The sequence below is a fragment of the Cuculus canorus genome, chromosome 1 (assembly GCF_017976375.1).
Source record: "Cuculus canorus isolate bCucCan1 chromosome 1, bCucCan1.pri, whole genome shotgun sequence".
Classification (NCBI taxonomy): domain Eukaryota; kingdom Metazoa; phylum Chordata; class Aves; order Cuculiformes; family Cuculidae; genus Cuculus; species Cuculus canorus.
This window is the reverse complement of record NC_071401.1, coordinates 123,709,802-123,994,151: the sequence shown is the minus strand read 5'-3', so window position 1 is coordinate 123,994,151 and position 284,350 is coordinate 123,709,802. Positions and strand designations below refer to the sequence as shown.

The window sequence follows — 284,350 nt, the reverse complement described above, 5'->3', positions numbered from 1 at the left end:
CTGGTGGAGGTGGTGCTGGTAGTGGTGCTAGTAGTGGTAGAGGTGGTGGTGCTGGTGGTACTCTGCTGGTGCTAGTGGCAGTGCTGGTGGAAGTGATGGTGGTGCTGGTGGAGGTGGAGGCAGTGCTGGCACTAGTGGCAATGCTGGTGGAAGTGGTGGTGGTGCTGGTGGAGATGGAGGCAGTGCTGGTACTAGTTGCAGTGCTGGTGAAAGTGGTGCCGGTGCTGGTGAGGGTGGTTGAAGGTGCTGGTGCTAGTGGTGGTGGTGCCCAGGGTTTTTGCTCACAAGAAGTTCGGTTGCTTCGGTTGTGCAAGTAGGATCTCCCAGGTGCTGGTGGGTGTGGTCTAGGGATGTGTAGCAATGAAGGCAAGCTGGGTTTTGGAGACTGCGGTGTTGTTAGTGTTTTGAAGTCTTGATGATGAGGGCAGGCTGAGAGAGTTGGGGTTGTTCAGCCTGGAGAAGAGAAGGTTCTAGGGAGACCTTAGAGCAGCTTCCCAGCACTGAAAGGGGGCTACAGGAAGTCTGGGGAGGGACTTTTTACAAGGGCATGGAGTGATAGGATGAGGGAGAATGGCTTTAAATTGGAAGGGGAAGATTTAGACTAGATATTAGGAAGAAATTCTTCACTGTGGGGGTGGTGATGCCCTGGCACAAGTTGCCCAGAGAAGACGTGGCTGCTGGGTTGGATGGGGCTTTGAGCAGTCTGGTCTGGTGGTAGGTGTCCCTGCCCATGGCAGGGGGGTTTGGAACTGGCTGAGCTTCAAGGTTCATTCCAACCCAAACTATTCTATGATCTGAGGAAATTGATCATAAATTGCTGTTTAGAAAGGCAGCTTTGGAGAGAGCAGAACGTGGGCACTGTTTCTCAACTGTAGCATCTTTTCGGCATAGTCTAGGGTAGCAAATTGCTGTGCATCATCTCTGTGTGCTCTTGTGTGACATCTCACCCTGAAGGTTCGCAGAATCATAGAATGGCTTGGATCAGAAGGGACCTTAAAGATCATTCACTTCTACCCCCTGCCATGGGCAGGGACACCTCCCACTGGATCACATTGCTCAAAGCCTCATCCAACCTGGCCTTGAACACCTCTAGGGATGGGGCAGCCATGACTTCTCTGGGCGACCTGTGCCAGTGCCTCACCACCCTCACAGGAACACACTTCTCCCTCATATCTAATCTAAATCTCCCCTCTTTCAGCTTGAACCCATTTCTCCTCATTCTATCTCGGCACTCCATGATAAAGAGCCCCTCCCCAGCTTAGGTGGGTTAGCTAGCTTCAGAGTACACTATAAACATTCGTCTTTTCTTACTTAGAATTCAGTCCCTGGGAACTGGCTTCTGTTGGGTGTGTTTGCAGCTTGGTCTCCTAAGGAAAGAAGAAAAGGTCCTCATGGACCTCCTCTGTCTATTCCTTCTCCGCTTAGTAATTTTAGTGCTCTGGCCAATTTCAGTCAAATGCACCAGCAAGAGAGGTCTTAAAGAGGTTGAGATCCTTAGTTTCATGGAAGTCAACATCTGACAAATTGCAGAGGATGACAATTATTGCTCAAGCTAAGGGCAGTCCACCTAGAATCTATCTCCTTGTGGATGACGACAGCACAGGTGAACAGAGTTCATCAGCATACACGTGGCTGAATACAGCTGTAGTGCATGGTGCCGTTTGTCCAGGGAAGTTTGTGGAGAAAAGGTGGAAGTCAGGAGAAGACAGGAATAGTGGTGTGTTGAGCTGCTGACCGTAAGCACATAGCAAATTGCATGTCTTTGTTTTTAGTTTTCATGTAACAGCTTGGACTTCTATTAGACTCAACCCAGATATATGAGTATTAAATACTTTAAGTGAAGATAACTTAATGGTTGGACAGTTAAGCATTCAGAAGTTGGGTAATGTAACAGCTGGGCTTGGAAACGTGATTTTGACTTTGCTGTTTCATATATGATGTGTTGGGACAGTCTGAATTACGTGATTACGTTGCATAGCGCTTTAACAAACTGCAGGGTGTCCTTTGTCACTCACTCATCACTTGTATGCAGTAATTGGAGAGATAGGTGGACGGAAACTTCTATGGTGAAAGTGGTTATTATTATTTTACTTTGACTTTCAATTAGTGCCGTGATGATAATGATCCACAAGTACATTTTAGGGCAAAATAGATTTGACAGCTGAAAATACGTTTTTCACTGAATGGGAAATAAGGTTAGATAATGCTCATGAGCATGATTTTTAAGTGCTTGTATTTAAAATAACATTTGGTATGTGTGAAGCAGTTTGAGAATGGCTGCAAGCTTGGAAGTATTTGGGTATCACTTACTCTACTCCCTTAGAGACTTACTTTTTCCCTTTGGTTATAGATAAATGGGATGATTTTAACGGAGTAGGTGAAAATGGTGGTGGATCCTGGAGGAGTCTGACAACTGTAAAGAGATAATTAGGAGGTAAATGCTTGATAGTGGCTTTGCTGCTTTGATTCCTGGTTTTCCAAGTAGTGTTCCTGGGAGCTGACCAGGGACAGACTGACGTGACTGTCACTCAGGTGGTGTAGTGATGTGTGCCCGGCACGTGCCTGCTCTGTGTGCATTGCGGACTCTGCGTTTGTTAGCTGAAGTTTAATTGTAATCTGAAATTCCAAAGCCATCTGATGAACAAGAAGGCAAGCATTCAGTGAACATATCCCACTGACAATGCTGGTCAAGCTACTCCAGCTGCCTTTCACCTTATCTCTTCTTGGGTGAATGTGAAGGATAATTCTGACTTTTTGAAAGGGAGGATTTAAAGAGCTACTTTTTGCTGTTTGGTTTCTTATTGGTAGCTTTCTCCCTCATGTGCTGAAACTGGAAGAACCTACCTGGCTTCCAGGTATTGAAGCGTAACAAACTGGGGAGCAAAGGGATTTGAAATAGTGCTTGATTCTAGTATCCTTTCAATTTGCAAAGTGTGCTGGCATAAATTGCGTGGCGACGTAACTGACACGTCTTGCTTGGATGTGAATTAAGGCAATGTATGGGGTGAAGCTGGATAGTGTACAGGATAGAATAAATAAATAAAAGTGTAGGGAAGGGCTGGGACATGCTGAGTTTGACAAGAAACATGCTGCTGTTTAATTTTTGTACCTTAGCACTTGTGTCTTTGTGATAAGTGTTTGGAGCCACGATGGTTTTAAAAATAACTTTGTAATTGGCACGTGATTGGGGGGAGGTACAAGTAGTGCAGCATTTGATCTGAAGGGATTCTCAATGAATCATAGCTGTTTGCATCTTAAGTACTCGTCAAAAATTCCCTGAAGTCTATGCCACTTTGAAGGGTGGCAAATAACTATCGCAGCACAGTGTTTCAGCTGACATAGTTTTCAATTAAATAGCAATATTGAATATTGTACTCGGTTATCAAAATGCCAGCGGAGACGTGTGCCTGGCTGTGTGTACAAACCAGGTGTTTAAATGAAAATGGATATGTAAAATGTAAGTGCGTGTAGCACCTGACAGCTTTAACGTTCCTTATAATTTCATAATGGGTCTTGGTGTAATTCTCAGGCTTCTGAAGAAGCATTGTACTTGTCTCCAGCCTGAAGAACTGCTCACTTGTAGTGTTGCCAGTCACTTTATAACTTAGTTCCTATGTTAGTACTCTTCATCTCAGTCATGTTTGTGACTCCTTTAGTTCAGTTGTGTTAAAAGGAACACATTTTCATATTTTGAAGGATATCAATCATACGGTGAGGGACAGGTGTGTTCTGGAAAAATTGAGTGAAGACTCATCAGGTTGGATGGCTGAGCAGTAGGGCTCCTTTGTTTCGTATTGCAGTTAAACATGTAAAGGTCACAACTCCCTCGTGAAGAAATGCTGTGCCATGCCCAGTTTATATAATTTGAACCTAACTTGCTGGTTAAGATACAATTCCAGGTTTTACACACGCATATCATGTGTCCAAAGTGTACTATGGTTTGACCTTACAAGTGTAGCACTGTTGTCATGCTCTGAGTAAACACCAAAGTGGATCTGCTGTGTGCACAGCGCTTACAAATCGTGTGTAAACTCCATGTGTCTGCTGTATGGAGAGCTGCGGCATTGGGCTTTTAAGGTGAATGAGTTAGTTTTCGAACCATGGCATATGATAGCAATCTTTTACATCACCTATGCTGTGTGCCGTTGTGATTCACATAAGAAGAAAGTAGCAGATTGTTAGAAGTATTTTGTGCTTCCTGTTAACAGGTGCCTCTCTCACCCAGATACCTGAACTTCTGTCAGATTAATTGACCAAGACTGTGAAACGAGATCAGTGCAGTCTAAAAGCACGTCTCATTCATGCCAGTCCTCTGATACCAAAATGAGGTCTTTGTGGTCCATCTCTAGTGAAGCTGGAATGATCAGAGTGTCAGTCTATTAACTTTTAGGTCTAAAGGCAGGTTTCTCAAGTCTTGTTATCTGGGAGTCACTGGTGTGGTGGGCAGTGCCACAAGGAGATTATTGAAGACATTGTTCTTTAGGCTGCTGACTCTGTTAAAAGAAGTGTAAAGGTTTTATGGGAAGAGGAGAATTTAACTTTAAAATGTTTTGTTTCTTCTTCAAGTAACTGAAGTTTAAAGTGGGGAAAAAAGTTGGCCGTTTGTAGTGTCTGTCTGCATCTGTAGTCTTTAATGAGTGGGAGGCTTGTGGTACATTTAATTCGTGCCAGTCTTCAACCTTTGAAGTTGGACTCTGGTTTGCTTTCATGCATCAGTGAAGTTGTTAGCTAGAAACTGAACCCAAATCTTAGATGGGTTGGAAATTGCCTTTTGCTCAGTACTGCAGCTGCTCTAACTGCAGTAATAAAATGGTGCAAGGTCAACACTGAGCAACTGCACATCAGGAGCAAGATAAGGAACACAATTTTTCCACCATTGGAGGATCCATAACCTTCGGAGATGCTGTTTAAATATTATGTATCTATAGTTTAAATACTTTATTCTTCTATGTAAGTCTCTCGCTTGTTGTAAATTCTGAGACTTCCCATGTAATTGGAGAAGTTTAACTAGTTCTGGCATCATCTTGTGTCATAGTTCCACAAACATGAAGCTGACACTACCACTGCAAGAAGCAGTCTTGTCCCGACATAAGCAGTTTCAGTATACTTTTCTGGGAGTGGGGGGCATCTTTGCAATCCTTTTGCAGAGTAAATTCTAATTTGAAGTAATATTCTCCTCTGTCTTCCTGTGTGAGTGCCAGTGAAGTTGGGGAGAAACTACATCCCTCAGCAGACAGGACGGTAGCAGGGGGTAACCATTTTACAGACTTTCCTATTACTGCTGTAAGGGAGATTTGCTATTAAGGAAAATTAAGTGGCCCGTTTAGCATATGTTGCAGTGTAACTCATTGGCTCAGGCTCAGATTCTCATAAAATAACTAATACAACCAAAAACTGTTACTTTGCGGTGCATCAGGTTTCAACTGTAGGTTGCCTTTCAGAACTCAATGCTCAAATCTCAATGTGAGTTGAGTAGAGGACAGGCTGAAGGGCTGGGCCCGGAAGGTGGTGATCAGTGGCATGCAGTCTTATTTGGAGGCCAGTGACTGGTGGTATATTCCAGGGATTCATATTGGGTCTGATCCTGTTGAACATCTTCATGATGTGGGTGACAGGGCAGAGTCTATCCTGAGGGGCTTTGCTGATGACACCAAACCATGAAGAGTGGCTGATACACCAGAGAATTGTGGATAGCAAGTTGAATGTGAGTCTGCGGTGAGCCCTGCTGCAAGGAAGGCACATGGTATCCTGGGCTGCATTAGGTGAACCGTTGTCAGCAGGTCAAGGGAGGCAATTCCTCCCATCCTTATTCAGCACTGCTGAGGCCACACTTGGAGTCCTGTGTCCAGTTCTGGGCTTGCCAGTACAAGACAGGTGGACACACTGGAGAGAGTCCAGTGAAGGGCCAAAAAGATGGTGAAGGAACTGGAGCATCTCTCCTATGAGGAGAGGCTGAAAGAGCTGAGGCTGTTCAACCTGGAGAAGAGAAGGCTCAGGAGGGATCTCATCAAAATACATAAATACCCGAAGGAGGGGTGCAGAGAAGGATGGAGACAGGTTATTTTCAGCAGTACATAGTGACGAAACGAGATAATGGACACAAGCAGGAATGCAGGAAGGTCCACCTGAACATCAGAAAACACATTATTTTATTGTGAGGGTGACAGAGCCCTGGAGCAGGTTGCATAGGAAGGCTGTAGAGTCTCCATCCTTGGAGATATTCAAAAGCTGTCTGGACGAGGTCTTAGGCAACTGGCTGTATATGGCCCCGCTTGAGCAGGGGGAAGTTGGACCAGATGTCCTCCAAAGGTCTCTTCCAAACTCAAGTGTTCTGTGATTTTGTAATACCATAACCTACTTCCGAACCTAAGGAAATCTCAGAAGAGTGCATTAAAAAAAAGAGTCAATGATTATAGTGCTGTAATCACATCTTGCCTACATGACCATTGGCTTGTCATCATTATCTTTAGTTAAAACTGCAGCAGTTACCATTTGTATCCAAACTATTAAAAACAGTGATAATTACTGTTTGTTTTAGTGTTCACCTGTATTCAGTCAGCATGCCTGCGTTGCGTACTTCTGAGTTGCAATTTCCTTGCTCTGAAGTGTTAACTGAGGGCTGCAGCTCTGCCTTTGAGCCTCTGACCACTGGCGCACCTAGCACTTGCACACCCTTTCTTCTGTCTTGCTATCTCCGTGGCTTGAGTTCAAAATGTCTCTCGGAGGCAGCTGTCGGGCACTTAGCTGATGCCTGTGTCCACTTAAATGAAAGTGTGGAAGAGTTGAGGGCTTCTTAGGTTTGTTTTTATTTAGGTCAGTGACAAAAAGTGATGCACAGTCTCAAAAGCGGATCATTTGGATTATTAATATTGTCTTTACCTGAACTAGTGGCATCTGTCAAGGACATGTTTTACACTTGCTGTGGTTGGCATGTTGTAGAGAAACCCACCTCTAAATTGGCTCAAGAGGTTTTGCAGTCCATCTTACTCACTTTGGCTGTGTTTTTTCTATTTCACTCTGGGTAGGGTTAGGAAGACCATGTCTTTCTTCACTTGGAAAACTTACCTGTTTGAGCTGGCTCCTCGCTAGGGAACACAGTGGACATGGCAAGGATATTTTGAAGTGATACTCAAGTCAGGCTCAGGTGACAATAGGGAAGTGATTTTGCACAGTTATAGGAAAAGAAGGTGGAGGTAAGGCATTTTCTAAAGAAGCATGGTATCAGTCTGTCCCTTCCCTTTATCCATTCATTTCAAATCTCTGTGAAGTAATAACTGGGAAATGTGGTTTTAGTTTCTGCTGTGTTGTCAGTGCTAAGTTTCTACAGTGGTCTTATTTGCTTTTTCTAGTCCTTTCAGAACTGTTTATTTATCCCGGATAGCTCATGGACAGTAATTCTCTTAGCTCCAAAGCTAAGTAAGTAATTCTGCAAGTGCTGGAATTGATGAATCCTATGGGTTTGCATCTAGTGGTTCCATTTTCTGGTGCCTGATATACACTGATCTTGTTTTTAAATTTCCTCTTTGAAAGTAGTTGTTAAGAAGGTGTGCCTGCTTTCCTTGGTCACTGGGGCTCAGATGTCTTTAGTTTGAACGTCTCTGTTAAATCTAACTGAAATAATTTGCAGCTTTATCTCTGCCAGTAATGTTCAAAACTATCTGTTAAGCATCCAGATCACAAGAAGAGTGGCAGCAGCTCACATCTTGGATGCAAACTATCCAGAAATAACCCTCCTTGAATAGTTTTCAGAACATCATGAGTGAGTGAAATACTTGGTTTGTTAGGCACGGTCTTTCTGTCTATCTGCTCCCCTCTAAGGTTTAAAAATAAATGAGGCCATACTAACCTAGTCAGACCTAAGGGGCAACAACAGTAGAGCAAGAAGAATAAATGTGAGAGGTGATTCATAGGGAAGTTTCTTTTTTTCCCTGAATTTTCTGAAGCAGATCTGCTCAGGATTTCTCAGAATGACCCAACAGCTATCATAGAATATGAGGAGCAGCTGAGGAAACTGGGGCTGTGTAGTGTGTGAGAACAGGAGGCTGAGAGGAGACCTTATCACTGCCTACAACTACCCAAAAGGAGGTTGTAGAGAGGTGGGTGTTTGTCTGTTCTCCCAAGTGACAGGTGAAACTGCTTATGAGTAAATAGTCATGAGCAAGTATGTCTTTAATATTATGAAAATAATAAATGAAAACAAAAAGTGATATAGATATGAGGGAATATCACTTGAGTGATAACCCTGCTTCTTCCTCCAATGCTGTTAAAAAAGGAAGAGGAAATTTTCTGTTTCTCTTGCATGTTCTTGTACAATAGCTTTACTGAGACTTTATTACTTTAGCTCAGCAGGAGTAAGAATACCAATGTATTTGAATTTAGACAGTACGAACGAAAGAGGTAGAGAAAACAATTCTAAAAGCAGTGGTTTTCCATGTGTTATGTATCTATGTGTTTTTAAGGTGTCTACAGACACCTTAAAAAAAAAAAAGTGGCTGTCTTGTTTAACAAGTTTTAGTTTATTGGCATTGATTTTCTTTTCTTAACTTTTGCAGAAGCTCTGAGAGCAGTCTGGTTACCCCAGGAAACTGCCAGCTGGTTTGCATCAGGAATCTGTATTCTGTGAAAAGTTGAGATAGGTCTCTTCTGCCCTTTAATCCCTCATACATCTTCTTCGGCAAAGGCTGGTGTGTGTTGTGACCAGTCTCTGACACCAGCTGGTCACGGACCCAAGCAGTATCCAACCACTTAACGGTTGGCACTGACCTCGCTCCTCTTTCTCTGCTCAGTGTCAGGGGTTTGTAAACATCTCAGAACGTAGTGTTGTTGAGAGGCTTCACTGGGGTCAGTCAGCAGGACTAGCTGATGTGAGTGGGTGTATGAAGAGGCACGAAGCAGTAACAAGAAAACCTTGGCTTCTTCAGAAACCAAACTGAAAGATACCGAAGGGATTTTTACTTTTACCGGGAAACTTTCTGTGCAGTAGTCTTAGCAAGTTACCTTTGTAGGCAAAAATAGTCAGTATACATAGTTAACAATCACAAAGGTAAGCTGTCAAGTTTCATTTCCTGTAATTGCTTTATTAGGTAGATGCAAAGTCAGAATAGAAGTGTATCAAAGGGGAATGCAGAAAAGGCAGTAAATCGTGTCTTTTTTTTCTCAAGGGCACCTTGCTTGTGATTAAAAGCTTGGATTAAGTCCCTGGTTGAGGCTCACTTTGTTTTAAACATGCGTGGAAGGTTGGAAAAGAGACCTCCAGCAGTCACACAAATGAAGACACTGTCTTGCAGAAAAGAAAAATAGCGTTTGAGTAGTTCTTATCCATGTCTTGGGACTGATCTTAGTTGTAAATCATGGTGAACTGCATGAGGTGTACAAAACTACTAAGAACTGTAAGGTTACTGTAGCAATGCAACAGTGTAAGCTTGCTGAAGTATGTTAATAGCAAGAAAGATTTGGTTATAGAATATGCGTAGCTACAAATTAAAGATTCTTTCTGCTTCATGTAGAGGAATGGAGTAGCTTTATTAATTTGAGAAAGTTTGGTTTGTACATCCAAAGGTAACAGATGGGAAGAATTCTTTTTCTTTTAAAAATTAATATTAAAGTTGAAACATTTGCTAAATAAAGAGTGAAAGGTTAATTATGGAATCATGGAGTGGTTTGGGTTGGAAGGGATCTTAAAGATCATTCGGTTCCAACCCCTGGCCATAGGTGGAGAAACCTTCCACTGGATCAGCTTGCTTAAAGCCCCATCCAACCTGATCTTGGATGTCAAATAATATAATCTAAACTAACTTTTTCTTTAAAAGCTAAGTCTACTGAGTGCATATGTTTTGAAGAAAAGATTTCATAAAATGAGTTGCTGAATGCTGCCTGCAAAGATGGGTGGTAGACAAGAAGACACTTGCAAACACCTTTTCAGAACTATAAACAAGATTAAATTACGTTGAATTTAAATCTCTAGAACACAAAAATAGGTTTTCATTACTGGGGATGGCATTACATTTAAATTAAAATCAATATTTCAGGTTGATATTGTAAGAGCTGTAAACTGCATAAAGCTTGAGGGAACCTTAATACCAAATAAATATAAACGTTGAATTGCTCTTTCATCAGGCTAAAGAATTTGGAATTTGCTATGTTCTCTCTGCAAAAGGCTTTCAGCTGAGTCAAGTGAGCGTATGTCTCAAGTGAACCTAAAACACATTTGCCCCCGAGCTTGTAGAGCAAACACATGTCTTCTGCTTTAGATTATCAGTGAAGGAATTTCTCCATGAAGATGTATTAGTTGAGATTGAAGAAGTAAAGAGAATCCCATTTCAAAGTTCTGGTGATGCAACAGTTTTAGGAAGAAATGGAGACAGTATAAACATCAGCAGAGCACAGAATTCTCTGCCTAGGCAGCATTTTTGTTTTTGGTTTAATTTCCATAGCCCATATTTTCAGCAGCTCTTAAGACTGCCACCTTGCTGGTACTGCCAGCTCTAACAGTTTTGCATCAAATAAAATACAGAGATTTTTGTCCTTACAGAGTAAGAGTTGGAAAAAAAACCAGCCTCAGTTCACCATGTTTCTTATGGTACAACCTAACAGTGAAAACTCCAGAGTTGTATACAGGTGTTGCTTAACAAACTTAACCACTTCTTTTCAGGTAGAAAATCAGAACTTTAGGTAAACCAAGTGGTTAATTGGATACTGTGTAGTAAGGTAGTGTTTTGTGGAAGTGATGAGAAAAAAAAACCTACTTCAAAGCTTTTGAGGAAACGTTGGTTGAATGATAAACTTATGACTTAAAGAAATTCAACAGTAAAGTGAGGTTAGAATAAAATTTATTGCATTCCTGTAGCACGTTTTCTATATGAAATGGGCTGTAGTTCCCAGCAGAGTTGAAGTATACCAAATACAAATTATAAGTTGTTTGTGTTTGATGGTTTGATGCTTACACTCTCATTGTATATTGAGTGGCATCTGGCTTTGAATGTGCAGTGAATGGCATCACTTGGGCATAATTTCAAAAAGAAAAGGTACGTCAAGAAGAAAGAAACAGTCTTTGACACCGTGTGGTAAGAACTTTCTGTTACAAGCTGTAGTAATAAATTGCAGCACAAACTTCTAAGGCCTTGCGTATAGTCTGAAATATTATGTGCAGTGCATTGCTGAATCATTTAAGGCATCTGCTAAGGAGGAAGAAATAAGGCAATCGGAAAACTGCGTAGATGTACCAGGGATGCTGGTAATAGGAATAAGAATTGAGCTGAAGAGGCGTGGACTCTGAGCAGAAGAATATAGGAGTACGAAGAGCCTGAGTTGGGAGAGAGAAGTGGGAGCTCTGAGTTGGGACAGTGGGGAGATGGGGTTGTGGATCTTATCTGGGTTGTGTGCAGGGAGGAGCAGGTGGTGTCAGAAGAGCTTTGCCTGTTCTGGAGGAGGATATTTGTGGTTGGGTGCTTTTTTACACCCTTTACCCTGACAAAGTTGTGCTTTATCTGTAGCCTTGCATAGCACTTAGGAATTTGAGTTCGCACTAATGCTTTCTATATTAAATATACTGCAATACAGAAATATTCCTGAAATTGCATAAATTTCCAAAATTAAAAAATGTGGTTGCTTGGTGAATACATTAGTCTTTAAAAAAAATGCTAAGTTCACCAAAACTAAGACCTGTTTTCCTCCAATTTCCACTATCCTTGCCATGGTCTAGTAGTGGCCAGAAACAGATGCAATAACTCTGTCTTTACAGACAGTGCAGAAAAGTGAAGAAACAAGGTATGAGACTGCCACACGATGCAACCCAGCATCTTCCTTTTTCTAAGCATAACATTTGTGAGCTTTGCTGTACCAGAACTATGTCCATGTACTCTTTGCTCATGTCCTTACCCCACTACACAGTATATGCAGTGCTATTTCTAAATTAAATGACCCCTCTGCCCCCTTGAATAGCTGTTTTACCCTATACAGAAGGTATTGTCTTAATGATGGATATACGTGAGCATAGTGTTACTGGCTACTCTGCTTCTTGTTTCTTTGCTGATAGCCTTAATGGATATAAATTCTGCTGGGCTGCTTTTCACAACTAAAAAAAACCCCACTGAAACAAGATGTGCTGACCTTGGTCTGTCAGTGTATGTATGAACATCTCTGTGGTTGCCAGCAGTCTAAAAAATGCCTTGGCTCAAATGAGGTTTTCCTTTTATATATATGTGTGTGTGTGTGTGTGTGTGTGTGTGTGTGTATATATATATATGTATATGAAATCATAATTGCATACCTGCTAAACTCAGTGAGGAGTTGGATTAGGTTCCTGAAGACTTTATGCACTTTGAGTTCCCCAAGCTGGATCTTATTCGCAAAGATAAGATTCTTTAAGGACTAGAGAAAGTCTGTAAAGAAGGGGTAGAATGGTCAACAGCATCAATTCCAATGTTTCTCCTCAGTTAATCTTTACTGAATAGTAGCACTGTGTTCAATTAACCTTTCAGAATACAGAGACTGGAGAATGTAATCCAAGTTCTGCTCTGGCACAATAAAGATTATTTCTGTTAACTTTACACACAGACATGTGCAGAGAACCCTTTCCAAAGTGTATTCTTCAGTGCTTTGGGAGCTCTAAAGATGTTTGGTTTTCTGGTTTGTAAAGATTTTCTTTTCTTCTTTTTGATGTTAGTGTTAGTAGTGGGTTACTGTTCTGTGTTGAAAATCATATTAAAAACCACCCCCACTTCCTTACAGTACAGACAAACAAACAAAAAATTACCCTAAAGATACGAAGCCTGTTAAAAGAAGCCAATGAGCTTTCCAGGAGGAGCCAGGGAGAGGTGAAGCCACAAGGAGCCTGAGGGTGCATGGGAAGAATTGCAATAACAGGTTGGTTGGTCAGAAGACGAGCAGAAGCATGAAACTAAATGAGACCTCAGCCTTATCAAAACCAGATTTTTTTTCTTAATTTCCTATTGTGATCTACAGTATACTTTTTTACTTGGTCTCTAAAATTTATTCCTCTGGCACATACATGCTCAAACATCATTGATACTATCTCTCTTTTTTTTTTTTAATAATGATTTTGTTTATCTAAATAAAGGCTACTGGCATGTTCAAGCTGAGGACAAGTTAGATGCAATTTATTGGACTGTTATGTTTAACTTTATTTCATAACTTTATTTCTAACTGAATTTTATGTATCTTGAGAACTGATGGTATAATTTGTGACCATGTTAAGTGTACGTTAATTCAATAGCAAGTAAGTTTTATAATTTGCTACATTAACAACATTGTAAATCTGTCTTTAATTAAATATCCTCATTGTAGATTGTAATTTGTTTAGCATTCATGTTTTATTTAGTACTGAGAATTGAATGCATATTCAGTTAGGAAGGGCTGATGAAAGAGAGTTCATCTATACTTCCTCCCATTCAAAAACCAATCTTATACTCTAATTTTCCTTCTTGATTCCTTAAAGTAGTTGGGGTTGTAGTTGTTTTTATATTTAAAGTAATTGAGGAAAAGGAAACCAGTTCATCATGGACAGCAGGGGTTAATAAAGTACCCCAACAGGTAACGTACTTAATTTTTTAATGACCAGCCATTGTACGTCAAGGTGATGGATTTGTGCATACATTGTAGTATGGCCCTGCCCTTGTGGTTGAAGGCGAAATGGTGTAACAAATGTGTGTGCTAAGAGTTCTGAAGAGTGCAGGAGTTGTTAATTCCTTCCATGTTTTCTTTAGGCTCTCTTCTCCGAAACCATGCCAGAGATGACAGAGAATGAGACACCTTCTAAGAAGCAACATCGGTGAGTTTCTGTGGGAAAGAGCCCATTTTGTAGTTCTGTAGTCTGCAGTCGCATCCAGTTATATAGTTTCTAGCTAAAAGTTTGGCGATAAGGGTATTGACAAGAAGTTCTGAGGGTTGACTTGGGCTGATCAAAAAGTTGGGAACTATGGCAGCAAAACTCCATTTTTTTCTTCCTGTATCTGTGCTGCATTATTCATTGCGGATGTGACTGCCTGGGCCACCCAGGCAATGGAGATTCTTTGATTATTGCACTGACCGCTCTGATGTGCATAAAACTGTGTCACCAGCTCAATTAGAGTGCAACCTATATTATTGCAGAGACTCCTTGTAGAGATTGAGGGGAGTCACTATACTAATTTTGACAGAGTAAGTTCAATCTCTTCCTCAGCTCCCAGTGGAATCTGGATCTTGCATCTCAAATCTCTGCTGGAACTCAAAATGCATCTTGAGATTGAACAGCAATGCTGTGACCAAAGTTTGTAGCAAAGTGACTCGGTGCTCATTACAACTTTTCCAGGTTTTCATTCATTGTTGGTGGGGAAATCTTTCAGTCCCTGGTTAAATACAGCTTTCATCTCATGCTAGCTGGCCATGTAGGGTATGATTTATGATAATAAGAACTCAGAGACAGCATTGGTTTGTCCTGCAGAAATTTTTTAACTCTTTGTTATTTTATGGCTCTACCCCACTGATAGAGTATTTTGGATTCTGTATTGGTAATGGGAATTAAAGGACAGCTGAGCCTCTCCAGCCCTTATATTATTGTGTGTATTTAGAATATATGATCAATTCTGACTGGCAGATGATTGCTTTGGATATAAGTGGGAGATCTGTATTTTACTGTAAAATTAGAAAACACTTAAAATGATAGTTTACGTGCATTCCTGTTCTGGTGGTGCAAGTTTTCAGTGAACAGAAGATGAATCACTCCTTTAATAGTTGTAGAACAAACGTGCAGGCTTCAATTAGCATTTATTAGACTTGAAAGTGTTCATTTTTAGGCATTATTTCTTAGTAAATATCTCCAGGTCTGACTATCTGCAGTAGCATTACTGTCTTGTGATCACTGTTGGAGTTACTCTAGGTGCACAGTACTTTTGGTGAGTTACCAGAAATAAATGTGTCTCAGCTCAAAGCATAAAGGATCATGTCCCGGTGTGTCATCCACATGCGTCTTACTTCTCCCTTCAGATTCCTTGTTAGATGTGGACTGTGCTGTAACAGTGGAAAAGGAGAGTAGCAGACACTACTCTGCTTTTTGCATCTTCCAGACAAACATCTAGACTGAGAGTGTACCGCTGGACAGAAATCTTTTGAAAGATATTTTTTTCTATAATGTTTCTTTTTCCAGAAAGCAAGTGCTTTGCTCTACCTTACTTCCTGAAGGTATTTAGCTTGCTGCATGTATACCGTACATCTGATTTGTGTGTGTAGAGTATACATTTGGAGCTTATTGACTTCTAGCAAAGCAATTTGAGGCATTGCACAATGATTCTGACCTGGTTGCCATTGGTCCAGAAATCCAAGGTGCACATCTGAAAGCAAAGACAACCCTCACATGCCCATATTACAACTAGGCCGAATTTTGAGGCAGTAAAGAACGGTTGGGGAGGAATAGTAATTCTGGTTTCTCACACAAAGGCAGCATGTCTGATAGCAGAAGGTGTGTTTAAAGGTAACATGTCTAGAAAGATCAATCTGCATAGTAACATTTTCTCCAGTTTAATTGATCCAGTGAGTGGAAAGCAACATTTCAGACAAATACTTAACTACCTTGTTTCTCATAAATTAGCTCTATTTTTTTTTTATCTGGTCTTATTGAACACTGGACTGTGTAACAGTTGTCACTGAACAGAAACATAAAAATCCAGCTCTGCCCTTATTTTTAAGTATGTAACAATAATCAAATGATGTTATATGCTGTGTCTTGTTATACTGAAATTTAAATCTGGACGTGAATGAGTTTTTGTCAGAAACTATTTAATTTCAAGTTGAAGACCAGTCCTTGTGAATGTGACTTCTATTACCTTCTTGCTCACAGAGCAGAATATAACATTTACTCTTTTTAGCTGTAATGGAAATAATAGAAACATATTTGTTATGCAGATTTTTTTTCCTTCTGTCTCACATCACTGTTTTCGCTTTATGTTTCACAGTAAGAAAAACCGGGAGACACATAATGCAGGTAGGAATGTTATACTTTGTTGTTTGGTTTGGAAATAAGCACAGATGCTTTGAACTATTAAAATGTATTTTGCGTGGAGGAGGTTACTCCATAGGAATTTATCATACTAAAAGAAAAACCCCTACCAAACACATTTCTCTGCTCTTGCATAGAATATCTGTGCAGAAGGGCTTCTTGATTGGTCTCTAGTTTACTGTTTTCCACAGTACAAGGTTACAGTAGTGTAGAATCATGGAATAGTTTGGGTTGGAAGGGATCTTAAAGATCATCCAGTTCCAACCTCACAGTCATGGGAAAGGACACCTCCCACCAGACCAGGCTGCTCAAAGCCTCATCCAGCCTGGCCTCAAACACTTCCGGAGAGTGGGCAACCAGTTCCAGTGCCTCACCACTCTCATAGTGAAGAATTTCTTCCTAAAGTCTATACTAAATCTTCCCCTCTCCAGTTAATACCCATTGTTCCTCGTCCTATCACTACATGCCTTTGTAAAAAGTCCCTTCCAGCTTTTCTGTAGCCTGTTCAGGTACTGGAAGGCCACTCTAAGATCTTCCCATAGCCTTCTCTTCTCCAAGTTTAACGACCCCAACTCTTGCAGCCTGTTCTCATGGCAGAGGTGCTCCAGTGCTCTGATCATCTTTATGGCCTCCTCTGGACCCATTCCAACAGTTCCATATCCTTCTTATATTGAGGATTCCAGATCTGGACGCAATACTCCAAGTGGTCTCTCACAGGAGCAGAGTAGATGGGCAGAATCACCTCTCTTGACCTGCTGGCCATGCTTCTTTTGATGCAGCTCAGATGTGGTTGACCTGAGCTATGAGTGCACATTGCAGGCTCATGTCATAGTACATCCAAGTATGAAAGTAGGACTGTGCCCCTTGTTTCCATTGTCACTAAAGTAGGAAGTAAACAGTTTTGATAGTGTTCATTTCTAAAGGAAAATAGATGCACAGGCATTCACGCACAAATAATACCCACCTCTTTAAAACAGAGAGGTAAACAAGCAAATTAGTGATGGATATCTGACCCAAGAGCTTTAGAGGTTCCCTGCACTAGAAATATTCCTGTAGCTTGTCCCTGAGACATGCACCTGGACACTGGCATCCCAGATATTCTGTGCTAATACTGTCTGTATGTTGCAAGAGTTGCATCCCTCGGCTGTAATGCAGCCTGTTCTTGCTGGTGATGTCTAGCTCCAATGGCATCTTCTGCAAGTAGCAGCAGAAGGATGGACTGCGGGAGGGTCTGGCAGGTTTATCCTAAGAAATATATTCCAGTTCTTTTATTGAACAGCACTTTTGTGTTGTCTTTATAAACTCAACTGGAGAAGGCACTGAGCACTTTCCCTGTGAGGACTGTGGAATACAGTGCCTCTCAGGCTGTGTCCAGGGTGTGGCCAATCTCTTTAGAATTAAGTATCAGGAAATAGTCTTATAAGGTTTGCTTATAAGATTGGTGTCCTTGTGCTAATTCTGAGTTCCTGTTTTACTTGCTGATAGCTTTCCAAAGTGTTCATTTGCTGGGCTGAACAAGATGCAAAACCCAGCCCCCTCCAACCCTGTAGCTTGCTTAAGTTATTAATATCTGGACAAGCTGATATGTGTGGAAAATATTATCAAAACAAAGGAATAGTGCTTTACGACCACTGTGATACCTGTATATGTTAGTAAGAAATATGAAAATGGTAGAATAGTTTGGGTTGGAAGGGACCTTAAAGATCATCTAGTTCAAACCCCCCTGCGATGGGCAGGGACACCTCCCACCTCCATGCTCAACATGTCCCTGAACACCTCCAGGGATGGGGCAGCCACAGCTTCCCTGGGCAACCTGTGTCAGTGCCTCGCTGTTCTCATGGTGAAGAAATTCCTCCTTATGTCTAGTCTAAATCTGCCCCTCTCCAGTTTATACCCTTTGTCCTGTCACTACAAAATAAGTCTCAAGGACCATGGGTTTTAATGTTTGTACAGATGCTCTCATTTATATGGTAAATTTATTGCAGAAGAGACTTTGTCTTGGTGTGTTTCATGTGTTCAGCTCTGTCTCTGTCACCACCACCAGTCAGTCCTAAGATACAGAGATAATTTAGTAGTTTAAAAAATGTAAGTTGAAGTGACAGAATACTGAAATGAAACTGTTTTAAATTAAAGCAATATATCCCTTGTAAAGGAACACAACGATATATACTCGCCTGCAGATCACTGCCTGTTTCTGCATGCCACCAAAAGCAGCTGAGCTGCACGAAATACACAGCACAGGACATGTTGATTTGAATCTTAACAAAGCCGTGATAAAGGTGTTTTCAGGCTCTTTGGGAAAAAGAGCATCTAACAGTTTTAGTTCGCGTAGAACACCAAACCATCTCAGTCGAAAAAAACAGCTACATGAGAGTGAACTGTATTTGAAGGAAGCTGACTATGGTAGGCGGAAAGATTAATACTGTCTGACGAAAACATGCCCAAGGGTACTTACATCGCTAGACTTGTAGTGTAGAACCTTTGCACCAGTGTTTAGGCCTTGTGAAGAGGCAAATTTTGTCAATAGAGGACCATAAATGAAGCATTTTTTGACCTGCGAGTACGGCTCATTAAGTATTTTCTATATTCCCAGTCATAATTAGACCTTGCAGAACAGTTACACCTTTGAGCATAAAAAAGAGTGACTGATACTCTGTATTACCTAGAGCTTCAGCTGTATTCAGTGTTGGCTGCTCCATCAATATAAATTTAAAATCAAGATTGAAAACTGGCAAAATCTAAATGATTTCTTTTTGGTGCTAAGCTTGATATTAGCATTTAAGAGACACCGATTTCCTTCCCAAATTTGAAATTGATTCTTTCCGTAATCTTGGTTAATTTGCTTTCTGTATGCCTAAATTTAATCCATCTGCCTTGTGAAAAAGAGTTTCCTAGAACTCTTCTAGAAAGCATTACAAAACCTGAATTCTGAGTTGCAGTAGCTCCCCTTTTCCACAAAGGGGTCCAGAACACCCCGCTTTTTAAAGATATTGCTTCTTATATTACAGGTCTTGCTTCAACTAAATGTTCATTCAGTAACTGAGGATAACTTCAGAGGAAATTCTTTCCTCTCTCAGGTTATTAAGGGTTCCAATACTTCATGAAATAATGTATTTTTGAACCCTTACATTGGTACTAGTTGTGCTGCTGATGTGCTGACTTGCCCAAGCAGATGACACAGCATATATTATTTTTGCTTAGTGGAGAGACATCGAAAGAAGAAGATTAATGCTGGGATAAATAGAATCGGAGAACTTATTCCCTGCTCTCCAGCACTTAAGCAGGTGAGTGTCTGTACAGAAGTGCATACAAGTTTAAAATGCTTGAGAGTTTCCTTATAAATACTTACTTTGCTATTTGTCTTAGGAAGAAGGCAAAACTCTCTGAATTAATATGCTTGAAAATCTTACTACTTATTAGCATTTATAAAAATATTTGTAAATGCAAAGATCTCATTCTGGATGCATGAGTGTTGGTAACAACAGAAGGTAAAAATCTTATCTCGGCTACTGCCTCCCCTGTTGCATTGAGGAGATGGGTAGCTGTTGACCCTTTCCTTTTTACATGGTGCAACTCCTGTTTGTCAAAGCCGTTTTCTACTGATGCCATTTGATGTGGTCAGTATGATGCTGGAGTGGTGAAAGCTATGGGTTAAGCAAGGTCATTTTTCAAGTCAGTTCTCCAGTCCCTTCTCTGCCCTTTGCTGCTGATCGCTTAATGCCCTAAGATTTAAATAGAATTGCACGCATGCTTATTTTTGTCATGTTACATATAGTGAGATGAAAGCAATTCGGAAAGTGAAGTAATAAAAGTAAATTAAGACGTTGTCCTTGTGAAGGATGAAGCAAGACAGATGGTTTGAGGCTGATGCACAGAAATGTCTTTTTCAAGACGGAGTCATCTACAGCAGAGACTGTTCCTACAAAACAGTAGAATGAGAAAAAAATAAGAAATGAAGAAGAGGTTTTGCAGACAAAATGAGCATAGTTTCATAAAAGAAAGACGGTGGAGGGGTTGTAGCATATTTTTTCTTCACATATTCTACAGTATATTCATTTCAAAATTATGCATACACCTCCCTGGATAATTGTTCCATGTTTATTTCTTTCGTAATAATATATTTACAAGGCAGTATCCTGGAAATTTCCTGTGACATATATATTTATTATTGAGGAAGAATGTTAGGCTGCTCAGCAAGCGTCGTGCTTGCTGGTTGGGTTCTGTGGGCTCAGCATCTAGCTTTGGTCATCAGAAAATGTCAGCTCCAGCATTGGAAATGTTATTCTGTAAAAAAATCATGGCATTTGAAGGTCAATACTATTCATTAAACCTGTAGTTCATCTGAAAAAAAAAATGCAAAGCAAGTAAAAAAAACAAACCCACAACTCCCCTCTCCCAACAATTTTCAGAGAATCATTCAGATTTAGTTTAGCATATTTGTAAAGTAAAAACTCTTGGAGCTAATGTAGTCTCATCATTAATGGATCTACCAATGATAGACCTTTCTCCTAATTTTATATGTTTTCTTTTAAAGAGCAAGAACATGATCCTGGATCAGGCCTTTAAGTATATAACAGAAATGAAAAGACAGAATGATGAACTTCTGCTAAATGGAGGGAACAATGAACAGGGTAAGTACAGATGTGCTGGAGGCTCTAGAATTTCTGTCTCTCAGTGTCTGCTAGTACTGACTAGCAACAGGACCTGGACTGACAGACTTGGGAATCCCAAGATATTATGCACATCCAAGAGAAAATCAGCTCCTTAGAATATCTTGAAAAAAGAAACCAACAGAATGCCCAAGTGTGTGTTCTTGAATGTAGCTGTGAGATAATGAAGGAATCGCATTGTCGTGTAAAGTAAGTACAGAGCTTATAGGTGATGTGACATTGTCTAGTAGGTTCCATCCTGATTTATTCTATTGTAGTGACTAGAGCGATTTTTGACAAACTTCAGAGTTAGATTTTTTCATTGAAAACATGGAGTTTCCTTCATGCATAGAGTTGTAATATTTTTTCATTTCAAATGCTTTATAAGTGATTACAGCCTATTTTATAAAAATGTAAAGCATCGTATAAAATCTTTTGGAACAGATGCATAAAAATACAGTGATGGAGATATGACAAAAATAATCTCAGAGCTGATGTTGTGGCTTGTGATTTTTATTTCTACCCGTAGAATGCAATTCTAAATAGTTTATTTTTGTCTCATCGATGTGTTTGAAAAACCTAGGTGATTTTCCTAGTTAGGTGAGAGCTGTCTCCATGTGCATTTCTGGGCTTTGTGGCTTTACAGAAGTGCTTTTTCATATCGTTTTTAGATGTAATGGAGCAAAATTGTCCTGGAAAGCCACGAGATTTAAATTAAATAAAAAAAGGTTTAGTGTTTGCAAAGGAGTAAGGAAAAGAAAAAGATAAATTAACATGCTCATCTTTTGTTCAGTAATTAAACAATTTGATTAGTGTTCAGTTTCATCTGAGTTAGTGATGATGTTTTTCTAATGGAATAATTTGACATATAATTCTGTTGGTAACAGAATAATCTGTGAAGTTCATTCACTTTCCCACTCAGTAGAGAGGCTTATCAGGATAGGAGTCTGCATTTCTGTTATGTTAACCAGTTGAAGAGAGCATACATTATTAACAATTTATTCCAATCTTACGTAGTATTTATTCTCCAAGTCGTGTGGTACCATTACCTAGTATTTGCTGTGGTGCTGATCTAATGGAACGCTCTCACTGTTTTGTAGCTGAAGAGATAAAAAAGCTCCGGAAACAGTTGGATGAACTGCAAAAGGAAAACGGGAGATACATTGAACTACTGAAAGCAAATGATATTTGCCTCTATGATGATCCTACAATCCACTGGAAGGGAAATCTCAAAAATGCGAAGATCTCAGTTGTCATTCCCAGTGATCAAGTTCAAAAGAACGTGATTGTCTATTCGAATGGAAGTCAACCCAATGGAAATAACCAAGGAGCATCTGTCCAGGGAATAACATTTAATCTTGGTCATAATTTACAAAAGCAAACAGCTAATGTTGTGCCAGTCCAGAGAACTTGCAGCCTAGTGACTCCTGTGACGATTTCTGGTATTTACCCCACAGAAAACAAGCCATGGTCACAAACTACAGTTTCTCCGCTGGCATCTGCTCAGGCAGCTCCAGCAGGGAATGTTCTTGAGCTTTCCACCTCAGAGAATGAGCAAGGTGTGCTCATTGCTGCTACTGCCAGCTCACAGAGCGTGTCTCGATCTGGAACAGAACAGGAACTACAGTGTTCTGCAAGTAATGCACCACAAAATGATCAAAATCTCCCCAAAAGTAAAAATGATGAGGAGAGCACTAAATTAACAAAGAAAACAGTTCTGCAGGGAATGAACCTTCCTTCCAGAGTCTCCACAGAAGCCTCCCAAGTTCAACAGGTGACTGCAACTTGCTCAAATACAGACAGTTCTAGGAGTGACCTTCAGGAAAGCTGTGTCGTTTCAACCACAGACACAACTTGTGTACCCTCTGTGAGACTGTCCACTGCAGAAGGTTTTTCCACTGTAAATGTCCTCAAAAGTACAGACGTACTCAGTAGTACTGGAATGCCTGTGTCTTCTGCAGCAGAAGGAGTTAAGGCTGTGATGGCCATAAGCACCCTCCCTGCCAGTCCCCTAGAGAATTGCTGGTCTTTTTCAGGCTCTTCAGGTGTTGGCACTTCAGACTTGAAAAACATGAGTAGCCTTACACGGATGCCTTCAGCTGGAAACACACAGACCACGTGGACAACTTTACAGCTAGCAGGAAATACTGTTCAGCCACTAAGCCAAACACCATCCAGTATAATGACTGCACTACTAAATGAGCCAGTTAATGGTGCTGGTACTGTATCTTCTGCTCACAGCAGGCCTTTGACTACAAGTATCAGTTTGAATCCTTCTCTGCCTGGGGATGGCCAGGCAGCTGAACAGATTGTAGTTACCTTGCCCTCGTGCCCGCCCTTACCTATGCAGCCCTTAATCAGCCAGCCACAAGTTAAAACTCAGGCTGCAGGTAATATCCTTCCATTAAATTCAGCTATGCAGGTGATTCAGATGGCACAGCCAGTCGCATCAGCTGTTACAGGAGCACCATCCAACCAGAATGTCATCATCCTCCAGCCTCCAAACCCTGCTCCATGCCCTCCGATCGTGAGAGCGGATGTTCCTAGCCAAAATGTTAGTCAGCAAATTGTAATTATACAGGCTGCTAGTCAGAACCCTCTTCCCCTCCTCTCTGCTCAGCCTTCTGCTTCTGTAAGAGTTCCTGTGAACGGGCCGACTGCAATCTCTAGCAGCTCAGTACAAAATGCCCCTCTTCAACAGACTTTAGGAGGGAAACACCTTGTCCATATATTACCAAGACCATCTTCTTTGCCATCTTCTAGCTCTACGCAAACATTTTCAGTTACAATGTCCAATCAACAGCATCCTCAAACTATCTCATTAAATGGTCAGCTTTTTGCATTGCAGCCTGTGATGTCTTCATCTGGAGCTTCAAATCAAGCCCCTATGCAAATTATTCAACCCACCACCAGCGAAGATCCAAATACCAATGTTGCTCTCAATACATTTGGTGCTTTAGCTAACCTCAATCAAAGCATATCACAGATGGCTGGGCAGAGCTGCTTACACTTGTCTCTCAGCCACCCTACCAATCCCACGAGTGTCAATAACCAGATTGCCACGGTCAACTGTGTGTCGTTACCAACTTCTGTGGCATCTTCGGTACCCGTGGAGGTTTCGGTATTAACCAGTGTGTCTAATTCCATAAATGCTTCCCCCAAAAAAGTGGCTGCTGGCTTGCCATCCAGTGCAAAGTCAAAAAGGGCAAACAAAAAGCCAACTACAAAGAAACACCAAGCAGTCAACAGCAATGTGTCCTGTCCAACAGTTCCTTGCAAAGATGCAGGGAAGGTAGACTGCACTCCCGTGGAAACTGTAGCAAAGCATTCCAACAGCGAGGGGCTGCTTGAAAGTGCTCCAGCAGTATCACAAGCTTTAACAGCATCGCAGGTGAGTGGTGTGTCAGTGTCAAGTGGCATCAGTGTTTCGAACTGTCATTCTAAAGAAACTGCAAGCTCTGAACAGGCAGCAAAAACCTGCTCCGTCCCTGAGCCAAGCTCAGCAGAGGCACCCACTTCCTCACCGCTGGCATCTGTGGTGTCGGAGCAGCTGTCGCTCATCCCACCGACTGCCAAAGACAGTGCTCCTCGCCAGCAGGCCCCTGAGTCTCAGAACCATCCGCCAACCAGCTCTGCCTTGCCAGAGCCCCCCAAGCCCTGCGAACCCCCCAACTCCTTAACATCCTCTCGTACTGAAGCACATGTGACACATTCTCAGGTTGCTGGGACGTCAGCAGTGAAGGGCAGCGCAGCTGGTCATACTTCTAAGGCAGGAATGATTTCAGAGCCCTACAGTGTTGCACAGGATTCCTCAGCGGTAATTCAAGATGCGGACTTGCTAGAAGGACAGGGTCTGACCAGAATGCTGTCTGATCTCACGAAAGAAAGAACAGCTGTGGAAAAAAACTCTTCATTTACCATTCAGAGGGAGCATATTAATTTTCCCATGGAAAACTCTAAATCAGCAGAACCAAATGTTGATTTGCCTGAGAAGCAGGAACTCTTGCTTATGAACACAGAAGGTGATACTCTCTCCCAGCATCACTCCTGTGTTTCTGACCAAGAAGTAGTCAGTGCCTCCCTTATCACTAGCAGGCAGGCAGACTCCCCGATGTCAACCAGCTCTGGCAGTAGCCGAGGCTTCTCAGTTGCATCTATGTTGCCGGATACCACCAGAGAAGATGTCACTAGCAGCACCTCAACCAGTACGTGTAACAGCTGCCCGTTTTCAGAACAAACTGATATCGTAGCTCTTGCAGCGAGAGCCATTTTTGACCAGGAAAGCCTTGAGAAAGGTGGAGGAGGAATACAGGTTAACGTGAGGGTTACCACCTCGAAGTCAACTGAGGCTGCACCTTTGAAGAGAGAGCAACAGGCTTTTAAACCTCAACCAGTGAAAGAAAACAATGCAGGACCGTTGGAAGTGGGGGCAAGCAAATTCAGTGCTCAAGATGCAGTACAAACAAGTGTCGATAGACAGGTTGAAAAGCCAAGCTGCCCTGTAGGAAGTGTAGAAACATCAAATGCTTCTTTGCAGGTTTCTGCTTCCCAGTCACCGAGCATAACCAGTTTAAGTGTGAATAACTTAATACACCAGAGTCGCATTGTGCATCCCCTTGTGGGTTGCTCGAGTTTATCCCAGTCTTCGGAGCCAGCAAGTGTCCCTGCGACTGTCAGCCTCTCCCTTCCATCTAGCACATACATCAATCAGTCTCCAGGACCCGCTATGATGAGTGAATATGCTCAGGAACAACTGAATGCTATTAGGGCAAGCACCATGCAGGCACCTCAGCTGCAGGAATCCCACTTAAAGCAGCAAAATCACGAAGGTCGCAAGGACTCTGCTAAGCGGGCTGTTCAAGATGACCTTCTGCTTTCTACAGCAAAGAGGCAAAAGCAGTGCCAGACGACACCCATCAGGCTTGAAGGGATGGCATTGATGAACCGAACACCAGAGAGTATTGCTGATCAAACGCAGATGCTAGTTAGCCAGATTCCTCCTAATTCATCCAATTCAGTGGCATCAGTGAGCAATCAAGGGCACGCGGATGGCCTAAATAGGTTATTCCCCTCAAACAGCAATTTTGTAACACCAGCTCTAAGACAAAATGAAGTTCAGTGTGCTCCTCAGCCATCGATTTCAGAGCAGCAAGGCCAAGCAGGACAGCACTTGCAGCCAATTCAACATGTTCCTGCTCAAGGCATATCTCACCTTCACAGTAATCATCCGTACTTGAAGCAGCAGCAGGCTGGTCAGTTAAGAGAAAGGCACCACTTATATCAGCTGCAGCACCATGTCACTCATGGGGAAAACTCAGTCCACTCTCAACCCCACAGTGTTCACCAACAGCGAACAATACAGCAGGAGGTGCAGATGCAAAAGAAACGAAATCTCATCCAGGGAACACAAGCCACACAACTTTCTCTACAAAAACACCATGGGAGTGATCAAACACGGCAAAAAGGTCAGCCTCATCCTCACCACCAGCAAATGCAGCAGCAGATGCAGCAGCACTTTGGAGCTTCCCAGCCTGAAAAGAACTGTGAAAATCCTGCAACAAGCAGAAACCATCATAGCCACCCTCAGAGCCATATAAATCAGGATATTATGCATCAACAGCAACAAGATGTTACCAGCAGACAGCAGGGTTCAGCTTCTGAACATGTGTCAGGGCACAATCAGATGCAAAGACTTATGACCTCAAGGGGCTTAGAGCAGCAAATGGTGTCCCAGGCAAGTATCGTAACCAGACCATCAGAGATGACATGCACCCCTCATAGGCAGGAAAGAAACAGAGTTTCCAGCTATTCCGCTGAGGCACTCATCGGGAAGACACCCTCTAATTCAGAACAGAGAATAGGAATATCTCTTCAAGGCCCAAGGGTCTCTGACCAGCTTGAAATGAGAAGCTATCTTGATGTTTCTAGAAATAAAGGATTGGTCATTCATAACATGCAGGGACGCTTATCTGTTGACCATACAGTTGGCTCGGATGTGCAGCGGCTTTCTGATTGTCAGACTTTTAAGCCTGCTGGACCTAATCAACAGCCGATGGGCAATTTCGATGTACAGGCATCAAGAAACAATGAAATTGGTAATTCTGTGTCATCCCTCAGGGGCATGCAGTCTCAAGCCTTTCGAATCGGTCAAAATACAGGGCCATCCATAGAGAGACAGAAGAGATTGCCCTACCAGCCCGTTCAGGGTATTCCAACGGGAAATACCCTGCCATCAAGGGAAAACGAAAACACGTGCCACCAAAGTTTTATGCAGAGTTTACTTGCCCCTCACCTTGGAGACCAAGTTAGTGGAAGCCAAAGATCAATCCCAGAACATCAAAGGAACACACAGTGTGGTACCTCCTCCACAATTGAGTACAATTGTCCCCCAGCACGAGAAAGCATCCACATCCGAAGAGATGGTGACGGACAGAACAGGGAGAGCTGTGACATGTCTATTGGTGCAATTAACACAAGGAACAGTTCTTTGAATATTCCTTTTTCAAGTTCTTCTTCCTCAGGAGATATTCAGGGTCGCAATACAAGCCCAAACATCTCTGTGCAGAAGTCCAATGCCATGAGGATGACAGACAGTCATGGAACCAAGAGTCACATGAATACTCCTGTTTCTAGCAACATGCATGGAGTTGTGAGACCAACTCATCCTCACCCTGCAGTTTCTCATGGAAATGGCGAACAAGGGCAACCTTCTGTTCGTCAGCCAAATTCTTCAGTTACTCAGCGGTCAAGACACCCTTTGCAAGATAATGGAGGTTCTAAAATACGTCAGCCTGAAAGGAATCGATCTGGAAATCAGAGACACGGAAACGTCTTTGACCCTAGTCTTCCCCATCTTCCCCTGTCTGCCGGCGGCAGTATGATCCTTGGGCGCCAGCAGTCTGCAATAGAAAAAAGAGGAAGCATTGTCCGATTTATGCCTGATGGCCCTCAAGTGTCTAATGATAATGCAGCCCCTGACCAACATACTCTCTCTCAGAATTTTGGATTCCCTTTTATTCCAGAGGGTGGCATGAATCCACCGATAAATGCCAATACCTCTTTCATCCCACCAGTCACTCAGCCTAGTGCCACTCGAACACCAGCTCTAATCCCAGTCGACCCTCAGAATACGCTGCCATCCTTCTATCCACCTTACTCTCCTGCCCATCCTACTCTTTCCAATGACATTTCTATCCCTTACTTTCCCAATCAAATGTTTCCTAACCCGACCACAGAGAAGCCGAGTAGTGGAAGTTTAAACAATCGATTTGGATCCATTTTGTCTCCTCCCAGGCCCGTTGGTTTTGCTCAGCCAAGCTTTCCTTTGCTTCCGGATATGCCGCCGATGCACATGACCAACACGTCACACTTATCCAATTTCAACTTGACGTCTTTGTTTCCAGAAATAGCCACTGCTCTTCCTCCAGATGGTTCAGCAGTGTCGCCTTTGCTTTCCATTGCAAACACATCTGCTTCAGATTCTTCCAAGCAGTCCTCAAACCGCCCTGCCCATAATATAAGCCATATTCTAGGTCATGACTGCAGCTCAGCTGTATGAGAACTGATAGACTGACTTCCAGTCTGATGTGTTGTTTATATATTTAAGAAGGAGAAAGTGGATCTTAGTGGCATCCCTGAAGAGACCATTCATAGCATCACTGTTTATTTACCTAAATGTATGTATATGGGTACTTTTCATACACACTGTATTTCCATCCACCTTACTAACTCTAAAGCACCAGTGCCTATAGCAATGCTTACTTACTATTGAACAGTAAGAATGCAACATTTAGAGCTGTGCAAACATTGGTTGTTGATTTTCCAACAACCAAGTTTGATGTCCAATTGTTCCAGGGGAAGGGCCACCCTCAGAAATACATGGATGTAAAAAAAGTAGTGACAGAATCCATATAGGAGACAGGAAGCAAATGCTACTGGTTTCATTTTGTTTCTGATGCGTTTGCCTGAAACTACAGATGAACTTGAAGTGGCTTGGATTTTTCTTTTCCTATTGTAAAATATCTTTAGGAGCATCAACACAAGACAAGTCCGAGTTAACCCAGTGTTAATTGATAAAGACATTTGTTGTGCAGCTTTTGTCTATTTGAAGCTTGTCACATGCACTTGACTTAAGGCTGACTTTACCTGTGTATTTACTGTATATTTCCATGGTCAGCAATTGAAAATACTGGTTTAGAAAATTTGGTTTTTTCTTTAACCCATGACTTTCTGTTTCTAAGAATAATTTTGTTCGGATTTGTTTTAAGAATGGCTTTAGTTACTGCTGAACTTGGTCAGCATTTTAATGTAGCTCACAACTCCTTCTGGTGTAGTCAGCAAAGACGGCAGTTGGATTTGTTGCCATTTTGTTGTTCATATGCTGCAAGTTACCTCAGGGTGGGTTTTGTACCTTATTTAGCACCTTCTTAATGTCTCTATCCCTCCCTTCATCCCCACCCCCTTTTTCTTTGGCCCATGCTCAAACGCCAGCTTTCTGTTTTCTGTGAGTGACAGCCCTTTGTTGTACCAGGCAGCACATGGGAGGAGGACTGAGCCTATGGCATCCTGCAAAATGATCCCTGTGGGCCCAGTTTTTACTTTCATTGCTGACAGGATTGGACCTGAGTTAATATCGGTACTCTGCACTTGAATGCACCTTTTGTCTACACCCGTATGATTGTGGCTGAAGGAGGACCTTGAATGTGTCAAGACTGAAATGCTGTGTAACAGGAAGATGTCGCGATTTGAGCACCACAAGGAAGGGGGATGTGTTGGTATGTGCATGAGAGGTGGAGTGAATGTGCGTGCACTGGCTGAGTCTCCAGTACTTTGACAAATTTCAGTCCCATTTCTTTTAAAAGGAAAGGAAGAACTAGGTAAGTTTTATTTATTTAATGGTTCTGCAGTGTGACTTTTCTTAAAACAAGGTAGAAATATTTGCCTTTTATTTTTATCTGCTTGGAAATACCATTCTGGTTTTGATTCTTCAAATAACATAGTAACTTCAGGTCTCCTTGTAAGAAATCCTCTCTTTACCAGCCATGGAGTGGCAAAAACTGTTCTGAGGCCTCTTCTCTAGGCAGGTTAAGCTTGGCATACGTGTGTGTTGCCCACCAGTGCATCGGCTTGCTGCTCCTAGGACCTGTCACAGGTTCTTCCCAGTGCCTCTCCTAGTGGAAAGGACCAGGGGAGAGCTGGCTCCCTGGGATTTTCTTAGGGTTTTTTTTTTTTTTAATTTAAAAAGCAGAAAGGAAGATGTTCCTCCATCTCCAAGAACAGGATGCACAAAGAGGGACCTGAAAGATTTTTCCAGAGCTTGACTGCTTACGCCTCATTTTTGCTAAGTCCTTTTACACTGAGACAGGAAAGTAAAGAGGCTTTAGCATGAAAAAAGAACTGGGCTCTATCTGTGGTCAGTCCTGACAGCATCTCTACTCTTTTGATTTGGAGTGTGATATTCTCCTGCCATGTTAAGTATTAATAAAATGGTTCTGATTCAAATTGGGAATCACTTTTTAATTTAGTTGGAGCTTATTTTAGGACACTAAACAAAGTGGTACATCAGTTCTCTGTTTATTAAAAATAATATATTCAATATTTATTTCACTTCAAAACAAGGCAGCTTGTCCAAGTTTGACTGTGAAATGGGGTTCCAAAGTGCAGTTACCGAACTAATTGCAGCAACTGGCCTGTGCAGAGCAGGAGGGGTAGAAGTGACGGTCAGTCCTCAGCTCCATCTGAGATCACTGCAGGTCTGGGTATTATCCAATGAAAGTCTGATCAGATTGTTCCCTAACACAGTGGATCCCGAAGGGGTTGCCTCAGGTGGTGAAATGAGTTCTGTGACAATGAGTGGCTCTGTGCATTGTGGATGATAAGCATCAGGAGGTTGAATCAGCAGCTACGTTTGCATTACGTATTTGTCTATATTACTAGGAGGGAAGCAAAACAGCCATTCTTGCTGTCTTTGAATGGCATTCATTGTGCAGCAGTGCATTTGGCTTTCAAGACAAATCAGTGAAAAATCAAGTCCTGGCTTCCAGGACTTTTATATAAAAGATATTAATCCTGCTCATCATTCCAGGCATTCACATAGTACCACATTAGTTCCCTCTGCTGGGAAAACTCCACTACTTCATTATGTCTTTGAAAACTGGAATGATCTTGTAAGCTTATATGGACCAGTTGTATCAGCTGAATGTTCACAAGACCGCGGGGCCTGATGGGATTCATCCTGGAGTACTGAAGGAGCCATCAGATGTTACAGCAGAACCCCTCTCAATCATCTACCAAAGGTCTTGGGAACCTGGAGATGTCTCTACTGACTGGAAGGTGGCTGATGTTATTCCAATCTACAAAAGAGTGTGAGTGAAGAACCTAGAGAACTACAGGCCTGTTAGTCTAACCTCAGTGCCTGGAAAAATTATGAAGATCGTACTGGGTATTATTGAAAGGCATGTAGAGTAACACAGTCCTCGGGCACAGTCGTCATGGGTTCACAAAGGGAGAGTCTTGTTTAACTAATTTGATATCCTTCTATGATGAGGTCACTCACCTAGTGGATGAAGGAAAGGCAGTGGATGTAGGTTTTCTGGATTTCAGTAAGGATACTATTCCTCACAACATCCTTCTGGACGAGTTGTCCGGTTGTAGGATGGGCAGGTTCATGGTACACTGAGTGAAGAACTGGCTGAAGGGCAGAGCTCAAAGGATTGTAGTGAGTGGGGTGATCTGGCTGGCAACCAGTCACCAGCCCTTCAGGGAGGGACCTGGGGATGCTGGTTGACAGCAGGCTCAGTACGAGTCAGCAGCACCTGGCAGCTAAGAGGGCAAACCACATCCTGGGGTGCATCAAACAGCATAACCAGAAGGTCAAATGAGGTGATTATCCAGCTGTATTCAGCATTAGTGAGGCCTCACTTTGAATACTGCATGCAGTTCTTGGTCCCACGATTTAAGAAGGATGTGAAGGTCCTGAAATGTGTCCAGAGGAGGGCATCCAAGCTAGTGAAAGGGGTGGAAGATACATCCTGTGAGGAATGGTGGACTTTGGGCTTGTCTAGTTTGGAGGAAAGGAGGCTGAGAGGGGCAACCTCATTGCTCTCTGCAGCTTCCTGAGGAGGAGGTGTGGAGAGGGTGGTGCTAGTCTTTTCTCCCTGTTATCTAGTTACAGGACACATAGGAATGGTTCGAAGCTGTGCCAGGGAACGTTTAGACCAGATATTCAGAAGCATTTTGTTACTGAGAGGGTGGTCAGACCCTGGAACAGGCTTCCTAGAGAGGTGGTCGATGCCCCGAGCCTGACAGTGTTTAAGAGGGATTTGGACAATGCCTCTAATAACATGCTTTAACTTGGTCACTCCTGCAGTGGTCAGGCAGACTAGATGATCGCTGTGCATCCTTTCCATATCCTATCCTATCCTATCCTATCCTATCCTATCCCTACTCTACTCATTTATTCCTTCACAGTGATTTGACTATTAATTTCAGTGGTGTTATACTGAGCTTAAATGCAATCCTGAGTATTCACAGTAGAATAGGTCATCTGTGTTTGTGGGGTTGTTTGGTTTTTTTAATGTTGGATGTAATTTTCTGAAGAGGCAGTAACTTTTCACATGCCCCTTTTCTCTTTACAAACGTGACCAAAAATAGTGACTTTGTTCACAGGACACCTGCAACACAGATAATCAAGACACAGGCATTTTAGTGATATAAAGACTGTTGCGATTTTGCAGGAGCTGCACAGTTTTGCGGCGTGTGGCTTGAAACCAATTACCACGTGACTGACCCTCAATCTTTCCCAGACGGTTATGTCCTGCATTGTTGGGACAGGGCGTGGTGATTCCTGCATTATTACCATGTCACTTTGTCGTCCCCCTTGGGATTTTTTATGAAACCTGCCAAGACCAAGGTGGGGAAATAGGCTTTTGTTGCCGTCCTTCATCATGGCACTTTCTGTTGAAGTTCAACTGTGTACCAGTGTGAGTCTTTTTATGTGCTGTAAGCAACACTAAATGATGCTGTGGTGTTGATGTGAGATGAGGAAGACTGCTATGCAAAGAAAGGTAGGCAGACCTATCTGTGACAGCTTCATAGAAATACATTTGTCCAAATCCTGTTACTTATACTGCTGACTGGCGTTTAGGTCAATGATTAAATAAAGATTGGCTCTATTGTGCAGTCTTTTAGTCTAATGTGCTGTCCAAGATGGCCTTTGAGTGCTGAATATGGCCAGGTCCCCTAGTTTAAGAGCAGCTTGTGGGTTTGCTACAGATTTCAGCTACTCACATGTTCATGCTCATATGCCTTTAGGAAGAACAATGGGTGGACCAGATGTTTCACATTAAAAGAAAGGAAATAAGTAATTTTTGTTAGTTTTTAATTATGCAGTTGTTTTAGTTTTTCTCTTCACCATGTGCTAATCACCATTTCACATTAGCCAGGCCACAGCTCAGGTTCTTGCATTTAGTTTTGTAGGTCAGTTTGTGCTGCTGACAGGTTGGTGTTTCAGCTTCCGACTGCTGGTCCTTTCACAGGGCTTTGGGCTCTGCTCTCAGGAAGGGGAGCAATTCTAACATCTTTGCCATTGAGTGGAAACTATTCTTTCCTCTTTTGTTTGTCCTTTCTTCTGCCATTGAAGCTGTTGTGTTTAGGTTATATCTATACATATGTATGGGTCTTATCAGGGTCATAGGACTTTAAGGAAGGTTCACTTTACCTCAATATATGCTTGGGGGGTGGGGGAAGTTTGAGCAAGGAGCCGCTTTAAATTTGGGAGATCAAGTAATTGTTTTGTTTGTTATAATAACGATTTGACAAACAAATACATTTTCTTCAGCAAACAACTGTGACGCCAACAATTTGTTATCTTTTTCTCCTAAGAGTTACATGGCAAATCACAGTTGCTTTGCTTTTCAAGATATATTTGGAAAAGCTTTTGTGGTTTTAATTGCAGTTTGTTAGCACAAAAATGGCATTTTCTTTTCCATATTACCTTTTTGAAGGTTACTTAGGCTAAATGGGGGATTATTTTGTTTTGAAGAAAGGAAAAATACCAGTATTGTCTAATCTAGCAAAATAAGCAGCAGAAGGGAAAGGTTCAGAGCTACCTCTAGGGTGGGACCCACAGCTGATAAGTGGGGTCTCTCTGTGGCTTTCAGCTTGGTCTAAATGACTTCAGCAAACAGTAGCCAGTGGTGTAGGGCTGGATTGCATGTGCGTCAGTGTAGTCCTTGACTAATCCTAAAGAAGCATAGGAGAACAAGTCTGACAAGAATCAGACTTGAGTTGAAAACAGGCAATAAAATAGTAATGTATTAACATTTAGATACCTTTTCATTGAGAGAAAGGACCTGACTCAAGAGCAGCTAAGGAAACTGAGAACTGAAGTGATCTGAGCTGGTGGCTGAGCCGTACTGGATTGTGTTTTCTAGCTCCTGCCCCCTACTTCTGTCACTATGCTGCTACCCAGGTGGAAGAGCACATCTGTGAAAAAATTAAATAGACTGTGCTCGTGCAGAGCCTCCTGAACTTTGCACAGATTTCCTACTGCACTTTAAAGCTGCACCACTGCTGCTGTGGTTGGTGACTGTAGTGCTGTTGCAGAAAACTAATCATGTGGCAGGGCAACTGCAGAGGGCATTGCTGGAGAAAAGGGGTCATTTCAGTGTTTTCTCATCTCCTGATGTCTCTTCTCCTTACTCAGAGGTACTTTCACAGTCTTGGCTCGAAGACTTGGTCACAAACTCATATCTGTTTCTGGATGTCGAAGTGTAGGCAGTTGTGCTAGGAGCTGTGATCTTTTTCCATTCCCCAAATAAGTTTCACACTCATCACTTTAATAATGACAGATTATAGAAAGACAGATTAACAATTAATCTGTTTATACCAAATCAGTCAAATTTGTCTTGATTTATGATACGGTGGTATAAGGAGCTCCATCCTTTATCATAGCCTGACCTAAGTTATCTACTACTGTTTTTCCCTTCTCCACCTGCTACTGATCCAGCGCCGGCAGCAGCCACGTGGGCAGGAGTGCCAGTGCAGGCACAGGTTTGTGTGTGAGTGTGTGTCACCTTCCTACTGCATCTGCAATCCTTAGAGTAAATCTAGAACTTCAGAGCACCAACACTTTCTTCCCACTAGTTGTAGTGACAGCAAGCTGTTCTGTGAACCAGTGAAAGAGTTAGCAGAGGGTTTTGGTCATAACGACGCAAACCCACCTTCTCTCTACGAACAAGCCCTGCTTAGTTGCACAGAAGCCATTTATTATTTGCTGTTACCAGTTTTTATGAGGTGAATTAAAAAAAAACAAAGGTATTTCTTTCTGTTTCCCTTAAAGTTTTACAAGTCGATTTCAAGTTTGCAATATGCGCTGCTGTTTTGGCAATCACACGTGCGAAACAACCGAGCTCGCAGTGGTTTGTACCCGTGTTCCAGCCCGCTCACTGTGAGAAGGGAAGCAAATATGGATTTTGCCACAGGAGATTAATCAAAGATGCTGTTGCCCTCCGTGATGTAAATTATTTCTATTCAGTCCAGAGTTTTCTGCTGTGCTTGTTTTATACAGCTGTAAATTACTTGGATACAGCCCCAATGGAAAGTCCTTCCTATTTTGTAATGGAAAAAAAGGAATTCTGCAGTAGAAATCTATAACGAATGAACAGGAACATCATCTTCCAGTTGTAAATAAGATCTTGTTATGTTTATTTTGACATCTTTTTACAATTGTGTTGCATTCAAGTGTAAATATCCCAGACCATGATCTTGTTCAGAGTTCTGAGATTTCTATTGTTAAATGTAATACTTTGTTTAATAGCTGTAATAATTATTTGTATAGATATGAACATGATAGTATTTTATTAAAAAAAAAAAAAAGAAAAACACTGAATACTGTATGCTTTTTAGTACAGCTTCTTTCCCCATGGAAAGCCACACATTCCACTCTTCAAAGCAGATAGAAATAAAAGTGTTGGTTTGAGACTGGGAATTTACACGTAGAGTTCTCCACTGACGTATATTCCCTGCATATACAAAGTTGTTCACCACTTTGTTTGGATATAGAAAACTACACAATCCAGGAGAAACAGGTAGTGATAATGAAGTATCTAAACAATGTGTGGCAGATGCTGTCCCTGCCCAGGTGACAGGGATCATAAACAGACAGATTAGCTTCTATTTTCTTAGTTGGTGACAGCCAGCGTCTCTAGCTGAATGAGGAGGCTGTTTCAGGATGTCTGTGGTGAAGTAGAACACAGAAAAGCTGCGTGCAGGACTAGGGGCGGTCTCTGGGCAGTCACAGTACCCTCAGCCCACTTTCCCTGCCCTGAGAGGGCAGCTCAGCACTGAGAGCAGGTGGCAGGGCTGGTTAACTGCAGCAAGCACTGCCCGAGAGCAACAGCCCAAACTTCAGTGCCAACAACCACATCAAGGAGTTCCCTGCTCTTTCCTAGTGTGGTAAAGGGGCAGGGAGATAGGACACGAGACATCCGAATACCTTCAAGGATGGGCTGATCCTCTTGCCAAATACATCCTGTTGATATGCTGGAGAAACTCAGTATCTCCATGTTGCTGTCATTGCAAACTTCCCCTCCTTCTGCAAAGACACCTTTGCTCTGTGTAGATGCCACTGTCTTAATAAACAAAAAAATCTACATTTAACTGTGGACAAGTTGACATTTCTCCTAAAACTGTGTCTTCACATCTCAAAGTACAGCATTGTCCTCCTGCCTTGGTTGGTCTTCTACCATGCCAGAGGTTGTGGTGGTAGCTGTAACACTGTCAGCTCACATAATATAATAATAGCTTCCTTAATATCACAGAATTACAGAATCATAGAATAGTTTGGGTTGAAAGGCACCTTAAAGATCATCCAGTTCCAATCCCCCTGCCATGGGCAGGGACATGTCCCACTAGATCAGGCTGTCCAGGACCTCATCCAACCTGGTCTTGAACACTTCCAGGGATGGGGCAGCCACAGCTTCCCTGGGCAACCTGTGCCAGTGCCTCACCACTCTCATGGTGAAGAAATTCTTCCTTATGTCTAGTCTAAATCTGCCCCTCTCCAGTTTAAAGCCATTCCCCCTCGTCCTATCACCACAAGCTTTTGTGAACAGTCCCTCCCCAGCTTTCTTGTAGCCCCTTCAGATACTGGAAGGTCACTATAAGATCTCCTCAGAGCCTTCTTTTCTCCAGGTTGAACAAGCCAAACTCTCTCAGCCTGTCTTCATATGGGAGGTGTTCCAGCCCTGTGACCATCCTTGTAGCCCTTCTCTGGACCCATTCCAACAGGTGTGAGAGGTGGATGTATTATTACTACTACTACTACTACTACTACTACTACTACTCATCATCATCATCGTCTAAAGCTGTTTCTATGTCCCTTGAGTTGTACTGGGCAGAAGAACAACTTCACCTCTGTTTCCTGAGAAAACAGGGCCTACATAGTTCTAGGCCAACTCCTCGCCATGGCTTAGGTCAACCCAGCTGTGGGAGAGGGAAGGAATCAGCAGGTGCCCAGGAGCTGCGTGAAGAGAAGAGCACAGCAGAGGCCAAAGCCGGGTCACATTGCTGCTGGGGCAGGTGGAGCAGAGCCTGCTCAGCAGCAGCTTTCTGGCCATGCATCCCCCAAAGCTGCTTGACTCAACCACAGTGCTGTACTGGCTTTTGCTTGGGAAAATGTTAGAAGTCTAGGCCTGAGGAAAGTGTTGCAGGATGTGTAACAGAAAAATTATGCAGAGCCAAGTTTTAGTAGCTCTTTTGCTGACAAAACAACCAAACATGACTGATGACTTGGCAAATAAGCCTGAGTATTTAATGACCAACTGCAGAGAGCTCAGGGCAGGTGTTCCTGGACAGGTGTAGCTTCCACAACATATGGAGGATCACTCACTGTCACCATGGCCAGCTCGGGCTTCCCGAGCTCCTCATCCCCGACAGCGAGCCACTTAAAGTCACTGAGGAGAGGATTCACCAGAAACAGACCTGCTTGCTCCCCTTGCAAGAGTCTCTAAAGCAGTTTGTGCCAAGCACAGGAGGGAGGAGCACGTGATGGGGAAAGCAGGGACCCTGCTTCCATCCCATGGGCAGCAGAAAGGCTCCCACCTCCTAACAGTTCACAACTGCTGCTCTGCCTTTTTTTTCCCCTGCAGAGCTCTGACTCAAATTGTTTCACTGCTGAGCAGAGAAAGGCAGAATGACAGTGACACCCGCAAATCAGGGAATTATGGTTGCCCACCTACCCGGGGCACCATTATTCCTTCCCCTGGAGAAGGGCAGCGGGACTGAAGGCACAAACCCTATTTGAGGTGCGAAGGGCCGCATAGCTGAGCTTGACTGGGACAGCTGGGAGACATGGAGCTGCCTGGGTGCCCATCAAGACACCCCTGCAACTACTGGGCTGGAGAGTGGAACTACGGAAACCAGCAGGCAGGGCAAAGCTAAAAGGACAATTTTAAAAATTGATGCTTCAAGCTCCAGGCACAGAAGCAACAGGGAGACTACTCCAACCATTCCTCCCATCTCTTAGGCTTGAGGTGTTTTCCTTGTATTTAATTGAATTCTCTGATTTTTTTCTCCTTGCTCTTTGCTGGTCTCTAGCCTTCTCCAACCTCTCTCTCTTTCAATGCTGCTACCACCTTGCCATTGACACACTGCTCATCTCTGCTGAGCTTGGTGAGCCCATATGTTGCTCTTCTACCTCCTACGTCGAGCCTTCCAATTGCTGTTCAGCATAAGGTTTTTCTCACATTCCTATTTAGAGAAGAATATGTGCTTCCTGGCTAGAAACAAATACAAACTTGGAACAAGGTCTGAGACTACGGACTGTGGAAGACATGTGGAGGAGGAATCTCTTCTATTAAAATGTTTATCCAAAACTGGACAGCCTTTGAGGCATACAAACCCTTCTTCAGTGCAGCACAAAAGCAATATTCCCACTACCCCAGTGTCTCATCCTGTATTCTTTACTCTGCAGAAAGCAAAATACGCCAAGAGCAGGACATTCTTGTACAAAAGAAAAGGCTGCTAAACACAGAGTAGGGGCAGTCCCACAAGGCGAGAACCCATCCCACGTCTGACTGAGCTGAGGCAGCACCATGAGCAGAGAGGACTTCAGGTTAGACTCACAAACAGCACAATTCAACATCAAAACCTCCAAGTCTCACTCCCCACAAAATACCTACACCAGTTCTGCCAGCCTCCCAAGATCAATAGGTTTTTTAACTAGTGTCCATCTTCTCTCTCAAAGGGGACTGAGGGGGCCAGCATTTGCTTTCTTGTAATAAACCACACTGGAGTCTCTAGCCAGACTTGCCTACTTCATACAATACGGAGTACTGTGGAGTGCTTTACATGGTGTGACTGTACCTGCAAGCTGTGACTACAGCATGGACATCAGAGAAACCAGGCAGTTAAAAGATTAAAGGCTGGTGAAGTTCCTACAGGAGGCAGACGTTCCAGGTGTTGAGCCTTGGGCAGCAGCAGGGCAGTATCTCCATTTCAAGCACCTTCAATCAGCCCAGCATAGCCTCCCACCTTAGATGAGATCTACACATCTTCCTCCAGGACCCAGTGAAGCGAAGCTGGCCTTGCCTCAAGCAGGTGCTTCTTTTGGTTTAGCGCTTCATGGGAGCTGGTGCTCAACCTGCTGGTGTGAGCAGGCTGTGTTCAAACCACACGTGCTCCCAGGACAGGTTCAACAAGGCTGAGTGCAAGGTCTTACACCTGGGTTGGGTCAATCCCCAGTTTCAGTACAGGATGGGGGATGATGTGATTGAGAGCAGCCCTGCAGAGAAGGGTTTGGGGGTGCTGGTCGATGAGAAGCTTGACATGAGCTGGCATTGTGTGCTTACAGCCCAGGAGGCTAAACGTGTCCTGGGCTGCACCAAAAGAAGTGTGCCCAGCAGGTCGAGGGAGGGGATTCTGCCCCTCTTCCTCTCTTGTGAGACCTCATTTGGAGTATTGTGTCCAGTTCTGGAACCCTCAACATAAGGAGGATACGGAACTGTTGGAACAGGTCCAGAAGAGGGCCATGAAGATAATCAGAGGGCTGGAGCACCTCTGCTATGAGGACAGGCTGAGAGAGTTGGGGTTGTTCAGTCTGGAGAAGAGAAGGCTCTGAGGAGACCTCACAGCGACCTTCCAGTACCTGAATGGGCTCCAGGAAAGCTGGGGAGGGACTTTTTCCAAGGGCATGGAGTGATAGTACGAGGGGAATGGCGTTAAATTGGAGGGGGAAAGATTTAGCCTAGATGTTAGGAAGAAATTATTCACAATGAGGGTTGTTGAGGCACTGGCACAGTTTGCCTAGAGAAATTGTGGATGCCCCATACCTGGAGGTATTCAAGGCCAGGCTGGATGCAACCAGATCCAATGGGAGGTGTCCCTGGCCATCACAGGGGTATTGGAACTGGAGGATCTTAAGGTCCCTTCGAACCCAAACCATTCTATGATTCTATGACTCGGGGATTTATCCTGCTTATCGCAGCACTGCTGTCCTCTCCTCACAAAGCCTTGTAATCCACCCTGAAGGTGCACAAGGGTTTTCCAGGCACTTGCACTGTTCATGCAAGGCCCATGGTGAGGACTCACTCCATCAGGAAATTTTCCCCCCTCCTTCTGGTACTCCTCCCCCAGTCTTGGCTCCAAAGCACTGCCTCACTTGCTCCCTAACTCACCCAGCAGCAAATGCTGTGACCATCACACAAGCACATCACCTCCCAACAGATCTACCACTGCAGCTCTTCATGCAGCTTCTGGGTAACCCCATGTAGCAGGGCTCCATGCAGCCATGCCTCAGACCTCTGCTCCAGCTGCTGGAGCCAGGACTAGAGAAGAGAGGGAATGGATGGTGCTGATAGCAGTACCATCACTGTGTGTTACCATGTGCCCTCCAAGCAGAGCTCTGGAAAGAGCGCAACCTGCACACGCCAGATGTTCTCAAACAAATTTTTGGTTCACAAGTCAAAGAACTGGAAGTGCAGCACTTGGGCTCCTACAGCAGCCCTTGCACTTGCAGGGAGGGCAGCACAAAGCATATGTTGCAAAAAAGCTGTCAGGTCAAACATTTCTTCACTTCTGTCTACAGACACCCAGGTGTCCCCATCTGCGCAGCAAGTTCATAACCACGCTGGGCAAGACAGAGCACGACAGCCCCACCAGAGATCCCTCATAGGAGCAGTTCAGTCTTGCAAACTACAGTAAGGATTTCAATTTTTTTTGCCACCCCGACTTCCTGGCAGCCTTTCCTCATGGGAAGAAAAAACAAAGCTGCAGACAAGCCTGTAATATTTCAGGCAGACCAAGAATATACAGCAAGGCTGCAGGGTGGCTGAGTAGAAAATGTGGGCTCTCCTCAGCCTGACACTCCTCTGCTGGTGCTACTCAGACAGAAACAAGTGCCACCTCTTTCCCTGCAATCGATGCTGACACTGTTAAGGAAGAGAAGCTCATGCTTCACAACAAGCCTGAGAAACCCTACCCCTGTTTCTAGCATCACTGAACATTCACAACTACATCTGGATGGCAAACCTGCAAGTCAAACCCAAAGTACTGTGGTGAACACAGCACACAGAGACTACCACCTTCAGCGTGTGCTGGCGTGTCCTGCCTGGAATGGGGCTACGTCTCTGTAGCAGTGCAGCTCTGCTTGGCAAGAGAGCAGCGGCAACCTCTTGTGTCATTCCTCCTCCAGCCCTCCCTTCACTCTGCCAAAGGCACTACAGCGACAAACAAGAGTGTTTGTTCTTCACTCCCATTTGCCCCGCAAAGGCAATTTGGTTAAGAGAACAAGCAGATCATCTTTACCGATGCTCAGGAAACTGTGAGGCTCTGAAGGATGACAGCAGCTGTGTGGCACCACTGGGCAACCCCCCGCCTTGAGTGCTCCTCTTTGCTGCGAGCTGGAGCAAGAAGAATTCAGATCAGCCTGCAGAGCAGGGAGCCAAGAACATTGATTTTATTGACCACTGTGACAATGTCCAACTTTTAGAAAAATAATAAAACCCAGCTAATGCAAAACCCTTCTAGGAAATACAGACTCCTCGGAGTAGAAAATCACCAGAGTCTTCTGCTCTGGTAAGCACAAGTAGAATGAAACCTTTGCATCATAGGGTACATGTACATACATCAAAGGAAAAGTGCTCAGACAATGAAAACAGTAAGGACAGCAGGCTTCAAAGAATACTTTTTAATTCAAAATTAGCAAAACAGGTCACATTTCACATTTGAGACGCAAGGCCTGAAATAATTCACACCTTATTCTTGTTTTTTAAATAACTGAGAATTCAGGAAGAATGCAGAAGCCATTTAAAAAACTTATTTCAGATGCAGAAATGTTGGAGAGGAAAGAAGTTTGGTCCCGCTCTTTAGTTAAAGAGACTCCAACTGCCCTAAAACCTCCTCCACACCCCTAGCCCATAAGGGTGCCTGCTTCGCCAAGTCTGTGGGAGGAGAAGTCCAAGGCTGCTGGACAGCCTCCCCATTCCACCTCACCTCTTCAGCAAGGCAGCAGGAGCCAAGGACCTGCCTGAAACACAAGGCCGCAGCTTCACCACACCATCTCTCTTAGTGTCACTTGAGGACAGCACTTCATGTGCTGCGAAGGAGACCGTCATGCTGACCATCACTCTCATAGAAGCCACCAGAGAGAAGTGAGGCTGTTCAGTATGTGTGAGAGGCTGCAAGAGCAAGGTGGGAGGTTCTGTCTCTGGCAGAGCGCTCGTGGGCAGCTCTGCTCCACATCTCCATCCAACACTGCAGTCCCTTGCCCTTGTTTCTTTTGTTACCATGGCTCACCACCACCTACGGGAGGAGCCTCTCCAATAAAAAAAGAAAACAGTGCCCCAGCACCACTTCAGCTTGGAGTCCTTTGCTCACTCGGCGGCTGTGGGTGAGGAACCAAATGCTCTCCCAGTGCTGCTGAAGGGCCTCTTTGAGGGGTACAGGCACTGTCTGCCGACGGTCTGCTCCTCTGCTGCAGGAGGAGCTGCACTGCTTTTCTCAAGCTGCTCACCAGAGAGGAAGCGGAGCACATCAGCAGAGAGGAAGGGAAGCAAAGGTCTTAACCACACCTCCTGTTTCCTTCCTCTTCAATGGCTTCAGCCTCCAGGTCATGCCTGCCCCAGAGGGTGCAGTGGGAAAGCAGCAAGGGTGGTCTTCCCTCCCGGTCCTTCCTCAGATACCATAGGACCCCATCGTGTTTGCTGTAGGATCCAGCTCCCCTGCTCCCACGGGGTTGTCAGCCATGGGAACAGGCTCATTCCCCACAGATGTTGGTGTCCTGGTGCCTTTGGCTGAGCAACTGGGGATGCCCCCGTCCCTTGGGGACTCAGAACACTGGGATCTTGTCCCTGCGCACCATGTCCAAGTCATCATCCAGGGTCAGCAGGACCTGAGGAGGAAAGCACAAGGCAGCTTCATGTCTCGCTGGCCAGCCCATGGCTGGGGGCAATGACCAGCTCCCAACAGGATCTCCTCACAGGTCGGTTCCACTTGGGCCACGTCTCTAGCACGTACAAGAGCCACAACAGCAACCCATGTGCCAGATTAACTTTGTTTCTGTAACGCTTCCAGAAAGTCATTCTGGCCACACAGCTGACAGGTAGCTCTGCCTATGTTGCTGCAAGGATCTGAGCAGATAACCCTGCTCCAACCATGATGGAGATGCTGCTTGTAAATGGGTGCCTCATCACAGCATCCTCTAAAGTGCCATCCAGGAGGTAGCAGGATGGGAATTGCTTGACGACAGCTCAGATATTACACGTGGCCAGGCAAGGAGTTTGTGCCTTTCGCAGCCAGGGTTAAGGTCTCCCTCTCCGCTGCTCAAAGCACCATGCTGTGACCCCGTCACATGGTGACACTTCCACCTTTGCCACTACACAGACAACCAGGACTGAAAAGAGGTACCAAGTAGAGGAGCCCAGGATTCAGCTATAGAAGTGAGGGAAAGCCCAGGAGTGAGCTAAGCTCTGTGCCAGTGACCCTAATGGCAAAGGGAGTAGGATTCCTTTCTGTGAGTGGCTCACAAATCCATGAGAGGTTTGGGCAGACCAGCAGCCCTTCAGCTTTCCCACAGCAGCTAAGACCTACAGCTCCAGAGGGAATTTGAGGCCAGGAGCTATGGGGAGCAACAATGCAAAGGATAAAGCCTGATCCCGTTGACGAGGAGCATCCCACTGTGAAGGGTGCCTGGAGGGAGAGGCAGGCAGAGGAGTTGGGGCAATTCTGCAGGGTCCTAGGACAGCCACAGTAAGAAGGACAAGAAGGAACAGTAAAGAGTGTAGAGAGTGAGGCTTAGCAGGACTCACCAGGAAGGAGAAGAACAAGGCAGCTGCGGAGAGGAAATGCCAGACGTCATGGTCATCAAAGAAGCCCAGCAGGATGCATGGCCGGTTCTTTTCCCGGGATTCTGCAGGAGTCTCCTAGGGGAGCGGGCAGGGAGTCAGGACCTGATATCCACTCACACAGGGTCCTGACTGGCCATGCTGGACCCTCAGGAGGTCATCTTATAACACTCCATGCAGGAGCCAGTAAAAAGCACTGTGCCGGCCAGGCATGTGGCAAGAACAGGACAGGAATCCAATGCTATACTCAAGACCAGGAGATGGATCTGTGGACACAATCCATGGCTGTGGGGTACCCTTGGATCTTCACATCTGAGGTCCTGCATTGCACAGGCTGTACAACCTCCACCAGAACACCCTGCAGCAAGCTCCTCACTTCCATGGAGATCATGTTAGAAGGCATCCAGGCAGGATTTAAGAGACTCCCAGACCATGGTGAGTCCCCCACAACTCTAGGCAGGTTATTCCCCATTGGCAACTACTCCAGGGAGGAGTCTTCCATCCAGCACTGGTCAGGATTTACCCAGTTTTTTTTTTTCAGATCCCCAGCTCCTCCTTTGTCCCTTGATGTGGATCAGTCACCTCTGGATCCCCTGGTCTCTCCACAGCTACATGCATGCAGTCATTTTTGGCTCAGCACAGCTCCCAACACTCCCTTCCCAGTCTGCTTGAAGGAGTTAATCCCTTTCAGCTCTCCATGAATAGTACAGGACTCTTCCCCAGAGTAGTTTTTGTGTAAAATGGACAGTAGGAAGGAAAGATGATGAGACACAGAGACAGACAGAAGGGCAGTGAAAGGGGAAATTTACCTCCCAGCTGCTGAGGTTTTGGAAGAAGAAGTAGAGGGCAGCTGCCCACACCACTGCTGTTGCCATGATGCAGAACAGGGGAATGGGCAGGAGCTTCTCAGCACTGCGGAGCTGCAGACAAGGACACAGTCTCATAACATACCACGAGTTCTTCCCAGGGGCCAGAACCAGGCATAGGGTTGACATGCCATCCTAGACCATCTGCAGGTGCAAAAGGTTGCCCACCCCAGGGAGACACAGCCCAGCTACCCCCAAGATGGCTACACACCATCCCTTCCCAACACCTTGCATCCACTCTAAGCCCCACAGAGACCTCTCAACATCCCTCTGCAGCACTACAGGAACCCAAACTGCAGCCAGAAAAAAGGCCCATCCCTTCCCATCTGGAGACAGGCACCCCAGGGATGGCTACAGCTCCCTCCTTTTACCTTCATGATGATGTAGAAAGCCAGATATAGCAACAAGTTACAGATAAAGATGCCCAGTATGTAGGAGGCGAAGTCTCTGGGCCGATACACCAGCCCAAAGATAGCACTGAGAAAGAGGGAAGAAGGGACATTAGACAGCCTATTTAACTAGGGACAGACTACATCTCCAAACTGAGAACCAGCCGCTGCCCCTCCAAACCACAGGACACAGCAACACTGCTACAGCCTCCCAAATCCCTGGAGGAAATGCACCATTCACCTCTGCTCCCTGCTGAACTAACTTGGCCACAGTCAGCCACTGAGAGCAATCCGAGACCCCAGAGGATAGACAAGGGCCACGGGTTGCTTCCAACTCATGACCAAACACATCTCAGTCAGTAGGAGCTGGCCCCCAGACCTGTACCTGTAGCACAAAGCATTTGTCTGAGAAGCAGCCTTAGCGAAAAGCAAGAGCTTGAGGCAATGATTTTACACCTCATCCAAGGATGGATCCCTCTCATTCACGCAGTTACTGCTGAGCCAAGCTCTGTGACTGTGACTAATGAGCATCTGTCAAGTTCCCTGCATCTTGGCTGTGCCAGAGACCTTCTCACTACATGGGAAGCACATGTACAGCACAACACAGCACCACAGCACCAGCCCAGCCCTACACAAGCTCACTCAGACGTGAGCTGTGCTGTTTAGAGATGGCTCACGGAGCTCTGTAGTGCTGTAATGCTTCCCGTCAGAGCTCAACAGATCAAGCTGCTTGCCAAAACATGTCAGAAGGCCCCTAGCACAGGATTACTACACAGACACTGCTGCATTTCCCCACCACTTCAGGCCACCTGTGTGTCAACACTGAACCCTGCTGCCCATGTGCACAAGTACGCAAGACACTGACATCTCACTACTTACAAGGACCAGTTGACCAGGTTTCCAACAATGAGCAGCACCATCCTGTCCTGTAGAGAAGACACTCATGATCAGGTGAAAGCAGAAAGAAATGCAAAAAGGGTGCTGAGGGAACTGGGGCTGTTCAGCCTGGAGAAGAGGACGTTGAGGAGAGACTTTATTGCTGTCTACAACTGCCTGAAAGGAGGTTGTACAGAGGTCCGTGTTGGCCTCTTCTCCCAAGTGACAGGTGATAGGGTGAAAGGGAATGGCCACAGGTTGTGCCAGGGCAGGTTCAGACTGAACATTAGATAAAAATTCTTTACACAAAGGGTTATCAGGCACTGGCAGAGGCTGCACAGGGAGGTCATTGAGTGACCATCCCTGGAGGCGTTTAAAAGACCAGTAGATTATGTGCTTAGGGATATAATTTAGTACTGGACAGGTACAGTTGGGCTTGATGATCTTAGAAGTCTTTTATAACCTAGAGATTCTATGATTCTACCCCAGAAAGGCCACGCTGCACAGAGCCACATATCCATTCCTTGAATGGATGCCCCCAGAGAGCAACAGCAAAGGCAAATCTTATCATGCTCGTGTCACCTTTGCTCTGATGTTTTATTCGCCAAGCCTTCGATCAGAGGCTTGAGAATGGGGGGTAAACTGCTCCAGCAGAGATCTACACTTAGCCAAACATTTTGGGGCAGTGGCAAGAAGGGACGCAGGGAGCATCACTTTTTTCAAATAGCCACAACTCTTTCCTCTGTGCATTGCCTAGAGAGTTAGTGATCCCTGAGGGAGGTGCTGAGGTGAAACATCACCTACCATGTACAATGGTCGACTGCACTGCTGGATACAGTCCGTGTACAGCACCATCGCTGCCCGTCGAAATATCCCCAAGTCTGCCAAAGAAAAGGATAAACAGACAGAACAGCCATCAGAGTGAGTGCCAAAACGCCTACAGGGCAAACATGCATTCACCCCCCAGCTCACCACAGAGGACACAGCCTGCGAATGCTGGGGGTGTCAACAGATTTCATGTTTTGCCCTTCAGGAGCAGCCTGTGCTGAGCAAAAGGAGAGCCACCACAGGATGTGGATCGCCTTTGGCCAGAGTGACAAGTTAAAAAATATTCATCCCCTTGCCATTGGACCTGCCCAGAAGTCAAATAGATCCTGGCTGTAAGTGTAAACAGGCTGGCTTTGCAATCGCATCTCTGGAGAACAGATGTTTATGCAGGAAGGAGGAAAGCACCTTCTTCCATGGAACAAGCTGCTAGAGCAGGGAAACAGCAGAAACTCATTCTTCAGCCCTTAAAGGGGCCCAGAGGGCCAGAGCGCACTCGAGACTCTTCTGCTCTCAAAAATCATTGCAGAACCTTCACTGGAGAGCCATCAGTGGCAGTGGGGATGAATGGACAGGCACGCATACACACGCCTCTATTAACAAACGTGAAGCTTGAAAAGACATCTTACACAAAGATCAGAACTCTCCAGTGCTCTATACCCCCTCCCTGCCACGGAACAGGACTGTCAGTGTTGCTGGCAAACTGGCTTCACTTCTCAAGAACCAACCCCAGGTGGCACTCCGGCCTGTCTCCCCAAACGTCCATGCATCCCTGGATGCTTTGCCACTGCTCGATCATTTCAACAGAGAAAAATGAGAGCTGCTGAGTTACCTGAGTCAGGGCCATCTGAGGCAGACAGGAGCAGAAGAGGAAGGAGAAAGAAGTTTGTAAGCAGAGCACAAACACCGGGTTCCCCACCAGACCCTCTCCCCCTCCATCCCATGACTGAGTTTTATGTAGCAGACAAAGCTGTAGCTGAAGGACAGGCTCCCTCAGAATCCAGCTCCTCTGCCATCACAGAGCAGACAGGTCCTGCTGACTCCCATGAGACTGGGAAGCAGCACAGCGCAAGGATTTCAGAGGCCAGGAAGAGCATCAGATGGATGAGAGGACAGGATAACCCAGAACACAAGCAGAGGCCATGGGATCGTGCTCACAGATGTGCTGCAGACGCAGCTCCCACAGGTGAGGATAGGAGGCCCCTGCACACCCTGCTCGGTCACAGCACTTACCTATCTTGAAGCGTCCCATGTAGTAGATCTGGGTGCTGAGAGCCAGCGAAGCCAAAACGTGGATCATTGAGAAAATAACCCAAAACCACATATCATTTTTCCCAAACACCTGAAAGCAGACATATTAAAAGCAAACTGTGCCTCAATGTGGAAGAGAAACCCCTAGATCTTCTAACCTGAAAACAGATCTATTAATCCAAACAAAGTCCAAAGAAGCAAGAGGAACTCAGCATTTCTGGAGACGAAACCATTCTTTCTGAACACCTCTTCAGAAAAGGATGACAGCTTGGAATGACTGCAGCTGACCCAAGGAGCAGAAATGCAGGGACTCCCAGGCTATGCGATCTCCCTGTGCTGAGGTGGGTAAGCAGCTATCTGGCCAGGAGCTGGATTTTTACAGAGGCAGTCAGGGAACCGACTGTTACTTTAACAAGTTCATCATAGTAGCCCAAAAAAGACAAAGCTGCTCTGCAGGCAATTGCACCTATTTTTACCCTTTCACTTTATTTAAGGACTGGAATTGACCTAGCAGGTTAATGCTATACTAAAATTTTAACTTTTCAGTTATACATTAAGGAGTTTAGAAACTCTGGTCTGCCATCAGGCTGTGACGACACACTCCGCTTCCCTGGGGCACAGCACATGCCTGAACATTTCTTTTTGTGTGTGGGGGAAAAAAAAGCAAACAGAAAAGCCACCTCTGCATGAATGGAGCAAGGGAGACATGCAGTTTATAAGCTCTACTCTCCAGCTTCAAAACATTCCATAAGAAAAAATAAGAGTATCCCAGAATAAAATTCCAGTGTTTTGAACCTGGTTGTGCAGAACTACCAGAGAGATTCTTGAGAAGCCTCAAAATCACCAGCTACTCTTGTATGCTTTATCCCAGTCTCCTACACAGGGATCTTTGCAGAATCAATTGTTATTCTCCGTTACATCACGTAGAGAGGATCTGACAGGCCGCTGGCACTCTGCTAGTTCAGAGCAAGAATTCAATGGACTTTGGTTGGGTACTGCCAAATGAAACAGAGTCCCTCAAAAACAGAGAAGCAGAGACCTCCAAGGTAAAGCACAGGTTGGGGACTCGGGTAAATCCAGCTCAACACCTGCAATATTATGAGCAAAGGGGCAAAGCCCTATACCAGCCTGATTTGTCAGTTGCACTTCCTTGTGATTCCTTCTGCTCCAGTACCCTTCTATAAGCAGGTACTCCAGAAACTTCCCTGGGAGCCCCTCAGCCTTTATTCTAGTCCTGCACCTCTCCAAAGATAGCAAGGCCAAGTGCAGGAGCTGCACCCAACAACACAAGAGTGTTCCAAAGGGAAGGAAGAGGCACAAGCAATTTAGGTAGAGCACACTTAGAGTCCTGGAAGCTCAAGCAGCCTCACTCCTCCTCCTCCAAGGTGAGCCACCCCACAAGAGACCAGCTGCATGCTTGGTCATGGGCACCTGGATGTCTGAATTTCTCTTCTTGAGGGTATGTGGTAGACAAAGCCCAAAAAAGGCGCTCACCTAGAGAAAACTGCTCTGCTTTTACCCTCCCTGTGAGCCCAGGAGAAGGGAGGAGTATGACCCAAGAGCACTGGGAATTCAAGTGCTACCAACTATTTAACATGCACTTATTCTATCCAACTGCTCTGCCCAATCATTTGCCCACTTAAGTTATGTTCCCAGCCACACGACCTCCCTCACAGAGAATCAGGTAGCCATACCACTCCAAGGACAGCCAGACAGATGACTACAGCAAACGAGGCATAGGCAGAGTAGGCACTGGCATTGATGTCTGGATGGCGGGTCTGGTAGAGCTTGAGCATGCACAGTCCTGCGATCATGTACATGAAGGAGGTGTCTACAGAGGGAGCACAACAGAAACAGTGAAAACAGGTACTGCCAGGAAGCTCAAAAAGCTGCTCCAAGCGCATATAAAGAATCGCGGCAGCAGGGACAAACCCAAGACTGGCAGGCACAAATCCCTACTACATTGTACAGCACTTTGTGCTTTGCAGTCTTGCAGAACACCTACCATGCTCTATGGCAACAAAAACCAGAGGGGCTCAGAAAATAACTGCCTGACACAGTGTAGCACAAAAATAGGCAGGGAATCACACAGCAGTTGAGGTTAGAAGGGACTTTTGGAGGTTGTCTGGTCTAACACACTCTGCTCAAGCAGGGTCAGCTGTGAGAGGGTTCTCCAGGACTGTGTCCAGTCAGGCTTTGAACATCCCCGCAGAAGGAGACTTCACAACCCCTCTGGGCAATCTGTTCAGTCTTTGACCACACTCAAAATAAAAAAAAAAAAAGTAATAAAAATAATCCTGTGTCCATATGGCGTTTCTTTTGTTTTAATTTGTGCCCATTGCCTCTTGTTCAGTCACTGAGCACCACTCAGAAGAGCCTGGCTCACTCATCTTCATCAGGCATTTACGCACACAGACAAGATCCTGCCAGAGTCTTCTCTTCCCCAGGAAGGCAAAGGAGTCCACAGAGGAAAGAACTTCCACAGACAAAGGCTTCCTAGTCTTCAAGCACTCAGCCACTTAGGCTGTGCGCTTGCTATCTTCAAACACTGAGCTGCAAAAGCAAAGGGAGATCTTGCCAGCAGGTCACTACCAGAGTACCAAGGCTGGAGAGGACGCTGAAATGCACTAGAGCCCAGCATCCAAAGCCTTACTGCCTTCTGATTGAGCCCCGGAATAAGCAGAGTCCAGGGAAGCTTGCAAGGATAGAGGGATAAGAAATGCCAGTAACTCAGCAGGAGACAGAATATGGCAAATCCTACCTCCAGCCCAAAACGAGAGAGAAAACTCAACTCACCAAACTGGAAATTTGAGTAATTAGGGCAGACATGGTAACAGGCACTGAGCACACCTTCCATCATCAGAGCGATGCCCATAGCATAAAAGAGACCAAAATGCTTTGGGATCCCATAGTCCTGGAAGAAAGTAGAGCTGTATAGAAAGTACCCTCATCATCCTGATAACAAATGAGCTTCCAGTCTCCATCACTTCATTCCTCCTAACCCTTATGCATGTTCTTCAGTCACCAGTGCAGCACAGAGTGCTATATGCAACCATAGGCCACACTGCACAGCCAGGTGAACCCTCAGGCAGCAAACCCAAGCTACTCACACACAAACTTCTGGCCTGAAGACCTCAGTATCTTGGTACTGACGTCTTGAGACTAAAAATCTCTGTCATGAACCTTGTACCATGTTATATCCCTCCCCAAAGTGAGATAGCACTGGGGACACAGAAAAGCAGCCTTGCTCCTGTGGTCAGAGGAGGAGGAGCAGAGCCCATCAGCACAGGTGAGAAGGCAGCTCCACCAGGATCTGGCTGAGATCTTATCTGAAAATCACAAGCAGCAGACCCTTAAAACTGCTAAGACCTTTACTAGCTACCAAGCTAGTGGGAACAGGTCTGTTTGTCCAGACCCCCCAGCACCATTGCCCACAGGCTTGCTCATTTTTTCATCCTCTACCAGCAGAAACTGAAGCGGCTGCAGATGCTCTGACTCCAAGCAGCTCTGCTTCAGACCTAGAGGCAGCCAAATTCCTCTGGGTTATTGTAGGCAGCTCTGTTCCCTCTTGCTAACAAGAGCGCCAAGAAGGAACTCTTGATTGTGTAAGACAAATCAAACCTTACTATAAATAAAAGCATCTCAGGACACTCCTGCTGCCCCAGTTCCTGCACAGTGAGTGCTGGAGGGAACGGCACAGTCACAGGAGTTGTTCCTCTGCTCATCTCCTTGTCTCTGCAAGCCCAGGCTGGGTCACCATGGCAATATGGTATCCTTTCACCCTCCACTCAGCCCCATGCGACCATGCCTCCTACCAGGGTATAGACATCTTTCCTCTCCATGGCCCGACGGTGGAGAATGTTCCTGCGTAACACTATGAGGAGGAAGAGAAAGCCCAGCAGCAGGTGGCCCACATTGCTGAGGACGTTGTTGAAGGCACTGCAGGGAAAAAGGTTTCAGACAAATGCAGCACAGCAGCAGGAAACTGAAACCTGGGCCACAATAAGCTGAATCCATTTTGCTCTTCCCCATCCTCCACCTTGGCAGCTGCCAAATACCTGCCAGTTTTACACCCCAGATGACAATTTTAGGCTGAGCAGTTCACCTGTCCCAGTGGCTTTAGTAATTTCTCTGTGAGATTCCCAACTCTGCTTTCTTTGCACTCCCACATTAGTTCAGAGAAATGCTGGACTGATTTCAATTTCTCTGCAGAGCTGCTGCTCCTTGGATACAAGTGAAAGTGCCCAAGAGAGCACGGGAGCATCTCATTGCTGTGCCATAGGTTTGCTGGGGGAACTCAGGTGCCACATGTTTCTGGGTGCATGTGCCTCACTACAACAGAAAACCACTTGCAGCAAAACTCTAAGTCTTAAACTCTCAGTGGTCTTTATCAACACAGTTACTGTGAGCCTGGAAAGGACAAAATCCTGACCTGGGCACAGCACAAACAAACACTCAGGAGGCACAAGACAATAAAGCAGTGACTGCAGGGCTCACTCACCTCAGCACACCAAGGGGATGGGCACACAGAAAGTTGTAGTAGCAAATGTCCTGATTGCCCGTCACATTCACTACCTGGACAGAGAGGAGGTGGGAGACCCAATATTAGCAAATCCTCAGTATTGTGGGAGGTTTGCTTTGTGAAACACTACATGCACACAAGGTGTACCAGGACACAGCCACGCTCTAGCTCTGGCACAGGGGAGTGAGTATGTGCAAGCAAAGCTTTTCAGGGACAGGGACAAGATGTTGCCACAGGCCACAAACCTGACAACAGTCTTCAGAGAAAACATTGTGTGTTCTCAAACCCCATCACTAAAATAGATCTGCTTGCAGATACCTGAATAACAGCAGGATAGCAAGGGTGGGATGGGGAAAAGGGAGGAGAAATGACTAATAATACAGCAAACCCTATTTGCTTTCAATTGTCTTTTAGAGGTAACAGCAGATTCTTCCAGCCTCTAAAACGAAACAGGCCCCAGATGAGACATCACGTGAGCAGGAAAACAGCTGCACTCCCAATTCCCAAGCAAAAATAGCAGAACTGCAAGCTCAGCGAGCCAAGCCAGTAGCAACACTCAACACATGGTGCAGAGAGAGAAACTAGAGTAAACTGCCCCTCAGACAAAGTTAGATTTCAGTTTCACTGCAACTGTCATCTTTATACCATGCAATGACAGAATAAGTTTAAAGGCAAGAGTACCCAAGCATGGGGGACAGCCACATAAAGCCCAACGCACCGTCTGGTAAGTGATGACAAGCTGGATGACTGGCAGGGCGTAGAACACTGCAATGGTGATGATGTTCCTGCAGAGGGGAGACAGTAGGAGTAGTTATGCACACAAAAACAATCGGTGCACACCCAGGACAGAGCCCCATGGTGCTTGTGGAGGAATGTCTACGCTTTGGTGCTGAAGGGCACAGACCCTGCTCTCCCAGCTTTACACCCCTGACTGTGATCTCCTGAAGCAGAAGAGCAAACATGCCAATGTAAACAGGAGGCAAATGCTCAGGGTACAAAAAAAAAGTCAGGATATGGAACATAAGTTCATAAGATTGAGAGCCAATTTGTTCCCTTACCCGGCATGTTCCAGCACACCAGCCACTACCCTACTAAAGCAATTATGCAAACCAGAATCCATTGCCAGTATCATGTGTGCCCTGCTCCACAAATATCCTTATTTGAGATATGTGGGACCTGCAGTTACTTGTTGGAACAGGGTCAGAATGTGTAACGGGATGGCTCAAAGAATATCCTCAGGTCTAAAGTGTGGTTTGGAAGAAGGGCATGTGGACAGACTCCACAACCAGAAACTGGGTCCAGAGCTTGAACCTTTACAATTTGTCTTCTCCTTACCAGAAATAGATTTTGTATTTTTTGCTGACAATCCGTCGGTCCTTCCTGGACAAGTCTGATAGATAGAGGAACACCTAAAACATTAGTAGGCGGGGAAAGAGAGAAGAAAACAGAAAAGAGCTAATGATGACTACAGAAGCCAGTAAAAGGTCTTGCCTTATTTGGACAATATGTGGCTCGGTGCTATTTGGACCATTTTTTACACAGTGAGTTTATTGTGTCCCTTGGTTCTTTGAAGAATGAGTTCTGCAAAACTCTCTGACCTCCAGGAATTGCTCTGACCACACAGGGCAGCATAGGGTGACAAAAGGAGGCAGTTGGAGAACTGCTAGCTTAAAACCCCTCTGTACAACCACTGCAGTCACACTATTTGTACCAGATAACTACTTACTATTGCACATTATTTTCTCCCTATGCTGTCCCACCTCCTTGGACTTTTTGGGACACTCTGGGTTTCTTCCTTTATTCTCAGAAGTCCCAAATGCATTCTGGTTTTCTGTATTAAATCACTCATTTCAGCAGAACATTTAGCACAGCAGGAAACTTTCTAGATTCTGAAAAAGCACTATGCAGCACATTCAACTTCATTAGATTAAATCCACCTAAAAGGGAAGCGGAAACTTAAAAACCCTGACAAGTGACTAGTGCTGGTCCTGGCCCAGATGTGTCGATGGCCCAGCATCATCATGGCCACAGGTGCAACACCAGCCGTACCTTGGTGCGGATAACATTCTTATCACTTTCAATTTCTGGCATGGTGTCAAAGTCACTGTCCTCCTCCACAGAGCTGTCTGTGTCAGAACCAGGCGGCAGCCCACGCTCAGGAGAAGACAACTGCCGTCCACCAATGGAGCTTGATTCATCTGGAGTGGAGCAGGGAGGAGGAAACAGGCAGAGTAAAGGATAAATCCCTCTACGCACAGCAACAACAAAGCTACTCCAGGTATCAGCAACAATCTGCTGGGACAAGCTCATAAGGACATTTCAGGGAACAAGTTTTTCCATGATCATGAACCTTCTTAAAAGTCTCAGGTATCATTTAAGAATACTTTCAGGAGCATCCTACCCCTCTGCAGCATTCTGGGTTTTTCTCTGCTTTTATTCTATTATTTTTCATCTCTAATATTTTCTGCTCTTTACTAGCCTGGGCTCTGAAATCTGGATGTCTGGGACAAGCCAGAAAGCTCTAATGAAAGCAGCAGGCTGTCCAGGGGTCAGAAACAGGCTGACCTATTTAATTTACAGATTCTATGCAAGCTTCATACATAAGCTTTTCCAAAAATATTGTAGAATTAAAGATAAAGAGGAAGAAAGTAAATTTTTCAAAGCAGGCAGAGCATCAGTTTTGCTGCCATTGCATGCACAGTATCAGTTGTCTGCAGGTCAGCAGGGCCTGTGCGTACTTCACACTGGTTGGCCAAGCTCCCAGCCACCCCATTATCCATGCCGGCATGAGCAGAACACAAGTTTCTTTCTCATTTCCCAAATGCTTTTAAAGAATTTTGTTGAGAATTGGTAGGGTTGGGAGGGGGTGCTGCAACCCTCAACAATATTTCTGGACTGTTTCTCCTGAATTTTATCCAAATGTCACGAAATAGCAGTTTTGTGTTTCTTCATCAGGCGTTCACACCTTCCCAGTCCAACACCTTGGGTGACATCTGGAGTGTCAGGGCCATCTTTACACTACAATGAGCAAAGGTATCCCGAGTAGGGACTAAAAATTACAGAGACGATCTCCTCTCTCGTTTGAGCAGCCACCTCACTCTGCCCTGGACCTGCACTGCATTACCCTGCACCTGAGTCTCCAAGCTGCCAAACTGAAGGATTATGCCCCAAAAGTCCACAACACTGGACTTACTTTCCATAGGAGGGTTCAATACTCTTCCATAGGAGGAAAACTGTTCTAAGGAGATTAAGAAATATTCTAGCAAATGAAGGTACTTCCTATTATCTCAGATTTGCAGGACCCCTGGGAGAGTTTTTCCTTCCTCTGCTGCCACCATGACATTATTCCGCTTCTAATGAAATCTTTGGACTGCAAGAAGTTTCCTTAAAGCACAACCTGAACCTCTCAAGCTGCAATTTTTTTTTTTCCAGTAGTTACAAACTGCTACTAAAGCAGCTTGCAACTTTATTTCCTCCTGGCTCTAAAGCACCTTAAAGTGCATTCCCTTGCCCCAGGCAGAACCCTCCCTGTGCCTCCAGTTATGGAAGACTCTGTACCAATAGCACCATAGCTGCTTCCCTCAGGGGTGCTGGCTGTGATAGGATGTGAAGATGTCATAATCCCAGATCCTGCAATGGAAACAGATGGAAAAGGACAGTTAGTTTCATGTCAGTGCTTTGAAGCACATCCCCAAGGTGAATACAAACAGCTTGAAGAGCTGGAGGGGCTTAGCAAAAGCAGCATTTCTCCAAACAGATGGCAGTCTCCCCCTAGAGCATACTGCGCAAAAGGTAAACCCTTGCTTTGCCTTGTGAAGCAAACCCATTCCCTACAGCCTCCCCACACAGGTTGCCAGTTTGACGTACAAAAGCACAAGCCTCCCTCAAGCACACCATAGGGATTGCGTTATGAGGCTGCAAGACTTGGCAAATTCCAGAGCAAGTCTCACAATATTCGGAGGACCCTTCTGAATTTCTAACTCTCCTTCCCCTCCTCACACATTATCTATTCAACTATTGCTACCTCCAGTTATTCCTGGAAGAGTCAAACACACCTTTAACAAGACAGCTGCTACACAGTTTTAACCGAGCAGGGATAAAGCAAGAAATACTCCATGCAAAAAGTGGTCATGATCTCAAGCTGATGACAAGAGGGGCAAGCCTTTGAGGGCTGTGAAGTCCCTGCCTCCCACCTACACATGTAAAGCAAGGAGGGCTGCACTTCCCAATCAGGTTGCAGTGAGACTTTCCCCTCCTGCCTCCAAATTCCCTCTTTTTGTCTCCATGGTGGAGCTCAGCTGCTGAACTAGCAGCAGACAAACATGGCAGAAAATGCAGCCAGCCAAATCCCTGACTGAGGGTTGAAACACCCATCTCTCCAAAAGGAAAGCAAGAGCAGCAGGAGCAGGACTGCATCTTCCAGTGATGCCAAACAGTGAGAGAGGTGCAGGTCCTTGTAAAGCTTCACCCTTGCAACAACATTGTGTGGCCAGTCAGTAGCAAAGGGACACGGGACATGGAACAGTATCTAAGGCCAAGCAACCTTACTGAAGCCTGGCAATGGCCTGGCTTCCCAAGCTGCATCTCCAGCTTCACAGCACCTGATCTGTCCCAAATTGACAGGTGCAGGCAGATCTCTCTTTCCAGATGGCAATTCTGGGCACTTCTCACAGAATCACATAATCACAAGGTTCTGTAACACCTTGCGTAGGTTTTCATACCATTTCTATTAGCCATATATGTAAACAGTTCCAACACTTGTTTCTGCCCGAGCCCAGTTCCTAGGCAGGGGAGCACCCATACAGCAGTGACACTTGATGTTTCAAGTTCAAATTACTGCTTTCCTTTGACATGGTCACTGGGCTGCTGTTCACATCCTTACTGGGCTGTGAGCTAAGACTTGGTCTTCTTTTCAGCTTCTCTAGACTCCCGTCCCACTCCTCTAACAGGTCAAGGAACAGCTCAGAGGAGCATCAGAAGTGGGCAAAAAGCCATGGACTGAGCACCAGAGGGAAGGCTCTGGCACACCACAGCCCCCACATGACACTTGTTCAGCCCTGATTTGGATCAGCAAGGTATTCTTGTAGGTTACTGCAGGAGCAAGATCCACCTCCTACTTGTCACCTGCTATGCAGTCCCCCCTCTCTCCTGACAGTTTTTCATTTTACGTTTAAGTCATTCGGAAATCCAGATCCCTGGGAAGAGCGTGAAAGAAGCATTTCCCCAGGCCCCTGACACCAAGACACATGCATGCTTCCTATGGCCATCATTCCTGTCCCACAGGGATGCTCCCTCCCTCTTTTAGACCGAACTTTATGCTCTTAAGTGACCTATCAACATTTTCCCCAAAGAACCAAGGGAAGATTTAAATCTGGACAAAGTAGGGATGCCAGGGAGAAGAGGCATTCCACCCTGTCTCTAACAGCTGCTTCAGACCCAGCTCAGCTGCTAATTTCAGTCCTACCTCCCACTGTGGAGTGAGTCAGCAAAGTAAACGTACCACACTAGGTGTGGTTCCTCCAGCTACTGCCTCCATCAGAAAGTCATGGTGTGGAATGGGAGGTGCCCCACAGGATTAAAAAGGAAAAAAAAGGTAAGCACAGAAGCTGGGCATAAGATGTCTGACAGGAGCAAAGAAGCACATGGAGTTGCAGGCTATTCAAAGACAACAGGCAGAGACAGATTGCTTAGCACCTCCAACCACACCTTCTTGGCAGGGAAGGGGAAAGGAAAAGGGAACAACAGAGAAGGCAAGATCCAAGGGTGCTTTGGAGGAAGACAAATTCCAGTGAGTGGGAAGAGAAGGAAAAAAATTGAGAGAAAGCCAGCATGCCCTGGCTGATCTGGAGGACAGGGAAGATGCTACTTGCCATTTTATAGGCATCAGTCAGACACATACCCTGAAGAGACACTACGGAGAAAGAAATATCACATGGGTAGGATATGGATCATCCCCAGAGGAAAGGACGTGGTTGTCATATGCAGTGCCAGGCATGAAAAGGTGGCATAGAGTATGAGGGAGAGGACAGGTTACAGAACAAGCAGGTGCCTCTGGGAGGAAACCTGTAAACTGAAGGAACTATGTTCTTCTGCCCTTTCACAGGAATACTGTTCAACAATCCTTCCTGCTCAGGACCAGTCCTCTGCCCTGCCCACTCCACTACTAAGCATAGCATCTGTGCCCAGCAGCTTCTTTGCTAACTTCCCAAGCACTAGAATTGAACTTCCACCTCTTGCAAGGGCAGCTTGAAAAACAGTTTTAGCTGCCTTCAGTACATTTACTTTCAGATGCCACACCAGGAGCGCTTCCCGAGGCTTCTAGTTTCACCTGGCTGAGACTGTGCCTCCTTGCGTTAGACAGTGATCCCTTGTCACCAGCCTGGAACTCTTCCAGAGCCTCAGCAAGGTCCCTTCAGCTTCTCCAAACTTCCTGACACACAGGCCCTTCCCACTTCTCCAGTGCCTTAAGATCCTGTTGTCTCACCACAGGATCCATCCCAAATGACTTAAATGTGGAATACTTTTAAGCACACTTTTACAGTCCCCTGCCCACTTGGTTGTGAAAACCTGTCACACATATTCCACATACAGGGATGCCTATGTGGATCTCAGTGGCTGAAAAAGCCAACTCCTGAGAAGCCAAATGCCTTGAGGTCCTTGGCAGAAGTATTAACCTAAGAAATCCCGGGTCAGAGTGAAGTTCCAGTGCTGATCTTCTAAGCTGATCCTCCTCAGTTATACTAGTATGCTTATCTGATGGTATGTAGCAGACCAGAGAAACTAAAGAAGCTGGAGATTAAAACAGGGAACACAACAAGAACTTTTCAAAACATAATGTCTTCCCTTTCGCCAGGAGAGAGGTATAAATGACAACGGCTTTATCCGCAAACCAATGCATTAACTACTTTGCAGGCACTAAATATTTAAACAAAATGAAACCGCCAGCCTCCCACATTTCTCCAGAAAGCAGAAACTCCCAGTGCCCCCTCATTCACATGACAAAAATTTCTATCTTTCACTGGTAGCCTCTAAGATGCAGGTATGTTTTTATAATGAAGAAATCCATAGTATGCTGAAATGGGGCTGCAGCATAAAGTAAATTGAATCCAACACCAAAGTAAACAACAGAAACATCACTACCTAACTGTACTAGTCATTCAATCACTTGGTTGTCTGCAACTCACAGTTAAAAAACAAATTAAAATTAATTTAAAAATTAGAAGATCCCATGCTTACACGAGGCAGAAGAAACCTTAAAGCGTAAGAGCTGACAAACTCAAAGTGCCTTGCTTAGAAAAGTAACAGACCTGGCAGCAAAACATCAGCCTGTAGCCAGGTCTAGCCAAGGCTTCACTCATCTAAAAGCCAGATCCTCAGGTCATGGGTCAGAACTGGGATCAGGGGAGCCTGCTTCTTTTGTGAGGGCAGAGAAGAAGCTCTAACATCTTTCATCAGCACCAGGGACTATGTGGTACATATATAGGGAAGAAGGCTTGAAGGGACAGATCCTTGCCTGGCGTGGGGCTTGTGCTGTTCACTTAAGGCTGTCACACAACAGAAGAGATCTTACCATCATCAGGACTCAATCTCCCAGCTGAAGCCTTCCTCCGAACCCTGAAAAAGAACAGGCAACACTCATGAGATGGACAACAAACCCTGCTACCTGCCAGACTATTATTATCTAGGACACCAATAGGTAAACACCGTGCAAGCTCCAAAAAACAAAAACCCAAAATGAAACAGACAAAATACTGTTTGGACAAGTCACCACTAAGCCGTGACTGCTTGCTGTCCATCTCTCCGATTTCCGAAGCAACAGAGGGCTTTTTGACCCCCTCAATTATCCACCAGAGGCAGGACAACCAGTTACATGACTGTCCCATCCTGCATTACATGTTGGTATAGACGCTCCGACCACTCTCCCAAACCCAACTGCCCCACTCGGGGGACCAAGCACACAAGAAACTACTGAAAGGGCAGCAGGAGGTAGAGGCTTACATCGTCAGAGCATTTAAGAAGCCAATACCACCTCCTTTGGTGCAGATGTCAAAAAAACCCAACCCTATACGCCCACAATGAAGAAAAAAATAACAGCAAAAAAGACCACACGCACTTAAGTAGTTTCATTGAATTATTCCAATGAAATGTTATTTCATTGATGTGCCTTCAAGTTAAGCTATGCGCCAATCTTAAAACTGTTTTGTTTCAGGGCACCAAACTCAAGCACCTCTTCTGAAGCAGCTGAAAACTCCTTGCCACATGCACTCTGAGAAGCTGGCTGACAAGCGTGATTCCCACAAAACTAACCTGCTATTTTCTGAAAGCTTTTTATAGCTCTTCTAATGCCAACCTTTGCCCAGTAGGGCAGGAAAGAATGTTGAAGGGGCTTCCCTACTCTCAAGCCTCCACGCTTTGGACAAAGGAGTTGCTTAACTGTTGTCAATGGCAACACAGGCAGCACTGATGGATCCTAACAAATTCCATCATCCCCACCACCTTAGGAGCACCTGCCTCCTGGCCCATTCTCATCCTATGCTAGCATTTAGCCGCCCTACAGGGGCAAATCTTTCCTCCCTTTTAGACTGTTGCCCCCTTCCTGCCCCTCCAGTCCTTTCTCTTACTTAAGAGAACTTCAAGGTTGCCTCCAGGAAGCAGAGGCCTCTGGGGTAGCAGTGAAGAGTTTTGCCTTCCCTCACCAGAATAACCTGTAATAGCAACTGTGCCCAAGTTCACCTCGGATGCAGATATTACCTGCAACACAAGCCCAGGTATCAAGGTCTGGGGCAGGAGAGGCAGGTCAGGAAGGCAACCAGCACTCTCCAGAGAAGAGCAACGAAGCTGGTGAGGGGGCTGGAGAACAAGCCTTATGAGGAGCGGCTGAGAGAGCTGGGGTTGTTTAGCCTGGAGAAGAGGAGGCTGAGGGGAGACCTTATTACTCTCTGCAACTACCTGAAAGGAGGTTGTGGAGAGGAGGGAGCTGGCCTCTTCTCCCAAGCGACAGAGGATAGGACAAGGGGGAATGGCCTGAAGCTCTGCCAGAGGAGGTTCAGGCAGGATATCAGAAAAAAATTTTTCACAGAAAGAGTCATCGGGCACTGGAACAGGCTGCCCAGGGAGGTGGTCGAGTCACCTTCCCTGGAGGTGTTTAAGGAACAGGTGGACGAAGTGCTTAGCGGCATGGTTTAGGGAGTGCTAGGAATGGTTGGACTCGATGATCCAGTGGGTCCTTTCCAACCTGGTGATTCTGTGATTCTTGGGACTCCAATGCCCTATTTGGGTCACTGCCACTTATTGCAATATTTGGTCCTGCACTCTGGGAATTACATTGGTTCCCCAGTGCTCTGGCATCCCATATTCCACACAGGCCATGTCAAAATTCCGATTTGCCACTCACTGTCCTCATGTAAGGAAACTCAGGAGTAGAGGCAGTCTGAAAGCTACAGGGCAGGACCTCAGGTTTTCATCATTGCCATGATCCCCATGAAGAAGAAAGGTTTTCTGGCAGATGATCAGTAGGAGTCCACTGAGTAGTTATAGACTTCCTTGGCTGCTCTGTTCAGATGCTTGCTGCCCCATTTGCCTCAAAAGCACTGCAGGGTGAGGCATCTCTGTGCATGAGGAGAAACAGAAAGGCTGTTCTTGTTAAAACCCGCCAACTCACCTGATGTAGTGCACAAAAGCAACCACCACTGAGCCCAGGTAAAAGGAGAGGAAACTCAGGAAGCTGAAGAACATGGCCTGGACATAAACAGACTCTGAGGAAAGAGAAGGCATCAATCAGCTTACAGAGCACAGACAGCTCCTCTCAGAGCCAGCTCTCCTGTCCTCAGTGCTAACTGGTGATGATGCCCAGCCCCAAACAGCCCTTCAAACCCATCTGCTTTCTTCAAGAGGAATTGCCAGAACCTGTTGCAAGGTCTCTCCTGATTTCTTCACCCCTAGTGTTAGCTGTTGTGTCCATGAGATCACTCTGTGCTCCGCAGCACCTCCTGGAAGGCACTAGGGCTCCAATTGGTTTTGATTCCTTTGCTGGTGCTTTCTGCATCATCCCACCAGAGACCCGCCAACCCAGCCATGCCCTTCTATGCAGAAGTGCCAGGTCCCCCCGTAAAGTTGCATTGCTCTGCCCACAGACACTGACTTTTAATAGAGGGTTCAATCATCACTTGAAGGTTCTTTGTTCGCTGCAGGTTCCAGGTACGGTTAACATTCCCTGTGAGATGCAAAGCAGACAGCATGTGTAAAAACAATCAAGTGTTAGTGATCTCTGGCCCTAATCTTAGTTGTCTGCACTTGGAAAATCACCAGGGTCTGGCTTTTCACTATAGTCCTTGTGCGGTTTTGCTCTAAACCTTTCCCAGACTTGCTAATATACAGCCTTTCTCTGTGTTGGGTTTTTTTTTTGTCACCCCTCTCTATTCATAACCTGTTTTTCAGACTAGAAATCCCTGCTTGAGCCTTCCACATCTTGCTTAAGTCTGGATGCCTGAACCCTGAGGGCAACTTGTCTTCTATTCATCCAGTTCCCAAAGGGCAGTTTCTCTCCCTACAGATACTGGGACACCATTTGGTCTTCGGCTAAAGCTCTGCTGGAAAACCACTTCTATGCAGGAAACTTTGCTAGCAACTTGCTAGGTTTCAGCATGGCTTAGCACACTGTCAGTACAGCTGTGCTGACATCTTTAGCATATGAGAAAGATACCGAGAGGGTGCAATTATTATTTTAGGGGGAAAATTAGGGGCGGGGGAGGTGTGAGGCCATTGAGGGAGCCCAGTATATCTGTTGGTTGCAGCCTTGCTTCTCCTACAGGGAGGAAGCCATCCAGCTTTGAGGATAAGATTGTCCCTTCTACAGTTCCAGCTACCACATGAATGGGGGAGGCTTTGCTTTTACTACTGCTTAGGGAGCAGATGGTACCTTTTCTTGCTGGGAAAGGCACTAGAGCAAGTCTCTTGTAAAATTATTTTCCCCAAATTACTAATTTGTCCCCCAAATTCAAAAGGTCTCTCGTAGATCCCAAGATAACTGTCAAGAAAATGCTCTCTGCAGGAACTGCTACCTAGGCCTCCACACAGGCAGAAGGATAATACAGCAGTAGGGGCTGAGAAGGGAACCAAACCAAACCAAACCAAATCAAACCAAAAAGATGCAAGAAGCTCTGTCTGAATGTCTCCAGTATTTCCCAAGACACCTGTGACTGCTCCAAAGAGCACATAATCCCAGCAAGCCAGGCATGGTACTAGCCAGCCACATGCTAGAATGATCAAGACTTTTAACCTACCCAACAACATCAAATTTGTACTTTACTCTTCCTCACAGTTAACTGAAAAAGATAGAGGTGTATGACCATGTTATCCCACAGGAAGGTGCCAAAGGACTCCCGCTGCTCCATCACTCAGATGCCCCAATCAAATCTGCCTCTCAGAACAACTTACCATGGATGGAGGAAGGCACAGTACCCCCACAGGCATAATCCTCCGGCTTGATGACAAACACAACAAAGAACTGCTCACCCGGGAAGTCCTTTCTCTGCGTGGGAGAAAGATGACACAATATATCAGAAGTGAAAGAGCCTCTCCCTCCAACACAAAGCAGAGGCAGCGCTCCTTTACAGTGACCTGCCTGTTCTGGGGATCCTCCTCGCATCCTTGCTGACAATTAGCTGACTGAATTAACCAGTATGCAGTACACAGTGCCCCAGTACAAGCAAACCAATGGTAATGCATTTATTTAATTGTTTCAATGAGTGCAAACCATCTACCTAAGCTTTGCTTATTATAAGGCCCTACTACCACCACTCAGCGGTAGAAGAGTCAAAGTTTGAACAGAAGACCCCTGGTTGCAGCCACTCAGATCTAGAGCCTCAACCAATAATACACCTACTTAAGCAAAGATAACCATGATTTTGTAGTAAAAGGTAACATCTCTTCTTCTACTAATACCAGCTGATCTAATAAAAACAAAGGATCACAGCCACACCAGAATTAACAAAGTAAAAGTAGGGATGCACAGGACAATCCACTGAAAACAAAACAATAACAAAACCCAAAGCAACACAAAAGTCCACAACACTGGGGCAAAAAAAATAGCAGTATCTCACCTGCACCGTTATAGCTGCTTGCTTTGTCATAGACTGGTAAACACCGTTGAACTCCACATTATGGTCCAGATCATACACAGGGCACTAAAATAAACACAACTAAGCGTTAAATCAGGCACAAAAAATCCAAACTAATTTTGTAGGGAGCCAGCAGGAGAACAGACAGTGTAGAGCAGCAGAAAAAGCGTGTTGACAAAGGCAATGAAACAAGAACCTATTCAGAAGTTAGAAGAGCTGCTCTGTGGCCTGCAGTCACTGATCTCAGCATTCTCACAAGAAGGCTGCAGTTTAATCCTATATGAGGATTCAGCTAGATCAATCACCTCACGATTCCCACAGGGCTGTGCATACACTCAGCTGAACACTGGCTGTATCACACACTTTGCGGTCTGTACTATATGCCAAGTGCTTGCCCTCATTTTACTGTTTCCCACTACTCAAAGTACCTGTCAGGTTGAAAAATCGCCTTTCAGTCTCTCCTCCTGCCCTTCCACCATTCAAACATATCAATATAGGCAGTTGATGTGACCCTCTCTCCTCATCCCAGGTATTAAAGACAATTGCCAGGACTTCAGAGACAGCAGCCAAGGCATCTAGCACCTCTGTCACCATCTCACTAGTCTGACACTACAGGTCTCTGCATCTTTCATGGAGATGGGAAAGAAGGAGAAATATGGGGCTACTTCCCAGGTATGAGCTACAGCCAACCTCCATGGAATGAACAGTTGCTTAACTTCCCAGGAAAGCGGATGAGTAAGTGTGGAGTGAAGAAATCAAATTGGAAAGAGGAGACACCTGACATCTGCAAATGAAAAGTTCCCCAATGCTGCCTTGAGCCAGAGGACAGCCAAGGGAACAAGCACTGTCCCCTCCATCAGCCATCAGCATCCCATCCAACACTACTCCATAGACAGAGAGAGATCCATGTTGCAAGGCAGCAGGGTATTAAACCTCACAAGGGGAACATGATTAACAAATGCCCTATGGACAGGCTGGAGAGAAAGAGCATCCTCATCTAATTGCCACAAAAATGTCTGTATGAGCTGCTTGAACTCTGATGCTGATCTCTATTTTTGCCTTCTCTCTACAGGACTTTCATTCTTCTTTCAGGGTCCTCCTTCACCACCACAAAAGCAAGGTGAAGTCCTTCCTAGGGTTTTTAGCTCTGTTCGGGCACAGAGCCCCTCACAGGAGGACCCAGAACTCCATCAGGCAGCTCCTTACCTTCCTCTGCTCAGACTTACCACAATATCCTGGACGGAGACAACTGAGCATGGGTAGGCTGCATCAGACACCACTTTAATAATGACTGAATCGACATCCTGAGGAAACTTGTACAGAAAATACTGAAAAGAAAGCAGAGTACTGAGAGTTATGGTCCAGAAATCATCCCTGCCTATAGCTTCAGCACATCCCTAAGGTACCTGCACAGCCCAAGCGGAGCTTTGAGCTTGCATGTGGAGGGTTTTCATATTAACATTTCATATTCACATTTTTTCATAGTCACATTTCAAATATTAAGAAGCTACAGGTTAAATATGTACAGACAACTCTGCCCCTTGCGCAGCATGCTGTTAGACACAGACATCTTCAATATGCAAGATATGGCATAGCTTCTGCTCCCCTTAAGCTTTTTTCCATCTGATTATAGTGACTTCATTTTACAGCCTCCTCCATTTTACCTTGCTATGAGCAATTTCCAGATGTTTCCATATTGCTAGCTGTACTTTATACATGGAACATATCCAAGAGTTTATGTCAGATGGGTTGCCTCAAAGACAGACTGTGGAAAGTACTAGGTCAAATGGCTGAACTCTCAAGAGTTTCATAAATAAATGCCTGAAACTAGTTGTAGGATTTGGGAGGTTTTGCTTTTACTTGGTTTTGAGGGCAAGGTGTAAATTGTGGTCTCCATTCTCACTTCAGCTTTGAAAATAATTCAGCTATAGCTCTGAAAAAAACCAGGAGAGATTAACATCTGCTAATATTCCTGCTTTTCCTCTGAGGGCAAGGAATTGCGCTTCTTGTGCTTCCATGATTTGAGAAGGCCCACAGGACAGTCTGTGGGGTCAGGAGATGCCCTTCCCTATCCCAGCAAGGGCCTTTTCAGATTTAGGCAAAAGATGTTGCAGGCATCTTTATTTACATATTTCTCCAGTAAAAGTATGATGCCCACCCCAGCAGGCAGGCTTGTTGCAAGGGCATTGTCCCTCTTCGAGCCCAGACCCAAAGAGCTCAGGCTCACAGTCACAGCGACTGTGAAGGGCTGATGGGCACCTCATCCCACCTCAGACAGGACACAAGGCTGAGGACTGCCACATCAGTCACCTTCCTCCCTTCCTTATGGTCACCTGGCAGCTACAGGCCACAGGGACGGAAGGTATCACAGCTCCTGCTCAAAGCTATAACCTGAGATATTCCCAGCTGGCAAGCTCTCTTTATATCACTCAAACCACAGCATTGAGCCAGGGACAGGTATCTCTTATTTACCTTCCCCTCCCACCCACTTCCCAGGAAGTAGGGCTCTCAATTTGGAAGGGCAGGGATAAGCCAGAAATCACCTAGGCTTTTTCCAGGTTTGCCCATTTCTACTAAACCATTTATTCCCATCACTCCTCTCCATGCACGGTCCCCTCACTGCTGAGGGAGTTCTCACTCCAGCTGCAAGTCCTTACAAACTGAAAATTCACCAATTCATTCATCTTCAACTGAGCATGTTTTCTCTCTGCCAAGCAAGGATGCTGGCAGTCTGAGCTCCTTGATTTCTCAGGTGCACTCCCCTTGGAAAGCTTTCAGGAAGTCACACAGGAGGACCCAGTTTTCTTTATAAGTTGCACTTATACCAGAGTACAGAATTAGCATAACGGGCATTGAGACCTACAGTTCTCTACTGTAGAGACTAAGTGGTATAAACACCCCCAGGTCACACTCTTGACCTACACCAGCACATCTAATTTCTCCTTCTGCCCTCAGGCATGAGCTGAGTTCTGGGCAACAACTCCTTCAGTTGTTACACCCATCTTTTTCTGGTTTTAGGCCTATTCCAACACTCATCTAGATTTTTAATTGCCATTTTTTTCTTTCCCCCTGCCCCCCCAAACACACAGACTATTTAATACTTTGATTTACAAAGCATGATACCAATCAAGAAGCACTCATCTTCTGCTCTCTACATTTGGCCTATAATTAAGTCACCAATCTTATATTATTAATTGTGAAAAATAACAGACCACAGTCACAAAGTTAATTCCAGGGCAGATCCGAAACCCTCTACATTCAAATTACAAGATTAATGAGGATTTATAAAGAACCATCACCATTCCCCATGCTTTATACTATAAAATACTGCATGCATCTGCAAACCAGCTTAAGACATTTGACAGCACAAAAGGTAAATTGGGATCCCTGGTAACAGGAAACATAAAATAAAGTGACATTACTAAGAGTGATAGCAACAACAAAAATGGAGTCCCAGACAGCCTGGGTAAATTACATAGTCTCCCAGCTCTATGAGCTCCTGTATCACTACAGTTACTACCAACAGCATTTTCATTCAAGAGAGGACTTGTAGTATCTACAGGGCTCTAAATAAGGCTGCTCAGTCATATGTGTGGTATATACGTGCTCTCTTCTGAGATAATAAACAGACTTATCAGGCATTTCATTTATCACCTTGCAACTTGACTTGCTGCCTCGAGCAAGGAATAGGAGTCCAAGTTCTGCTATCCCTTTACAGCTTATTGATCTACCTATTTCTTTTTCTCCAGTATAGACTGCATCTTGGCTAGTCACGCTAAGGCAACTGAACCAGTGCTGAGTGGAACAAGGCACTGGTGCACATCACCTCACTTCCCATCAAGCATAGCTGTCCAATGGCCTCTGGACTTCCATATATTTCCAGAATTTCCTGAACTGCATTTGCTCCAGCCATGGTGTCTGTTTCACTTAACTGCCTTGCAAAGGACCTAAATGTGCCTCTAGAGTAGATGAGATGCTGCTACCTTTTGACTACATACACAGAAAATTCAACCATAAGGAAGTTTCCCTGCATCCTAAGACGGAAACGACCTAGTCATAATGCTTTTGACATCCCTAACAAAAGACCACATCGACCACTTGGATGTGGTAATACATACAAGCAACACTACACAGGACTCCTCCTTACCTGGGGCTGGGAAGGGCTGGCAGTGAAGTTAAAGGCTTTGTTGGTCCTACAAAAGAAATGTCAGTACGCTGAAATCTAAAACTTTCAGAGCTGGAATACACACAGAGTACATTCAGATTAAGCAAAAGAAAATAGGCAATGCTTTTAAACTAAAAGAGCAGAGATTTAGACTAGACATACAAAGAAACTTTTTTAGGCTGAGGGTGGTGAAACACTGGAACAGGTTGCCCAGAGAAGTGCTAGATGCCCCATCCCTGGAACTATTCAAGGTCAGGTTGGACAGGGCTCTAAGCAACCTGGTCTAGTTGAAGATGTCCCTACTCATTGAAGGGGGTGTGGACTGGATGACCTGTAAAGGTCCCTTCCAACCCAAACTATGCTATGATTCTATGAAAAAAATAATCTCTTTTTTTTCATAGGAAAGAAAAAGAAGGCAAGAGTAGGCAGATGGACCAAATCCCTGTATAACAGATACATGAATAATTACATTAGTATTCTCACATCCCAGCTTACTCAAGTTGGAAGTTCTCCAGCCTGGTGACTAGCAGCTCATACGCAATATTAAATGGTGCCATGGAAGCCACGTCCACAAATATAATCTGGTCGGAAGGTCCTGCCTCAGGTGTTGGCTCAGAAGGACAGAGGGTCCGACTCACTTCTTGGTAATTGTAGGTCCTCTGGTAGCTACAACAGCCAGGGGAAGGAGGGAAGGGAAATTTAGATGAAAGAGGGAGACAGCAGTTAAAAAGTTGTTCTGTGGTTCTAAGAACAACATAATTTGTCCCCCACTTGTGTAACTGAAATACTAATCTGAAAGGCCAAGATCATTCATGCTTTCATTCAGAGCTCAAACTCCACCTCTCTTGCCTCTTGCGGTCTGCACAAGGGACTGGCCATTGCCAGCACTTCACTTCCATAGAGGCTGCATGTGTCATCTGGAGATCTAACACATCTGACATTTGCTGGAGGCAGAGAGAGTAATGACAACTGCTGCTCTAACCATCCCCTGCCTCAGGTAAGACACTACAGGGCATCTGCTGCCTAGTGCCAAGATTTCAATCACAGGATGAAGTTTCGCACCTCAGACGGTCACGAATATCTGCAAAGTCTCAGTACTTGCAGCCTAACTATTTCTGAGGCTGCTGAAGCTACACAGTAGCATCACTTTCACAAAGAAAACACCACCAGAATATATTCAACTTAGGTGTACCTGCGGTGAGAGACAGAAGAGAGCCCTTATTCCCCAAATGCACTGTAACACAGCCATTAGGGTGCTTTTTTGAGAGCTTTTTCAAACCCTGCTCCAAACTACAGCCCAATATCTACCTGCACACATCATAAGCAACCGTGGAAGTGACAACAATACCATTTGGTAGATCCCCAGCAGACACTTCCTGGTGCTCTGTGTAGACATTTGAGAAACTAAGAGACAAGAGCAGGCTGCCAAATAAGAGGTTACCCACCAAATTGTGGTCTTCCTACATTCAGCTGACAGTGAGCCAGAAAGCTTTGCAACAAAGCCCTGCAGTCTACACAAGCAAGATCTAAGCACTTGAGGAATGATGCTGAGTACAGCTGGCAGACTAGCGTGTCACAAGAAAGCGACTCCAGTACTTACAGGCCTCGAAAAATTAGTGGGACCTGCCATGACAGCACTCCCTTCTGCTGGCGAACTACGAACAGGACAGGATATTGGAGGTTCTCGGAACTGCTGTTCACATACACCCGCACTGCATCTACCTGTGAGAAGAGAAAGGAGAGTACAGACAGATGTTAGCCAAAGGCAAAGAACAAGATAGCTCCCAATCTAGGTGGGAAGAAGCTTGTTGCCCTTCCTCAGCCTGACCTAGATGCTGGCAATATCCACAGGGAGATCAGCACTGTTTGTCACAGAACTTGTTATTCAGAGCCAGAGGTCATTTAAAGAAGTGCCTTCTTGCAGCTGCCCTAATCCAGAATCACAGCCCTGTCTCCAGGTCAAAGATGACTGTCTGACAAGACACAGTGGACATATGCTGCCGACCTAAGAGGAAGAGCATTCCACTTGCCCAGCTGAGAGCAACCTAAATAACTTCTGTTATAGAATTAAGCAAATACATACACACAAAATATACACCCAAGGCTACAACTAAGAATTTTCTTGCTTGGACTCTTAAGTACTGAACTCAATCAACATCAGTGGGAAAGTCACCAAAATGACTGGAGATAACTTAAATAGTTAGGGATGAAAAAAATTTAGCAGCTAGCACCTGGCTCTGCTGTAAATGATATGGAGATGAACCATAACTCGAACATACCCCACCTGACTATACAGAAATACACTGCTGATTGCCCTTAGCCGGCCAAGGAAGGTTGCTTTGGTTTGTGAGAAAGGGCTTTAATGCACCCCACAGCAACTGAAATTTATCCTTGCATTATCTGGCCACTACACAGATGGACAGCTGTGGGGCAGAAGGCTCTCAGTTTACTATTTGCTTTGAGAAGCAAGCACGCACCAAATGTAAAAAGGCATTATTTCCATTTGAAAAAAAAACTCTTCATGTCCCTGTCCAGAGCTGTACACATCGCTCAAGCAAACAGCGTGTAAGAATGCATAACTAATCAGAAGAGACAGTATATCTCAATTAGAGATTAATGATAACCTATATTAGGTAGATAAGAAGTACACATTTTAAGCCTACCACATCTTGAAAGATCGGAATGGACTCTCACTACATCAGTGAAAGACTTTTCACAGATCTCTCAACTTTATACCCTAAGAAGAGTAAATGTAGGAGGATGCCACTTTCTGAAAGAACATACAGAGTAAGGAAGGTAGCAGAAGGGCAGACACTTGAGATAGCAGCTTATGCTAACACTGAAGGCAAAAGGTTAACAAAAATGCCTTGCAATTGCAAGTCTAGAAGAAATTTTCCTGTTTATTCTTGTTTATCAATTTTAGCCTTACATAGAGGTTTAGTTTGCTGGAACAGGACAACTTCTTGCAAGCCATAACCATTATCAACTTGCCTGCCATCACAACACAGAGGCTACAGCAACCAACCCCTAAAAAATAATGTTTTCAACAAAATCCATCAGAAATAATTTAATTAAACCCCCTTTGAGACAGAAGTGTAAGCATTGGAATCTTTTCCCCCTGCCTTCTGGTTTCTAAACCTTTGCAATACTCCTTTGGCATGCTTTCCAGCTTTTCCTTCTGATCACAAAAACTACCTATGCAATTTTGTTTCTAAGTAAATTTCACTGTATGGTAATGAAATTGGCTTAAGAAAAACACCATCACAAAGCAAGACTCACAGGTAACACCTGAAGGGTATCAACACAGTAGGCCACCACCACCAGGTTAAGGTATTGCTTCCTTAGTATCTGTGACTGCCCTGCTCCGCCAAGGGAGCCAAGCCAGGACATGTTGACATAACTGGGAAATGCAGGGACTGGGATGAACAAGCTACTGCTTGTTTGTAGGTGTTCGCTGTAGTCACTGTGACAAGGAATGTAGCATTGGAACTAAACAAGAAAACAAACCTAAGGAGTACGAAGACATGATGGTCAAGCCAGATTCCTGCAACCACACGGACATCCACAGGGAAATGGTCACTACAGAAAGGACACATTCCAGCAACATGTCCAGCAGCTTTTTGCCCATAAAACAGTTAAAGCAAGCCCACCTCCACAGGTGTAGCATAAATCACTGGTCAGGTGAATCAGCACAGTCCAATGAGGAGCTCGCATCAGATTCACTATGGTACTACTGATTTATGCACCCTCAACTACTCATAAATGCAAGTTGGACACTGGGAAATTCTCTTTTGCATTAACTTCACACACAGAGAAACTACATGGGATATGTATATATTGCAGACAGTCAGGTTTACATTAAACAACTGATTCATTTGTATTCATTAGAAGACCTAGAAAGTTGCATCTCTACTTCTTCTAAATTCTCAATTTAAGAAACGTAATAGATGTTTGAAGTATATGCTAATGCTGAGTGGTATTAAGAAAAAAAAGCACTGCTTTTATAGTTTGCCCAGGCTTTGAACACAGAAGTGAAAGTTGTGTGTAAGTGAGAATGCTGCTTCTTCCCACTTTGGATCTTCCCTTTCAGCAAACTAAGTATTTTCAATACTGGTTCTAAGAGGAAAAACACAAACAGAAATTCACAGGCTGTCTAGAATAAGTCAGCCAAAAGAAAAAAACCTTCTCTGAGGTACTCTACAAAACATATGAGAAAGTTCTAGCTTTCTGTCATTAAAAAGTACAGCTTTTCATATCTGTTATGATACACTAGGGATAATTCTATGATGTCTTAATGCCTCTTTGAAACCCCAGTTCTTCCCACTATTCCATTACATTGCATACACAGCAAGTCCTTTATCTCCAGTGGTACAGTGTGTTATTTAGTTTTATTAGTTTCTCATGCCGTTTGGCTTATACAGGTAAGAATACATTCCACCTGCATTCTACAGTGTAATATTTATGGACCCTTTGCTAATGTAATCCAATACTTTTCCTAAGCAGACAAGCACAACATTGCCAATACAAGGCTGAAGAACTATTTTTAATACCAGTATTTGATAGTCTGAGATCTTCACTAGACTTTTTATGTTATCTTAAATGTCTGTTGGGCCAATTCATGGAATTTCTAGATTTTAAGAGAGAGGAATACCATGCCAAGATCACATCCCTGAACAATTCTACATACGATTGAAGTGTTTTCTTAATTTTCACCCAACAAAGCAGAGGTGTCCAAGTTGTGCTGAAAAGGGAAGGATATTCTACCCCAATTAAGTCTGCAAGGTATTGAGGTTTGCTGTTGCATCCTTACCACTAAGAGAGCTTCACAAGACTTTTTGCCTGCCTTGTGGAGCTCTACATCAGATGTAGAGAACACTCTGCTTCACAAATGAACGCAGCATTACACAGGCAGACAAGAATGGCCACCACCTAACTGTTACATACAGTTTGTACCCAAAAGGAAAGATGAGAAAAGAGCCCTCACCTACTTTGGGAATTGGGAGTACACAGTAGTAAGGGCTGGAGCTTTATGAGAATATAATCCCAAGCGCACCTTTGGGTGAACAAGATCACACAGTCAGCTGTTGGGGACAGCAGCTGGGAGCTCGTGGCTGGAATTACACTGGCTTAAATACGCAAGATGTACACATGCTGCAAATGCTGCAGCGCTATTAAATTCACTTCCCACCCCACCAAACCAGACTGGAGAAGGAGAGCATGACAACAGCTGAAAGAGTTACACCCAGACTCCACCCCATGTGCTGTAAATACCAGCAGAGGACAAGATTTTGTAACTGCTATGCCCTCATCTTGGCCTTGACTCTTACACAGTGTTCTGCTGATGCAGCAGTTCTGACCTGCAACCAGTGAGTACCTGGTGAGTTCATTACTGGACACGGGAGGCTCTTAAATCTAAAGAGGACATGCAAGTCTTGGAGTCCATTTCCCTTGGGAGCCTCTATTAAAAATCCAATTTGAAATGGCAATTCCTGCCCTTGCAGGAGAAAAAGCGCCTAACAGGAAATAAGCATCCCATTCTTGCCCTTTGTAGCCCTAGCATATCTTGCTAAGAGAAAAGTTGCTCAGGTCTGCCAGGTTTGGATATCTCTACAGGTGGGAACTCCACAACCTCTTGGGCTACCTGTTCCTGTTCCAGACTGCCTTCACAGCTGGGGGCGAGAAAAGTTCAAATGGAATTTTCAGTGTTTCAGCTTGTGCCCATTGTCTCTTGTCCTGTGATTCTTACCCAGACACTCACTGAGAAGAATTAATCTCCTCTTTCTTCATTCCCTCCCATCAGGTATTTATACATATTGATGAGATTCCCTTGAGCTTTCTCTGCTGCAGGCTAAATAGTCCTAGCCCTCTCAGCCTCTCCTCGTAAGAGAGATGCTCCAGTCCCTTCATCATCTTTGTGGCCCTGCACTGGACTCACTCCAATAAGTTCATACCTTTCTTGTAGTGGGGAGCCCAGAACTGGACACAATAATCCAGGTTTGAAAGCTTTGCAGCTTTGTAATTGCCCAAGGCAAATCTGTAGAGCATTACTCTCCCTAATTTTACAAGACACAGGCACTTCTGTAAAAGCTTCCTGGACAAGCCCAACAGTTAAACTTCTCATACAGTGACTCATTAGTGCTCCATTCACACACCTTTTTGCCCTGACACCTTCCTGCTAGCCTTAATTTCCACTGCTGAAACCAGCCAAAAGCCTTAGCGCTTTTCTTTCCTGTAAAAAGAAAGCTAATTAAGGTCATGGCTGCAGGTGCAATAATGCAGCTGAAAAGTTGCAAGCCGGACCCAGTTGCAAGACCCCTGTTGCTGCCCCACATCCCAGTTTAAGCTCCTGCTGCTACTCACCCAGAAAAGCTGGAATGTCCCTGAGCAAGAGCTACTGCCCTTATGCGCACAGGGTTACGAGTTGCCTCCGTTTGCTGTCAACAGTGATACTTGCTTCTCTCCTTAGCCTACAGGTGAATGCCCCGAGCATATTTTTTTTGAGATCTCAAGGCTCTTCCAGATCAGATGCTTTACTAGTATAAAAGCAGTAAAGTTTCTTTTAAGGAAGGAGGGTAAAAAAAAGAAAGAGGGAGAGACTCTTCTAAAGGAGGAGAGACCTTCCTATGAATCCAACGCTATTAGATGTTTACTTAACTAACAATAAGCAACACCAAGTTTAATTCATTCTGTTAAGGACTGACCATCTATTTTCAGGCAGCCTTGCTGCTGTGGCAGCTGCTGCTCCAAATGCCTGCAGGGCCTTCTCAGGTAACCAGACTAGTGAGTTTTAGCTTCCCCCATGTAGTTAATGTACAACTACTGAAAGGCCTCTTGATTTTGCAGTGACGCGCTATATGTGCACAGCAGCCATCATCTCCATTCTACAGATGCTGAGACTCAATTGTGCAAAAAGAGGTGCAAGCAGCATGTTTGGAGCTTAACTGGGGACAAACAGTGATGGAGACACTCAAAACCCGAGATCTGCTTATACTGCATCACCTGCAGAAACATCAGGTTAAGAGGCACAGTGTCATAAAGCCTGCAGCTCACAGCACACAGCTCTCGCACCTCCCTGCTGCAGTACCAAATGGCCAAGAAGCTGTCTCACGTGCAACTGGCTTGGGATGTGTTCTCCTCAATTCCCCTCCCCACATGTCACCAAGTCGCATCCCCTCTGGCTCTATCCAGCAGTTGCCCAACCATCCTTCTGCCCTCTCCACCACAAAGGCAAGGGTGCAGGACACTTCAGTTTTCCAAAATGTGGGTCCATTACCCGGTGTGCAATAAGCCGATAACTACATCACCGAGAGACACATTGTTTATTCAGGTTTACACAAATCCCGGGTGCTTGGAGGCTTTTTTTCCCTCAAATCATGCACACCTCAAGGGGTTTATGGCCTCAAGTTATACACAAAGTTACAGAGAGCTGTACATTATTCATCATGCATGTAACCACATATTTACATGTAATTATAATAAAGGCCAAGTCATTCCTTGCACCTTCTGCACATGCTTCAAAGGGGTGTTCAGAGGTGGTCTGGTGCTTGGTACCCCAAAAATTACCTATCAAGTTCACCCATCAGTCAACTCTTCCCAGTCTCCTCCCAATTACTGCCAGTATCTCTAAAACGCTGGCTTGGAACGTCTTAATTTAAATAAATGTCCAACTCCTCATTCAAAAGTCACGCTTATAAACTGCAATATAATCTAACCATACAGCTGAACAAGCTTTAATCTCCTTCCACTACAACAACAAAAGATAATTCTTAACTGGGACCCATCTTGTGTAAGTCTCCCGTCTATCTGATGATCTTAAGATATTTTTTAAGATACTAAAAATATCACAGGTTTTAACACTTACATGTTTGGTGCCCACCATGTTATAAGGCTCAACCATACAGCACCTCTCAAAAGGACACTGCTGTAAATCACAGAATCACAGCATGGTTGAGGCTGAAAGGCAGCTCTTGAGATCATCTAGTCCAATGCCACTGCTCAAGCACAGTCATCCAGAGCAAGTTGATCAGCTGGGTTTTGGATATCTCCATGGATGGAGACTCTACAGCCTCTCTGGGAGGCTTGTTATGGTGTTTGACTGTCGCTGTTGAGACACGGTAGTGTGGAAGCAAGTTTCTTTATTGAAGTTACATGGCTGGCCGGCTCCCCCCGCGCTTGATCTTACACTCGCCTCTTATACCCTTTATTAACACATGCGTCTCCGCATGATTGGATTAGCTTATACATAAACAATCTGTGAATGGATGGTCCTATATTGTCTGCCCACTTCCTGTCCCATGATCTCCTTCCAGGTGCATTAAGCAGGGGTCCTCAGCCCGCTGTGGACCCCACATTTGACCACCCTCAATAAAGTTTCCCATCTATCCCAGAGGAGGGCAAAGGAAGGGAAACAAGAGCTTCAGTGATTAACACTTTGACAGGGCGAAGCCTGAGAGGGGAGAGGTCTCTTCCCTTTGCTGCGCTCCAACAGTTAGACTTCTCATTTGGTTTCCCTCTCTCCACAAAACTAAGCTGATCATACATCTTCTACATTTATTCAACTTTGCTGCCATTTCCACTATCTTATAATACTGCTGTTATACTAGTAAGGAGGCAAGATTGTCAAGGCTCAATAGCCTTTAAAATCAAAGCACTTGCTCTTACTTCTTACCCCTATGGAAACCAGTATGTGCTATATTATCACCACACATGACTTCTCTCCACCTTTCCTGCGTTCAGTGCTTTGTATTTGCTCCCTGTAGTAGCTGGTCAGAGCTTTGCCCTGTTCCCATGAAACCTCACATTCAGGTCCCTTGAGCTTTTAGGTCTGATAATGCACCTGGCCTAAGTCTGGGTCACAGGTATGATCCCATTACACTTTTTTTCATCCCTCTCACCTTCCTCTCTGCAGGCAAAGCTGCTTCTCAGGCCCCATTCAAATAGGGTCCTTCAGGCAGAGAGGAACATCAGAAAGTCAGAAGCAATATTTACAGAGCAGCCAATTAAGAAGATTTCTGTGTACTTTAAATTTCACCTCAATTTATTAACAACTCACTTGCTGTGAATAGCTCTGCTCTTCCTACATTTGAATGTAGCCCAGATCAATCAGGAGCATCACGACATCTAATCCCATCAAAATCTTTATAATAAAAGCCTAGGAAAAAAAACCAGAGTAATTAAGAAGATGGACAGATGGCAACTAAGGTGCCAGTCCACTTAGTTATTTACCCTGATGCCATCACCACAGTAACACATGGGCTCTCATGGCCATATCCTGCACTTCCGGCAGAGGGCATAGATCCCTGTCCCAGGAAGCAGCTCCATTCTCCCCCTCAAAATTCTCAGGGTTACAGCAGCAGCCACCAGCAGGAAAAAGCTCTGGCTGACGAAAATATATCATTAAAATCGGTGGGATTTGCCAGTGGGCCAAACCTGCTCAAGCAGGTCCCTCCAGATCCTCCCCACCACTTGCAAATGACCTTGGTATGACAGCCACAAAGTTCAGCAGACTCTAGATGCTATTATGAGGAAGCCTGGGAAAGTAGAGGAAGGATTAACATTTAGCTGTCAGCAAGGCTTCTCTCATTTGCTGTCAATCAGTCTCTAATTTTGTGCTACAGAGTGTAAGAAACCCTAATTAGTGTCTTTGAGAAACCTGCTTTGCCCGGCAGGGTGAACTGTTGAGCAGAAGCATCACAAGGGAGAGGGATAACAATCTATGAATCCATATTTGTGCTTTTTCAGGCTTTGTTCCAATTAGCCTACCTCAAACTTCTAATCCCTGTTTTGCTTCTAGATTCTATTGTCTTGATATCGACTACACATTTTCACCCAACAGATTTAACGACCTTACCACTGAGCCAGTACTCGTAGTCCCACCTTTCCCTTTGAAAGTCAGCATTTTGATGTTTTCTTAAAGGGTATCATCCCCAGCAAAATATTTTTAAAGAAGTGGAAAAAAAGCAGGAGGTGAAGGAAGAAAAGATTATTTATTTACTTCAAACATTCTCAATCCACACCTTTCCACTGGTTATTTCAAGAACAAGAAATTCTTATAAGAGAACCCCTCCCTGCTCCAGAACTACTGCTCCCAGCACATACACCCCTCCCTCCCAAAACAGAAATAAGATCCTAACTATGTTGCATGTAGAGACAGGAGCAAAAAAAGCACAGGTTTTATTTAAAACAAGAATAATGTCACACACTAGAACAAATTACTCTAAGCCTCCTTCTGCATCTGCCCTCACTCACTCAGCATGGGTGAGATGAGGAAGTAGTTTTGCCTGCTGGTAAGAGGGTCATCCAGGCAGCCACAGAATCATAGAATCATAGAATCACTAGGTTGGAAAGGACCCACTGGATCTTCGAGTCCAACCATTCCTAACACTCCCTAAACCATGCCCCTAAGCACTTCATCCACCCATTCCTTAAACCCTTCCAGGGAAGGTGACTCGACCACCTCCCTGGGCAGCCTGTTCCAGTGCCCAATGACTCTTTCCGTGAAAAATTTTTTTCTGATATCCAGCCTGAACCTCCCCTGGTGGAGCTTCAGGCCATTCCCCTGTGTCCTGTCCTCTGTCACCTGGGAGAAGAGGCCAGCTCCCTCCTCTCCACAACCTCCTTTCAGGTAGTTGCAGAGAGTAATAAGGTCTCCCCTCAGCCTCCTCTTCTCCAGGCTAAACAACCCCAGCTCTCTCAGCCGCTCCTCGTAAGACTTGTTCTCCAGCCCCCTCACCAGCTTCATTGCTCTTCTCTGGACACGCTCCAGAGCCTCAACATCCTTCTTGTGGTGAGGGGCCCAGAACTGAACACAGTATTCAAGGTGCAGTCTTACCAGTGCTGACTACAGAGGGAGAATAACCTCCCTGGACCTGCTGCTCACACCATTTCTGATACAATCGTTCCTGCAACATCACCACTGCTGAAGGACCTCACTTTAGAGCAGACCATTTCCAGCACTGCAAAAAACTGGTTGCACCTTCCCCTTCTCTGTACACACACCTAAGGATGCTGTCTGTATTGGTAATGTAACACGGTGCTAGATTTCATCTGTAACTTCCAAGCTGAAATCCTCGCCTTCTGCTGATATCCGCGGTTTGGTTTCAGGTGGGACAGTCCAGACTGGATCTTGGGAAACTTCATGTACCAAACACTCCTTTTGACAACTGTGCCCTGCAATAATGTTTGTCAGCAATAACCACACTGCTGCCTTTTGCGCTGAGGGGCTGAGGCTGGGTCAGTACTGCTTTAGAGACAAGCTCATGACAGTTTTGTTTCTAAAATCACTGACCTTGAGCGTTTTTCTGTATTTCAAGGTGGACAGAGCAGTAAGACAGCTGAATAAAGAGAGCTCTCAGCACTATATAAAAACGTGTTAGATCAGGAAAGACAAATATTTGTACTTCAGTTCTATCACCTCCCTGGAGATAGGGGGAGAAAAAAAAAGAGGAAAGAAATTAAAAATTAGTACATCTGAATTCCATTCTCTGGGTGGGAACAGGCAGAAGGAGCTGGTCGCAAATTCACACAGTTGAACAGGACCGATATGGCTGCAACCACTAAGCAAAATAAACCAGACTCTTGTTGACACAAAAGAGTCCTTGGACTGATTATGAAGTCTGCATTTCCCACAGAGATTACACATCAATTTAAGACTAAGAAGATGTGAATTTAAGGGCAAGCAAGAGGTTGCAACAACAGTTTCTGCTGCAAGCAAAGGTTTTCAAGAGTGTTAGTGTAGATTCCTTTTCACCACCTCATGCTAAGCAAAACCTTTGAATCGTACCAAGGTTTTGCCACATTCTCCACCACACCCACACACAAGCCGCTCCTTGTGAGCTCGTTGGGGATTATCGGTCCATGTGGCAACAGCAAATGGTTGTTGGCCTGACAAGGCACTGAGCCAAACCAGTGGGCAGGGAACATACCCAGCAAGCAAACACACAGGCAGTTAGTTACAATGGAAGGTCTTAGTGAAGGATATGGCTATAAAAGCCACCCAATCACTCCTGTCTGCTGTTGCACAAGAAAGGGGTGCTTCTTTTTTTTTATACAAACCCTGAAATTAAGTGAAGATTCAGCTGGATGGGCTAGACCAATTGAGGTAGTGAATGAAGCACATTACCTGGCAGGGTCGAACTCTGTTCCTCTTCCCACTGCCATTATAGCAGAGACAAGGTGAAACCGTGAAGGAAAATATTTATAAGAGAGTGACAGGTGTTACAGAACTCCTTTCCTGCCCCCTTATGAGATATGAGCACCACTCCTGTCTAACAACAAAAAAAGCAGAGCACAGACAAGCAATCCCTTTCAGCCTTTTCTGGTCTGACCTCATGCCTTAATGTCAATAAGTCTTAATTGCCAAAAGCAATGTGTCAAATAACCTCAGCCCACAGTTTTCTTCCAGCATTTCTGCCAAGAGTTTTAAATATCCAGAGCAGCATAAACTAAGCAACAAACTCTGGGTATGTCAAGCACAACCTCAGACACATTAATGTAATTGTTCCAGGATTGGTATTTTTCATTTAAAAATTCCACTTTGTGCAAATATGCTATGTAGATTTAGGGTCTGCCGTGGACATTCCCATGAGTTCACTTGTTTGCAACGCTATCTGTGCAGCATAAATGGAAACAAGATAAATACAAAGCATGTTAATATTTATCTTTTTCCTTTTTGACATTTTGTCCTCTAACCAATGTCACTAGGGAGTCTCCAGGACAGCCAGAAAGAAAAACTAGGAGTTGCCAGCCTGGATGAAGTAGGTACCCATTCCTGACCACCCTGGCTTCAGGAAGATGTTAAAAATAAATAAATCTTTTTTTTCAAATAGCCAGTTAAGGAACAAATTACTCTCTAACAAATAACGTCTTACTAAGCCACAGCAGCTGGAACTCTGGGCTAGGGAAACCCTTGAAACAAAAGGGCTTATAACATTTCCAAATTTACCACCACCCCAAGATCACAATAACTCCAGGTATTACTGCCACAACAGAAATGACTGGTTCTTTCCTGGCTACCAAGTTCTTCAGTGACACTTGGGATGTGGATTGAATTACATATCCTACATGTTTTCTCCTTTTCTTTTCTTTTTTTTTGAAAAGGAAAACAAAACATTGTCTGTTTGTTTCAAACCACACCGAAGCAGCTATTTCTATACCCAAAGAAAAATATCAGCATAAAGAAAGTAAGGAATGCTGTTTCTGAAATCCTCTGTGTTTCTGTTAAGGGTACAAAGAAGGAAATAATGCTTGCTTATGCAAATGCACTAAACTATATTCTCAAACCGAGCAGATGGCATACCTTTGCAAAACAGCTTTTACAGACTGCAATTTCACTCCCTGAATATCCCCTGAAATAGCAGATGAGGTCTGTATAGGAAAAGCATACCTTCCTAGCCAACAGCTTCTGCACGAGTTATTTAGGACATTTCAGCCTCTGCGTACAATGCAAACGTTTTCATTATAAATTGCTGCATTGCTCTTGGAAAGAGTTCAAACTGAGAAGAAACATTTTGATTAAGTTATTCATATGCAGAATTTCTTTTCCTTTTTAATCTAAACATCTTGGTGAGTGGGGAGGGGGTGGCAGAGGGAACAATAAAACACTATCAGCTTTTATTTTATGCAACAAGACAGTTCAACAAGGAGAGAGTGATTTTAAATTTTAGAACAACATCCAAATTCAAAAGAGATGTTTTAGTTCAATGACAAGTTATCACGCTTGACAGAACTAGCTAATACATTGGAAATAAAAATAAAATTCTTGCCAGCACTAATGTCAGCATCTGAAGGTCTGCGGGCTGCCCTGCAAGAATTCACAGCAGATCTCTCAGGTTTTTTTCCTGAAGCCTGCAAACTGATAGCCTCCTTCAACATGTACTCTTTTTTGCCCCTCTGGGAAGGAAAAAATACAACAAAAAATCTCAGAAAGCCAAAGTACAGTTGAAGTTTGAAGGGATCTCAGGTGGACACCTCCACGGAGACCTTATAGCAGATCTCCAATACTTAAAGGGGTTCTATAGGAAAGCTTGCGAGGGGCTCTGTGTCAGGGAGCGCAGGGATAAGATGAGGGTTAACAGTTTTAAGCTGAAAGAGGGGAGATTTAGATTAGATATTGGGAAGAAAATTTTTACTGCAAGACTGGTTAGGCATTGGCACAGGTTGCCCAGGGAAGTTGTGGCTGCCCCATCCTTGGAGGTGTTCAAGGCCAGGTTGGATGGGGCCTTGGGCAGCCTGGTCTGGTGGGAGGTGTCCCTGCCCATGGCAGGGGGGTTGGAACTGGATGATCTTTAAGGCCCCTTCCAACCCAAACCATTCTATGATTCTATGACACACGATCCCATCTCCAGCTTAAAGCAAAGTCAGTTCCCATACCATTATTCCACTTAGGCTCTCTCATTTTTGCCAGAGCCAAAGCCTTCAAAACTGTATTTCACCCCTTTCCATCCTGGCTGACTGGGGAAGTTCCACATGAGTGGAGGCTGGCTGATGTTATACCCATCTACAAGAAAGATCGGAGGGAGGACCCAGGAAACTACAGGCCTGTCAGTCTCACCTCAGTGCTGGGGAAAGTCATGGAACAGGTGATCTTGAGTGCTATCATGAAGCACATGCAAGAGAACCAGGTGATCAGGCCCAGTCAACACAGGTTCATGAAAGGCAGGTCTTGCCAAACTAACCTGATCGTCTTCTATGACAAAGTGACCCGCCTACTGGATGAGGGAAAGGCTGTGGATGTAGTCTTCTTGGACTTCAGTAAAGCCTTTGACACAGTTTCTCACAGTATTCTGCTCAGGAAACTGTCTGCCTCTGACCTGAATGGGCGCACACTCTGCTGGGTGGAAAACAGATTGGATGGCCGGGCCCAAAGAGTGGTGGTAAATGGAGTTAACTCCAGCTGGAGGCCAGTCACAACTGGTGTGCCCCAGAGCTCAGTGCTGGGTACAGCCCTGTTCAATATCTTTATCAATGACATGGATGAGGGGATTGAATGCACCCAAGTAAGTTTGCCGATGACACTAAGCTGGATGGAAGTGTGGATCTGCTTAAGGGTAGGGAAGCTTTTCAAAGGGATCTCAACAGGCTGGACCATTGGGCTGAGACCAATGGCATGAGGTTTAACAAGGCCAAATGCCGGGTCCTGCACTTGGGGCACAACAACCCTGTGCAGTGCTACAGACTAGGGGAAGAGTGGCTAGAAAGCTACATGAAGGACCTGGGAGTCTTGGTTGACAGCCAACTGACATGAGCCAGCAGTGTGCCCAGGTGCCAATGGCATCTTGGCTTGTATCAGAAACGGTGTAGCCAGCAGGTTGAGGGAGGTTATTCTCCTCCTGTACTCGGCACTGGTGAGACCGCATCTCAAATACTGTGTTCAGTTCTGGGCCCCTCACTCCAAGAAGGATGTTGAGGCTCTGGAGCATGTCCAACGAAGCTGGTGATGGGCTGGAGAATAAGTCCTACGAGTAGCGGCTGAAGAAACTGGGGTTGTTTACCCTGGAGAAGAGGAGGCTGAGGGGAGACCTTATTACTTTCTACAACTACCTGAAAGGAGGTTGTGGAGAGGAGGGAGCTGGCCTCTTCTCCCAGGTGACAGAGGACAGGACAAGGGGGAATGACCTCAAGCTCCACCAGGGGTGGTTCAGATTGGACATCAGAAAAAAATTTTTCACAGAAAGGGTCATTGGGCACTGGCAGAGGCTGCCCAGGGAGGTGGTGGAGTCCCCATCCCTGGAGGTATTTAAAAGACGGGTGGATGAGATACTCAGGGGCATGGTTTAGTGGTTGATAGGAATGGTTGGACTTGATGACCCAAGAGGTCTTTCCAACCTAGTGATTCTGTGACTCTGTGATTCTGGTTCTGCTGCAGAAAACAGTGGTGAAGCTTGAGTTTTCAGCAGATCCCTGCATCATTTCTCTCACAGCTTACTTTTGCTTTCTCCTGGAAGCAAGAGCTTTTGGTGTGACTCTGAGCAAGGTGAGAAGTGGCCAAGAGATCCCACTGAGAAGAAGCAAGAGTAGTCCATGTGCTGTGTGCTTTAACTACCTACACTTTCACCTCCTGGGGTTGGTTGTTTTCTTTAGAAAGGACAAAATACATATAAAGAAGCTATGCCAAACGGATTCTATTGAACCTTGCTAGGTGTCACACATCATATACGTTACCTTGCTTTGATTTTTCTGTGCCTACATTTCTGCCTCATAAGACACTTAACATTAGGCTCCAGATATGGCATGCTGAGGCCCTTCCAGTGTCCTGTGGTATGCAGGATAGAGCCAGTACCCAAAAAGCAACAGCATTCAGGCCCTGAAGATCCTGCAATAACAGAAGCTCTACTGACCTTAGGAGATCTGCTTGTTCAAACATTTGTAGTCTTCCCAATTTATTTATTACCTGCGTATTTGTGGCTAAAACAGTGGCTTCTACTCAGCATTAAGAAAAGATAGAGCCTAACCTGTTCCCCCCTATATAGCTCAGATTTGACCATCTCTAAACAGGAGACTAAAGTTTTACTGCATGCATGGTGTAGCTGTGGGCTGAAGCTTGAGCTGGAGCCAAGACTAACATTATGGAAAAGATGTGCAGGAGAGCAAGGGAACACTTTTATGTAGTTTAGTTTAGGCCTGAAGAGTCCTACATATGCAGCCCAAAACCAGCTCAGAATTAAGAGTTGAAAAAATTGCTCCTAGAGCTATAACAGACAGGGGTGCTGCTGGAGCGGGACCTTCATTCACACATGAAACAGCAGAGAACAGTAAACAGATTTGATCACTGGCACTTACGAGGTTGCCCCATGTAGCAGATCAAGGAGCTTCCCTGCAGCTATGACAGATGGCACTGGTCTGAGCAAGTGACTCATCACACAATCCCAGAGGAACGTACAGGTGAATTCCAGTTATGGATCCTTGCCTAGAGCAAAGTAAGTGCATCTGCCACCCACATCTAGGCTATAAGAGACCGAATCACTAGCGGACAGAGGAGCCCAAATGCATCATGCTCTTTGGGCTGCAATAGGCATTTAAGTCTCTACTAGAAAGTCACGAAGTTTAAGACATCTAATTGAAAGACTTCTGTTCTGCTTGCTAGTGTTGATTCCCCTCTTCCTTTAGGTCAGCCACCTTTTTCCCATGTGCAACCATGAAAGAAGGAAGGGTAATGATGTTAGCAAGCCTCCATGGTGCTACACAGCCTTTCTCATCCATTCACTGAGGATAATTTTTTGCTCATCACCCTTCAGATAGACTCCCATAGGAAACAGTCACTCCAGGGCTACACATCCTTGCAGGGCACAACTGCACAGCAGAGAAGCCACAGCTTAATCTACTGCCAATCACAGCTTATAATAAGTCTGGGCCATATGGTAACAGAGATTGGGGCTCTGTTCCTAGTTCTGGCAATGGAGAAGGAGGAAAATACCACCCACACTTTCTCCTAAAATAGGTGCAGCCCACTGCTCAGCTTTTGGGCTCATCACAACCAAAATGCACTACATGAATGTCCAATAGCTGTGTCTGGATTGCAGCAGCTTTTCCTACAAATGGAAAGTTGAAAACTTGTTCTCCTGAGAGATACTTGGTTTTCTAAATATAGTCCATGTATCTTCCAAATCACACATTCAGCTGATCTGAGCTCTGATTAGTAATAACTTTTGTTGTCTCCATCAGATTTCTTCCTCGTGATACTCTCCCACACCACTCAGGACTTAGTACAGGAAATACACACAAGCACAATATTAGTGGCATTTATGTTTTCAGCAAATTAACCATTAGCAACTGCCAGAACTTACATTGGTAGAGTCATTCATTCTGAATTCCCTCAGTACTCCTCCACACACTTTTAGTTTTTGAAGCCCTTGTATTGGGGTCATGGCACTGAGCACGTTCTCTCACTTGTCACATAAAGCCTTCTCCAGTCAACAGTAAATATTTTGCAGAAATATTTTGCAGCTCTTCTTCAGTCTTCTGGATAGGAGTGCATTGCACAGGCAGCTCCAACAGATCAGTTCTCCTTCTTTCTTCTTCCAAGCAGGAACGTGTTGAATATGTGGAACTGGAGATGCCCATGGGCATGTTAATTTTTTTCGCCAAGCTTGGATGTCTCCAGTTTAAACAATCCTAAAATAAGACAACTGTCTTTCCCCAACTAATTGTCCACCAGACTTCTAATAGTGCATGTCTGCCTCTGCTATTAGAGCATGGGTACATAGTGACGGGGCAACAGCTGGTTTTATCCTTACAGTTAAACTTACAGTTAAACATTACACGAGCAGCTGTGCAGAGGGGAAAATTTCAAAGCACAGCTAGGAGGAGGAAAGGGAATCAAGAAAAGCAATAAGATGATCCCATAACAAATGAAGACTTTCAAACACAAGGAGGGAGTTTGACACATCCCTCTGTTCACACGCCAACTCTAGAAACCTCTTGCAGCATAAGTGGCTGCGCTTTTCAGCACAACTTTACTTTTACAGCTCCACCTCAAGAATTAAGGTCTAAAGCTGAGTTGCCAAGTACAAAAGGGCCTGACAGCTTTCCTGCCTCAAGTCACAAGGTCAAATATTTCTTCACAGCACATAGGAGGGGTTTTCTCCCTACACAAACGCACACAGAGACCTGGCAATGTACAAATGCTGACTTGGTCAGCATGTAAGTATCCTTATTTTCATTTTATGCTACCAGGAGTTGAACAAACAACTTGCATGTCTCCAAACAGGTCTGCTCCAGAGCCCTGAATTGGACTTTTTTATTTCTGCCCATCAGCAGTCTCTTAGGACTTGCTTTTCCCCTTCCTTCAAGCACGCATACTTGCATCCGAGGCAGTAAGGAAGATTATGTACATGAAGAACATCCTTTGAAATAAGCAGAAATCTTTTCATAAAGCAATGTCTCTAAAGCACCAGATAGGAGTAGCAGTCTTGTTCCTTCCTTTCTCTCATCCCTCATTCATGCATTGCTCTACTCAGCTGCATTTTCAAATGTGCCCTGGTAGTTCCAGCATGTGAGCAACCAAAGCATTTACAGAGGACTAATGGGTCACAAGCCAATCCTCATGCCTTTTCCTTGGCTCTGAGTTGTCCCTTGCTTTGTAGGCCTGTCCTCATGAAAGAGCATCAGAGAGCAGGAAACAGAGAAACCCACAGCATCAGGGAAACAAATCCCTGCTTCAGAACCAGACTGCTCCAGACTTGGCTTTGTTTCAGAGGGAAAGCAATTAAACTCACCTACTGCAGCCCTTCCACATGGAAAATGCTCTTTTTATTCAATTAAATTTCCTGTAACTAAGATTAATGGTCTACATGGTACCTGCCTCAAGGTGTCAGAGCTTTCTGGCTGACCTGCCCTCAGCACAGAGGCAAGGAATAACACACTGAGTTTTTGCAGGGCTTGTGTTCCTTCAGAAAGTCCAACAACCAGCCAGAGGACAGCATGCCCCTAAGTATCTTCACAACTCTTGCACAAGAAAAAACAGCCCACAAGAGCATGGTCCCACATTAAAGTCAAGGTTTCTACCACCAAGCTTCTAAACTTTGAGCAATCTTCATCAGCAAGGAGATGCAGGACTACCAGGACAAATCAACCCCTAGCTCTGACCAGGCTGGCAAGAGAAGACACAGTCATTTTTGCTTCTCATTTTTGTTCAGAGTTGCACACACCTGATTAGGCCAGACACCTTCTTGAAGGATTCTGCTACTTTAGCTTAGAAATAGGGTCTGTAGGGGCTTCTCAGTGAAGAATCATTGAATGATTTGGATTGGAAGGTGCCTTGAACAATCATTTAGTTCAAACCCCCTACCATGAGCAGGAGGATATCTTCACAAGATCAGGCTGCTCAAAGCCCTGTCCAGCCTGACTGAACACTTCCAGCAATGGGGTGTCCACAACTTCTCGGGGCAACCTGTTCCAGTGTCTCACCACTCTCATGACTAAAAAATTTCTTCCTTTGTCCAACGCAAATTTACCCTCTTCAGTTTAAAACCATTGTCTGTTGTTGTGTCATTACACACCTTGCTAGAAAGCCGCTCTCCATCTTTCTTATAAGCCCCTTTAGATACTGAACAGCCACAATAAGGTCTCCTTAGAGCCTTCTCTATCCTTAGGACCCATTCTAGGCAACCCTCATCCAAAAGCCTCCTAGCACAGCCCATCTTTATTTAAGTGTTCTTTCTCTTCCAAATTAGTCCTCATCACAGGAACTGGTTGCATGACACTCTTTAAGCACATTCGTGGCAGTGCTTGGAGAGCTCTGCATTAAAAAAATATCAAGCCCCAAAGCTGAAGTTTCTATTCTTAGATATGCTTTTGAATAGCTCAATATCACTGCAGAGATTTCATGTTCAAGCATGCAGGAACATGGAGATCAGTCCACTAAAGTTTCTGCTCAAATGCAGCAGTAGTCTGGGCTGGCTGGCTCTTCAAGGCCATGGGAACAGCTGAGCATCCAAAAGCAGAAGTTGCATTTAAATACCTGCAAACACCACAGAGAAGCTGTGTACTCCCTCCTTGACTCCTCCCACTCCGCTATCACCCTAGTTGTTCTCCTGGAGAGAAAACTTTTTCCTGGAAGAGGTCTGGAAAAACACACAGCTTCGAAGAGCACGCTAAATCGAAGGAACTAGATTAATATTAACTGAAGTCAGTATGCATGCTGTCCTAACAATCCCCACACTGATCTGCCAAGAGGCCCTCATATCAATAATACCCAATACATGTAACACCTGAAGAAGCCAGCTTCTTCAAGGAGGCTCATGTCCAAAGCATGCTTTTGACCTCCTGGGTTCAGTGGTGACATTCAACAGTTAAGTACAGCTAGCTCAGTTGCATCACAGCCAAGACATATAACTCCTGCCCCATAAATACCAGGGCATTTTATTACATACTAACACACATAATAGAAGAAAGACGAGTCTTTAAAGGTCTGGATCTTTTGGATTTTCATAATAAAGCAAAACAAGGGATAATTAACACCACCTCCCCCTGCTTCCCCCCCCCGTGCCTTTAATCGCACTCTACCAACTCCTTTCATATTGAAGCATTAGAAATATAGTACGAAAAAAAGAAATGTTTCCATTTATCTTGTCCTATACAACTGCAGACAGGAGGAAAGATTCATTTGCCCAGTTCACCATATTTTGGTACATCAGAACATCTTACCCAGCAATTAATGCCCAATTCAAACAACGGGGGCAGAGTTTCCAAGGTACCACTTAGCTACTTCAGATAAACACATTAAAAATGGGGGGAGGGGGGTGAAAACCCACAGTAGCCGGGCATAGATAAATGCCAGCTTTCCTTCCCCATCACAGCCAGCCGTGGCTTTAGCAGTGCTGCCCTGCAGTCTCCTCGCACTGCTCCTCACCTGCCTTGCCCTGCCTTGCCCTGTCTCACCCCCCGGGCTCCCAGGGGAGTGCACCTTGATCCTACTGAAGCTATGAGTGGAAAATAGTATTTAATAAGGCTCCTTGGGTGCGTGTGTGTCATTGTGATCGCCGTTGTCGCGCCCCCCTTCTTCTTTTAGGTAGTACGATTATCTGCATAATTCCCTTCTAGACTTTAAATCCATTTCTCCCTGCGCATCGCAGGAGGGTTGGAACTGGACGATCTTTAAGGTCCCTTCCAACCCAAACCATTCTAGGATTCTGCTGCTAGAAGCGCTGGACACCAAACCCCGTCTGGGGCTGGGGGGGACCAACCTCCCTGACCACCCTCCGGGATGCTGCCACCTCCTCGCCCGCGAGCGCACCCCGGTCCCCGCGGGGAGGGTGCGGGCAGTGATGCGCAGCGGGGGGGGGGGGGGGGGGGGGGGGGGGGTAGCCCAGCGCTCTCCTGCACCCGCACCGCGGCAGAGCCCCCCACCCGGAGGATGGGATGGAAAGGAGGAGGGGAACGCAGGGGGAAAGCCGGAGGATGCTCCTACCTGCCCGGGCTGGCTCCGGTAGGCGAAGGCATAGACCCGCTCCGCGCTGATGCTGACGGCGCCCCGGTAGACGCGGCCGAAGGCGCCGGTCTCGGGGGTGCCCGCGGGCTGCACACCCGCCGCCGCCGCGCAGAGCAGGGCGCACAGCAGCGCCCCGGGCGCCCTGCGCTGCGCCGCGGCCCCGGCCATGGGCTCCGCGCCGTGCGGCTCCCGCTCCCGGTCCCGGCGGGGAGGGCGCCCGGCGCCTCATTTACAAGTTAAATCAGCAGAGCGGCGGCACGCGCGGGAGGCGGGGATGCAGCCCGGGCACCCCCGGGATGGACCCTCTGCCGGCCGGAGGGGAGGGGATGGGGTGGGACGAGATGGAACGGAGCGAGATGGAACGAGACGGAACGGAACGGAACGGAATGGAATGGAATGAGATTAGATGGGATGGGATGGGATGGGACGGGACGGGACAGAATGGAATGAGATGAGATGGGATGGGATGGGATGGGATGGGATGGGATGGGATGGGATGGGATGGAATGGAATGGGATGAGATGGGGTGAAATGGAACGGAACGGAATGGGATGAGATGGAATGGAATGGAATGGAATGGAATGGAATGGAATGGAATGGAATGGAAAGGAATGGAATGGAATGGGATGGGACGGGACAGGATGGGATGGAACAGAATGGGACGTGACAGAATGGGACGAAATGGGATGCAATAGGATGAGATGGGATGGAATGGGATGGGATGGAACAGGATGAGACGGGATGGAATGGAATGGGACAGAATGGGATGTAACAGAACAGAATGGGACAGGATGAAATGAAATGGGACGGAATGGAATGGGACAGAATGGGATGTAACAGAACAGAATGGGACAGGATGGAATGGATTGGGATGGAATGGAATGGAGTGGAGGCCAGCGAGCTGGCCAGCCCCAGGGAGGAAGAGGGTCTCCTTTCTCTGCCCAGCCTCAAAATTCTGCACCAGCCTTGGATCAGAATTGTTAGAGAGCTTTTCCCCTTGTGAAGCCATGCTGTGAGCTTAGGCACACATTGTCAGGCACATGGGGATGGCATCTGCAGGGCTTCAGCACCCCCAGCCCACTGAGTTTAGGGCATCCTCACCCTACACTCTGCCCACTTGCTGGAGTGGCAGCTTGCACCTCCGATGTATAGCGCCATCCCAAAACATTATTTTTGGGTGTTCATAATTTTGGGGTAAATGCCCCCATCTTTTAGTTCAATCCAAAGGTGTGAAAGGTTGCAGCAAAATATCATTTCATTAATTCAAGCGTGGCTTGGCGCATCTTGTATTTTTTGAGTCCTTCACGAAACTGATACAAACAACACTGTGACGCTCAACCTTTTCAGCGAGAGTGATGCTGTTGGGACAGGGGCCCCTCTCACGCTGCTTACCCCTGTGTTCTTTTATTGAAAACATGTGTAGGAAATGTGTCAGTCCATGGTGGAGGGATGCACTTTTTAGTCAGAAAAGACAGAGCATTACTAGAAAACAACCATAAAGGTTTTTCAGGTTGAGGATGAAATTGTAGGAGCCAGAGTTTTATAAAGCCAGCCTACAGTCTCCAACTGCAGTGCCTCCAAGCCACAGAAGATGTTGAAGTTTTGGGTTTTGTTTTCAAGACTGAGGTTTCTTGAGGGTCATTTGTCATCTTTGGAGGAAAAGTTGCAAAGCTCAGGAAAATTACTCAGCGTGTGTTATGCCGTCATTTTGATCTTCGAGCCTTTGTGTGATCTCTGCCAAGAGAAAAAAAAAAAACAACAAACCACTTCTCAGTGATTTCTGTGTTCGCCTTGAAGCAGACTGCCATTCAAGTCACCTTGCCTTTTGTCAGAGTCCCAAGAAGCCGCATGAAGGGCAACCCCCCCCATTTGAGGTCTGCTGGAAGACAGACACTCCAACACAAGCAGTTTGCCTTTCAGCTTGGAGTTTAATGCTGTACAGACCAGGAGACCTGTGCCATATCACCTTTGAGCTCTTGTGATTCTGTCCTGCATCTTACAAGGACACAGTGTAACCCGTCCTGGGGTACTTTCAATCAGTGGTAGCCCTGGGAGTTTTGTGCCTTCCCACCCTGCAGAGCCCAGGGCTCCTGAACCCTACAGCTCTCTTCTAACCCACTGCCCCCTGCAGACCCACAAGTCCCTCTGGTGGGGCTGACAGCCCTCTGACCTGTGCCAAAGTGAGGAGACTGAGGAGCGCATCTTCTCCCAGAAAGGTGAGGCTTCTGGGAACAGGAGGAGGTTGTGCAAAGCAGGTTGCTCAGAGCAACGTGACAGATGGCACAAGGACCGCATTCTGCAGACTAAGGTAGCTCTGCCAGCTGCAAATATTTTTTTTTTTTTGTCATTTGTTGCTGTCCATATTTCAAATCAGGAGATCAGTGTGGTGTCAGTGCATTGTCCCTCCCTAATCATGTTCTCATGAAAAGAAGTGGCTCTCCATTTAGTCCACACTTTCCAATGCAGAATTATGGATTTCCTGAAGTACTTGCCCTGAATGTAGTATGTTTTGGTATCCTACCCAATGCTACACTTTTTTTCCCATTTTGACTTTGAGAATTCAAATTTTCTTTTCAAGGTATAATACTTTATACTTGTTTTATTGAATTTCATCTCACTGTTTTGAGGCTATTTCTGCAGTTTAGTGATATTAGGCCTTTGTTTAAATCATTGCCTCCAAAGTCTGGTACTGCCCAACTCGGTGTTATTTGCAGAAGTTTGAAGTTAAAGGTCAATTCCACCATTGAAGTCACTAATCAGTCCTGGCAGACAGATCTTAATTTGTTATACCTTCCTATTGACAGGAAAACATCCACTGCTACAGTTTGGGAATTGCTTTTTAATCACACAGCTCTCATGTTAATTTCACCTTAACCGTATTTGCCTTCATGAAGGTGGTGTAAAAGGCAATGTCAAAAGCCCTGCTGAAGTCAAAATATGTTTCATCTGTTCCTTTCAGCTCCTACTAAGTCAGTTATCTCAGCAAAGAAATAAATTAGGTTACTTAGGCATTATTTGTTCTGGATAAATGCACACTGCCTGTTTCTCATCACTTTATTGTTATTTAGTTGCTTGCACACTGATTGCTGAACAGCTTGTTTCATTATCTTTCCAGATAACAAATGGAGGCTGGATGATTTGTAACTCTTCGCTCAGCCTGTTGGATAAAGATGGGTAGCCCGTTTTCCCTTTTCGCTTCCATCTGGCTCTTGTTCTCAAATGGTAGTGTGTATTTTGGAAGAAATAATTAGTATCTGTAAGAGGCAAGATGCTGACCTGGACAGAGCATGGGTCTGGGCCACTGGAAGTGGTCTGGCATTCTTGTATGTTCTTCAGTACTCTGGCATCAGGGGGACCAGCTGCCTCGCAAGGAACATGGCCAGCACAGCAGGCACCTCACTGGCCAGGGCCCCATCCCACAGGATCTGAGCAAGGCAAGCCTGGGGATGACAGCTGAAGTCAACAAAGAGCCCACACTCCTGGACAAATCCATGGCAGCGGGATAGGTCTGAGCCCAAGCTGGAAACATAAGTTAGCGAGCCAGGTCTGGTTGGGGATGGAGATAGCCCCATGATCAGCAAGGAAGTCCATAGCAGTGAGGTGGGTCTGAGGTCTGGCCGGCAAGTTGGTCAACAGGTCTGGGTTGATGGGATACGGTTCTAGCTGTCACAAAGCTGTAGCTTAGGTAGTGCCAAGCATCAGAGCTGAAATGCTTCTCCCATGGGAGGAGGGAGGTCAGCCCTCACTGAGGTCTCCCGGCAGCCCTGCCTCCAAGGTCACTAGAGGGAAGGGGGGCAGCCCTCAGCTGTGCTATCTCTAGGCTGGCAGTGAGCCCTGGGTGCCAGACCTCCAGGATGAGGGATGACGCATTGTGTGGGGACACAGTTCCTAATACGGACCATTTTTCCAATATAAGCAAAGCCCAGCATTATGAGTGTCCCAGGGGAAGGAGGAACTGTGCTGAAGCAGAGGCTCACAAGTGTCTTTTTTTTTTTCTGTAGCACAAAATTAGAAAATCTCATTGGTATTGGGAAAAAAAAACCAAACACCACAGTAAAGAAATGACATTTCTTCTGGTAACCAGGGCTGCAAAATGATCCAGGATAGAGGAAAGATCTTAATTACAAGGAATTCCACAAATCATACTGAATTCCACAAATCATACTAGCTTAGAAAGGGAAAGAAACACAGTATAAAGGTATAAGAAATCAAATAGTTCGGAAACTCGACAGTTTTAAACTGCTGTTTGAATATCCATCTTATGTAAACTCCACTGCAAGTAAATAGATGCTACAGATGCTCAGCCAGCTTCTGCAAAGATAGCGCACCATTTTCCAGACTCCACTGTAAATGCAGTGTGAAAAACAAAAGGAACTGAAGAGTAGCCAGGCTTTTAAGATGTCTGATAGGATCTGCTCCCCGTTTTCTTACAGGTGACTGAAATGTTTTGGAACAGGCTGGTTGAATGAGAATTGTCTCTGGTTCGCATTCTATTCACTTGTATTAGGTATTTAACATTTAGATTTTATTGTAATTAATAGTAGCAGAGAAGTCTAAGATGTAGATCATCAAAGTAGATGATGTTTTGATCTAATTGTGCCTTTATCTCTTGCTTCTCTTTTCAACAGACCTTGTTCTTCAGGACAATTTAAAGCCATGTTAGGAGAGAATTTCAGATGCACCCTGAATTTTTGCTCTTTGATCCAAATTATGAAATAAACAAAGATCAATTAATCCAGTGCATTGCTCTGCACATGTGCCTAGGAGGAAGGATTTGATTTACCCCAGGCTGAACTCTGAAGTCCTTTCTGTTTGAGGTTGCCTATGATATTTATGTTTAGTGTCTAGATGGAATCTGAAGTTCAGGTGCCACCTCCACTATAAAAACACCTGAGCCACACTTGCAAGACTTCATCAGAGGCGACTGCTGATAGTATTTCCGCCACTTTTTTTTCTTACTTCATAATTTCAATCTTCTTTTTCTTCTTTGTATCATACGCAAAGCAATTCCTTCCCTCAGCACATTAACCATTACCATCTGCATCTTCACACGAACCATGTTATAATGATTTGGCAAAGCCAGAATTAGACTGATGAGGACCTTAAGTACCAGAAAATATTGTTGAAAAGGAATCTTTCTCGTTAAGTAAGGAAGGAGTTTTGAATGAAAGGCTAGTAAAACCTATGTCTTCACTTTCCACTTCCAGCAGACAAAATATGGAGCTCACACTGTAATACAAAATGTTAACTTTGACTCTTCAGAGTAATTTACATCTTGTCTCCACGTATGTGACAGGGAAGTAGAGGCTTTGCAGCATATTAGGATGAGAGGAAATGGCCTCAAGTTGCGCCAGGGGAGGCTCAGATTACATATTAGAAAAAATTTCTTTATTGAAAGAGTGGTGAAGGATTGGAAGAGGGTGTCCAGGGAAGTGGTAGAGTCTCCATCCCTTGAGGTATTTAAAAGAAGTAGCAGCACTGCAACAGAAACACAGAATCATTTAGGTTGGTAAAGACCTTTAGATCACTGAGGAGTCCAACCAGAAACCTAGCACTGCCAAGCCAACCACTAAACCCTGTCGCTAAGTGCCACACCTACACCTCTTTTAAATACTTCCAGGGATGTCAACTCAGCCACTTCCCTGGGCAGCCTGATAACTGTCTGTGAAGTAGTATTTCCTAATAGTTTCTACTCAGGAGTGGTGGAGCACTGGAACAGGCTCCCTAGGGAAGTTAGTCATGGCACGAAGCCTGACAATAGTCAAGAAGAATTTGGACAATGCACTCAGACACATTGTGTGAATGTTGGGGCTCGTCCCATGCAGGGATAGGAATTGGACTCAATGATCCAATGTGACCTTCCAGTACCTGAAGGAGGTGTACAAGAAAGCTGGGGAGGGATTTTTACAACAGCTTGGAGTGATAGGACGAGGGAGAATGGCTTTAAATTGGAGAGGGGCAGATTTAGACTAGACATAAGGAGGAAATCGTCCTCAAGGAGGGTGGTGAGGCACTGGAATAGGTTGCCCAGGGAAGCTGTGGATGCCCCATCCATGGAGATGAATTTCAAGGCCAGGTTGGATGAGGCCTTGAGCAGCCTGGTCTGGTGGGAGGTGTCCTTGCCCACGGCAGGGGGTTGGAACTAGATGACCTTTAAGGTCCCTTCCAACCCAAACCATTCTATGATTCTATGATCCGTGTGGGACATTCTATGAATATCTGGTCTCTTCTCCAAGTAACAAGCGATAGGACAAGACTCAAGATGTGCCACGGGAAGCTTAGACTGGATATTAGGGAAAATTTCTTTACTGACAGAGTGGTGAAGCATTGGAACAGGCTGCCCAAGGCAGTGGTGGAGTCTCCACCCCTGGAGGGGTTCAAGAAGTGTGTAAAGGTGGCACTTCAGGACAGGATTTGGTGGGCACGGTGGTGGCTGATGGTTGGACTGGATGATCATAGAATCATAGAGTAGTTCTATCACCTCCAGGGATGGCACAGCCACAACTTCCTTGGGCAACCTGTGCCAGTGCCTCACCACTCTCATGGTGAAGAAATTCTTCCTTATGTCTAGTCTAAATCTGCCCTTCTCCTGTTGATACCCATTGCCCCTAGACCTGTCACTGCAAGCCTTTGTGAATAGCCACTCTTCAGCTTTCCTGAAGTCCCTTTCAGGTACTGGAAGGTCGCTATAAAATCTCCTCGGAGCCATCTCTTCTCCAGGCTGAACAAGCCCAACTCTCTCAGCATGTCCTTGTATGGGAGGAGCTCCAGCCATCTGATCATCTTTGTAGCCTTTCCCTGGGCCCGTTCCAACAGCTCCACATCCTTCTTATGTTGAGGATTCCAGAACTGGACACAATACTCCAGATGAGGTCTCAAAGGAGAGGAATAGAGGGGCAGAATCCCCTCCCTTGCCCTGCTGGCCATGCTTCTTTTGATGCAGCCCAAGACACGTTTGGCCTTCTGGGCTGTGAGCACACATTGCCGGATCATGTCAACCTTCTTATCAACCAGCACCCCCAAGTCCTTCTCTGCAGGGCTGCTCTCAATCACATCATCCCCTATCCTGTATTGAAACCGCAGATTGCCCCGACCCAGGTGTAAGACCTTGCACTCGGCCTTGTTGAACGTCATGAGGCTCACACAGGTCCACTTCTCCAGCCTGTCCAGGTCTCTCTGGATGACATCTAGTCCTTCTGGTGCAACAGCTGCACCACTCAGCTTGGTGTCATCTGCAAACCTGCTGAAGGTGCACTCAATTTCGCTGTCTATATCACTGATGAAGACATTAAGCAGCACCGGTCCCAGCACGGACCCCTGAGGGACACCACTTGTCACGGATCTCCATCTGGACATCGAGCTATTGACTCCTACTCTCTGAAAATGAATGGTCTGGGCTGGAAGGGACCTCAAAGATCATCCATTTCCAACTTGGACACTTTCCACTGGATGATCTAAGAGGTCCTTTCCAACCCCAACCATCCTGTGCCTGTACGAGGTTCGGGGCTGGTGCGGGGCAGGCACGGTGGGGGGGTGGGGGGGAGCCGGCGCCCGGGCACATTGACGGGAGGAGGTGACCGGCGGCTCCGCGCTCCGCGGGGCGGGGCTGGGGGAGGCGGGGGAGGTGCCAGCGTCTCCGTCTCCGCGGCGACGGCGGCACCGCTTCCGGATCCGGTTTCGGTTACGGGCGCGGCGATGTCGGCGCTGAGGGGGCGCGGAGTCGGCAGGAAGGGGCACAGGAAGGCGGTGGTTCGGCGGGACTGGGATGTAAGCGCTTTCCACGGGTGTCGGGCACGGGGAGCGAGGAGGCACAGGATCCCTGGGGTGGAAAAGGCCTCTGAGAGCATCAAGTCCAACCGCACCTGTCCACTACTGGACCAGATTCCTGAGCGCCTCATCTACCCATCTCCAGGGATGGGGATTCCACCACTTCCCTGGCAGCTTCTGCCAGTGCCCCAGAACCCTTTCGATGAAGAGATTTTTCCTAATGTGCAATCTGAACCTGCCCTGGCTCAACTTGAGTCTATACCCTCTCGTCCTGTCACTTACAGAGGCAGGGGAGCACTGTGTCAGGGATGGGACACCGTCTTAGGGAAGGGGACACCGTGTCATAAAATCATAGAATCACAAGGTTGGAAAAGACCTTTGAGATCATCAAGTCCAGCCATACCTGCCCACTACTGAACCAGATTGCTGAGCACCTTGTCTGCCCATCTCTTAAATCCCTCTAGAGACGGGAACTCAACCAGCTCCCTGGGCAGCCTCTGCCAGTGCCCGAGAACCCTTTCTGTGAAGAAATTTTTTGTGATACCCAAACTGAACCTGCCCTCGCCCATTTTGAGGCCATTTCCTCTGGTCCTGTCACCTGCAGGGGGAGAGGGCAAGTAGGGAGGGGACTAGGTATTGAGGAAGGGGACTGAGTGTCAGGGGAGGGGACACTGTGTGAGGGAGAGGGACTGAGTGTCAGAGGAGGGGACACAGTCAGGGAGAGGGACTGAGTGTCAGGGGAAAGGACTGGGTGTCAGAGGAGGGGACACCCTGTAGGGGAGGGGACACTGTCAGGGAGAGGGACTAAATGTCACGGGAGGGGACTGAGTGTCAGGGGAGGGGACACTGTGTCAGGGAAGGGCGACACTGTGTTGGGGAGGGGAGACACTGTCGGGGAAGGGGATGCTATGTTGGCGAGGGTACAGGGTGTCAGGGGACACCATATCGGGAACACCATGTCAAGGAGGGGACAGGGTGTCAGGGAAAGGGACATTGTGTCGGGGAGGGGGTCACTGTGGCAGGGAGTTGCATCTGTGTGGTATGACAGGACCTCTCTTGCTTCCTTGGTGCTGCTTGGGGTTAGGCCTCCCAGCTGGCAGCGTGCTCTTCAGGCTGAAGTGCATGCGCAGCCTTGGTGGGGATACCATTTTTGCTGATTTGCCTGCTTCTTTGAGAGGGTTGCTTAAAATGCACTGTTGCGTAGAGTTATGATAATTGTATTGTAATTTAGAGTCATAGAGTTATTTGGTTGGAAAAGACCTCTGAGATCATTGAATCCAACCGTACCTGCCCACTACTAAACCAGATCCCTGGACACCTCATCTGCCAATCTCTTAAACACTTGAAGGGATAGTGACATCCACATCCCTGGGCAGCCTGTTCCGATGCCTGATAACCCTTTCAGTGAAGAAATGTTTCCTAAAGTCTGATTGAAACCTCCCACAATTTAAGGCCATTTCCTCTCGTCCTGTCGCTTGTTACTTGGGAGAAGAGACCAGCACTCTCCTTGCTACAACCTCCTTTCAGGTAGTTGTAGAGAGCGATAAGGTCTCCCCTTAACCTCCTCTTCTCCAGGCTGAAAACAACCCCAGTTACCTCGGCTGCTCCTCATAAGACTTGTGCTCCTTCACCAGCTTCCTTGCTCTTCTCTGGACATGCTCCAGTGCCTCAATGCCCTTCTTGTAGTGAGGGGCCCAAATTTAGAGGGATTTTAAAATGAAACTTGGTAAAGTGCAGTTTGTAATTAGTTCTAGTTTTTGATGTGTTCTGTGATTCCTGTTTGCAGAGTACCGTCCATGATTTGACAGTCCACCGTGCAACTCCTGAAGATATTGTAAGTTTAATAGCAATCACTGCTTCTTCGCTGTAACAAGGAGATTTAGCTGTTTATCAAACTTAAGTGTTTACCATACTTATGGGAATATTTTCTGCCAATGTTTAAATCTCCTTCTTTTAAGCTTTTGAAAATATTGGCTCTTTAGCATTAGGTCTTTTTTATGGTACCATGCACCCCAGGCTCTGGCAGTTGGTGGGTTTCTGTTTTCTGTTTCCATTGGGAAGCAGTAGCTGTAGTTTTTTTATTTCAATAAACTATACCACCATAAAACCATATCTGTATAAAAACTTAGTGAGTTAGTCAAAGTTAAATCTTGTCTCTGCTGGGAGGACTGAAATACATGCTTTGTTTTAGGAATCTATAATTCTGAGGATGCTCAATTTTCATTTAAACAATTTAACATAATTTGTTTATACTGAATGTCCTGTTCATTACAAAATATGTGAACACAGTTTCATTTACCTTGTTAGCACTGATTACCAGGACGGAATAGGCAGTATGAACTATTGTTGCTTATAAATTTTGTCGGGTTACTTGGGACAGATGGGCACAACAGCAGAGAGAGGCTTGATTCTATAAATGATTGACTCAACAGCTTCCAGACACTTTAGCTAGAATCTCACACATTTAATTTAATTTGTATTCAAATTGAATATATATCTCTTATTGTTAGAAGAAGAGTGAGAATATCTCTGGTGACTGACAACGTTAAATCTTTTAATGCATATTATAGATAGCAGTGCTTTTTGCCCCCTTCTTTTACCGCTGAGAATACTCTTGCTGTGTCAGTAGTGGAGGACAGATGGAAATTCTGGGACTTTCCCCATTCTCCTTTGGAGCTACATTAAATTTGGCTGGTACTGCAGGCTTTTTACACTTCTGGATGTTTGTGAGGCTGTCATTGGTACTACCATGAAGTTAACATAAATAGTATTCAGAACATGAATGATAAAATCAAGAAGAGCTTGTTAGCATTACCCTGCAAATTTTGCTTTAGATTGTCCCTTGATTTTGAAATGGTTTCTTTCATATATACATAGCTGCGTCGCCATGAAATACACAAATCGAAAAACAAAGCACTGGTGCATCTGGAACTGCAAGAGAAAGCACTGAAAAGAAAATGGAAGAAGCAAAAACAACTGGCTGCTGATTCCTTGGAGAAAAGGAAATTGGCTCTGATGTGTGAGGTGAGAGCTAAATATGCACTTTCAGCCTGCTGCAGATGATTTGCAGCAGTAGTGGAAAACTGCTCTCGCACACAGGTCAACATTTGCCCCACTTGTTTGGTAACTTGGCTTCATATATGTGTATGGTCTCCCTCCTCTACGTACTGTGTGCATGTGATGATTGGAAGAGGCTCTCTAATCCATTAACTGATCCTGTACAGCTATACATCTGATCCTCATTGCCTGGCTATGCCCTCTGTAATTCTGCAGGCCTCTTTGCATCCGAACTGGAACTGTTTGCAGAGTTAAACTGTGTGTTGTGGAAAGTATGTGTATTCTTTGTGTTCTTACAGCTGTCTTGCCTTTTCCTCCTCCTATTTAGTACTTTCGTTTAATAGAAATGTGAACATTTCTCTTTCTGGAAGAAACATCCTTATCTGCCATGGCTTATTTAAAAAGTGAAAATGCAGAGTCATGGGGGTTGAAAGAGTGAGGGAAGAAGTTGTTAAGGAAGAGCTTGTCTGGAAGGAAAATTGACACAACAACAAATGTTGAGGAGCTTTGGCTACTAGCCGACAAGCTTGTCATCTGGGTATTGAAATGCTTGTTCTGTAGGCATTCTGAAACACTGACGGAAAATATTAGTATTGTTTAGTTTAGTTTTGAATATTGAAATGTAGCAACAAACCTAACCTTAGCTAACAGAGACAGTAGAGAGTAGCTGTCACTGTCTGCAAAAGGATTTCAGTGGTAGACATTCTTTTGTTTTGCATGGCAGGGAACTCCTTGCCATATGTTATGGAAACTGATCTTGAAACAGTCATTAGCTTTCCGACCTCATCAGCACTTGGACAAACTGAGAATTGTTGGTAAAGAGTGATGGTGAACAATATTTGCCTAGTAGTTAGAAGAAAGATGGCTTAGTTATCCTGTAAATGTGCAGTGGATTAGCCATCTGTCACATTAAGAGTATGAGTCAGATGTGTGACAGGAGGGAGGCCCTCCAGTTAAGTCACGAGGTTCAGAAAGGACCCTCTTGCTTTCTAAACTCCTTCCCAGAGAGGAGCCTAGGTACGTCCAGGAGGAGTCTAGAATCCAGTCTTTGTCTTAAACTTGGTAAACAATTTATGCTTAGTGTTCTGTGAGCAGTTGCTCATCAAAGTCAATGTTTGCGTGGCAGAGCCCTCCCAAGAACTTTCACTGAAGCAGTTTTGCAAAGTTGAAATTATCAGCGACAGATAAAACAGATGCAGAATTGCTGTTGATAAATACACTTACAGCAAAAGCTAGATTTGATTAAGAATTCAGTGCTTCAGCAAACAGTATGTTCCCGGGTAACATCCAATACAGTTGGAGGCACGAGTCTAAGGAAAAAGATGTCCGTCTTTGGGGAGGACAGAGAGATTAAAGCTTGTTGACACGTCCCGTAGTTGGGAGTTTCCATCCTTGAAATGGAGGATTCTGTATGCCAAATTTATACTCTTGGCAAGGTGAAACCAAGTGAGTTATTGAGTGTCACCTGGCCCCTAGCAAGGTTTGGTGCATCATCACCAGCAGGATCTGGCAGCTCAACATGCCCCTCCATATCAGGAGTTCAGTACAGAAGGACTGCGGTATTTCCAGTTTTGCAGTAGCAGCATCTGGTTGTGAGACCCATGCCTCAGCCCAGGCATCACTGAGTTGACTGAGTGTTAGACCACAACCTGCCACATCTGCTTTGCAAGATAAGCGTGCTTTTCTAGCCTGACTGCTCGCTGCTTTCAACACCAAGAAGTCTAGACCAGTCTAGTGTCCCGCACCACCACAGACCTCTCTTTCATCTTATGTGAATTTTCAGAATTCTCTGATCTCTGAGAACAAACATCGATATAAACAAATCAAAGTACTTAGAACTGAAGATCACCTTCTAGTTTCCTATTTGATATCTGTTTCTAGATGATGTTTCTAGCAGGATTTTTGTGTTAAAGATATCATGCTAATCAAGCTTCAAACTTAAATTTTTATTTTTGCTACTTTCATGCTTTTCTGCCAAGTGCATTCTAGTAGTGTTCAAAAAAGCTGTGGACTTAAATACAAATTTCCCTAATGTAATAGCAGGCCAGCTTCAGTAAGGCTTCCACACAGAAATAAATGATATAGCACACAGATAGGTGACTGCTCTATACTGCTTTAAGATTTGGCTGGACTACCTCTTATGTGGCTGCTACTTTGCAGATGTGAAGCTCATGGTTAGGAAATAATCTTCCATATTTGTTGCTATTTGTAATGACAGTGCACAAATTTCAGTTCCTCCTGAGTGGCTTTCCCATTCATCTTTCAGAATTACTTTATTCAACATGCCCTGTGTCTACTTCTGAATCAGAGGAAAGATGCTACCAGATAGGAAGGCAAAAGATGATGCCAGACAAGATGAAACCCATCTGGCTGTTGCTGTTTGAAACACTGGTATCTTCTTGCATGTAGAGTAAAAGACAACAGAACGAGGAGAGTCACCATTTTCACCTGTCCTTAGATTAAAGCTTGTTAATTGCTAGGTCCTGTTTTTCAGAACAACTGAGGAGACTGTTCACTCTGTGTCTCCCAGTACAGAACAACTACTATGGGTTGTCTCCTTATCTCTGTTATCTGAGTGATCTTTTTTCCTTATTTACTGCTGTGAGTATGTAGCTTCCTAAGCCACTTGAATTTTTTTGAGACAAAAACTAGGAAGATGCTATGACTAGTGTGTTTTTTCTTGTAGTTGTATGTTGAAGAGAAAGAGAACAAAAATCATTAAATGGATGAGCAAAATTTTAACATTCTTTTTTCGGCCTAAAAATATGAATGAAAAAATAATATGCGTTTATCTCTGTAACTGTGGATTGTGAGTATGTAGGTATGTCACTGATTCGTACTATAGCAGCTTGTTTTTAAGATAATGTTAGTGTATTGCACTGAAGGGTAGGTGATGAGTGGGTTGTCATAATGAGGAGGATTAGTCCCATTTAATTACCCGTAGTAAAAATCTGAAACAGGAGGGAAGATGAATTTTAATAAAATTCATAGGTGATACTAAACTGAGACAAGGTACAGCACTCAGTGAATTTGTCGAGGGCGTGTAGGTGGTCTCCTAGAGAGGTTGGAAGCTGATATCACTTTGTTTTCTGCTGATCATAAGCGAATGTGAGCTAATCTACCTTGCACTAAAATGTTCCTAGCATCCAGCAGGAGAACGAAGCTTAGGAACCTGCTGATGCTGAAAGATGTCTAATAGGGAGCATGGAAACAAGTTAAAATTTTTGTTTGAATAAACATATCACTTTAATTGTACTTGCATTAGGGGAAGGAATCGTATTTTGGGACAGGTGAACTTTGTGTCCCCACCCCGGTAATTCTTCAGATCTGCAACTTTAAAAACCTGCACTGTTTTCACATCAGATGGCTAAATAGAAAGACTAGATTTAGTTATTATCCAGTGTGAAAACTGAATACTGATTTGGAAAAGCAGGTATGCGAGATGATTGAGAAATCAGTATTCACTAATTTGCCGAATTGGTTAAGAGAAGCGTAATATCTTGCAATGTAATTCAGGGTAAAAAGACGAGAAAGACGTGGAGGTTACTTATATGGGGAAACTTCTTGACATAAAAAAGCATAATAAAATGGAAGATGGAGAGGAAACAGGTGAAATGCCACTGCCTAGAATTTTTTGAATGAAGCTGAATATAAACCAGCAAGCTTATCAATGGATGGTGAAAGAAACTCTATGGAGATAACAGCATATAGCGCTCTGAAACAGCTGCAGATCAGTCCATCTTATGATTCTGGGGCAGGGGGTAGCAAAAATTGTCACTCAGTTCTCAAATTTTGAGTAGGAGGTCATACATGAGACTGTTTTTTCTATGGGTTCTTCTAAACTACTTGCATCCCTCTGGCTAAACTTGATCAACCACAATGAAGTGGTGGTCATAGAGTCATTAATATTCAAAATATCTCTAAGATCGTTCTGTCCAACTGTCAGCCCAACACCACTGTACCTTTGTTTTTTGAACACCTCCAGAGATGGAGACTCCACCACTCCCCTGGGCAGCCTGTTCCAATGCTTCACCACTCTTTCAGTAAAGAAATTTTTCCTAATACCCAGTCTAAATCTCTCCTGGCACAACTTGAGGCCATTACCTCTTATTGTTACTTGGGAGAAAAGACTAGCACCCACCTTGCTGCAGTCTCCTTTCAGGCAGTTGTAGAGAGTGATAAGGTCTTCCCTCAGCCTCCTTCAGGTGAAACAGCCCCAGTTCCCTCAGCCACTCCTCATAAGACTTGTGCTCCAGCCCCTCCACCAGCTTCCTTGCTCTTCGGATGTACTCCACCACCTTGATGGTTTTTTTGTAGTGAGAGGCCCAAAACTGAACACAGGATTTGAGGTGCAACCTCACCAGTGCTGTGTACAGGAGCACGATCACTTACCTACTCCTGCCAGCCACACCATTTCTGATACGAGCCAGGCTGCTGTTGGCCTTCTTGGCCACCCGGGCACACTGCTGGCTCATGTTCAGCCAACCATTGACTCACACCCCCAGGTCCTTCTCTGTCCGGCAGCTTTCCAGTCGCTCTTCACCAGGTGTGAAGCGCTGGATGGGGTTCTTGTGACTGAAGTGCAGGAACCGGCACTAGAATATACACTTACATATCTGGTCTCCTCTTGGATGTTTACGGATTAGCTACCTTCTTCCCAGGTTGTGGGTTATGATTTTACTAGTTTGCCATTTCCAGCTTTGTGAATGAAAACACAAGTCGATGAGGAGTTTTGAACTGCATTCTTCCCATGAAGCCACGTCGCCAGTCAGCGCTATTTGGCTCATAGTAGCTGAATGCCTCTCGCTTTGCATTCTGAGACCTCCCTGCTTAGGAGGCAGCTGTCGTGATGCCAGCCATGGACTTCAAATATCTAGAATACAGAAGCTATGCCGTGTGAGAAATGTGTGGAGGTTCCCAAAAAGTCTCTAGGGCCAGATGTAGTCAGCTGTATTTAGATCTGATGAAACTTCTGTGGCAGTAGGTGGCTTTGTTTTTGGGCAGGATTTGTAATAGTCAAGGCTGAATGAAATAAGTCTGCCTGAATTGGTTTGGATCTAATAAAATAGTTTTTTGTTTGTCTGTCAGATATAGATAAGTGTTCCTTGACTCCAGAACATTGAGGTCAATTTGTTTGAGGATGCATACTGATACTTCATTTTTAAATCATCAGATATACATCTTCGTTTTGATGAGCTGTCTTAAACACTCAGCTTCCTGTTTGTATCAAGCTGGGAGGAGAAGGGAGTGAGCGGATTTGCTCTGAAGAGAGTCAGTGTTGATAGGGGCTCCAGAAGTAATCACTTAAATTTTTCAGAAAAACAAGGTGAATTCTAGTCACTTAGAATGAAATATGGTTTTCTGATCTATCTTAATTAGGATCTAATTGCACAATACTAACTTTGTAAAGACTGTCTTGTTGGTTGTTCTCTTGCTAACTGTATGGAAGAACAATACCAAAAACCAAGAAAAAATGGGTCTGCTCAGTATGAAATATTTCCTTATATGCTATGCTTTCAGATTCTGTCTGATCAATACCAATTGCAAGATGTATTGGAACGATCTGATCAGGTTATGGCTGTGGCAAAAGACTTGCTTGGGAATGCTCCTCGCACGCGAACAGGTAGACCATCTCATTTATATGTGGTAGTACATTTAAGATTATTTCCTTGCTTTTCATAGTCGTGCTTTAGGAAATATTCTATTTAATCATTTTCATCTCATCGCTAACATGGCACAATTGATCTTGTTCCCATTGGATGAAACACAGATGAGGGTGATGCCTCCCGTGGCAGTGGAGAGCAAGCCGTGGCTGGTTGTTGTACTGTATTGGTCCCTTGTGGAATTTTGGATCACTTCCTATGAAATGCCTCATACATGCCATTTCCACAGCCCAGCTACTGGCCTGTACCGAGCACCAGTTCAAGCCACTTTAGTAGCTCTGTTTCTCGTTACTACATGTATTGACTGCTTTGCGCTTGGATATTGTTGAAGATTTATCACCAATTTGTGAACAAGGCTTTTGCTTTTCTTCTCCTGATTTGTGGGTCCTTACTCTTGTGGAAGGCGGGACTGGCTATTCGTATGTGAAATGTTAAGCTTTGGTTCTTTTCTCTGTAGGCTAACGTTCTCTTTTGCTTGTAAAGGCTGTTTCATCTTGCGTACTTCTTCTGCACAAGTTTATTTACACAGGTGAGAAGGACAAAAGCCTGGTACATGTGTTAAGATAACTCTGTGGTTGGCCTTTGGCAGCTGTTTAAAGTGATGTAGATCGCTGTGATCCTTTTTGTGCGAAGTGTGGAAACTTGCTTTTTGGTACGAAGTCCTGTCACATAGTACAGACCGAGTCCTCTGTGTTCTTCCCTGTTTTGTCTGATTCCTCTAGGTTTCCCTAATGTAACAATGGCTCCTAACTGTGACCTAGAATCATCTCAAGGACCCATTGTGCAAAAATTTGATCCTTCCACTCAGCTTTCCATCCTTAGTGAATCCGTCATGGATTCCCAGGTAATGTATGTTCTGTTCCATGCATGTCTTGTGGCTTTTTCATTTGCACAAAATAAGAATATTTGAAGGTAGAGTTTCCAAGCAGGCCTACACCTGTCTGTGTGTTGTATACCATGTTGATAACATATATATAGAAAATGGTGCTAAATGGTGGCAAGTTTGTGAGACGCTGGGAATCATGATTTTTTGATTTCTTAACCTTTGAATATGAGAAACTTCTCGTGTCTCTTAGAAGCTCTCTCATGTTAGCATGCTCTCCCTTTTAAATTTTGAAATTATCAGCAAGAGATCAAAGTAATTATAAACTAAGAAAACAGCTTTTATGTCACTTAACAAATTGATACGTATCAAAATATGCCTCTGATTATCTAATTATTTCTTCATATATGGGGACATAGTTGGAGTCCAATTTATTTCTGATAGCATATATGTAAATGTCCTCCAGTTAACTGAGCAGCATTGGTTAGTCCTATGTGTTTAACTTTTAATACTTCACATGCTTTTACAATTATTTGATTTGTCTAAAATATTTAAAAATTGCTTAAAATTGTTTAAAATTTCATTTAGGTTGCCTTTGTGTTCTATTTTCTTCTCATAACATGAGTTGTACCAGGAATGCTCACTATGGTTTGAGAACGGGCATTTGATGCTCCTGGAAAGCAGCTCACTGATGAAGACCACAAAGGCTGTGGGAGTAAAAGTGATGGTGTCATGTTCTCATGGTTCTCTAACCCTGTTTCCTACTATCTTGCACAAATAGGTGCAATTTGAGTTGCAGTACTGCTCTGTAGTGTGTTTTGATGCAATAATTGTTTGGGAGTTTTTTAATACAAATCATAGAATCATAAGATCATTTGGTTGGAAAAGACCTTGGAGATCATCAAGTCCAACTGTACCTGTTCGCTACTATCCTTAAGCACATTGTCTGCCCAACTTTTAAACACCTCCAGTGACGGTGACTCAACCACCTCCCTGGGCAGCCTCTTCCAGTGTCTGAGAACCATATTGGTGAAGAGATTTTTCCTGATGTCTAATATGAACCTGCCCTGGCTATTTTCTATCACTTGTTACTCGAGAGAAGAGACCAGCACCCACCTCACTACAGCCTCCTTTCAGTTAGTTGTAGAGGGTAATAAGGTCTCCCCTCAGCCTCCTTTTCTCTGGACTAAACAACCCCAGTCCCTCAGCTGCCTCTCATAGACATGAAGAGTTAACTGTAGCATCCTTATGAGCTGTATCACTGAATGCATGCTGCAGGATAGGCTTAATTTTTTCAGACACATGTACTAACAGTTGCCTGCTTAGCTTCCTTGAGATTTTATTTTCTTTACGTGCCTACGAAAATCATAGTTAAAGGCTGTCTGGTGAAGCCTGCCCAGAAGTGCAGAAACCTGGTAGTTTGAGGGACCCTAATTGCAAACTTGATTGTTTAAGTTTTGCTACGAGTGTGGTACGTAGAGTTGCATTTTGTTCTGACTGCATTTTACACATAGAACGTAAACGCATTTTTGCAGATCTCATTGCAAGGTTGTTTAGCTTGTAATGTCAAATGGCTGAAATTTTAGAAATGTTATAATTATGTGGCTTTTTCCATCTTCTGCTCTATCTCTGTATTTCTTTTGGTACAGTCTTTAAAGTTTTTTTATCTTACAGTGCATATGATCTATCTTATTTAATATAAATTATCCAAGTAAAGTATTGGATAATAATCTAATTGCTTGCTGTATTATTTTCAGAGGCAATTGTCAGTATTGGCATTTCTTAGGTAGTAAATTTAGCCCCTCAAAACTCTTCCCACAGAGGGATGTGGTTTTCTTTCTTTCTTTCTTAAATGTTGTTTTGGAGGTAGAGACTGAAACAAGTGGTTTTGATTTTTGTCTTGAGTCGATTTGAAAATTGATCTCTAACTTTTTCCTAAAGACAGACTAAAATTGCTCTGAAGTCCCTTTTGTTTTCTTTGTCATCTCCCGAAAAGGCTCTCAATGAAGTGGAAGAGGAAGCGTTACCAGATTGTCAGTCAGAAAATGGACAACATAACACTCCGAATTTCAAATCCAGCATCAGTTCTGACAGGTCAGTACAAATATATCCATTCAGGTTTCCACCTTCTGAACACTGGAAATAGAGTTAGAAGGTGTAGCATGGGTATAGTTAAGTTACTTTTTCTGTTTCCCCTCACCTCCTACTTTCCTGATCTCATAATTCTAGGGAAGTTCCTTGTTGTGACTTTCAGACTAGGAATGAATGGGAGCAGTTACACATATTTTAAAAATCTCTTTCTAGACTGTACAGATATTCTAGAATCGCACTATCATCCTATTAGAACTCACTGTTATGCTTGTTTTGAATGTAGGCTACTTCGATTTTTGAGAGAAGAAAACTCCCATGTCAATTCTCAGTTGTGGGCTGATAAGGATATGAGAAAAACTACCTTATCACAGGAAACAAATGTGCCTTTGACTCCAGCAACTGTTTCTCCATCATTGGATCAGTCAGGTTAGATTTGCCAAATCACAGCTTCTCAAGGGTTGTTAGGCTTTCCATAGGATCCTGGCTGGAATTCCTTTCCTGGGTGGGGGTGAAAGACAAAGATGTGTTAATTTGACTGATGTAAATTCCCAGACTAAAAAGCCAGCTCTTCTAATAAAATTACTTTATAGCACATTACTATTAAGAACATAACTGAAATATTTCATGTGTGCATTTTTTTGTTGTTTTGTGTTTAAATCAGCCCTCAATGCTACCAATGTAGTAAAGAGAATCCATTCAAGACTTCAGAATGATGACAATGAAGAGACTGTAGATGCCACTGACACTGTGAGACAAGTGCTGAACCCGAACTCAAGGAAACAGAAGCAAATTGCAGTAACAGGTTTAGTACTTTTAAAAATAACATACCTCCCTTTGACCAAGGTCCTTAATATCATAAGAAAACGTAGGTTGAAAGACATCTTTGGAGGTCATCACAGGGCTAACCCTAAAGTTTGATTTGGAAGGAGCCTTATCCATACAAGTCTTGAGTATCTCTACAGACATTCCACGGCCACTTGCATAGTGTATTCCCCTGTATTTTTCATGATCATTGGCAAAACAAAGTCCATAGGAATCTGGGAACCATAAATACGGCCCTTTGATGCTGCCCATTAATCCTGCTAGCCATGGAGCTCTCTCCTGTACAGGCCTTTTCTATTTCTGATACATCTGTCTGTTCTCTGCTGCACAGACTTAGGATGCATTTCAGTCACCATATTCTGCGTGACTGATATCCGATACAAATTGTAACATGAAAGGATTTTTGTAAAAGAGCTGCTCACTAGATCTGAGACCTGAAAGCAGCTGGTATTTTTCACTGGCTGTTCACTGGCAAACTGTTTCCATGCTTTTAGCTGAGAAGGAGGGATGTATAAATGGATATCTAAGGTGAAAGCACCGAACAGTTGTACCTGAGCAGTGTTGTACTTGAGTGTGGTGGCAGAAAATGGGTTTTGATGATCTGAACGTAACTAGAATGACTGAAGCTGTTCTTTGATGATTCATTTCAGCTCAGGGCAAGAAGGGCCTCTCCTTTAATTTACTTCAATAAACAATATCATTTCACTGGTATTGCAAAGCTTTCTATACAAGTTGAAATTCCAATGACACCTTTTTTTTCCCTCAGTGAAAAGAAAACAAGCTGTGCAGAACTCTGCAAGACAAAGGAGAGGTGGTTCTCCAGGCAATTCAATCCCCATTGACCTTCAGAGGGACAACAGGTCTGGCCTAGACATTCTCAACCGCATGATACATGACGTGGAGCATGAATTGGAGGAGTATGAGCGATGTACAGGTCGTGAGGTTCAAAAAACTGAAAGAAGTGAAGGCCTCACTGGGTTTACCTTGTCACTGGTAAACTCGCTCTGTCGTTTGATGCGCTACCTCAGAGAGGTGAGAAGACTTCAAATTACTTAGGTAGAATGAATGAAAAAGGCTATAAAGTTACTTTATAGATGTGAACTTTGGTCTTTCCTGGCCCCTGACCACTTTACTTGGAAGTCTGATTATCAGTGCTTATTATTTGGATTGCCTGCAATCAAGAGTTAAAACTTAGAGTTTGCTAGAAACAGGTATCCCCAATGAAAAGGGAGGACTTGACTGCAATGAAAGTCTCAGTGACTTTAGCAGAAAATACCAGTTAAAATTATTTTAAATTTGATGCTTAAATATGTTCCAACTTGTAGCAGGGTATTAACTACAGCCTTGTTTAGAAATTAATTTTCTTCTTTTCCCTCCCAAAGGCGGTGTTATTGTCATTAGCGTGCTGAACCCAAATCCCCGGTTTTCTTTGAGGGATTCCTGAGCTCTCATTTTTCCATCCATAGCAGCAACTTCACCTTAAGCAATAATGATGTGAAGTGGTCACTATAGCAGTGCACAGCTACTGTGGAATTCCATAGGGAAGACAACCTGTAAGCTGTGTAGAAGTCCTTTTTAAAAAAGAAATATAAAGAATGCTTTTTTTTTTTCATCTTTAACCTAGAGCTACTCAAGATATAGCAGTGGCTCATTGGCCTGTGTGAAATTAAACCAGATTGTGATGATTCCTGTGCTCTTAATAGATGCAGCAGAAAATGTTATCTAACTCCCAGTGCTCTGTTTCATAGCAAATGCAATGAATTTCTGGTGAATGTGGAACTGTCCTGTTTTAGTTCCTCTTCATAGTGTATAACCGTTTGGGAAAAAAACCCAAACCACCCTATTTTAATTTTTTGCTGTCTGGATATATAACAATTTATTCCTTGTATTACCCTGAATTTAATCTATATGGAAGCAAATTCTTCTTTGATTAAGACCTGCCTTGGAGGCAAGTGTTAAATTATCAGTTGAAGAGTAAAAAGCCACTACCATCAGAACAGGCTGCCCGGAGAGATTGTGCAGTTTCCTTCTCTGGAGATACTAAAAACCTGACTTGGTTCCTAAATGAATTTCAATGTCATCTGCTAAATGTTAGAATTATTTTCTTTCCCCATTCTACTAAGAATGCTAATTCTTTGCCAGATTCACAAGGCAGAAAGTTAGAGTGTACACATACTACATTAATTTGTGTTGCTATGTTCTCTGTCACTTCTTCTGCATATCGATGTTAAACAAAGCTGATGAGATTAGAGGCACACCCGGCAATGGGCTGGAATGAAGAAACTTCTTTCAGGGTATACCACACCCAAATCCTACCTGAAGGTAGGAATGGGTGTACACAGCTGTTAACCCTGACACTCTTCCCCAGGCATAAATGTAAAACACGTAGCTGCTTGGAAGCTTTTCCTCAAAGACTAGATTAATGCTGTGTAGGATGATTGTATACAATAGCTCATCCAGATGATCTAAGGCATCAGTAGGCTTCATCACTGCTACCAGGATTAATGTTCTTATTTTGTGCTGTCTTTCCTTTCTAAAAAGATAAGTCTGTCTACGCTTTTTCTATTTTCTGTGCCAGCCTTCTTCGCTTGGATCAATACAGAAAAGCTGTTCTCTCTAGGTGGAAGAGAACCAAAAGATGGATGGCTTGTCTGTGATATGCTTACATGAGGTTTATCTGCCTGTCTTTGTGTCTAGTGACAGTATCTGTGGCTTATTCTCCAAATTATCTATTTATTCATTCACTTTATGTGGCTGCAGAACAGTTATCTTACCATTTCTTCTGTGGTTGTTTTTTACTTCTGGTCCTGATGCCAGCAGAAAACAATCTATGGTAGGGTATGGGCAGCTCATGCTCTGATTTTGTCTGTGCAGCAGAAAAGAATACTCCAATTGATTTTCAGAATTTCTTTCACGTTTTGGAGATGGGATGTAGTTCTCTTATCCAGAGATTCCTTTGAGTAAGTGCAGGAAACCAGATGGGGAAGGGCTCCATCTGCTAATGGTCATGTTTATGACTTTGTAGCTGCTGCTTTTTCAGCTACAATGGTCCAAGAAATGGCAGTTGTGTATTCCATTTACCCATAAAAGGTGGAAGAGATTCTTGTGTCAGGAAGCCCAGCTACTGCAGTTGCCTATCTTAAAATAATAGATTGATAATTCATGCTCGAAGGAGAAGCTCAAGTTTTCCTGGAGATGTTCAAGGCCAGGTTGGATGGGGCCTTGAGCAGCCTGATCTAGTGGGATGTCCCTGCCCATCGCAGGGAGGTTGGAACTAGATAATCTTTAAGGTCCCTTGTAACACAAACTATTCTATGATTGTATAATATCTGTCAAGGGCAAGAGGCTCTTCACTGTGAGGGCTTTTGCCTCTTGCTCAAGTGGACTACTTAACAAATAAACCTTTTTGTCTTCTTTAAAAAGCATACAATAAATTAAACCCTCTAGAATTTCTGTCTCTGAAGGAAAACATTAGAAAGTAAACGCTTTCCCCTTTCTCTAGGTAAATTTGTTCTCATTATTGAACTAAGGAAATGAAAGAATAGGCACAAGTAGCACAGAATACTGTCAAGCATCAGCACAGTTGAAGTTATATGATTGCTGCATGAAGATTCAGTGACTGACAAACATTGTCCATATGCAGAGATAATACTTGTAGTTACAGCCTGTAAAAGTTGTAAAGGCAGAAGAAGGATGTGTAGACTTCCCTATAGTGTTCTGGAGTGGAAAACAAGGAACAGTAAGCTCCGTGACATTTCTCAAGCCCTGAAAAATGAGTTTTGTTGTAAAAGTAATGAAGTCAATTTAGCAAAAAGGGGGAAGTGCTGTTACAGGATTATGTGATATGATGCAGTTCCTGTTTCCAAATATGAATCTGAATTGGTTATGGTGGTTTTTTAACTTTTTCTTCCTCTTTAGAGTGAAATGCAGCTGCGTGAGAAAGAGGTGATGAGGCAGCACCATGAGCAGATGTTGAATGAACATAGAGAACTGATTGATGCTCTGACTGCAGAAATACTTCTACTGAGGGAAGAAAGCACTGCTATACAGGTACTGAGCCCCCATCCCCCTGACGATGTCTTGTTAGAATACTGAGTAGTTGCAAATTGTGCATTGAGATGTGTTGTCATCTATTCAGGAGATTTTAACAGTAAACAGGAAGAAAATGATAAAATTGAATGAGGAGTCTGAGAATGATAATAGCAGGCATAGGGGAAGAGAGGAGTGTTTGGAAAGTCAACATTTTACATTCCTCTATGATATATAACTTTAAATCCAGAGAAAATGCTAGTTTCATTGAGCTGAGCTTTACCAATCTAAAGGTTTAAGCATCTGCCTCCACACATCTATACTGTTAACGCTGTGAGAGCAACAGAGTAGACTGGATATAATACTACATTTTCCCTTTTATCTAGTTTGTAATAGAGACAGATTTGTTTAGTGATTACATTTGCAAATGAAGCAATAAAGCTGTGTTGGAGAGAAGTGGGGTGATGACTTAGGATAAGAGAAAGCCAAACAATTTCTTTGAGGCAGAAGAGAAAATAAATGAGAAACATGGAGACACCAATATTTAATACCTCACTGGGATCCCATGAATTCATGCAATGGTATGAAGAGACCAAATTTCTTCTCAGAGCTGCCTGTGGCGTAATCTAGTTCCTGTTGCTATAATACAGATTTCTGTATCTCTCTCTCACTTTATTTTTCCTTCCTCCTTTAGAATAAGCTTCAGCAATACATGACAGTAACAGATGAACAGCTTATTTCTCTCACACAAGCATTTAGAGGCCTCCCTTTGGTAGAACCTACAAGAGAACAAAGTCCAAACCATTTTGGAATTGCAAGCAGCGGAGCAGTGGATGGCCAAGGTGTGTGCATGCATGCTTGGAGGATGAAATGGGAGTTGTCACTAGTTTATCCATTTAGTGAAAAATCTAATATTTTGGTATTAGCAGATATTTAATAGATGTCTACTTGAATAAATACCTCTTGCTTGACCGTGAATCTCACTTGTAGAAATCCTTATGCCATGGGTTCTACTGTAAGCACAAGCAGTTTGCTACAGATTATTTTTTAACACTATTATAGGTTGTAATCCATCACCCACTGTCGTCTTTCTGTCTGGATCAGGACTTCAAGATGAACCTTTTAGCCAAGTCCTGGGCTTGAGCTTTAAGTGTTCCTTAATATTTTATAATAAAATAAAAGAGGAGGGAGTAGCTTTCACCCATTAAGATGACTCACAATGTTAGGTTTATTTTGAGAGTCCTTAAAAAGAAACCAAACCAAACCAAACTGAATCAGGATCCAGCCTTTCTGTTGGTGAGGCAGCCAGACAACATGAGATAGTTTCTTCCATGAGACACTGGAGGTCGCTGCTGACCTATTAACTAACCCAGCAGAAGTCTGTTTCTTGCTGTTTGTGATTCTTCAGACGTGAAAGACCAGTTGGGTGATCTATAACATAGACACAGGCTGTGTTAAGCCAGTGGCATTGATGGTCAAACCACACATGATTTGCCTTGTACTTTTTACAATCTTTCTTACATGGAATTTTCTCCCAAGTGTCTTCCCCAGTGGGTTGCTTAAATGCATCATTTTTGCTGTTAAGATCAGTAACTCCTAGTAAATCCCAAGATTCCTTGGAGCTATTTCTATTCTTTAGCTAAATGTTGGTTTTGTGGACATTTTTGTGGTCAAAAACTCTCTTCCTGACTGTTTCTGTGTGGTTCTCAGGACAAAGCTGCATGTTAGATACCTTTTTTGTGATTTACCCAGGCTTTATAAAAGCAAACAAAAAATCTTACCCCACAATATAAACCCCAAACAGTCAGAAAAGTACCCCTCAAAAACAAACAAACAACAACAATAAAAAGCTACCAAAACACAACACAGACACACACACCTTCCTATTCAACAGTTCCGCAGGACAAGAATTTCCAAATCATCTTTCTTTATTGGTCTATCTTCTCAGGAAAACTTCCTGAGGGCAAAGCTTCTTAAGGTTACAAAAGTACTTCTTCCTCCCTAAGGAGATCTCTTGTACCTTTAAGGCATCTGACTGGATACAAAACATTTGAGAGACATGGTTTTAGCAAAGAAAACGTAATTTAGGTTAACATAGGACTGCTCTGGAGACAGGAAGAGTGGCTGAGAGAGGAGCTGGGGGGAAATTATAGTGGGAAGTAGCATGTGAGGAGGATACTTTGGAAATGCAGTTCTATACAGTGAAACAGGGCTGGAAGATCTTTCTCATTTCTTGCCAGGGTCATTGAATTGTGGGTGGCAGGTGTAAATTCAATCTTAGAATCTCAGTAATACGAACCAGAAGCAATATTTTATGTAATTAGCCTCTTCTGGCTCTTTGTCTTTGAAGGGTCCTTTTTGTCCCTTGCATTTTGGGATCAGATATGCTCTGCTTAATTTCCTACTAATTTCTGTTCGGGAACAAATGTTCTGAACAAAATCATGAAGGGAGAATTCAAAGATAGCACTGATGCAGCAATGGACGTAAGCATGTTAAAATTACTGTGGTCTCAGAGCTAGCTACAACGTTGATTTCATGCTTTTTGTTTTGTGCCTCCCTGGTATATTTAAAATTTATTGCAACACAGACTAACTATTACAGAACCGTATCTTCCTTTTTTACTGAACAGATGTCTGATTTGAATGCAGTCATAAAAAGATCATCAGAGAGCACGAAAAAGCTTCAAATTGTTTTCTACTCCACCTTCGTTGTCATCAAATCTGTGATATAGGGGCATTAGGACAAGCCAGTAGGTCTGTTCTCCTCAAAAGAATATTACCAAATGCACCTCATTTAAATGCCTGTTCCTCAAAGTGATGTGTCTTGCATGGGCTACAAACAGACCTCTTACTAGTATCCTGAAATTGTCAGGCTCTGTGTCAGTGCTCTTCTTGCTTTTAAGGCCTGTAAAGGTTTATGTTATGCTCCAGTAAGAGTTCTGTACCTGGGGATCAGAGGGAAGTTAGGAGTGTGTTGGGAACGTACCCTAATCTGCCTTTTCAGATACCTGAACGTAAGGGTAGTTATTGGATTTTTTTTCCCCTGTGTTGCTATTGCGATAAAACTAATTTTTATTTCTTTCTGTTTGTTTGTTTTTTCTTAACTTTTATCCTTGCTTTTTCTTTTTCTTTAGAAAAACATGATTTGAACTATTCTGAGCCTAGGACTGATGCAGGCAACAGAGAAAATAGGCTGAAATTCCCACAGGAAGAACTTCCTTTCAAGTTTTCCCTGAGGCCAGGTGCCTTGGATGGTGTAGGATCTGGTAGAAGCTTGCCAGCTCACATCTACCAGCCAGCTGTGCTGTTGTCACCACCTCGCCAGATGAACAGTCAGGAATTGTCTCCCCACCAGCACAGTGAGTCTCTCTGTCTGTAGTAGATTTGGGAGTCTGTAGTGTATTACTGTTTCAGTCTTGCACTACCACTGGAGATGTATTTTCTATGAAATATTTTTAATCTGTATGCTTAGACCCATTGGCCCCGTAGCTGGAATATCCTACTTCTGCACCCAGGTATGTGTTTCTTTTCTTTCTGTGCCTGTTGCTAGATTTCCTTTAGACTTTATCCCCTACTGTTCTCAGTCTACTGTCTGCAGTCCTGTCAGTGGCAATTCAGACTGGCATTTTTATTTTGTATTAGTTTTGATTGTCATTTCTGCATGATTTGCTGTAGCTCTTTGTCTGTGACATACAGCACATCGTCTCAGATTTCCGTCTGCTGGTGAGGTAATCGGGTGCCATCACCTTTAATGGTGGGACCACTGGAGACTGGAAATTTAATGCCTCGGCAGCCCATGCTGCAGACAAACCAGCGTGTCTGTAGGCTGTGTATTCTTGCTTTGAGCCAATCTTCCCAGCAAAGCTTTTCTTAAAAGCTCTGGGACCAGGTTTCCATAGGGTTTCTCTTAATATGCAGGAAGTAGCTAAAGAAATTTTGTGTGAAGTTAGGTGGTGCCAGATAACCGAATTAACTCAGTCATGTATCAGTATCTATAGGCTTCAGGAGTTTTTCACGTCTGTAGCTCAGTTCTGGTTATTGAGATGAAAAAGTTCATTGGGGTTATTAGGGAAGGTATTTCTCATTTAAACTTTACGAAGTGAGCAGAAAGGAGGACCCTTGTGACTCTTAAAATTAGCTGTTTCCTGCTGCAACTGTCTGTAACCACATGCATCTTACTGAATGTGCTAGGCTCCTGTAACCCTCTGTTTTGAGAGGCAGATTAAGACACGGTACTGAGGTTTTGTGCCTTCCCTCCTCCATTTTTCTCCCTACTTTCATGTGTGTTGCATTGTACTCTTTTCCAAGTCAGAAAATTCACTCGTAAGTCCTTTTGTTTTGAGGAGTTGGCAGGACAACTGGAAGCTTATTACCTAGTTCAAGCTTTTGGTGGTCACCTGTGCTGCAAGGAGGCACATAGTAAATCAAGAGGAAGTGAACTAAAGAACAGCATCTGGCTTCAGTCCCCTTGAGAACTCTCAGATATCGTCTGTCATTTGAAATAAAAATGTAAAACTGTATTCCTAGACTTCACTATAATTCAGCTATGTGAGAAATGTATTGTTACTCTTTTAAGACCATTAAGCATGCTAAATGGTTCACCAAATGTTAATCTTCTAGAATGTTTCTTTCTGAAAAAATACTCATAAACCAGATTTACGTGTACATTTGTAAATGTCATGCTGTGTTCAAGAGGCAAAAGCTTAAAGCTTGGGAAGGAATGGGCTCTTTGGTGCCCATGATAAGCATAGAAAACCTGTTTTTGAGCACAAAATTCAACTTGGACTTAACATGTAGGAGCTTACAGTGCGGTAATATATTTGGTGGTGTTTGGTGTGTTATTGGTTTGCTAGTGATGACCGCAGAAGATACCTCAGTACTGTTGTTGGCTAGAGTGCTTCCCCTTTCTGGGGCGCCGAGTACATAGTTAGTTTATTTTTATATCAAAAGTTTTGTATTATTTTCTTTTATTATTCTAAAAGCTTTGTTACCAGCCCAGTATAAATATAAGAACTGAAACATGAACTTAGAGTTTATTGGGAGGTGGAGGTCTCACTAAGAAGTAATGTTTGATCTAAGTAATGTTTGATTGTCAGCTAAGAAGTTCAAAACAACTTTTCTTCTGCCTGATTTCTCTCTTAATCTCTAATTAAATTATGTAAATTTAAGACTATTTGCAATAGAAAATACTAAACCTTGTGAGTTCTTGCAGCGGGATCTTGCATACAGTGATTTTGATGAGTAACATAACACCATTCAGGCTACACATTATAATACAAGTTCCTGCTTGATTGTTACTACTGTGATGCAATAAAGTCACTGTTAATTTTGTTGGTAAGACTCACATCTCTTTCCTTACTGTTTCTTTATTTCTTGTTTGTAGTGTTTACAGCCACTTCTAATTCTCCTGAAAACACCGAAAGAGAGCCCTGCAAGGAAAGGAGCTCACCTTCCTCCCTGAGAACACAGAGCACAACCGAGGAAAACCATTTCATCTCTCAAAGGCAACCAGTTTCTCCCTCAGACAAAGACTTGGAGAGTTCCCACATGAAAATCAGTCTGTCCTGCCCAGGTGACACTAGGAAAAACAGCAGAGCTGAAGAGTTATTTCAAAGTGGTGATCTGCTGGGACAGATAGCTGAGCTTACACGGCAGAATGCTCTAATTAAAGCTCAACTGAGCAAATTCAAAGGCTTCTCTGAAGACACAAGTGACTGCTTACATCAGCCGGACTCAATACAAAATGCTAGTCCTGCTCCAGACTCTTCACAAGGACAGGTGAGACTTTAACAGAAAAGGAAGGCTAGATTCCCTTTCTGCTGATCTGCTTTCCCATAGATTACTGATCCTTTCAGGCTGTTGCCTTCCTGTTGTCAGTTGTTTTAAGGAAAAGAGTAGCAAAACAAATATTCTTTCCATTCATTTTCTTGGAGACTTTGATTTTATCGTTCCCTAAGGAGCTCAACAATAGTTTCTCATTTTGGGCCTATGTTGTATATGAGTGCTGAAGAGTGCGCAGCACATCTGTCGGCTTGGGCTAAGGCTATGCTGCAAAGAGAGAGGTTTGATTGCAACCTGATCGGGTATACCTCTTGTAGCTTGAATAATATTAACAGTGAAAGCTCTGCACCAACCAATAGGTTCTTATCAAGCTCTGTAAAATACGTATTTAAATCCATGCCATACATTCTCTTCTGCTACTGTGACCCAAAAGCCCTTGAGATTAAAGTGGGTACAAGTACATCTCTTGCAAATACCTGATTGTAGTGTATGTACTAGTTGGGTATTTCTTGTCAGTCTTCTGTGTGGTGAAAATCCCAGCATTTTTGGGAAAGAGAGAAGTTGAAGGCTTCAGTTCACATAGAAAACCTTTCATCTGCAACTAAGCAGCTGTTCAGTGGCACCCCAGTGAGTGGAGTTAAGATCACAGAAATGCCTAATCCCCGCCCTTGCTGCTATCTTCACTTCTGTTCCGTTGCAGCAGCTGAATTACTTTTCAATTAAAGATCATAAAGATTTTAAATTTTCTCTTGTAAATGTAGGCTGAGGTCAGAGTGGATGAAAACCTGCTTTAAAGATGGATTTCAGGATACTTCTGCTAGAAATCTGCTTTTGGTTCCCCACACCATCTTGAATATATCTCTCTCTGATAAATATTTTCTTAATTATGGTTAATTGCTGGATGGTTCAGGGTTTTCTTTTCTTTTTTTTTAATAAAACAGATAATAGCTGTGTTTTTCCTATTTGTAGGAAGACCAATTTAAAAAGTTGTTGTGTTTGTCAATTAAGAATCTAAATACAGGACAGTGGAAAGGACAAAATCAGATTTTTCACAGGAGGTGCTATGTAATTGTGTTTACCTTCAGTTTGAAAATTAAATGCATAAAAGTACTGGAAATCTATTGCATGCTCTACTTGAAAGTGCAAATGGTAAGTTTTTAATTGCAAGTAATTATCCAGTTATCCAAGCAGACTCATCTAGTGATATCAAAGAGCTTGGAGGAAAGAATAGCAGAGCTGAATCGTCAGAGTACAGAAGCGCGTGATAAACTGTTGCAGCTGATAGACCAGCAGAAATTGGCTGCTGCCGATCTAGTCCCTCCGAGGACATCTCCTGTTGTGCCCCCATCCCTAAATTATACTGGTGAGTACCTAGCTTCAGGAGAAACAAAAGTAGCAAGACAATGTTTTTCCTCTTTTGGCACTTCTCTTTTATCTGATTGAATCAGCAGTTGTGGTCAGCAGTACACTTGGTGTAAATGGCTGTGTCCTACAAGCACTCCTTACCTCAGAGAGCTAAAAATATATATGCTAAACTTCTCCTACAGTTAGTTTCTTAGAAGTTAAACTGCTGCAAATATCATGTGTCATGGTAAAGCTGTTCTTTGTTATGTCCTTGTCTACAGAACAGTTCTGCTACATAGTCACTGATGGTTGGAGCCGGGCTTTTTAATCGGTCTCTCTTTTATAAAATGATTAGGCACTTACATCAGGCTTCTAGAAATCATGGCAGAGTGGTTATCCAATTCTCAACCACATTTTGCCCTTTGGGTGCTCTATCAGCCTGCCTTGCTGAGTTACTGGCAGAGATAATAGAAAGAAGTAACTGAATCTTCTAGCCACCTGAAGAGATAAATAAGTGAAGAGGATATTCTTATAGAAAAATAGAATGGTTTGGGTTGGAAGGGGCCTTAAAGATCATCTAGTTCCAACCCCCCGCTGATGGGCAGCGACACCTCCCATCAGGCCAGGCTGCCCGAGGCCCCATCCAACCTGGCCTTGAACACCTCCAGGCATGGAGTATCCACAGCTTCCCTGGGCAACCTGTGCCAGTGCCTCACCACCCTCAGCATAAAGAATTTCTTCCTAATGTCTTATCTAAATCTTCCCCTTCCGATTTAAAGCCATTCCCCCTTGTCCCGTCACTCCATGCCGTTGCAAAAAGTCCCTCACAGCTTTCTTGTAGCCCCTTCAGGTACTGGAAGGCTGCTATAAAATCTCCCCAGAGCCACCTTCTAATTCTTTAGTCTTGCTGATTCAAGATCCATACATTAGCTGCGGTGTGTAACTTTGAACGAAAATACTCTCCAGTGGGTGAGGGCCGCTTTGTCTTTACGTGTAGTCATTGAATTTACAGGCAGAATTGCACGTGAGCATTACATATGCTTTATCTAAGACATCTGCCCTTTCCCCCTTCCTAAACCGCAGAGGATGTGTAGAGGGAAGGACTTGAGGGAGAGAGGAAGGAGGGGGAGGAGGCGAGGTAACGTATGGGTGCATATGCATGCAGGTGCATATGCAGTGACTCATGCAGTGGGATCGTAACGCTTTTAAGACTTCTGTGACTGTTGTAACATAAATGCAGCAAGCAAAATAAAATCTGAAAGTAACAAAGTAGAAAAATCAGAAGTCTCTTAAGCCTCTGATTGCCAAAACCAGGTTTATCCCTGGAAAAATCATTCTTTATCTGTGCCCATTGTCCATAGTTGCTTTGAGTGTCTGCTTTCAGTATCTGTCATTTTCAGAGAGTGCTTATGGGGTTGAGGTTTAGCTTGATGTTTTCCATATGATCTTTATATTCTATGCAATTGTGAAGAGTTGCATGATGCCCCTCAAAAAATGGGAAAATTAAATTAATTTTGTGCAATTTTGCTGTGTTCTCATCAGACTCTGTTATTTATTACCTAGAAAATGCAAGGAGGACAATCGAAGTGTCCATTCCCATGGCAGTTGCTATGGACGGCTCCAAAGAAGACAGTGTTTCCTCTACCAGTATGACCAGTATAAGAAGGTAAAAGTTAACTCTTTACTATTTCATTTTTGTAGTGTCTCGATTGCCCATGCAGCAGAATTTGAACACAAAGGAAAAATTGCCATGTTTTTCTTTGGCGCTGTGGACTCTTCCTGACTTCATCACACAACTCTCTGGAATTGGGACATAGGTCTAATAGCTTTTTTCACAGCTTCTATGCTTTATATTTTAAATCCCTGCAACGTGATCTAAAACAGATGACATGGGTTGTTGAAGGTTATTGATGAGGGGTCCTAACTCAGGATCTGAGACGTGATTCTAGGAGTCACTTCCATTTTTCACTTTGTCAATCTCATTTTGCATGTCTGCAGGTCTGTAGGTGACTCTAGTAAATCTTCTTCACCCCTAAGTGACACGTCAGAAAGTGTGAAATTAGTTCCGATCTGCCAAAGGTCAAAGGTAAGACTGAAAATCTTCAGCCAGCAGTGTCATATAAGCAAAAAGCGAGACAGATAAAGAAGGGGAAGAGAGCTTAGTCATACCTTAAATATGCTGAAGCTAGAGGCTGCACCTTTAATACTGTCTTCAGTTTTGGGCCCCTCGCTATAAGAGAGGTCCTGGAATGCATCTAGAGAAGAGCGATGAAGCTGGTGAAGGGGCTGGAGAAATGTGTCTTACAAGAGGCGGCTGAGGGAACTGAGGTTGTTTAGCCTGGAGAAGAGGAGATTGAGGGGCGAGCCATTATTGCTATCTACAACTACCTAAAAGGAGGTTGTAAAGAGGTGGGTGTTGGTTTCTTCTCCCAAGTAATAGGACAAGAGGGAATGGCCTCAAGCTGCTTCAGGGGAAGTTTAGTTGGACATTAGGAAAAATTTCTTCACAGAAGGAGTTCTCAAGCACTGGCAGAGGCTGCCCAGGGAGGTGGTTGAGTCACCGTCCCTGGATGTGTTTAAAAGGCGGGTAGATGAAGTGCTTAGGGATATGATTTAGTAGTGGACAGGTACGGTTGGAGCTGATGATCTCAAAGGTCTTTTCCAACCTAATGATTCTACGATTCTGTGATTCTAATAGTAACTGATTCATGGTGGTTTGCGTTCTGGACAATTGGTAAGGGAAGGCCTGAGTGGTAGCGACAGAGCTGGTATTTACAAGTGAATAATCATGTAACTACATTTTCTGCTGTGGCCTCTTCATGTGTTGGAACTGGCTACCTGTAGCAGTGTTTCACTGGTGGCTCCAGAGACTTTCAGGTAACTCTTACGATGTACTGATGGAGCCCCACATAAGAGGCAAGCGAGCTCTCACCTAGCTGTTGCACAGGTCAGTTGCTGAAGGATGAGTAAATCCAAATGCAAAGAAAAATCACGAGTCTAGATTTCTGATTCCTTATGTGCAGCGAGACTACAGCAAGATGCTTTCTTAGGAAATTCCAAGCAGTAGTACAGTCTGGTAAACCAGTCAAAGATCTGTTTGTATGCTTGAAAGCAGCCGTGATCAAGGTATCAATGCCATCTTTCTAATGGCCAAAATAACCTATACTAGAAGTGATAAAGAGAAACAAAGTCAGAGTCCAAGACTTCCTATCCTGACAACGAATTATGTATCACCAGAGGGGAAATTTGGAATACTTAAGGAAGATGTGGCTTAAACTGAGTGTCTAGAGTAGGTGGTATGACAGCCTCCATGGTGCCAATGGCAAACAATCACTACGTATTGGTGAAACAATACAGTCGCTAACCAGCGACTCTGTGGGAAATATATGATATATGAATTTCAATTGGTTTCTTGATTTGCAGGTGGAAAAGCAAAAAGAAGGCGGCTGGTTTGCATTGTCAACACACATTACATAAAGGAAGCTGTGCTCGAATGTAATTTTTTAAATCTTTTTGGTGAATCACAATTAGATCGCAATGGCCCCATTCTCCAGTGGTACAGTTCAACTCTAAAGTGCTTTCATGTCAGTGTTGTTAGTATAAAAAAGGTCCCTATGCTTATTGTATTTGTGCCATACAGAACACTCCAGGAAGTCCTTGGAGTGAATTTCTGAACTGGCCATGCTGCTGCGATGTTGCCTGGTTTCACTGAATGCATCTTTCACATGATGGTGTACCAAGGCTGCTGCAGCAATACCAATGAGCATCTGATATCTGTATTGGAAATGCTGAAGACTGGAAGTTGTAGCAAATACACGTGAAACTTTCTGGAGCACATATTTGCACAAGATATGGGAGTGGAAAAATCAAGAAAAGCTGAGATGAGAGAATGTTCCTATGGCCAAAAGCAGTCTGGAGATTAGGGAGACAGTCTGTTCCTGATGGATAAGAATTTGCATCGGAAATAGTGTGTTCCTTCTGTGGTTTACTGTTGCTCCCAAAAATTGTGTTTTCTGTGCAGTTGACATATAGGGGATTACATCTGGACTTGAGGATTGCTTTCATTTAATATTTTAATAGTAAATATAAAGTGACTACTTGAAGTTGAAATCAGAATCTCTGCTTGCTATATACTAAAGAATGCTCTTTGCAACAATAGGAAGCTGTACAATTGTATTAAGCTGCTTTGTTTTGTGTCTGTATAATACTCTAATGACTATGCTTTTACATAGTTTTTCTTTAACTTTTTAAAGTAGCCATTGTTGTATTATTAACAATAAAATCCAGGACTGTGAGGAAATGCTTATAAGTCTGTTCCCTACAGTGTAGGTAATCTGGGCAAAAAAACTTTGTAAAGGAGATGTGAAAAATGAAAAAAATCTGCAAGTCTGGGGAAGAAAATATCTGCAAGTCTCAAAACCAGATTTTGAGTAAAGTTGTTTTTAACATTTTTCCTTTCTTAAGAGTTGTTTGCCCCCAAAGATATCGATGGGGTGGGGCACTGAAAGAGGCCAGCCAATATCCTTTCAATCATTTCAGTTTTAGGAGAATGAAGAAAATATACTTCTTTTCCTTTCCTCCCCCCTCCCTTTTCTTTTTTATTAAGAGGGGAGACATTTCTTTTAAACAGATTTAGAAAATCTAAAAATTATGGGTTCCAAAAGAGGACCTGTTCAAATATTCATTGACATTTCTGCTATTTTTTTTTTCCAGTGTTAACTTTGGGAAGTGAAGAAAGCTCATAGTCCTGTGTTTTGTGAAGTCAAAGTTAAAATCGCTTGGAAGAAACACCCCAACTCAGGCAGAGGCAGGAACGATCTACATAACTGTAGCATCCACGCATTGTTTCTGACTTCCTCCAAGCTAGTTGCTACAAATGCTTTGTAATGTCTGAGATATCCTTAGGAATACAGGATTGGAATTAATCTTTTGGGTCATCATCTGGTTACCTTAACTAGGAAGCTGCTCTATCAAGTAACTACTTGTTTATTATAGCTGCATTCCAGTCTTAAAACCACTGAGTGAGATGAGAAATGCTGCTGGTTTTCCTTTGCATGGTTAGTTCTGAGTCTCTTCGAGATCATGAAGACTCAGGTTGAGGAGGAATGAAGGTTCTGCCTCAGAGTCAGGACCAGTGAAGGACCAGTTGACCCATGAAGCAGTGTCTGTGGTGCAGAGCACCCAGCTGGTGGCCATCTGAAGCAGTGGGACTGTGCAGAGCTCCAGCTTCCAAAAGCCACAAAACTGTGTTCAAACTAGTAGCTCTTTTCTCTCAGCACAGATGACCAGCCCAGGTGCCGCCTTGCACTGATGTGGCCAGTCTGGTGCCAGAGCTCCCTTTCAACACAGACTTAGTGCTCTGTGCTCATCCCAAAAGGCAGGAACATGTCCTTGGGTGTCTTTGGTCACCCTCCTACCAATTCCTCCGCATCCTGAGACTGGGGCTAGGCAGCTGTCTAGGGGACAGGCTGGGATCACGTGAGTTTCATGGCTAAAAAGAGCTGCAGCTGGGATGCAGTGGAAGTGTGTTTGCTGGAGCTCCATAGGCAAGTATAAAGCTGAAAGCAGTTGCTGGGACACTGTGTTACTGCTTGGGTTGGGTTTTATTGCCTATTCTAGACCAAGCAACAAACTGCAGCTGTCACCAGCAGTAGCACATCCAATTTTTTATATCAGATGAAGGAGAAGGTTTCAGGGCTTCATTTTATCTTTGTTTTTTTCTGTGGTGTTAAATCATAGAAAGACTGGTATTACTTAGTCCAGTGCTCTCTGTACAGTGTGTTCTATTGCCAAAGGCTTCCTGATTTTGCATAATAAGCAATTTACTGCTTTGCTTCCTTTTTTCGCAGACCTTTCATGTTCTTCCTTCTTGTCTTAAATGTCAGCAGAAGGACATTTGGTAAGGACAGTATTAAAGAGCAGGTACAAAGAAGAGCTCTGCAACCTTTGTTTTCTCTCATCCTCCTCTTTTGTCAGGTGTACCATGTAGGAATTAGTTTGAAAATGTTTCCCTTGGACGCATGGGAAAGTTTCCTGCACGTATTTTGATTAGAAAATTCTAAATTAAAAACTTCATTGCAAATAGCAGTTTCATTTTAGTTTTGGAAATGGGAAATCTCTAGGTTTGCTTCTTGGGTTTATGATTGTTTCCTCTTTCATGGTAATCTGTACAGTGTGCTGCCTCGTTTGGGCTTTATTTTGGTTTTGAAATATTAAATAGTCTGAAAATTCTGTAGGTCTGATATTGTTGTTTCACATGAAGGCTTAGGAGGACATGCAAAGTCCGTGGGCACTTTTTGGAACAGAAGAGTCCAAATGGGAGTGTTTCCCTCTGAAACCTTTAGCTATTCAGAATTGCCAAGTCCTTGAAGAAGGCAATCTGACACTGTTGATTCATGTTGATTCTTGGCTTGTATCAGAAACGGTGTGACCAGCAGGTCCAGGGAGGTTATTCTGTCTCTGTACTCGGCACTGGTGAGACCGCACCTTGAGTACTGTGTTCAGTTCTGGGCCCCTCACCACAAGAAGGATGTTGAGGTTCTGGAGCGTGTCCAGAGAAGAGCAACGAAGCTGGTGAGGGGGCTGGAGAACAAGTCTTACAAGGAGCAACTGAGAGAGCTGGGGTTGTTTAGCCTGGAGAAGAGGAGGCTGAGGGGAGACCATATTACTCTCTGCAGCTACCTGAAAGGAGGTTATGGAGAGGAGGGAGCTGGCCTCTTCTCCCAAGTGACAGGGGACAGGACATGGGGGAATGGCCTGAAGCTCCGCCAGGGGAGGTTCAGGCTGGATATCAGAAAAAAATTTTTCATGGAAAGAGTCATCGGGCACCGGAACAGGCTGCCCAGGGAGGTGGTCGAGTCACTTTCCCTGGAGGTGTTTAAGGAACGGGTTGATGAAGTGCTTAGGGACATGGTTTAAGAGAGTGTTAGGAATGGTTGGACTCGATGATCAAGTGGGTCCTTTCCAACCTGGTGATTCTGTGATTCTATGTTGTCCAGGTGAGTGTTCAGTTGGCCACCCCTGATGATGAAGATGTAGCCTTACATTTCTGAGGTGCTGGGAACTGTTGCTGTTGTGCCTTTTTAACTGTGGAAATAAGGAGGTCTCGCTTACAGCCTGAAGAACCTCTGTGATCACAGTACAGAGAAGGGAACCCTACTATGACAAAATAAGCTCTAATTTAAGGATCATAGAATCCTAGAATGGCCTGGGTTGGAAGGGATGTTAAAGCCTATCTAGTTCCAACCCCCTGCCATCGGCAGGGACATCTCCCGTTGGACCAGGCTGCTCAAGACCCCATCCAACCTGGCCTTGAACACCTCCAGAGATGAGACACCCACAACTTCTGTGGTCAACCTCTTCCAGTGCCTCACCACCTTCATTGTGAAGAATTTCCTCCTAATGTTGAGCCTAAATCTTACCCTTCCAATTTGAAGACCTTCTTCCTCATCCCATCACTCCATGTCCTTGTAAAAAGTCCCTCCCCAGCTCTCCTGTAGCCCCTTTCAGTACTGGAGGCTGCTGTAAGGTCTCCCTGGAGCCTTCTCTTCTCCAGGCTGAACAACCAGAACTCCCTCAGCCTGTCCTGATAACAGAGGTGCTCCAGCCCTCAGATCATCATCTGGGCCCTTGGAGAGGAAGGAGCAGAGCTCTATAGGTCAAAAATATTGGGATATTTTACTACTGAAAGATGTTGTATCATCTTAATGAGTTAATAAAAGTTTGCTGCTTTATTTATCTTAACTTTTTTCAGGACTTTTTCTGAGGCTGAAATCTTTGTATAGTGCAATTAATTTAAATGCCTCAGGCCAAGTGAACCTCATGGTATCCGAGTGTCTTTGGCTTCTGCCAAAGTTTGGGATGCTTATATCTGCAATTTGTTTCTTTAAGAATGTGAGGTATAAGGAGTTTTGTGTAAGAAAGGAAACTTCAGGCACACAGGATTAGAGATGGTTCTCCTGAGAGCTAGAACACTGTCTGGATATTCAGATTGGCTGTGACACACATATGTCGCTTTGCAGTGTCTGTAGTGTAAGATACAACCATTCCCTTGTGATACCTGCATGCAATCATACTGAGGACCAACAAGCTGCTTTTTCAGAGGGTCATCCATACATTTCCGAAGGCACGACTTACTTTGTGCCTTTGAATGGAAATATTGTAAACTATTAAGGCTCAATGAGGAATTACATGCAGCAGCACAACTCCCGTGTCTCTCTAAATCTAGTCTCTGCACAACCCTTATTGAACTCGATGTTCTAAGAACAAGACATTCTGTTCAAGCACTCAGGCTTGCACTTTTAGCCTGCCACAGTGATAAAGCTATGCCTCCAGGGACACAGATAGCTGAAGTTTAAAGAATGGATCTGCTGGATGGAAAAATATATGTCATTATGTATTTATGGAACAGTTAACCTGAGCATGGGCAAGCCTGCACTGTGCTGCACTGCACATGTGCCATGGCATTCAGGCTGCCTGGCGCTGCACGTCCCATTTGGCAGCAGGATAAGTGCAGCCAGCTTATCGTAACGAGTGAGCTTGCAGGCAGCTCCCACTTGGCATCAGTGATTGCACCATCTGCGTGGCCTTGCCTTTTTATCTAAAAGTGCAGCAAGAAGTTCCTACACAAACTTCTTCCTTCTGTAGAAATGATTAACAGATTTTTTTTTTCTTCTAAGTAAACCATATAGTAGCTTCATTAACCAAAAAGGAGCTTCTGTCCATGGATGCGACCTGTGCAGCATGCCATGGGAGAAATCCATGCAGGGTTCCCAGCATCTGGGAATACTACAATAAGATTATTCTGTCTTATTAAAAGTTACTTTATTAAGCCACTTGTCGGGCCTTGCTGAGATCCAGAAACAACCCTACACCATCTCTCATCATACACACTTCTTTCCTACCTCTTTTATTTACTTGGGCTGTGCTCCATTTCCACTACAACCAGCATTGCTTCTCCTGAGCAGAGGTCAGAGCAGTGCTTCAAAGCTGGAAAATCTCTGCTGTTCTATACATGTTCTATGCTCGCTTCCCAAAGGTGTTGTATTGCATAACATGGGCACTGCGTTTTGCTATGAGACTTTACTGGTCTAATCCCTTGGCTAGACCAAGAGGTGGCTGTCGGGGGCAGCAGGTACAGCTCTACGAGTGCTTGCTGTCTTTAGCCAAGACGAAAGTGCAGGCACAAATATGGCTGCCCATTCTGCAGGGCCACCTTGAATGTGGAATGAGATAAACAGAACAAATCTGGATAGAGAGAGGAAAAATAAACTACGCCCCCCAAACAGTACCTAACAGAAAACAAGGATGCGCAGGTTGGCTAGGAGGCACGCAGCTGCTGCAATCTCATCTTTGCTGGTTTGGAATTACAGTTCTGCACCAGAGCAGTCTCTCTGGGAAGAGGCATGGGAATAGTTTTTCACATATTAAAGATGTCCCTTCATGTGATGCACATTTAGCATTTTTCATAGTGTTTGTTATCTAAAAGAACAGAGCTCTCCACAAAAGCTTTCCAGTTTTTCTAGCTTGGGAAGCTGAGGCACAGAGCAAGCTGTGGAAAATGTCACATTTCCTAGTCCCAGCACAACCACACCTCACCTTCTGGCTGGTGTCAGAGATACGGTGCCTTGACACTGTGGAAGATTTACATCTGAGCAGATGCAAGGTGAAGGGGTCCTGGGCCACGTCTGCTCTTTGGAAGCACAAATTGTGATCAAGAAATTGTTCATGGTATTTATGTTTCTGCTCTTTAGGTGAGCACATTGCATCCTGACAGCTGTCTTGTACACGATCTTGTCCTGTGGCGGGATTTGCAAGCCTCCTGGTTTTTGTCTTCCCTCCTGTGGCCCTTGAACACGGGGGCACTAATGAGAAAGGGTCTTTGCATGACGCAGAAGGGTAACCCAGAAGTCTCTGAAGAGAATCTCTTTCCTGTGCTAATAGCAGGCAGATAGAAGTATTAATACATATTCCTTGTGTTCCAGTTCTTGGACATCTCAGTAAGTGCAGGAGTGTTTCTTCTGAGCCGAGAAAACACAAGTGTTTCTCACCCTTCACTTCAAATGCACCAGTTCTACAAGTGGACAGAAAGAAGACGTGGGGCGGGCAGTAAAAGGCAGTGCACAGAAGTAGTGCATGACTCCAGATGACAGTCAAGGTGCTTTTAACTTGCAATACCCTCCATTCGTGGCACAGAAGTGGATCTCCAGCTCTGAGTGGGGTGGAGCTGAACTGAAAAGCTGCCCTGGCCGGGATTTGCTCCCCTGCCTTAGGGCACAGAGTAGAGTCAATCCACCACTAATAACAATTAGTCACAATCTCCGGTCTTGCCTCATCTTCTTGAGAACTGCTGTGTGCAGCTAAGCACCGAAGAGGAAAAGGGTGAGTACCTGTTTTCAGTCTGGCAAGCTTCAGCAGAAGCTTAAAAAAAGCAAAAAGATCCTTGTCTCTGTGGTGCCCGTCAGTGCCTCCTTTGTGCTCCTCCACACAGCAGCTGGGTGAGTTTCTGATGTAGGAATAGGGGGTGAGATGCTTAGGAAGAGCCATTTTGGAGTAGAAAAGAGATCCAGGGAAACCTAAATTCCTGCTGGGACATCTAAATAAAAAGCTCAGTATTTGTCTTCCTTCCCGTCTTTTCTGGTTATTTTTTCAGTTCAGCAGAAGGTCTCAATAGCAAGGAAAAGAGAGTTTGGGTTGCCCCTGCCCTACACAGTTCTGCTTTCTGGCCAACAAAATAAAGAAGAGAGAGTGCAGTGCATTAGGCAAAGGAAAGTGGCTGGGTGAATGAGGGAAGAGGAGCCTGGGGCAAGTCAAGCAAACGAGGAAGCAGGAGAGCTTTGCTGAATGCAGAGCTGTGCCCACCATCTCAAGCTCTCCTGCCTGAGAACAAATATGACAAGCAGGCTGGCCTGATATGCACAACTGTGGCTGGCCCATACATGTCTGAAATGAAATGCTGACTCTTATTTGACTGACATCTGCTCCTGCATGGAGCCAGTCCTTCTGCAAACCTATTGCAGTTCCCTTCAGGCAGTCAGATTTTATTTTTTTATACACACACAAACACATACATGTCCATATGCATAAAAACATGGCTTTGTCAGGTCTCACACTGACCAGAAACCATATCTAAATGAGCTCCCCGCTCTCACTGCCCTGCAGCAAGGCCAGGTTTTTGTTTCTAGTGCTGTAGGAAAAGTCCCGCTCTGACACTCTTCCCCTTGCGCACACTTGGAAGCTGGGCTTAGCCTGTGCGCCATGGGGCAGGAAAAAGGCTTGGGCAGGCGAAAGGTTAGGGCAACGTGCTGCAGGTGGGGATGCTGTCTCAAAGGGATCCCACTAGAAGGCACATTCTGATGTTACACGCTCACCCCATGGACACTCTCTGCTGCAAGATCTGTTCTCCCAAAATACACAAACCTCAGTCGTACAATCTGGAGCTGAGTGCAGCAGAACTAAGTCAGCCAGTATTCCTCTGGATTCCTGCCTTCTTTTTCTAGTTGCCTCCCACTACCACCATAATAGCTGCATTCCCACGTAATATCCCACTGTAATATCCTCCGAGTACAGCAGAACTAAGTCAGCCAGTATTCCTCTGGATTCCTGCCCTCTTTTTCTAGTTGCCTCCCACTACCACCATAATAGCTGCATTCCCACGTAATATCCCACTGTAATATCCTCCTCTCTCTCATGGTGAGGCAGTGAAGGGAAAGAAGAATGGCTCCATTGTCTTCTCAGTGAGTATTAAGTGTCTTATTTATCAATTTTCTTTTGCACATAGAACCTTAACAGTCTTTCAGATCATTTCCCCTGTCTCAAAAATGACTGAAGGGGAGGTGAAAAAATGCTACTGGTCTGACATCACAAAGAACTTGCTTCATTAGAAGACCTGGCTTGAAAAAATCCAGTTTCATCTTCCCTTCAAACAATGTAGGCTGGATTCAGGACAGATTAAAAAGAATATAAATAGCAGTAGAAAGCTGAAAGTGGCAGCAGGTGGCTGGAAATCTGCAGTGGGAAGGGAAAGCAAGCCACAGCAAGGACAAGTCTGCACAAAAAAAGCATTGCTGGGTGTTTTAGCTGCAGCTGCTTTTGTCTTCAAAGACCTGCTTCCAAATTAAAGGGATATTGTTTATACCACCTAGTATTCCGTGTTTGCTGAGACATTTCTGAAGGACAAGAGAGATCCACCCATCTCTTTTACTGCTTGCTTTTTGTGTTCCATGTCTTACCAGATCCCTGTACCCTATCTGCTTCCAGTTTACTGTAATTTCAGAGTCAAGCCAAGCACCTGTGTGTGGTGTTTGCGCCTCTTCCATTACTCAGTGAGCAGCACACATTTAGTCTGCCAAAGCATGCTGGTTTGCTGCCTTCTGCCTTCATCTCCCCCAGGTCACACTGTAATGGCTTAAGTCCTTCTGCTGGAGCATGAGTTTGATCTGTGACAGCTGGTGATAGAAATGTACTTTGGAGTCTGCTTTGAAAATTAAAGAGACTTGGGCTTACATTAAATGAGGCCTTTGGAGTTTCTGTTTAGGTTAGATACTTAAACTCAACACTAGCCTGGAAAGGAAAAAGCCACTAGGAAATTTAAAAGAGAGAAGGTGATTATGTGAAGGGAGATGTTTGGTAACGAAGCTGTTTCTCCGAAGAGTGCATACGCCCAGAAATACCTTGTAGAAAGTTTGAGAGATCATAGGGCAGAAGTCCTCCCTCTCCATCCCAAGCAGTGTCCCACAGCAGGGGATTGGTGGTGTCTTTCTGCAGCAGCTGTCACATTCTCCCATACCATCAGCTTGCAGAAACTGTGTCATCTGAGTCTTAACCTGTGGCAACAAGATTGTGTGCTCTCCAGGCCCAGCACAGGCAAAGATCAACTAGCACCTTCATTTCCAAAAGCAGGCATGCTCATTGCACCTTGATTCTGCGATGCCAGAGAGCAGTCCAACTCCTCCATCTCTGATGGAAGTGACCAACTCTGGGCCCCTTGCTACAAGAAGGGTGTTGAGGCTCCAGAGCATGGCCAGAGAAGAGCAACGAAGCTGGTGAAGGGGTTGGAGAACAAGTCTTATGAGGAGCGGCTGAGAGAGCTGGGGTTGTTTAGCCTGGAGAAGAGGAGGCTGAGGGGAGACCTTATTGCTCTCTAGAGGAGGTTGTAGGGAGGAGGGAGCTGGCCTCTTCTCCCAAGTGACAGGGGACAGGACAAGGGGGAACGGCCTCAAGCTGCACCAGGGGAGGTTCAGACTGGATGCCAGAAAAAAATTTTTCACAGAAAGGGTCATTGGGCACTGGCAGAGGCTTCCCAGGGAAGGGGTTGAGTCACTGTCCCTGAGGGCAATTAAAAGACAGGTGGATGAGGTGCTCAGGGAGATGGTTTAGTGGCAGATGGGAATGATTGGACTCAATGATCCTAGAGGTCTTTTCCAACCTGGTGATTCTATGATTCTATTATTCTAGATAGATAGAGAATTCTAGATCTGATAGAGAAGAAAGAAAAAGCAATAGTTGTGAGGTCCCACAAGTTATCGGGCAGTGCCTGTATCTCAGCTGCTGCAAGAGTCAAGGGAGATACAAACAGCCTAGAAATCTGGGTTGAGATAGGGACATTTGAACCCAACTGAAGGCATTTTCTTTATAAGTAAGCACACACAAAAACTGTGTCTGAGACACCATACATACAAAATCTAGAGCTGGGGGAGAGTCTCATTTGCAGAGAACGCATTAATGACGCCTACATTAAACTTTATACCCAGCCTTGAGCCTGTTACCCGATCTAAACTTGCTTCACACATTGAGCTGAGGGCAGGCTTGGATGACCACAGGCACAAGGAGAGAGAGGCAACTTCATACATTACTTGTTCTGTCTGAGCTTGCCACCCTTCCATCCCACCTCTCCTTCCAACTGTACCACGTGGCTGATGAAGGCTGGACATGGTGTCCTTCTGGGGTGGCATCATGGGCAACCCAGGATCCTGGCATGTGGGAAATGCCCATGCTCTGGCTGGCCTCAAGTGAATAAGTATAATTGCTCATGCTTGGAGACTCCTCGCACACCAGGCTGGATGCAGGAAGTGTGGGCTTGAGAAGACATCAGACCCTGTGCCTCGATAAACAGATTGATAATAATACAACCTTGGACCAGAAACCAAAAGAACAGTACAGGAATGCTCCTCCCGTCAGTCAAATGCCACATAATTTTAAACACTTGTTTAGCTGAATGAGGAAGAGATTCTGCCTAGGCTGGGAGATGTTTTGTAAATCCTTTGTTGGATTTTCCAGATGAAGCTGATATAAAGGGGCAGAGTTGTTAGCTGGGTGGCTGGGGAACAGACAACGCGAAACAGTTTGACGGAAACAGATAATGATGCATCAAGTAATCCCGGAAGATCAGCTCTGCCACGGTTAGAGAAGTCTCTGAAACACGGTAGATCCTCGGGCTGCCAAATCCCCAGTAAAAGTGGACTTGCAATTGGAAACCAGCCAACTGTCTGTCCCACTTCTCTTTTCATTTTAAACTTCCAAAAGAAGCCATTTTCCACCTTCTTCTGGCTGCTGTTAACCCAAGCCATGGCGCTTTGGCAACTTCTCTGTTTTCTGTCAACAGGATCTCTAATAATTTATTTCTGAGCAACTTTCAGAGTTTGTTTTTTTTTTTTTATCATCAATCATCTTGGACATTTCTGCAAGCCCAGAGGTTACAAGTCTGCTCCTCGCTGTCCTGCTTGCTAATGACTTTGGCCTCACCACCTCTTCAGTTTGTTTCTTATGGCAGGATATCCAGAAACAGCTCCCTAAAATTAACAGGTAGGGACAGGGAAGGATGAGGCATCCCACTCCAAACATAATGAATGGTTTATATCCACACTACTCAAACAGAATCTAGGAAGGAAATTAAGCTTTAAAAACTTTTTCAGGATATTATACAAAAAGTTTTACCAATAAAAACATAAACAGGAATGTAGCATGAAGCTCTCTCCAGCTAATTAGCAAATATAATAGAAATATCACTCAAGAGCCCTTGAAGGGAAGGAGGAAGGAAACCATCAAATCATCCATGCCTCTGTGTGATGATCCCATGTTTAATGGTAGGAAATGAGAAGCGAATAAACAGGAAGGAGACGAAGGAGCTGGCAGGGAATGTGCAGCAGAGAAAAAACAAGTAACCCAGAGCAACTACTCTGAGAGGCTCTGATAGACATTTTTAACAATAGGAGCAGGAAAATGAGTTTGAAGAGAACCTCATTTCAAGTAAATCTTGGGTCAAATAAGGCTGACTAGCAATCCATTAACTCTCATGAAATGCGGCAAAAGAAAACATTATTGCTTACTGTAATTTTAATGACACAGTTTCATTGTTTCATTGTTTTGTAACTATGCTCCTTTATTGCCCATCAGTTAACATGTTCTTTTTTTTCCGTCCTTATGTTTTGTCCAGTTACAAAGCAAACTCTGAGTAATCCGGGATGGGAGAGGGTCTCCTACTCCAAATCTTGCAGTGCTTTGCAGCCCAATATGTTTCTTGAAGATAATCACAGAGCACCAGCATACGTGTCCATCGACTTGCTTTCCACAATTATGGACTTGGTGGCATGGGGCTTCCCTCACTGACTGGCAATAGCCAAGAGAGCAATATTGTGGAGAGAGTAATTGAAACTGAAGCACAAGTTCATACTAATGTAATGCCTGTTCCACAGGCCACTGGGTAAGCATTTTTTTTTTTTTTGCATTTCTGCTTCCCTTTTCTCTCTCTGAGTCCCACGGGGCTCTCTGTGACCATTCTCTCCAGCCCATTTCACTGTGACTTTCTCTAGTCGTACAGAGGTTGCCACTGCTGCGTGCTGATTGACTCATGGATACATTGCTGGTAATGATCTGTCCTGTGCTCCAACCTGATCAGCCTCAGGCCAAACGATCAGATCAAATCAGCTGGGGTGGAACCTCAGCTTTCCTCTGCAATTGCCAGCCATTGCCAGCCACGGCTTATTTCACCATCCATCTGCAGCAAGAAGACACCGCTGGTCTCTAGGTAGCTTGCCTTTTCTGCACAAGGGCAATGCTGTGATTCTTCTGTTTTCTTCCCACACCCACGCTTACAGTGTCATTTGCTATTCCTTCCATCAGCATGATTAAAAGAACGAGTCTTTCCTCCCTGCCACAATGTGTAGTATTGTTATCAAATCATCTTGTCTCATAACTACTGCAACTTTTATCATCTCTAACCTCCACAGCAACCACTTCACTCGCTCATAGTTAATCCAAACCAGGCTGCTAGAACATCTTTTTTTGTTGATCAGCTTAAAGGTTGTAAACACTTGATTGTGATCTAAAACCTTGATTTTACAACATAAAAGAAACATAAATGTTTGTGTATTGCACAAAGAAGATAATATATCTTTGTCAAGCTACTATGAATCAGGGAGGTGTTTACATCCATCATGGATTAATGTATTTATGGATCAGTAGATTTAGGTAATTTGCCCTCAGCAGTCCAAAAAAAATTCCTGACTGAAGATCTTCCTTGTTGATGTTTAATACAGCTTACGGAACTCAAAACAAGACATCTCCAAGAGCGTTCAGAAAATCTTAGAATGGTTTGGGTTGGAAGGGGCCTTAAAGATCATCCAGTTCCGCCCCCTGCCATGGACATTGCTGGCTCATGTTGAGGTTTTCACCCACTGGCACCCTCAAGTCCTTCTCTTCAGGGCTGCTCTCCACCCATTCTCCGCCCAGGCTGTAACTGTACTGGTCTGCTTGTTGTCTTCAGGCATTCATCGTTTTTCCCTCTCGTCACCGGTGAACTTGCTGCACAGCCAGGGGGCAATATCAGTGCAACTTGCATTGAAATAGTGAGACTCAGCCAGGCTTCCCTGGGATCACCCACAGAGACTGGCTGGTGACTGCGTTGATTTGCCTCACCTGAGAATTATCAACAGCGTAGAAAGCAGGCTTTGAAATCAGAATGTCATTGAAATCCTACATGAAGCTCCTTGTCCTTTGATGTTATCTACGTGATTGCTTTTATCAGTCTGTTCTGTAAACTACCTGAAGACTGAAATCAGCTTTTTTTTTTTTTAAGAAAACTCTTTTCTATAAAACACTGTTGGCCAGCACTAATGATACCCATACAATGTGCGGCATTCGGCTCTTAATGACTGAATTTTGTACCAGCTTCTCCATTAGATTGCCTACGATCATGGCCATTTTATCTGTCCTAGCCTTCTGGCCCTGGGCTGCATGGAAAGATGTGTGGCCAGCAGGGCAAGGGAGGTGATTCTGCCCTCTACTCAGCTCTCATGAGATCCTACCTGGAGTATTGTGTCCAGGAATCCTCAACATAAGAAGGATATGGAACTGTTGGAATGGGTCCAGAGGAGGCTATGAAGATGATCAGAGGCTGGAGCACCTCCCTCATGAGGACAGACTGAGACAGTTGGGGTTGTTCGGCCTGGAAAGAGAAGGCTCTAAGGACACCTTATAGGCAGCCTTCCAGTACCTGAAGGGGCTATAGAAAAGCTGGAGAGGGATTTTCACAAGGGTGTGGAGTCACAGGACAAGGAGAATGGCTATAAATAGGAAGGGGGAAGATTTAGATTAGACATTAGGAAGAAATTCTTCACCAGGAGGGTGGTGAGGCACTGGCACAGGTTGCCCAAGGAAGTCCTGGATGCCCCATGCCTGGAGGTGTTCAAGGCCAGGTTGGATGGGGGCATGGGCAGCCTGGTCTGGTGGGAGGTGTCGCTGCCCATGGCAGCGGGGTTGGAAATGGATGGGCTTCAAGGTCACTCCCAACCCAGGCCATCCTGTGATCCTTAAATTAGAGCTTATTTTTTTGCAGTAGCCTTCCCCTCTCTGCACGTGACGGCATGCTGTGCTGGACATGAATCAACAGTGCCAGATTGCCTTCTTCAGGGACTTGGCAATTCTGAATAGCTAAAGGTTTCAGTGGGAAATACTCTCATTTCAGAGGGAAATCCTCTCATTTGGACTTTACTGTTTCAAAACGTACTCATGGACTTTGCACATCCTCTTCAGCCCTGGCCCCTTCCAACCCAAACCATTCTATGATTCTAGGATTCTGATACCAAAACCACCAGCAATAAACTCCATAAGACTCATTTGGAATTTATCAGGGCTGGGCAACGTGAGGAGCAATCTCCATCCATTGTGTGCAGCCAGACAGGAGCTGGGACAGAACAAATTTCCCACTGACATGCTTATGGATAAACTTTCCCAGAAATCTTATGCATGTTCTATTGCTTTCCAAGGACTAATGTTAATGTTATGAAACTTCACAGCAGCCAAATCTCTTGCTGATTTGGAGCTCTGGAGCCAGCTCTGCCTGACCTTGCGTTTGAGCCAGGGAAAGGCTGCAGACAGAGGGGATTGCAGAGGAAGAGACACCTGTTCAGCACAGACCACACTGAGCACAAGGCGTTATCAGCTCCAGAGGATGAGCGGTGTCTGGAGAAACACTGCTTGAAAGAAAACACGCTCTCAGAGGGACATTCTGTCTGACCTTCGAAAAACACAATTACTTAGATGGAACTTAACTCTGCTTTAGCTTAAATCAAAAATATTCTACTTTTTGTAATAGTAACCACTTCGTATATCAATCCTGTGAAAGACCCGGTGTGGAGGTGAAGCTTTGAGCTGGAAGAACCGGGAGCACGAAAAGCTACCCATTGTGGTGAAGGGCGTCCAGCTGACCCACACCGTCCCCCTGGGAAAAGCCAGCGGCTGGGAATGCGGCAGGCAGCGAAGAGAGGCTCTTGAGCGCTAAGGCGGGAACACGAGGGGGCCCCGGAGGGAGGAGCCCGTAGCCGCCCCTGCCCCGAGGGGCGCCCGGCTCGCCCCGGGCTGGCGGGGACGGAGGAGGCGGCGGGGGCAGCGCTGAGCCTGCGGCGGCACCGGTGAACGGGGACACCGAGCACCAGGACACGGGATGGGACCCACTGCCGGGACACCGGGAACATAGGGAGTGGAACCCTTACCGGGCACCGGGACATGGGGATGGGACTCACTACTGGACAACGGGACACGGGGATGGGACCCACTGCTGGGACACCGGGACGGGACCCACTGCTGGGACACCGGGACACGGGGACAGGATCCACTGCTGGGACACTGGGACATGGGGATGGGGTCTATTGCTGGCAGATGGAGACAAGGGGACGGGACCCATTGCCGTGACACCGGGATACGGGGAACAGGACCCACTGCTGGGACACCAGGACAAGAGGACTGGACCCACTGCCCAGGCACTGGGACATGGAGATGGCACCCATGGCCAGGATACCAGGATATGGGGATGGGACCCACTGCCTGGTCACTGGGACATGGGGATGGGCCCCATTGCCCAGGCACTGGCCAGTCCAGCTGCTGGGGGGCAGCAAGTTTGGGGGACCCACACAGAGGTGGCCAAAGTGGGAAACCCATTTTTCTTTCTGGTTTTTCACTCTCTGAGAGGCTTTTATCCTCCCTGGGGGTGCTGTGTACTTAGGCAGCAAGTGTGCAGGTGAGGGCAGCACGCTGAGCCAGCCAAAGTGGGAAACCCACGTCTTCCAGTTTCTTCACTCTCTGTGAGGCTTTTATCCTTCCTGGGGATTCGCTGTACTGGGGCAACTAGTGTGTGGATGAGTGCAGCAGGCAGGGACCCACACAGAGCTGGTCAGAGCAGGAAATCCATGTGTCTTCCAGTTTGTTCACACTCTAGGAGGCTTTCATCCTTCCTGGGGATGCTCTGTTCTTGGGCAGCAAGCATGTGGGTGAGGGCAGCAGACAGAGCCAGCCAAAGCTGGAAACCCACATCTTCCACTTTATTCACTCTTTAGCAGGTTTTGATCCTCCACAGGGATGATCTGTACTCAGGCAGGCAGCATGTGGGTGAGGGCAGCAGGCAAGGACCCAAGCAGAGCCAGCCAAAGCAGGAAACCAACGTGTATCCCAGTTTCTTAATGCTCAAGCAGGTTTTTATCCTCTCTGGGGATGCTCTGTACTCAGGCAGCAAGCCGCTAGCAGTAGGTCAGTCAGATGAGGCCACTGAATACAAAATTAGGCTGCCCGTTGGCCATTGCAGTGTCCGCTTGATGGTTTGCGTCCCAATTTAGCACCAGTGAGCTGGGAGACTGACAGTCCTCCAACAGGCGTGAGTGTGGGCAGAACACCGGTGGGATGCAAGCTTTGTGTGTTGTCCTGTCCCACTTTGGAGAAGACAAATCTTCCAAGGGAAAGCAGGGAAGTTAAGCTGCTGGTGGTGTGCCTCTCTCCACCTCCTGGAACATTTACTGTGTGTATGTGCAGAGGTATCCTTAGGTGAAGTGAAGGGAGATAAGTGGTAGGATGAGAGGAAATGGCTTCAAGTTGCACCAGGGAAGGCTCAGATTGGATGTTAGGAAACATTTCTTTACTGAAAGAGTGGTGAAACATTGGAACAGAATGCCCAGGAGAGGGATGGAGCCTCTATCCCTGGAGGTGTTCAGAAAGCATTTAGATGTGGCACTTCAGGACATGGTTTTGTAGGCACAGTGGTGTTGGGCTGATGGTTGTACTAGATAATCTTCATAGAACCATGGAACCATAGAATGGTTTGGGCTGGAAGGGACTTTAAAGATCATCCAGTTCCCATCCCTGTCATGGGCCGGGACATCTCCCACTAGATCAGGCTGGTCAAAGCCTCATCCAACCTGGCGTTGCACACCTCCAGGGATGGGGCATCCACAACTTCCCTGGGCAATCTGTGCCAGTGCCTCACCGCCTTCATTGTGAAGAATTTCTTCCTAATGTCTAATCCAGATCTTCCTCCTTCCAATTTAAAGCCATCCTCCCCTCATCCTGTCTTTTCCTGACACTAGCCTGCCCACTGTGGTTACTGCTTCTTGATGACTGACCCGTCTGTTGGCCTGTTAACTCTTGTGTCCATGTATCTTGTGTGCATTTTCACCTTTTCTGTGAGGGTGGGAGCCTACAGCAGGAACACTATTGCTTCACAATGTGCCTGATGTTGCAGGGTTTTGTTCTGTTGCAGTACGGCAAAACTGAAGAAGTGACAGCAGAAGAGTGCTGTGAACTTTGGAGAGGGTCGTGTCAGTAAGGCAGGAAGAGGTGACTGCAACAGAGATAGGAGTTGAAGAGGAGGTGGCTGTGGTGCCCTGTGAGGAGGGCAGAGGACAGGCAGCACTATGGAAGGAAAGCAATAGGAAGTCCTTCTGAAGCAAGAAAGGGACACGCAGGGTCAGAAAAGCACCCAGTGGCACTAGCCAGGGAAACCCCTTAGCCTGGGCTTATCAGCTCAAGCCTGTTGTCTCCACATTTGCTGTTGCTTTCCACTTGGTTGGCAATTTTTTCATTGGAAAGAACAGAGGCGTATTCCTTGCTGCGCTGTGCCCCTGCAGATACTGCTGCCTGTGGTAAAATGGCTTAGTTTCTTAGTTACCTTCCTACTCTGTCATGTTCAGCATACCATTCTGATTAGCTAATGCCTCATACCCTGTGCAAGCTGCTGAAGGGTGGTAAACCAAGACTTGGAACAGCAGCCTTCTGCACTGACAGAAAATAACTGCAGAAGGTATGAAGCGGTAGAAAATGTGTCCCAATGATCTGCTTCCTACCTAATTTACTGGAACAATGTTTTCACCACACTAGGATCTGCAGACAGGCACCTGACCTAGTTGATAGCAGAGCAGAACAAGGGCCAAGGAAAACCATTCTGAAATTATTTGCTGGTGTGTCAGGAAGATTTCCAGGGATCCTTGAAATAAGTGAGAAAGGTCTTAGGTTGAAGTCGGGGAAGCGTGAATTTGAAGGGTGTTATGCAAATAATGCTAGAAGGCTTTGAAACTGTGCTAGAAGAAAGGGATATTAGTGGGAAGCAAAAGGAGTGGTGAAAGGGCCACGTTCTGCTCTGTGATAAGGTTGCTTTGTGTTGTCAGAGCTACTCTACAGAGCTTGGTCCTCAGAGTATGCTCAGAGTATTTCTTTGCCTATGGCTTGGAGCTCCCATTGCAGCTGCCAAAAGTCATTAGTGCAGGAGACAAGGAAGAAGAGCAGGCTTTTACATCCTGCTCAATAACTAGCTCCCAGTGTCCAAAATAGCATAAAATTTAAATTTTTTAGTGCTGCGCTGTGATGTGGTGGATGGCTGGGTCCTGACAGGTTTTTTGTGTGCAATTCTTGGTCTTGTCTGAGCAGGACCAAACCTGGCGGCCAGGAGCAAAAGGAGTTTGACTTTCGGAATAGTAAATGTTTTATCATAGACTATCTTCTGCTAGTGGCCTGAACGAGATTTTCCTCTAAGGGATATTAGAGTTCATTTGCTTCAGCAGATTTGAAGCTAGTGAAAATCATTGGGCTGATGGCTGAGGAGCCTGGCCCCTCCTCTTCCTCTCCAGAAGTGACTGTCAGTGAGCAGTACTGTTTTGAGACACCTCTTGTCATCTCTCAATGTGCAGGGCTCACCGCCCTCCTGCTGCCTTTATCACAGTGGGCTCTGGGGCATGGCTGCAGCTACCCCACTTCTGTCAAACTCGATGACGGGGCTGCTGTGGTAGTAGCAGTCTGACAGCCCACACCCAGGTCTGTGCGTGGCCATGGTGGGGCACATGATTCTTAAGTCTGAAAATAGTGCTGACAACATGCAAGGAGCCTGAGAGCAGCCTCTAATAAGTCTTTTGTATGGAGCCTTGTCCTCGGGAGACTACAAGTCCCTTCATGCAAAGTGGTGACAGGAGGGTGTGACACACTCTGTGACTTGCAGTCTGTGCAGACTGGCATTCACAAGGGATCTCGGATGTTTACATTTTGAATCCAACGTGTGCGAAGTAATGTTTGGTTGCTTCCTTCTAGGAGACAGAAGAAGATGGCCTCTCGTGCAGTGGCAGAGCTGGAGAACACCAAGGATTGCAACCAAGCTGGGAAACCTCTCCTCTGCCCTTCCCATCCCACAGAGGAGCTACGGCTGTTCTGTGAGCAGTGTGACCAGCTTGTGTGCCAGAACTGCATCACATACAGGCACCAGCAGCACCCGTATGACTTCACTGGCAATGTCATCCACAGGCATGGGGATGCCCTGCGGGAGATGCTGAAAAACACCCAGGAGCACATGGATACCCTAAAGGATGTGCTGAGCCAGATTGATGACATGGGCAGCGCCATCCACAGCCGCGCAGGGGCTGTGGCTACAGAGATCTGTCTGTTTGCCAGTGGATATGTGAAAGCAATTGAAGAGCACCGGGACTGAAGCAGCTGGAGGATTTGAAGGTGCAGAAGGCAAACCTGCTGCACTTGCAGAAGGCCCGGCTGCAGCAGCTGCTGCTGGACATGAGGACAGCTGTGGAGTTCACAGAACGCTTGCTGACTAGTGGCTCGGACCTGGAGATCCTCATCACCAAAGGAGAAGTGGCAAGCCGGCTGGCAAAGCTGAACAGCATTGCTTATAACACTCACTCCTGCGTGGATGATGGGATCCAGTTCTGTCCCAAGAAGAGGGCAGGGCAGTGTTGTGGCTATGAAGTTTTTGGAGCCATTCTCAATAAAGTGTTAAATCCATCCAGATGTACCCTGCACGGGGAAGGTAAAGCGGTGCTCTACAACAGCTGAATGGGAGCTCACTGCTTCCTGAAGTCACCTCTCCGTTCTCTGTACCCACATGGGGTGCAGCTTGTGGCACTGATGGCTCCCTGCTCTCCACGCAGTCCCAAAGGACAGAGGCAGAGCTCTGCCAGAGGTTGTATTTCTTGCTGGGGGCTTATGGGATGCGTGCTGGACAAGGAGACCAAGAGCTCTCCCCAGCCAGATGTGACAATGTACTGGAGCTGCCTTCTGCAACATCACTGACCTCAGCACAGGCTGAGGTGTGAGGAGAACAACCTGTAGGCCAAAGACCACAGTTTACTCAGGGGATGGCACCTGCAGTGGCAGGATGTGATGCTCACCAGGTGGCCCCAGCTGCTCTGCAGCACAGGTCCAGACAAATTCCAGCTTTGGCTGAGTAAGTTCCCTTTGCGACTTCTGCTGAGATTGCCATGGAAATAACTAGCATGAGTGGTTTCTTAGCTGTTTGCTTATTAAGGATTTGGAATAAGGTCAGTAAACAGATAGTGTTCAGACCAGCCCTCAGAGTGCAGCCACCTCTGGTCAACTATGGCTTGCACAGGACAGATGAGACAGACCCAGGGGTCATTTGATCCGTTCCATGCCGAAATGTAAGTACTGAGGTCTCTGGGCTCCACACTGCTTAATGGGGCTGTTCCTTCTCCCTTCTGGTTGCATGGCGCACCTTGAGACCTTCTGGAAAGATGCCAGCTGGGCTCAGAGGGGCAGGCAGGAAGACCACCCTGGTCCATACAGATGTCCGGGCTAAGCCTGTCCAATATCTCTCAGCACCTGTAGGTCATACATTTACTTTTCCCTAGGAGTGGAAGGAGCTGTACACCCCAGCAGCAAACTCCTGGCTGTGCTTTGATGGGACTGCAACTCTACAAAACAGGGGGACACTATCAAGTTTTGGCTGGTGTTAATCCTTTCTGGTCCTGTTTCTCTGCCTTGCAGATCTCCGCAGTGCCTGTCAGAACCCATTGACTGTTTTTACCCTGCTCTGCAATGACACCGTGGGTGAGCGGATGGTACAAGGAGGAGAGGCTGTACGGGTCACCATCATCCACAAAGACAAGAGGGACTGGTAGGTGTTTCACCTGAGAACTCCTCGGTCGCTGGATTTGCCTCTCTGCCTCCCTTACCCTGGCTCCCTCCTTTACTGGGCAGGTGGGAGGACATGCTTCAGCGTGCAGGTCAGAATCTGTAGGGGAAAAGGCACAACTCTTCTTCCCACCACTATAGCAGTGCTTCCTACTGGTTGTATTTGGCTGTGTGGAGCTTGAGAGTGCTGGGTCAGGTTTGTATTGAGTCTTTGAGTGATATGGGAATTCTCAAAAGATTCACCTCTCAGCAGGGGTTAGACATTGTCAGAGTGAGCTGTTGCTCCTTCTCATCCTCACCAGTAGGTACCCAGGACTCCTGCTTTCGTTAATACTTAATGAAAGCCCAGAATGACTGTCTCAAGTCAGATAGACAGTCCACCAAGCCCAGAAGCCTCTGACAGTCAGTAGAAGTGTCTAGTTCATGCTCTGGAGAAAGAATCTGTGTCAAGACTTTATCATGCTTTCTGTAGTTGCAACTGCTGAACACTTTAACATATTTGGAGATTTTCTAGCAAAAGCGGGGAAGACTGCACTTGAGCTCCTAACTGATTCCACAATGAAAATGACCAACCAGAAAAAATTATTTTGTATTTTTCTAGGCCGTACTTGTTACTATAAAGCAGCGAGGCACAAATGCAGCACCAGTTGAGGGTTGATTCTTAAGGAAAAACATCTGTTCTGTTTTGTAATACATACAAAGTAGCTGGAGGAAGATGCTAGCATAACTTGTTCCAGGAAGGCTGTTGGTAGGATAACCTGATGAAAAAAGGGACAGGATGCTAAGACTCCTTGCTGTAAGTGTTGGTAACGCATACAGAAGCAGTGCTGGCTGCACAGATGCTTATCAATTGAGCATCATTGTTCAAGATTATTGTTCCAGTGTACCTACCTTCCTTACACAACATAGGAAGGTTTGCACATGAGGACTTTGTGGATTTTGCTTGGTGGAGTAGAGGTCGCTGTGGCTGCATTAACTCAAATTCTTTTTCTTGTTGGTATGTAGTTGCTAAATCCGTCTGGCTTTGGGTTGAGGCTTGGCAGCTTCAGGAGACCGTGAAGTATCACCACACAGTTCTTGGCAGGAAATTATGTGTAGGCAGCTGTATTGATGTGAAATGGTGGGGGATGGGGAATACAGCCTGCAAATCTGGAAGATTATAAACTGCCATGTCTTGAGACACAAGAGACTAATTAGTAGGGGTTAGGAAGAGTACTTTCTTCTATGCAGAGCTATGTGATATATGTCTGTGGAAAGCTCTCTCCATCTTTCTGTGAAGCAGGCAATCAGTCCCTTTACTAACTAGCTGATGGTTTCTCCCTGGCACTCTGCCCACCAGGGTTCCTTGTGAAACCCAGCAAGCTTCACTTTGGTCCCTTCACCAGCAGGGACCTAGAACTCCTCATAGCATTGAAGAGAAGAGTTGAGGTCAATGCAGTTGGGACAGCGGTTGAAGTGATTCAAATGTGCCCCATTTTATGTCCTGTCTTGTTTGCGGGCCCTTGTGGAGGTAACTGCTCTCTGAAGCTGTGAATTTACCCCATTTCTGAGGGCTCTTATCTGATGGGATAATCTGACCTGCAAGTGCACTGTCTGTTATCTTCTGGTTTTTCAGTGCTCGGGGTTGCTACAAATCCTTGCAGCGCAGCTAGCTTTGTGTGACTTCCTCTGTATGGTTATTGCAGCTCCCAGCAGCAGGCATATGTGAAAGCTACTTGATGCCTGAGCACTGCTTATGCACCCTGTTAAGCTCACTTGAGGCCCACAGCTGCTGTACAAGGCTGAGGATAAGGAACCGACCACAAATCTAGGCCAAACAGTGGTTCGCACGTCAAACAATTTTCTGCCAGTCACTGATGTCTTGTCCTTCTCTTTGTTCCTAGTGCAGTCAAGCCAAAAGTGTGTGATAACAATGACGGGACCTACCAAATTTCCTACAGCCCTGAAGAGCCAGGCTTGTATGCTTGCTGTGTCTATGTGAAAGGGCAGCATGTACAGGTAGCCTTTCTTGTTTCTTTTGCACTGCTGCTTCTTTACCTGCTTTTCTTTTCTAAGTATTTTCTTCAAGTCTTTCTAAGGATTGCCTCTGCCACTTAGCAGTTTAAAACTGGGCATAGTGATCTGTGACTGACAGGATCACAGATACAACATCTGATAGCATCCACTGTAGTAGCCTCTCTGCTTGCTTGTCCTCTTCAGGGCTCTCCGTTCACTCTGATTGTGAAAACCAAGTTCCGTGAGCACCAAGGCATGTTTCACTGCTGCACATTCTGCTCAAGCGGAGGGCAGAAAGCTGCTCACTGTGCCTGTGGGGGAACCATGCCTGGTGAATGCTCAGCTTTCCCATGCTGCTGGCAGCAGGAAGGTTTCTTGGATTTGGTTCTCCCTAGTGTAAATAGGTGTGAGTGGATACTCCAGCCCAACTCCTGCATTGTACATGCACCGGGCCTGTGATAACCTGTGTGTACAAATCTTCTTGTAGAAGACTGCAGCAGTGAGAAATGCAGCACACCCAATGGACAGAGAACTGAGTCAACTCTGCAGGAGATGGAGTAGAGCAGCTCTGTCATTCAGCCCTTCCCAGTGATGCTAAGTAGCACACTGTGTCTATACTGTTCCTGTTCCAGTGCTGGCAGGTTGGGAGCTTCCAGGCTGTATCGTACAGTACTTAAAGCTGTCCTGTGGAAAAGACTTCTCATTTAGGATGAGAGTTCAACTTGCTTATTTGTTTAATCCCCACCAGCTTCCCTGCCCTTGACCTGCATGTGACATTCTGTATTTTGCATAATTTAATATAGAATGAGCCTCTTTTTCTGTGCTTGTTCTGTATCAAGCTCTGGCCATAGCCATTGAGCAGTTGGCACAGGGCTTTGCAGGTCTGTGTCTGCCGTTACTCAACAGGCCAGGGGACAGAAATCTTCAGCTTTCCTGAGTAACCGAAATAGGGAGGTTCCCCTTTGTTGCTCTCCTTTCTTTAAGGAAATTTTGGCCTTGAATAAGCCATGCTCTCAGAAGCACCTAACTCCCCATCTTAGAGAAGTCCTGGAGCTGAAGCCCTCTCTGAAAGCCTCTGACATACTGGGACCTCCCTTTTGATTGCCTCTTCTCTTGCAGGTGGGTACCAAGGCTGTGGCCATGGACATAAAGGTCATCCTGGCTGCCCCCACTGGTCATGCTGTGGACAAGTGAAGAAGAGCTCAGAGTGTTTGGGAGGGCCACCCAGCGACATCACATAGAAGAGTTTGCTCAGGACAGTGGCGCTCTGAGCAGCCAGTTGAGCTCCTGCGAGCCCAGGGCACTGCTGCTGGTTGCTGCATGAGCACAAACCACAAGGATCCCTGCGATCACCGCGTAGCCTCACTGCCAGAAAAACAACATCGCGATGGGTGTGAACTGAGAAGGAGGAATGCGGGAAAATGAAATTGTGCCTTATATTCCACTGGGGACTGTGTATGCAAACTTGCTTGTGCTTGAAGAGGAGCAAACATTAGGATTTGTGCTGATGCCTACAATTTGAAAGATCAAGGACTGTGGGGTCAGGCTCTAAGGGGAAACTCAGTCTGCGCAGTTACCTCAGAGGAAGGTCTAGGTGTGTCTCATTCTGCAGGATCGACAGTCTCTGCTGTCCTTTGTGAAAAGGGCAAAGCTGCTTGTTGGGGCACATTCCTAAGGGTTTGGTTTTGTGCCTTGGAAAGGCTTGGCAGCCTGAATATGGCTTCTGCCTCACTATTAGATAGGTGGCACATATAGCACCGTCACGGCCCTGGGAGCTGCCGCTGTATTTGCAACTCTTGTATTTTCTCCAAGTAATCTGTAGTCTCATTACACCCTCCCTGCAAGGCAGGAGCAAGGCAGATTAGCAGTGCATCTGAAGAAAAACAGAACCATAGAATCAGAATGGTTTGGGTTTGAAGTGTCCTTAAAACCCATCCAGTGCCAACCTCCTGCCCATTGGCAGGGACACCTCCCACTGGATCGGGTGTTGTCCATAGCTTCATCCAACCTGTCCTGGAACACCTCCAGGGATGGGACAGCCACTTCCCTGGGCAACCTGTGCCAGTGCATATTTTCACAGTAGAAAATTTCTTACTAAAATCTGATCTAAATCTCCCCTCTTTCAGCTTAAAACCATTCCCCGTTGTTCTGTCACTGCACTCCCCGATAAAGACCTCCTCCCTATCTTTCAAGGAAATCCAAGGAAAAGCCACAGTGCTGATGGAATCAGGAATTAGAATGTCATTCACCCAGTCTGTACGTTCTCCATGGAGACAGTGTGGGACATAGCGCTTCTGGGGTAATGCAGGAGCCAGCAGAGTACGCAGTTCACCAAGGGAAGACTTGGGAATGGTCTGAGCATCCGTAGGAGCAGACTGGCAGGTGTCTGTCCTGAACTGGGACAAATAGATGAGAGCAGCAGGAGGAGACAGAAGACAGCAAAACAACTGGATTTGGCTCATGCAATCTTCACAAGGTTCTTAGAAGTCTCGTTTTCCACAGGGAAGAGGAATGTAACTTCTGTGCTTGTATGCGTGCTTCCAACGCATAGTTGGGTAGATGGCATCTGTCATGACGAGGAAGACACACTTTCCTGGAAGCGCAACTGCCAACATGCGGATTGCAACTTGCCACTTGCCTGGGTGCAGTAGGTACCCGGGCTGGCTTCCTGAGCACAACACGTGTGTCATTGAGACTGGGAATGCTACTGCCCTGGGGGTAACCTCCCTTGTAGGTGTGTGTTGCCAGGGGCTCCTAATACTGCCTGCAGAGCTGGGGACAAAGGTCTGACTGTTGGACACTTGGGGAGAGGGATGCTGCTCCATTGTCAAAAAGAAGGATTGGTGCTTGCTTTCTGACTAATGATAGCTGCCTTCTAAATAGTAGAAAACTATGCTGTCTGCTTGCTCAAATCTAGAACGCTCTCATTTGTTGTTCATTCCTCTTATAACGCCAGTTTTGGAACCTCTTCTTCCCAGCAAAAGAGATGATAGAGATATCCTTATGCAAATGCTGTTTATAGCTTTCCATTAATCATCCAGAAAGGCCTGTCAAACAAATGGAGGAAGGTTAGGCAGTTTAAATCTCCAAGTTAGGCAATTTAAGTCTCCAAGCTGCTGACTCTGAAATTTCTAAGAGAGTTTAGTTTGAGTTAACCTTTAATGGAACAAAGAGTAACTCATTCTTGTCCTTGCTACCTGCAGAGTCAGTGCTCAGTACAGAATAAGATGTAAAGCAAAATACTTAATTTTCTGTGTCTTTCTATTTCTTGTCCGTCCCGCCCACACAATTTGTCTTCTCTCAGAGCTTCCATGCTGTGTTGCAGAGGGAACGTGTAAGGACAGCACCTCCTTCTAGGCACATAATTTCTGTCTAAAAACATCTCAGTCCTTTCATATAGAGGAATGTGTTTTCTCTTTGTGTCATGAATCCTTTACACACCCCATCACCGACATTTTCCATGAAGCTGTTTATGAGAATTACACCTGCAAACTTACAAACCCTAGAGGGAACTGCAGTCAGATTGGGCTGAGCTCTATGTTTGACATGGGGAGAGCAGTTTTCAGACAGCATGGGGTACTAATCCTGCCACTGCCAGGCCTTTGTATTGATTTGTGTGTGTGTGTGCACTTAAAGTCAGTCCCAGGTATTACAAAGCACTGACTGCCTACCGCTCTCTGTTTGGGCAAAGAGGGCTGTAAATGAGGAAAGCTTGAAGAACCATGTGCAGAAAAGACATTTAAATGACCTTAGTCGCTTTCTGGGGGTTAGGCACAAGTGTTCTCCCCTTATTTGCAAACAGACTTTGCCTTCGGTGTTCATTACTCAGAATGCTTTGCCAAGTGAAATAATAATAGCTTTTAAAAAAGTAAAATAAATGGTGATAAACATGAGTAGGAGCTTTGGGAGGCAAGAGAAGAAGGACTTACTCCCTGGAGAGGGAAAATAGAGTGTAGCTGGAAGGAACAATGAAGCAAGAACAAGAGACTAGGCAAGACCTTGAAGAGGCTCTGCAACCTGGAAGACTCCATACAGAGTGCCTCAAGGGTCACATACCATGCTAGGGTATCTCTCCCTTCTCAGAGGCGGCAAACCACACTGGCAAAATGCTGTGCCTGTAGCTCTGCGCATGTGTGTCTAGTCTGTTCCCAAAGTTTGCAGGAGCAGTGCAGAAGCTGACTCAGCAGGGCTTCTTGACCTTCCCAGGGCAGGAGGTGATTCATTTGGAGTGCCCTGTCAAGACAGACCCTGGCAGTCGCCCACAGGCATTGTAGGGTGATTTGTCTATTTCCAGCCAAGGGTGGCTCACAACCTCCCTGTTTTGAGAGATGAGGACTTGTTCTGAGTACTACTGCTTCCAGCTTCCCTTCAAGGGCAGGTGAGGTCAAGGACAGAGCTGAAAAGTCAGTGCCATGCTCTCCTCCTTCCAGACTTCAGGGTGGGACCATTAGTGTTCACAGCACTGGTGCTTCTCAAGCACTTCTTGACCATAATTTTACAGATGTGGGAGCACAAGGCTGGAAAATTGTCCAACATTTTGGGCCAAGCCCCAAGGATAACTTTCATCTCTTTCAACCTGCTTGGCTGTCTTCATCTCTTTTGAGCACTCCATCAAACTTGGCTGCTTGTCGGCTTACTACAACTCCATCTTTTCTTGGTTCTCCTCCTTACCAGCCCCCTCAGCTTTCCAGCATCACTGAAAGAAGGCATAGACTTCCTATAAGTAAGGGCACTCTTCTAAGGGAATTATTGTATGTGAAGAAAAAACCTATCGTGAAGGGCAGAGTTCTTGTACCTGTGCTCAGATCACTGAACATAATCTTGGGCTGTGACCCATCTTCAGTACTTTGTGCCCGCGCTGTTCCCTTATGCAGACAAGAGGCAGCACGTGCTGTGGCCAGCTCTAGGGCACCAGCTAGTGGGCCCAGTAAAACCAGGAATGCTTTGTGCCCACTATCACCTTCTCCTCAATCAAGGCGGCTGATGGCTGTCTTCTCCGGGTGGTCAGCTTTCACAGATTGTGTGGCACCAGATCTGGCTGCGAAATTTGGTTGCATTTCACTAATAAATTTAAAAAATGGTGAAAGCTGAGCAGAACACGTGGTCACAGATCCTTGATTGCTTTGGTAAATACCCTGAATACCTCTTGGTTTTTACAGTCTACCCATGTGGAGAGGGATGGGCTCCAGAAGGAGAGCTGCACAGTGACTGATTTGTTGTTGTCCCAGTGTGGGGGACTTGCCCTCATCATACCAGGGCTGCCTGTGCCAAAGAAACAGACCTGTTTTTCCAAAATGGAAGTAACCTGATTGTTGACCATGCAGTGAGGCATGCCGCAAGCTGTGACCTGGAGTTAACTGAGGCTGAAAGGAGACACTTCACCTACGCACTGTACCAAGGGAAGCCATAAATCAGGTGTCACTGAGGGCAACAGTATATTTCCTAATGTGCATTTCCCACCAGGCCACTATGGCCAAGAGCTATTCTTAGCTTCTTGTAATGCTCTGCTAAATTACAACAGGGTTAGTAATCAGCAGATTACTACAAAATCAGTCAGATTTCTTTTTTTTTTGCAGGTTTAAAAAGGGTTATTCCATGCTAAAGCAGAAGGGAAGTGAAAACAGTATAATGTCTGCTTTCTACATTTAAACTATTGTAAAAAACAAAGAGTGGCAGTGATTCTCAGGTGAAAGATTTCCACTCTTCAGTTTCACTCAGAGGCCAGAGGATGAAGGACGTGCTTTCAGTAACAGCCAAGAGTGGAGTGTTAGAAGTAGGTCCTGTTCACATCTCTGCCACAGACCTCGCACAGGACATGCAAGTAGCTCCTCTCCCTGAAGAGTGATTAGCTTTGCAGTCAAGCATTCACATTGAAGTAACTCACGAATGGCTGACTATAGTCAATGCCTAGTCACTCTTGAAAGGAGAAGATCTGACCCTGGCTCCTCTGTCCTTGCTGCAGGCTGTGCAGTCCTGCCGCACCAGAAGCATCACTGGGTATGACTCTTACTCCCATCATATGGGGACCCAATTCAGTGCCCTAACCTGCCATGAAATCACTTGCTTTCTGATTTTACTGTTTTTCCTAACGACGGGTGATTAGGCTTAGTAGAGGCTCAGATCTGTGCTCTCATTAGAGCAGTGTGGTGAGATATGGGAGAAGGTTCAACGCAAGCTGTGACAGTTAACTACATCCTGGCATGATGAGGCTGGAAGTGATGAGTCCTGGCTGCTAAATGCCTTGGAATACAGTTTGCTAACTTGGGTGCCTGTACGAGAGTCACCGCCCCTTCCAGCCTCCTCTTTGCTGTACAGAAAAGTCTGTTACGTGTCATTCACCACATCTGGCTATGTTTCTCCCTTGTAGAGGTGAACAGGCTCCTTTCATGTTGGACTGTGGTCCAAAAGACCACACTTCTGAAATCTCGTACGTGCACAGCTAGAAGGCTACTGCACCCCTCAAGGCATTGTAAGCCCTCATGATCCCTACTCAGCCTTTGCAGCTGGTTTGGTCATCACTGACTGGTATTAATCAGTCTTGACTTTAACCTTTTGTTGTTTTAGAAAAAGTAATTTGGTTTTTGTTTGGTGCTGGACTGTTCCCAGTTCTGGGCATCCTCAGTTCTGCATGGGAAAGCTGTTCGCTCCCACTAACCATCCAAACTTGCTGGAGATGACTAAGGACTGTTAAAACTTCCCCTTTCCCCATCCTCCCTGGAATGCAGTCCAGATGCAGATGGCAGGAATCACAGGTCCCCCTTCAGAAAACTGAACACAGTAGTGAAAGCTGGTTTTTTTTTCTGGTCTTTTGTAATCTCTCCGTCCCTCTCAGCTTCTTATGCCCAAGAGCTACTCATCCTGCCCTCAGCCTCAAGTGAAGCCAAGCACAGAGAGAATGGCTTGCAGTATCTGTGCAAGCTTCTTTCCTTTACATGCTCTGATGTCCACCATAAAGGCAGATCACAGAGCAGCAGGAGGTGCTCTTGGGGAGGAAAAATAGTTTGGTCTGGAGAAGTTCAGCGAAAGAAAACAGCAGTCAGACAAGATGCCACTGCACAACCTGTGTGGCTCTGGTGACACTGATGAGCCTGGAGGACTTAGGACAGCAGAGGCAGGGGAAGATGTGCATTGCAAATGAGGCTGAGTAGGGGACTGGCAGATGGGACGTCTCTGCCCAGTGCCAACATAATTGGAGATTTTAGCAAAGAGACCTGAGCTAGTCCTGGATATAGTGCAACACACCAGTGATGAGTGAGCTGTGGCTCTACAGGGGAGACCTCTGCACTCTGACCCCAGGATTAGCTGGATACCAAAACATAAACTGTGTTATTTTTTGTTTTAAATTAGACATCTTTAAAGTCTCCTGTTGCCCCAGTGATTAATCAGGCCTCTCTGCTTTTGACTGTCCTGGTGGGGGGAGCCGAGAGGCTCCCTGCTTCCTCATTCCTCACAGTTCACTGTTTGGGCTCACCACTCCTTAGCCCAGTTCAGTTATTTAAGCAGGACAGCCAGGTAGAACCATGTGAAGGACAAGGCTGTGCTGAACAGCGTGGAACCTTTGGGAACCTGGTGTCTGGCTTGTCTTCATAGTGCCGTGACCATGGCATCCCAAGGCCAAGTCGTTTTCTGGAGGTATGGTATTATCTGCATCTGCTTTGGGAGAGAGGAGGGAGGGAATTGCGTTTTCCAGATGCCTCAGCTGTGTCACCCTGCTGCCAGGAGCTGTCAAGACAGCAGTTCTTTGCAGCTCAATTCTATACTGCACTCATCCAGGCTACTTGTATACTGGTACAGCTTATTTTATGCAATCTGTAAGGCCATGTAGCTGCCAGACACCCACGTGCAGGTCATCAACTGTAGCCAGGATGAGGATGTGTGTCCTAAAAGCTGTACATGGCTGGAATACATTATCTCAGATTTGAAAGCTGTGGTAGGTTGGGGTATCAATGGCTTAAGAAAGGCTCTGTGTTCCTGCTGTTGTAGCCTGGGGTAGCAGTGGCTTGAGGAAAGCCCTACATTCCTTTTGCTGGCCCTCAGACAGTTGCTTATGTCTCCATCACATTGACGTGCTGTGCACAGAAAGGCAAGAGCTGTTCTACAGCATGTTTCCTTGCTGTGTGGGTCAGGAGCAAAATCTGGGAAGATTGCAAGGTGGTTTGTGCCTTTTGTTTCAATGAGTTTGTTTCCTTTGGAGCCATTGACCAAGCCCTGGTGAACTACAAGCCAAGTTACAACCAGAAAAAGAAGTATCATGGAGAACTGCATAAAAATATCTACCTCATATCCTTATCTCCTGATTAGTTGAAAAATAACCTTGCCAGATGGCTAAATTAGTTGGCAAACTTGTTTCAGCCTCCAACAAACATAGACCATGTTTGCACCTAACCCTGACTGCTTTAACAGAGCCACCAACAAGCCACACATCTTCATCCCAGGCATGGACTCTTTCAGCCTGGCTGGAGTTTGAGGTTCCGGTGAGATGTTTGAAACATCCCTGCTTGCATTTTTTTCTGTCAAAAAGGTTTCAGCATTACAAGTATCTGTCCCAGCCAAGCTGCAGGGAGGACAGTCCATGTGTGAACAGAGGAGACCTCTCACACAAGCCATGCTCCAGCTTTCTCACCTGGAGTATCAAGGAAAAACTGAATAGTAATATTACCTGCACCTTTTCACTGTCGAAAGCGAGATTGCCAGCAGACATAGTATAACACGGTGTACAGATCCACTGGGCATCATATTCCTCATGGTCTGGAATACATGTAACAACCAGCTCTGTTATTCTCAAAAGGCAGCCCAGATGGCTTCTGTCAGGGAAATGCAGTAACAGATGGGTGTGAAAAAACGAATGCCTACCCCTTGCTGCTCTAAGAACCATCCTTTGGCTCTGCCAGCTGCTCCGCCTGCCCCGCGTGCCTGCGTGCAGCCAGCTGGCTGCAGGTTACTGGGAACACCAGGCTTCTTCAAGGCCTTGGCCTTTGAGGCTGATTTCAAAATGCAGAAATAGCCCAGAGCGAGGAGTGAATTTTCCAGGAAGCTTTAGAGGAGCAGTGGGAGGTTTCTATTGATTTCAGGAAAAAAAAAACCAAAACAACTCGAAAAGTAAAAGTGAAGCATGGAGAAAAGTTGAGCTCTGCAATCATTAACCACTTATTGAAATAGAAAACCCTTCCTTTTGGGTAACCCCTGCCATGCTGGTTTTTTTTTTCCCACAGTAAACTCTGTCATAAGGAAGATGGCAGGGGACTTTCAATCTCTTAATCTTCCATTTTTTTTGATCCTCACTCCTCTAAGCCCATTCCCAATGGAAAGCCTAGTCCACATGGAACTAGTGATCGGAGGATTAAGCCTTTGCTGCCTGTCACAGTGGGGCTGTGCGACTCTGTCCTTGGGCTGTGCTCAGTGGTACTCAGGCTGCCCAGAGCTGCAGGCAAACCTCCATTTGGCTGATCAGCAATGGGGCCACAGAGAAGTATTCCACAGGCTGCCAAAGAGCCACCAGGAACCGAGGGCAGCGTCAGGACTCTGACTTGTGCAGTCCCAGCTGTTTGTGTCAGCCTGTTCCCACGCCTCTGAAACACTGCAAGTACGAAAGGTGCTGATGCACAGAAAATGGCATTTGCTTGAACTGCTGGACAGGACTGTTGGAAAACACAGCTGCTATCAGCATGCGGCTGGGTTGCCAGCTTCCTCCTGCACTCCAGAATGACTCAATACACGAGAGGCTTGCAGGAAAGCTTTTTTTTTAACGCCCTTGTGACTCTCGGATCTCACAGTTTCTGCGAAGGAATCTCCAAAGGGACTGATTTCCCATTGTCCCTAACAAGAGGTGTTGAAGTGGGCAGTGGCACCCATATACCCAAAACTGCCAACCCCCATAACAGCAGAGCAGGCTTTTTCATCAGCCCTGCTGCTGCCACGAGCCAGAGGTAGGAAGCACCTCTCTGGATGCAAAGCTAGCAAGGTTCTGCAGCTATGGGAGCAGGTGCTGTCAGCAGGGAACAAAAGCAATGGTACTGGCGCGTTAGTGCTCGCTTGTGTTTGTCTGTGAGCACGGTTCTAGGGCAGAGTTGTGTTCATGACAGAGGATCCTTTTGAGGACTGAGGGCAAGTGTGGTGGCACGTGAAATATTCAGGGGCTGCACAGGAGGGTGTTCTGGCTGCTTGTGCCCTGATGGCATTTACCTATGAAATCCTCCATAACCTGCAGGCAGGATCTCTTGGCTCCCAGCAATTTCTTCCCTACTCACTCTTGAGAAGGAGGATTTTAATCTAGAGGCTTGAGAGTGAGTCACAGCCACTGTGAGATGTTATGGCTGCTGCTTGCTCCAGGCATATGTGCTGTGGGTCTAAGCCTGTGTGTCCCAGGTGTGAGAGCTGAGGCTGATCATGGCAATCTTGGCTGAGTTTATCACTGCTATCTCAGTCTGGGATCAGTTTCGGAGGAACTCCTCAAGGAGGTAGATATTATTCAGCATAAGCACTAGGCTTAGTGTTATGCCCTGGAATAGGAAAGCTCAGGGTTGTCCCATGGTGAACCTGGCCAAAACCTCAAGTGACTCAGGATTGAGCCCCATGGGACATGACAAGTCTCTGCTCGGAGAGCCGTTGCGCTGCAGGATCTGTGTGAGCCAACAAAGTCCCCATTCCATAAGTCCTCCAGGGGATGCAGTGGCCGGTGATGGGTCTTTGGCTGCCTGATGGCCACGGATGGAGGATACCTGCTGCTTTCCTCCCCAACAGGGTCAGCTGTGACCACAGCAGAGAACTGCTGCCCACCCTGGTTGTGAGTGAAAGCTGCTGAGAATGGGTAGGAAACTAAAGGCATGACAGCTCCTAGCTCTGAGGGCATTTAGGCAGGGAGGTCAGTACAGATGTGAATGTGTATATGGACTCATATGAAACTTTACATTGACTTATGGCACACTTGTGATGAAATACACAGTTCCAATCCTTTCTTCTGAGCATGTTGGCATTGCAGACAGGGCTTCCTCAGAAAACTTTCCGCTGGCTTTACGGGTGAGGATGGAAGGGAGGCAGTGGGAGGGCAAGCAAGACTCCTGCAATGTCTCCTCTTCTCCATCTCCTCTTTCTCTGTCCATTCTTTCAGCTCATCTTCCTTTCCTCCCATCCCTGCTGCTCCCTGCAGGAGGGGCTTGTTCACATGATGCAGCTCCCTAGAGCTTCAAATCAGCCCCATAACTCTGGCATCTGCAGTGATTCAGGTATAACCATGCAAGTAACTGATGCAGGCACACATTAATGTCAGGAAGAGCAGTGTGGCTGTATGGACACCGACAGGCTCTCGTGCAGAAGGCTGCCTGATGTGTTGGGAAAGGGTGTGCTGCAAGTCCAAGAATGCAGTTGAAGCACAGTGGTTATTTTTGTGTGTGTGGGAGGACCATGACATCTCGCAGCCTGGGCCTGCCTGGGGAGGGACCTGAGATGGGAAGAGGCAGCTTAGGAGTTATTGTAGACAAAAGAACAAAACAAGCCCTGGACTGGCAGCCCTGGATGCTAGTGTGGTGGCTGTGGCCAGCGCCTGTGCCTCCTGCAGTGTTGGCTTCCTCCATACACCTGCTAGGCTTGGGGAAAGTCTGAGACCTTACCTGGAGTACTGGGTCCAACTCTGGAGATCTCAGCACAAGGACATGGAACTGTTGGAGCAGGACCAGGGCTGCCATGAAAATGAACTGAGGGCTAGAGCACCTCCCATACAAAGACGGGCTGAGAGAGTTGGGGTTGTTCAGTCTGGAGAAGAGAAGGCTCCGAGAAGATCTTATAGCAGCCTCCAGTAGTTCAAGGGGGCTTCAGAAAAGCTGGGGGCAGACTTTTTAACAGGGCCTGTTATGACCAGGACAAGGAATAATAGTTTTAAACTAAGGGAGGGTAGATTTAAACTGGAGATAAGAAATTTTTACAAGAGGGTAGTGATAACACTGGCACAGTTTGCCTAGTGAAGTAGTGGAGGCCCCAGCCCTGGAAACATTCAAGGTCAGGTTGGGTGGGGCTCTGAGCAACCGGGCCTGGTTAAAGATGTCCTTGCTCATGTAGGGGGATTAGACTAGATGACCTGTAAAGGTTCATTCCAACCTAAAGCATTCTACGATTCTATGATTAAGTCCCCTGTGAGGACCTCCTGTGGCTCTCTGGGCTTCTCCTCCAGCAGTCCTGAGCTGTGCTGAGCCCAGAAAGCTTGTCAAACCATCAGGCATGGCGTATGAGCTGCTTGCCCAAGGGTGTACCTGTGGGTTTTTGTGGGGAGCTGCTTCAGGGCTTGTTCCAGTGGGGAACTGAGGTCGCTGCCACAACCCCCAGTCCGTGTGACAATGCACCCAGGAGCACACGTGACAGGTCGACTGACTGTGCTGTGAGCCTGCACCAGACCATGCTTATGGGTCTGTCTGAGATGGAGCTGTGCTGCAGATGGGTTGGACTCAGCAAGGCTCAAGCTGTACTGCTCCATGCTGTGCTGCCTGTTGCCTCCTCTGCTGGGCCGCTCTGCCTATATTGCTTGGTAAGTGGCCTTCTCCTCAGCCTCCCACTCATTAGCTATTTACCCATCTGCGCACGAGGCATCCCCAAACGAGCCAGCTCACATATCTGGCCTGGTTTCCAGCCCCCTCCTGCCCACTGCCTGGTTTGTACCACGTATCTCCCGGGATCAGAGGCCTGATTTGGTGTTCTGCTCACACCTCTGGGCAACCAGTCCCTTGCAAGTGCCATTAGGGACTGCCCAGCTCACTTACGCACTAGAGAATGCAGAGAGAATTCTCCACTGAGACCCACTGCCCCCTCCCAAAGGCAAAGCCTGTATCTCCTCTCCTCCTGCCATATAGTCCTTCACCTTTGATGATGAGTGCTCACCTGAAAGCTCATCACTACTGTGGTCATTAAGGTCATGTGCTTCACCAGTCCACTTTGCTCTAGGACTGCACCTTACCCACCTCAGACTTCCTTTCTGCTGGTGCCTCTGCAGATGTGGACCATGCGCGTAGGGTATGAAAGGAAGAGGGGTATGTGGTAATGTTGTCCTTTCTTTTTTCTCCAAATAGCATGACTATGGTCATTATTATCCTGGCTGTGGCAATTGCCCTGATCATCGGGTTTGGTGTCTCAGGTATGTGACTGCTCAGATTTCTTGCTGTTACCAACAGGGCGATAAACTTCTGCCTTGCCTCGACCTCCATGTCTCCATCCTGTGCATGGGCTGAAGTGTGCTCTTGTGTGGAAGGGCCACCTATGACCCTTTAATGAAGGCATTATATAGCCTGCATAGCAGATGGTTGAATTAAGACTGCACTGGCAATTTCAGTTCTTGGCTTTCTCAACAAGTTATGGCTCCATCGCATTAAATCACAAGGACTTGTGCTCTCCTTGTGAGCTCTTGTAGGTTTTGAACAACGCAGAAATTTACACACACACACACACTCATGGGCGCTCAGGGTGTGTTAGCAGACACCAGCGGTTGGCACTCAGCTGAGAAAATCAATATTGGCTCTTAATTTCTGCAAAAACTTACCAGTAGGCCAGCACCAGGCTGCAGTGGCAGCTGTGCACATGAGACCCTGCTCTGTGGGGCAGTTCTATCTGTTGCTCCATAGAAAGCAAGCTAAGGTCAGGGGTGGATAAACGTAGCACAGCCTGTGCTGCTGGAGATGTACCACTGTGTTAGCTGAAATTCGCTTGGGCTTGGAGCCCTAAACCTGCACACACAGAAAATCCTGCACATACTTGGGCTCCTTCTCTCAGATGGGAGGAGACGATGGTTTTTACTGCAGTCAGCCTCTGCCAGGATGGCGTATATTCCCCTGCTTCCTCAGAGACAACAAAACTGTGTTGCTTTGGTGTTGGCCAAAATGCAGCCACCTCAGGGCGTGCTGCGTGAGAACAGTTATAGAAAGGGCTGCATGGGAAAGAGCTCAGTTTCGGGAAGGAGCTAATTCTCAAACTTGCTGGTTAGGATTCAACTTTAGAAGTGATTTGTCCCTGAGGAAGGGAAACAATAACTTTTCTTAAATGAAAGAAAACAGTTTGGATTCCAGTATGAGTGAAAGAGCAGCTTCTTATTTCTCTGCCTGCGTTACACCTTGCAGTCACATTTACATTGCATAAAGGGAGGTCTTGACTAAAGAAAGACACAAACCCCACACTTTTCTGGCAGCTTCAAAGAGAAAAATCCCTGATGCATAAAGCAAGAAAACACCATGTAAATTCTCAAGCAGATAAGAGGGAATTTTTTTTGAAACACACCTCCTGCTAAAGAAATGCTCCTGTGCTTCATCTTGGTGTATATAAGCCAAAGGAGCTGACCTTTGCTAGTAGCACTGGTAGCTGCTACTGGTGCCCTCATGATGTTTCCAGTGACCAGTCAGGCTTGGGGTCAATGCATGACAGCTGCAGGCAGTCTGGCCTTTCTCTGCACTCACCACTTCACCTTTCTCATACCACCTTCCTTTCTCCTTGCAGGAAAACGTTCCATTAGCGTGACTACACTGACATCTCCAGGGAACATTGGCCAGCGTGGTGTCCTAGGCTGTACTTTTGAGCCTGACATCCGGATGGGCAACATAGAGATCCGTTGGGCCAAGGCAGGAATAGCTGGGCTGGTTCATGAGTTTAAAGGTGGGAAGGACCACTTGCAAGAGCAAGATGCATCATTTCAGGGCCGCACGGCGGTGTTTGCAGACCAGGTGATCAGCGGCAATGCTTCTCTGGAGTTAAAGGACGTGCAGCTCTCCGACGCTGGCACCTACTGGTGCTCTGTCACCACGGCCAGAGGGAGCGGAGCGGCAGTGCTACAGTACAGGACAGGAGGTGAGGGGAACAAGGAAGGAAATCCTGCTGCAAAATGCAGGCTAACGTGGCTTGGTCAGATCTACCCACAGTTACGCCAATGCTAGAAGCTGTAAGCAGCGTCCACTTCTCGAGAAGCCACCATCAGGCCCTGCACTCCTGAATAGGACTGGGGTTGGTTCTTTTTAACTTTTCCAGAGGTGTTTATGGCCTTACCTATTCTTTCCGCATTCTTGTTCTGGAAAAGTTTATTATTTTAACGTTCTCAGTTGTCTTTTTTTTCTTTTAATTACTATGTGTAGTCTACCAGCTACTTATCTGACTACAAAGAGGCCCTAAGAATGGGAGTAACTACCTCATTTATAAAGATTCAGATTTTATACCTGTTAAGATAAAATGATAGCTTTTTGTCTCTAGATTAAGATATATTTCCATCCAGAAGCGCTGCATAGTAAAAATAGTAACTTGTTTCCTATCTCTTTTCTGGTTTTGTCACGTATTCAGTTTTTGAAAGACTATCAAAGCAACGAAGCACCCATACCATAGTTATCTGAAGCATCACATATTTGCTAGAGTTAATTGTTCACCTTGTTATGAGTCAACCTTAAAACACACAGAGAAACCACTGAATTTTCACTTGTGGGTGCTCGGTTCTTCCAAACATGCTGGGCGTGGCCAGGATCTTCACCGCTGGCACAGAGCAATACGTTCCCACTAAGCTCGATAGCGTTTCATCCATTTCCACCACCTCTGGGCTTTTCTAATACAATTATGGCAAATTACACTGACTGTACGATATGGATAATAAGAAGAAGCTCTATGTGCTTTGGAGGAAAGGACAGGCATCTTGGGTGGACTACAGGGAGGAAGTGAGATTGTGCAGGGAAAAAATCAGGAGGGCCAAGGCTCAACTAGAAATAAAACTGGCTAAGTCTGTGAAAGACAACAAAAAGTCTTTCTACAAATACATTAACAGGAAAAGGAGGACGAGGGAGAATATCCAGTCTCTATTGGATGCAGAAGGAATAACAGTGACAGGGGATAAGGACAAGGCTGAGGTACTTAATGCCTTCTTCGCCTCAGTCTTTAATAGCAAAGAAAGTTGTTCCTTCTGTTTACAAATCCAAGAGTTAGAGGAGCAGAATGAGGCTCCCATGATCCAAGAGGAGGCGGTTAGAGACTTGCTTGCCCAGCTAGACACCCACAAGTCTATGGGGCCGGATGGGATCCACCCAAGAGTGCTGAAGGAGCTGGCGGATGTCCTTTCCAAACCCCTATCCATCATCTTCCAGCGGTCCTGGCTGACTGGGGAAGTTCCACTAGACTGGAGGCTGGCTGATGTTGTGCCCATCTACAAGAAGGGTTGCAGAGAGGATCCGGGGAACTACAGGCCTGTCAGTCTCACCTCAGTGCCAGGGAAAGTCACGGAATGGGTAATCTTGAGTGCTATCATGAAGCACATGCAAGAGAAGCGGGTGATCAGGCCCAGTCAACATGGGTTTATAAAGGGCAGATCTTGCCAAGCTAACCTGATCACCTTCTATGACAAAATCACTCGACTACTGGATGGGGGAAAGGCTGTGGATGTAGTCTTCTTGGACTTCAGTAAAGTCTTTGACACAGTTTCTCAAAGCATTCTGCTTCAGAAACTGTCAGCCTCTGGCCTGGACAGGCGCACACTCTCCTGGGTTGAAAACGGGTTGGATGGCCGGGCCCAGAGAGTGGTGGTCAATGGAGTTAACTCCAGCTGGAGGCCAGTCACAAGTGGAGTTCCTCAGGGCTCAGTACTGGGCCCAGCTCTGTTCAATGTCTTTATCAATGACCTGGATGAAGGCCTTGAGTGCACCCTCAGCAAGTTTGCAGATGACACTAAGCTGGGAGGAAGTGTGGATCTGCTGGAGGGTAGGGAGGCTCTGCAAAGGGATCTGAACAGGCTGGACTGCTGGGCCGAGACCAATGGGATGAGGTTTAACAAGACCAAATGCAGGGTCCTGCACTTGGGGCACAACAACCCTATGCAGCGCTACAGACTGGGGGAAGAATGGCTGGAGAGCTGCACGGAAGAAAAGGACCTGGGGGTGCTGGTTGACAGCCGACTGAACATGAGCCAGCAGTGTGCCCAGGTGGCCAAGAAGGCCAATGGCATCTTGGCTTGTATCAGAAATGGGGTCACCAGCAGGTCCAGGGAGGTTATTCTCCCTCTGTACTCGGCACTGGTGAGGCCGCACCTCAAATACTGTGTTCAGTTCTGGACCCCTCACCACAAGAAGGATGTTGAGGCTCTGGAGCGTGTCCAGAGAAGAGCAACGAAGCTGGTGAAGGGGCTGCAGAAGAAGTCGTACGAGGAGCGACTGAGAGAGCTGGGGTTGTTTAGCCTGGAGAAGAGGAGGCTGAGGGGAGATCTTATTACTCTCTACAACTACCTAAAAGGAGGTTGTGGAGAGGAGGGAGCTGGCCTCTTCTCCCAAGTGACAGGGGACAGGACAAGAGGGAATGGCCTGAAGCTCCGCCAGGGGAGGTTCAGGTTGGATATCAGAAAAAAATTCTTCACAGAAAGAGTCACTGGGTACTGGAACAGGCTGCCCAGGGAGATGGTCGAGTCGCCTTCCCTGGAGGTGTTTAAGGAATGGGTGGATGAAGTGCTGAGGGACATGGTTTAGGGAGTGTTAGGAATGGTTGGACTTGATGATCCAATGGGTCCTTTCCAACCTTGCACAGGTAGGCAGCCTTAGTGATTCTCTGTCTGGCCTTTGCTGACATCCCTGCAGTCCTAGCACATATATTGATCCTTTCGGCCTAACAGCTCAAGCTGGGAGAAGGAAAACCTGTCAGACCTCTCTAAATCAATTAAATACAGTTTTAGGATGGGTGACCACTTATGTGGTGACGCCAGCCATACCAAGAGCACGGGGAGGTTTCCTTTGTGCTGTAGGGCAGCCATAGCCAGACAGTAGTAACCAGCAGAGCTCTTGGACAGGTTGCTTTTCCACAGGTCCCTTCTCTTCCTTTGGCCCAGTAAAGCCAAAGCACCAGGAAGTAGGCACCAGCTTCTGTGCAGAAGCTTGTGACAGATATCTTGGAGACACAGTCACTTCTTCATGTCATTCATGGAGCCTGTCCAGAAAGGCAGTGTCCAGCCAGTGTAATTTTACAGTCTCCCATTCCTTACTGAAAGTGTGTTTGCTGCCCTTTTGCTACATGAAGCACTTCCCCAAGTAGTGAAAAAAGAATGACTGCTGAGCCCACAGGCCACTTATCTTGCAATGGCAAGGACGTAAGAACTGCTTGGGACTACAGTAGGAAACAGCAAGACCAGAGAGCTTTGGCTCACATCTGACATACGCTTCAGTCCTAGGGGGATTCAGTCTCCTATCCGCCTTGAAACCTTCCACATTTGCCTGGTTTTGTGTTTGCTAGTTCAATCTTTAAGGTAATGAACACAGAAAAGGCATTAGAGAGAACACATGAAATCCTGTATTTTCATTTCCATTGAAACTGTTGAACCCTGTTCTCCTAAAAAGTGAATATAAAGAGGTATATTGTTCTACAAGAGCATGACTAATAAAGTTTTATTTGAGATAGTCTTAGCTTTGAAACACAGCTGAGTTCATAATAGGCTTTAAGCCTTTTATTTAATCCAGAGATGTTAGTATAAATTCTGCAGCTCAGGCCACACTGAGCAGGGGCAAGATGGAGCTTCCCTGAGCTTGCAGCCCCATATAGCATGAGAGTCACTTTACAAAACCAGAGATGTTGGTCAGAGTGCCCTTCAGCCAGTGGGGAGTACGAGCCATCTGCCCCTGCCCCACCTCTGATAAAAGCAGTCAGTTTTGGCACCTCTCTCCCTGCCAAGAAGAGCAGCCACCCCTCTTTAGCAGAAATAAGCAGAGTTATGCCAGCTGCAGTTCCTGCTCAAGAAAGCCAGGCAGTCACCAGTCATCGGCTGTCTCAGGCCAGCCAGGTTCTGACCTAGCCTCCTCTGGGAGCTGGGATGTCCAGCAGCTCTTAGAAAATGCTTGGTTTATGAGCTTGGGACCCAGCTCATAACTGTTAAGCAGAATTAGTTAAGAGACACTAAAATCATGCCCTGAGCTCAGTAGACCCTTATCAAAGTGGAAGGCCCTGTCCTAGGAGCCTTTAGATCCTTTGTCACCATTCCTCCTGCAGCTCAACCTATATAGACCTCTGTCTGATCCTCAGTGTCTGGTTTGACTATGTGGAGTGCTAAGCAGCAAGTACGCTAGAAGTACTGGGGACTGACCAGCACAGCAAATGCAATTGGCCGTTTCACACACAGTTCCTAGACATTTCCTGGTGTCTGACTCTCTCCCTGTTTTCCCTCCCAAAGCATTCACCATCCCCAAGGTCCACGTGGAGAATCACAGCAGCAGGGACACGCTGCAGTGCGAAGCACCACGTTGGTTCCCTCGACCCTCTGTGCACTGGATGGCTTGCAGCGACTCTGGGGAGTACCTACCTCACGTTGCAAACACCAGCTATGAACTGAATGCCGAAAACATCACTCTGAAAGTGGTTTCCTTCCTGCACAACATTACTGCTAATGCCACCTACACTTGCGTGATTGAAAACAACATTGCCAAGGCTACAGGCAACATCAAAGTGACAGGTAGAGTTTAACATGACCCAGAAACCACAGGGGTAGGGGAAAAGAGATTTTAAACAGTGGACCAGTGTGTGTGTTGTGGCATTCCTCCAGCATCCCCACCCCTATGTCAGTGAACAGTTTCAGTCAAGGAAGGGACTGAAATCCATAGTTAATCCAAGTCCCTGTCTCTGGGATGAGGAAAAGGGTCTGTGGTTTGGTTCTGCTTTTTCAGATATTTTTCAGGGTAACAATTGCTCCCTTGGCATCGGGATAGAACTGCCAGGGAACAGGAATGAAGGATGGACACACTTCAGAAGAATATATTCCTTCAAATGTTAACCAAACCAACCAACCAACACCCCAAACTTCTGACACCTTCTTTAGCCAGTTGGTCTTAAATCCCTTTTGTGTACCAAACCAGCAGGCCCCTTTGGATGTTATTAATGACAATCTCTCTTACTCCAGCCCACTCTTTTTATTTAAAAGGCCTTCACAGGAAAGCAAACTTTTCCCAGAAACCTGGATATCTTTTCCTGTTCTATGTGAGAAGGGTGATAGCTTTTCTACAATGAGTGCTTCACAGCAGTAGATCTCCAAGCACAAGCAGGGTCTACCTTTATCAACATTCAGAGAAAGAGCGAGGAGTAAATATATGCGCTTGTCTGTCATCCCTGCCATGTTCCCCATTCTAGTAGCCTCTCACTGTTCTTCTGCTACAGATTTCAGCATTACAAGAGGGACAAACCTACAGCTAATGAACCCAAATGCAGAGACAGCGTCCTCCTCCCTTCCATCCTTTCCCTGGATGCTTCTGCTTCTCCTCTGTCTTCTATCAATATAAAGCCCCATAACAGCTGGAAACTGCTGGACCTGGAGGTAAGCTTGGAAAGCAGAAGTCATAAGCATATATTCTTGGTCTAAGTATATGTACACAGTCATCATAGTATAGTAAGGGTTAGAAGGGACTCCAAAGATCATCTAGTTCCAATCCCCCTGCCATAGGCAGGGACATCCCACTAAATCAGGCTGCCCAACACCCCATCCAACCTGGACTTGAACACCTCCAAAGATGGGGCAGCCACAACCTCCCTGAGCAACCTGTTCCAGTGTCTCACCACTCTCATAGTGAAGAAATTCTTCCTAATGTCCAGTCTAAATCTGCCCCTCTCCAGTTTATACCCATTTCCCCACATCCTATCCCCACAAGCCTTTATGAACAGTCCCTCCCCAGCCTTCCTGTAGGCCCCCTTCAGGTACTGGAAGGTTGCTATAAGATCTCCTCGGAGCCTTCTCTTCTCCAGGCTGAACAACCCCAAGTCTCTCAGCCTGTCCTCATATAGGAGATGCTCCAGCCCTCCGATCATCTTTGTAGCCCTCCTCTGAACCCATTCCAACAGCTCCATATCCTTCTTATGTTGAGGATTCCAGAACTGGACACAATATTCCAGATGAGGTCTCACAAGAGAGGAATAGAGGAGCAGAATCGCTTCCCTCGAACTGCTGGCCACACTTCTTTTGATGCAGCCCATTAATCCTCCCTGTCCTCCATGTGCTTTAGCATAGCTTCTAGGAGGATCTGTTCTATGATCTTCCCAGGCACAGAGGTAAGGCTGACAGATGGGTAGTTCTCAGGGTCTCTTCCTGCATTTTGTTACCATGGGAGACCTATCTCAAGTCTGCCAGAATGGGAAGATGTGTCTTTCCCCATTCTTTCCCCATTCCCAGCCGTAGGTAGGATGTATGGCTTGCCCCTCCCATAGGCTTCCTGCTGGCTTCTCCCATCACTTTCTGCAACTTTAGACAACTGTGTAAGAGAAGAATCTCTGTCATCTCTTACTCATCCCCTCACTCTCCTTCCCTCCTCAACCTTCTCTCTGACTCAAGACAGACATCTTGCTGCTCTGAGCACCCTCAGGACCTGGGTTATAGTTCATGGCTGCAAGGCAGTATGGATTTTTCCCCTCTTCACGCGGCTTGCTGCAGCACAAGCCTTCCTTGCACACCCTTTACTCACACAATCCCTTTCCCAGTACAGCACCTTCAGTAAATGGTACCTCCTACGGAAACCTTGAACAAGGCCAGAGGGAGCTGCCAGCCTGAGCAATCCTACCTAGACCTGGAAAAAGGAGGGTTGTAGACAGTCAAAGCACAGGACAACTGCCTTCAGTATTCAGCTTTGGCTTTAGGTGGTGATCTCTAGAGGTAAACTGATGACAAGGTAGAGAGCTACAGAAAAATCAGCTAAAAGGTACATTCCTATCTTTCTGTGCAGAACAGCTACACAGCTACCCTGACAGCAGGGCGTGCTTCATGCTTTCCTCCCTCTTGGGCTGAGAACTTTTAAGAGTTCCTCCTGGTTCCAGAGCACATAGTAGCACAAAGACAAAGCCAGTTGATTTCTCTCTCCTATTACTGTTACCCACGCCAACAACAGGAACCTTTGTCTGGCTTCAGAAAGGGCACGAGGAACGTGATATGGAGATTTGCATAAAAGGGAAAACTCTGATCAAAGAAACAAAGTATGTTTTGTCTTCTGAAGCAACCCCGTGACCAGAACTCTGATCATGGGCAGAAGCTCAGAAACAAACAGGAAAAAGGCTTCCTGCAAGGCATCTGAGAACTGGTCTTTCAAACTCAGAGTACTAAAAGCAAGAAAATCTCAATTCACCCAAAAGAATGACTCCTGTCTTGCGCTTCTGGAAATGTATTAATAAAACAGTAATTAAGAGAGTTATTTTATATATATATATATACACACACACACACACACACACACACACACATAGTCTTCTCAGAAGACTATTATCAAACTCTCCCTTCTGAAAAAGATACTGTGAATGGCAAAACACTGATTGATTAGAAAATAACCAACAGGCTTAAAATAAAGCGTTACACCTTCAATGTGGCAAAGGCAAACAGTGTGTCTACAGTCCTGTATGAGGGCTAATGATTGCATTTACAGAGTGAAATAAAAGACAAAGAAGTGAGTAATAAGTGTGGCAGCAGACAGAAGGTTAACATACATAATGAGGAAAAGAGAAAGACTAACAAGATATTACTTCAAAGCTCAAATTCAGAAGTAAACAGATATTAAACAGATATAGAGATATAACAGACAAACAAATTTGCCTTTTATGTTTTTAAGGAAGTCTCTGATCTGGCACTTCCTATTACTGTAGTACCATCTGTTACTCTGGTATTCATATTACAAGACTACTTTCAGTTGCATTTTTTAATCAGATTTTGATCTCTTCATCTCATGTCACTTACGGTCAGTATCTTCCTCAGGCTGAGATAGTTTATTTGGGGTTTTTATTTTCTTTTCTTTGGGAAGGGCAGAGGTAAGCTTTAGTGAAATCTTTATTAGTTTGCAGAAAGCATCTACAGGAAGAAGCCTATCAGAGAAAAAGTGCACATCTTCGCACTTTTTGTCAAACACTTTCAGAATGGGGTCTCAGAACTTTGTTGACTGGTGGCATCTGTCAGGTCTTGTGCCACTCATGATTTAGTCACAGAAGGGGCCAGTAGGCCTTGAAAGGGAAGATACTTTACAGATGCTCAATAAACCCATTGCCTGACGTTTAACATAAAGCTCAGACTAAGGGGGAAGAGTGGGAGGAAATGCTGAACAAACAAAACCCATAACAGAGTAGCTGTTCAAACATGCTTTCAGCATTACATGAGGAATAAGGCAGGGAAGTAATGGTGTGTGGCATTTACTAGCCCACAGCACAAGCATCTGGATGTTATTTTGCTAAGAGCAAGTGCAGATCATGACAGCAAGCAGATGGGAGAGGAATGTCTACAAACGGTGACCTCCCACATGGTGTATTGGTTAGTCTGCCATGCCACCATAGGTATTGGCATGTTCCACTTCTCTTCCTAATCAGAAACAGATGAGCAAGCCTGAAAGTAGTGGATTTCCACCACAGCTCCCTGTCTTCCTCTTGTTACCAGCCCCACGTAATGTTCAGGCCACTGTTTAAACTTAAAAATAATGCCTGCACAGGCCTGTGATGTAGCACCGTGATTTAGTTCCCAAACAGTAACTTATTCACTTCTCTTTTTTGGAGGAAGGACATGCTTTAAAAACATTTTGATAATGTCAAGTGGGTAAAGAAGAATGTCCTGTGTGGCAACTATATAGTCTCATACGAAGACAGCGAGTGATCTGCAAAATGCCCATCTCTGGCTCATATACCAAGGATCTGTATTCTGCCTCAGTCCCCATGCAGCATGTAAACCTTAGTATTAAAATAGATATGGTATCATTTAAATTGTATTTTAGTAGCTTTATTTGGTAGATACTACCACATAAAATATACACATTGTGGGTGCTAGGCTCAAAGTATTGAGTATCTCCCTTCAAAAACATTGCCCAGTATCGCTGGTGGCAATGGTCCAGAACGACCACTCGGGAATTCCAGAAGTCAGAGTAGCTTCCTGATTGCACCTTTCACCCCATGCTCCCACTGGAAGGGAGATAAAAAAAGAGGTCCCAATCCCAACAGGTATTACCATAATTCCTTTTCCACCAGGAGAGATATTAAGCTGGGGCTTCCACTCAGCAATAACTAGATGTCCTCCTAATCCTCTCGCTGTTCAGATAGTTTAAGGCATCTTGTTCCACTTCCTCCACATTCAGGCACAGCAGGCTCAGCCGAGGTCCCACTTGTGACACAAACTCCACCTCACCGCAACGAAAATTCCTCAGCTGCAGAGGAGCTGAAGGAGAAACATACAACCAGTAACAATGCAGTGCAGGGCTCCTAATCTGTTCTAACACACAGTTGTAGGGATTGTGGGGGAGAGAAGGCCTTGCAGCAGCTGCTTGACATCTACTAAACCTCAAAGGACAGCATGATTAGTGAATCCAGGACGTAAGTGGATGAATGCATTTGGTCAGCATCCTTCCAGCTTGGAGGAAACAGACGTGATACACTGAAATGCTGTTGGCTACATGCTGCTCACATAACTCATGCACTGGGCTTTGGATCTTTCCTCACTGTCACCAACCTGGCCCTGCAGATGGTGTTACATGATGGCCAAAAGACAATGTCTCCACAGGTGAGCATCCTCTGGTGAGCTTAGCAAATCAACCCCTGCAGCACCTGGACTTATACTCAAATGCCAGTTTTAGCACAAGTGGCTAAGAACAACACCCTCTTAATGCAGAAACTGCACAGTTGTGGTAGCATGAGCTCAGACATCAGCACCCATGAATTCAAAACTCTTCAGTACTTTCAGCCCTGTGACTATGGTCAGGATTTTCAGACCTAGACTACCCGCTGTCCTGTCCTGTCTAAAGTCAAAACCCACTTGATTTGAGAGGTCTGCATACTAACTCTGCCTGGTCAGAATCCCATCCTGTCCAAGGACTGGGAACCTTGCTCTAAAACAGAGGAAGTTTTGTGTGTAATAATCACCCTGCAGAAATAAACCTGTACCTTAATATCAGGGATGGGAGGGCGAAACGGGGATGGCTAATAAAACATGTTCTCTTCTACCACCACTAACACACGCACACGTAACTCCCACCTACCCCCTTACTGAAACATCACAAAAATTACTATTCCGATTGTTTAGCTCATATATTTTCCTGGAACTGTATGTAGAATTCAAACAGAGTAGCTGCAACTTGTTCACTGCAATTAAAAAGATGACTCAATATTATTTTCATGCTTCTGTGTAAAGTGGAAAAAATTAATGTATAATACTGTTGTATATAGTGACCTTGATAACATTATTTCTGTATTTTTGTAACCATGATTCTGCTAAGAAACATATTAGCTCTACATTACAAAATTCACAATTCCATGGAAATTATCCAGATCTTGTTTTGTGGGCAGTGCAAGCAGCTCTCCTTCCCCAGCCTGGTAAAACAGTTCCTCCCCTCCTTCCCATACAAAGTATTACAAAAGCCATCAGTGTTTGCTTACTAGGCTGCAGGATCTTGGAGGGCTTCCTGTCTAGGCTGAAATCCAGCAGGATGGGGCGACAGATGAGAGGACTCCTGCACAGGCTCCTTATGTAGCAAGCAATGAAATCCTCAGGTTCCTCTACACACTGAGGAAGGAAAGGGTGTGTTGCCACTGAACGCACAAGAAGGAAGTGGGGAGCCACTAGAACTCCCCCAGAAAATGGCAGTTCAGTCCTGTTGAGGCTCAAGCCCAGCACACTGCAACAACTAATGGAATAACCCACTCACCCCCATGCCAGTAGTTTCCTCGTGCTGAATGGACACACTGCCCCTGCTCTGCACACAGTTCTGCAGAGCTTCCCAATCAAGAAGGCTCAGACCCAGCATGGCTGCCACATGCTGGTTCCTGCACAGCACCAAAGCTTCACCCGTTCCATCCTCCACCAGCACCCTATGGAGAGAGTAGGCAGACTAAGATGTGCAGGGAGGTCAGGACAGTGCCTGGCTCCAATCACAGAGGTCGCGACCCAGACAATGGTAAAGTTGTCTCAGTAAAGGCAGAGAGGGAGGTTTGTTTACATACAGAAAGACATAACCACTCTAATTTCTACCTCTGCCACTGTCCACATCCCATATTTGATCCGATTTTCCCCTCCTCTGCAGTGTAATTCATTCCCTCCTACTCACCTCTTCCAATACCCGATCCCTACAGTGCTTACCGTGCACTGGCTTGCCTCACTCCTAAGTGTGATGGACATGGTGGGCTGTGTCGGGTGCACCTCCCCTGAAGGAAGAGTAAAGCTACAGCTAGGTATCGGTGGGTATAAAAAAGAGAAGGAAGGGGAAGGGCCACTGCTTTTGTTAAGCCTCCTCTAATTAAGTATGCAAAGGGTTAAAGAACTTCACTGCATTTGCCATGAGTGTCTTGGGAAGAGTTTGTAAGGGGAGAAAAAAAAATCATAAAAATAATCACCTGCTGCAAGGTGCTGAACCCCAACAGCAGCAAACATGGGAGAAGCAGAGCATTAACAAAGTAGGATACTGCCTCAAATGCTCTCACTTCACTCCCAGTCTTAACTGCCAGCCTGCCTGTTACCAGATTAACACTTTTAGTCAGTTGTCATTTTGGTCCCTTTTTCGTAAGCAAGTCCTTTTCAGAGAGTGGAAAAAGAGGGTTTGGAACTGGGGTAGGCAGGAACTCTTATCCTCTGCTACCACGTAGAAGAAATGTGTCAGAGTACAAAATATGCAAGGGTCCTCACAAACTATCTCTGTGAAAGCTTGAATACCTCTTTGAAGATGCTGCTGCAAAGCGAGCAAACCCACTGCAGGGAAAGCGTCAGTACATAGGACACATGGCACAAAATCCGTGCCTGGGACAGGTGTTGCAGATGAGATTGCAAGTTGGATAGAAACACCAGTGAGGGGGGTGAGGTTTCTCCTGCAGAACTAGAAGAAATGGCAACGTGAGAAGCTTTGGAACATAGAAACCTTTCTTGGGACACTAAGGTAGGAATAGACCCTGGACTCACCTTGAAGAAAAAGGTAGGTAAGAAGTTGGCAGACCTATGATGCTCACACAGCTGGAAGCAATGTAAGTGCAATAAACATTATGGAACCTGTAATAGGAAAGAGCAAGTGTCAGAAAGAGCTTGTAGAAACCAAACTGCTCAGTTTTCTTGGCATGGGTGGGCTGTTCTTCATCTATCTATGACATGGTAGAAAAATAATTTGTAGCAAGGGATCAGGAGACACAAAGGAATGGACAAAGGATGAGGAATGTCCACATGGGAGGAGAGATTACGAGATGGTTTCAAAGACAACAAGAGGTCAGACCTGTGGTCCAGATCACAGCTCCAAAGACCAGGTACCTGGAAACTTTGCGTTCCAGGTTCTGGAAAAGGATCTTGGCTCCAGGTAGCAAACCCCACAGATGCTGCAGATAGGTGGGAGCAATATAAATGTCTACCACAGCAGGGGAGCCCGGAGCAACTGAGACGCTGAGCTTCACGATGTGATCACTGGCTAGCAGTATCCCTGGGGAGGCACAGAACCAACGACACCATGAGCTCACACACAGGTAGCATAATCTGTCACTAAGCTGGACCTAGAGGTATTTTCCCATCACAATGAGGCTATTACTGTTCCACGTCACACATTTTCCAGTTACATTCCTCCCATTCCCATCCCAACACACAAGCAATGTACAGTTTCCCAGCCCTCTAACACGCAATGAGATGCAACGTCCTGGCATACTTCTGTTCTCAGACACAGAAGCACAGTTAGCCAAGTCTTTCTCAAACAGAAAGAAAGAAACAAACTTATCACCTGACCTGCTGTCATAATCTTACCTTTCTGCTTTTGAAGGCCAGCAGTCACAGATGGTTTCTCATTCTTGGGAGAGGCACACAAGGTCCTCTCCACTATCTCACCAGAGAAAGAAACAAGGGAACCTGTGAAACTGAGAGCAGACCAGGATTTCTATCCAGCCTGAAGACAGAGGGAAAGACAGATTTCAAGACTGCCACAAAGGACGGGGTGAAGAGAAGTGGTGTTGCTTGAGCCTGGTTTCAGGGGAACCTGCGCTATTGGACTGAGGGAGGCTTTCTGCAGCCTACCTCACCCAGGGACAAGAGGCCCTTTTTATTCACTTTGTTCACTGCTGAGCCAGAGGGAGCAGAAGAGGCAAAGCCATTACAGTCTTCCTATCTGCTTAACTCCTAACTGTTTTTCTTAATTAGAGGAAGAAGCCAAGCAAAGGAAGATTTAGTTTATCATAAGGCACTGAAGATTTCAGTGTGCATGCAGGTCACCTCAGATTAAACATGCTTTGAACAGAAAAGCTTCTAACCCTACTATTTGTTTATGCAAGTTATGCTAAGACAATCAAAAATCAACAAAAAAAAAACCTATAACACGTGCAACCTCATTTTCTCTACTGTGCCTGTTTTCACTTCTGACAGAAATTTAGCAGAAACTTTTGGGACCTTGTCTGAACCAGTAGCAGCCAAAACTACTTCTAGACATCATTTTGCAATCTTGGCACCTGTAATTCCTTTAGCTTTCATAAACATGACACCAGCAGTCTTGACTACCTGCACATAGGAAGATTTCCAAATCATACTTCTAAGGCAGATTATTAATAACCATTTAGCATATTACTGTTTCAAATAGAGAATAGGTCTGTACTAATCTTTAAGACAGGGTCACTTGTAATTCAGGGCAGACCAACATACCCGTTGCTAAGTACTTCTGGAATGGAGGAAATTCTCTGTTCCACACCAGTCAGCACCGACCTGGCTGCCAGCTAGAAGTGAGGGAGAGACAGCCTCAGATGGATTGCAGTTTATAGCCACCCCAGCTAAAGCAGTAAAGACAAGCTCTGCATGCTTAGAGCTACATCAAGCAACTGATGTTTCCTCCCTAGATTAATGCCGAGGCAGGAAAATATGAGGCCCAGCACCAGCCTCTGATAGAGCTTAGAGCAGAACGGTCTCATCAACAAGAGCTTCTGTACCAATAATATCCTGAACTAGTTCTGGAGAGATCTGCAAGTCAGCTGTGAAAGCCCACGGCAATAAGACACTGCATACCTGGCACTCAGGCAGACAGGAGATCCACATCTCATGCTGTAAGTGCCAGGTATCTTGGACAGGCAGGCACAGGGGGCAGGATGACCTGCTCAGGGACTTTTCTGGCATGGGTGGACAACAGAGCTTGTGAAACACTTCCAAGTCCTGGAAAAAGATTGATAAGACTAGAAAGAAGACTTTCAAATGACAGAGCTAAAAGCTATGTAGGCCAAAAGGGCCCCAAAAGACAATGGTTTAAAGAAAACAAAACAAATCCACTGAACTCAGAGCTCTGAGAATTTTAATCAAACACAGAACTAAAGCAGCTCCTTGGCAATATGGATGGGAATTCCAAGCCTCAAAAACCAGCTTAGTCACCTTCCTACTCCCACACACAATTCACTAAAAAAATCTCCACAGGGAAACAGCAAGACAACCTCTCTTACCGAGCAGCAAGGCACAATGAAGCAATACAGTCCATCCAGATGCAGAAATGGAAACCATCGTAGAGATTTCCCCATAAAGAGGAGTAGTGCCTGGTGGGGGAAGGGAGAGAGAGAAAAGGGAAAAAGGTAGAAAATGAAAAATACAGCAAAAAGAGCAAATCCAGCAGAGGACGCCGTGACTGAGAAATAAGGTTAGCACCATCAAGGGTAAGATAAGGCAGATGCATTTACAAGGTGACAGTGATGAGATAAAACTTCCTTGGGACTGGCACAAGAAAGCTGCCTGCATAAACATACATTTGTACTAAGCACAAAAATATGCATTTTCACATCAATTAGAAGTCTAGGTAATTATCACACAAGCTCCCTCAGAAGCCGGCTCCCAGCCTTATCAAACTACACCCCAAAGCTGCCTCCAGCCTCACTTTTTCCTGTGTCATGCCCTCTTCTCCATCACAGTCCATCTCATCCAGCTCTGGTAGGTTTCCAATTTCTCTGGGGCAGCTCCAGAGCCGAGGTTTGCCTAGCCACAGCACTGTGGCTTGGAAACTGCACTGCAGCTCTGGTCCTTTTCCATCTTCTTTTCTGGGTAGTTGGTAATTGCGTAACATAAGTCCCTCTTTCTGGGTAACCAAGAATAGGCGAGATACACAGTTGGTTCTTCCAGTGCTGCTCTGGCACCCCTGACAGTTCTCAGCTGTGTGAGTATCTGGCTTGGGATCCTCCAATTTCAGCATTTTTGCCTCTGAGGTTTCCAGCTCAGATGTTAAGCTGCTACCATGCTTCCTCCTCAAAGAAGAGCTGCTTCCACTTCTAAGGCCTTTCTGGATTTGTCCTTCAGGAGCATGGAGAACCTGAACATCCTCAAAGTAGAACTGCACATAGACACTGAAACGACAAGTGGTAGTAGTGAAACTTCCTGTTCCTGATAGGTGGCTACCTGAAACAGGTGGTTATCTGCATTATCACTTTTAGTGAGCACCTTACAGGTATTCAGTGGAAGCAGCAGGAAAGGGTAAAGTAGTAGTCAGCTATGAAGCTGTGTGTATGCTGAACAACATGAACATGGCATGTTTGTTGCTGGTAAAGTTCCTCTTTTCTTCAAACAGCAAAGGACAGCTGCTATGGCACTGAAATACTATGCTGATAGGCAGCTTTAACCAAAATACTTGTGGAACTAAAAAGTGATGATTTTATTTGTGCACTGAATAAATGGAGTCACCTGTATTTTTTCTCCCTCACATGATCCAGATTTTCCAAGTGCTCCCAGGAAGGAAAATCAGTCTGAAAGAATCTCTCCACTACAAGCTGGTAGCTTTCCACCTGCAAGAGCGATCCTGCAAACACAAAGAAAGGAGCTGAACTAATGAAAAAGAGAACGTGAGAACAGTAAGCTCAGTTTCCTCATTTTAAAAGTCACCAGCGCAGACAATGACAGTTCAGCATCTCCACACGAAGTCACCTCTTCCTTGCTTTGGAGCTGGATGGCAGGACAGCAAAAGCTCAGCATTTTCAAATTTAGCTTAGTGGGACATACCTATGAGAGATGTATGGGCAAAGGGGCTACCATCCTTATGAGATATCACACAAGGAAGCATGCTGCTCTTGTCCTGCAGCTGGAGGGAACTGCTCCTGGAGGAGACTCTCAGCACACCCTGCAATATCTGCAACAGAAAGGAAGATACAAAGAGAATCGAACACTTCCCATCTTTGAAGGCCATAACTCAAAGTGTGTGTAGCAGCAGTCTGTATTCAACGCACCACAGGTAAGAAAAGTAGCGTCACTCCCTAACAGGAGGGGCAGGCGTGCATCAGACAGGGTGCTGGAAGGCATAGGGAGAACAAGGAACTCTCAAGGCACAGACAGTAAAGCAAACAAGGCACTCACCAGTCGGGGCTGGAAACTTCCTGCTGAGAGTGTGCAGTAGGACCAGGCCAGTCTGCGATTCAGCTCCTGGGTGCCCATGTGCTGGGCCTCCAAGGGGGAGAGCAACTGTGATGGACTGAAGGCTTCCCAGCTCTTCTGTACAGCCACACGACAAATTACAGACAGAGATGGAACCTGGCACGGTGGGGTCATGGTCAAATACTAGGAAAAAAGAAACATAGAATCAGCTGAGTTTCTTCCCGTCAGACAAACAGTAAACAGCTCACAGAGCACTTGCCTTCTGCAGGGGACACTGGTGTGCTTTTGCCAAGATTTCATCATAAATATCTCTGGCTTCCTCTCTGTCTGGCACTGCAGCTTGCAGAAGGGGGACAAGGAACTTCTCAGCAGCTCCAGGGTTTTGGTGCTTAGAGCTATGCAACAGTCGACGGCGCCCAAAGAAACAAGAAAACCTGAAAAAATTACAAGAGTTAGAAGCATTAGCAGTCCTCACTCTTCTGTGAGTTCTCCATGTAAGTCAGAGATTCTTTCTGCTTGTCATGAGTGAACATGCTGTGTGGGACAAGAACTATGGACAGCACAAAAAGAACATGAAGCAATGAAAAAAAGGAACATTTAAGGGCAACACAAATTTATGTCAAGCAGGCAGGCAAAGAACAGGAAAATATACAGAAATGGAGAGGCTGGCAAAATCTCAAGTGGATAAAAAAACCCAAACAAGCCACCTCAAAATAATCTCCCTCTAAATCACAGAAATGGACCTCAATGCATTTTGCATGAGCTTCACTCATGTTAGGTATACTTGACTTTGGTTTACAGGATGCAAAAAATGAAAAGACAGAAACAACTACAGACTGCTCTTGTTCCAATATTTTCCTTGTGTTGTGATCCTTTCAGGACTTAGCAGTCACATTTAAAGAAAGTGGAAGAGCTATTAAAACCCATAACTTACAGATAGCAATAAGTTTCTGTCTTCCTGGACCAAAACTGAAGCTCTTTTATTGGAAAGCACGGTAAAAATTCCACAGTGCCAGTAAGGAAGACTGAGCATTCTGTAAATTATTACTTGACTGCCTGAGACTACAGATCCATATTTTTGTTTTTCAAGTCCAAGGCGCAGTTACAGTGATCTATCATAACTATTCCAGAACAAACACAAGTCTTTTCACCAAGAGAACCCAGAAGTAAATCCAGACGCTGGCTCGTGTCTGTCACGCAAACAGAGTGCAGTTGTCAGGGAGAGCAAGAAGCCATTTGGAAGACACAGAGATAAGCACATGTGGGAAAGTGTAAGACAGAGGCTCTCAAATGAATGCTCACATTACTGGCAATACTCGGAATATCTCAAAGTGACATGCTGAGCAGCTGCTGCTACTTCTGTGAGCAGCGAGGTCACAAAAGCCTTTATATCACTTGTTATCTGGTTGTAGCAGCGGCTTCCAGCTCCAGCCTCAATCCCTGTCTTGATCTGAGAGCAAACCAAGGTGGCAGGCAGGCATCCCTACAGCATTTCCATATTTCAGGACAAAATTTCCCAGGTAGGAGTACGTGATCACATGCTATGGGATGGTGCAGCTTCCTATGAGCAGTGAGCTTACTGCACACGCACTTGAAAAAGTGTATAGGATTTTCTCATAGAGCAACTACAAGGCACAAGCAACTGAACATGATCTAAAATCTAGATGAACAGCTTACTTAGACCAGTAGACCAGAAGCATTTTCTGCTATTAGCTTCCAAACACAGTTATTTTGTGAACCCTTCGTCTAGAACACACGCAGACAGCCAACAAAGCACACTTAAGCACAGCCTGACTTCAGAAGAAGCGTCCTCACCTCTCCTCAAATCCCTCCAGGAGGCTCACCAGCCAGAGGTAGAGTGACATATCAAGATTGTAGCGGAACAGCAGCTGTAAGTATAGATTTCCCGAAGAGGCCCGTGCCTGATATGGGATGCTGAGCCTTGAAAAACTCTTCAGCACAATAGTGCTGCTCAGGCAAGCACCAAGTACAACAAAAGGGAAGGATACCAGAGGCTTCTGTAGGAGGTGGACGTCAATGAGCTGAGATACACAGACAGACAAGAGAAGAAATAGTTAGCCTGCTACCGCTCCCCAGAACCATCATCCCACTTTAACTCCTTTGTCACTTTACTGGATTGTCTATAAACCCAATGGGACTGAAAAATCTCGCACTGCTTAGGGAGGAATCGGATAATAATCACTTTGATTCTCATGACCAAGCCTAGACAGCAAGATCCCAATTTTTATTCCAGTACTTGCTGAAGTAATTCCAATGTTCCCAGAGGCTTCTGTTCACTGACACACTTGCGAGCCATCCCCAGATCCCCAGTCTTTTCCACTGCATGCTTTATGCCTCAGAAGTCTACACCTACCTCCACACATGCTCCTGGTCGGAGCCCACGTGCAGAGCTCAACAACTGCTGGTAAGCAAGGCACAAGCAGACTTTGTCGTCCAGTAAAAAGAGACCAGCTTGGACATTGAGTATTTTGGTGACAGTTCCCTGAGCAGAAAGCAAACAGAGTTACAGGAACATAGAGAGTCCCAGAATATAAAAGAATCATAGGCCTGAGGTATAAGGAAATAAATTCATGACAAATATAAGACCTTGCAGGCCAGAAGCTGAAACCCTAGGGTACGAGCAGGTGAAGACTAACCCTACAAACCCTTACCACATATGAGATAATCTTAGAGTCTCTGGTTGATCCTGTCCTCTTCTCTTCAACTCCCAGCTCCAAGGAGTCACTGAGCTGCTCAGCAGTCTCAAGAGACGATGACTGAGTGGATTCTCCTTGACAAGCATTGTCCAGTGGCTGCTCTCCCACCTGCTCTGCACAGTAAGGCAGAAGGCAGGAAGAAACACCAGTGACAAATATCCGTTGTCCAGATTTCTTCAGGCTGGATATACTCAGGCCTGTTATTGTGTACCTTTGGCCCAACTGGAGGCTATGATGCCATGCCAGCTGGTTGGGCTTCTAGAGTAGAGAAACCAAAAGTGACATCAGCATCTCCTGCAATGGAAAAAATTCTTCCCAACCCAATAACACCATCCAAAAAGAAAAAAAACCAAACTTTTCCTTTGAGAGGACTGCCTCACATTCTTAGAAAAAGGGTGATAAACTGCAAGATCTTCAGGGACACTGCAACTGCATGAGGGAAGAGGGCTATAGAACTAGACTTCTTACATACAAGGACTGTTGCAGGTTCCATGGACTTAAAAAATATAAACACAAAACCAACCAAACAAAAAAACCAAAACCAAAAACACAACCACAAAACAGGAATCACTAGTAAAAGAAAGAATAAATCAAACCAGAAGGTCAAGGGCAAGCCTCAAAAAAGATTAATCAACTAGCACATACTCAGATTCAGATGGTGAATTTGTGAGTGAAATTCTAAGGACTTACCTGCACCAACACAGGGACCCAAACAGCTGAGATTAAGCACTTCAGAAACAGGAAGAAGAATGACTTGTGGCGAATACAAAGGAGAGGCCCTCGCCTGGCCAGTTCACCTGCTACAGTGAGCTTTGATCTTCTCTTACATGGAATCCTAGGGGGCAATCAAGGAAGCAAAGGAAATCAGAGGTGAAAGAAGAACTCAAAGTCTCTCAAAAGCAAAATAAATACACAGCATGCACTTTCCAACAATAAAAGGCCCAACAAGGTACTATGGACCATTCCTGGAAGTGTTGGAACTAGATGATCTTTAAGGTCCCTTCCAACCCAAATGATTCTATGATCAGAGAGGTTTTTAAAACAGTATTTGGCTGCAAGATTCTTACTTTAACTTTTCCATACTAAATCTCTTTGACATTTTACAAAAACATTACATTTCAAGACAGCAGAGCCGTGTTGAACAAATTCACATGTTCCGTGACAACAGCCAGATTATAAGAGGCTTTACCACAAACAAGAAGCTAATTATAGGTCAAAAAGAAGGGAAAAAAGTAACAAGCAATTCTTCAGCAGAAAACAGAACTTGGCTTTGCACATCCATGGAGTGTGACACTGTTGAAGCTCCAAGGCTATAAACAAAAGAGGCTTGAAACCAACAATGGAGTCTTCCCAACAAACTTGGCATAGGGTTAAAAAGCAGCAAAACTAAAAGCAGCCAAGAGGAGAGAAGGGTGACATTTCTTTAGTCATTTCTGTTTGTCATTTCAAACTCTCACTTCAAAAAGTGAAAAAGAAAAATTTCAAGCAAACATTTATTTCACTTGTCATTTTCATTTCAGCTCCTACTAGACTTGAATATAATCATCCCACTTACTTTAAACAAACACATTCTTGATTCTATGATAAATGTATAAGCAATTATCTAAATTTGAAGGTTTTTAAGAAGAAATACCAGGAATTCCACACATAAGTACCAGCACTTTACTAGCAACATATTTAAAGGAGGAACATGGAAAATTGGTCAGATGTCAGAACAGCAGAGGAGCTCTATGTTAAAAGCCCAAGAATGTACACTGAAATATGGAAATAGTTCTCTTTTTCAGAAAGGTCTGTTGAGCTAAATCAAACACTTAAGTTTCAAATAAGTTGCTCACAAGCAGATAAACCAAATTAAAAAAAAAAGAAAACTCAAAAGAAACTAAAGCAGCCTGACTAGTGACATTTTATTGTTATTAAAATACACCAAGAACCCTCTATTCAAGAAGATATGATCTAGCATAGTCTGAAATCATCAAATTCGGTAAGATTTGCAATTCCATTCCTCATGCTATTAAGTATTACTTCCACTAAAGGGAAGTTACTTTAATCAGCTGACATTTAATCTGCACCTTTATGTCAGCAATTTGACTGGTTGTGTGTTACTTTTATATTAGAAACTAGAATTAATTTTAATACTTCTTTTGGTCCTCTGTAGGTTCAAAACTTAAAAAAAAAAAAAAAGAGAGAGTTGTGCTAATCAAAAGAGTAAGTTTTAGCCCCAGGGAAAGCCAAATCATCATTTTGTTCTTGTGTCCTTTCTGCAACATCAAAATACACCTGGAAATAACTAGAATTCCTCTTATTTTGTCAAAATACAGAAAAAAAATCCCAGTAAAGTCCCAGAAAACAGCTGATAAATGAAAAGTGGCTTTACTCTGTAACTTACTTCCACCGCCCACTATTACGGCTTCACCTGTGGCAGAAAGAATTTGGTTCTAAGTGCTCTTTATGGTACCTGCCACCCCAGAGCAACAATGCCACGGTAGAGTTCAGCATGCAAGGTGTTTACCTAGAGGTAAGCAGTGGCTTGGCTGATGCTGGAAAGCTGACTGGAATGGTGTCCGGCACTTCCTTCAGGAGATTTACTGGCACTGGATCTACCAGGATTTCTACATACCCTGCTGCGCTCTTGTCTGTCTGTGGTATGTATGACCAGCTTGGGAAGAGGAACAATGCCCCCAGCCACTCCAGTTCAAGATGCAGGAGCTAAGACAAAAGATAACAAGGTAAGAGTTTTAGATGAGTTACAATATGTTTTCTCATTACCAATTTGCCCTTGTGCGCTCATCACAAACTCCTGTTCTACTGCAAGGCTTCATTACTAAATGAGCTCAGTGTTTTTTGTCTACTTTCTTGTTTCACATGGAAAACTTCTATCCTTCCAGATGCAAATACAGAACAGATTTGCTGAGCTCTACAGCTAGCATTTCTTGGGTTATAGTCCCACCCTCCCAGAAAGGTGATAACAAATTCACTGTAACGTAGTTACGTGCAGACTATTTTTCTACATTTCTCACCTGCTTTCTTCTTTTCTATGTTTTCAAATAGGAATTCAAAACAAAGTAACTTTTTCCTAGTTTTCACCTCCTTGGAAAGCACACCGTCAGTGCTCTTTCATCAACACTCTAAGGGTTACCTCTTAGCTAGACTCCCCTTGTTGTGATCTTTAGAAGGTTTTTGATTAAAAACCACTGTCACACAAGCTATTATTTCCTGAAAGCAAGTCATCAATGCATCACTGAACACTCAGTACAACTCTCCAGAAAGTTATTTCTGCTCCACTAGTTTGATTTCAAACAGAGGGTAGTGCTATGACCTCCAGATCTCCCAGGTGACCTCATACTGCTGAGAATTTAACTGAACTGTACATTACACCAGTGTGTTCAATATTTGTTCTCCTAGCAATGACAGATTCAACGTAGTCTGCCCTCTCCCCAGGACCCGAGCTTGCTCTTTTCCTGCTTGTTACATAGATGTGTTATTTCCCTCGCTACAGATTTTGGCAGACCACCTTAAACCCTGGTGGTCTGCGACACTACCCTAGAAGGGGGAATAAACAGAGAATGTCTCAGACTGAGGACCTACCTCACATGGAATTATCCCAGTATTGTCTTTCACATAAAGGCAACCATCTACCAACTTTTCTTTGTTCTCTTGCCTACCATCTGTTAAATAGGCAACCAAGATGAGGTAAGCTCTTGGCAAAGCATCCTGCATGGGTAAAGCACCTTGTCCTTGCTGAGCCCAATCTTTAAATTCATTGGTGCTCCAGGTCAGGTGGCTGCAGCACGGCATACGCTGCTGATGTAGTAGGTCAGAGATGGAGATGAAACTAAAAAAAAAAAAAACAAAACCAAAAAACAGACAACCAAGAATATAGAAGGCTGTAGGAAAAACTCGGTCTGCAAAGTCTGGTGATTACAGCCATCACTACAGTTGACCAAGCTTGTCTAATTTAGAAAAGCCTCAGCTGTTGGTGTGGTCTGGTGACACTACATGGCAAGAACCAACTCATTCACCGGCATTTATCAATGATCTCTCTGAGCTCAGTGACTGTGTCTGTTCTGCTTAAGCATCCTCTCTGGAAACAAACATCCTTTGCTGCTATGGTTACCTGAGCAGGCATGCAGGAGACTTGGAAATAAAAAAATTGAGAGTTAATAAAATGGAATGTTTTCAAGTACATGTGTGGGATAGGTGGAAGGGAGAACAGCTATTAGCTCAGACATTTTTAGCTAGAAAGAGAGACTTTGTGAGGAAATCCCAACAACTGCTCAACACAGTTTACAGATCAGTAACTAACACAGCCAAATACAGACTAATTTAATCATTTGGTGCTTAAACTGTTGTAAAAGCAAGGTTGAACAACTTCCAGATGAAGACTGTAACAGTTAGGGAACAATCCTCTCCTGTGGGTTGCCTACACAACACAAAACCGAGAGACTGCAAACCAGTAATCTTAGGACTAGGCCTTCAGTTATAAAACACAGCTAAGGGAGCCCTAATCTTTCCACCTACCCTCCTGTCTTTGGGGCAGAGGGGGAAGAGGGAGGTAGAGCATAAAATAAACCACACATGAAGCTAGCTGCAGCTTAGCATCTATCACGCTTCGACTGACCACGCTACCGTACACAGGAGAGCAAGGGAGCATCCTCTCTAGATTCCAAACCTTTTCACTGTTTGTACAATTGTGGCAACATTCATCATCATCGTTTACACCCTGGCTCTCCATGCTAGAGAATTAATGAAAGTCCTTGTTAATCTATCTCCATGTTAACGTTAATACTGAAAGAGCAAATACAAACTGGTCTTCAGCTAGTCATTTTGGTACTTGTTTGCAATGAGGTTAGCTGACAATTTTAGGTTCTGAAACTGGAGCTCTAGTCACAACACCCACTAGCTCAGCAGCAGGACATAATCAAATTCAGAAACTCTGAATTTGAAGAGTTTCACTTGATTAGTCAGGTATCAAAGGTTCAAAGCTACAAACCAGTCGATGAGTAATGGGTATGAATCAGCTATAAATAGTATTTATAGAAAGAATTCATCAGAAGAGATAAACTTACACAGGTACTTAAGGTGTACATTTAGTACCTATCTGAAGAGGAGAAAGATTAGCTGAAAAGGACAGGGGTGAACTCCATCCTCAGAGACAGAGCACCACTGGGAATAATGCTGACATCTATGATCTACAAGGAGCACACAGTGCTGCTTGTGTTTGTCACACACGCTGACTGCTTTTGGGGAGAAACCAAAACTACATCAGTACACTGGATCCAAGTTATCACATACATCAAACTAAACGGGTTCTGCTCACATACAGACCATTGGCCTCGTAGAAGACAAATACCAGCTACCTTCAACCCTTCACTATGAATTCTCCTGAATATAAACCAAACTCTGGTTTAAACAAAGAATCGTAAAGTGGTTTGGGCTGTAAGGGACCTTCAAGATCATCCAGTACCACCCACCCGCCCGCCATGGCGGCAACACCTCCCACTGGATCAGGTTGCCCAAAGCCTCATCCAACCTGGCCTGGAACACCTCCAGGGAGAGGCATTCATAACTCCTCTGGGCAACTTGTGCCAGTGCCTCACCTTCCTCACAGGAAAACATTTCTTCCTAACATCTAATCTAAATCTCCCCTCTCTCAGCTTAAAACCATTCTTCCTCATCCTATTCCTGTACCCCCTGATAAAGAGCCCCTCCCCAGCTTTCCTGTAGGCCACCTGCTATAAAGTCTTCTCAGACCCTTCTCTTCTCTAGGCTGAAGAACCCCAACGCTCTCAGCCTGTTCTCATAGGCAAAGCACTCCAGCCCTCTGGTCATCTTCGTGGCCTCCTCTGGACTTGCTCTAGCAGATCTGTGTCCTCCCTGTGCTGAGGGCTCTGCTTAGATGAGATCAGTTTAGCTGTTGTGAAAGACCTACCACCTACTTTCATAAACTATTAGTATAAAATTAGAAGCCACAAGTCCCTAATAAATTGCAATTGACCTTTGTCCCAAAACCAGCTGTGCCAGGGGTTTTAACAGACATTCTCCCATCATACGTTGGAGCAAGAGAGAAATATATTCAGACAGGCCAAACTTTCCCATCTGGATCTCTCTTAGCAAGTTTTATGTTTTTCACGATCGTAAGCACTCAAAAGTCTTTAAACAAATGAAATATAGAATCACAGAATTGTTAAGGCTGGAAAAAAGGCTCTAAGCTCATCCAGTCCAACCACCAGGCCCATGCTGCCTAGAAAACCATGTCCTGAAATGCCATATCTACAAGCTTTTTGAACACCTCCATGGATATGGACCACACTATCCCAATTTCCCTTTTTGAGTGTACACTTAACGGCTGACCTCGGCTAGCCAACAGCTTCAGGGATCATACCCAAGAAAAGCCCCGTGAGCACCCCATGGTAGCAGAAAACCACCATGCAAACACTGTGCAGTAGAGCAGCTCGCTCTCAGCACAATGCTCTCCTTTGGTTACATGCTCTACCTGCTACAGACTACCGGATATGGTGCTTAATCATACCACAAGAGCGACTGAGGGCGCATCAAAGCCAAGAAAACGTGTGTGGTTACCCATCCTTGACAACCTCCCTCCCACACCCAGCATCCAGGGCAGGCAGCACACACGATAAGCAGTGTTCACCTGGCGCCTGCTGCTGCTGTAGCTACAGCTGCTGTGCTGAGCTGCCAGCAGGACTTCACCAGCTCCACTCCACTGACCAGTGCTGCAGCCAGACCCTGCTCAGGCGGATGGGGTAGGGAGGGCATTTACAGAAGTAACATGGATTTTATTCTACACAGGGTGCTAAGTGGAAGATTGTCCACAAAACTAGCGCACCTACTGAAGGCCCCAAAGGCCTGTTTATACAAACCCCATGCTCAAAATCCCACCTACCTAATACAATTGTTACATCTAACTAATACATATATTCATTAGATACTTTAACACAAAATTGCTTATTTCCTTTCCAAATCCATAGTTAGGACAAGGATGTCTTTCAGGTAATCCTTCAACAATCACAAATTCCCCCTATCCAATATCCTTTCCCTCGATTCATGACATGTTTTCAACTTTCAGTCAGTTACCTACAAAGTTCATCATTTCCTTAAGACTAAGCATCTACATCCCTGAGCAGAGACCAAGATGTCTATAGAAGAATTTAAATGTCCGCATCTCCAGGTTGGTATCTTCTACAAACATCCTGATATCTAAGTGTCTGTGTCTCTGGGATCAGGATGTTTGTAGTAACTAAATGAGGTGCAAAATACATTCCCCTTACCCCCTTGGGTAACATTTGCTTGCTTTGAGATTTATGTAAAAATCCTACTTAAGATGCATGATACTAACATACTAATCAACCAGGTACAACACCTCATACAGCACTGAATGATTACAAATAGACACAAAAGCAAGAATTATCCTGACCCCACCCCTTATCCTCCTCCCATCCCCCCCTCACCCCTTATCCTCCTCCCATCCCCCCCTCATCCCTCTTCCAGCCTCACTCATGCACCCCTCCTCATCCTCTCCTTCCTACCTCTTCACTCCTCCCCACCTTATCCTCATCCTCCCCTTGACCTCCCTCCTCAGTCTCCCTCCAGAACGTCCTCCCCCAAACCGCCTCCTCATTCTCCCTGCCCCAACTCCCCCCATTCCCTCCAACCCCTTCTATCCTACCCTTGGCCCCTCCTCACCCTTCCCCAAACCCCTTCCTCACCCTCCCCCAAACCCCTTCCTCACCCCCTCCTTCTCCCAAACCCCCTCCTCAGCCTCATCCTCCCTCCGATCCCTTCCTCCCACCTCCTCATCCTCCCTCCGACCCCTTCCCATCCTTCCTCCGATCCCTTCCTCCCCTCCCCCCCCCGTCCTCCCTCCGACCCCTTCCTCCCTCCGACCCCTTCCTCCCTCCGACCCCTCTTCATCCTCCCTTAAACCTCCTTCCTCCCTCTCCCCCCTCTTCACCCTACCCGGCCTTGATCCTCCCTGTCATCCTTCTCCAGCCCCCTTCATCCTCCTTCTCCCTCCCCCACAGCCCCCTTCATCCTCCTTCTCCCTCCCCCACAGCCCCCTTCATCCTCCTTCTCCCTCCTCCACAGCCCCCCTCCCCCTCGGCCCCGACATCACCTGTATCCGAGTGGCAGGTCCCCGCCACCCACGTCGCGCAACCGCCGCAGCACCACGTCCAGCAGCGGTGGCTCCGTCCCGCTGGGCCCTTCGCCGTCAGGGAACGCACGGCGGGCGAATTCCCGAGCCGCCTGCAGCCAGCGCTGCTCCTAGAAGGAGAAGCAGAGAAACGCGGCTTCAGCGACGAGCAGCGGGAAGGGCCCGGAGCTGCCCCCGGCGGGGGTCCCTTACCGCCACGCTAGTCCCCGCCATGACAGCACTATGCGGCTCACGCTGTTGCCGTAGCGACGCGGCGGCGGGAAATGCGTGGGGCACGCCGTGAGCCCCGCCCCTCCTTCTCTTCCGGCCAGTCGTCGACGCCGCTGGGCGCTCGTTCCCACCCCCGGCAGCAACGATTGGCTGGGCTGCCTATGAGCGCTTGAGCCTCTCCCCCCGCAACGATTGGCAGAGGACTGCGCTTGACCCCGCCCCCTTGCAGCGAATAGCCAGAGCTACTACTGGCTTCTTAACCCCTCCCCCTTGCAGCAATTGGCCGAGGTCGCTCTTATCCCCGCCCCTGACAGCGGCGATTGGCCAAGGTGGGCGCTTGGCCACGCCCCCTGCAGCGATTGACCGTTGCCGGCAAGACGGCGGGGTGAAAGAGCGGCGTAAGTTTGAGTTTGTGAGCAAAGCTGGGAGCTACGTGTGACATTAACGCAAATGGCAGCCGTGCGGCTGGAGGGCTCTGCCCTGGCCGAGCTGCGGGAAGAGTAACACGTGAGGGCATGTGAGGATTGCTCTGACACTTAGGCGATTCCAGAGAAATGATTTTGCTTTTCTGGATGGAGCTCCAGGAAGATGGAAGCGTGTGCCTCATCCACTCCTATGACAGCATGCAGTGAATGTGAGACAATCCATTCAAAACCATAGAATCGTAGAATGGTTTGAGTTCGAAGGGACCTCAAAGCCCATCCAGTTCCACCCCCTGCCATGGGCAAGGACACCTCCAACTGGAGCAGGTGGTTCAAAGCCTCATCCAACCTGGCCTTGAACAGCCACCCCTTCTCTGGGCAACTCGTTCAGTGCCTCAGTACCCTCACAGGAAAAATCTTTCCAATACCTAATATAAATCTCCTCTCTTTCAGCTTAAAACTGCCCCCCCTCTCCCTGCAATTCCTGATAAAGAGCCCCGCCCCAGCTTTGCTGGGGCCTCTTTCAGAACTGGAAGCTGCTCTAAGGTCTCCCCCGTGCCTCCTCTTCTCCAGGCTGAACAACCCCAACTCTCTCAAGCCTGTGCCCGTAGGTGAGATGCTTCAGATCATCTTTGTGGACCTCCTCTATCGCTGCATGGGAATTTTGCCCTTAGGGGCTAATTTTGTATTGCTCTTGTCCAAGACAAGGAAATAAACTAGAGAAAACTTGGTAAATCTTTTCCACAACCATCCCTGGAGATGGCTACAGCCAGGTAACAGGCTGTTCTGCCATTTCCTTATCTCCTTGAATTTCATACTGGAAAGTCAGTGCTATTCCAAGCCTGAAGTGCAGAAGAGGGCTATGTGGCTTTGTGGCCTTCACTATTTCATCCTGTATGCATGCCATTTCTGGCTTACATACAGCAGATAAGCAACTTTGGAATAGACGCAATCTGTGAAGGCTTTTGGTTCTGTCTGCAGCAAATTATGCATTTCATGGAGTGAATTGTCCACATGTTTTGGGCTTACACACATGAAATGGGTCTATTTTTCCAAAACAGTGCTTAGTAGCTCAAATTAAAGCCTTTGATCATAGTGCAGAGATAACTGTAGAAAACAGAAGGAGCATTCCCAGTCAGAAAGAGCTGGAAGATAAGTGCTGCAGCATTTCCGTGCATAGTCCCTCTCACTCATGCTACCTGTCTCCCACAGGATCAAACAACTGATTCCCATCAACCCTACCAGGCAAGGAGTTAAGATCAGGTAACTAACACATGCAGTGTGTTAACTCAAGAGTGGAACTAGTTCTGAAACAACACGAGGTCTTAACCAGCAACAAATAAAGGGGAATTCTTTATCATAAAATCATTAAGGTTGGAAAAGAGCGTCCTGTCCAACTATCAGCCCCACACCACCGTGGCTACTAAACCATGTCCTGAGTTTCCATGTTGCTCTTTGAACACCTCCAGAGATGGGAGACTCCACCCCTCTCCTGGGCAGACTGTTCCAATGCTTCACCACTCTTTCACTAAAGAAATTTTTTTCCTGATATCCTATCTAAACCTCCCCTGGTACAACTTGAAGCCATTTCTTCTTGCCCTATTGCTTGTTCCTTGGGAGAAGAATCCTGAAGTCACTTATTCCTTACTGTATTTTTTTAGACACTGTCATTAAGAGCATATGTTAAATGAAGCAGAGTGCATGCACAATGATACGTACATGTCACTGATACATTTGCACTGTCAATGCAGCTGATTCTTTTGAGCATACAAGAAAATATATTTTAAATGAAATGAATATATTTTAAATGAATGAAATGAAATGAAATGAAATGAAATGAAATGAAGTACAGGATGGGCATACATACAGGAAATATGCTACATTTGGCTGATTAACACCTTTCTTTAAAATTATTTAGCTGCTGACAAGGTGGTTAAGATGTGGTGGTTATTTTCTTCCAACAAAATAAAACTCTTTATCAGGGAACTCAGTGACAGGACGAAGAGTAACAGTTCTAAGCCGAAAAAGCACAGATTTAGATTAGACATTAGAAAGAATTTTTTTCCTGTGAGTGTGGTGAGGCACTGGCACAGGTTGCACAGATAAATCATGGATGCCCCATCCCTGGAGGTGTTCAAGGCCAGGTTGGACGACGCTTTGAGCAACCTGATCCAGTGGAAGGTGTCCCTGACCATGGCAGGAGGGCTGGAACTGGATGAGCTTTGAGACCCCTTCTGACTCAAACCATTCTATGATTCTATGAATGACCTGGTTACATTCCCTGTGAACTTCAAATTAAAAGTATGGCTGACTAGGGAAACACTCATATGTCATGGAATTTTAAAATGACAGTGAACCTCCTCTGACTCCTTTTCTGTGTACTTTCTAGCAGTTTTAGCCATGCAATGCACATTGGGTTGGTTTTCCTCAGCTTGTCCATGTCGATTTTTAAGGAAAACTCCTGCTGGCAGATGGTTCGTGGTCATGGGCGGGGAGGATGGGAAGAGAAGATGGGAGGGAAAGATGGTGAGATGGGAGGATGGGACAGACGGGATGGAAGGATGGACAGATGGGAGGAAAAGACAGGAGAGAAGGATGGGGAGACAGGAGAAAAAGACAGGAGGGAAGGACGGGGAGACGGGAGGGAAGGATGGGGAGACGGGAAGAGAAAACTGGAAGGAAGGAAGGATGGGCAGACGGGAGGGAAAGACGGGGAGATAGGAGGAGAAAATGGGAGTGAAGGATGGAAGGAGGGGAGAGAAGGACAGGGCGACGGGAGCATGGTATGGGAGGATGGGAGGAGAAGATGGGAGAGAAGGACAGGAGGGAAGGATGGGGAGACAGGAGCAAGGTATGGGAAGATGGGAGGGAAGGACCAGGAGATGGGAGGAGAAGACAGGAGGGATGGACAAGGAGACAGAGGAGAAGATGGGAGGGAAGAATGGGTAGATGAGAGGAGAAGATTGGGAGGGAAGTATGGGGATAAGGGAGGAAAAAGTGGGAGGGAAGGACGGGGAGAAGGGAGGGAAAGACGGGAGGGAAGGACGGGGAGACGGCAGCATGGGATGGGAGGACGAGAGGAGAAGACGGGAGAGGAGAAGACGGGAGAGAAGGACAGGAGGAGGGGAAAGAAGGAAGGACGGGGAGACGGGAGCAGGGGAGGAGAACTCGAGAGGGCCGGACGGGAGGAGGAGGCATGAGAGGCGGGGACAGGGCGCGGGCGGTGTCCCGCTCTCGGCGCGCGGCTCGGGGCAGGCAGGCGGCGCGGGGCCCGGCCATGGGCTCGTAGCGGGCCGGCGGCCATGGGCGGGCTGGCGCAGCCCCGCCGCTTGCTGCGCGCGGTGAGTGCGGCGGCTCTGGGACGGGCCTGCGCTTCGGGGGCCCTCTCTCCTTCCCTCCGTCCTTCCTTCCTTCCTTCCTTCCTTCCCTCCTTCCTTCCTTCCTTCCTTCCTTCCCTCCCTCCTTCCCTCCCTCCCTCCCTCCCTCCTTCTCTCCCTCCCTCCTTCCCTCCCTCCTTCCCTTCCTCCCTCCCTCCTCCTCTCCTCTCCTCTCCTCTCCTCTCCTCTCCTCTCCTCTCCTCTCCTCTCCTCTCCTCTCCTCTCCTCTCCTCTCCTCTCCTCTCCTCTCCTCTCCTCTCCTCTCCTCTCCTCTCCTTCCTCCTTCCCTCCCTCCTTTCTGCCTCCCTTTCCACCTTTCTGTCCTCCCTCTCCCTCTTCCCTCTCCTTCCTTCTTTCCTTCCATTCTTTCTCTCCTTTCTCCCCTTCCCTTTCCCCCCCTTCCCTTTCACACTTTCCCTTTCTCCCCTTCCCTTTCCCCCCTTCCCTTTCCCCCCCTTCCCTTTCCCCCCCTTCCCTTTCCCCCCCTTCCCATTCCCCTCTTCCCTTTCCCCCTTTCCCTTTCCCCCCTTCCCTTTCCCCCTTCCAGTGCAGACAGGCCAGGCTGCCGGTGCTCCCTTCCCTCTCCGCAGAGCGCTGGGTTCGCTTCCGCTGTTGCCGGGATTTATTCCCAAGTCGGTGAAAAAGCAGCTGGTTTTACAGGAACAGCGGCTAGTTTCCTGGATCCAGCGGGGCTGTGGTCGCTCCGCTCCCAGCCTGGTGCTGGTGGGAAGGACGAGCCACCAGGCTCACGCAGCTCCGCTATCCCATCCCGCTGGGGAGAGGGTGGATGCCCTGCTGTCCCAGGGCAAGCTTTATTGCCACTCTGGGGTCAATGAAACCAAGGTCAGTGGGCTGCACCTACACCCCAAATCACAGGACTTACTTTTAGCGAGTTGGCTTTGCCAGGAAATCCTCCTTAGGTACCTTCTTGGGTAGCTTAGGTCACGAATTTTAAGCTGCCCATCAGAAAAGGACTTGGGGTTGCTGGTGGGTGCCCAGGTGGCCAAGAAAGCCAAAAGCATCCTGGCTTGTATCAGAAATGGTGTGGCCAGCAGAAGCAGGGAAGTGATGGTGCCCCTGTTCTCGGTGCTGGTGAAATGACACCTTGAATACTGTGTTCAGTTTAGGGCCTCTCACTCCAAGGACATTGAGGCGCTGAAGCATGTCCAGAGGAGGGCAATGAAGCTGATGAAGGGTCTGGAGCACAAGTCTTAGGAGGAGCTGCTGAGGGAACTGGGGGTGTTTAGCGTGGAGAAGAGCAGGCTGAGGGGAAACCTTGTCGCTCTCTGTAACCGTCTGAGAGGACGTTGTGGTGAGGCAGGTGCTGGTCTCTTCTACCAAGTAACAAGTGATAGGACAAGCCTCAGGTTATGCCAGGGGAGGTTTAGATTGGATATCAGGAAAAATTTCTTTCCTGTAGGAGTGGTGAAGCATTGGAACAGGCTGCCCAGGGAAGTGCTGGGGTCTCCATCCCTGGAGGCATTAAAAAACGTGTAGACGGGGCACTTCAGGACATGGTTTAATAGGCACAGTGGTGTTGGGCTGACAGTTGATGGTCTTTAGAGGTCTTTTCCGACTTCAATTATTCTATTCAATGATAATTTTGTGGGTGAAAAAGTTACTTGTAAAAGGAATACAAGAGTTTTATGAGCAATTTGACTGCTAGTGGTGAATGACTGTCCAGTACCAGCAGGTGTGTGATGAAGCTGTGACAATAGGGGTGATACCACTTTGCATCATCGCATGGCTATATACAAATCCTGGTATAGAAGTTAGAAAATCAAACTATTTATCCCAAAATACCTGAGCATTGTAGTAACAAACACTTGCATTTGACTGCACTAGACTTGGAATGTTGAATTCATTGTTAATTTGCTGTCAAAAAGTTGCCACTCCCCTACTGAAAGTTACCTACTTCCAGAAGTTATATTTTTTGCACTTGCAAACTTTTGAAAACCAAGTAATAGAGTTACAGCTAGTACTGGGAAGACCACACAATTGAAACAGTGAAGTAGGAGCACCTTGACTTAACTGTGGATCACTTACCATCTCAAGACCTAGGTAGGATATGTCAGCTGTTGAGATAACTGACTTACAATTTCAAAGCAGTTAGCAAACCTAGAAAAGTGTATTTCTGACTTAAGTATAGTGGTGCACATACTTTGTAATTCAGATGCTATATACGGCCTTACTAATACTGTTGACAATGAAATGTACAAAAAAATCATTGGATTCCCCAAACTTGCTATATTGTCTTCGGTTAAATAATATGCTGGAGGAAGAGTATCCTTCATTGGGATTTATTTTTCTTTATGAAGACATTTTTCCTCTCTTATTTATGTGGTCATTTCAAATTCTCAGTTACACCATCATTATCTTTTCTGTAAAATCATATTTTTTTTTACTGTTATCAATTCTTACTCTTCAATCTTCTGTTTACTTTCCACATCATCCTATGTTTGCCCTCATGGCCTTTCTTACTCCCTCACCCCCCCGCCCTTCTAGTTTTCTGATTCTTTTATCTTTCCTCTAATTCTTCAGAATTTCCTGTACCTTGTATCCATGCGTTTTCTCTTTTTCTGTGACCTTAACCTCATTTCCAGGTCCTCTGTGTTTTCCCCATACACTTCTATCTTCCACAGTGGGAAAAAAATGGCAGCTGACTCTGCTGAGGATGGTATGGTTTCTGTCTCATTAAAAAAGAAAAACAGAATGGCAGTTTCCTTTATTGAAGACAGTTCAGTCTTCTAGGAAAAAAGACAAAATAGCCACAAGGGTGCTTCTGTCATTGATTCCTTTTGAAGGGAAGGGAGGAACTGCAATTTTGAAGTTAGAAGATACATTATATGAAAATTGAAAACCAAGTGTAAGAAAGAACTGTTTGGGCTGCCATCCTTTTTCCAGTCGTGGCGAACAGTCTACCGAGGGTTTTGGAACAGGGCAAAGTGTACAACAATGAAAAATAAAAATACATTCCTGGCTTCCGGTGATCTGTGGCTGTAGGAATTCCTGAGTCAAAATGGTGTCTTCATGTTTCAGACTCCTGGGTGTGTTTTTTTCCTTCTGCTGATGGGTGTGCTGATCACTTTTGGAACCTAGGTGCATTTCTGGCACCCTCAGCATTTTGGCAGGGAGTCCCACACCTGAGCTATGTGTTGGCTAAAAATAAATTGCCTCCATGTATTTGTATAGAAGCTGTCTTGTGCTTATGTTATATGATGCCTCTTGGTTCTTGCATTAGAAGAGTCAGAGAACAGCCAACCCGGTCCACTTTCTCCATGGCACTTATGACTTAAAGCCTGCTGCAGTATCCTCTGCTCAGTTGTCTCTTTTACAGAGCAGTGTTTTCAATCATTCTTTTCATGGCAGCTGTTCTGTACCACTAATCATTCCTGTTACTTTTCTCTGTATCACATCCGGCTTAATTTATGTTTTCGGGATTGAGGAGCAGAACTACAGTCTGGATTCAGTCCTGACGGATTTATACATCAGCATAGCAACACTTCCTGTTTTGTCCTCAGATCTTTTCCTAGTGATTCATAGCATTTGTTTGCATTTCTGATTGCTTTGTCCAACCAAGTTCATTCCACTTTTTGCCTACTTATTAATCTAATTTTAATTTCTGTTTTTGATGGCAGTCCACAGTGGAACATGTTGATATCTGGGTCTGCGCCACTTTCAATTATATGGTAATTTAAGTTCTCAGGAGTAATAAGCATTTTCAGTTTGAATTCCTTTCTCTTACTTTTTGTTAAGTAATCAATTTCCTGCATTAGCAGTATTTTGTGGGGTAAAACTAATTTTGTCATTTAGTTACTTCTTATGCATTTTCTTTACTCATCACAAAGAGGCTTTGTTTTTATTTCGAGCTGATGTGTTATGTTTTCTTCCATAATCTTGTCCTTGTGCCTGGATGACCGAGGGCTTCCTTTGAATCCTTGGTAACACAGATCTTTCTATGGTAGTCTTCGGAACCTGACAGTAGAAAGCGCATCTCAAAGCAATGTCACTGCATTTCTCTATTAAAACCAACAAGAGAATGTCAGGTCCAATGAGTAGGACTTGGCATATGACGCTTACCCAACTCTTAAATTTCACCTAGTGAGTCACTGATGTGTGCCTGGCTGTGGCACAGTGTGGGCAGGGCCAAGGGCTCATGCCCAGCTGAAAATCAGTTTGGGATTGAAGGGGGAGTCCCTCACTGAGCCATCTCGCAGCTCTTGCTCCAACAGCGTTCTGATGCAAGGCTGTACAGCTGTGCTGTTGAAGTCAGCCCTTAACACAGGCACGTGAGCTACTGGAGTGTTGCGTGTTTGGGACTTGTTTGACAAGTCAAAGTTATTGTCTGATGGTTGTGGTCACCCACTATTTCACACCCTCTTTTTTATCTCTGCTAATACCAAATTAAAACTTCTAACTTTATATACACACATTGTATGATGTAACATTCATGATCTTAATAGCTAAATCACGAGTGTTTTTTAATTTAATACTTCTAAGACTTTTCTTCATTGTGTGAAAGCTGTTGTCAGTCTCCTGATTTTATACAAGGCCTAAGATACAGCATTTCCTCCATCTGATCTTTATAAAATGGAAGATGTATAACAATAGCTCTTGTATCCTTCTCTTGACCTAAGTTTTAGTGAGCAAGAAAAGCTTCCTGTAAATGTTACTTTAGTATACATTTCTCAATGTGTAAAGCAGAAGTTTTGTTTTCTCATGTATCTTTGTATCGCAAAATAAAAAATAAATGCAAACCTCAATGAGCTTTTGGAAATGGCAGAAGCAGTCAAAGAACAGAAAGGTAATCTTACACCTTGCTTTCTTTAGTAGCTTATTACTCTGAGCAGGATCTCTGTTTTCTTCTGAACTTCCAAGCTGGCTAATTTTTTATGACTCATCAAAAAGGCTTGCAGATGACTGATGTGTAGATTACTTGTGCATGTGTGTTGTGCTGAACTTTTAAGAAAAGGAAGTTTCTATTATGAACTGTTGGAGAAATTCTAATGACTTGTAATGTGCAGGTAGTTCTTTGGTTTAAAAATGGAATTTGCAAAATGGAGGACTTTCTTGAGAGTGGTTGAATGAGTTGTTGATGGAGAAACACTTTATTACATGATGAATGTGTTAGGTGTGTACAAAAAAAGGAGTAAGCCTCTTAATATCTGGATTTTAACAGCACAACTGGATTTATAAGATCATTTTATTCTGAAATTGTCAGTTTTATTCTTTTGTATTAAAGAGAACTAAACTCTAGAGATGGTTAATTTGGAGCTATTTTAAACATTAGCTTAGTGAGGGGCAATACTGGTTGCATTGTTTGGAATATTAATACCCGAGCATCTACTAGAGCAAGGATTGCATTCCTGTTAGCTGAGTGAACAGGCATGGGATCTCAAGGCCCCACGTGTCGGGGCAGGAGTTGCTTCGCAGCTGTTTAATCCCCCTTCCCACTCAGTTTGATTTCTGTGACCAGCATTGATTCACTCTGGACAACTCTAGACATCCACTGGCTTTCTAGAAGAGGGGAGTCTTGCTCCCAACAGAGCTCTCTCCACCCTCCCTTTCCCATCATACTCACACCTGCGTGTCACTGTAGCTGCTTCCTCCACCCTTTGTCCTGAGGGTGAGGAGCCTTGCAGGTAGCGGCAGGGCTACAGCTCTGCACAGGGAGGGCAAAGTCCATGATACAGAGCTGCAGCATCATAACTTGATGATCTTTAAGGTCCCTTACAACCCAAACCATCCATGCAGAGTCATTTGGTATTTCCTAGTCTTGTGGATGTTGGCTGGTGATAATACAGTAGCTCTGATCTGCTGCACTTCCCTGTGCTGTCCCCATGTTTCAGATACTGTGCCTTCATTCTCCTTGGCCTGAGAACAGTGCTTTCAAAAGTCCTTTCTTAATTCCACCCTCCTCATCTTTCTTGCTGCATTCTTCACTTATCTTTGCTGTTTCTTTGACTTACTTCTGTGGAGATGTCACTCACTTGCGGTTCTGTCTGTGTGCTCTGGTAAGGCATAAGCAGCAGCAAGGGTGTGAATTGTAGTGGTGGTAGTAATTCAAGAATAATTGATGTTGAAGATAGTGCAAGTTCCTAACTCCTGTCTAAGCTGCCAGAACTTTGTGTAGAAGAGCTTTTGGGCTTGTTTAGTGTGTTTTTTTTTTCCACTGTAGCTATCAGACAGGTAGGCGCTAGCATGAGACATGAGAAAGAACTAGGCCGAGGAGAATGTGCGTGGCCCATAGCTGTCACCCAGAGGGGTGGAACAGTTTAAGGAAGCAGCATTCTGGTGTTCATCTGCCTTGCTTTGTTTATGTCTGCATTAGTTTCAGAAGTAAAACCTAGTATTTCTGCTGACTCTTTTCTTTCTTGGGCAGTCCCCGCTTGCTGAAAACGTGAATCACTGGTGTGCGTGATGTGGTTTGGTGATTTGAATTATCGCTCACCTTAGTTAGCACATGCTGTCCACTTTTCTATGGAGCATTGGTTAGTGGGTACTCGTTCTTTCTCCTGGTGAGTGGAATCGGAGCATGTTGTAAATCTAGAAATGGACAATCACTGTATTCAAGTTGTAGAAGACTTCTGAACTTTGCCTTGTTGAGCTGTTAGCAATTACTTGATGCTGCAGTTCTTGGTAAATAGGGCCACATCTTGCTGGTGACTGGTCACCAGCTGTGTTCCTCAGGGCTTAATTCCAGTGCCAGCCCTGTTCTATATATTTATCAATGATCTGGGTGCAGGAGTTGAATGTGCCCTTAGCAGGTTTGCTGGTGATACCATAATGGCAGGTGCTTTGACTCCCCTGAGGGACAAGAGGCCTTGCAGGAGGATATGGAGCACAGGATAGGACGAAATTTAGCAAATTAAAATGCTGGGTTCTGCATCTGGGATGGAATAATGCCAGGCACAAGTATAAACTGGGAGAGAAGTGGCTGGAGAGTAGCCATGCAGGAAGGGACCTGGGGATGCTGGTCGACAGCAGGCTCAGTACAAGTCAGCAGCGCCTGGCAGCCAAGAGGGCAAACCTCATCCTGGGGTGCATCGAACACAGCATAACCAGCCGGTCAAATGAGGTGATTATCCAGCTGTATTCAGCATTGGTGAGGCCTCACTTTGAATATTGTGTGCAATTCTGGGCCCCATAATTTAAGAAGGATGTGAAGGTCCTGAAATGTGTCCAGAGGAGGGCAACAGAGCTGGTGAAAGGGCTGGAAGACACGTCCTGTGAGGAATGGTGAAGGACTTTGGGCTTGTCTAGTCTGGAGAAGAGGAGGCTGAGAGGGGCAACCTCATTGCTCTCTGCAGCTTCCTGAGGAGGAGGTGTGGCAAGGGAGGTGCTGGTCTCTTCTCCCTGGCATCCAGTAACAGGACACATGGGAATGGTTCAAAGCTGTGCCACGGAAGGTGTAGGCCAGACATTAGAAAGCATTTCTTTACTGAGAGGGTGGTCAGACCCTGGAGCAGGCTTCCTAGAGAGGTGGTTGGTGCCCTGAGCCTGACAGTGTTTAAGAGGGATTTGGACAATGCCTTTAATAACATGCTTTAATTTGGTCAGCCCTGAAATGGTCAGGCAGTTGGACTAGATGGAATGGCTTTGGAAGTTACTTAAGATGGTTTAAGGTTTTTTTTTTTTTCTGCCTTGTGAATAGTTTTTCTGGAAGGGCGAGTCATTGGTTTATGAGTCACCTGTGGTCTGTGACTCTCCGTTCCTCAGATTTTGATCAGTAATAGTCTATTAAATCTTGTTTAATTATACTTACAGACACACTTTCACTTCATCTGAAAAACTGAAAACACCTATCCTGTTTTCTGCTGGTTTTGAAGGTGTATCTGACCAATCTTCTGTGTATTTTTGGCTTGATCTTTGATGCTTTCCTCTGTTATTTCTATTGCTGACTTGTCTGCCTTATCAGCTGGCTGTATACATTTCCTTGTCCAGGGAATAATTGTTGGCTAGAGGTACAGGAATTTTTATTGTTGCTGTCAGACCATCTGAGTGAATGGTCTTTTACCTGTTCTCCTGCGAGCAAGCAATCTGGTTAGACTATCAACTGCTGAAATTGAGTTTTATTTCTATACTGAGTTGTTTTTGGAGTGCTCGCATTTATCCTGTGGTCAGCTAATTAAGTCTGAAAAGATAGCTGTTTAGATATCTGATTCCTTTTTTCTTGTTCAACATTTTGATATTTAGTCTATTGAATATATCTTTGTATGTCAGACCTCTCAGAAAAATGGGGGTTTTGCTTTGTCAGAGTTGTAAAGTCCTGTCCTTGAGGTTTTAGGTTGCTTTCATGTATGTACCTTTCTTACCCAAGGCTTTAATTTTGAGGGAGAAACAGGGCAGCGTGGGGCTACCATAGCCATCTCATTTTGCATATCCTTTCTTAAGCTTGCAACCACAACATAGGTATCAGCGTTGTGGTTTACCCTTGCTGGTTTACTGTGCTTTTGCTATAACTCTCCTAGCTGAAAAAGCAAAAAGAAACAGAACTCTGAAGCTTTGCCTGGACAGTTAAGCATCTTACCACTTTCAAAAAAGCAAGCTGGGAAAACATTACAATGTAGGGAATTCAGTGTAATAAAACTCTGTGTGAGATTGTATGGATGGGGCAGGGTGGTATTTGTTTGAAGAAAAAAGTTGATTTTCATGAATTTACACGATCTGATGCATAGACTACAGGGATGGAGAGCAACCCTGAAGAGAAGGACTTGAGGGTGCTCGTGTATGAGAAGCTCAACATGAGCTGGCAATGTGCACCTGCAGCCCGAAAAGCCAACTGTATCCTGAGCTGCATCAAAAGAAGGGCTACAGCAGGCGAGAGAGGGGATTCTGCCCTTCTGCTTTGCTCTTGTAAGACCTCACCTGAAGTAATTTGTTCAGTTCTAGAGTACTTCGTTCAGTTCTAGAGTCCTCCACACAGGAAAGACATGGATCTGTTGGAGCGAGTCTAGAGGAGGCCATGAAGATGATCAGAGGGCTGGAGCACCTCCCATGGACATGCTGAGATTGTTGGGGTTGTTCAGCCTTGAGAAGAGAAAGCTCAGGGAGACCTTAGAGCAGCCTTCCAGCACTGAAAGGAGGCTACAGGAAAGCTGGGGAGGTGCTCTTTATCAGCACAGGGATAGGATGAGGGGTAATGTTTTTAAGCTGAAACAGGGGAGATTTAGATTAGACATTAGGAAGAGATGTTTTCCTGTGAGGGTGGTGAGGCCCTGGCACAGGTTATCCAGACAAATCATGGATGCCCCATCCTTGGAGGTTTTCAAGGCCAGGTTGGATGAGGATTTGAGCAACGTGACCCAGTGGCAGGAGGGGTTGGAACTGGGTGATCTTTAAGTTTCCTTCCAACCTAAACCATTTTATGGTTCTCCATGACATACTCAGGAGCACCAACGCATGTATGTCCAGATGGTGTGGCCAGGATCATTTGTGTGCAATGCAGATGATGAGGGATACCGGCTGTCAGGTCTTCATTGCATTGCTGCGGTTCTTCATGGCACCACAAACTAGCTTTTGGATAAGTCCATCATTCCTTTCAGGAGTTATCAGCTGATATGGGATGGGCCTTTGCTGTAGAAACTTGTGGACTTCAGGCTCCATAAATCTTGCTTTTTCCTTGGCTGAAGGCATGTTTGAAATGTCTTTAATGATGAGTCATCTATGCTTTGGTCTTACCAGAGTGTAGACCTTTTGGCCATGACATAAAGAGCACATTTCTCAATTTTGCTGCTGGGAATAGTGTCCTGAAAACAATGTCCAGGGAATCATTGTCCTTCCTTGTTGGTACAGGCTGTTCTTTTAAGCCTCGGCTCTGCCGTTCCTTCCCATGGATGTGTACACACGCATGCGTGTGTGCACGCATGCACACACACACACACACACACGTTCTTACAATCATACTGCAGTCATGCCAATCTTAATGTTTCTGTTAAAATTCTTGACAAGTCATCTTCAAAGTTAAAAATGGCAAGTAAATCGTAAAGGAATTTTTAGAAGAGGAGAAAAGTTCACATTTTTGTGGCAGGCTGTTTGGACTAAATGTTAACAGCTGCAGTTTAAAGGGGAAGATGTACATTTGACAGGGGGAGAAGCTGAAAACCTAACTTTCCCACGTCTCTGGGGCTGGCTTGTTCAGGAAGAGTTTTGGAAGTGTTTCTGTACTTTGCATGTGGTGAGATCCTCCTCTGTCTTCTTATTCCAAACTTCCCATCTGGTTTATTAATTCAGTAGAGCTGTGAGTACTGGGTGCATTTGTCTCTGGAACTGTTTCTAGATGGGCAGTCTTACTGCCTTCCTTAATAAAAACATTCCTATGCTCTTGAGTAACTTTCTTGCAAGCTGCAGCATTTTCAAGGCATTCTGTGTGTAAACTGCAGAGCGCGCTCTGTATTTTCTTTATATACAACCAGTTTGTCATAGAGACCATTGTTTGGCATATCGATAACATAGATGCCAGGTTTGTTGGAGGTTTTTATTTTTAGTAAATAATCTCCCCACACACCTTTGTCAGTGGAGGGTCCTGATACCGGAATTAGTGAAGTTGATTGAACTTGTTGTTATATAAAGCTTTCATTGTAAGCGCTGAAGGTAGTTGTGCAGTCTGCTGGGGATATGATGTTTTCTCACCTTGTTGCTCTTTCTCTCTCTTCCTTTTCCTCTGCCTTTACAGGTTATGCTAACATTTATCTGTGTGTTGATGAAGGAATCTGTAGAAACTGATCCAGTGCCATATGCACTGCAAGTCCATCGGGTAGCTTTGGATGGAAGAGACCCCTCTAACCACTTGAGGAGAGAAAAGAGGCAGGTGCAGTGTCAATTAGGACAATACCTACATCCCAGAAAGACCCACTGCTGCATGAGGTGCCATGCAGGTACGTAAAATAAGCACAGTAATGTGACCTTCACCTTAGAGGCATTTCCCTGTCTCTGCACTCTCAAACTGTCTCTGTCTTACAGCTACATCAGGGCTCACTTCCTTAGTACCTGTCCCTACCCAGATAAATTCTCTTTTCTTGTCTCTTGGGCTGTCAGTGAGTGTCCTTCACACTGGCAAGAGGAAGCATATTAAGTCTTGATGCCATGAACTCCAGGATTTCTCTGAGGAATCAGTGACTCCCATCCTCCCTAAGACAATGTGTTTGCCTTCCTGTCAGAGCTCTGCTAAGTGATTTTTCTTGTAGGTACCTACAAGGCAAAAGACTGTGAGGGGCCTGGGCAGGCGCCTGTCTGTCTTCCGTGTGCTAATGGCACCTTCACGGCTGTTGATAACACTATGTCTAAATGCTTCCAGTGTACGCGTTGCCGTATAGGTAAGTTATCTACACAAGCTGAGGAAAAAGGGTGGTAGTGGCAGGTGGGGGGCTGAAGGGGATTGCAAGGTGAGTGACGAAACTTGAAAGAGTAGGCAATTGAATGAGCAGAAGGACAGTGTATGGGAAGGGGTTGGGGACAGCAGGAATAAGGGTTACCAAATTACTACAATCTGAGATGCAGTTTGCAGGCCTTTTTGGCCTTTCTCTGGGAATATTAGGGCATAACAATACCTGTTGTCGTAACAGCACTTTCAGCTGGAGGTGAGGGAAAAGGTTAGACTAACCATTTTTCCTTTCCTCAGAATTCCAGCAGATAGTAGAGACCCCCTGCACCCCAAAGCAAGATACCGTATGTGGCTGTCGGAAGAATCAATATCAGATTGGCCTGCCTGATCTTTTCCAGTGTAGGAACTGCAGACTGTGTACCAATGGGATTATTGCCAACTGTGAGTATGGCATGGATATGGCTCCAGTATGGACATACTGAACTAAAGTAGACATCAGCAACCCTCTGTTCACTTTCTGACATGTTGCAACACCTCGCCCTGAACTGATTGTAGTTTTGGAACAGCTCTTGGTTTTGCCTGCCCTCTTTCCCCGGAAGGATTGCCATTTTTTTGCCCGCTAAGGCATCAGCCCCAGTTTTCTACCACAGTTCCCACCTTCCTTTTGTCCTTTCATGGTTTCTTGGTTTTGGCTGTTGTAAGGAAATATTTTCTACTTAATTTTGGTACATCTGCCTTGCGTGTAATGAAGCAAGGTCTTTATGCTCTAGGGCAGATTTTCCCCTTACTCCTTCCTTTTTTGTCTTCGGGTGGATATCTCTCCCAATGCTCGTTGCATTTCCCTCAACAACTGCTGGAAGCACTCTTAGCACAATGGCTGAAAATACTGCTGGTCCCAGTGTCCAGGTGAACTGCTTGCCAGTTGGTTGTTGAACTACCACAGTATACTGTGCAGTGTTGTAAACTAAAGAGCTGCTACGGTAATGCTGAACTGCATTAGTGTGACCTGGGGATGGTGCAGGTGTCTGGGAGAAACACCCACGTTAGCTGTCACAGGCTGCCTCATCTCCACTCAGGAACTGGAGATCTTAACCAAATACTGCTTGCTGCCCTGCACTTTGTGCTCTAATCTTTTTCTGTTCATGTCCCTTAAATGTTCCTTACAATGTTGTTTTCTTCTCTGTGAATTCGGCTTCTTCTGATCCCTCGCCCATCTCGTACCCTTCCTAGTGTGAGGTTTGCTGTCTCACTGGTGAGTGTTTTCTCTCTGGTGCTTGGTAATCTTTCGCTGTTGTGGTTTCCATGCTTATGCCTGTCCTCAAGGGTCGTCATGTACTGCCCTGAAGCAATTTCCTTCCCTCTTGGCTGATGTAGAACTGTTTTAGTCCTGTCCCTTGGTTGCCGCAGCATGAGTGCTACTTGTTCTAATAGCTTTTTTCTTCCCCTGGTGCAACTTCGTCACCACTCTTGTCTGCTCCTTCCCATGCCTGTGCTACTCTGTCTCTATACTGTGACTTGCTTAGAAGCAATATCTTATTTCTTACCCCTTCCATTCACAGCATAGCAGATCACAAGAGTGGATAGGTGTCCCATGGCTTGAAATGATTTCTCCCTGCTCTGAACTGAACTTCCTCACCACTCCCAGCTGCTCAGGGACCACTTCTCCCTCATCTTTGCCTGACTAATGTGATTTTGCCTTCCTGTCACGCTTGAACTTGAGTGACTTTCCTCGCTTTTGCACTGGAACTGTCAATATCCATTAGACCAGCTTCAGCTGCACTGTAGCCTCTTTCCAAGCCACTACAGAGGTCCCTGACCTATCTGGGTAGTAGTACTGTTGTCTGAAAAGTCAGATTCATTACCTGGCTTGCAAATAGCCAACCTCGCATGCCAAATTGAGACATTGATTTTATTTCAGAGTTGCACAGGTCTGGGTGCTCGCTGGCGTTCTACAAATCAAGCACACCGGACCGGAGCCTCCACACTCAATTTATTACAAAAATTACAAAATGAATTCGTACTTCCCTCTACAAGTGATTGGTTATTAATAAAGTTACATGTGATTGCATCATAGAAGTTTTCTACTGTGCATATTCAGTGAGTTGTTGTCTGCTCTAAGGACACTTCCCCCCTGTGTTTCTCTGTCAAATTGCTGATGTTGATGACAATGCCTGATCTAATATGTCATCCTTTAGTCTAGATGTCCAAGATGTTCCTTACATCAGATTTTGATCTTTTACTTAATACAAGTTCTTTTATTGTATTTGGTATAAACAAAAGTTAGTCTTTTAGTGATTACTAGCAAGGTGTTCAGAGCAGTGCAAGCTCTTTTGAACCAGTACCCTTATTTTTTATTATTTTTAACCACCTCCAATACTGGACTGCATCCTCTTTCTCTTCTTCAGTAGTAGTACTCCAGCCTCAAAGAGGGATAATCTCCCGCCCATCTTGGAGTGGATTTCTCTCCTTTTATTTTCTTCTCTGTCCAGAGTATGGCAAGGGTTTCTTCTTTTCTCTACAGGTTCGAAGAACAAAGACACAATTTGCAGGTGTAAACCTGGATTCTTCCTGACACTTAGTAACATTTGCAAGCCTTGCAACAGGTGAGCTTCTTTTCCTCTATATGCTCCTCCATAGAGTAGGAGAGATAGCAGACACAAGCCTCACAGAGGGAAGAAATTTTTCTCAAAGTTCTGTCCATTTTGATGTGACTTTACAGCATTCTGCCTTTGTGGGGCAATTGCCTCTTCTCCTCTGCCAGTGCTGCTTTTGTCAGCCCACCAAGAACCCAAAGTCAGTAGCTACACTGTATTGCTCTGCTTTGAAGGCTGATCTTGACTTGTCTGTTATTTAGGATTGTCAGAAATGGCTGGTGTTTCATTTCATGCATGGTCACCTCTCTGATTTGCTCTTTCAGCTGCATTGGGGAAGATTGCTTGCAGTGTCATAGCCCAGTGACTACTTCACCGGCTTCATCGGGGCTGAGTGAGTTCTGGGGGAACTGAGGAGCAGTGGAATCGTCAGTGTGGGCTTTTGTTCTGTTAATGCCTTTTGTAAAGTGTCATTTTCTCCACTTTCTCAAACCATTATTCTCTTTCTCCCTACCATCTGCATGTCTTCCCTTGCTGTTCTTCCTCTAGCTCTTACCTTTTCCTTGCTCACTTATTTGCCCTCTCCCTTCTGTCCAGATGGGACCCTCATCCTTGGCATTATCGTTGCAATATTTGGAGTTATCTCTGTTGTCTACATTGTGAATAAACTAGTGAAGCTGATCCAGGAAAATGCTATAGCATCATCTTTCTACTCCTGTGGTAAGTAAAGCAGCATATGCAGTGATGTTAATTGGGACAGACATAATTCTCTGTGTGTTTGTGTATGTGTGCCCGTGTGATGGGAAAAAGTGGGATCCTGTTGCTCTGCTTTGCCGCAAGGCCGGAGGAACATGAGAACTCAATGGCTGAGTTTATTGGTGCAATTCTTACAACTCTGCACCTATGCCCATAACTGTGACTGGAAGTACATATGAGCTCAGTGCTGGGATGCCTGCATTTTGCTGTAAAGCCTTTCTGAGGGCAGGATTGCGAATAGCTACTTTCCTGTTTTCTCTGGGACTACAGGAAATGAAAATAACTTACGCTTTCTCTTTTTCTTTCAAGTTTCTTTGCCACAGACAACCAAGGAGCCAGCATGTGAGGTGAGCAAGATGATGGGTAGAAGAGCTTTCCTTCTGCTTTCAACTATGCTAACCTGGGATCCAGAGTAACATTTTCCCCCATGAGCTGTTTTCAGGCCTTGTATTTTCAAATAAGCTGAGCAATAGAGCTGCTTAATTCAGAAGTCTTTTCCCGTAGAGGGTGGAGCCATTAACAGTTTACTTCCCCTCTTCTAGAGGCTGCTTTTCAAACTTCTGGCTCTTTGCTCTTTTTTTCTTTTTCTTTTTCTTTTTCTTTTTCTTTTTCTTTTTCTTTTTCTTTTTTTTTTTTTTTTCCCCTGCAGATAGCTGGTCCCTAATCCTTTTTCTCCCTATATACCCCAACCTTGGGGAAATTTAACTAATTTTACTTCATTTCAGATCTTGACCCCACAAGGACCTCAGTGCTGTTTCACATTGTTCTCTCAGGTCCAATGTTGCTGTGCAATTAAGAGGGCCCAAGCAATAGCTGAGATGGTGTTTCCACAGCCTTACAGAGAAGGCTGATGGGAAAAGTGGCATGTGGAGCTTCTAGAATGGTGGTGATCTCAGGTCCCAGCCTTACCTGATTTTTATAAGGAAATATTTTTTTGAGACTACCCTTTTTTTGATGCCAAAAGAGAGTTAAACTCCTTGGATTATGCTGAAAAGAAATGTTTGGTGCCTTCTGCTCAAACAAGGCACCTGGGAAGAATTAAAACCTCAGTACCTGCTCCTCACGTATCTTGGATAGATTTTAGTATATAAAGCCAGCGGTTCCTTGCAGGAGACAGATGTATTATGCTGCACTGGGTGATTCTGTACTAAGAAAATGTGTCTTTTAGGTTGACGTAAAAAGAAATGAAATTTCCATCCTTCTTCCCGAGTCCCAGAAGGAAATGGAATTGTTAGTCAATGCATCACCACCACCACCTGCACCTCTGCCGCAAAGTTCACATGAGTTACCAGACTGTGTCAGACCTGCCAGAAAGACACAGCTTCCAGACAGTAAGTGAAACTTGCCCATCCTTCCCTTGTTTCCCAGGCAAATGAGAACCTGATTATGCAGATGTGACTAGGAGGATCTTGGACAGACCTTACCTGGTGTACATGAGCTGTGTGTCTACTTCACGCATGGCACAGTACAAAGGCAGAAGCATGCCCAGAGCCTATGAGCCTGTCTGTATTTGCTGAACGTTTACCCAAGGCCCTTCTGTGGTTCCTTTTCCCTACTAGCAAGATGGATTGTCATATGTGATGATGTGCTGTCAGTCTTAATGCCTCTGCGATGGTGACCCAGTGCATTCTTTTGGCAGGAATGTGTGGCAGCAAGGCCATAAACATGTGTGCTCAGCTCTGCTTATAACCTACTTAAGAGCATATGGAAACATTCCCATTGACTTTTTGAGAAATAAGGGCAAGTCTGGACATTGCATGAGTCTGTGTGACCACTCTGTAGAACACTTGAATAGAAGAGGCAATGCATGATCCTGAGACACTGTCTGATGCTGGATTATTCATGTTCTCCTCGAGGCTGCAGAATCCTCATTCTCACGCTATTTCTTCTCTTTTTACAGACCCTGCTATTCTCTACACTGTGGTGGATCACGTACCGCCATCTCGGTGGAAAGAGTTTGTGAGGCGTCTGGGTCTGAGTGACTACGATCTAGAGCGAATTGAGATGGAGCATCGGCGTTTACGAGATGCACAGTATGAAATGCTTAGACTGTGGCAACTGCAGATGGGCCATGCTGCAACTGTGGAGCACATCAGTTGTGTTCTTAATCAGATGGAGCTGAGTGGCTGCAGTGAAGCTATTCAAGAGGCTTTGCTACACCAGAACTCTCCACTACCTTGCAGCATCCACAGCCATCTTTAATCTATTTCTGCTTTAGTCACCCTCACTGTGACTTTAAGAGACAATTGTAACTCCCTTCCTATCCTGTCTTCCCTTTCCCATACCTCCTACCTTTCTAACACTTCTCAACTGGGTTTATTGGGAGACAGCAGTGGATGATGCTGGAGGAAGGCTGAGGTTTGCTTCTCAGCCACCATGTAGTTCAGCACATTTAAACCAAGACAGGTCTCGGCTTTCACAAGGAGGACAAGAACCTCAAAAGAAATTTTTTGTGGACTCTTAAGATGAAAACAGATGCTCAGAGTGACTTGATGAGTTGTTGATCTACGAAGGAGTTGTTGTTGAAAAAGCTACTACACCCACCGTGTGGTCAGTAAACTTGTAGGGTGACTTGGTTAAGCTGGTTGTTCAGATGGTAAAGTACTTGCTTAGTTCTTGCAAATCTATTTTTCTGCAAGATCGGACAGCTGAACTGGCTCACATTGCAGCCCTTTGATTGCTCAATCTGACTCAAGGGAAGTGGTGGGAGGATGTGCCTATTTCTGGGAGCAGGAGAGGATTGCCCCCTTTCGGCATCAATCAGTTATTGCTGTGGCAAGAGAATCACGGAGATGCAAAGGTGATGGCTGTGAGAGAAACGGGGGGACGGTATCCTTTCCACATCCCCATTTTCCTCAGGCTCAAGAGCAATAAGGATTCTGAGCCAATGAGTCAGATGAGAGGGTTGGTGCTTTTTTTCCCTCAAGTTTTTTTTGTCTGTACCTAAAAGCCATGTAAGATAGCATTAACAAAAACCCTGCCTGTGTGTTTGTCCAAGTGCACAGGGGAAGGGAATGCGTACCTCTGTCTGGGCAAGACGGTACCTATGTACCTTGTAGCATGAGCACCTCTGCAAATCCGTGCTTGCACACAGGACGGTAGGCTTCTGCCTACCTGCTTCTCTCTCTCTGAGCAATTTAGCTGGCTCTAATCTAACTGCAAATGGGACTGTGTATATGTACATAGATACAGCTATATTTTTTAGCAACTGTTGAATAACTTCACACTACTTCTTGGACTGTGATTGCTACTTGGGTGTGAGAGCCCTTCGGTCCCATCTCCAGGCTCTCGCCATCCCTTTCTCATGGGTGTTACTCTGGGTGAAGCAGAAGTAGCAAAACTCAATTAGCCTGCATCAGGTGCAGGTTGTCCACACATTTGTAATGTGGATCATTTTTAATCTCTCTCCTCTTGACCAGAGAGAAACTTTTTGTATATACACTAAATGCTCTGAATTAAAATTTGTATTTTCATCTCTGCCTTCTTTCTGGTTTTGTCCATAACAACCATTTTTTGTGACTGTGGGTGTGGACAGAGAAAGGAGAATAACATCCACAAGTGGAAAAGTGGAATGCAAGAGTGGGCTGCTTGATGGTCTCATGGTTTTTGTTTTTTAAAAAACAAGATTTTATGAACTTTTGAGCTGTCCTAAGTGACAGGAAGCTGGCTGAAGGCAGGCAGTAGGACAAATTAAATCCTGTTGCAGGTCTTTTCAGCTGTTCAAGTTGAAGGGGATTGTAGAATCACAGAATGGTTTGAAGGGACCTTAAAGCCCATTCAGTTACACCCCTTGCCATGGGCAGGGACACCTCCCACTGGATCAAGTTGCTCAAAGCCTCATCCAACCTGGGCTCGAACACCTCCGGGGATGGGGCAGCCACAGCTTCTCTGGGCAACCCGTGTCAGTGTCTCCCCACCCTCACAGGAAAACATTTCTTCCTAATACCTAATCTAAATCTCCCCTCTCTCAGTTTAGAACTGTTCCCCCTCGTCCTATCACTACACGACTTTATAAAAAGCCCCTCCCCAGCTTTCCTGTAGCCCCTTCAGGTACTGGAAGGTCGCTATAAGGTGTCCTCGGAGCCTTCTCTTCTCCAGGCTGAACAAGCCCAAATCTCCCAGCCTGTCCTCGTACGGGAGGTGCGCTAGCGCTCTGATCATCCTTGTAGCCCTCCTCTGCGCCCGTTCCAACAACTCCATATCCTTCTTATGTTGGGGATTCCAGAACTGGGCACAGCACTCCAGGTGGAGTCTCATGGGAGCGGAGCAGAGGGGCAGAGTCCGCTCCTTCGCCCTGCTGGCCACGCTGCTGTCGATGCCGCCCAGGTCACAGGCTGCCAGCGCACACACGACGCCCGTATATAGAAGATGCAGATGACAGAACCGCCCGCCCCTCTCGGGCCGCTCCTCTGGCACTATACCGCTCCCCTCCGCCGCGGCTTGGTACGGCCCGAGGCGCTGCGGTGGGCGATAGTCTGAGCGAGGCGGCGCTGGGCGCGCGCGCGCGCACACACCCTCCCTTCTCACCACTCTCCCCCCCCGTCGCCGTGGCTTGGTAGGGCCCGAGGCGGCGCGGGGCACGCCGGGAGGCGGGCGCGCGCGCGCGCCATGGCGCTGAGCAAGTGCATGCACGCGCGGAACCGGTACAGGGACAAACCGCCCGACTTCGCGTACTTGGCGGGAAAGTACCCCGCGTTCCGGCAGCACGTGCGCTGCTCCCTCGCCGGCAGGGTCAGGTGTGTGTGTGTGTGCGTGTTTGTGAGACCGGGTGTATGCGCGCGCGCGCGTGTGTGTGAGAGAGACTCTATGTGTGTGTGCGACTGTACGTGACTGTGTCTGTGTGTGACTGTGACGGTGTCTGACTGTGTCTGACTGTGTGTGTCAGTGTGTGTGACTCTGTGTGTGTGTGACACTGTGTCTTTGTGACTGCGTGTGTTTCTGTGTGTCTGTGCGTGACAGTATGTCTGTCTGACAGTGACTGTCTGTTACTGTGTCTGTGACAGTGTCTGTGACTGTGTCTGTGTGTCTGTCTCTGTGTGTGACTATGTGACTGTGTGTCTGTCTCTGTGTGACTCGTTTTGTGTCTCTGTGACTGTGTGCACATATGTATCTGCATGAGTGTGTGTGATTGTGTGTGTGTCTACACAGTCTGCAACTCTGTGTGTCTATGTGCACATACGTATCTGCGTGTGCATGAATGTGGCTCTGTGTGTGTGACTGCATGACTGCATCTTTGTGCAACTTGTGTGTCTGCAACTCTGTGTGTCCGTGTGTATGTCTCTGTGGCTATGCACGTGTCTGTGGCCATGTGTGTTAGCTACTGTGTGTATCTGTCTGTGTGTCTGTGACTGTTACTTACTGTGTGTGTGACTGTATATGTCTGCACACATATGTAACTGCATGTGCATGTGTGTCTTTGTGTTTGTCAGTGTGCCACTGTATGTCTGAGTGGCACTGTGTGTGGCTGTGTGTCTCTTTGTCTGTGTGCCACCGTGTATTTAGTGTCTCTGTGTGCGTGCCACTGTGTAGTTAAGTGTTTGTGTGTCTCTCTGTTTGTGTCTCTCTATCTGTTTGTGTCTCTCTATCTGTGTGTCCACCCCCGGGATGTGGTGAGTGAGGGGGCACAGGCACCCATAACTGCTGTTTGTACCTTTCAGCCTGAATTTCAAGGACCCTGAGGCGGTGAGAGCTCTGACATGCACCCTCCTGAAGGAGGATTTTGGGCTTACGATTGACATCCCTGTGGAAAGGCTTATTCCCACCGTTCCCCTGAGGCTGAACTACATCCACTGGGTGGAGGACCTCATTGGTCACCAGGATGCAGACAAGCAAGTCCTCAGGCGAGGCATTGACATAGGTACTTGGAAAGGCAAAATGTTCAGTTTGAATCACAGAATCATAAAGTGTCCTGAGTTGGAAGGGACACACAAGGATCATCGAGTCCAACTCATGTTCCTGCACAGGACAACCCCAGCCTTCACACCATGTGTCTGAGGGCATTTTCCAAATGCTTCTTGAATAATGCCAGGCTTAATGCCATGACTGCTTCCCTGGGGAGCTGTTTCAGTGTTCCACCACCCTTTGAGTGAAGAACCTTTTCCTAATATGCAACCTAAACCTCTACTGGCGTATCTTCCTGCCATTTCCTTGGATCCTTTCATTGGTCACAATTTGGTGTTTACTGTCAGTGAAACCAGCTGATAAAATTTGTCACATATCCATGGAGAAATGTGAAGTTAGGGAAACAAAAAAATCAGAACTGTACTCGCCATGGGGAAGTGGGCAGTCTGACCCCACTGGTATTTAATTTGCTTCTTTGTGGGTAGGATTCCTCTGCTCAAACAGCAGAATGGCCATAGCAAACAATTATTTGGCTTTTTGTGGCCTTGAACTCTCTAAGTGTTGTAGTATACCAAAATTACACTGCTAATAACTCAGGCAAAAACATTCTAAAGGAACTTAAAAAAAAAGATGTCATATCTTCTCAGTCTTCTAACTACTGAATTATGTTATATTAGCTACCTGTTAGTTTTGCTTTTGGATATTTGCACGAGAGAGTTAGTGAGTAGCATAGCAATATTTTCTAGTATTCCTCTTAATGAAAGAAAATTCTGTGGTTTCAGGTGTATTTGGGAGATGAATGAACTGTCTGTTTTTTAAACTTCAAGGTTTTCTTGTTTGTTTGTTTCAATGCAGATATTTTCATGAGCTAAGAAGAGACTTAATTAGAAATCAAGAAAAATGCCATCAGAGCTGCCTTTTGGTTGTTGATGGTCATAAGTTTCATATATATTGTTGAAAAAATACTTTTTAAAGTGGACTAAATGTCCACAGATGGGCATCACCTGTCTTAGAGCATTGCAGCTTGTACACTTTCAATATCTGTATTATTGGACAATACATAGATTAAGCAGCAGATTAATGTAAACAGTTGTTCAGTAGAGATGTGAATTTATGAGCTGTACAGTGGTGCATGTAATTTGTTTTTTAATAGAAATAAAAAAGGTAACCTCTGTAGGAACAAGGAACTGTATTCCACATACAAATAATAAAATAGACATTTGGGTTCTAAATTATTGGTGATTTTCTGTGAATTATTTGGAAGGCACCTGCGACGGTGCATTTGAATTTGGTTCACGTCTTTTATTTTTGTCAATAGAATCTTCCTTTGTGATTTCAAAGGTTTGTTTTTGAAGATTGTTTTATGCTGAGACAGGCTGGAGTTTCCTTTTTAACTTAAATTTTAATGCTTGACATTAAAATGCTGAAATACTGACTTCCTCAAAGCTTGAGTCTGGTAGTCTCAGCTACCATGCCAGTTTTTCACTGTTGTTTTCTTGGTGTTTGCCAGCATGATTTTGGTTTTTTTAAGCAGAATCATAGAATAGTTAGTGTTCGAAGGGTTCTTAAAGATCATCTAGTTCCAACCCCCTTGCCATGGGCAGGGACACCTCCCACTAGAAATAGAAGTGACAGATCCTTTTAAGTCCTCCAACTGTTGTAAAATCTTCAGTTTGTGTTTGCAGTGAGCTTCCAGCTCTGAGAAAGCAGTCATCTAAGAGGGACATTAAAGGAGTGCTGGAAATAACTGCATGCTTTTGCTTACTGACAGACATTGTTATTTGTGTTTCTGTAAGTCAGTATAACAGTAGTCTCTCGATGTATCTCTGAACGTAAGCTTTGTAGTGGTGGGATAGTTTTACCCTTTCATGTATCCATTCACTTTAATCCTAAATTTGACTGACACTGGTAATTGGATGACCTAGATATGCCATAGTTATGAGAGGGAATAATTTTGCGCTAGCATATTTTTCTCTTTGTTGCCAAGTCTGCTGGTCTTTTTAGATCTCTTAATTGGCACCCCTGTTTCTTTCATTGTTTTGGGCACGAGGGGAAAACAGTCTGATGGAACAGAAATGTGGGTGGTTTTTTTTTTTGTGATTGCTGTATCCATCAAAGTAAATTATTTATAGCATATAACATAAAAATGCAGAAGAAAAATATATTGTGATAGAGTGTTTTTTCTGTAAAAACTATGTATTTTGCTTTCAGTATATGAATTGTTCACTGTCACGTAGAAAAATGTAGCTTAAAAAGAAGCTGATAATTTACTAGAAAATTTATTGCAGATTATTAAATTCTTTATTAAAAATGCATCTTTGACAATGCTGTATTTTAAATTAGGAAGATGAAGTTCACAAAAGAACTTCAGAGTAGCAGATGATCAGTAATCAAGGTTTTCTTGGAATTAGCTGTTATTGTTGTAAAAAGTACGTAGCAGTCACATGGCATATAACATCACAGACTTATTTTGCCTTTCTTATGGCTTTTCACTTTTGCAGGGACAGGAGCATCTTGCATATACCCGTTACTTGGAGCTACTTTGAATGGCTGGTATTTTCTTGCAACAGAAGTGGATGATATGTGCTTCAATTATGCCAAGAAGAATGTGGAACAGAATAACTTGTCTGATCTTATAAAAGGTAAGACGTAATAAGGTATTTAGTAGCATACAAATGTTGAGACCACTTTTTGCCATGTTCATGTGTAATAACAGAATCCGTATTCCTGTCAAATAACATGCTCAGTTGTTTTTACTGAAGCAGAATGCTTACGAAGGTCCATGTATGCTTAAGCCAGAAAGTCACAGCTTGCCTGGCATGAATGTGTGGATAGAGAACTAGTCTTCCTTCTGAAAAGCTGGAAGTTAAATTTCATCCTGGGATGCCTTTCTCTCTCTGTATTCTTTGTCTGTTACTGAAGTATTTCTTAGAGTTTATGCTGTTTCTGCTGCAAGATCACCCGGAATGCTCCCCTCAGTAATTTTCGTGCGTGACGTCAGTGGAGATAGTTTTATCTTAGTGTTCCTGTTTCTTAGCTCTACACTCTAGAAAGACCAAATGGTGCATGTTCTCAAGTAAAATTCTAGAACTCACTGTCTTAAAAAAAATTGTTTAGGCTGAGATTTCTTTTATCTGTCAAGAGCCTGTGGGGTGATTTACTGACACTTGTGTTGATTTTTGGAAGGGCTTAAAGTGAGTTTGTAGTTGCATCAGGGAATTCGGTTTAACTCAAGCAGTTCCTATTTTTTTAAGCACTCACGTAGTTCTGCTAGTGTGTATAAACATACAAGCTGTTTGTATACTAATCCTTAACCTAAAGTCTTTATTTGCGTGCTGATATTAATTACTTTTTTGGTAGAAGGTATTGTTTAGAAAGTACAGTTTTAATACAACATTGTTTCAAGAAACACTAAAATGTAAATGGCATGCTAGATAAAATATAAAATTATTTATTGACCAAATTCTTGTTCTCTGTTAGTGGTTAAAGTACCACAGAAAACCCTACTAATGGATGCACTGAAAGAAGAATCTGAGATCATTTATGACTTCTGCATGTGCAATCCCCCCTTTTTTGCCAACCAGTTGGAAGCAAAGGTAAGATAACAAAATAAATCTTACATGTACTTCAGTGTTCAGTGAGTGGGAGGATAGCGACAATTTAACCACTTCCCTTGAGGAAGGTTGAGTAGAAAATCCCAAATCTTTATGAAACAGCATTTAAGTCTTCTCCCGGCCCATCCCCTGCCCAAAGGTGTTTTGGAAGACTTAACTGTTACCCTTCCTGCAGTGGAGGATGGCTTATAGAATTCTTTCACAAGTTCTTACTGTCTTAGGTAATTAATTTAGAAAGCAGACAGCTGGTAAATCTGAAATCATGTCCGTTGCATAGCAGCAGTACAGAGGAATGAGCTTCTGGCATCATGCCTGCCTCTCTTTTACGTTTCCTTAGTGATTTAGGTGGTATCATGCAGCTTAGAATAGTTCTTGCAATACCCACTGAGTACAGTCACAAACTTCGCTCTATAACACAGGGCAGTAAAAAAAGATTTAATTGTTGAAATTGAAAGCTATGGATTGTGATTGTTCAGATGCGTGTAACCAACATGTCTTACATGTACTGGAACCACAGATTTCATATTAGCAGGATACTGATATAAGTAGTAACTCAGTTATATTTGGGATAGCAGGGAATTCATTCAGTTATGCTTATTTTTAGTGTATCTTTGTCTATTATCCATGTTTCTGATGGGGGAAGGATAACTAGAAGTGGTGACACTTGCTACGTGCTAAAGTTTGAGGCAGGAAGCAGTGTACTAAACAGCCTAAGATTCCATTACGTGTTTATCTCAAATGTTCTTTTTTATGCAGGGAGTAAATTCTCGAAATCCACGGCGTCCTCCTCCCAGCTCTGTAAATACAGGAGGGATCACAGAAATCATGGCTGAGGGGGGAGAACTAGAATTTGTGAAAAGAATTATTCATGATAGTCTACAGCTTAAAAAGAGATTACGGTAAGTGCTTCATTCAGTTAAAAAACCCCACCTTTTATCTGACTCTTTGATGGAAATCACCTGAAAATGTTATTTCAAGTAGGGAAAAGAGCTGTGGTCCAGTGACATCTGTTTGATTTGTTGTAATGATACAAAAACATCAGTAATTAGTCTCAGTTTATGTAAAATTTGTTGTTCCTTAGCATCAATTACAACTCATTTTTGGAGGTATTTAAAAGCAGAAGGCAAAAAAAGGCTATACCAGTGATGCTTATAGCTTGCAACTAAATTAGCACATGTAACTTGCTGAGGATAGTCCGTGTTGATTCTTAAGGACATCTAGGATGGGAGGATTTATGACATTGCCTAGTTTGCTGTTTTAGGGTTAAGTCTGTTTAAGGACTTAACAGTTAAGGAAGTCTGTTTAAATAATTGTCCCTTAATACGACTAATAGTATTTTTTTTTTTTTTTTTTTAGTTTAGAATCATAGAATCACAGAATGGTTTGGGTTGGAAGGGACCTTAAAGACCATTCAGTTTCAACCCCTCTGCCATGAGCAGGGACACCTCGCCCAGACCAGGCTGTTTAAGGCCCCATCCAGCCTGGCCTTGAACACCTTCAGGGAGGGGGCATCCACAGCTTCCCTGGGCAATCTATGCCAGTATTTCATTTCTTCCTAATGTCTAAACTAAATCTTCCCCCTTCCAATTTAAAGCCATTCTCCCTCATCCTATCACTCTGTGTCCTTGTAAAAAGTCCCTCCCTAGCTTTCTTGTATGCCCCCTTCAAGTACTGTAAGGCTCATCTAAGGTTTCCCCAGAGCATTCTCTTCTCCAGGCTGAACGCCAGCTCTCTCAGCCTGTCCTCATAGCAGAGTTGCTCCATCCCTCTGATCATCATCATGGCCTCTCTGGACTCGCTCTTACAGTTCTATATCCTTCTTATGCTGGGGATTCCAGAACTGGACACGGTAATCCAGGTGGGATCTCGGGAGAGGGGAGTAGAAGGGGAGAATCGCCTCCCTTGACCTGCTGGCCTATTCGTATATGTGAGCAATTTAAAGTCCTTGCCCACAGTTTAGATGCATAGTATTGAGGAAACTGTCCCTTGATAACTGGGAACTCACATTTTTGCACTTCAATATGTTATATTCACAAATAACTGTTTTAGATCCAGTCATCAAGAAAGTACGGAAGAGAGGGTTGTGGAACTTGAATAGTAACTTAAATGAAGAACAGAGATGTAATGTTCTTCGTTTCAAACATCATTCAGATGTTTGGAAGTATTGAAGATGTGGAGCTGCGTAGAAGGATAAGCTTAACCAGAAGTGGGAAAGTAAATTTCTATCTTTTTTTTCCCCCTGTTGATTTCCTCATGAAATGTGGGTTAGGTGATGGAAGCCTGGGTAGTGAGTTATGAATGAGCAGAAGTGGTAGTTGGTAGGTCTGCTTTTGAGACTTAAATGCTTGTCAATAGTTGCATATTCCTTTTTATTCCAATTCATTCTCCAAAGACAGAGTAGAGATTGAAAACAAAATACTGCAGGGTGTAACATCTTCCACGTAACTGAAGTCATTGTTTGAAACAGAATTCCTGGCTGTTTAGGCACTGCTTCAATAATAGGCTTAATATGTTTCCTAAAAACTTGAAGATTCCCTTGTCCAGTCTGTCTTTGGGCCTTCTATTCGCATTCCTGTTGTACTGTATCCTAGTCTCTGTTTAAGAATGTGTTGTTTTGGTTTTCTATCTTCAATTACTCTTGCAGGTTTCTGATCCAAGTAGTCCTTTCTGGTAGTTGCTATTTTCAGTTGATCTGCATTCGTAAGTGTTTTGTTAATGCGTTCTTCGCAGATGGTACAGTTGCATGTTGGGGAAGAAATGCAGTTTGGCACCATTGAAAGAGGAACTTCGAATCCAGGGGGTGAGTTTGTATATAGGGTATTTTGTGTATGTATTCTGTGTGTGTTCTATACAATATGTTCCAATGCATGTGGGTAATTGTTATTGAATTATTTTACTGAGTTTTTATTTACAAGAAGAAACAGCAATTCCTTGTTAGGGAAGCCCTCAAAACAGTTGAGATTTAATTATTTGAGGTTCAAAGCTGATAAGTAGCATGTATCATCTTTATCACATGTAGAAGTTTGTCTTTGCCCATTCTGGAAGCTATGAGGTTTCTGCTTTAAGACAGCCTTAGCAGGGCTCTTGTGGAAAAAAAAAAATAAAAAAATCTAGTTCTCTTTCCTCTTGGCTAGCATGAAGTCGAGCAATTTGGTTGATAAAAATATGTACCATTATTTAAATGGCAGCATTTTTTGTTTGCGTTCAATCCTGACATCAAGTAAAATCCAACCTTTTGCTACTATTCCCATGCAAGAAGGCTGCACAAAGAACTTCTTTGTGGCTTTCTCAGGGAATCATAGTCTTCTCTAATTCCCATACAAAGAAAATGATTGTGTGATCTGTCCGTGTATATGGTGGAGAGGTGAAGGAAAGAGAATGCGTGGTGAAGTCACTTCCCAGAAAGATTAACTACAGGCCATAGAGAATCCTTAAACTCAATGCCAAAAGCAGATGCTGAGCTAGGCACCGAAGTTCAAGTATCTAACTTTACTCCCTATCCTTGAACTCTTGTACCTCTGTCTTAGTAAAGTGAGAGAAATCCTTGCCAACCTTGCATGGAAAAGCTGAGTTTTCCTTTTGTATTTTTCTTGAGATTACCAATTTAATTTTGTTCAGGTTTGTAATCTTTGTTGTAATAGAGCTGAGGATATGTTCATTGTAACCCAGCACAGACTGTGTTGTTGTTCAGGTTAGGATGCAGCATTAATGTTCCAAAAAGTCCACTCATTCTTCAAACTGTCTTTGCATTAGCTGTACTTATTGGAGATGCTGATAGAATTGGGAAGCCAAAGGCAGGAAAAGTTTTGCATTAGAGACACCTTTTCTTCCCACTTTTTGAAGGTATTTCACAAAAGTAAGATTGCTTTTTCCTGTGCAGACCTGAAAGGCTGTGCTCTAGAGCTGATAATTTAGAGTGAAGTGGGATGGTTGAAATTTATCCTTGCTAGTTTTTAGCATATTCTCTGTACCATATATAAATGCCTTAGGATTCATGTGTGGAAGGACTAGCTAACACTAGCATTGAATCTGAGTTTTATATTTTAAGGCATTGTAAATTCAGACTTGATTTTTGGGGCAGATAGAGAAGTGTTTCTGGGCATGTTTCTGCCATCTGCAGACAAGGGAGTGGCTTGGCTTCCCAGCCCTTCATTGCCTTTATTCTGTGTTCCTTTATGACAGCAATGCATTCAGTATCTGAATGTGGACCAGGAGCAGGCTCTGAACAAGGATAAGAATGTGCTTTTTGCAGAATCAGAATGTAGTTGTGCGCTGTATGTGTGCTGTATTGCTGCACCAAAAGGGTTGTGTTGTATGTTGCTGAACCTGAAGCTCTGAAAGTGCATAGATGGGAAATCTGGGCATGGGTACCAGATTTGGCACTGACCAACTTCACATGGCACTGACATCTATGAGCCACGTCAGAAAGAATCTCCATTTCTGTCATAAGAAAATAACTCTATGCTTACTATGTAATTTGTTTAAATTTGAAAATATGTGCAATGTTGTTTATTAATAAGAAATGAAGTTTTGTGTTGCTTCTTTTCATAGGTTCCTAAAGTTACTCATACTGAATTCTGCCAGGGGCGCACCATGAGATGGGCACTGGCATGGAGTTTCTATGATGATGTACAAGTGCCTGTAAGTAGCTTAATTTTGGTTTGCTTGTGATCATCTGTGTGTGTTGTTTGAGGAAGGGCCTAATGAGCTATAGCTCTTGTGAAACAAACTCTTCTCCTTCAGACTGGAGCATTGGATGTGCTGGGCTGTAAGGACAGTGGGATTTCTTAACTGGCTGTCAGTCTGTTAGCAGTCGTTACATGCGATTCATAAATGACCTATGCTTAGGGAAAAAAAAAGAGAAACCTATGCAGGAACTTTCTGTGGGTTTCAGTGCAAGTGAGTTGCTTGTAGCATACTTCAAACAGCAGTATAGTAGTACTAACAGCATACTGTTTGGGGTAGATTCTGAGGAGTTGGTTTTAATTTACTGTGTAGATTCTGTTACCAAATAGATATGAACATGTCTAGCTCAGGCTTGCCTACATGAATGTAGTAGGAGATTGTTCACCTTAACTAATGTGAGCCAGTTGCTTTTTTGGGTCCAGATGTACATATACTGTGAGATAGACAATAACCAACCTTATAGATGATGCAAGCAAACCTTCAGTGAACTTGGAACAAACTATGGGTATTAACACTTGACCTCTGTTCCCAAGAGCAGCCACACTTTCTTAGCTCACAGAGTGAGTAGTTGAAAGGAATCAATTAATATTTTTGCCTGATGTCAGCAGATAAACTCCCTCTGTCCATCAGGCTAGCATAAAGTGCATGATCCTGTTAGCCATATTTAATCTATAACTCTGTTTGTGAAGTGAAACTCACTGCATGTCAATGACTGTTTAGTGTCTTACATAATACTCTTAATCCCCTTGTCTTCTGAGTACAAAAATCATCCCGCTAATACTGCATAGTTTTGTATATTTTTTGTTTCTTTCTTCTTCTAGTCACCTCCCTCTAAAAGAAGAAAATTAGAAAAACCCCGAAAACCAATTACATTTATGGTTTTGGCATCTACTGTCAAAGAGTTATCCATTAAAGCTGCAACTCTGGGCTGGGATGCTGTAGAAGCTCTTGCTGTGGTTAGAGCCTGGATAGAGAAGATTCTTATTGATCTGAAGGTACAGTATTGAGTATTATATGTTAAAACAACATCCTACTTGAAAGCATAGCTGTGAGAAGGTAGTATGAAGTTCTGCTGTTTTCTGCAATAGGTTCAGCATAAACGTGTTCCTTGCGGAAAAGATGAAGTTAGCCTGTTTGTGACTGCCATTGAAAACTCCTGGATTCATTTGAGGAGAAAGAAACGAGAGAGAATAAGGCAATTACGAGAACTTCCTCGTGCTTCTGAAGATGTTCTGCAAGCAATGGAAGGGATAAAAACGAGCCAGAAGAGCTCAAGCAACAATTCGAACTATGAAAACCCCAAGACTGAAGACTCTGAAACAGGGTTTGTGGCACCTGATGAGGATGTCTCCTTGACCGCAGGTGATGAGCTAACAGAAGAATCTGCTGCTAAAGAAGAACACAGTGAGCATGTGAAGGAGGAGAAGACAGAAGTGAAGCCGGGAGAAACATCACTTGGCAAAGGTTCCAGTAATGCAAAGGAGGAGCCTTGCCCTTCAGAGGAAGCTAGCAATCTAACAGCTGAAAAAGAACAAAGTCCCAAAGAGACTAGTAGTTGTTTTCTCTTTAAGTGTTTAATAAATGTGAAGAAAGAAGGCGATGATGTAGTAGTAGAAATGCACTGGGTTGAAGGACAGAACAGAGACTTGATGAACCAGCTGTGCACATACTTAAGGAACCAAATTCTTCGACTGGTTGCCAGTTAGTCCTTTCTCCTGCTTTGGTAAAGGAAGTCAATCCTGAAATTTTGTAAACTGTTTTTAACAGATTAAAGTTTTCAGATAGCAAAACCTGTTTTTTCTCCTTAGAAGAGAGTAAAATGGAGACAGAAGTCTCCTTTAATATTTTAAATAGCTTTTTCAGCACTGCGAGGAGTACATGAAGTGTACTGTCTTGGACATGAAGTGATGGGAAAGTAATAGATTTTGTGCTGCAGTTGTAAAACTACACGTTAAAGTGAAATATGTCTATGCTATGGCTGTTTCAAATAGCAGCAGTGCTTATTCTGCTCTTTTTACTGGTGCAATAGGATTGTATATTGTTACTAAGTAGAAATCTTTGCTGAAATATTTTCTTCAATATTTTTTCAATACTAATGCAAGAAATTGCTAGTCTGCTGTGGGAGTTATTCTCTGCAGAGAGGAGTCTTCAAATAACGATTTAAGTATGCTTCTCTTCCCTTTAGTGCATTTAACCTTTGATCTACAGAGTAGCAAGATGGATACATCTCCAAAGTGTCAGTTCATACAAATAGTCGCTGTAGAAAAAAACATGTGTTGTACTTTAGTGGTACTTGGGCTCTGAAACACAGAAAGGCCTGCTGTTAGCGTCTGGTTTTCTAAACTTTGTTTTAACAACAAAGTAAGATTTTTGAGCTGTTTGGTTTGGAGAGGATTTAACTATGTTGACTGTTTCATTAGACTGTTCCTTAAACTAATTAAAATATAATTTTCTGAAATGACAGCTGTGTTCTAAAAGGCTTTTGCTTTCATTTGATCGTGATTGCTTTAATGACAGGAATGAGAGCACATGCTCATCTACATTGGCCAGAAATTCCTTATGCAGGACAAAGATGCTTACAGAAGCTTTAGGCTAACTGGAAAGGAAGCTGTTGTATCCACACCTGACTGCCTGGTCCTTTTTAGCAACGTTTTCCCAGTGTTCCTGGGCCAGTGATCTGTTCCTGTGAGAAGAGAGGCTAAGGGACATGGGTCTTGGGTGTGTCTGTGTGTTTGCGATTGAGCGGTATTGTTTCACATGAATTCAGCCTCCCAAGCTGTGAACGATGTTTCTGTAGAGAACACAGAGAGAAGGTTTTTCTGAGAGTGAAGCGTGTGCCTGTGTTGCCCAAAATGAAAGATGCACTCCTGATGGACAGAAGGAAGTACTGCATGTGTCTATGCTACTGGAACCACTTTGAATGTTCAGTTTTGGTTGTCAAGATTTCTGGAAAGATGAGTACATTTTCTTATGTTGAAATTAAAAGTGACTTAGAAAAGCCTTATTTCCCCCCTGCCCCCTGCGCAATCATTAACTGTTGTGTATCATGCTACTTAGCACTTCTGCAGGGGGTGGACAAACTTGCAGGTTTTGGGTATTGTAGAATGTTCATGGAACTGCTAACAGTATTCATGTTACTGAGGAGAGATGAATCACAGAATCACAGAAAGGACCCACTGGATCATTGAGTCCAACCATTCCTAACACTCCCTAAACCATGTCCCTAAGCACTTCATCCACCCTTTCCTTAAACACCTCCAGGGAAGGCGACTCGACCACCTCCCTGGGCAGCCTGTTCCAGTACCCAATGACTCTTTCCGTGAAGAATTTTTTTCTGATATGCAACCTGAACCTCCCCTGGCGGAGCTTCAGGCCATTCCCTCTAGTCCTGTCCCCTGTCACTTGGGAGAAGAGGCCAGCTCCCTCCTCTCCACAACCTCCTTTTAGGTAGTTGTAGAGAGTAATAAGGTCTCCCCTCAGCCTCCTCTTCTCCAGGCTAAAAACCCCAGCTCTCTCAGCCGCTCCTCGTTAAGACTTTTTCTCCAGCCCCTTCACCAGCTTCGTTGCTCTTCTCTGGACACGCTCCAGAGCCTCAACATCCTTCTTGTGGTGAGGGGTCCAGAACTGAACACAGTATTCAAGGTGCAGTCTCACCAGTGCCGAGTACAGAGGGAGAATCACCTCCCTGGACCTGCTGGTGACCCTATTTCTGATATAAGCCAAGATTCCATTGGCCTTCTTGGCCACCTGGGTACACTGCTGGCTCATGTTCAGTCGGCTGTCAACCAGCACCCCCAGGTCCTTCTCTTCCGTGCAGCTCTCGAGCCACTCTTCCCCCAGTCTGTAGCAGTCTTTTAGTCTCCAGTCTTTTAGAATCTGAAGAGGTTATTTTGGCTAGCTGAGCCGTCAAAACAGAAAGCAAAATCTTTGTCTTTTGTGCTGTTCCCTGTTTATCATGTGATAAACATCCTCTCTGCAGGGATAAAGCAGCTCTACAAGATAAGCTTGTGTACTTGTGGCATGCTTGTTTGGCTGAAGCAGCCTGTGTTATGTTGCTTCATTAATTACCTCTGTCTTTCACCATGGCATGAAGAGTACGCTCTCCTGAGTGCTGCTTAAACAAAGCCAGATGTTTTTACAAAGAAACCCCCCTCCCATGTGTGATTTAAATCATTGTTTTAGAAGTTCAAATGTCATCTTGGCGTTTTAAAACAAATGTCGTGAGAAAGGTGAGTGTGGCACTTGGAGAGCTAACCCTGCTTTGGGAAAAGAACAGCAATTAAAAACTATGATTGGTGTGTAATTTCAGAAGTAGCAATGACAGAATCATTGAGTTTGGAAAAGACCTCTAAGATCATCCAGTCCAACCATCAGCCCTGCACCACTGTGTCCACTAAACCATGTCCCTAATTGCCATGTCACTTTTTGAACCCCTCCAGGAGATGAAAAGTCCACCACTTCCCATGGGCAGCCTCTGCCAGTGCTTCACCACTCTTGGTAAATAATTTTTTCCTGATAGCCAACGTAAAGCTCCTCTGGCTCAATTTGAAGCCATTTCCTCTTTTGCTTTCGCGTGTTACTTGGGAGAACATGAACATGATATAGACAGCAAGATTGAGTGCACCTTCAGCAACTTGCACATGACACCAAGCTGAGTGGTGCAGTTGCCACATGAGGACGGCATGTCATCCACAGGGACCTGGACAGGCTGAAGAAGTGGGGCTGTGAGAACCTCATGGAGTTCAACAAGGCCAAGTCCAAGGTCCTACACCTGGGTTGGGGCAGTGTATGGTTTCAGTACAGGTTGGGGGATGACGTGATTGAGAGCAGCCCTGCAGAGAAGGATTTGGGGGTGCTGGTTGATGAGAAGCTCAACATGAGCTGCCAGTGTGTGCTCGCAGCCCAGAAGGCCAAACGTGTCCTGGGCTGCATCAAAAGAAGCATGGCCAGAAGGCTGAGGAAGGGGATTCTGCCCCTCTATTCCTCTCTCTTGAGAGCTCATCTGGCATATTGTGTCCAGTTCTGGAATCTTCAACATAAGAAGGATGTGGAGCCTTTGGGGTGGGTTCAGAGGAGGGCTACGAAGATGATCGGGGGGCTGGAGCACCTCCCTACAAGGACAGGCTGAGAGAGTTGGGGTTGTTCAGTCTGGAGAAGGTTCAGAGGAGATCATATAGTGACCTTCCAGTACCTGAAGGGGCTACAGGAAAGCTGAGAGGACTTTTTACAAGGGCATGGAGTGATAGGACGAGGAGGAATGGCTTTAAATTGGAGGGGGAAAGATTCAGACTAGACATTAGGAAGAAATGCTTCGCTATGAGGGTGGTGAGGCACTGGCACAGGTTGCCCCGGGAAGCTGTGGCTGCCCCATCCCTGCAGGTATCCAAGCCCAGACTCGACGAGGCTTTCAGCAGCCCGATGCGGTGGGAGGTGTTCCTGCCTCCTTCCCCCCGGCAGGTGCCGTTCCCCGCCGCAGCCGCAGGAGGCGCTCGGGGCGGGGCGTGCGGGCTTTGAATGGCGCGGCGGGACGGTGGCGGCGCGGCGGGGCTGCGGCCGGCGGGGGAGGCGGGAGCGGCCGGCACTGCTGTGCTCACCCCCCCGCCTGGGATCGACCTCTCTCTGCGCAGCACCGGGAGCTCCCGCTCCGCAGGTACCGGCTGGGGGTAGCGGCGCCGTCCCCTCCCATCCCCCTTTTCCCCTCCTCTCCCTTCTCCCCCCCCTCCCGTCCCGTTTCTCTCCTCCCCTTCTGTCTCCCTTCTTCTCCCCTTCCTCTCCTCCCCTCGGTCGCGCAGCGCTGGGCTCGGGGCGGTGCGGTGCTGCCCGTTAGACACGTGGCACTGTCGCCTCCCCGATTCCCCGTCCCGGGGTGCGAGACCCGCCAGATCCTCCCCCATCCTGCGGGACTACCTGAACCTCCCTCAGCCCGGGATATGGGACCCCCCTGAGTCCCCTCTATCCCAGCGTGCAGGACCCCCAGAGCCTCTCCCCCCCGCCCTGGGGTGCGGGACCCCCCCAGATCCTCCCCTGTCCTGGGGTGGGGGACCCCCTTTCAAGCTTCCCCTTGTCCGGCGTATGGGACCCCCCGATCCTTCCCTCCCATCTGGGGTGCAGGACTCCCTAAGCCTCCCCCCGTCCCACGGTGCGGGACCCCCCCAGGTCCTCCCCCTGCCTGGAGTATGAGACCCTCCTGAGCCCCCTCCATGCCTGATGTGTGGGATACCCCGATTCCCTGTCCTAATTTATGGGACCCCCCAATCCTCCCACTCTGCTCCCCGGAATGCAATCCTCCCCTGTTCTGGGGTGTGAGACCCCCCGAGCACCCCTGGGCTCTGGAAGGCAAATTTAGATGAGATATTAGGAAGAACTTCTTCACAATGAGGGTGGTGAGGCCCTGGGACAGGTTTCCCAAGGAAGTTGTGGCTGCCCCATCCCTGGAGGTGTTCAAGGGCAGGTTGGATGGGGTTTGGAGCAGCCTGATCCAGCAGGAGGTGTCCTTGCCCATGGCGGGGGGGTTGGAACTGGATGAGCTTTAAGGTGCCTTCCAACTCAAACCATTCCATAATTCTAGGAATCAAGGTGTCTGCCCGCCCTGCTCGCTGTTTTGTTGGGGAAAGCAAGAAAGTATCTGCTGGATATTAGGAACAACTACTTCCACTGAAAGGGTTGTCAAGAACTGAAGCAGGCCATCCAGGGAAGTGGCTTAATCACCACTCCTGGAGGTATCAAAAAGAGCTGTAGATGTGGCGCTTAGGGACATGGTTTAGTGGTGAACTTGGTAGCGTTGGGTTTATGGTTGAACTCTATGATCTTAAGGATCTTTTCCAACCGAAACGACTCTGTGATTCTGTGTGTGCTTCTAGAGCCACACTTCAGTGTACAGTAGGTCCTGTTCTTGACTTGGCCTCTAGGTGCTACCATAACACAACAGTTGATACAGTCTGTATTCTTTGGTATATGAGGCGAGGTTTTCTTGGATCATTAAACTGATCCAAGAATACAGTGAGCTGATAAAATGCAGTGTATCTAGAGGCACCACTGTAGGGGTTCCTGGTTGGTGCACTGATACCTGCAAATGCAGAGACGTTCAGTTGGTTTTTATAATGTGACTTCTTGCCTATACCTACAAAATGTGATGTGAACATCTTGTGTTACCGTAACATCTTGTGAAAATGTGTCAGATAAAGTGGTCCTGCTGCCAGCCAGCAACATGTAAAGTGATAGTTCTAGATATTAAGAATCATTTTTTTTTCTGTGAGAGTGATGAGCCACTGGCACAGGCTTCCCAGAGAATTAGAGGATGCTCCATCCCTGGAGATGTTCAAGGCCTGGTTGGATGGGGGTGGAAGGTGGATGGATCCTGTGGAAGGTGTCCCTGCCTATGGCAGGGAGCTTGGAACTGGATGATCTTAAGGTCCGTTCCAACACAAACCACTCTATAATTCCATGATTGTATTCTCGATTCAACGGAGAAATCAATGTGTATAAAGCGTTAAGATACATCTAACATCCAAAATCAAGATATTTATATAAAATCTTGTAACTTCATCTCTTTTGCAAATTTTCTGTAACTCTTTAATACGTTTACGTCTCTCAGCCTCTTCTTCAGTCATGTTGCATCTTCTCCCTGATGGGATTATATTCTATGAGATACAATTTTATCAGTCATGCAAATGGAGCTGAGCAAGGCAATGCACGTATTTCCATAGGACAGTTCCTCAAAGACAGTTCAGTAAGTGGCTTTCCTGTATCCAACTGGCCCCACACTCTGGAAGGGTTTTCTTTCAGACAAATCTAACCCCCAGTGCTTTTAACCAGTGATGCATATCCTCCTCATTTTGACTATTTCTTAGCATTTTTCTGTTAGGTAAAAAAGAGGTTAGTGTAGTGGTGTACTTCTGTACAGAGATCTTTAAGAACCCCTAAGGCATAAATTTTCAAACTCCTTTTCAGTGCTAATCTACAGATGTTCTTCAAACAGCAGAATCAAATAATCTTTTATTTATTCCTTTACATGTAGTTCATTGCTTTTAATATTAGCAAGGAAGCTTGAGATCCCATCATGTGCTTTTTTTTTCATTTCTGTGTTTCTGAATCATAATTCTACTATATTATTCACATTTTAGGATAGACAAATCTGGTCTCCTCCAAATTTCTCTTGGGAAGCTTGTTCTCCTTTGCAGCATACTGCTGTTTTCTCCTGGTAGTGCTCAACTGCTTGCTTAGTCTCTGTAAGCTACTTTGATTATACAAAGTGAAACAAAGCTGTCAGAGCTAGGCTCTATCAGCTTTTTTATATATTTGTGCAGGGGAGAACGATCATACACCAGTAACAGCTACATTGGGGTTGACCTCAAGGAGGCACTTGAAATTTTTAGTGTCTTCAGAGTAAGAATCCTGGCTGCTTATAGATGGTAGCATTTCAGATCTAGCGCTCAACAATGGTGGGAATTTTCCTTTAGATTTTTACTGAATGTGCCAGTAGAAGAATGGGTACAGCAGAGCCAGTACCCATTCTGTCCTATGGAAAAACAGTTACTTGTTTTTCATCTCAATTTGACAAGGTCTTTCACAAAATGCTGTTATGGGAACTATGTAGTCATGGGCAATAGGGAGACATTACTGCAGATCAGAAATGTGTTTTCTGTCTCAGATGGAGAAAGAGACAAAAAGTTTGAGTTTTCTTAATGACTTGGAAAAGAGGAGGAGAAAGCCAAGGAGGAGACAACATCTGTAGCCAGCACACAATTATTTTATGTGGTAAAGACAAGAAATAAGCAGCAAGGAACTTAAGCTAGAGGAACTGGCACTGTGGTGAAGATACTAATCAGTGATGATAAACTGAAGTAACGTGCATTGTACAGAGTAAATTGAGCTGCTTGTTTGGTTTATGTTGTTTTTTTTAGTTCATCCACAAAGCAAGAAAAAAAAGACCAGGCAGTTCTGTAATCTGTGAAGATTACTGAAATCTCTGTAGCAGTAATTTAATAAGGAAACAGTACGGATAAGGATGAGATGGGAAATACATTGTAATACTGTTATATTCATCAGTGCTGAAATTGTGTTTGAGTATGTATTTCGTGATGGCTGCTCTGTCTCAAAAGCAAACGTCAGAGCAAGAGTTAGGTGAACAAATGATTTGAATGTGGAAAATTTTATAGGAGGAAACAATGAAAAAATTATCTCAGGAGCTAAGAAGAATGGTGAAACATCCATAGGAAATACTGAAAAAAATATAGGGAAGATAGTCTCTTGTTGCCTTTTCTCATAATTCACGAGTTTGTAGAGAGCTCAGGTTTGAGGACGATACTTGATTTTCAAATTTTTTTTTATTTTCTCTTCCCAAAGGGCAGTATCAGCGGGTAAATGTTCCTGATGACCAAGCAGACAAGTTGCTCCTTGCAAGCTGGGGTCTTCCCAAAGCAGTTCTGGAGAAATACCACAGTCTGGGAGTAGTACAGATGTTTGAATGGCAAGCAGAATGCCTGATGCTTGGACAGGTTCTGGAAGGGAAGAACCTAGTTTACTCAGGTATGTAAACATCTGACATAACCAGCCCTCCCTAACCTTCCCAGTGCCATTTACAAGAACATATTGGTGCTGAAGGGTTCTGATCTGACAGATAAATATGTCAAGATCATCTTTTTTTTTCCGGGAAGATCCCGTTAAGATTTGTGCCATTGCTGTACCTCAGACCTGGCCTGATGGACTCCTTTCCAGACGTGAGGGGAGACTAGTTTTCCTCATTTTCTCTGTTAATGTTCCTTTAGAAACTGGTAATTATGAGTCAGTTAATGATCACGCTCTTTTTTAATTACAAATTATGTCTACCAGGAACTGAATGATAACAACAATGTTATATATACTTTTGTAAATGTTATTTACTATCTAATTTTTTCTGTCCCTTTAACCTTTCTCTTGACCTACTGTATGGGGGTGTGTGTGCAGAAGAAGTAGGACTGGTGGACTAGAAATCTATGGGAAATGACAAGTTGAGGGTCTACTGTCCATGGGAAGAAGGTCCCAGAGCAGCACTGGGAACTTACAAGAAGAGTGAGTGATTTTTTTTAGGCTTGGATTTGAGTTTTATTTACTCGGTTCAAGGGGACTTGGGGCCTGGTTGCCAGGTAATGGCTGTCCCTTGGTATGTGGCATCTCCTCCACAGTTTTCGGTGGAAGATAGATGCTTGCCAAGAAGAAGGGGTTAATACATTTCTGGGCTAGGTCAGTAAGGCAGTGGCTGAGCTCTTCTGTCCAACTGAAAGATGTAGTGTTTTTTTTCGTTTGTTTGGGTGTTTGTTTTTTTCCCTTATCTCTGAGCTGCTGTTTCTCCTGTAGCAGAGGTGAGAACACAAGCCTTGGTAGCACAATGGGAGAGACTAGAAGAGAAATACTTTGTAGTCTTCTTGATGCTTTATGGGTTTAACTGCAAATGAGGTGAGGGTTGTGGCTGTGGGAGAGAGGCATCAGTTGAAGTGTTCTGCCCCAGCTTCTCCAATAACTGCTTTGTATGTTAGCTTTATGGTGCTTGTTCCTTGGTTTGTTTTTTAAAAATTTTAAAATTAATTTAAAAAAAACCACAGTTTTTTATTTGTTTTTTTTTTCCAGCTCCCACCAGTGCTGGAAAGACTCTTGTTGCAGAATTGCTTATTTTGAAGCGAGTCCTAGAGACTCGTAAGAAAGCTCTTCTCATCCTTCCCTTTGTCTCTGTGGCCAAGGAAAAAAAATCTTACCTGCAGGTAAGTAGTATTCAAGGAGGACAAATTTATGGATTGAAGTTGTTGGGTCACATTTTTTAAACTAAAATTTTTGCATGGATTTGAGGAAAAAAAAAAAATTGCAGAGTTGTTTCAGAAGGGATTTGTAGATACTTTAAAATTTGCTTTTGTTATAAGTTGGAGATAAAAAAAGAAAGCTTTAGCCAAAAAGAGAAACTTGGAAAAATTTTAAGGACTTGATTAAAACATTTTATTTCAGTTTTTACTTTTAAAGCATTGTTACGTGCATTTGTTCACATGTACATACTTTAGAGGAATTTTCTAATTAGATATTGTGTCTGAAAAACTATGAAGTGACAGTGTCAGCATTATCTGAGAGGATGAAAGGATATTTTAGCTTTCCTTGAGGTGTTCCATCAGAATTTTGTGCCTTTGATTTCCCTTTGACTTCGCTAAAAATTTGTTCTGACAGAATGTGGTTATGTCTTGGCTTCTTCACCCCAGCTATTTAAAAACAAAATTACAGTGGGAACAGTCTTTTTTTAATACAAAAACACTTTCTTGAAAGGCTTTCATATCAAACATTGTTTCCATGAGCTAACATGTCAAAGTAACAGCAATTACAAAACCCAAATATAAAACCAGCAGGCATTTTTGTTATAGCTTCTAACATTTAAGACATTTTGGGTTTCAATAAACTGAGATGGTATCTTAACCTTGCAAATTGCTAAGAAATGGTACAAGTTTGAGTGCAAAAGCTACTTTGTAGTAACTGATAATGGAGACATGCTTTTTCTTTAATCTTGTAAAGCTGGAGGGTTATTGATTCTGTGTTCGGCTGCTCCTGGCCTAACGTTTGTCCATAGCTGCACAGACTTGAAATCACAAGGTATCCTACCCATCTGGTTCAAACATTTGTACCTTTTGTTAATGCAGGGTGTGATGTGCCAAAGCTTTGGCACTGGAGTAATAAGCCATGGACGAAAAAGAAGTCTTCTCTTCTCTTGCAGTCACAAGTGCAACGTCTTTGTGTTTGGGGTCCCACATTTGGCTTTTGCCCAGGATTTCTCAGAAGCAAGGCTTCTTTGTGCATAACCCACTGGTGTTATGAACTGTTGCACTATGTGTTCTCTAACCTATTTAATAGTCAATGTTTATATACAGAATAGTCCCCATCTCTTACTCAGTTATGTACACATTATCCTGTAATGTGTACTGTGTGGCTTCTGCTTTGAAAAAAATAAATGATAGTGGAAAAAAAAAGTAGCAGTAACTGCCTGAGCTATGGCTTTAATCTGATTAGTTGGTATTATAAATTCTAGACATTATGGTTGTAGGATGCAGGCTTTTATGTTATTCCATTGGTCAAAATTCAGAGTTGTAACCTTGACGTAACATTCTGTGTCCTTGGAAAACAGGCCCTGTTTCAGGAAGTGGATGTGAGAGTTGAAGGCTACATGGGAAGTATGACTCCTGCTGGACGTTTCTCTGCCCTGGACGTTGCCGTCTGCACCATTGAGAAAGCCAACGGTCTCATCAATAGACTAATAGAAGAAAACAAAATGGACTCGCTGGGTAAGATATCAAGGCTTGGCCATTGCAAGGATGAGGTTTATGACACCCTCCAAGTACACGTGAAATCATGGCATACTTTGTATTTGTTCAGTTCTGTATGTGCTAGACATGAAATATAGAAAAATTGAGCAATTTCTCTTCCAGCCAGGACTGTTCTATGTAGCTCAGCAGCTGGTGTGCATAGGCAGAAGCTGCAGGTTTTCGTTTGTCTGACATAGATGACAATCCATGTTGTGGCCTATTCTGGGCCCTGGATCCTCCCTATATATGTAGGGACTCCCCCGAGCTGATGAAGGTAAAAAATAACACCAGTTATAGATCCAAAAGATATTTATTCTCACAGGCAAAAATCTTGGGAACAGGAGAAATGTCAGCTTATCAGACCCTTGATAGGAACAACGAGGAGGAGGAAGAAAGAAGGAAAGGAGGAATATAAGGAGGAAATAAAAGAAAGATAGCAAAGCTTCACCACCCCAGGGCTCCAGTGCTAATAAGGTCCTTCTGGGATGGTGGGCTACGTAGTTTAGGGTTTTTTTGTGTTTTAAACAGGGTTAGTTTGATCCTAGGTCAGCACACCATACAGGCTGTACTGCCAGCCTAAGACAGAGGCTGGGGTCATGATATCCCTATTTGTGTTGGCTTGGGTGCCTTGGAAGCATACTCAGTACACTGAAATGTATTGCTTAACAATATCATATTTCAGAAGCTAGAGATAAGCCAAATCCCTTTGGTGGGTACCTCTACTCCATCCCTACATTTTGTTGTGCTCTCTAAGATGAATACACCTGGAAAGAGTCATATAAGTATAACCAGCCAAGTGATTATGAGATGTGACTTTGAAATGCGTCTGCAACATCGGTACCTCTCTAAAGCATGAGGTTTTTCTTTTGCCATTTGAAAACACCTCTGCTGTAACCCTCCATTTCCCTTGTGTTCCAATATGACCATATAACTGAAATTAAGGCCAAAAATTTTTTTAATTTATATTCTTATTTATTTTTTAACTTAAACTTTAGTTTAAAAATCAGTAAGAAATGGACACATTTTCTATTTGGAGATAGACTTTCACAGAAGCTGCAAAATGTAGGCATGAGATGAAAATGGCACTTCAACGTCACCTAAAGCAAGTCTGTCTGAAATGGCAACATTTTACCTCATTGTCTCATTAATTCTAAATTTAGACCAGCTTGTAAGGAGGGTGTTTTATCTTTTGAGATGAGTTATTGGGAGATGACTGCAATTCTGGCCAGATGCCATCTCAAGCTTGAGCTGTTCCTTTTGTTGCTGTCAACCCCCTGCTGATAGGTCTGGAAATTGTTGAGAGAAGCTCAGATCCTCTGCCTGGCAGAGTTCTGTTTGCTGTAAGAAGCAGTTAAAAGCAGTTTTGTGTTGGTAATTATTATATAATGTGTGTCAGTTTTGAACATCCAGGTACACAGGAGATGATACAACACTCTTGTTCAGCCTCTTGACACTAATGCTAAAGAAACTTTGAGGAAAGCGGATTAGAGAAGAATCTGCTGCCTTCCCAACATATCAGCTGTGAATGGATTTGTAATGCGCTGCTGTGATACTTAACTTGTATCTTTTCTTAATTTAAACATGAAATTAAAAAATCACTAGTTTAATTGTATTTAAAAAGAAATAATCAAATCCTCCCTGCCTGTCATTCAGAACTTTTTAGTTTTAAACAGGAGGGGGACATAAAGCAGCCTAGTTATTCTGCAGTAAACATGTAATAGCTCTCAGGTACTTGTTAGTAGGTTTTATTCAGCAGCCTTCTAGGGACGCACCTCATTTGCAGGCAGAAATAGGAGACTGAGGCTGGCATCATCTTCAGTAGCAATGCAGTATGACAAAATTCTGGCCCCACTTGCACTCAAACTTGTTTTTTGAGTAGAAAGTACCATTGCATGCTGGGACCTGTAGTCCTTCTTGGCTGCAATTCCATTTTAAGATGAGGATAGCTTTGGGAAAAATACTAGTTGCTCAATTGCTCCTGCTGTGTTATGCCGCAGGCTGTGTTTGGAATACTGCCTGGATAGAGGAGAGCCCTGTGCGTGTGCCACAGATGAGTCTCACCAGCTTGCAGACTGCCAGGGTAATACTGCACACGGGTTTAGCGTGGGCTTGAATATTTATTTTAGCTGAGAAGGAGCAGAAGGTATGTGGCCTGTACAACGAATAGTGGCATTCCCTGTGTTTTGGCCAGTAGGCACCACTAGTGTTCTGTGCTTCATTCTCGGAAGCAAAATGTGCTGCTGCTTGGTGCAAAGAGTGGAGAGGTAGCTTGTATGAGTTTTACTTTGGTAGGTATCTGACTACACTGTCCTGTCTCAGCTGCTGGAAGAATTCAGACAGACTGTTGTACAGGGAAGCAGGAAGAAGCATTTTCTGGTGACTGAATAAATATGTATTTGGTGACAAATGAATTACCGTTTTTTCACAAGCAAGCACAAAATAGAGGAAGTGCAGGAAGACAGAGGAGCTGGAAGGGTGGGAGTTTGTAAAAGAGGCTATGAAGCAGTGCAGCATTCTTCTAACTTAATTTGCTTGAATGGGAAGGGGAGAGAAAACAGACGGAGAGAGAAAGAACATATGTAGGAAGGAGAGAAAAAAAAATAAGAAGGAAAAATAGCATTGAAACAGATAATATGAGGCCACATTTGCCTTTAAGCTCCTGCTATTTTAGCTATAACAGGAAGATACTGCATAGCTGCACCACAGAGGAAAAAAAATTCTACTGCAGCAGAACTAATGAAGCCTGGTGTCCTCTATGCCCTGCTTTTTTTTTTTGTTCTTTCACCTTCCTTCAGCCTCTTCCTTGTGACCCTGTCAGCTGTCCAGAAAGGGCACATACTGTTGCCAGTTGGAGTGTGGGCACAAGCTGCCCTGAGTGGCTTCATTGCAGTGGTTTTATGTTTTCTCCTCAGAGGAGACCCTAATCTGGACTCTTGTGTCCAGCTGCTGATACACAGAGAGCTTTTTAGTTGCTCTTCTTTTCAGTATTTCTATGCATCTTACAAATTTGATGGAGGTGGCTAATAGATGAAAAAGTCATTTGCAGGAAGCAGGATGACAGCAGAGCAGTCATGTAAGCATTTTTTTCATTAGAAAGGCAAAGCAGAGCTCATTCAGGTTTGGTTAGTGGAAAAAGATATAATAGGAAGCAGGCTATGCCAGTGTAATTACATCTGCTCTGTTCTTTTTCCTGACGTTACTGTATTAGTACAGAATGATGTTTTTACCTGAGATAACAACGACAACAAAGCTTTTAACTAGCTCATCTGGATGCTGGAAAGTGCCTTTACAGATACTCTGAAAACTGGGGGGTTTTGCTTGCCAAGAAGTTATGGTTTAGATGTTGCAATACTGTTTTGCACGGTGGCCAGACAAACAACTCAACCCATTTTTTTTTTTTTTTTTAAGAGCTGATTGTGTATGTGAGGCTGTTGGGAGTGTGAAATGTCATGATGTTGGTGATTTGTGTCTGTTAGAGGAATCGGTGACAGAGAGAAGCCATAGCAGTGTTGGAAAGCACAGATGGATTTGTGAATTTAAATTTCAATTCATTGTGTGAAATGTGAAAGGATTGAGGCTGTCTGTTCTTGGTTTGGAGTATTGTCAGAAATAATCAGAGTGCTTCTTTTTATCAGGAGTGGTGGTAGTGGATGAGTTGCACATGCTGGGGGACTCTCATCGAGGATATCTGCTGGAACTCCTTCTGACCAAAGTTAGATATCTTACAGAGAAGGTTGCAAAACGGTGGGTAGACCAGGTTGTTTGTCTTTTAGTGCTAACAAAAAATATTTTGTTTTCTGGGTGACTGGTAATTTGGGTTAGCTCAAGGGTTTTTATGACAGTGATGACCTAGACTATTTTGGTTATTAAGGTCTCATCATACCACCTCTCAGGGGCCTGCCGTTGTAGTCAAAACCTCTTTTCCTCAAGGTTTTCAATTTGTGTGTTGCCGTGGGATTCATTCTCTCAGGAAAAGACATAAGGCTGAAGCTTTCATTTCCTTTTTAGCCTATTTTTTTTTTAAACTTTGGATTTCTTCTAACGCTTTTGCTAGCAGTCTTGCCCTGCTTAATTTTTCAGTGTTTCACGAAATGGAGTTTTTATCCTACTGAAATGTTCAGGTATGGTGGAACAGTGGGCACATGGTTAACTTGTCAATAATGAACTGATCAGAAGACTTAAGAGTGTGTGCCAGTAGTCTGCTTAGTTAGTAGTGCTCAGGGTGATCTGTGGTATTGCTTATAACATGCGATAACCTAGTGGTTGTGTGGTTTCTTGCACAACTGATTGAACCCTGGGTAACAGAGAAAGAGTTTCAGAACAGCTTTAGAGGCTTTTAAGAATTCTGTGTCTAGATTTCCACACCAAACTGTCCAGCTGCTCTGAACACAGACAGCGTTTTTAAGAGCTTTTAAGTGGCTACCACCTGGATGTCCCACTGAAGTATAAAGCTGTGTCTTTGCCACTGTGGGTGCCTTTGCTTCTCCATGAAGCTTTCGCAGACCCAGACAAAATTCTACAGCATGTTTTTCTCTTCCCCAGTCAGCGTGTGTTGTAGAACCAGAATGTTTTTAATCCTTGAAGGCCAAACATTGCTTTAGGGGGAGAAAACCGCAACCTAGATGGCAGAGGTGTACTAGCAAATGCTTGAAGAGCTTGGATAAAAAAGAATCTGCCTCCACATCTTTATTTCTGTCTTGTCAGTGACTGGCCTTTTTAACTCAGCTTCTGGGTGGTTTTGTTTCCTCTGTCTTGTCTTTGCCAGGATTATCAGGACCTTCTAAGAAGGTTCAGGCTCTCTGTGAGCTCATATTGATTTGTCAGACCTTTTTATTTTTAAAAGTTTCAATTTGTGACTGAAAAGCAGTAGCTTTAAATGTAGTCTTAGGAGCATAAAAGACCCCTATTGTGTGGATGTAAGTGCCTGAATTAAAATATACCTATGGGTATCCAAATTAATGGTTTGTGTTTTCAGGTCTGTTAAGAGTCCATTACTTCTCACGGAATACAGTGGAAGCTGCTGTTCAGCACTTTGAGAACTGAAGCTGCTTTCTTCTTTGCTGAACTAAGGGCTTTGGTTGCCACCTCTAGGGAGACCTTAGTCTAGTATTATTTGTTCTGAAATTGAAACAAATGGAAGTGTTTTAATTAAGGCATTTAAGCTTAGAAAGACTGCAATGGAGACTGGACCATTATTTTATTCTCCTGTTTTTGTTAATGGCAGGGAAATAGTTGATTTTTTCAGTTTCTCCAAGTATGCGGTCAGTTTATGGCTGTTGTTCACTAAAGAACCTTAGTGGTTAGGTTCAAAACGATGAAGAGTTGAATTATCTTGTTATCAGTGTGTAACCTGACATTGTGTTTTCTAAGAGTAGATCATAGCTTGTTTCTTTCTCAGGAAGTTGGAAAAAATACCTTTGAACTTTAGACTCTGGAAGGAAGTAGGTTGAGTTAGTTTTTCTGAATCCTGTTTTCCAGAACAATTACCTGTGTTGTCACTGACTGTCATTTTCTTTTAACCCCTTCCAGACAGGTGAAGATGCCTGGTCTCAGTTTTGATGGGATACAGATAATAGGCATGAGTGCTACCCTCCCTAACTTGGGACTTCTCGCCTCATGGTTAGATGCAGAGCTGTACTGTACGGATTTTCGACCTGTGCCCCTCAAGGAATGGGTGAAAATTGGCAGCAACATTTATAACTCCTCCATGAATTTAGTGCGAGAATTCCATCCCAAGCTTCAGCTGAAGGTAACAAAACTCTGAAAAGTGGCTTTGGGATAACAGCTTTTGTACAGCTGAAGTTAAAAAGACAGCTACTGCTGTGTCTTTAGTTTTTTTTTAATAGATGACATTCATGACTTCATTGTTTATTTCATAGATTATATGCTGAAACGAAGGATAATTAATTTTAGTCTTCTACTGATTGAAACAAGAAAAATGAGAAAACAAACTTATTCTCATGGAATTCTTGAGGTTTCTTGAATCTGACTTGAAGACAAAGTTGACTTTGCAGCTGTCTTGTCTTGGAGCACTTGACAGGCATAAAGAACTTGGTTCTCCCCTTACCCATCACTCTATCCTGTGTCCTGGAATCTACTTCACCTTCATAAATGAGGATAAATATTTCCTACATAAACCAAGGAATTTGAATTAATCATTGAGAGAGTATATTTACATTAAAAATGGGGTATTGAAACTGCTTATTTAAACTGCTAAATGATCTAATTCTATTGGTGATTAGAAGACGGGGGTCCATCCTGATTCTTCTGAATCTGTTTTCATTATTTAGTACTTCTGCACACTTGAAAAGGATATGAAAAGTTAAGAGTAATGTACTCCAGTGATTTGGAAAAACCAAATCAATAGAAATAGGAAATTTACACTTCCTACTAGTAGGTTCCTTTTCGATGGAGTCTTTGAAAGGTGAACTCTCTTCCCAGTCTTTTCACTTGATCTTTGTAATGCTGGTGTAGAGGCTGGGCAATAAGAGCTGAATGCCAGCAATATTTTGGAATATTTCACACCCAGTTCTCCTTGTGCGCAAGTGTTCTCATATCAGTGGCTTGGTGGCATAGCAATGAAAAAGGATCCTAGAAACAAGGAAATGCTTGTGACAAGAATATCTAGAAGCTTGTTTTTATGTGGTCATATTGGGAAGGTGATATTGCATCTCCTTTTTTCTGGGTATTTTTTGAAGTAGTTGCTTTGCAGAGTTAATAGAGTAAGTGAGAGAAAAGTACTAAGCTAGGCTTGTGACTCAACAGTTTAGGGGAGCTGGCTTATTTTATAAGATCAGGTGATCCTCTTGGGCTCAAAATCTATCACTAGACCTTCAGACTTCTGTTCTGTGCCTCAAACTGGCCCAAGAATGGGAACTCAATGCCTTCGCCTCTTCTGCTGAATTTGGCTGAATCCTTACTGAGCTCTTGATGTGTATTTACACTTCCTGTCATTGCTCCCCTATTTTCATTTGCATTTTAGTGCTTTTTATTTCTTACTGTATGTGTACCTTTTTTCTCTTCTTTCTTTGGCGTGCTTGCTGGAAGAGAATCTGGCTTAGAAGGATCTTAAAACCAAAAGGCAAGCTGTAAAAAATAGGGTTTTGCGTGCACGTCTATATAAGTATTCATAGAAGCCTTCTACTGTGCCCTGAACGCTTGCAGTCTCTGGTCAGCAGTGCTTGCTGGGTGCATCTTACTGAGGATGCTCAGACTCCTACATTGCATGCTTTTAGTTCAGACATCCTAGTTGATAAGTCTACCATGGTTACTGTAGAGGGGTGTTTTTCCTTGGAGCTTTTCCTAGTTCTTCCCCACTGCTGTTAACCACAACATGGAGGTTGCAGTGATTTTTTGTGCACTGTGTGGCCTTCATTCAGAAACAGATTTATGAAAGTGAGCTGTAAAATCTTAGATTTATTCATGGCTTTTCTTAACAATGTGGTCATACTAGTACTTGGACTTCCTGAAGCAAGACAGAAACTAAGATAACAATATTCCATCTTCTTTGTTTGCTCCTCTTTCTGACTTGAAGTAGAAGATTTCTTCTGTACACAGAAGAATGACAGCATTTAGAAACCCCACTGAGAGTGAGAGTGCATTGAAAATATTTTGTTTCAATTCAGGGAGATGAAGACCACGTTGTGAGCCTGTGTTATGAAACTGTTTGTGATGGCCATTCAGTCCTGCTTTTCTGTCCGTCCAAGAACTGGTGTGAGAAGCTGGCAGACATCATTGCCAGGGAATTCTATGGTTTGCAACTGGGTGAGAGTAAGAGAAAAGTAGTTAATAGAAGACTGTATTATGAAAAGTGCCTTGAATGAAAATTAATTTTAGTAGAAACTATAAAAATGTTTTCTCTCTCAAGGTTCTGCAAAAAACTCAGCCCTTACCCCAGTGGTTGTGGACAGAGAAGGAATCGATGAGGTTCTGGATCAGCTAAAGCGTTCTGTCTCAGGCCTGGACCCTGTGCTCCAACGTACTTTGCCATTGGGGGTGGCATTTCATCATGCAGGTATTCCTGAACATCTTGGTCTTGTATTCTCTAATGGTCAAGTCGTATGGGTTCCTTTACCAGCTGCTTTTTGAAGCCTTCTGTAGCTTATGACTGAATTAAAATGCTTTGAGAATCTCACAGTTAAAGGTAAACTTGAAATTCTTTTATTGTGGCGAAAGACTTTAATTAACTAATTTTTGTGATAAATCTTTCTGTTGTGTTGGTTAACAACATTTTCAGTACAATTTAATTTGTTTTTGTGAAATGCCTGAAAAATTAGCTGATTTGTAGCCCCAGCATTTTTGAGTTGTCCCTAAAGCTGCCAGACTATTTCAGAGCCATTTTCCTTAACTTCTGTTTACTCATATATTTCAGTATTAAGAAGTGCAACAATGAAAATCAAAATAGAAGTTTGTTCTTCCCTTGCTTGACAGTAATACTATCAGCTCTTAAATGCAGTCTCACCAGGTTTGCTTAAAAGTCATCTCTCCTCAGGTCTTACTTTTGACGAACGGGACATCATTGAAGGAGCCTTTCGCCAGGGCTTGATTAGAGTCCTAGCAGCAACCTCCACACTCTCATCTGGAGTGAACTTGCCTGCACGCCGAGTAATTATACGAACTCCCATGTTTGGTGGAAAACTGCTAGACATTCTCACTTACAAGCAGATGGCTGGAAGGGCTGGCAGGAAAGGAGTCGACACAGAGGGTAAGCAGAGGCTTTATTAACATTCTTTAAAAAAAGTGTTAACCTCATTAAATCTAGGGCAGTGCTTTGCAATGAGTGACTAATCGTGATGAATTCCTTTGGTATTCAGTATGATTAAGTTAATCAAGATGAATTTGTTTGGTATTAATGGAGTAAGAATTGTAATTCCTGGGGGATCCTTTTCACTGCTTGAGACATACTTTGGTATTTGTGTGGCAGTTACTTCAGGAACAGGCTATTTTCTCCTTTGAATTCTTCTTAGCTTCTAAGACTCTGTTGTTCATTTGCCTTAATTCCATGATCCATGGTTAGTTTACTAAAGCGTCTACGGTTTCAGTGAGAAAGTTTGCAGTAAACTCTTGTTGGACAGGCCTAAAATGTAAGAAAAGCATTTCAGGTCTGCAGTCATAATTTGACAGAATTATTCTGTTGTCTGAATTTCTGACTTGGATTTATTAAAATTCCACTAAACTTACCTATAACTTTTAAGGATCTTGAAAGCAGTAGTGCAACAGAGAGCCAGGGAAATATGAACAGTAATTCATAGATAACATGGTGTCTTCATGATTGATGTTTGGCAAAATAATCCTGCCTGTTATTTTAATTTGCAGTGGAAATGTGTCTTCATGGATGATAATTGGAAAAAATGCATTATACAAGTGTAAAAACAGTAGAAAATAAGACGCTCATCAAAAGCAGGAGGTGGGATTTGCCTTTCTGATGGTTTGATTGGTGCTTGCTGGAACCCTTTGTAAGCAGACTGTTCTTACGTTTAACTTTCTATTTTTGTAAGAGTAGCATAGCAACAGAGCATTTTGTGACCTATATCTCTGTGAGCTATCCCTATGCGTTAAAGAAAAGGGCAGCTGCATGCTGTATTTTGAAATTTTCCAGGCTGTCACTTGAGTGTAGCTGGCAGGTGTAAAATGACATTATTCCTTGAAGTTTCTTTTTTCCCCCCCTTCAAGTTACAATAATTAGTACCCTTTTTTGACAGTTCGGATGTGACTGTGTTTTGCACAGTAAGCAGTTGATTTTATGCTGATGAGCTTCGTGAATGTACCATTTTTTCCACTCCACAGTCTTTTGGATGAGAACATAAAGCTACGTTACCAGCTGCTACTCTTTCACAGAGTAGGGAGACTGGAGGACAGCAACTTCAGCTGGAAAAAATTTGTATATGGGTACGAAATTCATCTGGTAGACAGAATATAAATTCTATTGGGTTGAGTTCCTCCTCACCTCCCAATATTGTAGTGTTGGGATTGTTTCAGATTTTGATTTCTTGAAATTTTTTTTGTTTAGATTTGATGGAAATTTAAAGACATAATTTTAGAAAATTTGATTACTTTTGCATTTATTGAAACTATCATGTTCCAAAATAGAACAGGTAAAGCTCTTCAATATCGCTGAACAAAACATAGGGCCTTTCTTGGTTTTAATGGAATTTTATACCTATTTAGCCAGTCTGACGTTTCTCTAGACTGATTCTAACCTAGACTTCCCTTCTCATCTGAAATGTTCAATAAGGGATATTAGAACAGCATAGTTCCTTTTTTTTTTTTTTAAAAAAAAAAACTGTTTAGTAAGTGGCTGTTATTCACTTTAAGTTGTCATTGACATCTTGGGAAAAGGATTCCCCTAAGCCTTGAATGGTAATGCAGAGGCAAGTGGATACCCGTCTTCTGTTTGACGTGTTAAATCTAAGTTTTCAGAGGCAATTGGTCACATCTGAACCCAAATATGAAAAAAGTGAACATTCATTATTGCTGAAATCAAACTAAGCTTTGCTTTCACAAAACAATGCTTACGGGCAGTTTATCTTCTGTGTTCTCAGCTTTGACAAAAGTACATGATCAACAGATTTCAAAAGTTTGACATGGCAGGATAAAAAAACTTCCAAAGACAAATCCTCTGACCATCTCTTTCATCTTGTAATTAATTTATTTAATGATGTTTAAACTCTATTTGGTTGCTCACCAACACTGCATTCTGTTCATTAAATTTAAGTGCAGTTGTGTTTTTCATTACCTCTGTATTTGTTAATTACTGCAGCATTACTATGGCTGTGGTCTTATCATAACTTAACATTCCTGAGATCCTACTAAGATACTCACTACTAAAATTACCGTGGTGTCCAGACTACATGCACTTCAATATTAACAAGTTATAATAAGCCTGTCTCGATATTTGCTCTACAGCTAATCCATATCTAATGCTTTCTTCTTAGGCAAATACAAGCTTGTCCTACTCATAATTCATTTATGCTGTACCAATTGGCAAAGCTTCTGACTAGCTCGGTCTCTCAGGATCCTAGTTTCTCTGTAACAGCTTGTTGAACAGAATCTCCTTTATGTGACCGCTGCATTTTCCAAAGGCAGTCTGTACTATTATCTCATTAAAGGGATTGGACCCATTATTTTTATTTCTTGGCTCTGGGACTGTTTTTTGTCTCCCACAGAATTTCAGTAGTTAGGGATTAACTTCACAATGTCTGGTAGAGAATTTTAAGGTAAGGTATGTTTAGATGTACTTTTGGTGGAAACTTTTCAAGATACTTAAGATTTTATGTGTGTGTGTATGTGTATGTATATGAAAGTTCAGAGAATGCACAGTTGCTTAGATCAATAACTTTAAGATTTCTGAATTACTTTGGTATCTGTGTTATTTCATTTTGGGAGTGGAAGCTGGTTGACTTTAGACAAACTGTCAAAAGTGCTGTGCAGCTTTTATGTTTTCTTCTTGCTTTTGAGAATCTTTTCAGTTTAATAACATAATGCAGAAGAAAAATTGGTGCCACTGTATGTTATAGTTCCAGTCAATTGCAGAACAAGAAGCGAGAGTGGTTCAGCAGCAAAGCAGAGAGGCTATGGAAGCTGCTTAGCTGACTTGGCAAGACCCTGACCAGCCTAATATTACTTTGAAGTTTGATCTGCTTTTAGTTCTTAAATATTATGCATCTGTGGAGTTCATGCATAGCAATGGATATACATTATTTAAGATAGCAAAGGATTTTCTCCTTTTTTTTTTAATTCAGGTTTTTAAAAAATACCTGGTTTTCTAGGTATTCAAAAAATATGTCCTCGATGAACTGTATGTAGCTGTTAGAGTGCTAAGATGCAATATTAGGGTGATTAATTGTTTGTTTGTTTGTTTTCTTTTCCTGTAGGTGAGAGCATTTTAGTTTGCAAGCCCTCAGAAAGGTCAAAAGGAACTGCTCTACTTCAAGGAACTCTCAAGCCTGTTTGCAGTTGTTTGCATAGAAGAGAAGGGGAAGGTGTGGCTTCTAGCATGAAAAGAGCAATACTTGAGGTACAGGACATGTAGAGAGGGATTAGAACTGTGCTTGCACTCTGGTAGGTGTAGGATGTTTTCTTTTGTGACACCATCAAACGTTTACTGTGCATTTTCTTTTTCTTCTGTTTCCTCCCTTGTCAACCCAAGCGTCTTCAGAAGAAATTTACTTTAGTCTGCCAGCTTGCTTCTGTATTCGGCATTTTGTTTCTTATGTTTCAGTCTCTGCTTGTTGCAGGTTAGGAAGTGAGCACACTGACATAAGGGTTACTAACTTTGCTTTTATATTTAGATATACTCAAAGTGCAGGCAGAAATATATGCAATTCTCAAACTTCATGTGTGACCTGACAGTCTTAACTGGGAGATGTTTGTAAATTACCAATCCCAGAGGCTTTGTAGACTGAATTGGGCCACAATGACACCGGTAGAACCTTTTAGCGTCCCTTATTTCCTCCTTTAACGTATCTACCTCTTTTGCACAGAAATTATTAGAATTTTGTAAATTACATTAACAATTAGCTCCTTCTCGCCTGGTGTTCTCCTATAGCGCTCCTACAGGATAAAAAGGACCAAAAATGTTATTCCACATAGGTGAGCTTATCTCTTTTTCTGAAGTAGTTTTTGGATTTGATCTGAACTTAGACTCTTTAAATACAGTTTATTTGTTGTACTACTGCTGCTGTCTTGTGAAAGCTGCTGTGGAACTTGGTTGTGATTCCATAGATTTTGAATTTTTAGCAAAGCAATGGAATTTCTGAATGCATTTTTTTACATAAGAGCTGCCTCAAAGATCGAGGTTCCTTTATGGCAGTGTTACTTTAGAACATGAAAAAAATTCATTGAAACCATGAAAGACAGATTTTTATTAGATACTGTGTTATTTCAGGGAAGATGCATGCATGGAAATGACTCATAAGGAAAAGCAGTTATGTGAAAAACAAAGTGAAAACTAAATCCAAGCGGAAAAAAAAAAATTGTGGTCAATCAGGAAAAGAATAATGGGGTATAGCATTCACATTCATTAAGAAAAAACTTCAAATATGCTGAAGAGCCTTAGGAGAACTCCTGTTTTCTGGTTTGCTTTTTGTCTTCAGAAACTTACAGTTTGTGTTCTAGCCTTTTAAAAGTGTTTCACAATGTTGGCTAAGCAAAATGCCTCAAATGTGAATTGCTACTATGCATATGTCCATTATCAAAATAAGATTTAAAATTCATTCTTTGCCATACCTTAGTCCTTTTACTTTTCAAGGTGTCTAACTTCTTCCGAATAAAAGACCTTAAAGGTTAGCAGTTGCTTTGCCTTTTGTTCCCTTCTCATATTGGATCTTTAAAACTTACATATCTGTTAGATCAATCACTTTTAATTCTCTGATCTGATGTTCCATTGTACTGCTTCTCTGGCAATATGAACTAAGTAATTTTCTTCAACAGATCATAGTAGGGGGAGTGGCCAACACTCCAGATGATGTGCAGACCTACGCTTCTTGCACTCTTCTTGCATCCAGCTTGAAAGAAAGCAAGTGGGGAGGAGAGAAAGCACAAGACAAAGTGCAGACTGGACCTATCGAGGCTTGTGTGGCATGGTTGCTGGAAAATGAGTTCATTCAGGTTCTGGACTCCGGCAATGATCTGAAAGGTAACATTAATTTTCTTCCCAGTGGTTGCAGTTAGCAGTTTTGAATTAGTAAATCTTCTGCAGCTGGACAGATGTTCAAGGTAACTTTATAATGAGGACTTCTGTGCGTTTTTGGTTTTGTTTTAAAAAATCATGTGAGTCAAGAATTTTTAGCTTTCTAGAGTGTGTCTTTATACTCGCTTTAACATTTTTGCATCCACATGATCTTGGAAGACATCTCTCTGCACATCACCTCTGAGACTGATGCATCCTAGCCTACAATTTTCCAAAGTATCTTTAGACAAGACATACTTTTACCACGGGGTTTGTGCATGAAAACTGTAGACTATGATTTCTGTCTGTCTGAAGAAGAACCAGTACATTCTAAGAGAGTGGAATTCCAGAACTGCCAAGTTGTACCTTTTCTTGATCTTGGCTATTTTCTTAAAATGGCTAAGGATGAGACTCTCACAGTGATATTAAGAATCCCCATTATGGGTTAATTTATATTTCTTTCTTAAAAGATGATAGGAAATATTTGATATTCCTAAAAAATAAATACTCCTAGGCACGATGGCAGATTCCATTGTTTTTTGTTCAAATAGCTATCACAACTGTTAGTCTGAGTAGTTAGAGGCATCCAAACTTGTGATCTGGCCTCTGAAACAGGCCAGTTTAGACTTAGGCAAGCCTAAACCTTTTATTGTTTCCATTTGCCTGTCTTCAGAATGGAGAAACATGCTATTTTTTCTTGCAAAAGTAGTTAGGAAAAGTTAGTAGAATTGATACTTGTAAAACACATTGCAACCTGAAAATGAGATGTAAACTGCACTGAAATACTTCCCTAAGTGATTTTGTGGGTGTTTTTTCTTTGTTTTTTAAACAGCAAAGGTTTATCATCCAACACATCTTGGTTCAGCTACTCTTTCCTCTTCTCTTTCACCAACTGAAGCCATGGAAATCTTTGCTGACCTGCAGCGAGCTATGAAGAGCTTTGTTCTGGAGAATGATCTGCATATTGTCTATTTGGTAGGTTCCTCATTTTGTGTTTTGTATTTTGTACTGCCAAAAATAGGGAGAGGAGAGAAAGCACAATGCAGAGTTCTTGAAGGCTCCATGAACCTAGAACCTCCCATACGAGGACAGGCTGAGAGAGCTGGGCTTGTTCAGCCTGGAGAAGAGGAAGCTCCAGAAGACCTTATAGCAGCCTTCCAGTACTTAAAGGGCGCTCCAGGAAATCTGGGGAGGGGCTCTTTAGCCAGGAGTGCAGGGATAGGATGAGGGGGAATTGTTTTAAGCTGAGAGAGGGGAGGTTTAGATTAGGTATTAGGAAGAAATGTTTTCCTGTGAGGGTGGGGAGGCACTGGCACAGGTTGCCCAGAGAAGCCGTGACTGCCGTGTCCCTGCCCGTGTCAGGGGGAATTGGAACTGGATGATATTTAATGTCTCTTCCAGCCCAAACCGTTCTGTGATTATGAGGGGAGAGTGTCCCAAAATTTGTCAAGATATATGTGCATGTACACTTAAAAACTAAGCAATGCTATTTAAGACCTTTGAAGAAGAAGCCACGAATCTATGAAGTATTAAGTGTATTCCCTTTACCAGGCTGATAAATCAAAGGCAAAGTTTGCGCATCTTGCCTGAAAAAAAAGTTGTCTCCAAGGAGAATGTGCTTGTAGTTACAGAAGGCGTTGAGCTAGAGGACAGGGGCAGGCAAGAGATTGAGAGTGCTCGTCTCTGCTTGCTGTGTTTATTGACCTAGTTGTTATCTGATACTTACAGATATTTTTTCGGATTTACTAGTGTCCAAAATATACCCATAGGTCTGTTTTAGAGGACCACGTTATGTTTTGTTCTGTTTCTACTAGGCGAAGTGGACTGTTTTGTGTTGTGCACCAGTGAATTTTTTCCCTATGTGCATCTCCAAAACAGAAAAAAAAGGCTGAATTTTGTTTGTGTTCTGGGGTAGAGACAATGATGGCAGTATACTTTTTTACTCTGTACATTTTAGTTGCAGCAGCTTGCTTATAAAGATAATTTAAATCAAATACACTGTTGAACAAAATGGTCTTGAGATATTTTTCCATTTAGCCAGCCTAAAACACTTCTGAAGGTTTGTGTGGTTTTGGTGGCTTTTACTTTTTTTACAAGAATTGTTCTTCGTGTTCCTTATAGGCTACAGCAAAATCATCTGCTGTAATGACTTAATTTTCTTAGGCATGAATCTTTTACTTGTATGAATATAAGACTGAATTGCAAGACCTTGTGTTTTAGGAAAGTTGATTAAAACAAGTAAATACTTGGTAGACTAGGAAAAGAGTTTTCTTTACTGAAACAAAACAACAAAAAAAGACAAATGACAATCCACCACCTTAATAACTAGTTCTTAGCAGATGAAGGGGCATTGATGATTTACAACTACATAGGCACCTGATATTCTGTGTTGTGTTAGTGTAGCTGTTAGTTTTTTCAAAATAATTGGTTGATTGTATATTGATACAGATAAGAAGACATTTTGTCTCCTCATGCTGAAACTGACTGTGTTGACTGAATGATGAGAGAATTGGTTTTCTGTCTAGAAGTTTGTGAATGCTGTGGGTGGCCTTTTTGTTAATGGTAGTAAAAGCTGAGATTTCTTCTACTCCAGATAGACGAAAGGTTCAGCAAGTTTTGGCAAAATCTATGTTCCCTCCTGCTTTATCAGATGCCGTGGCAGTGGTCTGTGTGGTTGCTAACGGTATTAAGAGGTTGATAGATATGTTAGTTTTGTTAAAAAAGGATAATGTTTTGGTTTGTTAAAAGAGAATAAAGATACAGCTTAAAAATATTCTAGAGGCTTGAATTTAAGGAGAAATCTGACAGAGATTCCAAATTGTTTAATCATTAGAGTCCCCATGAGTCAGATCTCATCAGTACAAATATTTAAAAAACTAGGTTAGAAGAGCCTTTTACTTTCTTCATGGTACATGGTTATGACTCAGTGCCTCTGAGTAGTGCGTAGGATGTTTTAACCACATTCCCTAGGCTGTATTTTTGTTTACTCAGAGCTGTCTTTTGTTTCTCTGAAATAGTTTTTTGCATTGTCTTATTTTCTTTAGGTCACCCCAGTCTATGAAGAATGGACCACGATTGATTGGTATCAGTTCTTCTGCTTATGGGAGAAGCTCCCTGCCTCAATGAAACGTGTGGCTGAGCTGGTGGGAATTGAAGAAGGCTTTCTGGCTCGCTCTGTAAAGGGCAAAATCATAGCTAAAACGGAGAAACAGCACAGACAAATGGCCATCCACAAAAGGTAGCTGCACCTGTGTATGAATGTGCAAAGACTAGAGGCTATGACATGTGGAGCAGACAGGCTCTGTGTCTGTTTTCAGGAAATGCCTCTCTTACTGAGTGAGCTGGTAGCTTGGAGAACCTGGACCTGGTCTGCTCTGGACTGAGGGCACTGCTGGCACAAGATGATTGTGCTGATGTTTTTGGAAGCCATCTGCTCTGTTTCTTTTGTGTGCTATGCTCTAGTTCCATTCTGTCCTATGCCATCACAGTGCATTTTGCCACGTACACTAATGTGCCCTGGATGATGATTTTATTTCCATGTATACTTCTTTTATAGGTTTTTCACCAGCCTTGCCCTTCTGGATTTAATCAGTGAGGTTCCCCTAAGGGATATGACCAAGAAATATGGCTGTAGTCGTGGCCAGCTTCAATCCTTGCAGCAATCTGCTGCTACCTATGCAGGTGAGTTATCTGTGCAGAGTACCCCAGGACAGGGTTACTAGTCTGTTTTCTTTCCTTCCAGATAGGGGGATAAGATAGCCACAATGTGGTACTAATAACAGTCTTGTAAGATCACGTCCATCTTTATAGCTTAATCTGTGTTTGCCCCTGCTTTGAGATGGAACCACAGAGTGTGCTGTGGGAAGGGGGCCAGCTGAGTGGAAACAAGCAGTGCTGTAGCCAACTAAGGTCTTTGGAAATCACCTCTGTATCATGCAGGAATGTCGTCTAATCAATACTACCTATAGAAGTTAAGTACAAGTCCATTCTGAAGCTTTGGTCTATCATGGAAAAGTACCTTTCAGCATGGGTAAAGTTTGGGGTCCCTAAGACTTAGCATGGCTTTTTCCTAGTTTCTCAGTTAATTGGCCAGACCGTGTAAGCTTATAATTTTGAAAACACAGTGAGTATTTTCTGGGTCATTTATCACCAGGTAACAGGAAGTTAGATAGCTGTCACCTTTAACTTCACTTCCTTAAGAGGGCTCTGTTGGAGTAGAAGTAACAACCCACCTTGTGACTGAGATACCTTTTTTCCCTGTTGCTTAAGTCTTCCATTACTTCATAAGTGGGTCTTCAATGTTTAAGACAGTTTTAGCTCAACTTGCAAAACCATATGTGTGGGTTGCAGCATGAGTCAAAGCCCCAAAATGAAAAGGTCACGCCAACTGATGCACAGTAGTTTAAATTAGTCCTGGTAATATAAATAACTTTTTGCTGTAGCTGTTTCATAGTTTTCTATTCCCAATATTAATAATTTTCACAAAAGTAATTTGGGAAGAAAAATGAACTGTCGACATGACATATAGTTAAGAAATATGATAAAAGTTGTATTCTATAATCACTATAAAAATAGCAAGGGATGCCATGTCTTTCAGTTACTTTTCATACTCTGTAGATGCAATCTGTGAGTAAGAAACTGTCTTTTCCCTACTCTTCTCCTCTTCCCATATGCTGGGGAGTGCAGTGGTAACCTTTATTATAGACTTTGCTACCTCCTATGATACTTTCAATAACTGCAGTTCTTCAGACCAAGTTCTGTTCTTATGGACATCAGTGCTGGTTTTCCTCAAACATTTGTGGCTCCTCTCATGACGTCTCATCACTGCTTTTTCTGTCTTCTTATCTTCAGTGTTTTTGGTTCATAGAAATCCTGTTACAGGGTATGCATGTGCTTCACACTTTCCAGATTAGCCCCTTTTCTAAATGACACTGCTTTTTCATTTCTATCTCACTGATAAACTAATTAATTTTAGATTAGAGTTCTGTAAGAACAGCTCCTAGTCATAGTTCTAATAAACATGAGTTAGTTTCCGTATGTTATAGGAAGCTGAGAAATGTAAAGTGAACGTCTATTCACATGGCAGGGAGGGTGGAAATCAATCCAGTTTAGTAGAACTGGAGCTGAAGTTAAGACATTAACGTACCTTTTGTGTTTCAGGAATGGTAACTGTTTTCTGTAATCGACTGGGCTGGCACAACATGGAGCTGTTGCTCTCTCAGTTCCAGAGCCGCCTCACTTTTGGGGTTCATAGGGAGCTTTGTGACCTGGTACGAGTGTCTCTGCTGAATGCACAGCGTGCTAGGATCCTTTTTAGTGCTGGCTTTGTCACAGTGGCTGACCTTGCTAAAGCCAGTCCTGATGATGTGGCAACTGCTCTGAAGAATTCCATACCATTCAAAAGGTGAGAAGTCAGTAAGTCCAGAAGTCATGTAAAGTAGTTTGTTTGAAAGGTGAAGGATTACAGGATGAAACCTGTAATTAAATATGGCAGCCTTTTGGGACTGGTGCCAAATGTTAGTTAGAAATAGCTTATAACTGTCTATGACTGATCACAGTCATTGTATGATTATTTTGAAATTAATAGAAGCATCCTTTATGTGCAGCATAAGTTTTTGAGACATAAATTTTATCTTCTTCCCCTTTGCAATGCACTATTTAGTCCTGGGTGAATTCTCAGTACTGTCTGGAGATGTTTTGTGGCTATAAAAGGCAGGTCCACCACATGATCAAATGAGTTGATGATTTATTGATGTATATCATTTGAGATTCTCTTGTGATTTTCACGTTAGTGCAATGACAAACTTCCTTAATCAAGTACCTGTTGGACTGTGCCATGACACCTGTATGGTTCATGTTCTGAAGTTTCCTTTCTTTGGAAGGCAGTACATGGAGGAGGATTAATTCAGACCTTGATCTTTTCCTTGTAGGGAGTTGGGACTCATCTAGGGTTCATCTTTGCACACAGGAACCTGGGAATGTTTGTGGGCTATGCAGTCAGTAATATTTTTCATTGACATGTAGAAAATTGAAATAGACATTTCCTATTAAGTTAATTTTTTTGAATATAGTGCTTCTGTGAAAGCAGGAAGCTTTGAAGCCATTTGAAATGGGAGCAGAGCAGAATAGCGCCAGCTCCTTGTGTTGTTCGCTATTTTCTGCATGAGTTTACTTCTGTCTATGACCTTTCCCACAGTGTTCGTAGGGCTGTGGATGAAGATGAAGAATCGGCAGAGGAGCGTCGGACTGTGCGCTGCATCTGGATGGCTGGAATGAAAGGCTTAACTGAAAAAGAAGCAGCTTCTCTCATTGTGGAGGAAGCCAGGGAACTTCTCCAGCAGGATTTGGCACTGATGGGAGTGCAGTGGAACCCAGAGTCTTTTCTCGAGTCTGATACATCTTCCATGATCAGCAGTGAGTCAGATCTGGAAGACAGACTACGTAGGTCAAATGGAGAGCTGTCTTCTAAGTCTTCTAGGGTGCTAAACAAAAATGGGTGCAGAGTTCAGCAGTGTAGTGGCCTTGGTTCTCAGACTGGAAACTTAGCAAATATCAAAATAGGAAATAAAAGGCGACTAAGCACTAGTACAGAAAACTCCAGATTTGAGAGTGAAGCCCCAGGTGGGAGACAAGCTCAAGCAAAAGAAGAAGATGGTGATATTGTGTACAGTGCTAGAAAACGGCCAAGTATACACAGAGGTAATGAAAATGCAGAAGGAATTTCTCTGGTCAAGACCAAGACAGATTCCAGGAGAGCGATTCCAGAACTCCCTAATGAGCAAGGGAAAACACCAACATTGAGGATAAAGTCTTCAACCTCTAGATTGATAAAAACTACAGACATGCATTTGAACCGGACTAGGAACAAAAGCACTGCTTCAAAACTGCAGAGGTCACTTCTTGAAGATTCAAATATGCTTAGCGTAGACATGCAAAAACCCCATGCTTTCCACCCCGCCATCTCTAAAGCTAATGTTTTTTCAGACCAAAATAGTAAGAAATTTATGGAAACAAAGTCTTTAACACATGAAGTCTCAAATTCTGTACAGATGGGGGAACTTAATCTTGGGAAGAAAGATAAAGTGGAAGGATTATTTACAGAGCCTACCACCACTAATGAAGGCATGCCTAAGGGGAGAGCATGTTTTCAGGCACCTGTTAAATTGCAGGGAACTCCACACATCAATGTGGAAATGCATAATACTGTAGGAAGTCTGTTGATACCTGCTAGTGCTAGGACACAGAGGAATGAAAGTACTGATGATAAGCAGAATAAAATTAATAAAATGCAAACAGAGGCAAGCTGTGCTGAGGTGATGATTGGTAAGCAGCACGTGGCTGCGGATACAGATCACTGTAATGTAAGTGCTAGCTGCTCTGGAAATGGACATGTTCGTAGTGGCAGCAGGATACAGAAGCCTGTGCATTTTTGTCCTGGTGAGGATAAATCTTGCCATATTCAGGTTCAGAACAGTGGCAAAAATGGGAGTGCAAAGCCCAATAGGATATTGTTACAAGATGGAGCACTGCAGAAAGCCAACAGTCATCCTAAGGATTTTCTGAAAGACTCTCTAATAAAATCCAGAGGTGTTTGCAATGCAGGTGGTATTCTGAATGGTCCATCCTCTGGTCTGTTTTCTGACTCTAGAGACTTTGAAGACAGCTTCCAGTTGTATACTCAAACTGAGATGGTAATAAAACAGGACCTAGCAGCTGGAATCGCAGGACAGCAGAGGATACAAGGTTCAGAGCTGGCAGCAATACCACAGCAGGAAATCTCCAAGAAACTAAGCACTTCATGTACTGAGAAAGCTACTGATGAAAAGTTGGCTGCAACAGTTAGAAATCTGGGCTTATCGACTCTTACCACAACAAATAACATTACAAAAAACACAGCTCAGCAGTGCAGTAATAGAGTTTTGGAGTCTGGAGATCTTAATTTACAGCCCATAACGAAGGAAGTAATATCTGCACCTTGCCTTAAAGAAAGTGATTTCTCAGTGACTGACTCCCAGCTACACAGTTTTCTACAAGGTTACCAGACTCAAAATTCAGTGAAAGGGGAGACTGTGTCTAAAGACCTTAATAAAGCAACCTCCCCATTTGGTAGGGAGCACATTGTACAAGTAGAGTGCTACCCTGTCCCTGAAACAAGCCTGAATATGAGTGATAGCTTGCTGTTTGATGATAGCTTCAGTAATGTCAGTGACCTTTCAGCTGTTCATGTCATGGAAGCTGACAGAAAGGAACCTGTGGAGAAGCTTTCTCCAGAAGGTCTTCTGCAGAACCCAAGGCTTGCTCAGAATAAATCTGACGTCGGTGGCAGTCAGAAAGAGCATGGGGACCATGCGCAGTATAACAATATGTCTGTAGTATTCTCTGGTCTAATAGCTGAAGTTTTAGATCATGCAAATTCCCCGTCTTTTCTTGAAGATCTTCCTTCTACATTTCCTGGTCAGACAGGATTAGGAAACCCAGTGGTTTTTAACAATGACTCCAGACCAAAGGATTTAGTAAGAGATCAAGGTGAAAAGCTCCAGAGAAGCCAGCAAGATTTAGAAAAGAAGGCCCATCCAGTGTGGTGGACTGACCATTCATTTGAAATAAGCCCAGGATTGTGGGATGTATTAGACAAGTGGCCTAGTCCCTCAGGCACTGAACTAGTTCCAGTAAATTCCTGTTTGAAAGAAAATTTACTTGCTCCTATCACTAATCAAGAGCCAGATCCTGGTTTTCAATCTGACTTTGGTCAGGCAGAGCCTTTGCCCGCTTGCCAGGATTTAAAAAACTATTTAAAGATTAAAGAAAACAAAATGGAAGACTTAGATCTTCAGAAAAGAGACTGCATTACACTTTTAACCAAGGGAAGCAACAGGACATCCTGCCTTCCACCGGAGAGCAATAATGTGTTTATTCCTCCAACACCTCCAAAAGAAGTTTTCTCAAAGAGTTCTGTTTCTCTTTCTGTGAAGTCTGGAAAGGAGAGACAAGTTGCCTGCGTGAATGAAGGGCAGCTCACTAAGCCACAGGAGATCAGCAAGGACAACACAGAGCAGAATGTAAGACCACTCCAGGTCAATCTTGGGGTTGTAGATTCAGTGGAGACTGATGAGATAAAAGATGATTCCACTATAGACCAAGGCTTTTCACTGCAGCTGTCCCAGGATGTTTTCCCATCCGTTTCCTTAAGCCCTGAAAATTTTACTATTATTGATGTAGCAAGTGACAAAGCACTTTTCCAGACTTTTGTTGCAGAATGGAAGGAGAAAAGCAGATTCTCCATCTCAGTGGCATGTGAAAGAAGAAAACGTTTTTTGTCTCCCAAATCAACAATTGGTGGGAAGTTCAAAAAAGGTCAGTTCTATGTTCTGGCACATTATTTTGTGAATTGCGGGGTGTCATCTTCAGCTTAGAGCAGGAGTGGAGAAGGAAAGGATTTGCAAAAAAGGAGGAAGATCATAGAATCATAGAGTGGTTTGGGTTGGAAGGGACTTTGAAGGTCATCCAGTTCCAATCCCCTTGCCATGGGCAGTGACACCTCCCACCAGACCAGGCTGCCCAAGGCCCCATCCAACCTGGTCTTGAACACCTCCAGGGATGGGGCAGCCACAGCTTCCTTGGGAAACCTGTTCCAGTGCCTCACCACTCTCATGGTAAAGAAATTCTTCCTTATGTCTAGTCTAAATCTGCCCCTCTCCAGTTCATACCCATTGCCCCTCATCCTATCACTACAAGCCTTTGTGATCAGTCCCTCCCCAGCTTTCTTGTAGCCCCCTTCAGGTACTGGAAGGTCACTATAAGATCTCCTCAGAGCCTTCTCTCTCCAGGCTGAAAAATTCATAGAATCATAGAATCACTAGGCTGGAAAAGACCTCTTAGATCATCAAGTCGAACCATCCCTATCTGCCACTAGACCATGGTGCCAAGCATTTCATTGCTAGATCTTTGTTGATAGTAATGAAGTGTTAGCAGCTTGTTTATATTTGAGAGCATCTGAATATTCTTAATGTTTCATTGTGTATCTGTTTTGAAATGGATCTGTGTTGTACAGTCCCTTTATAATCTATCTTTCCTTGTCATTAACAAGTTTTAGTATATTTTAAAATATATTTAACAGGAAACTGTACAGATTGTTCAGGTTCTCCACTGTGCAGTGTTACTTGTGGGATTGCCTCTGAACCATGGTTAAATATTTTCAAGTTTGCAAAAAGGAAGCTTGGTTTGATATGTACATGTGCAAAAATTTAGATTGGTCTGGATTATTGCAATATTGCTTCATTTTTTTTCTACAGAAGTATTAATGTGCTGCCATTTGGTGCTGCTGCTGTATAAACACGCCCTTCTTTTAAAATAACAAGCTTAAGCAGAGTTAGATTCTTTGCTGTCATATTGCCATAACAACAGCAGCAAAATTTCTTCACTATCAAAATATATTTTTGACAGACAAATGTGAAATGTTTTTCAGAGTGAAAGGAGGGAATACATTTCTGTCTCAACTCTTGAAGAGATTGCTAGCGAAGGCCAAAGTTTTGCAGGAATGTTATATGGGTGGTTGTTTCTGTTAAGATGAGATTTTGCTATTCTAAACATTCACCCCTTGCCAAAGAAACAGATTTCTCCCACCCAGGTGAAAATGAAGGTATATATTCATTTTGTAAGAAATGTAGGCTCAACTATATGGATTTACATTTTCAAGTTCCAAACTTATCTGTATTTATGGATTCCATTTCATAATTGTAACTAAAAATTATTCCTTCAGTAAGTTCTCCTCAGTGGATGCAAGTTAAACATGATGGATTTCCTGTCCAAGGCTGTGAAGACATCTTGGTAGTTGGCCTGGCAGTATGTTGGGGTGGAAAAGATGCTTACTATATCTCTTTGCAGCAGACACAAGACCAGACTGGTAAGTGAGTGGGTGGGCTGTGCTGAGTTACATGACACTGCATTTCAAGAAAGTACCTACAGCAGATAGGTTCTTGGGAGTGTTTTGAGTGTTCCAAACCCATCTCAGTTGTGTGGTGGAGTAATTTAGCCATATTATTCAGCAGTCTTGAACTTATTTCTATGGATACATCTATGCTGCTATATAAGGCCAAGTAATTGGCTCAAGCACTGGACTGCTGAGCTTGCATATGGCTAAAAGGTTAGCTTACTCCCATGTTCTCTTTAGCATACTTGCATTTCTCTTTCAAACTCTCTTTCAATTTTTGCTTTCCAGAACATATTTGACACCAGAGTGCTGAACAAAACTCAGTCTGTAGTACATGGGCTTGTGACTAGGGTTTGATTCCTGGCTGTTTGTTGTTTAGTAGTGCAGACATGGCATGTTGCTTCTGAGAGCTGTGTCTGGTTTGATAAAGAATGTAGTATCAATAGAGTTATTGTTACTTGTTCACAGTCCAACTGTAGTTTTTGTGGTTTAGATGATTGCATTCAAGATTTTTCTCTTGCCTTTCTTATCACACAGTGAGTAAAAGGATGTTTTTTTGCTTGTATTTCCTGCCTTAGAAATGAGCATGAGTTTGGCACCGCCACCTTTGGACAAAAATCTGTCTGTATCGGAGAGACTGTATCAACTGCAGCTGTACCTGCAGAAGAAGCCTGAGCAGGAGCGCTCACTTGTCATGTATAACTTCATCCAGCACTACAAGACTCTGGTGATGGCTTGTGGCATCTCCTTGGAAGGAAGTTTTGAGGACCCAAAGGTTTGTAGGATTAAGAAATCTAGTTTGGGTAAAACAACTGATTTAAATACACCAGTGAAAAAACACAAATACCTTCTGGCATTTTTCTTTTGTTATTTAGATTTGAATAGGCACACCTGTTGTGGGGGGTTAGTGACATTTTCTTCCAGTGAGAAATTTAGAACAATATTTAGAGGAGATTTCTTTTGCTACATGTGTTCCTGGTGCCTGCAAAAGAAACAGAGCAGGTTCAGTAAGAAGTTGACACATTCATCTTTCACACCTGATTGCTTGAGTGGGGAGGATGAGGTTAGATCTCTCTCCCTTCTTGATTTTATTGCAATAAGAAGCATGGGACTAAAATGGCAGAAGTACTTCTAGTCAGATTATTAATTCTTTGTAAGCAAAAGGTTAACCTGCTATGTGTATGTGTCGCCTTGCTACCACCATTTTAACAAAACAAAATAAAAGTTTACATGTAATTTTGAAAGGTTTGCGTACCACTTTAAACACTAGGAATAGGTAAAAGCACCTTCTCGTCCTTGTTAGGAAAAGCTCTAGATGCATAGAAATTTCTGATGCTGATTTTTAAAGCTTGCATCATGTATGGGCTGAATAGCATTATGGCAGTATTATAGTCTGCAGGTAAGTAGCTAAGGTGTTCAACACAAGGACAAACTTAGCTTTTCATACCAATGCATAGTTTAAGGATAACATTAAAGAGCAATAAAAATAGCACCTTTTCATATACTAAAAGTAGCACTGTTCCATGTATTAAATGTACTTGTATTCATATTTGTTCACTTTAGCGATACAATGAAAATATACATACACACAGAGACATTCACACTGCTGTCCTGTATACATACATGTATTTTTTCTCCTTCTGCTTGCATGGCAGAGGCAATGCAGAAATCCATGTTTCATCCTATTTTGACACAAGAAATTGAAATATAGCTATACGCAAAATAGCTTTGAGGACGGCAGGAGGTATGAAGCTTATTGCAAACCAAATTTGCCTTGCAGAATTCTTTGGAACTAGTGCTGATATGCAAAAAATAAGAGAGCTCAGCTTGACTAACATTCTAGACCGATAGCAAGCTCTGATTTTCACACAGTCGTTTTTCAGATTAAACATATTTTGATCCCGATTTTCATATTTAATCCCCTTTGTGTTAGGTTTTAATAAATGAAAATACCTGAGGACAATGCATCTAGATGTGTTTAGGTGACAGAGGATAAGTTTTTCAAGTGTGCAGAATTAACTTAAAAGTGAGAATGAAGCTTTTCAGTGACTTAAGCTCCCTCAAAGATTTTATCTGAAATAACGTAATTTTTCCAGAATTTTTTCCAATCTGCCTGTCAAATCAAGAAAAATAATATGCCCTATAACCTTGCATTAGTCCCTGGTTAAATATTTACATTGTATTATGACTAAAATGGAAAAAAAGGTCTCATGGAGGTTTCTCTTTTTAAGGTTGCATGTTGGCTGCTTGATTCTGGCTCCAAGGAACGCACACTTCACAACATGGTGGCTAAGTTTCTCCCCAGTGAGCTACCTCTACTGGAAGGAGTAGGCACCGGCCAAGGGGTGCAGAGCTTGGGGCTTAGTGCCAGTGGAGATCATTCTGGGCGGTACAGAGCAGCAATAGAGTCTGTGCTTATCTTTGGTGTCATGAACCAACTCCATAATGAACTACAGAAGGAAAATCTGACAGGTAAAGTGAGCTCCCCCACTTAGAGGCAAAGATGGATAGTAAAGGTAGCTGAAGAATCAGCAGAGGAGAGAGGGATATTTAGAAGTTCATATCTAAGTATATCCTCTGACAAAATGTTCTTTTGTTAAAAGAGGGAGCTTCCCTTGGGACTTCATCTGTTTTATCAAAAAAGATAATTATATCCACCAGTTCCATTGGTTAAGGTGATAGCAGAGTATTTGAATCAAGATCTTTCCTTCCCAGATGAGTATGCTGGCCATTCTGAGGGGACTTAAGTGTCTGTGTTTTCTCATGAACATTTTGAAAAGCTTTTGCATTTCCTTGTTGGAAGCAATTTCTAAAATCCTGTGATGTTTTCTGAAGGAGATTTCTTGCTCTTTTGCCTGCCCATATAGCATTGCTTGCCATGTATGTGATATGTCCATGAAACTTCTGTGATCTCATAGTGAATGATCTAGTCTGTTTGCACTGATATTTGCTAAATGCTTATCTCTGTTTGAAAACAAGCAAACAAAAAAAACCCCAAAAGGCTTTATGATTGCTTCCTCTAAGATTAGGGTCTAATCTCACTGAAGTCTCTTATTGTAAGTTTACAGCATCAGGTATACAGATGTGTATTTCTTAGAAAAAAAATACGACAGAAGTTATTATTATCTTGAATGTTTTTATGGTAAAAAGTTCTGGAATATTTCTTACTATGAGATATTTCTTGAAATGAAATATTCCTGAAACAGAAATATTTAAACTAAATCTATATTAAAAGAATTCAGTATGTCAGGACATTCAGGTTTTTAAAAACTGAGGATTCAGTTGTGTTTTTAAGAATCTGTTGATCTCCAGTAGATCTGGTTTTGATATTATAAAGTTTTTCTTGGGTTTGTATTTGTTACAGATGTATTTACTCAAGTGGAGATGCCCACCCATTATTGCTTGGCTCTGCTGGAGCTGAATGGCATTGGTTTTAGCACAACAGCGTATGAAACCCAGAAACAGGTCATGCAAGCTAAACTGAGTGAGATTGAGACCAAGGCGTATCAGCTGGCAGGCCACAGCTTCTCCTTGACCAGCCCTGATGACATTGCAGAGGTATGTGAGGGTTAGGATGGGACAGGGAGAAACTCTCTCAGAAGTTGCCCTAAAGAGGCTTTTGCTTAGACTTAAGAGAAAGCCTTCTTGGGCACACTGTTTATGAAGTAAAGACAAAACACAAATGCAGCTCTGCTCAGAGTTGATTTGTCTTTACACTTATTCTGAGCCTTCTGCCACAAAGGTGCTGTGTGTCTCCTACTTGCTCCTGATCATTCTGGTTTCTGCTAACAGAAGAAATAAAGAAAGTAGAAGTAGAGATAAGCATGTTGGAAATAAAAAACAAGTGGAAATAAGCATGCCATTTGTTTAGGACCTTGGCTTCTTATGGTGCATTAGATGATCTGCCAATTAAATGTCTTTTGGAATATTTTGGATGAATGATGTGGGACTAGAGAAGCTTTGCAATAGGGTATCTGCACACAAAATGTGACGGGATATGCAGTCTGAGTCTAAGCATAGTTGTACTGAATACCTTGCATTGTTACCCTTTTCCCTATATAGGCATGAAAGAGGAGGAAAGACTGCTTTAAAACTTGTGAATTAACTGCTGTCTCTTTCTAAGAATCTGTGTGGAACTGATTTTTTTTGAAGTCTACAAAACAGATTTCCATGTAAATTAGCGATGATTTTAATCCTGAAAAATTTTGCTATATATTTTTTCAGGTACACTACATGGAATCACAGGAATAGATTATAATTGCTGTGCGTGCTTTTTTTTTTTTCAATTTCTTTCTTTTCTATGTACTAATTTCTTGCTGAGGGGCTATGCTTTGTGTGGAAATAGTCAAAATTTGCAAGCAGACGTCACTAAAAAGTTTTACAGAAATATTCCTCCGTTGTTAAAAATACACAAGTTTCGTTCTTTAACAGTAGCCTGAATTAGAACTCCCGAAATAATGTTCAGCTCCAATTTCACTCTGCTTCATGGAAAAGAGGAAGGAAAGTTTTTTGTTTTTTTTTTCTTAAGTGCTGTTCTCTGAACTATGGAAGCTTATTTCTCGTGGAAGTTCTGTTAGGGATCACATAAGGGATCTTATATAGGTTAGTAGAGTTTTTACCCTTCTAATTTTTTGTTAGTAAAACATTTTTGCTACAAAAATATGCAAGAGAAAAGCTTCTGTTCCTTTATGCCAGCTGTGCAGTGAAACACAATAGCTCCTAAATAGTCTATAATGCTACATAGAAACATAGAATGGAAAATGAAGAACTGTGTTCTGCCTGTCAACAAGTAAGCATATACTTAATTTTCCAGTTCTTGGCAATTTTTAAGAAAAAACAATATTCTGGCTATTCTATCAAAGGTATTTGTGATCCCCTCCTTCTATGCCATTCGTGTTGCCCAGAAGCCTGCTTCCTGCTAACACTTCTTTTTTTCACCGATGTTCTTCCCATTTCTAGTCCTCTTAACTCCACATTTTATTACAGTTGACTGTCAGCAGTAACCTCACTTATTGGATGGAGTTAATTACCTTTTCTAAAAACATACCTCTGAACTCAAACTTGGAGTGTTCAGAAAATGAGATTTCAGGTTGCATTTCGTAGTTAATTAAAAAGTGGAGGAATGACTTTGATAGCAGACATCTTTAATCAGCTTTTTAATTACTTGAAGTATTTGTACTGTCCTTTGTTTGGAACAAGCTGTTTAAGTGCTCAGTTGCTTTTTTTGTTTTCTCTTGGGATACGGGATGCAGAAAGTGATCTGAAATGCTGGCTTTTTTCAGGTTTTGTACCTGGAGCTGAAGTTGCTACAAAATGGAGAAGTGAAAGGGAACAAAAAAACTCTGGGCTACACCAGAAGAGCAACTGCTAAAGGAAACAGGATTAGGTTGAGCAAGCAGTTCAGTACAACCAAGGTACAGTAAAATCTGCTTCTAGTCTGAAAGTGTAAAGTCTGTAAAAACACTCCCTCTTCACACATCGGCTGCTTGGATATATTGGAGTTAGATATGTTGACTTAAGTGAAAGTAAATTTTAACTGCCTTTTTCCTCCTCAAGTTACCACTGGAACTTCAAACTGGATTCTTCTTTCTCTGTTAGCAGTGTTATTAACTACTCCTACTCCCCTAAAGCCTGAGTGCAGTGAGGACAATACTATGAATAGCAGGCCTCAGTAAGAATAAATCAAGCAGAATTTGATTTCTGAAACCACATGTAGAACCAAAATAGCACAATAATTTTGTAAAGCCAACAGTAGAAGAATTTTTCAACATCAGCTTGAAAGATGCTTAAATATCACGGTGATTAAATACAATATTTTCACTGCCTGGTACAACCGTATCTGTATTTTGTGCTTTAGAAAATTTGTCTTCAGAAAGGCTAATCAGATGGCTTATCAAATTTAGTATATCAAAATCTTGTATATATGTGAAGGCCATCAACATGCTTGCCAGTTGATAAGTAATGTGGAGCTGCATTAATACCAACTTGATGCACGCTAATGGATGCTCTTGCCGGACAAGTGTTATTAGCAGATATATATGTTCTTTGTCTCAGGACCCATTAATCTGTGCTGTTTTCTTAGTTTCCCCTTGTTCATCATAGTCAGTGCTTGGAAGACAAGTATTGATTTCCAAAACTCAAGTAGCAGGGAAGAAGGGACTGCAGTGGTGGTGGCAGATCAGGGAGCAAGAAGCAAAGGAGAATTTCCTCCTTTTGTGATGTGGAGGGAGGAGGCTGCAGCTGCCTACTGCATACAGAAAAATCTTATTTTGAGAAGTGTTTGCATGCCACTGTCTTTTGAAATTCTTGTTAGTTCCTTCATATTTCTGATTTAACTGAAAGGATTTGATTACTAGATGTCAGTCTTGTCTTTCAAGGAGCGTGGTCAAGGGCTTCATTTTATGTGTTCCTACCGTACAGATAAGAGAGAGCAGGGAGAAAAATATGTAAGAAGATCGAGGAAGAGCATTAATCCTGGCCAAGAGGAGACAACATAGGGGACCTATGGCAAGTGATGCTTTATTTGATCATTTCAGGTGATTTACTGGTTGGTGCAGACTAAAAGTGGTGATGAAGATGCAAAAGTCCAAAAAGAAGTGATTTTCTTCTTGTGTATAATGAAACTGCTGCTATGTCTCATGGTGCTTTGATTGCCTAGGTGGAGGCGGTGTAAGTGAAAGGGATATCCATTTAATTTTAAGGCAGTGACCCTGGAAGCTCACTGTGGGTGAAGGAGTTTCTTTTTCTTGCAGAACTGCAAAACCTTTACAAATAAAGTCTTAAAGGCAGTTAATTGTGTCCTTTTCTCCCCACAAGGATGTTTTGGAGAAATTGAAGACACTTCATCCATTGCCAGGGCTGATACTGGAATGGAGGAGGATCAACAATGCCATTACTAAAGTGGTGTTTCCGCTACAGAGGGAAAAGCGATTGAATTCTGCACTGGGAATGGAAAGGATATATCCAGTGTCACAGACTCACACAGCTACAGGTAAAGAAATGTGTGCAAAATCCTTGCTTCTTACTGGCTTTTTTTTTTCCCCCCCTCTTTTTCTGTGTGTATAGGCAGCTTTACTATGGGGAAGAGAGAAGAAATCAAGGCTGTGCTTTGCCTCAGCCAAATGAAAGTACTGAAATACCTATTTTGCATTAATCTGCCCTAAAAATCTAGATGTGTTAGAATAGCTTTTGTGTTCACTGAGCAGTATTATTCATTCCTTGCACAGTGTAGCATGTAAATCTCTGACCCCAGAACAGGTTTTGGATTTGGGAGTTTCTTATTAGTGATAAGAAATGCTATAGGGAAACCATATGAAAGCCATTAAACCCAAACTATTTTGCCTTCTTTTCAGTTTGCTCAATAGTTGTGTCCTGTCCCACCCCACCCCCCTATCCGTTGTATTTTGGAGATGCAGATATATGTTCAGCTGTGTTTGGTTAGAGAGGCTCCTTTTGGATCCTTACTTAGTTCTGCCTTTTCCTCCTTCTCAGGTCGAATAACCTTTACAGAGCCAAATATCCAGAATGTGCCAAGAGATTTTGAGATTGAAATGCCAACTGTGGTTGAAGAAAGCCCACCTTCTGGAGCCCATCGAAATGCTAACTGTCGTGCTCTTTCTGCGGGCAGGTGGGAGGATCTTGGCAAAGCTTCTGCCTACTCTTCTGATCTTAATATGGCCAAGTTGTCAAATTTCTCTTTTCTGACTTCACCTGTGGCTGCTGTTATGTCAGTTTGACTTACTACTCAGTCTTTCTCTTACAGCTTTAAGGGAATGAATATCTAGAAATCAGTGACACGTGAAAGACCTAATAATACTGACAGTGTGTGGCTCCATGTAGCTGCTTGCCTTTTGAGTTTCATTTTGAAACCCTATAGTGAGATTAGGATTATGCTTCCAACTGTTGGATGAAAAGCCTGAGTGTGAAAAGTAACTAAACTGAAGTTAAGATTTGGTTTGACTTTGTAAGAGCTGCTCTGAAGGAGGATATAATGTTGTGGAAGAAATAGAAGGAAGTTAATCTGTTTTATGCTGTGCCATCTCTGTGTGTAAGAGAACATTGGTATCGTCTTTTTCATTCTTTGTCATAATAATGATTCTGCAAAAGCTACCACGTAGCAGAAAAACATTCTGGTTTCTGTTAACCAAGTGCCCTATTTTGACAGCATTGCGTGCTAATGCCAAACTAGTTGTGTGGAAGTCTAGTGAAATATCAAGGTGGATCTTTAAGCAGTTAGCTTGTGAGCTTTGGGGCTTCATACTTGGTGATTTTCTGTCCTTTGTTTCTCTTTCCATTCAGTTTCTTGTCCCAGACTTGTCACCTGAGTGACGTTTATCATGTTTTTTCCCGTAGTGAGATCTGAGAACTTTCAAAAGTGTTTTGGCCTGTCTGTCTGTCTTTTCCTACCACCATGTGGCTAACATTCTTGTGCCTATGGCATGGGAAGAGAGCCCAGGAGTAGCAGGATCTTGTCCATTTCTCTTCAGGAGGAGAATTAGACTGTTCTCAGAAACAGCTCTGGCATTGCTCAGGCTTGCAGCAGCTTTGTATGGTGCCTGGGGAATGGACTGGGTTCTTAGTGTTCCCTGTAGAGACGTAGCCCATCGAAGGCATGGAGTGTGTGCTGGGCTTTGAGAGAGGTCTGCTTCTCAGGCTGACTTTTGAGACTACATTCCTTAGTTAAGCACCCACTGTGTTAGCAGGGTGAGGGATCCTAAAGGCACACAAATGGCTGCTGACACAAAAGAAGCTGTCATGCAGTTTAAGTCTGATAGGCCTTCCAAACTTCAATACCAACTGTCTTTTGTCTTAGTAATTGCTATTACTACTCCTTCTTCTGAGAAGCTTCTGACCAGAGGACTGTAGCTAGATTAGATCAGGGTAAAATGCCTATGCTGGACAATGTGATTCTGTATGGTTCCTATATGTTATCCATGACCTTTATATCTCTTGAAAACTTATTATTCTTTTTTGTGCTATCTTTCATCTCCTTGATCCATACTATCTCTGAAATGGCGAGGTAAAAGAAGAGACACAAGGAGAAGAGAGCATGATGTCTTTTCTGTGCTTTGCTGAAACTAGTCTTGATGTCAGATGTACCTTTTCATTCTGGTTAAGAAATTGCTCAGATTCTTGACCCAGACATCAAGGGCTTAGAAAGACCTTTGACTGAACTTGAAGAATCCAGCAGGCTGACTGGTAGACTGGTGTTGATGGGAGTAGGAAGTGAATGATGTCACAGCTATGTAATGCTCAGCAGGTGTATTGATGGATGCAATTCCATCTGCAGCTACAAATTATTTGGTAGGACAAGAGAGCTGAGCAAGACCTGAGAAGTTGCAGAGCACCTGGGTGCCACTGTAAACCTGTGGCCTTCTGGAAAAAGAAAATCTGGTTGCTTTGAGGCAATTTATTGCTCATTCTGTAGAGAGGAAACGTGCTTTGTTTTATGAGCATGCCTTCTGCAACTTCTGTTCTGCTTTTACAGGCTTACTTCTGTGTGCGTGTGCAGTTATGAGGCTCATGTTGCAAGGGAAAGCTTTTCTGTCTGTACTCGGTATGGGACAGTGTAGGCATCCTGCCTATGAGAATGATGTTGAGAGAAGACTTGGCACTCAAGGTGGGCTGTTGAAATTTTAGGATTCCTGTAAGACTCCATTGCTATCTTTCTGGAGTGCACCTACCACAGATATGCGGCCTTTGATCTTATCTGTTTTGGCGTGGAATGATTCAGTTTCTGGACTAAACCCCGAATGTACTAGGAAGATCTATCCCTAAATCTGTTCAGAGTCAGTAAATTCTTTTAGATGTATGTATAGTCTGTCCAGTTCTCCCATTGTCAAGTTTAGGTATGGATTGTCCAGGAGAGAGGGATAGAGGCTGTTATCTCACTTGTTTTCACTGATTCTTTGTGGCAAAAATGATTATGCATCTTTAAGTGTTTTAGAAATTGGTGTAGAACAGTCATTCTTTGTCTCCACAGATGTAGAAGGTATTCCAGGATTTTGCCTAATGGCCTCAAAGTTCAGGCTGAAGATAGATCCAAAGAAAGAGGAATACCGTTTTCCGTTAGCATGAGGCACGCCTTTGTTCCTTTCCCAGGTAATTCCCAGATCCTGCTCTGTGCCAGCTAATTTTTAAGAATAAAGTCAACGAAATATCTTGGATTTAAAGAAGAACTAATAACTGATGTCAGTATATATCTGACTGAGCAGCCTACTTGGGAAACTAATGCAGTAGTTTGCGTGCCCTCAAAATTCACCAGACCGTAAATGAGGGTGTTTTAATGGAGGAAGGTATACAGATGTTCATACCTTCATTTCCTTCTTAAGGATACATGTTTTCTAAAGAGCTATTCTTGGGCAGCTCCTAATGCACAAATTGCACTCTGTCTAGTGTTCTTTCTATGCAAATGTCAGTTCTCACGTTGCCTGACCTGGCTTGGTAAAAGTCTGCTTGGCTGATCTCTGTACCAGCCATTTTTATAAGGTGCTAGACACCTGGATGGATACTTGTCTCTGTTTTTGATGGATTTTAGATGTAGGGGCTGGATGGAAACCAGGCAAGCCTGGGCTTTGCGGAAACAGACAAGAATTTATGTGATAGAAATGGCTATGGAAAACTTACAGAGCAGAAGATGCAAGGACAAATTCAGTCCTCTTTGCTGGAATGTTGGTTGGAATGCTGTTGGAGTAATTTATGAAACAAATTATTTTTGCTAACTTGTTGAATTCAGGTGGCTTAATTTTGGCTGCTGATTACTCTCAGCTTGAACTGAGGATCCTTGCTCATTTGTCTTGTGACTGCCGACTTATTCAAGCCTTGAATGGGGGTACTGATGTCTTTAAGAGCATTGCAGCAGAATGGAAAATGATTGATCCTGAAGCTGTTGGAGACAGCACCAGGCAACAAGCTAAACAGGTAACTTTTAGGGAAAAAAATACAGCAGCAGCTTTCTGGGCAAGAAAGTTCAGTGTTCAAAACATCAAGGAGTCATGATTGTATGGTTTTCTGTTTGAGTTTCGCCATGATTGTTCAGTAGCTGCTTTGTATGTCCTCTTGCTCTCAATATGTTTCAACTGGAGCTGTCTGGGTTTTGGGAGATGAGAGTGGAGAAAAGCAGCATGAATGGATTGGACTCAGAGGTCATCTCTCTTCCTGAATGCTTGCCCCTGTTCCCATACACTTCTCTTCCAGTGAATCACATTTTCTTTTGGCTCTACTTTCTCTGCATGGTTCACCATATGGTTGCGGTTTTTCACTGTCCTCTGGCAGATTTGCTATGGAATCATCTATGGAATAGGAGCAAAATCTTTAGGCGAGCAGATGGGGATTGATGAAAATGAAGCTGCCAGTTACATTGAATCCTTCAAATCAAGATACACAGGTTTGTATATGGCTGTTTGGGAGCTTGGTATTGTTGTTGGTTGTTGTTTTTAATCCCTTCTCTCCATGTCTCTTCAAGTCCTAAAGTTGTCTCAGCCCTCTACTACTCCCAATCTCTTAGGTAAAGGTTTTTGTTAGGAAAAATTTCAGTGCATGAACACAGCAGTGTGATACTCTATTATGTTTTACTTTACATTCTGCTTTTATTAATCTTTAGGACCTTGTTATTTGCTTATTATGTCAAATTTATTTTAATTAATTAATAAGCCATGGGGTATCATTTTAAAGCTCTTCACTTTGTGAATAAGAAACATTCTTTTCCTTCACATAGCTTTAAAGGATACACAATAATACTGTAGACCACAGTTCTTACAATTTTCAGATATAACCATTTCTCTCTTCTGTTCTTGTTTTCTGCTTTCATTCAGTTTTAAACTGTTTTGCGTGTGACCCTTATATTTTTATCCAGCTACTGGGAGCAGCTCTCCCAAGTTTTGTAAAAAGATACTGTTTGCATTTCTAAGAAGCATGTTAATTTTTAGGAAAGCTATAGAAAGAATAGAACTGCAATCAGAAAATGAATGGAAGGCAAATGGGATGAAAGACAGCTAGCTCTAATCATAGAACTTAGATATGAGATGGAAAATTATGTTTGGAAGATTCAGGGTTTGTTTCTTTAGAAGACAGATGCCGAGAAGTGGTGTCCTATTAAGAGTCTGTTTATTCTTCAGTAATTTCTTTGTTATTTCTCCTTCGTGACCATTAGAAATAACTTCCTCCTTCCTCCCTCTTGCTACAAATGCATACAGGCGAACTCTGCAATGTAGCTTATGTTGTAACTTTTGTTTCCAAAGAGTTTTCACGTACATATGTTGCCAGGCTGATGTGCTAAATTACATACTCATCCTGTCAGTCCTGATCTTTTATGTTTTATATTTTGTAAACGCTGGAAAGAAACTGCCTGAATTTAACTTTTTCCACTTTAGTGCAGTTGTTACCTGAACTTGCAGTGAAAGAGACTCTTCCCTGCCTCACCTTTCTTTAACCTAAGTTTCCTTTTGACACTCACTCCTTCCCTTGTGAAGCACAGGTGCATGAGTTTCTTTCATCCTAGAATCTGAAGTGGCACGGTCTGAAGTTAGGCAGCCTGAGGCATCAAGGGCTCTGACTTCTGCTTTTAACTTATTCCCCTCCTTGTACTTGTCTTTCCAGTGGTGGTCTAGGTCCTGACCTCTCCATTATCAGTAATACATAGATTATGCTCTGTGCTTGGACATGGACTTCCAACCTGCTTGTGCACAGCCAGATATCCTGACACTGTGCACTCTCTTCCATCTCAAAAGTCTTAAAAAAAGTTTCCCAGCAGAGCTGAAAGTAGACTGGATGAGTGATCATGTGGCCCTGTCCATTGACAGGGTCTTGGAAATTTAAAGAATTACTTTTGTGCTGCTTGAGTGTCTCAGATTGCTTTCAATGACCCTGGTGAGAAGGCAGCATGGAACATCAGCTGTTTTAGGGAAAACTTTCTCTTTCTTTTCACAGGGATTCAGACATTCTTGAGGGAGACAGTGAGGAACTGCAGAAGAGATGGGTTTGTGCAGACCATCCTGGGAAGACGGAGATACCTGCCAGCTATCAAAGATCCAAACCCTTACAGTAAAGCTCATGTATGTTGAATGCAGTACCTTTTTACCTTCTTTTAAAGCATGTTTAAAGTATTAGATTTTATCTGTCTGTGGTTTTACAGGACTCATGAGTCATCTTGGTCATGACCTTCCACTTCTCACTCACTTCTCTTTAAATAGTGGAGCTTTTGTCATGGTCTGCTTGACGTAAGTCTTCTGTGACTGGGTGTATAGCTGTCATCACTGTGCTAACCTCACTTCAGAACTCCCGTGCTGGGACTGAGTGAGTAATTTATTGAAATAAGTGGACGTGATTTTGAAAAGCCTCCACACAGTGATGTGCCTTAACTTCTCAAGCTGAGTTGCTCCCACTCAGCAGTCTTTGTACGTTATATGCTGTCAGCACTTGAACAAGAAAAGCCATTTAATTCCTATATTTTTGGGTATTTGTTCTTTTTCTTATTCCCTCTTAAAGGAAAATTGCTCAAGCTTGTTAGAAAATTATTTACTTAATATACACCTTTGCACTAGCATTATTTTTTTCAAGGTCATTCTGGACACCTCTGTCATAAACCCAGCTTCAGTAAGAGTAAGCTGATTCCCTAGGGAGATGTTGGCACATTTCTGTGGGGAGGAAGCATTACACTTCTCAGTAGGAAGCTGGATCAGATTGTGTGGAATTAAAGACTAGAATGGGAGAAGGAGGAGTTGGGGGAGTTTGTACTGCAAAGAGTTGAAAATTAAACAAGGAGACTTTAAAAAATCTTTTTTTGAGGTGATTTGACTATTTAGCTTGAAGGATACTTCAGCACAAAGCTTTGTGGATGCACTTTCCATTCAACTTTGATTTATTCTTTAAAATCATATTAAAGACTAGTTTAAGAATTATCTTCACTTCTACTTCAGCTTCCTCATAACTTTTTGCACACGTTTTAGTTCTAATCAAAGAAAGAAGAAACTTTGGATGCAGCTTACTTGTCTGAGAAGGGGATTAGTAGAGAGATTGCTTGTGTGGGGAAAAAAGTCATTGTGTTATAGTAGTATTTAGTGTGGTTTTGCACAGCTGCACTACTCTAGCAGGTTCAGCGCAGTAGCACAGATTATTAGTCCATGAAATTCAGCATTTTGCCTTTAGTTATCCATTTCTGATGGTTTTAGAGACAGGCAAAAGCATTTTATGGTACTTGGATTAAATCAGATTTTTCTTCTGCTCCTATTACCATGTGTATTTGCTTCTCCCTCTTGTGGTTTGTGATTCTTGCAGGTTACTACCCTTGATGTTAATTAGCTTTAAATTTGTGGAAGTCCTGCTTTTCTCAGTCACCTGCAGGAGTTTTGTGTATGAAGCTCATCTATAATGTCTCTTTCTTTCAGGCAGATATAATGAGCTCTGTTGGGACATTTTATGACACCTGTATTTAGCCACATATTTATTATTGTTAATGAAGTACATGTGGTGTGCTGAAATTGATTCTATTTTTTGAGGGCTAGATTTTGAGGACAAGTGTCTCTGTTTAGGCAGAGCGACAGGCTGTGAACACAACTGTTCAGGGATCTGCGGCAGACATCGTCAAAACAGCCACTGTGAACATTCAGAGACGCCTGGAAGCTTTCTCCTCTGTGGTCAAGTCTCATGGACATCTGGAGAGCTCCTTCCAGAGGCATAAGACTGGTACGCTCACCTCTTCCTTGCACACTAGAGTGAAACTTTAATTGTTAATTTAAAAAAAAAACCAAAAACACAACACCACAAACTGCCTGCAAAAAATAGTGAGAGCCTTTGGGCTAGGAGTGGGAGACACTTTTTTTTCCTGACAGCAGTAAGTCTGTGTTTAATGGGCCAAAAAGTCAAGAGGAAGGAGGAAGAATGTCTGCTCAAGCCACAAACTAACAAATGCTCTGATCAGATCAGAAGCCTCAGTTGCCTCAAAGTAGCTCTTGCAAAGGTTGGCTGTGGGAGTTCATATGTGATATGGTCTGTGATGCCACCACAGAATTGTTCAAAAGCAGGAAGGAGAAACTGAGCAGATATTCTAGCTTCAAAGGCAGTGAAAAGATACAACTTCTAGTTCTCAACATACAGTTTTTGGTTAGAATTAAGTCTGAAATTTGATGTGCAGAGGCTTCACAAGAGTATTACATGAAGCACTTATCAGGATGAATTTCTGCTGGCTGCAGGTAGCAAAGCTGTGCTGAGGTGCTCATTCCCAGAGGAGTGCTACAAAGACTTTTTTTAGCATAATGTATACAGTGTTTTGTTCATCATTCATATATTTTTAGAGACAACTTAAGGGATTGAGTGCTGTATTTCTTTGATAGTTCAGAAGCTTCTACCTGAAAGATGAAGCTGTCTTAATATGAAGAGTCTGGTTTGTCAGGCTGGGAAGAAAAACTAAATAATTAATTGTCGAACCTCTAAAAATATGTCATGGAGTTTTATTTTAGAGAGACAAAATTCAGAGCTCTTCTATGAGTAGAAGGTGTGTGCTTGGCTTCCCACCCGTTCCAGGAGCAGCAGCTACTGGCCTTTGGCCAGCGTAATTGTAGGAAGGCGAGTAGATGCATTTATGACAGTTTTTCCTCTTCTGATACTACCTGTTTCAAGAACTGGAAAGATTATCTTTCAGCAAGTTATAAATGCCTGTGCCATCAGAGAAGCATCCTGCATCATGTGGCTTTTTCAGCACTGCTGTTTCAGTGTGAGGCTTGTGTGAGGACCTGATGATGCTTTAAAACCCTTCCTGTAGTTGTGAACTGGAGTCCTCCTGTTAGCTGACCTGAGAAATAAATAACGTTTGAGTCTCTGTGTGTGAGGTTGTGTTTGTTTATTTTTAAAAAAAGCTTTTAACATGGACCTGTTTGTTCTATTTTTGTCAGGCAAGGCTTACCAGGATCTTGTTTTTGTCAGCTGCTTGCTTGTTTGTTCAAAAACTGCTCTTTTCATTCCTTTTCTTAATTGTGAGTAGTAGCTACAGTCTCAGATAACTGCATTTGGGAGGAATCTTGCCGGTGTGTTAGGCTAGCCATTATGATTTCGGGACAAAAGCAGAATCCTAATTCATTGCTAGAGAGAATGTTGCAAACCCAAATTCTGATTAAACCTGACATGATTGTGTTTAAAATTTACTTTTAAAACAGATGGTTAAGGAGATGGTCTCTTGTTTCTGTTCTGATTCATATCTGTATAATTTAAGGCTGAAATGTTTATATTTGGAATGCTTTTCATTACCATTTTCCCTCAGTAGCTGTACAAATATTGATAGAACAGTAATGTTTCGTGATTTTATCTGTAGGCATGGGCTTTTTCATTTTAAAGTTCCTCATGTTCTTTTTCTCAGCATTAGGAACATGTGAGGGTTTTGTAATTGCGGGAAACATGCCTTTCCATAATGGTATCTAACGAACTGTGCTCTTCACCTGTGTAGGAAGGCTAGCAGGAAAGAGAAACAGAGGGATGTTACATCCCGTCAGCGGTGGTTTCTTTATCCTCCAGCTCCATGATGAGCTCCTCTATGAAGTTGCGGAAGATGATGTCATCCAGGTACAGCCCTGCAGTTGCTTTTTTAACTGTCTATGCATTACGATGTTCCAAACAAACCTTCCTTCTAGGGGCTCAGCCTTTCTTCCCTGGTTCTTTTTTTACTGTGTGCTAAATGGTCTGTGAAAACAGTGTTCACTTGCAAGAAAAATTATGTTCATATTTTTGATCCCTTTATTTTCAGACTCAAGTTCATTTTCCACCTTGTGCTTTGCTTGCTTATAACAATATGTGCAACTTGTCTGCAAGTCTTGTTGAGTGAAATAGGTTAATATTGTTAATATAAATAATAGGGGGAAGTTTTTCCCTGTTTGGATGTATTTTTGCCTCCCTGTTTCCACTTGTGTTAGTGCCTAACTCAGAACCTGTATTGTTACAGCTGTTTTGTAGGGACAGGAGGATACTCTGCTTTTGCTACTTGTTTCCTCATTCCCTATCTATCTGCCTTTCTGGTAGGTGTGTTACGTGCTAGTTGGCAATATGGTAGCTGTAAAAAGTGTGCTGCATGGAATTAAGCTACCTTTTGTATTCATATGTATCTCTTTTGTGTGCTATTCTCTGTGTAGGTGCTCCTGTGTCCCTGTGACAACAGCAAGCATTTTAGCCACATGTTGGCAGCTCAGTGTTTTCCCAGGTCCTGAGTGCAAGCAGAGGAAGGCTCCCAGGACAGGCTTCTATAACTTGAGGATATTTTTCTCCCATTTCTGTTCTGCCCAACCCCCATTTATAGTGACAAAAGGCCGTTTCCTGATGGCCAGCAATCACTCCTAGTCTGAAAGCCCCCCAGGATGGGGTTACTGCTGCACGAATCCATCTCATTCCATCAGCTTCCCTGGGAACCTCACACAGGTGTTGATGTCTGCCTTGCAACTGCTGTCCCTTGATCTTGGTGCAGCAGCTTTAATATTATCTTCCTCCACTGTGTGCTGGACCTGTGACCATTCTCAGAGAATGTCCTTCTGTGCAGTTCACATTTCTTTTGAAATACTGAGCCCCAAACTTGACCAAGGCTTCAGTGGTTTGAAGACTGGAAAATTGATCTGTGTGTCACAAGCAGCATTCTCTATGTTCCAGAATTGCCTTCGTTTTATTTCTCACAGCAGTATGCCTTGCTTAAGCCCTGTTCAGTTTTTAATCTCTGATAACCCCATTTTTTTCCTGCCTAAGCAGTTATTTTTCGTCCTATTTTTAAACAGTAGATTATTTCTATACTACCTCCTATCCTGCTTCTTTCTACTCTGTACTTGTCTGTGCTGAATTACATCCTGTTTCAAAGCATTTTTCTAGGTTATCAAGATCATTTTGGGATGTGGTACGTAAGGGTGTAAGGTTTTGGAAGACAAATCTCCCCCTAGTTCTTAATGCTTTTGTAAACTCTTGTGCTCTGATCTCCTCAAGTCCCTTCCTCCATTCCCCAGTAAAAATTGTGGAGGAATATTTACTGTGGGTACTGTGAGGGAATTCTCAGAATGCGTGGAAGGGTCAGAAAGCCTGAGTAATTCCCATGTTGGCACAGTGGCCCCTAGCTGAGATGAAAAACCTCAATAATTTCAAAGGCTCTTTTCATTCTGCTGTGCAAAGATTTGGGGGATGGGTGTGGATTGAAAGATTCATTCAAATAAGCAGTAAGGACAGGCTGCAATCTGTGTGGGTCGTGGAGTAGGAAAGAGTCCCTTTATCCAGGGCTGGTATTTACAGTTGGGGAAAACAAACCTCTGTCCCTTACAATCCAATAATTCACAAGCAAAAATATCTTCTAGTCCCCTAACTGTGTACTGAAATGAGTGCTTTCTTAGGCGTACAGCAGGAAGGCAGCTAACAGAAAATAATGAGGGGGAACTTGGGTGGCATTTCTAGGACCTGCATGGAAAGTGATCTGCTTTCCCAGAGGTTTGTAGTTTGTGTTTCACAGGGTGCCTCTCAGGCCAACGCAATGAAGAGAAATGCTGTTTTTTTGCCTCTGGTGTATTTCTTTTGTCTTACTATCAGTACATTGACGTTTTCAGAACAGACCCCATGAAACACTTAGAGTTATGCAGGAGACTCTGCATAAAGAGGAGACTCTGCAGGACTCAGGTGTTTAGTGGAAACTGAATCTTGCCTCTTTTTTAAAGTAGTCTTAGTGCAGAACGTGCATTTTATGTGCCGCATAAAATGTTACTGGCTTTGTACAGTTTCTCCATCATAAACCCTAATCAGGATTAAAATGTGTGGTTGTGTTCCCGTCAGTGCAGACAAATGCAGGAGAGGATTCCAGGTGTCTGGCCACCTCAACTATAGCCAGAAAAACAGACCACTGAAGAAGTGTGCATGTCTGATGTTCAGCATTTCCTTGTAGGTTGCTCAGATTGTGAAGCACGAGATGGAAGAGGCCATCAAACTCTCAGTAAAACTGAATGTCAAAGTGAAAATTGGACCTAGCTGGGGAGATCTGCAGGACCTGGAGCTCTGACATGTAATACATCCTTCTCGCCTGTGGTGAGGTGGAAGGCACCTTGGACTGGACAGGGCAAAGACCTGTGACAGCCTTCTGAAATGTGTGGTAGAAGCTGCTATGAATTCACTAAGCCAAACCCTTCAAAGGTCAGACAGCTCAGTGAAGCATGTTTACAGAGCTGTGAAATTACTAACTGCTAAAAGCTCAGTATTTAAAGGAATTCTTTTAAAATATGCTTTGTCTTGTAATTTAAAACAAAACCCCTAAGCCTAATGAATTTATTACATATGAAATGAGCTGGATTAATTTATTAAAACAAAGTACAAAGAAAATTTGGCAATTCTTGTGTGTAATTTTGTCTGGGAAAAAAAAAGAGTTGTTATGATTGCACTGAATGTTGAATTTTACAGGTCTCTGCTAGGATCATTTTGTACTGAATTCTGCTGATGATATTCAGGTGCTGAACTGATTTTACAGCTGGCAAGATTTCTCGCTGAGCAGCTGTGCAGTGTTCACAGTGAGTGGAATTGGTGCTTGGTTGGCCTCTGACTTTTAGGAAAGTATTCTGATGACTGGCTGCCATTATTCATCCTACTGCTGCCTGGCAAACTGGCCTGGAGGAGGATATTATTTGAGCTTTCTTGTAGTTAACACAAAATCATCAGCAAAAACTTTCCTTTTTAAAAAATTGAACTCAGTTAATTGCATAAAAACTTAACAGCAATTCATATTTTTGTGAAAATTCAGCTTCTGGCCAGCTGAAGTGGCAGCCTGGCTGGGGTCTGAGGCTTGGTGCTTTACAGAGGTATTGCTGAACAGAGGTGGGTGACCTGTGGTTCTTCATTGAGAGACTCGTCTGCTCAGGAAGCCTCATGCCCTGCCTGTTGTCAGTCTTGCTAAAAAATGCTCTGATTTCCCCCATATTTTGCTTCAGCATCTTTGACTCTATCCCTGTGATCAGTGAGAAAGTTTTTCTGGGAGTCTGGGCTTTTCTGAGCTGGTCCTGAGTTTGACTCAGGTCAGCTGCTGGGATCAGACGCTTCTAAAGAGGGCAAGGAAGGAGCTCGCAGGGAATTAATTTGCCAGTGTTCAAAAAGGGTGTAGTCGTGGCACTTTGGGATGTGGTTTAGTAGGCACAGCGGTTTGGCTGACAGTTGGACTTGCTCTTAGAGGTCTTTTCCAACTTAAATGATTCTGTGATTCTACTCTCCTCACTAATGCCTTCTGGTCTGGCTAGACCTTAGATCACATGGTTTCATTTCCATTCCAGATGGTTGTGATGGTTATACATGTTCAGCTGTTTTTGTTAGCTTCATACCGTACCTGACCTCGAATTCTGTTATTCACATCGTGTGGCCCTTTTATGTTACAAGAAAGGTAGGACAGGTGCCTCCTGTCATCTTTTTTATGCCTCTAATTATTTTATCATATCTTGGCTTCTGCGGTTCCTCCCTAATGTAAATATCTCTGTCTCTCCATTCTTGCCTCCTGTGAGAAAGGCCCTAATTATTCTTTCATTTCTGAACTTCTGCTGGATCCTTGTTAAGAAGTGTACTTTTGAAGTTGCCTTTATAGGCTGATCTGAGAGGATGCATGCTTAGCTTTTAGCAGCCCGATAGCGTGCTTGAGCTTGTTAACTTCAAATGCAGAGCTTTTGGCTTGGCCATTATCCTGACATCAGAAGTACCCGGCACCGAAGTTTCAGGAACACGGTGAGTTTTAAAAGATGTTAATGGAGCCTGTGTACAAAGGCTGCATCCTGGTCTCTGATCCACCACCTGCCTCTTGTGCAGTAAAGCGGGCACGTGGTATTGAGCCAAAGCCCCAGGCGAGGATGCTGTGATTGCCCTTCTCAGCTCTGACTTGGCCTTCTTTCCTGTTCTTTTTCTCACTTTACATTGACAATTTTTGTTTCTTTCCTGCCTGCTCTGCATCTGTGGTTCTCTACCACATCTGTTTCCTTATGGCGGGGCTCTTTATCCACAGCCGTTTGGCTGATAGGCAGCTGTTCCTTTTCTTGGCTTATTAAAGCTTTTGTTATTAACAGATCTGAGCCTCGGCACCCTGGTGTCTGACCATTTGTGTGCTCTGCCTGTGAAGATGCTGGGTTGGACTCATTATCAATTCACACGGCCTAATGATTTCCTGTCCCAGCGTGTCGTGTGGTGACACACCTGTGCTGTACTTCAGGCCTCACTGGAGCTGCTATAATTTGAGTTGCTTGTTCTTTGGCACATTACAATGTTTCCCTCCTGCATACCGCCTTTGGAATTTCAGAAGGATGGATCTCATGCATATTTCCTAACAAGCTCTCTAGACAGGGGTGGCACTAGTCTATAAGGGGATTGACACAGAACTAAACATATTTTGCTAAACAAACTAAATGAGTTCATTTTAATTAGGCAATAATTTGGGGCAAATAAGAAGATGCAAGGTGGCCACTGCTCTGTGAGCGAGGCGGCTGTGGCATTTGAGTAATAATATTAGAACTGGCTCTGAGCTGTTGCCTGATCGCTGCTATTTATGTTCCTTAAGTCTAATTGGACATAACTATCAGTGAGACTAAGCAGGAGAAGCAGAAGAGGGCTTAGGTCAAGGAAGCATGGGCACTGCTTTTCCGCACTGTGTGGAAAAGGTTACCTGTTACTTTCTGAAGTTGGTAGGAGGAGGTTGGCTGCTCACATTACCAAAATCTTTTTGCCTGTGGGCCACTCCAAGTCCCCTCCACCTCTGATGGGCTGAGGTTTGCATTTAGCTGGAAACTGGGCTTCTTTCTGGTTCAAGACCTGGTAACAAGCATGCAGGTTACTCTGTCTCATTGTAGACAGGGTGGGATGCACCTGATGATGTTCACTCTCTGTTTCTCAGCTGGTTTGTGCGTGTCTCTCTCTCTGCAGTCTGCTCCCACCTTCTGCTAGTTGGTGCTGCACAACACGTGCGGTAACAGAGGTGGCCCAGCAGCTGGAGAAGAAGATAGATGAACGCTGTGGAAGGGGTAGAAGTTATTACATCGGCCTTGTCATTCAGTGTATGTGGAATCACTACCACAGCCTACTCCTGCCTTGTGCCCTGTGCTACCTGTGCCTGGCTGCTCCTACAGCAGGTGGGTGTCTGCCAAAAGAAATTTGATTGAGAACCAGTCCTTACAAAGAGCTGTGATCACCAGGAATGCCTTGTCTTCATGTCGCATAAACCTGTGTGACCCAACACCTCGCTCTGTTTGGTTCACATCAGTTTTCTTGTCAAAATGACTCAAATTTTCGTTCTGCCTGCTACTTGTGTTGGGCAGAACTTCCCTGGACTCAGCAGCAGGAATGCTTGTTGGTGTTTGATATAGCTACTAGGTCCTTTTCCTCACATGTGGACTACAAGCTTGTTTTGCCTTGGCCTTTCTGCTGCAGCTTTCCTGCTCTCAAGCCATCTGGAGGTGCTCTGTGCACTTTCCTGTAGCTGGGCAGTGATGGAAGGAGGGGCAGGTGACGAAAGATGCCCTCACTTCATCCAGTCTGGTTTGGTCCTTTTGCCTTTCATCCATGCTACCTGCATTTCATCAAAATCCATAGCCGAGAAGAGGGAGCTGGAAGCTATAGCTTTGGCTGACATTTTTGAACCTCTCCTGGCAGAGTGACTTGAACATGTCGTTGGCAAGTACCCTTATGTGACCTCGCTTCTGCCCTCTGAGATTTGAGCTTGTAGGTGACTGCTTCTAACCTGAAGTGGAAGTGACATTAAGACACTGTCGGTTGGCTGAGAAGTCCAAGCTTGTGTTCCTGGGGACTGGCATTGTGATTATGAGCACCCTCTGAGCTCCCTACAGTAAAGCATAGAGACATCAGCTGGGGTTCAGGTTTTGTCCTGGAGTGAGCTGCTGGAGAAGGGGAAGTGTCCATCCCTGCCCAAGCAGCAACTGTGGCTGCATCTTCCGTATTTCTGAGTTGGTGAGTAATGTAAACTCCATCCAAAGCCTTTGTGTAAACCACACACCTTTGAAATACTATAAAGAATCTAGAAACAGAGGTGAAAAAAAAGAGAGATCTCTACACCAACTAATATCAATTATTTCCTTTATTTTCTTTCCCTCTTTTTTTTTGGTTGTTACTGGGGACTCGAAAGAGCCTCAGTTAAAGATGCCTTAGTTTTCCTTTTGTGATGCTGATTTAGGATACCTGTGGAAACAGGACATGGTTAGCATAGGAGTGTGTGGTTCACCCCAGATTAGCCTTGATTCCAAGGTACAGGTAATGACTCGTTAACAAACCCCACATGTATTCTGTCTGCATTTCCTTGACACTGAATCTGAATATCAGTTGCTATTTAAAAAAGTACAATGTTTGATTTGTTGATTTAATCACAAAACAAAACACATGAATGGAAACACTCATTTACGTGACTATTGCTTATACACCTAAGATGACGAGTTGACTACAAATGGCCACATGTAGTTCCTTAATGAGAGAGAGTGCGTTCTTACCGAGACCATGCCAAGGCAGAAAAACATTCAAGACTGAAATATACTGTGC

General features: G+C 44.1%; 9 protein-coding genes across 18 annotated transcripts in view; 7 read left to right on the top strand and 2 right to left on the bottom strand.

Moving 5' to 3' along the window:
- The window catches only part of USF3 (upstream transcription factor family member 3), a 37,170-nt gene extending 615 nt beyond the window's left edge, over positions 1-36,555 (top strand). Inside the window, exons 1-7 of one of the 3 annotated variants that reach the window (XM_054060910.1) lie at positions 730-2,434; positions 12,730-12,864; positions 13,725-13,789; positions 15,948-15,976; positions 19,193-19,275; positions 20,526-20,622; positions 21,741-36,555. In XM_054060910.1, the coding sequence (XP_053916885.1) occupies positions 13,743-13,789; positions 15,948-15,976; positions 19,193-19,275; positions 20,526-20,622; positions 21,741-28,198 (6,714 nt within the window). In that variant the 5' untranslated portion in view covers positions 730-2,434; positions 12,730-12,864; positions 13,725-13,742 and the 3' untranslated portion in view covers positions 28,199-36,555. Of the gene's footprint in view, positions 1-729; positions 2,435-12,729; positions 12,865-13,724; positions 13,790-15,947; positions 15,977-19,192; positions 19,276-20,525; positions 20,623-21,740 lie in introns of those variants that run through there. The other 2 variants (XM_054060902.1, XM_054060901.1) reach the window with 2 other exon arrangements.
- A 4,965-nt stretch (positions 36,556-41,520) lies between these two features.
- On the bottom strand, positions 41,521-91,219 carry SIDT1 (SID1 transmembrane family member 1). Of its 3 annotated transcripts, XM_054060922.1 has the most exons (26): positions 90,903-91,219; positions 70,596-70,717; positions 69,491-69,661; positions 68,978-69,023; positions 66,057-66,158; positions 64,813-64,896; positions 64,148-64,241; positions 62,853-62,924; positions 62,373-62,466; positions 60,282-60,325; positions 56,270-56,341; positions 54,761-54,909; positions 54,047-54,120; positions 53,430-53,496; positions 52,691-52,764; positions 52,005-52,128; positions 50,986-51,103; positions 49,884-50,020; positions 48,172-48,280; positions 47,771-47,785; positions 46,918-46,994; positions 46,117-46,163; positions 45,220-45,325; positions 44,792-44,902; positions 43,947-44,060; positions 41,524-43,030 (listed from the first exon to the last, which is right to left on the bottom strand). In XM_054060922.1, the coding sequence occupies exons 1-26, from the start codon at positions 91,089-91,091 to the stop codon at positions 42,968-42,970; spliced, it is 2,475 nt and encodes an 824-aa protein (XP_053916897.1). In that variant the 5' UTR covers positions 91,092-91,219; the 3' UTR covers positions 41,524-42,967. The 3 variants fall into 3 exon arrangements, with proteins under 3 accessions (XP_053916909.1, XP_053916897.1, XP_053916903.1); XM_054060928.1 differs by lacking the exon at positions 47,771-47,785; XM_054060934.1 differs by lacking the exons at positions 70,596-70,717; positions 90,903-91,219 and having other exon boundaries at positions 41,521-43,030; positions 69,479-69,575.
- A 7,399-nt stretch (positions 91,220-98,618) lies between these two features.
- Positions 98,619-138,243, top strand: SPICE1 (spindle and centriole associated protein 1). The gene is made up of 19 exons (XM_054062889.1): positions 98,619-98,690; positions 100,477-100,524; positions 101,568-101,714; positions 107,268-107,370; positions 108,133-108,254; positions 110,230-110,327; positions 110,608-110,750; positions 110,986-111,126; positions 111,913-112,178; positions 115,065-115,196; positions 115,870-116,017; positions 118,310-118,534; positions 120,559-120,953; positions 122,148-122,319; positions 123,864-123,966; positions 124,299-124,386; positions 125,724-132,680; positions 137,734-138,000; positions 138,110-138,243. Exons 1-17 carry the CDS (start codon positions 98,619-98,621, stop codon positions 125,775-125,777), a joined length of 2,457 nt encoding a protein of 818 aa, XP_053918864.1. The 3' UTR covers positions 125,778-132,680; positions 137,734-138,000; positions 138,110-138,243.
- Positions 138,181-149,966, top strand: TRIM45 (tripartite motif containing 45). Its single transcript, XM_054084537.1, is given in 5 exon segments — positions 138,181-138,324; positions 145,140-145,525; positions 145,528-146,283; positions 146,844-146,973; positions 148,874-149,966. Coding segments are annotated over 2 exon segments (738 nt in total). The 5' UTR covers positions 138,181-138,324; positions 145,140-145,152; the 3' UTR covers positions 145,893-146,283; positions 146,844-146,973; positions 148,874-149,966.
- A 191-nt stretch (positions 149,967-150,157) lies between these two features.
- CTC1 (CST telomere replication complex component 1) lies at positions 150,158-191,426 on the bottom strand. 3 transcript variants are annotated; one of them, XM_054084480.1, is made up of 24 exons: positions 191,308-191,426; positions 191,077-191,225; positions 186,531-186,777; positions 185,455-185,651; positions 183,636-183,780; positions 182,901-183,203; positions 182,603-182,731; positions 182,044-182,270; positions 180,488-180,662; positions 180,211-180,411; positions 179,860-179,986; positions 179,545-179,659; positions 178,748-179,210; positions 178,323-178,412; positions 177,898-178,041; positions 177,541-177,611; positions 176,656-176,765; positions 176,176-176,341; positions 175,837-175,923; positions 175,594-175,753; positions 175,024-175,088; positions 174,593-174,755; positions 174,324-174,450; positions 150,158-152,032 (listed from the first exon to the last, which is right to left on the bottom strand). In XM_054084480.1, exons 1-24 carry the CDS (start codon positions 191,326-191,328, stop codon positions 152,019-152,021), a joined length of 3,696 nt encoding a protein of 1,231 aa, XP_053940455.1. In that variant the 5' UTR covers positions 191,329-191,426; the 3' UTR covers positions 150,158-152,018. The 3 variants fall into 3 exon arrangements, with proteins under 3 accessions (XP_053940455.1, XP_053940449.1, XP_053940462.1); XM_054084474.1 differs by lacking the exon at positions 150,158-152,032 and adding an exon at positions 171,187-173,109; XM_054084487.1 differs by lacking the exons at positions 150,158-152,032; positions 191,308-191,426 and adding an exon at positions 171,187-173,109 and having other exon boundaries at positions 186,674-186,777; positions 191,077-191,211.
- On the top strand, positions 155,600-169,247 carry VTCN1 (V-set domain containing T cell activation inhibitor 1). Of its 4 annotated transcripts, none has more exons than XM_009557056.2 (5): positions 155,600-156,617; positions 162,038-162,102; positions 163,452-163,799; positions 168,127-168,405; positions 169,104-169,247. In XM_009557056.2, the coding sequence occupies exons 1-5, from the start codon at positions 156,586-156,588 to the stop codon at positions 169,223-169,225; spliced, it is 846 nt and encodes a 281-aa protein (XP_009555351.2). In that variant the 5' UTR covers positions 155,600-156,585; the 3' UTR covers positions 169,226-169,247. The 4 variants fall into 4 exon arrangements, with proteins under 4 accessions (XP_009555351.2, XP_053940498.1, XP_053940475.1 ...); XM_054084523.1 differs by having other exon boundaries at positions 169,080-169,247; XM_054084500.1 differs by lacking the exon at positions 155,600-156,617 and adding an exon at positions 160,232-161,499.
- Positions 191,427-194,930: 3,504 nt separating the features above from the next.
- TNFRSF1A (TNF receptor superfamily member 1A) lies at positions 194,931-213,267 on the top strand. Its single transcript, XM_054054569.1, has 10 exons — positions 194,931-195,088; positions 205,800-206,001; positions 206,311-206,439; positions 206,745-206,888; positions 208,969-209,050; positions 209,365-209,432; positions 209,636-209,758; positions 210,104-210,141; positions 210,963-211,125; positions 211,695-213,267. Exons 1-10 carry the CDS (start codon positions 195,050-195,052, stop codon positions 211,994-211,996), a joined length of 1,290 nt encoding a protein of 429 aa, XP_053910544.1. The 5' UTR covers positions 194,931-195,049; the 3' UTR covers positions 211,997-213,267.
- A 1,097-nt stretch (positions 213,268-214,364) lies between these two features.
- METTL16 (methyltransferase 16, N6-methyladenosine) lies at positions 214,365-226,815 on the top strand. The gene is made up of 9 exons (XM_009557007.2): positions 214,365-214,530; positions 215,452-215,651; positions 218,137-218,277; positions 219,116-219,231; positions 220,006-220,148; positions 221,980-222,049; positions 223,801-223,890; positions 224,757-224,930; positions 225,024-226,815. Exons 1-9 carry the CDS (start codon positions 214,403-214,405, stop codon positions 225,639-225,641), a joined length of 1,680 nt encoding a protein of 559 aa, XP_009555302.2. The 5' UTR covers positions 214,365-214,402; the 3' UTR covers positions 225,642-226,815.
- A 2,658-nt stretch (positions 226,816-229,473) lies between these two features.
- Positions 229,474-280,145, top strand: POLQ (DNA polymerase theta). The gene is made up of 30 exons (XM_054056196.1): positions 229,474-229,585; positions 233,281-233,463; positions 234,541-234,671; positions 236,069-236,225; positions 239,882-239,990; positions 241,776-241,995; positions 243,872-244,016; positions 244,114-244,260; positions 244,738-244,950; positions 248,120-248,262; positions 249,678-249,882; positions 250,748-250,890; positions 252,960-253,153; positions 253,472-253,596; positions 255,076-255,319; positions 256,112-259,269; positions 260,675-260,818; positions 261,424-261,620; positions 263,077-263,317; positions 264,210-264,403; positions 266,128-266,259; positions 267,662-267,836; positions 268,337-268,472; positions 270,828-270,946; positions 271,581-271,765; positions 272,120-272,231; positions 273,773-273,897; positions 275,374-275,527; positions 277,281-277,396; positions 279,732-280,145. Exons 2-30 carry the CDS (start codon positions 233,394-233,396, stop codon positions 279,843-279,845), a joined length of 7,548 nt encoding a protein of 2,515 aa, XP_053912171.1. The 5' UTR covers positions 229,474-229,585; positions 233,281-233,393; the 3' UTR covers positions 279,846-280,145.
- The last annotated feature ends 4,205 nt before the right edge of the window (positions 280,146-284,350 follow it).

Coding starts and splice junctions, on each gene's coding strand:
- SIDT1 (XM_054060922.1), bottom strand. CDS start 91,091: ATGGCCGGGGCCGCGGCGCAGCGCAGGGCGCCCGGGGCGCTGCTGTGC. Junction 51,104..52,004: donor GGAAAGATGTCTATACCCTG/GTAGGAGGCATG, acceptor ACTTTCTTCCAG/GACTATGGGATCCCAAAGCA. Junction 50,021..50,985: donor TTACTCAAATTTCCAGTTTG/GTGAGTTGAGTT, acceptor CTCCCTCTGTAG/ACACCTCCTTCATGTACATG.
- SPICE1 (XM_054062889.1), top strand. CDS start 98,619: ATGTCGGCGCTGAGGGGGCGCGGAGTCGGCAGGAAGGGGCACAGGAAG. Junction 100,525..101,567: donor GTGCAACTCCTGAAGATATT/GTAAGTTTAATA, acceptor ATATATACATAG/CTGCGTCGCCATGAAATACA. Junction 116,018..118,309: donor CGGAGCAGTGGATGGCCAAG/GTGTGTGCATGC, acceptor CTTTTTCTTTAG/AAAAACATGATTTGAACTAT.
- VTCN1 (XM_054084523.1), top strand. CDS start 156,586: ATGGCATCCCAAGGCCAAGTCGTTTTCTGGAG. Junction 162,103..163,451: donor CATCGGGTTTGGTGTCTCAG/GTATGTGACTGC, acceptor TTCTCCTTGCAG/GAAAACGTTCCATTAGCGTG. Junction 163,800..168,126: donor GCTACAGTACAGGACAGGAG/GTGAGGGGAACA, acceptor TCCCTCCCAAAG/CATTCACCATCCCCAAGGTC.
- CTC1 (XM_054084474.1), bottom strand. CDS start 191,328: ATGGCGGGGACTAGCGTGGCG. Junction 182,271..182,602: donor GACCAGGAGCATGTGTGGAG/GTAGGTGTAGAC, acceptor TGTGTATCTCAG/CTCATTGACGTCCACCTCCT. Junction 180,412..180,487: donor ACCAGTGTCCCCTGCAGAAG/GCAAGTGCTCTG, acceptor CTTTTTTCCTAG/TATTTGACCATGACCCCACC.
- TNFRSF1A (XM_054054569.1), top strand. CDS start 195,050: ATGGGCGGGCTGGCGCAGCCCCGCCGCTTGCTGCGCGCG. Junction 195,089..205,799: donor CCCGCCGCTTGCTGCGCGCG/GTGAGTGCGGCG, acceptor CTGCCTTTACAG/GTTATGCTAACATTTATCTG. Junction 209,433..209,635: donor ACCGGCTTCATCGGGGCTGA/GTGAGTTCTGGG, acceptor CCTTCTGTCCAG/ATGGGACCCTCATCCTTGGC.
- METTL16 (XM_009557007.2), top strand. CDS start 214,403: ATGGCGCTGAGCAAGTGCATGCACGCGCGGAACCGGTACAGGGACAAA. Junction 218,278..219,115: donor CTTGTCTGATCTTATAAAAG/GTAAGACGTAAT, acceptor GTTCTCTGTTAG/TGGTTAAAGTACCACAGAAA. Junction 219,232..220,005: donor CCAACCAGTTGGAAGCAAAG/GTAAGATAACAA, acceptor TTTTTTATGCAG/GGAGTAAATTCTCGAAATCC.
- POLQ (XM_054056196.1), top strand. CDS start 233,394: ATGTTTGAATGGCAAGCAGAATGCCTGATGCTTGGACAGGTTCTGGAA. Junction 260,819..261,423: donor GCAGACACAAGACCAGACTG/GTAAGTGAGTGG, acceptor TTCCTGCCTTAG/AAATGAGCATGAGTTTGGCA. Junction 263,318..264,209: donor ACAGAAGGAAAATCTGACAG/GTAAAGTGAGCT, acceptor TATTTGTTACAG/ATGTATTTACTCAAGTGGAG.